General features: G+C 32.7%; 1 protein-coding gene and 1 long non-coding RNA gene across 17 annotated transcripts; one reads left to right on the forward strand and one right to left on the reverse strand.

The window, feature by feature from the left end:
• Positions 1 to 11,493: 11,493 nt before the first annotated feature.
• LOC129800324 (phosphatase and actin regulator 3) lies at positions 11,494 to 238,851 on the reverse strand. 16 transcript variants are annotated; one of them, XM_055844626.1, is made up of 13 exons: positions 186,080 to 186,585; positions 180,298 to 180,419; positions 179,829 to 180,232; positions 124,556 to 124,723; positions 113,657 to 113,755; positions 108,910 to 109,290; positions 31,722 to 31,916; positions 30,325 to 30,636; positions 26,792 to 27,092; positions 21,684 to 21,713; positions 20,845 to 21,197; positions 16,670 to 16,946; positions 11,494 to 12,395 (listed from the first exon to the last, which is right to left on the reverse strand). In XM_055844626.1, exons 3-13 carry the CDS (start codon positions 180,121 to 180,123, stop codon positions 12,380 to 12,382), a joined length of 2,427 nt encoding a protein of 808 aa, XP_055700601.1. In that variant the 5' UTR covers positions 180,124 to 180,232; positions 180,298 to 180,419; positions 186,080 to 186,585; the 3' UTR covers positions 11,494 to 12,379. The 16 variants fall into 16 exon arrangements, with proteins under 16 accessions (XP_055700601.1, XP_055700606.1, XP_055700600.1 ...); XM_055844631.1 differs by lacking the exons at positions 179,829 to 180,232; positions 180,298 to 180,419; positions 186,080 to 186,585 and adding exons at positions 237,476 to 237,562; positions 238,532 to 238,840; XM_055844625.1 differs by having other exon boundaries at positions 179,829 to 180,419; positions 186,163 to 186,585.
• On the forward strand, positions 201,159 to 202,401 carry LOC129800348 (uncharacterized). The gene is made up of 3 exons (XR_008751614.1): positions 201,159 to 201,226; positions 201,285 to 201,420; positions 201,473 to 202,401. It is a non-coding gene; the product is annotated as an uncharacterized LOC129800348 (long non-coding RNA).
• Positions 238,852 to 242,932: the final 4,081 nt, after the last annotated feature.

A 242,932-nucleotide genomic window follows, 5' to 3' on the forward strand; every position in this document is an offset into this window, starting at 1 on the left:
AAAAAAAATAACGGTCTTTAGTGCTTATTTTTTTCAGGTTTTTGAGCAAACTTTGTAAAACAACTTGAACTTTTACGCTTTGCATGAGAATTTTGAAATAATTATACTCACCTTCCTACGATTTCATCACATTTTTGGAGTAAAAAGACATTATTTTTTGTTAAATTCAGTAACCACCGAATTTCACACTGAAAAAGAATCGCCCGAAGGTATGCAAAACGATTTTTTTCAAACCAATTCAAATCCAACTGAAAGTCCTCCTTATTTCAGACTTTGAAGCATTTCTTTATTTCCTCTCACACTCCTCAAAAACATGCCAAAAAAAAAGAGCTCAAGACGAGCAGAAAGTTCCTTCTGGACACAGACACAATCCAAAAATTGCTCCACGAACAGAAAAAAAGTCTCTAATTACTAAAGAAAGAAAAAAAGAATGTCTCTTTGTTATCTGGTTGCTTCATTAATCCCAAGGAAGACACACAATGTTGTTCTCAAATTGCAAAAAAAGTCAATTGAAAGTATTTCTACAATCTATTTTGTTCTTTGAGAATTTTTGCACAGTAAAAAGAAAGTTTCTTCTTAGCAAGTCTTCTCAGTTAAATCTTTTAACTTTTTCTCCTTTTTTTGGAACTTGGTAATTTTTTTTTCTTCATCAAAAAATTCACTATATTAACATTATTCTTGACAATTTCTCATATTTTTTTTATTTTCTTTAAATTCTAATCTCACCATCTCAATATTTATTTAATCATTTTTAGTTGTATTTATACATTTTTTTCATGTTTTTTTTCTTGCTAAGCTAAATTGCGTATGTTTTACATCATTAATTATTTTTTTCTTTTTCTCTCTCTCAAAATCTTTTTCTTTTGCTCCTCAATTTTATTGTTGAAGAAGAATGTGTCTTCTTCATTTATTTTTTTTTCATCAGGCAAAAAAGAAACTGAAAGTTGTGATATAAAAGTTTCTTTTTCCTTAAAATTACACACAATTGAAGATTTCTCTGGTATTTATTGAATGTCTTTTATTTTGGGGTCTATTGCAAAGGGTAGTAGAGAAAAAGGATTAGCTGCAAGAATGCATCTTGAGTATTTTTTTTTGTTATTTGCTGTATTTAGGAAGAAACTAATAAAATAATGTAATAATTTTCAGGAAATGTTGTGCATTAGTTGCATGCAATTATCGTATTGAAAATCACATGTTTCATGCAACTAATAATGAGGGGTAACTCATTCCGGCGAAATAGATACAGTCTGCCCAGGGCACGAGAGAGAAATTAGAGAATTCTTCCAAAACCTGAGAAAGACTTGAAAATTACTAGGAACCCTTGGAAATCCTTAGAAACCCGAGTGTATTTTTGAACAGGAGTTTTTTTGGTTTGTAATCCCCGATAATCCCAAGAGTTTTTGTGTTTATGGCCAAACAGATGCGACAATCAGAACGAATGATTGGGGAACCCAGTTCTCCAAATTTCACCCAGAGACAGAAAAAGTTCCTGTTTCCGATGTTACGGATACTTTCAGGACATCTCATAAACCACATAGGGGAAAGTGCCCATGCTTGATACCATTGGAAGCTTCGTAATGACTAAATTTTCTATGTAATATAACATATATGTGACTCATCGCAACAATATTTCAAAAACTATGGGAAAGTGGCAGTTTTTAAAATATATTGCGGAGTCACGTTTATTGAGAAACATAGGAAAAATTTAGTCATTACGAAGCTTCCAATGGTATCAAGCATGAGCACTTTCCCCTACATGGTAAAAAATTTCGGCACATTATTTGTTCCAAAAATTAGCTCGCCCACGGACTCCATAATTTTTGGCATAATCTTGTTCATTTTACGAGACTGCAAAAGATACCCAATAATAGTAACGAATTTGTTTCAAAATATAGCTCGTCACGGACACCGAACATTTTTGGAACAAATTTGTACCTTCTAGGACAGACCTGTACTTATTAAAAGTCGTGTAGTATCGGAAATTTTGTGTTGATAGTTCTAATAGAAATTGCAGATAGACGTGATGGTAACACAATCCCGCTTATTCACGGTGCCATGATGAATATTTTTGCGCCAAAAAGACATAATAGAAAGAAAAACTCTCATAAAAATAAATTGTGAATCTTGCGGAAATATGAAGAAATTTAAAGAAAATATCATTTCAAATGACAATCTTCCTAAATCGCGCGCAATTCAACTCGAGAGAGAGATAGAGACACAAATAATTCCCTTGACAAACGTCTGGCGGCGCTGCGGTTGCAAAAAATCTCTGAAATGCGACAAAATATTTTCTTCTCTATTTTATCCTTATTAGCAGGTCGTGTCCCTTCTTGTAATACGTACTTTTGCATTCCTTATTAACCAAAATAATGATGTACAAAAGGGTTTTTCTCAAACATATCCTGAATTTTTGGGACAGCTCAAAAGAATCTGAGTCTTCCAGCTCAAAATTTCATCCCAATGTTTTTGTTGTAATATCGACAATTATTCACAATTAATCCAAATAACTGTAATCAACTAAATTATTAAAAAGATTTTCTTGTGAAAATGACTTAACTCTAAGGAATTAAACAATTTTCACATTAAAAACCTCTCATTTTCTGAATGAGACGTGAATTTTCGCGGCATTTCGAAGAATCCCAACTGGCACCACCAAATTAACTTCGGCTTTTATTTTAACTCAGGCCTGTTCTAGGAGGAACAAAAAGCTACCCAATATTAGTAACGAATTTATTCCAAAAATAGCTCGTCTAGTATAAAATCGTATCCCTCTTCTCACACTCAGTCACCCGTCACCGAAGCGAGAAGGACGCCAAATCTATGGCAATTTTCGTGCTACATGGTTTCACTTTTTTAATTCGAGATTCCCTTCCTCTCATGCTGCCATATATCATACATATGATTTCGTCACGCACGCGTTTGTTTAAAACACTCTCAAGTTCATTTTTATTTGATGTTCCTTATGAACTTTCGGTAGCGAAATCCATCTCGACTGAAGTATAGGCCTTAACTGTAAGACGAAATCACTTACACGAATTTTTTCCCGACAATGGAAACAAAAAGATTCCCCATTTCAGTAACAATTTCATTCCAAAAATTACCTCGTCCACGGACACCGAAAATTTTTGGAACAAATATGTTATAGATGTAGGAATAATATTGTTATAAAAAATGTACCAATTTGTTCCTGACAGAGGGAAAAAAACAGCCTGAGTGCAACAAATTCTATTCCAACCAAAATGAAATCAACTCAAATTTGTAGACATTCCACCGTATCAAAATGGTTCCAAAAGAAAACTCTAACCAAATTGTAACTATATTTCGTAGCAGAAGTGTAAAGAAAACTTTTTGGAACAAACTTGTTACATTTTGGTCAGTGTGCAAAAGTTTTTACCGTGTAGGAAGGCTCGTGAGTCTGGGGTTTACACATAGAACCCTTGTGAATTCACGAGAAGTTCTTGAGGAACTTCGGAAACTTAAGGAAAACACAAGAACCCACAGGGACATCTAAAATCGAATAGGAGCTCACTTTTGAAAACTTATGGGGAATTCTGGGTTCCTATAGGATCTTTTGAAAACTTACGTAAAACTCTTAGAGATTTGCTGAGAACGTCCAGAAACTCTTGGTAATACTTGAAACGTTTAAGACTCGATTGAAATTATTAGCAATTGATGAGAATTCTTGGGAACCTATCGAAAGCACTTTTAAAATCAAGAGGAACAACTGGGAACCCACGGAGAATACTTAAAAAAATATGAGAACGTTCTGAAACTCTCGGTTACCTTTTTAAAATCCTAGGAACCAATGAGAATATACGAATACACTATTCTATCCTGTCTTCTGTAAAGTTTTTATATGGACCGGACATTTCTTGACATCCACACAGCTCGACGAATACACTCAGAACGATTGAGAACCCATTGTACGCCTCGGGCAAGTTGCCTGAAATTTGAAGCCACTTTCTCATACTTCGATTTAAATTTATATGGGATTTTTTTTTGCACTCGCTACCGTTATGCTAAATATTTTAAAATTTGAGAAGTTTTTCCGTATTATAAGATACCTTTCCGTATGGAGGGATAAATATACTAAATTTTTGTTTAAATAATTTTTTTCCTCGGAGCACTGTGAGCTGAGTCCGAGATCAATTTAGGAATTGGCTTCAAATAGCTCCACATAAAAAGGTCAACTTGCCAGGCGCTTATTTGGAACGATTGAGAACCCACAGAGAACGCTTGCGAACGTATAAGAATTGTCAAGAACTCTCGGAATCCATTTAAAAATTTCACGAATCCATGAGAATTTACAAATACGCTCGGGGAGGGGGGAATCTAATAAAAGACAAAGGATCAACAGGGAGCGTGGGTGTTCCACTCGAAAACATATAAGCACACTTTGAGAAACCTCAGGAACCAAGGGAACTTTTGAAAAGCCACCGGGACATATTGAAGCAAATAAGAGCTCACAGGAAACTTTTGAAAATCCACAAAGAACTTTTAGAAACCCTTGAGAACTCTAGATGACTGTTTGCGATCCCACAGGATTTTTGAAAAGCAACATAAAAGTGTATAGGCAGGGACTCGCTATGAAAACACGAAAACTCTTGGGAATCCTCAGAATCCTTGAAAATGTTTAAAACACATTATCAATGCATAAGAACTCTTATGCTTGGAAATTGAAGGAGAAACGTTTGTAAACTTTTGGAAATCTTGGGAAAACGTTTTAAACTATTAATAATTCCTGGCAACTGCTTGAGAATCCATAGGATCTCTTGGAATTCTATGAAATATTATACTCGGAAAATCACAGAACATACTTAAGGACTCACTGTAAATGTTCGGGATCTTTTAGGAAACTTCAGAATCAATTAAAATGTTTAAAAGTAGCAATCCTTAAAAACCCTCGAAAACAAAACGAAAACGTTAAGAAAAAGGAGAATGATTGGGAACATTTGGAAACTCTGGGAAATCTTGAAAAAAAAAGAAACATTTGGGACTAGAAAGAATGCCTAGAACTGCTTGGATATTCACAGGATCTCTTGGAATCCCATGAAATATTCTAGGGGTATTTTTGGGAAATCACAAAAAATGTTTAAGGCTTAACTGGGGATGCTTTTTGGAATCCTCAGAATCCTTGAAAGTATGTTTAATCCTTTAACTCTTTCGCGTCATTAGGGTCATATATGACCCGGGGAAAAAACAATTTCTTTTGACTATTTACATTAATTGAAATCTATCGGTTTGTGCACGACATCATTATAGAAGGATGTGAGATTCTTGCCTAATTTTCTCAAGACTCCAGATATTCAGGAAAAGAAAATATTTAAGATCAAAAATCACGAATTTCGAACTTTGTGAAATGACTTTTCTTTTTCAAAATTTTTTATATTCATTTATTTTTTTCAGCAAAAAGTTCTTTAGAAATACAAAATAGAATATCCAAAGATTGTATATTGCATATTTTGATATAGTAAACTACTCTCAATTTTCCAGAAAAGCGTGTAGAATTTTCCGGGTCATATATGACCCTATAGTCCCCAAGGGTAACAGTGTTTTCGTCCCAAACCTGCAGCGAAATGTAGTTGGGACATTGTTTTTCTTTGTGAAATGCAGGTGGGACATCTTGCTCCTGGACATTTCATCTTATATCTGATGAATTATAACATATTTTGCAATATTTTAGAGTATTCTGCAAGCGTCTCATATTGTGCAATTGTATTGTGTGTGAATAAATATGTGGATAAGTTTATTCTTGCCAAATACCACTCAAAATATTGTGACAGTGACTGTTCAAGGGATTTCCAGGAAGATTCCTTGAACACCAGGAGTACAGTGTTCATCAAAACAATCCAGTTTGCCAAGGTTTTGGCCAAATTAACAATTTCAAGCAAAAAAACTCTTAAAAAGCCCGTGATATAGATTTTGAAAATGGTAAATACACTTCCCTTGAGGACAACAGGGTCATATATGACCCGGGGTTTTTCCGAGTTTTCACGCAATGGAATTTTTTTTTCCTCTCTGAACTATTATATTTGATCATAAAGCATTAGGAAAAACTCAATTTTGCATGAATTCATCTGCTGAATAAAAGTGGGACGCGAAAGAGTTAAGGACGAATGGGACACCGGTGTCCCAAAAATAAAAACAGATTTTCCGGACTTCTTAGAGGACAAAATAACTTTCTATAGTCAAAAAAATAGTTTTCGTTTTTGGAACACCGGTGTCCCACTCGTCCTTAAAGGGTTAAGAATCTATAATAATTTTTAGGAAATTTTGAAAACTCATCAATAACGTTAGAACATTCAAAGAGAACGATACAGCATTTGGAACTTTTAAGAAGTTCAGGTAAGTAATTGGGAAACCAAAGGAACTCTTGGAAAATGCTTAAGGATTCACTGTTTCGGGAACATTTGCAAATTCTTTAAAATGTTTAATAGGCGTTATGAATCCTAAGCAACCTGTTGAAACTCTCGGAAAATCACGAGAAAAGATTAGTAACTCTCAGGAAATCTTGAACAAAAACCATTGTAAAACTGGTAAAACTCTAGTAAACCCTTGAGAACTCTAGGTGAGTGCTTGGACATCCACTAGAAGCGTTCTTGAACTCTTGCTAATCGTAGGAGAACCACTAGAATGCCTTGGCATTCTATGAGAACTCACGAGGACCGCTTGAGGTCTCAATTACTTTTTCAGAGAACCAGAAGTTCAAATCATTTTGATTATGAGTTACCCCTTAACATTTCCTTTTAAAAATTTTTATATTCAGAAAATTGGTTCCTGGCTTTTCAATCATTTTCGATTTTTGCATTTTTTTTGTCTCAACCTCCTTACAATGCCTCGAAAAAGCACCATTGCATTTAAATATTTAGATTTTCTTCTCATATACTTCTTTTCACCCAAATACAATTACGAATATATAGTTTTTTTTTCTTACAATGAGTTACTTTCATTAAACTTTAGTTAATTTTTTTTCTTTTCATCTTAAAGAAGCAGCAGGATTACAATTGCATGTAATGGTTTAGCTAAGTGACTTTCATTCACTATATTTATGCATTTTTTTTATTCAATAATTTTTTGAGGATTTTCATTTTGGAAAAATAAATGATTTCTTTTTCATTGTTTTTTTTTTTGTTTTGCTATTTTCTAAAAATCTTTTCTCAAATTCTTCTCTCAGTGTTCAATATCTTTTTTTTTCAAATTGGAATGATTTTTACTGCCTCCACTAAATTCATCAGCTATTTACAAATGTCTTATGGTTTTTTCTGCTCTAAAAATCTCAGTTTTTTTTGGAAAAGTGTTTTTTTTGCTTGAAAATTTTCTCTGTGGGAGAGGAAAAATAGCAAATTTGGCGCAATTTTCAGTTTCTATTTTTTTTTTCAAAAAATCACCTTTTATCTACAAAAAGGATCTGTTTTATTTTAAGTTATGTTTTTTTTCTTCTGCAAATAGCTGTAAAGTGAAATACCTTGATTTTTTTTAATAAGTTTATCGAAAAAATTTGATTAACTTTTCAACCATAGTTCAATTCACATGAAAAAATCCAACATTTTCCTTTTGACTTGCGTGATATTTTGTTCCTTTTTTTTCTAAAAAATGTAAAGTTGTCAGTTAATTTTTCTTTTGTATTAATACCTGCAACAATTGTCCAATGGAAACCTCAATTTTTACACGAATTACTTTATCATCTAACATCATACTCAAGTAGAAAAAGACATTAGATACAAAAGTGTTTTGAATTTCTTTTAGTTTTCTTTGACTGTGAAATCAAGTACAATAACTTAATCTTAGAATCTCATTCAGATAAATCTTATTGCTTTTACACTTGGTCATCAAATGCTATTCTCTTGTCTCTGAGTTTTGTGGAAACTGAAAAAAAGAAAAGTGTGAAAAATTTCAAAAGGCTAAAGATAAGATGAAAAAAAATAGGAGGGCAAAAAATTCGTTTATTCTTTCCATTCAGCGCCAAAAACAACGATCCTTCTTTCATTTTGCAGACATTATCGCATTAATAATCCTTCTCTGGAGAGCCTCTGAGGCTTTTCTCACAACTCTCTCTCATCCCACTAACTTTTCTTTACGCCTTTTCTCTCATTTTTGATTATAAAGTATTAATTTCTGTTCATTGCTAAATAGTTCTTTTTTCTTATTTTATTTTTTTTTAGTTTTTGAAACGGAATTTTCACATGAATTTATTTTCAAAAATGATTTTTTTTTACAGATCTGTGCAAGAAATATTGTGGCAGTCTATAAATACAATTGATGCTTTGGGAGCATTTCTAGATATGAAGTCTGTTTGATAAATCAATTGTAATAAATTAACAGTTTAAGATTTCTGATAAAATATTTAATACTTATCGTTAAAGACATATTCCCAACTGATAGGTTATGGTGTACCTAACCTAGAAAAAAAACCCACGTATTTCGTGTGATAATACCTCCATAATTACGATTTACTTTATTTTCATTTGAAATAAAATACTGAGGAATAAAATACTTTTTTTCTTGCATTTTTATCTCTTAGCCAAGTGATTTACACTTTATATAAATTATAACCTCAAATTAAAAACCACGGCTCTAGTTAATTTATGATTTGCAGTATTTAAAAAAAAAACTATGGATTATACAAAAATCCTCTATACGTTCAGCAGCATAAAATATGTTTTGTATTTTTAAGGTTAACATAACCTAAAACTTCTCGACAAGACTGATTGACTAAATAAGATTATGAGGCCTCATTATCCAATTTGGCGAAGAGGTTAGTGTGGAAATTTTAATTACGATAAACACAACACTAAAAATTAATAACAGAATTCTCAAAATAAACTAATGAAAGATAGTTTGTGATAAACAAAGGAATACTTAGAATTCTAACCTCAAGACATTAATTAATACATACCAACAGCTAAATTTCCAAATGACATATAATTTTTACAAGTATTTGTATCTATAATTAGGAATTATTCATACTTAGCGACATTTCACATTCGCATAATTCTATTTGGGCTTTTTTACGGTTAGAGTTCATTAAAACTCCTTGATAGCTATATTTTAAAAATGTCGAAGTACAAATATTGCTTAAAAGATTTTAAAAGAAATAAAGCTGATGGATTTTTTTGTTATGCTGCATTTACTAGCATCCTTTGAAACGTAAGTTCTGTTAGAGATTAGTATTCAATAAAGTTTAAAGTGCATCAAATGATGACTAAATAATTTCAACGGTTTTTTTTTGTTGGAGAATTTTTCATCTAAATATCTCTTTAATTTTTTTAGGTTGGATCGAACATAACCTCAAATTCCGAATTGTTTGATTCTTTTATTCAACAAAAAAGATAATTAGATCCATTCCATCAAATTCTAAAGGTTTTAAGGAAACCATGCATTATGGACCAAAATATATTATCCATCTAAGAAAATATATTTCAATAAAAATAAATTCAGCCTAACTTTTAAAAATTTGTTCAGCTTTGGAATAGAACAGACTTACAGTAATCTAGGTGAGTGTTTCGGAAAACGTCGGGAAATACAATTCACTCAGGGAAAACTCATTAAATTCTTCCAGAGCTTTCAGTTAGGTCTTCGAGACTTCACAGCCGAAAGCTCTGGAAAAAAATGATGAATTTTCCCTGAGTGAATTGTATTTCCAGACGATTTATGAAATCCCCACGCCTTGTGTTTTACTTACAGTAGAGTTTCTCAAACATGAACAATATTTTCAAAACTGCAATGGAATAGATATGAAATGCACTCACCCTAAATAAAGAAAAATAAATTTAAAGTTTAAAAATAATAGGAATAACCATTGTCATTTGTTGTTAAATAAATAGATTTTGTCAAGGAAATTCAGATTATACGGTGCTAATAGGGAATCACCGGAGAAAAACGGTTCTAATTCCACGGAAAACTTTTTTCACATAACCTCAAATTTTACATTTTTAGGTTATGCGAGGAGTTCATATTTGAAGATCTTGACAGTATAAAAAAAATGAATTTAAATATCACTTCAAGTATCATACTTGATTTGATTCAGATGACTTTGAACTCTTTAACTTTTTTGCTTCTTTTGGGATAGTGAGTACCCAAAGGAAAATACGGATCTTTCGAAATCTGGGGTGACATGATAACTTATTTTCGACACTATCGACTGTCGATTCTGAAAAATTTAAACGAAAGCTGCACTTCCTGTAACTAATATAAATGTTTATCAACAGTCTCATTCTTTTAAGGATGTCGCAATGAATGACCCAACAATCCGTAAAAAGTCGACATTCATTTAATCCAACAGATATAGATTATCGATACTATCGATTCGATAGTGTCATAAAGTTATCATTTCACCCCTGGGATGGAATGATAAGCTTTTCGACATTATCAAATCGATAGTATCGATAAATCTATACAGTAGACTCTCGCTTATCCGTGAGAGCGGGACTAAAATGTCACACGGATTTTGAGAGTGTTACCCATCAAATTGTTTGCAATCCAACGATTTGTTTGTTTACATTGAAAATTTATGGAGTGAATCCTGACCTGACTGAATCCGACAGTCTCTCTAAACATACGTACTGTCCAAAAAAGTTACAATGAGTAAGAATTACAGCAGATAGAGCACATTTGCTTAACAAAAAAACCCCAAAACGGGAACAATGTGTCATCAAAATTTTGAAAATTCAACTGCCTCACGGATTTTTTTATATCACCCGGAAAAAGAGTCCACGGATAAGCGAGAGTCTACTGTATCTGTTAGATTAAGTGAATGTCAACTTTTTATGCATTCTTGAGTCATTCATTGCGACATTATTAAAAAAATGAGACGGTTGATAATCATCTATTATAGTTACAGGAAGTGCAGCTATCGTTTAAATTTTTCAGAATCGACAGTCGATAGTAACGAAAATTAGTTATCATGTCACTCCTGTACTTTCCTAGTTATTTTTTTTAGACTGTTTAGAATAGATAAATATCGAATTCTTGAGGGTGATTACAAACTTATAAGGATGCCCAAATCTAGGATAATTTTTGTAGGACCTCAATTAATTTCTGTTCTAAGATATTTTTAAACAAAAAGTCTTGAAAGTGGCTTTTTGCATATGCTGCGATTAGAAACTTTGTTGTATTCGGTTCGAGAAGATTTTTAAAGGTTATGTTTAGCATAACCTCACATTGCAAAATAAAAGTAGGTCTAATATCTCTAATAGTTGCATGAAATGTAATGTTAGTGGTTTATGTCGTTGTTATTTTACTTTCAATTAAATAAAAATCTGCCAATAGAAAGAAAGCATTACTAAATTATTTTCAATTTATCTTCTTTGAAGATCAAATCTGCAATTTCCTGCTGCAAAAAACTTTATTTTTCAAAACAGCGACAACATTTCTTACACATACCTGTTTCATCAAAATCTCATGAAAATTCCACAATCTTAGAATCATCTGCTGATTTTAATCAACAATTTGCTGTTGATGGTGGTGAAATTGGTGACAAAAAAACCATACAACTACAATTTTAACTAAAGTATTTACTTAAAAAATACGCGTAATTTCTTCGATATGTACATACAACTAAGGACATTTTTCTTTACATTTTCTTTTTGTAATTATCTTCTCACTCTTTTTAAATATTTAGTATGAATTTCTTGAGAAGATTAGAACGATTGTTGTTTCTTTGTTTGTAGGAAATTCAATGTTTGGAGAATGATGGAGAATACTGAGAAAGTCCATTTGAAGGCTAGAGAAAATCTCAAGATTTATACTTTTAATTCGATGGAGATTGATGATTTCTTGTGTTCCTTTTCTCTTCCTCCGTAGTATGTTTTGTCAATTAATTACAAGAGTATTAACGTGATTTTTTTTAACACACTTTTATCTACGAGAGGAAAGCAATTTTGCGGGAAAAAAATATCATCATTGTCCTCTTTATTTTCTGTTGAAGTGGAATTTATGTGGACACAATAATCTTTTCTTGCTCTTTCTCCATTGCCACACAATTTATCCTCTCTCACCAGTTAAATCAAATCGAAATTGCTTCTCAATTGCCTTTCTTATTTTCCAATATCACTACTCCAATTCCAAACAAAGAATTCCCACATTTCTTTTTTTTGTTTGCAACGAAAAACCCTGTGAATTGCAAATGAATCTCTTTTTGTTCTTACATTTTTTTTCTTTAAATGTTATCTCTTCTTTTTCTAATTAAAATGAATGGCGCTCGCTAAAAATTATTAACGTCAACAGGTCTATCACAGCAACTCGCTTCGTAGCAGCAGTTTTTCACTGTCGGCACTTTAGTGTACAGAAAAACATCAATTTCCGGAAGGATCAAGTGTGACAGCAAAATCAGTAGAATCATCTCTATGCCCACATCCATTTCGATGAACCATTGCAATCGTCATGGTCTATGGAATCTGCAATATTTCATTGCAAGTTTACCATTCAGGTGAATATAATAAAAATTGAAAAGTCACTGAATACCAATAGACAGAGTGGCATTCATAAAAAATTGCTTTTTTGATTTGTGAATTGAAATTGCTCAAAAAGCTCAAAAATTATTTACACACATTATCTCAATCTTGGAATATTATTTTTTAATTTACAATAATCAATATGTTATTAAATATTTCGGCCTTTAAATTATTTTAGATCCCTTCACTGAGAAAAAAAAACGGGGGTGTGATTAACTTTTTTTCCTCAGAACTTTAACACTTTTTAGGTGTAAAAATATATCAACATTTTTTAATGTTAATTTTACATCTTTCTAAGGGTAAAATTAACATGAAAAAAGAGTAACTTTCAACCCTAATACATCTATAAAGCATAATATTTACACCAATTTCGGATCAATACTGAATGGTAAAGTAAACATTTCCAGAATGTTATTTTAACATTTTCGGATTTCTCTCAGTATTGGTTCTCCATAATTAATCACAACCTGAAAGCTTTCAAAGCTTTAAAACTAATAACAGAGTAGCATTGTACTAAATTATTTAATGGAATCAAATAGCTAATAACATGATGATAATGCCATAAAGTTAATTATTATTTTGTGAATTAAAACTAATTTTAGGACGAGAATAGAATTGAAAATCAATTAAAAAGGTAACAAACAAAAAACATAAGTTTGCTGATCTCTAATCTTATCCTTAGGGAAAAAAACACGTAATGCTCCATTTGAGAAAATTTCCCACAGTCACCCATATCTATAGCCAAGCGTTCCGCAAAATTGCACTTTGGCGGAAAAATCCATAAAAGTACACCATTATTTTTCTTGTGAGCTTATCGTTTATCCATTAGTATTCAACGCGATTTAACCCTGGTATCACACTTGCTCATTAAAATTTTAATTTGATTCAAAATATTTTTCGCTAAGGAGTGTTAAAAAGTGTAATTTGCCATTTTGGATCAATTTACCTCTTTTTGCTAAAAAGGTCGACTTGGCCCACAAAAATCAGTTTAAATAAATTGACTCATAGTGCTATTCCCAGAGACATGACATTTCCTATGTTTCCCATATGTTTCTAGCGCGCCGAAAAAACTTTTGGGTTTATTAGCTGTTTTCTGTTAGTGTAGAAAGAATTAGCAAAAAATATAAATGCAGAATAAAAGCCAACTTAATATTGAATATGCAACCGAAAACAACAAATTGGTAACCTACGTAGTTTTGGAGATATCTCGTGAAATGTGTACGAAAACAGGGAAAAATTTACACTAAAATCGGTCGCATTTTTCAGAGCTAATGTTACCCCCCTGGTTATTCCAATGAGAAATGAATATGTTTCTTATCACTTTACTGTTCTCAAGTGCTACTGCTTTATCGTCTTTTCTTTGTATTGGTTCTCGTCGCAACTGCTTTCCTTAGTCTTCGCTGTGTTCTAAAACCATCAAATAGTCGAGACAAGAACCAACACAAAGAAAAGTCGAGAATGCAGAGGCACTTGATAACAGTAAAGCACTAAAAGAGACGCGTTCTTTTTCTTTCTTTTAGTTGGGAACTGATTTTCGGAGGCCTTTTTTGAAAATATTTTAAATTTTAAAACTTGGTTTCTTTATTAAACTTAAACTGTCATTATTTCCCAAAACATTTTCTTTTATAAAACAGTATAAAAGTTATCAGATTTCTGCAATTTGAGAACTAAGATGCAGAAAAATATGTTTTTTTTTCATCTAATTACGAAAAAGGCAAAATGTCAGAAACTATTGTGAGAGCAACATAACCCAGGACTTGGAAAGCAGGCACAGTAGTTGAACTGGTATCGGTATGAATGGATCAAAATCCCGAATGGGTTAAAATTTCAAAAAAAAACAAATTATCGCAAGTCCCGAAAATCCGAAATCTCGAAAAGTCAAAATTCCGAAAAGTCATAATCTCGAAAAGCCAAAATTTTGAGAAGCTAAAATCACTCAAACCCAAAATCCCAAAAGCCAAAATGTCAAATGGTCAAAATCTTAAAAAAAAGACAAAATTATACGGAGGACAATGTGTGGAATAATTTCCTAAAACACAGAAAATTTTCATTTTCCTCCAGCAAGCGTGGTGGGTGCAATCGAGGTTTTAAAATTTAAGAATTCTTAATTTTGGCTTTCGGGATTTTGGAAATTCTGGTTTTTGACTTTTGGGAGTTTGACTCATTCGGGATTTGAGCTATAGGGATTTAGACCGTGAACTTCATCAGTTTTAGAAAATAGACAGTAATTTATATACAAAAATTTTCCATCTACGGGCGCAAATGCAAATGAAATTAAAATGACAAGCTTTTTTGTAAATACTCTTCTTTGAGTTTAGTTTAATACCTCAGAAACCTATGTGGTTTTTCTTAAGTGATAAAAATACCAATGAATCCTGCAGCAAATACGCCTGGAAATACCGTACAATTTACGAACTGTTTGGCTATAGATTTTAGTATTTCATGTTTCATTTCAACTTCCTCCAGGGAAAAATAACTGTGATCAATAATTTGGTAAAAATGATCTGTATAAAATTGATTTCACAAGTCAAAAATAGATTTCGATCATTATGTCTCCGGGCACACCTTTTAGATCAGAAAAATTTCATGAAGTCGAAATTGGATTCCTTCTCTTTCTTACTCGTTTTGCATATGTCTATATCACTCGTTTGCACTCCTCTTCTTCTTCTTTTAAATATCACAACAAATTCAATTTAGCTCAATCGGATTTGAACTGCAAAGAATGAGATAGACATAATGCAAAACGTGGTAAAAAGAAAGGGATGTAAATTTTGATTTCATGAATTTTTCCTGATTTAAAAGGTGTGCCGAAGCCATTAAAAGTCAATTTTGATTAAAACATAATTAAATTTAGTTAGTCAAAAATTGATTTCAGTTAGCAAAAAATTACTTTTGGTCAGTGAAACAATCGATTTTGACCAGTATTTAAATTGAAATTACAAAAATGAGTCTAACATATAAACAATTATAGTATCTAAGATTTATATTAGTGAAAATCAAATAGTATTTTTAAATTCCAATTTACAAAAGCTTACATGACGATCTGAATTCTATCAAATGGCCTTAACTGATCAAATTGATCTTTTTACTGGTTAAAAATGATTTTTTACTGACGAGAACAGTTTCTTGTGCTAACTGAAAAAAATTGTGTTTTTATGGCTCCGGCATACCTTTTAGATCAGAGGTGTGCAAAAACCGTTGAAACCGAATTAACGTCAAAATAAGTTTGTTTTAGTAGCGTTTTGACCATTGACGTACATGTTTTATTTGACGTTTATTCGGTTTTAACGGTTCTTGCACGCCTCGGTTTTAGATCAAGAAAATTTCATTAAATCGAGATTGGAATCTCTTTCTTTATCATACGTTTTGCATATGTCTATCTCATTCTTTCGCATTCTTCTTCTTCTTCTTTTAAACATCACAACAAATTCAATTTAGCTCAATCGAATTTGGAGTCCGAAAGAATTCGATAGACATACGCAAAACGTGTGAAAAAGAAAGGGATGCGAATTTTAACTTCATGAAGTTTTCGTGATCTAAAAAGTGTGCACGTGCCATTACTGACGAAAATTGATATTTTTATTGGCCAAAAAATAGATTTGTCATGGAGCTCGAAATTGACTTTCAACTGACAATTTTTACCAAGTTACTGTTCATTCCGAAGCATCTTTTCTTCTATATGATAACCCATGTTTTATTTTCTTTTGAAAGATTTTTTGAAAATTGAATAGAAAAATTAGAATCTAATGGCGCTGGCACACCTTTTCAATTTAGTGAAATTCAATCGATTGAAATTTTACCTTTTACTCTTTCAAACTGAGATCAGATACAGCTGTATCTCTCTGTCAAATGAAATTTAAAATTGAAATTGAAATTTCAATTTTCATTTGACAGAAAGAGACAAACACATCTTATTTCAGTTTGAAAGAGTAAGAGGTTAAAATTTCAATCGATTGAATTTCACTAAATTGAAAAGGTGTGCCAGCGCCATAAAGTTAATTTTTTGTGGAATTATTTTGTTTTAATTGAATGCTTGTAAGTCGATGTAATTAATTTAAAATGCGATAGAATTAAGAAATTCTTAAAGCTAGTTCAATTAGTGAACGTGGTAACTTCGGTCATTTTTCAATATATAATTTTTAGTATGTTTGTATATAATACTTGAGAAATGAATTTCCAAGAAAAGCTGCAAAGAAAGGAAAATATATTCCACATACCTCGTGAGATGACGACTGCCCTCGTGCACAGCCATTTCTGAGCTCTTGAATTCATTTAACTCCTTCCGGATGGCGGCTTTATCCTTTGGCGTCAAGCGAGTCCATGGCTTATCCGCCCTCCGATCGTAATCATGTGCCTGGGTCACTTCAATGTAGTCATTGAAACGGATGATTTTCTTCTCCTTCAGCTCCTCAACAGTTGGTCTGAAGCTTAACTTTCTCAGCAAATATCTCTTCTTCTCCTCCTTCTGTTTCTTCTCTTCGGCGGGTGTTTGAGCTGTTTTTTTTATGGAAAGGAACAGAAAGGGTTTGAATAAGACACACGCCACCACCATTTCCACTCACAGATGAACGGAAAAAAGGTCATGAGGTGTGAATTCAAAATAATATCCATTTGAAAATCTAGGAATTTTCCCAAATATTTCTTACTCTTTTTCCTATCTTCTTCAGTTTGTCGAGCCATCGCAGTTGAAATTTCAGCTGTGACAGCCTTTTCAAATATTCATAGAATACATTAGGCAATAATTTAAATACATATTTTCTGCTGTGATTTTTTTCGCTTAAGTGTCATTTCAACTTTTGCCTTTTGGCGCAAGATAATATTGAGGGGTGAACTACTTGAATTTTAAATTAAAAATTTGCATATGTAAATCCATGGTGCATAGAATTACGTAAAGCAATTCTCAATGGACATTAAGAGTCGAATACGAAGATACGAAAGGATACGAGAATTTATTGTCTTGATTCTCTATTCGCAAACACTGTACTTGCTTTCTCACTTAAGGTCCACCCATAAATAATATTAGGTGACGCCCCTTTAACCCGATTTTGTATACAAACTATAGTTTACATATTTCAAATTTAATATAAATGTACATGTCAAATAAAAACAACTTAACTTTTAATTTAAGCAGAGTATAAAAGGTTCCGCCAATACCAAAATAGGTCACGCCCTCTACAAGATTTTTTTCTTAAAAAATAAAGGCGAGATTTTCATTTATTTTCAATAAACAGTTTCATTTTTTCCTAAAACTGTTGATACAAATTGATTTTGATTATAGCGACATAAATAATGAGAATATCTAGCCATAAATGGGGGAGGTGGCTTTACCATGGTGTCACATATAAGATTAATATTAATATTAAGAAAAGCCGGAAAGAGATGTATATAGTATGCAAAATTTCAAATGGAATATCACGTGTGTTAGAAAGAGTACACTCTAGTGGAGTAATACGATGAGTAAGATATTACTGTTTGTATTAACCCATTCAGTCAATGTACCAGAAATACTTGAGATAGAATATTCATATTTTGGGATTAGTTTCCTATAGATTAATAGATGAATTTTTTGAAAAGAATTTTTTTTTACCAGAATTCAAATCAGGAAAGAGGATGAAGGTCAATTTTAACAAATTCGACGGAATGTCGCATTTTCCGTCCGCCATTTTGAGCAAATTTTTTGCATGACTTCACGTGAAGCGAGAAAAGAACAACATAATGTATTCCCATCTCTGTCGGACTATTTTTCCCAAGTGTTTGAAGAACTAAAGTTACTAAAAATCCATTTACGACAGCAATTCAAGTATTAGGTGCCCAGGAATAAATCATCTAAAATCACTCAATTTGCGTATGATGTATAATACCATGGTAAGGAATGGGTTAATTGCTTTGTGAACCGTATTACAGGCAATTCGAGCAATTTTCCATGCGTGCCAAGTGTGATTCGGTCAGCTTTCGAGCGAAACACAAGAGAGATAAAACAAGATAAAACACTTGCTATCCCTTGTTGGCATTCTCGCAGTTCAGAAAGTATTAATCTTATATGTGATTTAATAGTAATTTAAACTCTATCCCTTGCTCAAAATTTATAATAAAAAGCAGAGCTTGTTTCATTTAAAACATTCTAAATGACTATTTTTTCTGTACAGAATTTCTTTCAATTTTACTGGACAGAAGATAAATATTGAGATCTTTCAGGGATACAAAATACATAACAAATATAGGATTTGTCTCTTCAAAGTAACGTGGAATCCTTAAACTTAAGTTTTCTTTAGCATTTTTTTTAAACTTAGAGGTAAGGATATCGGACAATAATTGGCCCAAAACGTTCTTCAATTTTTTTTCTGATGACCAATAAAAATTGGAAACGAGATAGACTGTAAGTAGGCGTGGTCTTTAAGAAGTCATGGGATCAATATATTTACCATTTGGTTTGCATTTCAGTAGAATATTTCTTTTAGAAGATTTCCGACGACCAAAAAGTTCTCTAACTTTGTGGAACAGAAGATAAAAAGTTGAATCTCTGATGGAAACATTATACAAATTAAATGGGCGTGGTCCTCAAACAGGGCGTGGAATTTATAAATCTACCATTTTCTTAGAATTTCTTTAGAAAAACTTAGCGGTGTGCATATCTGACAAACCATTCTCCCAGACCGTTCTTCAATTTTACTGAACCGGAAATTAAAATAGAAATCCTTAATGGCAAGGAGATACACAAAAAGCAGGCGTGGTCTTCAAGGGGGCGTGGCTCCATTAAATATAGTATTTTTTGCATTTCTGAAGAACTAACAGAACATTTCCGACGATTATTTAAATTTCTCCAATTTTGAAAAATAGCAGATAAAAATTGAAGCCTCTGATGGGAACGTTATACAAAATAAGTAGGCGTGGTCTTCAAACAGGGCGTGGAACTAATCAATTTATTATTACCTTAGGATTTATAAAAAAAAACCTATCTTGATTTTCATAGAACGTTTCTAATCAAAATTAAACTGTTTGTTCTTAACAATTTTTATGTTTGCTTATAAAAGGGCGTGTCTTATTATTTCATAGGAGGGATCTTTAACCCTTTAACGACGAAACACCTTTTACGTACTGAAAATCAACAATAAAAATTAAACTGAGAAACATAATCAATGATAAGTCTTACATCTAACTTTGGAAAGTCCAACAGAGTATGATTCGATGTATTTTGTGCTTCTATAAACGATAGGGATAAAAATAGCCCAAAAATGTAAGTAATTTTTCTGACAATACCATTAAATAATATTTTTCGCTTTAATGAAAAATATTACGTATAAGTATTGTAGTTTTTATTGTCAAAAGAGTTTTGATTAAAAAAAATTGGAAGTTTAAAAAATAAATAAAATCAATTATGAATTTAAGAATTTAAAAATTCGCCATTTTTGAGCTTAAATATTTACTACACAGCAAATAGCTAGAGACTTGCAAAAAATATTCTAGATTCCTTCAACCTTCTATTTTACAATTATGTACAGACATAAGAAAAAATAACTTTAGGTTGTCAGGAAAAATTAATTTCTTTATGGGACACCGGTGTTCCAATCGTCCTTAAAGGGTTAAATCCTTGTTCAGATTGAAATAATGGTATTACTTACATGGATTTTTGTGTTCCCTGTTGTAAATTTCCAATTCTAAAATTTCAAGCTATTTCATTATGACAGAAAATTATTTCTACTCGATTTCTTAGCCAAAATATTTTTCGTGGTTTGAAGAATTGCTACTTGTCCCTTCCATATTATTTCTTCTAAGGTTCTTGCTAAGAAAAGTTAAAAATTTCCCAAAAGAGAAAAGTATTCTCATGAAATTTAATGAAAAAAAAATTTGATGAAATTTACTTTTAACTCATTTAATCAATGTTAAATTCTTTGTCATTTTTATATCCTCAAAAAAAGTCAAAACTTCGTGTTTACATTGAAATGAATTTAGCCCCTTGGCAATATTCTCCTGGAGCTTTTTTTTTCTACCGCGTCACTCACGTAAATCTCTTGAATCTTAGCATGAAGAATGATCCGTTTCTCATCTGAATTCTAATCTGTCTCGCACCATGGCGACCCTTGGAAAAAAAATAAAACCTCTCACAAAACATCTTGAGGGAAACTTTAGCATTTAATCTTTTGTACACTTGGCATCCAATTGATCTTCCCTCCTTTAACATTGAATATTTCATCGAATTTCACTTTGAACTGTGACATTGGGCAGAAAATTGTCATTTTGTGAAATTTCACAAATGAATTGTTAATAGGTTAATTTGAAATAAATTGAGAAATTCCTAAATATTCCAAGTGGATGTGACTTTTGATGTTTCTGCTAGCAGACTGATATAAAAGGGCTAAAAGGGGGATGAAGATATTGCTATGCTACAACTTACTTTTGAGAATGTTTCGCTCCACCAATTCTTCAGCTGTTGGTCTCATAGAGAGACGTCTGATGAGCTTAGCACCAATGGCTTCCTTCGATTCCAGTCGCTCATTGTCTGACTGTGCATGGAGAATGTTGCGGTTGATGAGATCCTGACGATCTGGACGAAGGGCCAGTTTGAGTGAGAGACTCTCCTTGCGGGCAATTTTGGCTGCACGATCACTAGCTGTGTCATCATCTCGGTACAAGATTGGACCATCACTCTGATCACTATCCGTGTCCTCACGAAGGACATACGGTCGGGCATTCTCTTTGTTCTCCATCGTGCAGGGCAGTCCAATCCCAAAACGCATCGGTCGAGAACTGCACACAAATTGAGAATAAAAGCACATTTTTGACGATCTTTCAACGTCCCAAATTTAACCAATTTTTCAGTGTCTTTTAGAGAAGATTAAAAAAATGTTTGTGTAAATTTAAAAAAAAGCATGAAACTAAAAATTAGAATAGAGGACCACAAAAGAAATATTCTATAAACATGCGAGAATGTGCCTCAAAATTGCTCTTAAAATTTCAATCTATTTTTCCTCCCTTTCAAAGGGGATGAGAAACAGAGAAAAAACTCTTCGAGTATCCTTTTGAGAATTTAACAAAAAAAAAAACACAAGATGAGAGAAAAAATTCGCTTAAAGAAAAAACAACATAAAAAGGGATAATTCAATTCATTTGAAATTCTGCAATAACAAATGATTAAAAAAAAGAGAGAAAAATGGCAATCAAGAAAAAAGGTGATGGGGACAGAGATAATAAAAAAAAACAGAAAATAAGGTGATTGAGTTACAAATTAATTACCATATTCTAATCCTTGGCCGTAGGATGGGCCTATAAAATTGTCAATAAATAATAGCATTAGATATAGAATATAGTCTAAAAAAGAATCCCTTCTCTCCTTTCACACTCTCAACATATTTTCTGTGATTTTCACGTGAAAATTATTCAAAGCTCTTTCATCTTCTTCATGCTTGACGTTTTTTTTCTCCCTCGTCTTCACAAAGTTCTCTTTCACAAATTTTTCAATAGGATACCAAATTCTTCACATTCAAAAGTGAATTCTCCAAATTTCCTATTCTCCATTGAATTTTGATGCATGACGCGATTTTAGGGGAGATACTCTCTCTCACACTCATCTTTGGTTCCTAAGGTACCATTAGTCCCAGCATCCCCCCGCCCCCTGATATTTCACCTCTTCATGCCAATTTATACGATAAGAACGTACAAGATAGAGTGACAAAGGTCACAAGATATCGACTAACAAGACACTTATTGGATTCACATTAGCCTCGTGCTTTTTCTTACGGTGCTCTTTTTTCCACTTTTTTTTTCTTGGCGACAAGCCCCCAAAGCGACTCTTTAGGGAGGAAGAGATTCATTGGTAGTCAATTTGTATCCTCTAGTGGCTTTTTGTATGAATCTTCCGGGATATTGGTGGAGGAGCTCAAAATGAGCTCTATAGGGCTTCATGTTTTGATGAATATTTTAAATCTTGATTTTTATATTAAAAATGAAAGATGCATCGCAATATCTTCAAACTGTATTTTATGTATCGCTAAAGATTTTATTATACCGATAAAATAAAACATTTTTTGATTGCATATTGTAAAATTCAACAGCCAAAAGGAGTGGTAAAACATCCAAGCTTTCCGGAATACTCCAATACGTGATTGGTCCTAGAAAGTCGTTATACATTAATTTGTTTTGATGAAGCTTCAGCACAATGCTTTTTCTGTACACCGACCGATTGCAATCATTTTAAATTCGAACTGATAAGATTTACTTAAAATCGCGTAGTTGTGGTTAAATACAATTGCACGTAAGACATTAATTACCACTAATTACTAATTGTTTTGAGGATTCCAAGACCTTTATAAACCCTAAATTCTTGACCTTAAAAAAGGATATTACGAATTATTTAATTTTATTTTCTTATACAGATTAAAACTTCAACAAATTACTTTATTAAATTCGATAACATAGAGATAAAGCGGATAAACCAGGAAAAACGTTGGATGTTTTTTGGATAAACATGGAATATTTATCAGAAATTTGCAAGGATAAACTCTCCAAAAGTGTGCAAGCGTTACGAAATCAAACAAATTTTGTTTTTAAAAGCTGTGAACCTTACATGCTTTATATTCATATTCTTGCTTGATTATAGATTTCTTTCAAAAAATCCCCATGGGGCAATCATCTTATAGATGAACCCCTAATCAAAAAAAAATCCCTAGTATTTTGCAGAAATATAACAATAAAATAAAAATAAAATGAATAAACTTGAATATTATAACAAAAATAATTTCAAAAAGTAATTGCAAGGCATTCCAGCTTTGTGAAATGCTCGAACTCGTGACTACACGGAAAAAAAATTGTAAAATTGTTCGTAAATGTTTGTGAAATCCTATGGAGGACTTATAAAATACTCGTAAATCGTATAACCCACAAACAAGTTCGTAAAAGTTTCTATTTTTTCACAAACATTGTTCGTAACATGATCACTTGACGAGCATTTTTTGTACTTTTACAAACATTTGTTCATAAATGTTCGTAAATTTTTTTCATTTGCTCGTAAATGTTTGTTTTCCTGTCGACGAGTGAGTGGCGTCAAAAACTCGAAACTTAAGATTTCCAAAATTCTACTACAATACGACCCCCTGGGGGCTAAAGAGTCAAAATATATAAAACTCAACATCAACGGATTATATATACTGCTCTCTGTGTACAGTTCGAGCAGTAAAATTATAAATTAATACCTAGTAATAAATTAATAAAAGGCCAAAGATTAATATATAACAAAATCATATGTTTAAAGGATTTACTAGACTTTTCGGCCTGAATAGGTTCGTATTTGACCAATAATATTTTCCAGCATAATACCTCCAGACGTTGGTCCCTTACTTTGTTTTCTAAATTTACTTGTGAAGGATGTTTAGTCTCACAGGATCCCTTAATCAAATAAATGACAGGAATAAATATTTGTTTGTAACATATCGAGAAAATTAGACATCCTTATAGTTTATTATCATTCCATAAGAATAGGATTTTTATCGATTTTAGATAGTCCAAAAAAAAATGTTTCCCAGAGTGTTTATATTTTTCTTTGGGTACCCAGAGTCCCAAGGAATGCAAAAGAGCTTTACCTAATCCTAATTATTTAATTTGCCTTTTATACATGAATATTCTATAAAAAGATTAAAAATTGATGTGAAAATACCTAGACAATTTCCAATTACCTCTATATAGATTCTTGAAATTTTGAACCCGTGAAGATTCCCGCAAATGCCTGAGAATTAACTGAATTGCTTTAGAATATTAAAACGCAGAATTATTTAGTATTCCCTAGAAATGACAATCGAAGTTATATTTTTTAAATATTTTATGTAATTTTTGAAGTATACAAAAACCTTATAATTTTATAATATATATTATATATATTAGACTTTAGCAAGGTAAAAACTCTGTAATATCTGTTTACTGAATTCTGATTGTAAAATTAGTCAAAGAGAATTTTCAGGAATTCCTTTGTTGCATTCCTTTGTTATCTTCTAAAAGAACAAAACTCTTCACAAAAGGTTAATAAAAAAATTGTGGCAATAGATATATGTTAAGAAAATCTTACTTAAATCCGTAAAAAAGGCAATTAAAAATTGAATATTTTATTCGTAATTCACTAAATTAATCAGCTTATAAAGATATTGTCTCAGAAATTTATTGCAAAATTGAATGTTTTAGCGGGTATTCAGAGATTAATACATAAAGAAGCAAATGAGGAAGATAATTGTAATTGTGTTTTGCTTTAACTTTAATTGTTCTGTTTGGACATTATTGATTTTGGCAAAGCACATATGCTTCTTGAGAATCATCACAGAACTGAGATAGTATCGAGAAAATTAACTTCACATGAACAACTTCACATGTTCTAAATAGTTTTAATACATTTGATTCTGAAATAAGACTGAATGCGTAATTGAAGATATGTCTTTGATATTTCTATAAATAGGAAAGTCTGAATTTCCAGAGGAACGATTACATTAAAAGGATACTCGGAACTAATAAGAAATGCTGGTCGTTTTTGTTTTTGTTTTTTTTGGTTTTTGAAAAATTCAAAAATTGTAAATAAACATAACCAACAACTTCTTTAAAATTTCAGTAAAAAGTTACATTGTCCAATCCTATTTACAGGAAGAAAACTGTTATAGCTAAATTATTATTTTAATATCAGAAACGTCAGCATAAAGCTCGTCAATTCAGAAATAGCGGAAACTTGAAGATGTTTGTTAAATATTTTGTATCAAATTTAAAAATTTCTAAATATAAAAAAAAGGTTATGGATTAATAGACAAATAGGAGATTTCTTATTCTGAGTTAAAGGTTAATCACGCTTGATAAACACAATACCAGATCATCTAAAAAATATTGTATATTAATTAGAAGTCTCATCATTTTCAAAACCAGTTTCAAAATTAAGGTTAACTTAGAGAACTTTGACATATTCATTACAGCTCAATCGTAATATTTGTAGCTTTTGTTGAAACCAAATCATCTTTTAAAGGTCGATTTAAAGATTTAACTTTTAAATATTTATCTCAGAATTTAAAGGTGAATTTTTAAAATTAATTGAGACGAAACTCTCTAATTTTTCACTGCTCAAACTCCACAGAGAGAGCAGTATACATAATCCTCGATTTTGAGTTATTATGTTTCGTTTTCTTTAAGGGTCGTATTTTGGTAGAATTTTGGAAATCTCTGAAGTGTCGAGGTTTTTGATGTCAAGCTGTTTGTCCGTCTGTCAGTGCAGATGTAGGCCTAGAGGCCACACGGTTAGAGATAGAGGGAACCTTCGGGGGACCTCCACCCCCCATTATAGTCGATCCTGGGACCATTATCATGCTCCTCATTTCCTTTCAACCCCTCTCATTTCCCTCCAAAATCATGTTTTTTTAAGATTGTTTAAAAACGCGTCGGGCAATTCAATAGCGTTGAATCATTTTTAATAACGATTTCTCAAGGTCAAAGGTTAAAAAGGCTATAGATAGCATATTTCTTAATCAAATGGTATACTATATTTCAGCACATTGGTAAGGTCTTGGAATTCCAAACAAGCCAAAACCGGTTCCAATCGGCTATGAACCGGTAGTGAACCAATCCATAATCCATAAGTAATTTTTATCCGAAATTCAATTATTATATTATTCTTAAGGTAATTTTGGGCAATTTTTTAGTGATTTATAAATTGATTTAAATCGATTGAGAACCGGTAAACGATAAATGATGCAAAAATACCTTTGAGGCTTTTGACGTATAGCAACTAAGTGACGAGTTCAAGTATTTCACAAAGCCTGGAACGCATTGCCACCCCTTAAACAGTGTCAAATTTCTTTAAGTTATAAACTCAACGAAGCTGAAATGGAAGTGTGGAACAGTTTTAAATTGCTTCTAATTTTAAAGCTAGTCGATAGGACCATTTTAAACCTTCAAATGTCGACAATTTTGAGGCAAGATTGGAATAGATGATGCATCTATTAAACGTTAAAACATTCAATGAAAAACGTTGGTAAATATCTTATGTTTTTTCTTCCATTTCTCATCCATTTTTTTTAGTAATTTTCAATCCCAAAATTTTCAATATTTGGTATTTTTTATATTTGTTAGTTTTTTTTATAGTAGAGCACTTAATATTAGGTAATGAAATTGGCAAACAACTTCCTAATTGATTGAGATGTAATAGGGCTGAATTAATCTACAGTTGTAGTTTGTTTTTGGCAATTTGTCTCAAAGTATTTTCATCTTATTAGTTTTAGTATTTTTGTATAGAGAAAACCATCACCATAGATTTGGAAACTTTCCAAAATAGGCCGAAGAAGAGAGACTTCATAAACAGTAAATTCCTAGTGAAAATAACTTACTTGAGAGATGAATTGTTCTCTTGCCGAACAACCAATGGACGATTGTTGCTATTGTTGTCCTGTGTTGGAGTCCCTGGACTCGATCCTGTTGATGTCCCAACACTCCCACTACCACCACCGACATTTCCCGAGTTGCTGACCTTCTTTTTTAGCGCCGATTTCAAGGGAATAGCATTGAAGAGTGGCTCCTTGGCCGGAATCTCCTCTACACGTCCCGTATCGATGTTTGGATTTGGTTGATTCATATGGAACATGTACTCTTCATCTGAATCCAAATCCTCCCCATCGAGTTCATCTTGATCTGGGATAAGAAATTCTTCATTAAAATTCTGAAGAATTAATTTAAAAATAAGTACTTCATAAATTGTGCAATATTGCCTCTTGTGTAATTCATAGAACTCCTACTGTTTTCAAAAGAGGAGTTGTTTTTTTTTACTGTAATTTTGTGAGAAAATAACTCCTTTGAGCAAATTTTCTTTTGATCGTGAAAAGTTCTCTCAATGTGAAATTTTGTACTCACAGTGTCAGCAAAAATGTTATTATATAATATAAAAAAAATTAAATTTTGTGCCTCGCAGTTACGAGTAAATGAACTGAAAATTTGTGTATGAAAATGCCACATAAAACGATTAATTTTCAGGTGAAATTGAGTGAATTTGCTGCTCCATGTTAAACCTTCCTCTACAGCAAAATTGTGAATATTTTGAGGATTCCATGGGACTCATTTAAAAAAAATTATTTTTCTCCTTTTGCTCGGTAATTTCAAGTGAAAAGGCAAATTAATGAATGTTTCCATCGTTAGCAACTGTGCACAGAAATCTACACACTAAATTAGTACAAAAAAAAAAATAGTGTTAATAAAAAAAACACAAGTAATGAGTGAAAAAATGGTGGAAATTCAACGCTATTTTTTCTGTGTATTTAATTTTTAAATAAACATTATTATTTTGTGTTCTATAAATATTTTTGGGTAAAATTTTCAACAAAATGTGAAAATTCCGCTTGAACATTTTCAAAAGTTACATCAACAATAAAATGAATCACGATAAATAAACATAAACTTTCAGAGAATTAATTTACTACCAGATGAATTTTGAAATAACTTGAGTGAATGGGGTGGCTTTTATTAGTGAACAAAGATCAAAATAGCAGCATTTTGTAAACAACATGTGATTTAGTGCAATTTTGGTCACTTTCACTAAATTAGAAAATTTATTTATTTATTTTTTTTTTAATAAATTTCTTGTTTTTCAGTAACTCAACATACATGTTATGCATTTCAGATTTTGGCGTTTGCAGATTGCTAGCTTCAGTTCCATGCTAAAATAGCTTACTATATTGAAGAAAGAAAAAAATAGGGAGAAAAGAACAAAAATGTCGGATTTAATTAAAATTGGGATTGCACATTACCCTTAAAACTATCTCAAACAAGATATAATACTCAAGGAGGAAGATTTTTGAGGGAGAAGGGTGAGGGGGTGCATTTACGAGAAACCAATTCAAGTGAAAAACTAATCGAAATTCAATGGAATGAAGTTTTTCAATTGAAGTTTTCTTCTCCATTAAAATTGTTCATTTTAATTGATTTTGTCTCGATGATATGGATGGCAAGGGGCTCGGAGGAGATTTAAAAGAAGCTTAAATTCACTTCATCACAATTGCAATCAATTCTCCTCGAGACACTTTTGCACTTGAATTCTAATGCTTCTGTGGTAGGAGCCAAAAAGAATCTCGATGATCGTGAGGGAAATAAATCACGTAGAATTTTCTGTAGCGCCAAGTGAAATGCGGAAATGAAAAAGCCTCATTGCGAGTGTATGATGATAGGAATAAAATGTTTCAGGGGGCGTTCAGTCACATTAGCATTAAAACTAAAAATTATAAAGCACGTAAATAATTCTCAAAAAGCTGCATAAGTTGATATTATTATATTTTAGATCTTCCTTTTGATGGTAGAGGGAGCAGACGGTATTTCAGAATATAAGGTTATGTTGAACATAACCCCAAAAAATACATAACACTGGAGGGAAAAATATCATAAATTTCGTATGACGGTGAAAGTGCAGCATGTTTAGCAAGTCCCTTTCATATTTATAAAACTAATCATATTTTTCACATTCACCAAAAGAATTCTAACCTAAAAAGTTTCTGATCTTGAAATTACATGTAACAAAGATATAAAAGTAATTGAAAAAAAGAATGAAAACTTAATAAATTCCAAACTCAAAAATGTAACAAATTATCCTAAAACTTTCTTGAGAATCATGAATTATGACTCTCAGCAATGAGAGTCATCATTTTTAGAGGTTATGTTTAATGATCAAAATAAAGCAAGAAATAAAAAAAAATATATAACTGTTAAGTGAAATAAGAGAACTAATATTTATATATTACTGTCATGTTCAAAGTTGAATTTTGCCTAATATTGAAACAAAATTATTATAAATGGGTTATTTTATATTTGAGGTTATGTATGACATAACCTAAACAAACTTAAATCATCTATTAACAAGACAATCCTAAATAGGTTCAATGCAACACTCAATTTTCTTCTACATGTTAGAATTTTGCAATCATTTTTATTTGATTTTTTTAATGATCACAGTTTCCTATGTTTTTGAGGTTAGTGTTTAAAAATTTTAAATTTATTAAACTTTTATGATGGTTTTCCTTTTCATTAAAGCTACTGAACAAAATTTCTTGTACATGCCCATTAAAAGTTATTTTGCAGAAAAAAATGCTGGAATTCCTTAGGTTATGTCTAACATAACCTAAAACTTTTTGAATTAATCTCTAAATATAAAAGGCCCAAGATGATGCGATTAATCTTAAATTTTAGGTATTTAATAACGTTTTCCTAACTAACCCAAAACCAATCAGAACCTTAAATAAATTTTATGTATATTGCAAGCATTTACTTAGGAATTATAATCTCAGTAACTCAAACTGGTTATAACCTTACTTCAGTAACAGACGGAAATTGTTATTTATGCACGTATAATGCCCAGTACACAATAACTTTTGTTTTGTAAACATATTTTGACATTTCAGTGAGAGTGAATGAAACGTAGATCTAGTCATCTCGCTCTCTCTCATAGTAAATTATGAAAACATGCTTACAAACAAAAGTTATTGTGCTCCTGACATAAGTAGCATAAAAAACTGCAATTGTTTTCTATTTTTCTGTTTTGAAAAATTGAAAATATTCGTCTAGGGGGCAAAAAGTTAGGTTCAAGCAACCTGACTTTTGACAGGTTAAGGATAATCAGGCTTATCAATTTGTGAAAGTTTCATATTCAAATGTGTTGTAGAACTTTCTTATTTTGAACTCATAAAGCTTTACAAATTCAAGTTAAAGTGTCATGAAAATTTTTGTTTTATGTGTTTTTGTAAGAACTAACTGGAAATTGATTTTCCGAACCTACAAAAAATGTTCAATAGATCCCTTTTAAATCATCACGCGATAAACACCCCCTGACGAAATATTTGAGTGCAGATGACTATGAAGGTTCTTGAGAAATCTCATCACTCACCGTCATAATCGTAGTCTGCCATCTCGAGTTGTGCGTTGTGAATACCGCCGGCGGCGTTCGAGCTGTTGCCGCCGCCATGCATCTGAACACCCGGCCCGTGCGGCCGTCCGGCTATCAGTGTGGGACTCGGCGTTGAGAACATGGGCGGCGGTGGGATTGGTCCAATCTCTGACACGGGAATCGGTGGTTCCGGCAATTCTGATAGGAGGATATGCGCCGACAGCTGCTGCTGTCCATCAGCCGAGGGCGTCTGCTGCTGGGCAGATGGTGGAGGTGTTGGTCCACGAATACCGCCCTGCTGTTGATCTCCATCTAAACAAAAGCATTAACGGCAAAATTTGTCAAAATTTGACAAATTGTCTTCTTCTTCTTCTTCTTCTTCTTCTTCTTCTATTTTATGTAAGGCTGTCCGACTCACTCCCCGTCAAATCATTGCTCTACCTGCCGATTTTACTCGGAGGTTTTTTGAATTGTAACGGTATATTCTAGTACATTCAGAAAAAATCTGTAGATTTTCGGCAGAAATTCTTCCGAAAATCTGCAAATTCTCGGCAGAATTTCTGCATAAGAAATCTGCATGGTCTCCATTGTCTCAACAAAAATATTGTTGATTTATCAAGAAACTGTAGAAGTTACAAAGAAAATAGTATGCTCTGCTTAACAAGCATTACCGATTAAACATTTTAGATAAATAAAAAAAATGAAAGCAAAAATACTAATTTCTTAAAAATCGCCCATGGAATGATACAAAAACGCGAAATTTAGGTCGATACTGTGTTTAAAGTTATCATTTCACTATTCTCTACTTATAACACGGCGTCGTAGAATTCTTTATTTTATATAAACACTGTGATATCACTAAGAAACACTCTATTGAATTTTGCAAACTTCAGTGAAAAATATTCCATCATTTCAGACACAGCTGTCTGAAAAGTCTGGAATGTAGAAAAATCTACAGAAAATCGGCAAAATATCTAAAGAAATTCGTCAGAGTATGCACCAGGGGATTCGTCAGAAAATCCGCAAAATTTTCTGACGAATTTTGTCCCAAGCCCAAATAAAATTCGTAGGAATATCTACAGATTTCTCGGCAGATTTTCGGCAGAGGTGTAGATATTTTCTGCAGAAATCTTAAAGATATCTGACGAAATTATTTGACGGGTCGGGTTCATATAGCCAGACAAATTGTCAATATTTCGAATAATATTGTCAAAAGTTTAATCCATTCTTAACTTTATCAAATTTTTAAATAAAAAAATAATATTTTTTAGGGATTGTCAGCGAATTTTAAAATTATGTCAAAATTCTGACAGTCCGTCAAAACTCCAGCAAAATGTCAAAATATTTTTTTTCAGTAATTTAATTTCAAATTTAAAAACATCGTTAAATGAACTTACAGTGATCCCCATGGCAAAAGATTATCCTCCTGGATAGCTTTGTGGGACCCAGAGAATTTGGACGCTCTGGTTTGTTATTGTCACCATTTCCACTGTTCCCATTGCCTGGTGGCAGGGGACCAGAACATTGTTGTTCTATGCTCGGTGAAAGAGCATTACCACCGGCATTAGCGTCAGTCTTCTCTTTCCTCGGTTCTGTAAGTACAGAGAGAAAATAAAAGTTTTTATTAAAAATACATTTTTTTCCCATAAGGATAAACATAAAATATTCGTTTCATATGAAAATAAACAGGGAGTGAGAATTTTTCTCAAATTTTCCCAACACAACTTCATCCAAAAAAATGTTTTGATTGCAGACACAGAAATTCATTCAAGAGAAAATTTCCATTCACAACTTCTTACATTCACGTGATGTGTTTTTTCACCATTAATTTTACATCACTTCGCCCACACAAGTTCGTGGAAACATTATAATTTCGCAGATGAGATACAAGTAAAGAGAGAATTTGATAAAATAATTGTTTAAAAGCTTGTTGTACTTATGCGAGTGCTGAATGAAATTATCTTCATGGTGGAATGCTGCAGACATGTTAATAAATTTTCATGAAAATATTTTATATCAAGGACTTTGGCATTTTATTTAGTTGGATAGCTGTTAATTTTAAAATTGACATTTAATTTTGACAACTGAAATTTGATGTTTAACTTTGACATCCGAAATTTTCCGAATCCTTGCGAAGGGTGATCGTTAAATTGAAAAAAATCAAACAAATATTTAAGCAATTTGACGGTTATATGTATTAATTTAATTATTTGCGACGTAATTTGTAAATCATACTAAATCCAAGAATACAAGGCCAGTGTCGCGCTCCTAATTGAAATATCAATAAAAGCGCAAAAGGAAAATTTCTCATCTGAATTTTTTTGCGCAAATATTCATCTTGAGAGATTTATGCAGTCATTTTCCTCTGACCATTTCCTCTCCATTTGCTTGTGAGAAATTTATCCCATAACTCTTAGTTCTCCCATTCTACGTTTTCAGTGATTTCCAACTTATCCATTACCACTTTCCACGCGCTTGAACTTGGGCGAGCTCTATTGACGTGAGTTTTTCTAGTGTTGTACGCTATTTTGTGGTATGAAAAATTTCGTGGGGCAATATTTGTGTTATATAGAACCATGCTTTATATATAGCGACGTCATCGTCAGACGCCGTAGTCCAACAAGTGACGCCAACAGGCGATGATCATTAATTATATTTCTGTACTCATTCTGCGTTTCTTCGGATTTCGCATTCTTTCGTCCCTCCTAAGAGTCCCCAAAAACAGAGTGAAAAAGCTAAGATGACGAGATTACTGGCGTGTTGTTGCTTCCTGAAAACCGGAACTTGCCATCTCCTGAGAAAAATTCATCAGAAAGTGTGTGGTGCCAAGAAAGTACCAAAGCAATTTCAGACAGGAAATTTGTATTACCTTAATTAATTTCTACCCCTCTCTCTCTGATCATGAAAAGTGTTTGAGCTGAATTTAATTGAATTTTTTCACCCACATATCATTCAGTTTACTGAAGGTTCCGAGTTTAGCACAATTTCCCAAGATATCACATTTTTTTCTCACTTCACACATCCCTCACAGCTTGTCGATATATTTTCTGCCAATGAAAACCTCCTGTTTGAAAATCGTTCACACAATACTTTATTTCTGTTTTTCTTTTTTCTCTCTGGATTGTCTGTCAGTTACCACTGTCAGATTGTGGCTAAAAGAGTGTCACGTTAGTGGAAAATCTTGGGATATGCCTTCAACATCGGCTTTTCCCGATTTTTTTTTGTCTACCTCACCCTTTTCAGAAATAGCAAAAATGCTGAGCAGGAAAACCCATATCAAAAATTTTCATGTATTGCGTTTGGTTCTTATGGTATTCTCTCCTATTTGCGAAAAATATAAATCAAAGTGACAAAAATCTCAACAGAAGAAAGAATAAAAAAATCAAGAAAAATGGCACAATGATTGCCAATTTATTAATGAGAATCTTAATTCTGTATTATCTTTAGAAATAAGTAAACTTTAAGAGTAAATTGTTGTAATGATTGAGGTTATGTTGGACTTAACCTCAAATAATAAGATGTACTTTTTTATTAATCAGACTATTTGAGAGGTAAATAAAATGGATTTATATTTTTTATTTACAATTTTTAGGCCTTATTTGTGAAAGGCATTAAACACAGTTTTTATTGTTCAATAAAATATTTAAGGAACTCATTAGGGGCAAGTGGGGCACTTTTTCCCCTATTTTTAAATAAAATTGAGCTTCATAGTGATATAGTTTAGTTTAGGTACACAAACAGATTGAGAAGCTAAATTACATTATGATATAGCTCAGTTCCACTTAAAAGTGAAAAATCCCAATTTTAAAAGTGCCCCGCTTTGAAATGTGCCCCACTTCCCCCTAAGTATCAAATGGCAAAATAGAATTTATACCATGCAAACAATCAGCTGGCTATTTTTGAAAAATAGGTTATGTTAGACTTAACCCCAATTTACTAAGCATACTGAAGTCATTCCTCCCTTTATAATTTATTTGTATTCGAAATTGCATAAAATTTTCATGAAAAAAAAATTAATTAGATACTCAGATCTTGTCTAATAATATAATTTACTTATTCCGAATGTTTTATTTAGAATAGTTATTTTTAGGTTAGGTAACCTCATTTCGTAAAAAAGACAATTAAATTTGAAAGAACAATTATACAACTACCTAACCTCAAATGAGTGAGAAGTTCTTCTTTATTTTTAAATATTTATCATAGTTTTATGTGTCTTTATCCAAATTCTAAGAGTAACTGTCACTTTGGACGTGAAGAAAAATTATTTATGATATTTTAGTATAACCGTATAACGAATTAAATTATTCTATCTCTTATCTTCAAAAATTATAGTTAAATGAAATGTATTTTGAGGTTAAATTGCAACCACAAAATACCTGGATTTGGCGTGAAAAAAGTCGAAATTCCTCATAGGTTCAAATCGTTCAAATATTAATTAAAAAAAAGACTGTCAAAATGGTGATTATAAGAAGTTATGAAATTAGGTTAAAATTAAATTCCCGTACAGTTGATTAGATTAGCTTGGCAATCTTGTTCTTTCTTTTTGACTGGCCTAGCCCCAATGAAATGTAAAACATACTGTAAAACCGAAACATACAACCAGAAAAAGGACATTTCCACCGTTTAGTCCTGGAGTTTGGAATCAACGCTAAGGGCCTTGACAGACCTGAGGATTAGCCGAGAGACGGCTTAGCGTAATTATATTCGAAATAGTAGGTGAGATTGTTAAGAATCTCACCTAATAATGGTTAGACTTCATTTCCATAATTTTCCACTAAGTCGTCTCTCGGCTTAAGTCGTAAGTGTGTCTAGGGCATAAGACGGCGGTGGACACATGGGAGGTGGGAAAGGTTAAGAATGAGATGAAATAAATTCAAATTCAAATATGATTTTTAGTTTATGTTATTCGTTTATAAAACGATACTTTGGATGATAACCTTTTGGCTAATTAGGAAACATCATTGAGTTTCAAATAGCTTTAAGCTTTTTAAAGAATAAGAAACATCAACAGAAAAGTTTTCAGAGAAACTTTTCTCATCAACACAACACCAAGTTGAATATTCAAGCTGTGATATAAAACAATTTAATATTTATGTGTAATTTCATGGCAGGAATTTTGGGTAGTTCTTCAGCCTCTGGCCATCACGCACTTTTCCCTACAATCTCCCAAAATCCTCCTCAATACCCAAATCCATTACATTAAATGACAATCTAACGATTCTTATATACCATCCAAGGTTTTTGCTGGGTATCCTTCTTCCCAACCCTGAAAAATACGCCACGTGGCTCTTCCGTCATCCCAGTCAGTGTCTGGCTCGGGGATATAGAAAATGGTGCTGAGGAAGGGAGCGCTATGATGGAGGAGAAGAAAGCAATTTCGACCAGAAATATGGTGTGTCTTTATTACTCTCCACCACTTTCTTTTCCACCCAAACTTTTTGTCCATCGCGCACCCCAAGAAACATATAACACCCTATGAAAATGGAGTGTCGTGTGAGTGATTTTGAGTTTACTTAACTTGTGATTGTCACTGGGGAGACATTGTGATAAGAGGACTTTTGTCCATCAACGCAAGGCGTCTCCATGTCTCACCCCAAATACCAACAACATCGAAGTGTTTTGCGAAAAGCCAATGATTCTAGGAAATTTTTTTTTCTCATATTTCTTTTGATATAAGTAACTTTTGGACCATTCTTGGACCATTTCTGCAAAATGAAACCCTGGACGAGACAGTATTCAATTTAATATTCTTTACGATGTTTTCATATCATTTTTGTACGAAGCTTATTTCTCTCAAGATGGTATTCCATATCGATGACCATGAACTTTGACTTAACTTTGAAAGAGAGTTTGTTGTTGATTTTGATGATGAATTTCGGGCAAATATAACAAGCAATTTTATGGTGCGTGTACATTAACTTTTCATCACTTAAACTTTACGATAATTAATTTGATAGATTGGCTCATTTTACGAGATTGGAAATTTCAAAAGAAATTCTACGTTGATTCAATAAAAAAAAATCAACGTTAAATTTCTTTACAATTCGTCAAGGCTCAAAACATGATAAATTCCTAATATTCAGGACAAAAGTTCTTTTTTATCATCCCAAAGATAGGGATGAAAAATTTATCCTTGGGAAAGCACACCTCTCAAAAATGTGCTCTAAATGGATGAAATATTAAAAATTGAAGAAAAACATCCTTCAATACGGATAATGTTATATTTTTTGGCAACCTTTTATTCTAAATTTTCACGATTTAGGCCTGGATAGGGAAGTACATTTGGAATCTGTCTGCCAAACTTAAGTACAGGAAAGGTAGGAAGAAAAACACTCTCTTGGGCTTTTCCGTAAATCTTGATTGCCTTTCCCTCAATTTCCTTCCTCTCAATTTCTCATTCACACACAAAGAAGACTACACAACTGTTCGGTTTTTTTTCCTTCGGAATCCTTCTAACTTCCTCTCTCCCAGTATCTTTTTTGGATGATTGGGCGTTGGTTTTTTTTTCTCCATTCACCAAATCACTCAAGTATCTTTATTTTTCATCCACCTTTTTACCCATTTGATTGACAGACATGGGACATAAAAAGGAACAAAGATGCGTGATCACATGTGACATGAAAGAAAGAGAGTGTCCTAAAATTAATGAGGAAAAACTATTTTCTCCTCAATTAATTGTGATTAATTTTAGAAAATTGTGTCAAATCCCCATCGACGATCGCCTCAAATTGGCCAAATTCCACATTCATGTCGCATTGAGATAATTCTTTAGTATTAGAATATGATGGTTTATATGGGGTGGACATCGAGTGATATAAATAAAAATCTATCCGACATTTATAGCATGAGCGGGAAGTGCTGTTCTATCTACTGTTTTAGAATGCCACGAGCAAATAACACGCGCAACTTTACAATCTTGTCACCTCCTGCAAATTGATAATAACACATCTTTTTAGTAATGATGGTAAAAATAAAAGTGCGTAGACAGAAGGAATTTGGACCCGCACATTTCTCTCCGTATTTGCGTTTTTTTCCCCCTGTTAATGTGAATGTTTGATGAGAATGTGGAATTTTTCTGGGTGAAATGGGCGCCAAGATGCGAAAATTGAGGACAACAACCGCAACCATTATTAATTGGTCACCCTCCTTTCTCAAAATAATCCCACGACAAGCCAATAAAACATTTAATACAGCGCCACTCCTGAGAATGGAATCATTAAGACATTTGAGGATTTATGGATTAACAACAATCTTCTGGTGATTGATTTACAAGCGGTAATTGTGCGTTTAAGAACACGCAAAAATTTTACCATACTGCCAAAAAAACACTATTTTGTCATCGGTCTCTGAATAGAAATAAGGCATAAAGTCCATCATAAAGTTATTTGCGAATGTTTTCAATTAAAAGACCATAAAAAAATAACTAAAATAGCCGTGGGCATAATTGAGGCATTACAATCAAAAATGTCATTCGGAATATAGTTTATTCTGTTATGGTTTTACCTTTTTTTTTGTCAGTAGGGAAATCGGGGTAGAATTAGCCACCAAATGAAATTTTTGATTGCGTATAATTTGTACAAAAAATGTTTGTATGAAGCTGATAAATATTTCAATGAATAGTAAGGGTAGTATATATATTTAGAATAAAGAGTGATTTCCTCAATATTCCTTCGAAGGCAATCTATAATACGGGCTTCATACCTAGGGCTTAGCTATATGGTTTAACTTCTTTAACTTCTTATCAATCAATATTTTTCATAAAATTTTAACTTAGAATCCTATTATAAAAATCCAAATAATATATTTGATTCTAAGACCTGCTGGAACTGGGCTAAACCTCTAGTCTGAAGACGGCTTAAGATACCACTACTTAATACTGTACGTAATTCTACCCCGGTCTCCCCTAAGTAAATATTGACAAAAAAACACCTTTTAACTGCTTGATTTCAAACAACTAAAGTTTTATGGATAAAAAATCATTTTTCATCCCAAAAATCTGGATGAAGAATTCAGTTTTTTAATTGCTGAAATATTTATAATTTAAGAAAAACATTCTTCAATTCGGACAGTAAGATATATTTTTCGAAAAGTATTAGTTCAAATTCTCACGATTAAGATCTAGTGTAAGATGGGGTACTTTGAAATCATGTTCATTTTTGAATTTAGAGATTTTCTTACTATTTCAGATGGTCAAAGAGAAAAAGAAATCCACGAAGAAGTACAAGACTTTACATTCGAGAGTACGTCTTCGTCGTTTTGTCCCTTTACCATCTAAAACTGGTCTAAAACTGTTACGAAATCTCAAAGTTCCAAATTAGGCATGATTACAAATTACTCCTTCTTACTGTGTTATCACACTTGCATGTTAAACTGTTAATATGATTCACGTTAATTGTCGCTGGTGAGAGTCCAAATGTGTAATTTGTGTATTTGAATCATTTTATATTCAAAATTTGATCTATTTGTTGATAAAAAGGTAGACTTGGTCCGCAAAATTTGATATAAATTGATTTATAGCATTAATGTGAAAAATTAATGCGATTTTCTCTTTAATTTTTTAATGTGAAAAATATTTATGCTTTAGGTAAATTTAAATTTATTTTTGCAGTCCAAGTCCATTTCTTTATCAATAAATAGAAAAACCCCAAATATTAAGTGACTCAAAGACACAAAAAACATATTTGGACGCTCACAAGCGACAATTAATGTGAATCACATTAAAATTTTAATGTGCAAGTGTGATAACGCCGTTACACTAGATTGAAAAAGTATTTTGAACCTGTCTGTTAACACTTTAAGAGCGAGAAAGTCCAAAATCGAGGGTCAGAAATTTTTTTTTAACTTCTTACAGCAAAATACAGCTTTAGAAGGCCGTAGGAAAAATTTCATTCTTTGGGTCACGGGTGACCCAATCGTTCTTAAAGGGTTAAGCCTGAAAAATCAAAAAGAATTCGTTTTTTGCAGCAAAATTTTGCAAATTCCTTACACTGGTTAATATAATATTGAAATATTTAATTTTATATCAAGATAAAAATAAAATAGGAAGCACAGTACAAATGAGAAGTAAAAAATTAAATGTGGTTAGCTAAAATTCAAATTTGAGAGGTACTCTAGTAAGAATTGCACATCTTTTATATCAGAAGCATTTCATGAAATCAAAATTCACATTGTAGGTTATTCTTCCTTAGGGTCTAACCCGTCTATCGCATTTTATCACATTTAAAATTGAATTGAACTAAACGGAATTTATTGTGACGTTCAAATGAATAATAACAAGAAGAAGGCTGCGATAAAGTGGGACTTTTAATGAATAACGTTTTAAAAGAGGTGTGAATTTTGATTTCATTAAATTTTTCCGATATAAATTTTCCTAATATAGTAGGTTAAAGTGATATAAGTTGGACATAGTGTCACAAGTTGGACAATTCGCAGGTACAAGTTGAATATGGCATTTTTCTTGATAAATACAGTACAAAATTTGTTCTTAAGCACAAGGAACCAAATTATAAAACTAAAGCATTAAAAATATACAAATAAAAATGAAGTACAAAATTTATCAAGAAAAAATCCCTGTCCAATTTGTACCATTGATTGTCCAACTTGTACCACTTTACCCTAAATGATAGAAAAGAGAAGATAAGTTTTTCAAAAATAGATTTAGATTTTTTGTTCACCAAAATCTAATGTTTTATGGTTTCAACAAACTTTTTAAGTTAAAATTTCATAAAATCAAAAATTACATCCTTGTCCTTATCAAATATTTTGCATACGTTCATTTCATTTTTCGCGCGCTTCTTCGTCTTTCGAACCTTATAACAAATTGAATTTCGTTCAATACAATTTTAATTAAGTGCGAAAAAATGAATATATAGAAAAGGATGTGAATTTCGATTTGATGATATTTTATTGCGGTGGCAGCCAAAATCCCGAAAGCCAAAATCCCGAACGCCAAAATCCCGAAAAGGCCAAAATCCCGAAAGCCAAAATCCCGAATTTTTAAAATCTTGAAAGGGATGAAATTATATGGAGGAAAATGTTTAGAATAATTTTCCAAGACACAGAAGATTTCCCTTTGCCTCCAGCAAGCGCGAGTGAAATCGTGGGAGTAGCTATGACACTTTTAAAAATTCGGGATTTTGGCTTTCGGGATTTTGGCGTTCGGGATTTTGGCTTTCGGGATTTTGGTTTTCGGGATTTTGACCGGGACCCATTTTATTGATCTAAGAGATGTAGGGTAAAATGGGGTAAGTCGGAAAACCATTTACAATTTGGGAAATTTGAGATTTTTTCACTGTTTTAGAGATTTAAAAGGAAGAAACCCGTTCTTTTTCTTAAACGTGTTTTTCTTCCATTTTGCGGTCTTTGTTTTCTCTTTGCTCGTCTGTAACAGTGAGAAAATCTCATGTGTCCCAAAATGTAAATGGTTCCAAATTTCCTCATTTTATGCCCTAGACACACTTACGACTTAAGCCGAGAGACGACTTAGTGGAAAATAATGGATATGAAGTTTAACCATTATTTGGAATAAAATTACGATGAGCCGTCTCTCGGCTAATCCTCAGGTCTGTCAAGGCCCTTACACTATTAGAAACATTAATGACAAATTTTTATTTTTTTTTACTATTTACTTTAAAACTTATAGAATAATTTACTTATTTTTACTGTCAGTACCACTTTCCACAATTTTCAAAATATTCCAAAAATAGTGTCGTTATTAAACAAATAGGATCATATTATCTTCAAGTGTGATATCTATGGAAATATTACAGATATTGTATTTATTTAATGCCATACACAATTAAATCCTTATTGCCATAGTAAAAGTGGCTAAAAGGGGCAAATTGACCAAATAATAGCGGCATTAAGCAACACTTATAAAAATTTTTGCAACTCATATTTTAATATCATCCCACTTGAGGCCTTAATTCGTCCAAGAACGATCATTTTAGCTTTAATTAAAATACCAACCCTCTCTAATACTTAAAGTGTTTGCAATTTTGTATTTTCATATGGCTTTTGGCAGACTCATAAAAATTCAGCATAAAAGGTTATAGTATTAGTAAAAGCCACTTGTCAGTTAATTTGGCACGTTTTATGCGACGAATAGACGAAAAGTAGGAAAGGAAGATCCACAATCAAATATCTTGGGAATTAGGATTATTTATATTTTGACAGACACAAGATTCTCACGCAGGCACCCTGATAATAAAGGCACTTCCTGACCCCCAAAAAGGCACTGTAATTGCACACAGTAAGTAAAGAATTATTTCTTTGTATGTGGGGCAATCAAATAAGTTGTATGTTCTATCATTTCGATGTTACCACAAACTCCTACTATTTGATGAGAATCGTCCTGGTACGTGATTAACCGAATATTTGGCCTCCCATGTGAATAAGTAGTTCTCAAGGATACGATATTTAGTTCCAATATATACCTCCGTCATGTGACTTACAATCTATCTCAGATCATCCTCTTTCATCTCAGTTTTATCCTAATAAATCTGGGTCACATTGAATCTTCAACGCGGTAAAAGCGAGATATTCCATGGGATTTCTAGTTTGATGGGCATTTCAAGGTATGGCAGAAACTTTATGTTTGTCTTTGTCCTATAGCTGAAGAAGTGCAAAAAAAATGTGATATAAAGCACGCACATGGAGAAAAATCCAATGTTTATTCGCCACCAAGGTAAAATTAAGGAAAGCAATTTTGGCAAGAAAACTCACATTAAAGTGTAATGAATTCCTTGGGGACCTACTGAAAATATCACTGGTTTGAAGTTAGTTAAAGAAGAGTGGTAGCATCAAAGTGGAAACATACATATTACATATACAATGAGAGTCAAAAGTTTAAGTCTATATTTACTCGAATGTCAAAAAAAAATATCCATTTACACACGCCAAATCAACTTAGGATGAAATTAACTTTCATCTTTGTTCAGCTAAAATTGTACACAAAAGAGCAGTCAAATAATTTCTTTTGGGTTGTACATTTGTCCTTTTGTGAAATATCAAACAGATATGGAACTCTTGGGTTAAAACTTTGTTAATTTTGTATTTAGATTTTGAATCTCGTATAACGTAAAATTTATATTTCAAACGTATTATAAAACATGTATTTGATAGAGTTAATTAGGGTAAAGTGATATAATTTGGAATTAGTGTTACAAGTTGGACAATTCGTCGGTACAAGTTGGACATGGCTTTTTTCTTGATAAATACCGTACAAAATTTGTTTTTAAGTACAAGGAACGAAATTATAAAACTAAAGCATTAAAAATATACAAATAAAAATGAAGTATTAAATTTATCAAGACAAAAAATCCCTGTCCAAATTGTACCATTATTGTCTAACTTGTACTACTGTCCAACTTGTACCACTTTACCCTAATAAGAAAATCAAAAATAATAACGAAATCTTAGGTTTAGTCCAGGTTTATGCAAAAACCGTTTAAAACCAAATAAACGTCAAAATAAATTTGTTCAGGTAGCGTTTTGACCATTGACGTACAAGTTTCATTTGACGTTTGTTCAGTTTCAAACGGTTTTTGCACACATGTGGTTTAGTCAATAGAATATGAAAATTTGGTCAGTACGAAACCTAAATTTTTACAAAAATGGGTGTTATATAATTAATTAGCATTTAAAGTGGTTGCAGGTAAAATAAATCATTCCATTGTATTTTCTTTACTAAAATTCATTTGATGTTTCATGAATTTCAAAATTCAAGATTCAAAACCTTGCAAAAAAAATGCAATACAGTAGAGCCTCGCTATAGTCCATATTTGGTTCTAGATCTGACACTTGAGTCGCACTATAGTCCATGTCATTTTTTAAAATTATCAACGATTTTTAGTATTGAAATTGCTCAACGGCTTCCACTTTCTTTGCGATTGTGGTACTTGTCCTCGCTCTCTTCATTATGGATCACAATTATCACAACTACTCAATTAAGTTTGCCAAAAATATTAAAATAATTATGACAACATTGCAACTAAAAAACATAACCTAACTTAAAATCAGTGTTTTGAAATCAACGGTCGATAAATTGTGGACTATAGAGCAATGGCCTATAGCGTGGTTCTACTGTAATTTGAATTTTGGCTGACGAAATTTCATTTCCTTTGGCTTCAGCATACCTTTTAGATCAGGAAAATTTCATAAAGTCAAAATTCGTATTCCTTTCTTTTTCAAAAGGAAATAACTATCCTACTCTTTCACTCTCTCCTTCTTTTGAACATAATACCATATTAAATTTAGTTCAACCCAATTTTGTGTCCGAAGGACCGGTATACATTTACGGAAATCAAAATTTGACTGATTTAAAAGGTGTGCCGAATAAGGCATTACCACTGATTTGTACACAGCCTGGTCTGTCTCTCGTCACAATAAGAAAAAATAATAAATACGAATATATGACCCTTTTCTTTACTACAGGATGATAGAAAAAACCTTAAATTCACAAGCAAAAGCTGATAAACTTCTGGCTGGTTACATTTTGTATTGTGAAAATAATTTTCCTTGTGTTTATAAGAGGGGAAAGTGTATCAGACTAAGAAGCATGGAGATAATTGATATACTGTTCATGAATAAATTTTTGTTTCTTATCAGATAATCTTTAATTAGAAGTAGTTATCAGTTTTGTCAGTTTATGCTCATGAATTTGATCTATGGTTCAAATTCTCGAATTTATTGTTAAATTATGTCGCTGGCACGTTTTCAATTTAGTGAAATTCAATCGATTGAAATGTTATCCCTTACTTAATTTTACTTGAAACTGAAATTAGATTATAATTGTATTTTTCTGTTAAATGAAAATGGATATTTCAATATCAAATTCAAATTGAATTTTTATTTTATTCATATAATATCAAAATTGATATTTCAGTTTCGTTTTCAAATTTAAATTCAATTTCAATTTGACAGTGCATTTCTCATTAATTCCGTTACGTTTTTAAAAATATTGTTCAAATTTGAGGAGTGAGACATTTCATCTACACCCCCCAAATGTTCAAATTTGAGGAACTCTACTGTACATTCAATGCGATCCCGTAATGGAATTACGACAAGCGTCCTTTATCACACCTATATTAATTCTAATCTAATTTTATCTAATCAAGCTAATTTTTTTTTCTCATCTGTGTTTCCGTGAGTACCGTAATCAGATATTATAGTATGGCCTAATAAATGACAAACGCAGGTATACCTCCAAAATGGGATAAAAATTCAATTTCATCGTATAATTTCTCATATAATATCTTCAATTGATGTCATAAAACATATCTCTTAATATTCTATTGGCGTATGGGAGTATATTGTATTTGGCTGTCTGAAACTTTTTCAAACATACCCCAATCCTGTGGCAGGAAGTGTGGCTGTAAAAAGGCAAGCAGAGTCTTACACCTGCTTATTTGTATATTTATTTTCATGGGGATATATACCTCCAAAAGTTTTTCCGTATCGATTTCATTTTCCGGTATGTTTTGCATTTTATATGTCAGTATGGCGAAAAAATATCTTCATTCAAATTCAAATTGAACCCCTTGGATAAATTTCTCACTCTTTTTCACAATGTGATACGACCAACTTTTTCCAGTATTCTAACAAAACCATACACTGTGTAAATTTTTGGGTTTTTTTTTATTCCTTCGGAGCTTTATAGTAAGAAGAGAAGAAATAGTATTACTCTACCAGAAAAAAAAGATCTCTACCAGAATTGAGAGGACAGAAAAAAGAGCTCAGAGGATTGTATGTGAATTGTATGGTGAATTGAAGCTTCCTCTTTGAACGAGGTTTGAATGCTAAAATGCTTCATCACTCTATATAACCTTTTATATAGCAGAAAAAATCCTCATACACTTTGCTATTGTAGTCCATCAAGCAAATTGTCGAACAACATTGTACCAAGCAAGTCTGTCAACCTGATCTACTTGAGTATGGAGAGATAATACGAATATTGCATGATGCTACAAAGAAAATTGTTCAACAACCAGATAATGAACCATTAAATTGTCTCGTTATATCTATAAAAGAGTGGTCAAGCGAAGAACAATTTGAGGAATAATCGAAATCGTGAGTTCATTTTAATATCCTGAAAAATTGTTCAACATTAATTATGTGCATAGTTTAGCACCATGGGATAATATACTTATTATAGTTACTGGGACACAAATGTTTTAAATCAATTTCAGTTAATCGAATTAAACTATTTTTAATGTTATTGACTTTGTCCTTACATTGTCTTCCCATTCAATCCGCCCATTTCCGTATTAGCGTTAAAATCTACCCCAAAGACAAACGATTGCAAAAATTTCTTTTCGATATGTTCTTTTATTAATTACACATTGGAGTTGGAGAAATAAATAATTATCGTAAAATAAAAATAACATTGATATTGTTTGATTGTCAATTGCTCTAAAAACTATCTTCAAATTTGTTTACACTACTCTCTTCCGATATCCGGCACTTTGATATCCGACTGACAGCTGTCAAACACTGACAGTTGATGAATTCAAAACATTTTTTACGAAACATTCAGCTTGTCCAGCATGAATTAAAATGTCATTTTCACATTATCAAAGCCTTTGATACTTAATTGTGGTACAAAATGAAACATAAGCGCACCACAAAGAAAATTCTGTTGTTTTTCGACATAAAATAAATTTACACAGCGCAAAATAGAAAAACCGTTGACCAGATTCAAAAAAACCAAATGTCATTTTGTCCCTGTCAGCCGGATATCGGAGAAAGCTTTCTATAGGGTAAGTGTGCTAAATTCCGGCCAGCTTGCAATTTCGGCCACATGTTTTGTTCGTCAAATTTCCATGAATTTTCAGTTTTTGCATACTCTACAGATTATACTATGCAAAAAAATAACAAAAAATGTCGCATCGACGAACAAGATGACTTGAAAAAGACATTGGTAGAATTCCGGAGGGAGAAAGAACTATAAGAATGAAGGTGGCCGGAATAGGCCACCAATGCTTATGTCTACATTTTTATTCATTTTAAAATGTACTAAAAATTATTTTAGAGAAAATAAAGAAGATAAACTGTCTACAAAGTTCCAGTGAACACTCCTGGAAGAAGAAGTAATAAAATAATTCAATTTCTATTAAAAATATCACATTTCAAACTTGAGACCTTGGCACTTGCATGCAACTATGTCGAAATTTGGCACACTTACCCTATTTTAAATTAAATTGAATAGATTTATAACCTGTAAGGACTAATTCAGACGTATCCGTAGGGACCCAAGATCATTCAAATGAATCCATACTAGACCCAATCCATACTGGACCTTGAAACCTCGTGAAAATTAAATGACTACGGCCGTAGATTAAACGATTAAACTATTTGAGGAAAAGGAATATATAGTAGAAAATATTTTTAAAATATATACAAGATATAAGTGCTCCTTCTTTGAGTTCGAGCAGTGAAAGTTTTGCTTTGGTTTTGAGGATTAAAAGCTTTTAATCTAAATGTGTGAGCCACCGACGACCCCTAGTCACTGTTTCTAACCGTTTATTTTCTATAGGTCGCGTCGGTCGTTATTGAAAAATAATTATTTTGACAAACTGTCGCATATAATGACGTTCAAAACCTGAAGAGTATAGGGGTTGGAAATTTGTAAACGTAGAAAACTTTTTTCTAGATATTAAAGCAATAAAATCATTTCATTTACTAATTTCATTATTCAGTGAAATTGCTTTGTTGTTCCACGAAAAGTGCATTTATCTTTTCACTGCAATCAATTTGAACATGGCCTTGCTGAACACAATTCACTCACTACCTCTTCATATTTTGACTTTTTTCCAACACAAGTGTGAAAGAGGCCGAAACAATTCTATGACTAAACAGCACAAAAATCTTGGCAATTTGCCCATCACATATCTCTTCTGATGATTTTCTCTCGCGTTTTGAGTACTAAATAAATGCCAAAATATAGCCACAAAACACTAGACTAAAAAAAATTCCACACGCATAAAAATTCACCAATGTTTAGAGAGATCCATCAATTGCCCTTCCCTTCCATCCTCCTCAAACTGACTCATCCATCCCAATTGCTTAGTAGACAGCCAGTGGGAGCAAAATGTAAAATAGTGAGTTTTGAGAATTTGCTAAAATGTATCACTTGCACATGGTGCTAAGCTTTGTTAATTTTTTTTTTGTTTTTGGGGAGGTCAACCAGGGGCTAAGGTCAAGTATCAAATTAACAAACAGTCCCACACATTAAACACATCAGTCTAAAGCACCCATTTAAACAAATTGGCCTAAAATTGGATCATTTTGCATTATTCATTTCAAAACAGCAGGATTTTAAATACTGTTGTTGATGGAGGGAAAAATTTCTGCAATTGGACCTGGGCTTTGACGTCAGCGTAACCGCCCCCGCTTTAAATTTATGTAAGTTGGAAAATCAATAAAATGCACATACGAAAGAGGATTCCTTTTCTGGACCAGTTACCCTTTTGGGACTCTTTTTTTTGGAGGTCTGCTGGAAGATTTGTATTCTTCCATGATGCCTTTACCATAAGGGTTCTCCTCCTACTTCTCATGAATTTTATTGACACTGCCTTTGGTATATTCAAATGTCAAAAATTCTTCCAATTCAGCAAAAATGGAAAGAACTTTGCAGACAATGCAGCAAGAATGTTAGAGTGAGAGATGTAACAGTTGGCAAAATCCTTGAATCATCTCTTGGAAGGAGTGACTAAGTGTAGAAATCCCCGGGTAATACCGTTGAAGCTTCCGAGGTTATTCAACAATTGGCCAAGGGTATGACAATGAAAATGAGGGGTAATTTTGTGTTGGACAACAGTAAAAAAAAATCAACAATGACCTTCCACAGCATCTTTCTCCAATTTAACATCCTCTTCAAGTGCAAGAGGGATAGATTGTTGCAATTTTCGCAAATTTCCCACTCGCACACATCTACACCCTTCTTCCCAAACATCTCTCTGCCCAGGATAGTTTTCAGAAGTACATTGTACTACGCAAGCGTCGAGACCTTGCCGTGATCTCGTCATTGAAGTCAATTCAAGAGCACAATCAATTTTGTGGGAGTGGGAGATTTTCTATCTTGTCGAAAATAAATGAAAAGTGCCTCAATCCTTTCTCATTCCATTGTGCGAATATTATTGACTTTGGGGAAGTAAAACCCAGCTGAAGGAAACCAATCCCACGAGAATGACACATGAAGAATGGGTGTTTTCTGTCCCAGAACATCATCATACAGAAATGGTCTTTGAGACAATTAGTACAAAATGTTTGTTTTGGCCTGAGTTTTACCTAATTCTGAACACTATATGTCTTCAGGGACCACTTTACAGATTTACAGAAGGTTTGTTTTGTGGAAATCTCTTGATATTTGCACATCTTTTCAATACAAAGTTTTAATCACTTCAATTTATTAATCTAAAATAGGGTAAAGGCTCATAATTTTGGACAGTCTGCTTATAAGCATCGATGTTCCAAGTTTGAAGTGCGATATTTTTAATATTAATTGATTTTTTTTGTTACTCTCTTTTGTTTTTACTAAAATTAGTCTTAATCTTAAAAATGAATTGATATGTAGAGGTGAATTTGACTCTTATTTTGGACAACTTGGTTATTAATTTGGACAACTTGGCTGTAAATTTGGACAGCTAATCCGCCTCAATAGCATGCCGATTATTCTTCATTTCATGAACCAATCTTACCAAGTCCTCTTCCTGTTTATGTAAGGGAAACGCAGAATGTCACAAGAAGTCCGGGAAGCTTTCCATATCATTTCATAAAAGTGAGTTGACTTCGGTACTCCAAGTACGTGCGGATTAAGCGCATTCCTTGACCTTTCAGGGAGCCTTTCAAGGCTTTTCTAACAACATCTCTTTCGTAGAGATGATGCTCCTTTATTTTTCCAGGCATTTGTCCAACCTAGTGATTACAAAAGCTAAAACTTCACGAAATTTCGAGAGAAAAACACCTGTCCAAAATAAGGATTATCACCTCACTGGTGAATCTCTTAGAAAATTGTCCATTTTTCACACGAAAAACGTTATTCACAAGGCAAATCTGACTTCAGGTCAAATGTATAAATCACCATTAATGTGAATCAACACAATATTTAATGAATATTTAATAATATCACTGAAAAACAGCGAGGAAAGATTGTTAGTATTTCACCACAGCTAAATAATACTCAGCGCACAATAATTTTTGTTTTTAAACATGTTTTCATAATTTACTGTAAGAGAGAGCGAGATGACTAGATCTACGTTTCATTCACTCTCACTGAAATCTTAAAAATATGTTAACAAAACAAAAGTTATTGTGCGCTGGGCATAAGACTGAAGTAAACACGAAGTTCTGTCATATTTCTCGTAAGCAATTGCTCACACTGAATTTTCAACAAAGCAATTTCAACTCAAATCATATTCAAAATTTAACATATTTAGTGTTAAAATCTTCCAAAAAGAACAAATATTTAGATAGAATTCATTATTCATCAAATATTGGAATAAAAATCCATGATTTTAATGAATTTATTTTAAGTGTCCAATTTTATCCTTAAAGTGTCCAAAAGAAGAAATTGGTCAAAATTATGAGCCTTTCCCCTATATAGGGAAAAGTTCGACCGTTCAACTTCGAAGTTCATGCCTTCGAATAATGTGAATTTCTTTTACTTTTTTTTTAATTTAAAGAAAATTCACATTATTCGAAGGCATAAACGTTTGAAGGGAGAAGGCTTTCTCCTAAGTGTATAATTTTTTAAATGATTTTTAATAAATTTTTAAAAAAATTTATTTCTCTCTAAGGCTAACAAAATTAACCTACAAGTGAATAATGTGGAATCTCAATACTAAGTGTACCAAGATCAGTCAAATTGACCGGTTTAAAAAAATTAAAATTAAGAGATCGTACTATTAAATTTTTATTTTGTTAAAAAAAGACGTAAAGGAAATATGCTGTTTTTTCTTAGTCTGAGCGACCCACGTAACCCCTTAAAAACTTTAAAGCCCAGTAACTGTCAGGTCAGGATTTATGCCTAAATTCTAAACTAAAATTTAAGTCTTGAAGTTTTAATATTTAATATAGGAGTATGGATGTTACTACAGCATTTTCTTATTAAAACATCTAAACTTTTCGATATGTATGAAGGATTCCTATTGCATTTTTTTTATTTAAAGGATTAAATATCACGCCAAAATGATTTTAGGAAGAACTTACTCTCCAAAGCTTTAACTTTCGAGAGTAAGTTTAACTTTTCCAAGAGAGAGCTTTAACTTTTCTAAACTTTCTTCTCAAAAAAATATAAGCAAAACATATTTTCTAAAAAGACATGTGAAAACACTGTACTCTACGAGTTTCTATATTGACATAATATTTTGTGTTTAAAAGTTCTAGCAAAATCGTCAGCCAAAACTTAGTTTGAAAATAAAATTGAAGTTTCTTGTAACATTAATAGAAAATGCAGACTATTAAAAAAAATTGAAAAACAAATTTCAAAAGCTTATCCATAAGGCAAAAATCCATTATATTGAAACTTTTGAACCACAAAATTAGACATTTTAATTTAATTTTGTAACATTTTCATATATCGCAATGCTATCATAAACTGAATAGAATTGTCATATTTATAGAAACATGTTTCATTCCTTTTAATTTCACGCTTGTGATTTTTCCTTCAAATACACTCCAGTTGAGATTAAATGTTTTAAAGTGCTTAAAGATATAAATTTAGCTTTTATTCCCTTTTTCCATCATCTTCTTGCTATGCCGATTTAATTCGTTTACCCATACCCCTCTCCACATAGAGGTCCTTCAGTGAGGAGACTCAAGAGGGAAAACGATGAAAAACACTACAGAAGTCATCAAGTTAAACCTAACGAGTGTGTACTACAAGGGTGGAAAATGAAAAGAAAAATTTAATGGATGGGAAAAATCAATAAGCCATCAGAAGGCGGAAGAAGTACTTGGGATGTTCGTTAACATTGCAAAAATTTACTTTTACCACATCTTCTTTTTTTTTTGTTGAAAATGTGAAAGAAGAAAATATAATGTTAAGGACTCTGTAGAGTCACCCACCTTTCCCCAATTCTACCCTTGTATCCAACCTTTTTAAACTCATCATTACACCCACATCTTAACATCAATACAATGTATTTCCACCATGAAAATCCAACTTTTGTTGAAAATGAATATCCTCAAATTAAATATCGTTAGTCGTATTTTATGCGTATTTACTCTTGAGATATAAAATTTCTACCGGAAAATCTGTCGTTATTATCTGTGGTAAAGCCAAACAAAAGAGCCAGCACAAGAGAGATGAAGTTTGATGAGGAAAATCACCCTCGCATGACTTGGTGATCTTGAAAAGAATGACTGTGATAAGAGAGTGAGAATTTTCAATTTCAAGTGGCTTCATATTCATTAGCATCTTCACCAACAGCCCCCCCTCCCTTCGTTTCGTACTTCATCCCAAGAAGAAACATGCTGTAGAGACATTTTCGGGTTACTTTAGCATGATATTCTACTTACAATTTTCACACCATTATGCCCATCAATGGCAAAATGTGTGACTTCGAACACCCAACATTGAATTTTGAGTTGTTCCTGGGAGTTAGAAACCATCATAAATTACAATTCGTATAGCACTCTACACCTCCTCTGTCTTTTTGCACCCATATAGATACCCTGAAGAATTTCCCAGTATTTTCCATCACTCCTCTAGGGCAGCATTCATACATAAATAATGAGACGATTCCTCGTATCTTTCACACGCTAAAACCCATACCATCTCCTCCCCCACCCCAAAAAATCCCTCCAACCCATAATCTAATCTGAAGAATTTTCCAAAACCACATCCGTACACACTTTTGGCGAAACAACACATTTCACTCCACCTCATACCTTTCCTTAATTTACAACCATTTTCCCTTCCCTTAATAAATTTAAAGCAGCCTGTAAATTAATCCAATATCCTTTGCAGATCCCATCACCTTGGGCATCATCTACTAACTAACACTAACAAACGTCCAAGAAGAATATCCTCCCACGACTCATAATGATAATTACACATCAGTTAATTTATTTACTCTAATCTCCCACGGGACTAAACTAATTGACGCGTGTGAAGCAAAAAAAAAGGTGTTGAAGAAGGGCACTTTGCTGACAATGCAAACTTTCTCCTTAGCTTTTTCGTATACGACAAAATTTTGAAACAAAGCTTAATGAGGAGTGAGTTCATTTTCTAAAATTATGGATATTTTGGCTGCGTATAATGATTTCCATACTTATTAGTCTTGCCGAACATTGGATGCTACACTAATTTCCCTAATGACTTTTGTATCATGTTGATGAGAGAACATCTGCGATGTTTTGTATTTCAGATGTTTCAATTTACCCGAAGGAAGTTTTGGGAATAAGGAGATTCTTGGGTAAGCAAGTAATGTACAAAACCTGACTAAATACAATAAATTATAATGTCTTATACGATATTCAATCTTGGACATTTCATTATTTTTGAAAACATTACTTTTAGAAGTATAGAGCCTAGAGCAATTTGAACCACAATGAATGATTACATATTTGAGATATCCTTAGATTGAAAATCCGTTAAGACTTCTTTCATGAAATTCAGAAAGTTGTTTACCCTAAACCCATTCAAACACACAAAGATTTTCAACAGATTCTTCAAAAGTACTTCAAAAACCAACAATATGTATTTAAAAGTGTAAAATTTTAAGGATTATAGAACAATCTTTAGTATCAGTCAATAGGTAATTTACATGATCGAATTTAAAGTCAGTTTAATGAAGTAAAAGACCTTCTTTTAATACAAAAAAGTTATTTTGCGAAGATCTCTTCAAAAGCATATAGGGTTTAAATCAATCCTGTGTTGAAGCTTAAATAAAATGCTGTAATTTACTTCCAAAAGTTTCTAAACTTGTATTTCAAAATGCCAAAATTATTATCACTTGATATCTTATCATATGATTTTATAGATTACCTCTAAATCTCGAAGAACTGTACAAAAACCAGTTAAAAAGTTGAGAAATTTTTTACTGATTTGAAGAACTTCACTAAAGCTTCAGTCTTTTTTTTTGTAGGGGAAACTGGGGCACCACTAAACTCGGGGTAGCACCAAACACTAATTTTTATTTCTTAACTTACTTGGATTATCTCAACCATTTCTTCAGTAGACAAGCATCCCTATAGTACCTATAAATTCCTATAGGTCTTGTCCTTAGAAGTCGAATATCTGATTAAAAAATCGCAGTGTTTGGTGCTACTCCGTGTTTGGTGGTGCTTCAGTTTCCCCTAAAGCTCTAGTCCGATTGAGATTGATCTTATTCGGTTTTCAGTCTTTAGATTTAACTAAATGGTTAAACTTCTATAATTTGAAAATACCTGAGTATTTTGTAGAAATTCCGACTTCGGATGATGTACTTTAGGAGCAATTAAGTCTTTAGGTATAGATAATTTTAAAATTCAGTGGTACTGCTTATTATTTAGAAATCAGAGACATTTAGGAAAGAGATTAAACCTCAAGTCTGAAATCCGGATTATATAGCTCGCAGACTAAAGGATTAACACAGTTTCCGAAGATTTATAAATCCTAAATGATATTTTTGTGATTATTTTACATCCCATGGACCATTTACTTATAATATTTTTTTTTTTCAAAAAAAAACTTGATTGATAATAATTTAGAAAATAAAGGCAATGTGATTAAACCGATGCAGTATTAGTAGACAAGGATTTCTCTTGCTCTAGGACTTACAGCGTACAGTCTAAAAAAATTACCTATCATCCATTATCCTATTTTCGATATCCCTCCCTAAGGTACAAGGCATTGTCTAGAACTAGAAATATTTGTTCATGAAATCGGCATCATTTCTAGAATTGAATAGTATTTAACTGTGTTATTCGTTACACTTTCAAGCTAAATCGAAAATTTTTACGATCTTGAGTTCATGAATTGCCAGAAAAGGTAGTGTAATTCTCAATGATGAACTATCGCAGTTGATTTTAAAGGGATATCTCCGCTGATTTCCAAGGTGAAAATACTTTGTTATGTTTCGTAATGATCGAAAGCTCTTGGCAAAATCAAAATGTGCTTTCTTTTTAAGGTGACTACCTTTTTACTGGCAATCACCGTAGATATCGATCTAAGATAGTGGAACTCTTTCACAACCGTCAAGAAATTTATTTAGAAAATACTCTGAAAGGCACAAAAGTCTTCCTGAAATTCAAGTTAAATGGGCATTCACATCAGTAAATACAAAGCAAGAAAGACACATATGAACATAAAAAATATATGTGTTTTTAAAGATTTAAAACTTAGTTTAGTCTCCAATTTTTAAGAATTTAAAGAAATTGACTTTCATAATTCGAAAACAAGAAAAAAAATAATAGGAATCTGTCGATTTTGTGATCTTCAAAATATTTTGAATCTATCCAAAATATTTTTGAAAAGCCGTTTAGAGAAATCTCGTAATCCAAAACCAAATCAGCATCCTTAATTTTATAAAATCAAAATATACATGGACTATCCTACATCGGGTCCCGGTCAAAATCTCGAAAGCCATAATCCCGAAAGCCAAAATCCCGAACGCCTAAATCCCGAAAGCCAAAATCCCGGAATGGGCCAAAATCCCGAAAGCCAAAATCCCGATTTTTTGAAAGTGTCATAGCTACTCCCACGATTGCACCCGTACTTGCTGGAGGCAAAGAGAAATCTTCTGTGTCTTAGGAAATTATTATAAACATTTTCCTCCATATAATTTCATCCCTTTCAGGATTTTGAAAATTCGGGATATTGGCCTTTTCGGGATTTTGGCGTTCAGGATTTTGGCTTTCGGGATTTTGGCTCTCCGGATTTTGGGTGCCACAGCCTACATCATATGATTAAAAAAAAATTAAGAATCAAGAATAAACTCTGCACTAAAATTACTGATTTAAGAGCTTTAAGAAAAGTTTTTTGAAAGAAAATGAAACGAGCTTGATGGTATTTGTCTCATCTCCCCTTCAACCTGACTGTAAATAAAGACCGTTACCATCAGTTTATGGTTCCACTTGGTGAAACAGATTTTCGAGAATAACTCCAGCTGGGAGATTATAAAGTTAATTGGCAGCCTGATGGAAATTTAAGGGCTGTACGCTATTTTCCCAGTTATTCATTCTGACACAAAAGCCCTTACATCCAGCAATATATAATATATTTAACTTTAGTGCGGCGGAAAAGACGATGAGACATCATCGTGGAACGTGCTCAAATTGCTATGGGATTTTTCACCTTCTGAAGGTATAGTATACATATATGAAGAAGATGTTTCGAGACATTGGATGCGGGAGGAAAAAGCATCTCAAGGGCCATTGAGGGGTGTGTGAGTATGGCAAGGTCGCTCACCTTTCTTCTTCACGGTCGATGGGCGTTTGTAGTTTGGCGGCCTGAAAGCGGCCGGTGGAGTGATCGGTGGTGCTGGGATTGAGTCCCAACAGGGCACCACATTCGGTTGCTGATCACTGCCATACAATTCAAGATGTTGCCTCTCGCAGCGACGCCTTCGTCGTACGCCGCCTGATTGGGGGGCAAATGGTTTCATTGCCATTAATACGTCACTCATTCTTCAACCCTTCTTTTACTTCTCTCTTTTCTTTTATGCACAAAAGAAAATATTCTACTTTATTTTATTCTTTGTTTTTGGTCCAACTCAAATTATTCTCAATCAAGCACAAATAAATAAATTGTAATTTCGAGCTGTCTCTCTCACGCTCTTTTCTTTTTTTTTTCATCTACGAAAACCAAAGTCACTACAATAATATAGTGCTATGTTTTTGCTATAAAAGAAAATGAACTCAAATGAATTCTTTGCGCGTGCTTTTTTACTCAAATAAAGATGAAAGACGAAATAAACCAAAACTTTTCTATATATCAAACCATAAGGAAGAAAATTCAATTTCAAGAGGGTGGAAATTTGCCACCGGACTTCACTTTCAATTTACAAAATTTATTCTCCTTGACAAAGAATAAACCTAATTTATTGCCGAAATGTCATTCCGACCCTCTCGAAAATTCATCTACTACTTTGAAAAGAAAAAAATATATATATCTTGAAAACAGAAGAGACATAGGCAAAATTAGCTTATAAAGAAAAACGAAAAAAAACATTGTACAATAATCTATCAATAATTTTTAATCTTTTCTTAAAACAATTTACTTGAAGCCATCTGTTAATTCTGCCAATTGTGAAAGTTAACACAACACTATGTCTCAATTAAATTTATACTTCTGAACGATTTATATTGTAGAAATCAAAAAAAAATAACTCTTTGATATTTTAGTCCTTCTGTTCAATGTGAAGATACATTCGTGAGTTGTCTGAAATCTCTAGCATTGACACACATTTTGCATTTAAATCCGCCACGCGTTAGAATTGTTTGATTGAATTAAACTTTTATCTTTTATCTTTTTTCATTTAATTATTTTGATCTTTTCTTAATTGCTCGTTAATCGAATAATGTGTTTTGCAAATCGTTCAGAATGATTTTTTTCTCGGATAAATAATTAAATTCCTTTGTGGCGCTGATCTTGAATTATTTTGTGGGATTTATTTGTGAAGAATTTCAGAATGAATTGAATCAAGAACCGAACTGAATGACTTTGAAAGTCGGACCGTTTTGGACTTATGATAGAGACAACTGATTGGAAAAAGTATAATAAATTTGGGGGAATTTAAAGAAATTGAGTCGCTTTTGGGGGAGCGACAGGGTTCGTTCGTCTCCACTCACAACTTGAGCACTTGAAGCACAAACTGACACTGAATGGACCAGCAAACTGATGCTGACGATGCGGATGGAAAATCTCATCGAGACGACTTGTACATCTGCGTCGCGACGAGCAGGACAGAAATATCGACTTTGGGCGAAAATTGTATGAGGAATTCTTTTAGCTTATGGTGTTACTCTCGCAAACTTTACTCATCTGATAAATATAGAATTAAATTTTCAAGGATTCCTACCCACCATCTCACTCACTCTTCTGCAATGCCTGATGAACTTGAGGAAACATCTCCCGCAGAGTGTTCACTATATTGATCGATCTTTACCGGTGTTGATACAGAGTTGTTATACACCCAACATAGACTACCTCCTATATGTAAGATTCAAGTTCACTAATTTCCGCTCCTGTCCAAACACAATGCTCACTATTCATGTGTCACGTCTCATCCCGGAATGTGCAAAAGAGATCCAATCCTCAACCTATTGATGTTCCCTTCAACAATACCCAATTCAACCAACTTGTTCACCCTCATGATATTTTCCCACCCACATGAACTTGAAACTTGAATCGAGAGAGTATCGAACAGGTTGTTTTTTTCCCGCCCTTCACCAAACCACCTCCTCCTTAAAGCAATTTACCAAATTTTTCCACCCCAAATGTCAACCCAATGGGAAGTGTTTTTACTATATTCTTCTACCTCAATTTTTCACACGATCTCAGAAGACACTTTTTCCCCTGACTAACGATAAGATGTCTACAACATCTCTCACAGTCTATGAAAAATTTGATTCATTTGGTATCCGAAAGCTTTTAAATTAGGGTCTCATCACATTGAATTGTAAACATATAGTGGAAACACACTAACATACAATTGTAACATAGAAAAAAAACATATCATCATATGAACTTTAAAGACTTAGGGAGATCACCTCCTTCCGAGTGCGTCAGTGGTGTTTCTCTTTTCAGGGACACGAAAAACGTATAGGATTCTTTGTCAAAGCTTTCGGCGCTGCAGTGCGCCTTCCTCAGTGCCTCATTGTCCAGTGAAGTGTTTCTGCAGAGAGATCCCAAAATTCCCTGTGTACCCTCATTAGGAGTAGTGGAGATAATTTCAAGACAATTTTCAGAGACAATATCACAGTTTGACCACTGAGGAAGGCGCACTGCAGCGCCGAAAGCTTTGGCAAAGAATCCTGTGTGTTTTTCGCGTCCCTGAAAAGAGAAACACCACTGACGCACCCGGAAGGAGGTGATCTCCCTAAGTCTTTAAAATTCTACATAACGTCAGTTACCACTCGAACATCATATGAACAATTGACATTAAAATAGAACACAGTCTCAGCTCGATAATCAGCGAAAAACCGAATATCATTTCTGAAAATTATGTCTCATATTACTCTTCAATAAAAATTTCACAATCGAACAAAGAGCTTTTTCACTGTTTTGCTCTGAAGATCGATAACTAACACTAAGACGGCGGTGGACGCAGAAAATTAAATTGTATTGTTATTAAGTTACACATTGTTCAAAAGCATTTATGATAATAGATCTATCTATCTAATACATACGATCCAGACACACTAGAAACATATCATCATATGAACAATTGACATATATTAAAATAGAACATAGTCACAGCTCGATAATTAGCGAAAAACCGAATATTATTTTTGAAAATTATGTCTCATATTACTCTTCAATAACAAATACACAATCGGAGAAAAAGCTTTTTTCACTGTTTTGCTCTGAAGATTGATAACTAACACTAAGACGGCGGTGGACGCAGAAAATTAAATTGTATTGTTATTAAGTTACACATTGTCCAAAAGCATTTATGATAATAGATCTATCTATCTAAATACAGACGATCCAGACACACTCAGAGCATATGGCATAAAAATGTAATAAATAACACATAAGTCCTGTGCAAATGTATATCTACCGTAAGCAGTATTAGCCAATTAGAACACCAAATTTGCAAATTAATTTTACATCCAACTATTCAAATTTAGTTATACCACAATTTGGACAAATTCCAATGACTCGTTAAAAACTATTCAGGATTACTCCTTCCCATGTTGAAAAGGCCATTGGCTCTAAATATCATTATGTAACACGCAAAGTTCATCTATACTACCAAATTGGATTCGTGATTAGCGAAAATTCATCAAATCCTATCAGAATGTGGTGGTAGTAAAACTTGTTGAATAGGGATCTCACCACATATATATCAATATAATTAAATACCATTCATATAGACTTTATGTACATTAATCAAAAAGTCCAAAACTTCTTGTATTTATAATTTAATGAGGCTTACAGTGCGGGGGTAGCAAGAGACAAAAGCTCCTTCAGACATTAGAGGAAAAACCCAACAAATGTATTCATCATCTTTTCAGGGAAGATGTAAACTTTGAGGTATATGTATTCAATATTCATAGCCCCAAAAACACTTTTACCAATTTTAATCCATCAGCAAAATCAATCAATCCTACTGTTTCTATACTCAATAGATAAGAAAATTAGGGAGAATTTTCCTGAAGAAAGATGTTAGATAGATTATCTTCAGAATGTGGCTTGTCGATACAAGCTTAAGCAATAATTTATTAATTAAATCAACAAATAAATTGACACGCACCTGTGCCAATAGCAAACACCCGCAATTAGTCTCAACAATTTATTATTTGCCAATATTTGGAGTAAATAGGGAAGATTATTTGAGTTAGAACAATTCCTTAAGAAGTTAAATAACAACTCCCACAAAACAAATCCGTGTTGTAATTCCTATGGAGAATTTCAACTTTGTAATATAAAATCTTATATAGAATTACTTTGATGTTCACAAAGAAAAGTATGCAAATGATTTTGAAGAGTACGAGAGATTTTCATTCATTTTTACGTGAGATAATGGTAAAAATTTGTTAATTATGCATTAGACTTCAAATCAAGTCGGTAAATATTGAAAATCCTTCATTCACCCGGACAGAAAGAGAAGGTTATGTTTACCCGGTGTTCAATTGCTCTTTTCATCTGCATCACAGAGACAGCAGAGGAAAGTCACGAACCTCGTGTGTGGGTGTTGGGAAAGTGGAAATGCGAGCAAGAGAGAAAAACCACATGAAAACACTCTCATGAATGACTCAGTCAAGAAAAGTCTATTTTTCTCTGTCTGCGCGGATCTGTGAAAATTCTTTAACAGAATCGCAGACTACAGCCATTCACCGCGAGAAGGCGCCACTGTGCAATAAAGTGATTTATTTGGTGAATTTAACGAACCAACACAGAGAAAACAAAAGCACAACAACCAGCTTATGCAGACATGGCTAATCTGAAGAAATCATAAAATTATCCGTCTCGTTGTAATCTGCTCCCATACCACAAAGTCATCTAATCCCACCGACAATTTTCCCCAAAACATTACCAAACTTTTCCCTCATTTTTCATCTCTCAACACACACTGGTTGATTCTCGCTAGTCATTTTCCATCAACATTTTAATTAGAAAATTTTCTGCATGAAAATATTTCGCATCATTCCACATGTTTTATCCCGTGAAAAAAAAATGAATTATCTCACAAATGTCTGGAATTTTCTAAAGGGAAAGTTTTTCTTCTCAAATTCAATTGCAAATTTGCTCCTATTTAGCATCTTCCGCCCAACAATTTCCTCTAACATTTGACACATTAGACATTAGAGCTTTTGCAGTGTTGGGTTCAAAAGCACAAAAGTTTCTACAACTAACTTCCTATGCCAAACGAGCACTTCATTGAAACCGGCCACAAATCAAGAGAGAAATAGAGAAAGAAGAGTAAACTTTCTATATACAATTGCCAACTATAACATCATTTGCAAAATTTACATGAAATTTATATCATATCGAACCTTAGATATTTTAGTTTATTTTTTTTTAATTTCGTGTTTTTTTTTCGACTTAGGGTAGAACAACCTTATTCAGAACATACTCTAAATTGGAAGTTTGGCATAAAAGAATCGCCATCTTGAATTTTTGAAGGTAAAAGTTTAACCAGTCTAGAGGGTCCACTTTTCAGCCGATTTGATTAGATTTGGAATTTTTGGAAAGGTCTTGAAATTTCCAACCCGGCTGCTTCGGTCACAATCGGCAATGAATCGGTGAAGTATCCGTAAATGACCTATCTTTTTAAATATTTTTTTTTTGTCCAAAAACTTGAAAACCAACTAGAAGCCAAACCGATCGCTCAGAATAGGAAACGAATAACTCGCAGTATACAGGAGAACGATTTTAAGCTGAGATTTTACATGCAGAGTATAGGATTTTTGAGATGTAAAATCTCTATAACTTTGAAAATAATTATCTTTCAAGTACAATATTTTTGTAAAAAATCGAATTGATCGACTTATATTCTGAGTCGTCAAAACGGTAAGAGGTACGAATTTCCGGTCTACGCGGAACCCTTCCATGAGTTCACCATGGATCATTAATTAGAATTAGGCTGCTCTATTCTAAATTAATGGAAAATTTTAGGAAGTTCATTTTATTTTACGGTTTACAGAATCCGGTTTTACCCTATGTAAATCTGTAAGTAAATCTTAAAACCAGATTCTCTGCAATTAACCTATGTAATGTGCCGTTGTAGATTGAAAAATAAATATAAAATACGTCCAACATGGTCTGGTATATAAGAATAAATAAAATTTATTAAAATTAATTAAATGAGCTCAGAGCAAAAAAACTCTATTTTAATAGGGAAATGCATACGACTTAGAGTTTTTTTGCTCTGAGCGCCTCAAATGTCACTTGTGAAAGTTCGACTTGAAATATTAATTATTAGGGGGAAGTGGGGCACCTTTGAAAGTGGGACACACCTTTGAAATTGGAATTTTTCAGCTATTTTTATATAAAATTGAACCTTATCGTGATATAATTTAGCTGCACAAACAGATTGAGAAGCTAAATTACATTATATGGCTCAGTTCTACTTAAAAATAGTTTAAAAATCTGAATTTCAAAAAGGTGCCCCACTTACCCTTATTATAAGAAAAACCAAAATCAAATTTTTGAATGCCTCTCTAATACAAAACACTCAGATGTTCCAAATTCAACTAAAATACCCACCAAACGATATATTCCCTTAAATTTTTCCTAAAAACTTTATCATAACTGAAGATTGAAATAGTACAATCAAACCTCATGAATCTAATCAATTTCCATGAGAGTTTTCCCATTCAACAACCAGTTCCCAAGCTTTGCGTGGTTTTTAACCCCATCCTCACAACTTCAGAATAAAGTGAAGAATTTCCTCGAGTGGAAAAATGTACAATTAAAAAAAGATAAAAAATTATATATCTTTTTCTCTAATTTTCCACACTGTTAAATACCGATCAATTTTAGAAATTTAATTAAGATATAAATTATCACTCAATTAAAAGAGGAATAATTCTGTAATAATATGCAATTATCGTGTCAGTTGAAGAGCTATATTTTAGCATCATCAACCATTGCGGAACTTGCTCTCTTTGGCTCAGACGAAAACCCCTTTTCACAAAAAGCCACATTTTCCTCATTAGAATTGCAAATTTTCATGAAATTTTATGATGAATTTAAGCTTTTGCTAAAGTGGCATATTTCTGTAAAATAAGTATTTGTCCTAAAAGTTTAGGGGCATTAAAGGAAAATTAATGAGGAATAAATTGGAATCAAGTCTTTTCAAATAAAACATTAGGATGTTTTACATTATAAAGCAAATTCAAAGAAAATTATCAGAGATTTATATAGAAAGGGGCATTGTATTATTGCTTGCCATTTCAAAAGTCATGAATTGTTGAACAAGAGTTCATAAAGAAAAGTTTTTTTTTTACTTTATAAAGTGTTTTCAAAACGCCTCTGTTGGTAGTTTATTTATTTATTTCCAGTATTTCTTTTATTCATATGCAGAAAGGTTTCTGTATTTCATGTTCAATTTCATGAAATAATTGATCCTCAATATATACTTCCTAACTTTCCTAGCCTATCATCTTTGTGTCGATGAAAGAGGGTAAACTTGCTCACATTTCACCATGTATTGAATGCCAAGGAATGAAGCATATCTCATGAAAACAGAATAGTGAATGTCGGGATTTGTGGTGTTCATGAGAGAATGGGGTATACAAGAAAATTCCTCCCCTATAAATCGTGATTAATGAACAACATTAGTTTCAAATTCTCTCATTCTCATGCCTCTCCATTTACATCAAATCAAAAGAAGATAGAGCTCAATTTTCCTCTTTTTCCATCCATTTGAAAAAGAAATGCAAATTCAAAGTTTTTCAGTTGCACAATCTTTTGTATTGAGCCTATAATTCTTTTTATAAATTCTACAAAGTCTTGTCTTATTCAGTCTCATTGTTTTGCAGAAAACCACTTCCCGGAAATTTTAGATTTCCACCCCCCATCTTCTCAGTTACACGCAACTTTTGACTTCACCTACCATAAATTTTCTTTCTTTCACCCTCAAACCCGTCTATGTTGAGTAAGAAACAAATACACCCTCATGAATTCCTAATTACACACAATCACGTCAACGTTCATTTAATTTTATAATTTCATTTTAATTTCCAAAGTCCCTACTTTGGATTCCCATTTATATGGTAAATACTTTCTAAGAAGTGCAATTTTTTGGAAAATATAAACCATCCAAAGTCAATAAATAAAATTTGCACTAATCCACCGCCTCAGAATAAATTTATTTTCGTGATAAACAAACTATGTGAAAAATGAGTTTATAGGGAAATGAAGGGTAGAATGACAATAAAGGGAAAAATTGATTGTATTATGGCATTGATATTTGAAAAGTTAATGAAGTCTTATTTTCTTATTTGACCAATAGGTTAGTTTAAAAATGAATAGAATAGGAGAACTGAACCAAATTTCGGCCAGCTTGTAATTTCGACCACTTCCTGTTTCTCGAAATTTCACAAATTTTTAGATTATATACGGTTTCGTGGAGTGTAATATCTGGTGAAATCGAATTTTAAGACCTTTTTCGCCTCTTTCAATTTTTATTCGCTATAACGTTTCGGGAGTACGATGTCTCCTTCATAAGGTCTATAAAACGTTTTGAACAATTTGGTCACACTTCTTAAAATACAATTTTGTTCTATTTAAGTTTCCTTCACTGAGAGAAATCCGAAAAAGTTAAAATAACATTCCAGAAATGTTTATTTTACCCTGCATTATTGATCCGAAATCGGTGTAAATATTATGCTTTTTGTGTGTAATAAGGGTTAAAGTTACCCTTTTTCATGTTTAAGTTGCCCTTAAATAAGTGTAAAATTAACATTAGAAAATGTTGATATATTTTTACACCTAAAAAGTGTTACAGTTATGAGGAAAGAAAGTTAATCGCACCCCCGTTTTTTTCTCAGTGTTTGAAAGTATCAAAATTCTTTAACAATTTTTGTTGACCTAATGAATGGGACATAGTATTCCCGAAACGTTGTAGCGAATTAAATTGAAAAAACCGAGAAAAAGGTCCTAATCCGTTTGCACTAGATATAAATTTTTAGTTTCCTTGTATTCTCTAGATGTATTACAATGCAATAAAAATAAAAATGCGTAAGTTGTACAAACGAGATAATGCCCAAAAAGTCCTTAGAAGAGTTCTGAAAGGGCAAGGGACTACGAGAATTAGGGTAGACGAAATATTACCCAAAGCAATGTCTAAATTTTTACTAATTTTTAAAAAATATTAAGAATATTTTTTAAGGAAAACAAAGAAGATAATAAACTAGCTACAAAGTTCCAAATACCGCTCGTAAGAATGAAATAACAAAGAATTTCAATTTGTATTAAAAATATTACATTTCAATGTTCAGAGTTTGATGCTTACAGGCAACTGTACCAAAATTTGGTACGGTTCCCCTATTTATTCTGTCTAAAATGTTGTGCAAATAATGTAATCAAATACCTTTGTATTTTTTTCAAAAAGTTTCTATAATTTTGAAAGAATGTATTTTTGAATTATAGGAAAAATGTAAAATTGTAAAGTTTTGATTGCGATATGACTTTCTGTTTTTTTCTTTACGAAATTAGACTATCAGACAAAGAATTTTTAGATTCATTCTATTTCAATTTAATTTTTTAAACAATAATGCTTTTAAGCAGGTCGTCTTGAAATTTAAAAAAAATTATTATATACAATAGATATTTTGTCAGAAAGTGATATATACTTGCGTTCACCGCTGTCTTAGCGTTAATGCTCAACCTACAGTGCCAAACGGTGGATATACTAAATACTCTTTTTAAGGCAGTGTAAGCCATTTGTATTATGTAAAAAAAGCTTTTTGGCATTTTAAGCAAAAGAAAACCCTCAATAAATGAACTCCTTATGTTCATTTCCTCATCAATTACAAATAAATTCTCATCGAAAATAGTAATTGCTTTTTTATTTCTAATATACATTAGATTTGTTGATATTGTTTTTAAGATGGCCATAAGGGGTTACTAGTGTGGCCATATGTGGTGCTACAGCCAGAGTACAGAGTGTAACGAATTCTTTCATTTTTCAAGTCAACTGGAATATTAAAGCAAAAATTTTCTTTACTAGTTGATGTTTTTAAGAACAATATCTAGAAGAGGTAAAATAGTGTATCAGCCTACCCATCATCTCTCTACAACATTATAAAAAGTACGACGAATTGCCTTTTCCTAACAGTTGGTCAATTTATCAGACAGTTTTTTTTCACATGAAGGGGTTGGATTTTCAGACGATGGAAGATTGTGAGACACAAAGAATTTTGCAAATTACAAAAGGAAGACCTAAATTGACTCGTGGAAAGTGGAATTTGCATAAAAAACCATAGAGACTCCAAATCCGCTCAATTTTTCACCTCTTTGCCACATCATCGACTGCAAAAAACAGGCACAATAGAGAATATCTGCACAACATATAAACCAGCATAATCCCCTCAAAAAAGAAAATTTAGTTTTGTAGCGTATTCTCAACGTACGAAACTTCTGATTTTATTTTCACCTGTATATACCTTTGATTTTTCCCTTCTATTTTCATTCTCTGCATCTCCGGTATCCTCTATATATATTTTTTTCTCAAAATGCTACAAATCTCTTTACCAACCTTACAAGACTACATTACATAAAATTACTCTATATGTACGGCACAATAGATTGGAAGGAAGTATAGGGAAAGAAATCAGAGATGTGAAAGAGTATATTTCTTTAGAAATTCTCCTGAGATGAAAAACTACCCAGATTCTCTGAGAATTCTATTCTTAATAAATTTAAATTTACATGGAGAGAAATGTAATTTTCCTCAGTGGAATCTCATTTGATTCTGCTCTAAATTAAATTTCACACATGCTCTTGACATTATTTAAATGAAAATTTTCCGCTACATAAAATTGCAATGTTTATCGCAAAATGGTATATATTCAACGAAATAACATTAATAATTATGTTGGGGGTGCTGAATATTTTCTCCCTATATCAATTTCTTGGTCAGGTCGAGAAGAAACTTTCCCAATGATGAAAATATCAAAAGTTGTACTTTAATTTTCAAATAAACTCAATCTGGGGAATGATTCTAAGTTACAGGGAAATTTGGTAGAATTACACTCTGTCGATTTTTTTAAGACTTCGAACTAAAGTAATTTAAAAAAATAACGTGAATTAAACACGTGTTTTGGTGTAAATAAACCCCAAAATTTAGTTACAAGAAATCCTTATTTTTTTTTTAATCAATTGAACCCAAGGTTCAATTGCAGAAAATTCAAACATCAATTTACCAATTTTATGAATTACTAAAATCCGCAGTATATTTGAATTTTTTCAAATAAATTTCTAAGGTATGTTTATATTATTGAAGTATTTTGTTTATAACCGAAAAGCGAATTTTAGAATTTTAGATTTCGATTAAGTCAAATATTAATTAAATTGAATAGAGTAAGTGTACCAAATTTCGGTCAGCTTGCAATTTCGGCCACTTTGTTCCTCGAATTTCCAAGAATTTTTAGTTTTTGCATAGTCTAGAGATTATACAATGCAAAAAATAAAGAAAACTAACGCTTGCACAAACAAGATGATGTGAAAAGACATTGGAAGTATTCTGGAAAGGCAAGAAACTATGAGAATGAAAGTGGCCGAAATAGGCCACCAAAGCAATGTCTACATTTTTATTCATTTTAAAATGTATTAAAAAATGATTTTAGAGAAAATAAAGATAAACTGTCTACAAGGTTCCAAGAAACATCCTTAAGAAGAAGTAACAAAAAATTCAACTTTTGTTATAAATATTACATTTCAGCAGTACAGCTATTAATATGTAAGGTTCTTGTCTTTGCTATTTATTATTTTTCCTCAGTATTTGTCAGATAGAGATTTTATGGTTTGATGATTTAGGCATCAATTTCTATGGATGTTTTAATATTTTTTTATATTATACTGGTCAAAATAGACCTAAAGGCCTAAGACCTTGGTAAGGGGAGTAGGTAAGGGGGGAAACAAAAAAAATTACATTTCAAACTTGAAATTTTGGCGCTTGCATCCAACTATGCCGAAATTTGGCACACTTACCCCAAATTATTTTTTTAATTACCCTAAAAGGAATTTATTGGCAATGTCCTTATTTTATCGACTTGTCTTATTAATTCTGGTCAGAAGAAAAATTGTATGTATATACAAAAGCTTCATAAAATATTTTTAAAATGCCTTTTACTGAGCAGTGAGGCGAGAAAACACATTAATGTTTTAGCAAACAATTTCTTCATTTTCCTCGAGGATATAGTAACTAGTGTTATTGATTTTGCAATTATATTTAAAACATATGTAATTATTTTCATTACATCAGTGAAAATAAATATAGGGGAAAGTGCTCTCCCTTCGAACGTTCATGCCTTCGAATAATGTGAATATTCTTTTAGTTTTTCTATAAAACTCACACATTTCTATTAAATATTAGTTGGCTTATTATCAATTGTTGATAATTCCGTGATAATTTAATGTAAATCTATTATGAAAAACAAAATAAAATCACATTATTCGAAGGCATGAACGTTCGAAGGCTTCTACACATTGCAAGCAATTTTTCTCAAAATTGTAATTTTTATTAAATTTTTTTTTTAACAAAAATTGCTCCCAATAATGTATAGAGGCATTAAGTGTCAAAAATAAGGGATACAAAAATTCTATGCTGTAAAAGCTCTACCTAATAAAATAAGAAAAAAGAAAGAAATAAAATAAAGCTCACAATCTTGCCGTCAACAGTTCCCTTTTCAAATAATTTCTTACTGATCGAGAATCTTCAAGATGACTTGCCTCCTAAATGAAATGAATTTATGCAAATGATATTTCTCATTTATATGTAAGTAATATCGAGCTATATGTGCAAAATGATTTTTTTTATGGACAATAATACTTAAATGTATATCGTAATTTATACATTTCAAATGGAAATATACGCAGTTTCATTTATAAAATACCAAATGCAAAGAAAAAAAAGAAATCGAACCTTTGAAACAGGCACATCCCATTATGTATCCCATCATCGGAACTATTTGTGTTGGATACGGTATGTGATAAATGAATGGTTTCTGATGAATTGATGGTAGATCTCTTGGTCCACGGTGATTTTCCGCCCTCCACGTGCGTTGCAATGGTATAAATAGATGGGTTATAATCCTTGTCACGACACACAATTCCTTCTGCTTCACAAACTGACGTGTTTTCTTCACACCACCCACAGTTCCAAATTTGATGTATCATTTCACCAAAGTATATTTGGCCATGTGCAAAAGGAACAACACTTTGCCCTCCAAAATTCTACAGCATACACATCAGGTTGTTATAGGTATTGTCACACACTCTTCATATGGATTATTCACTAGAAATTGTTCATTTTATCATCACCATCCCTCATTGCTCCCAACAACACTATGTATATAATATGCTGAATTCCAAGCGTTCCAGCACCACAATATTCACCAAGTATAGTGAATGTTTACGCACAGTGACGAAATGCTGGGGATAGAATGTATATTGCCAATGGGGATACAAAAAATGACGATACAAACACTCTATATTCCCCTTGTTTGTGCATAAAGAGTAGGGTGTTAGTGCACGAGGGGCTGTAATGGATTCATTTATGAGCAAAAGTGATTAACACTCAACCAAAATTCAATTGCACTCTTTGCACTTCTATCAGTACTACAACAAAAAATGACTGCAGCAATTTTCCATCCAATAATTTTTTCAATTCACCCTAAATAATAATAATCAGGCGTCAAATGTAGTATATGCAATTAATTCATCAATCGATGTACTGCTCTACATTTCCCTTCAATTCTCTCCTTTTGCAATCCCTATATAGAACAAGTATCTCTGTGTATGTGGAAAAATTGATGAAAATTTCACATGAACAATGTCAAGTGAAAAAAAGCATTAAAAAAGAGTCATGGGAAATAAAATCGATTGAAAGTACACGGCGTCTCCACTGCATAATAACTCCTTTTTTAAAACATGAAAAAAACCACGTGAAAATGGTGCGTTGAAGATTTTCAACTTTGCATGCCGTCAGACAAAAGTAAAGAAAACCAAAAAATGAAAAAGATATTTGCATGTTAAATTTACCAGTGCAACATATAAACCTTGATATTACGTTTAAATACCAGTCCTAGAGCCAAAAAAATTGTGCATTCACATCACGATATAAAACTCCTTTAGAAAACTCCTGCAAAAACGCCTATAAAGTGATTTAACCGGAAATTTCAAATGAAGGAACATTAAAATTCTATGAATTTTTGAAGAAAACAAACGAAAGTATTGATATAAAATATGAAAGAAAGCCATACTTAATAAGAAAATATGTAAAAAGTATTATTGAATCTATATAAAAGCTTGAAGTAAAAGTTTGTTGGGTAAGTTTGAAAATTGTTGAAAATTCTTAACAGGTTCATTAATATTTTACTTCATGCAGTTGCAAGTATGAAATGAAACCCTATATTATTATAGGGTAGTGGTATCATTAAACGCCACCATCAAGAAATATTACTATAACTGTATCAAATTTCAGCCAGCTTGCAATTTCGGCCAATTTTTTTTTGTTCCTCACATTTCCATGAATTTTTGTTTTTTTTTAATCATACTCAGACTTTATAAGAATTCCAGAAGGGCAAGGAACTATGAGAAACAAGGTAGGGTGGAGTAACCACTTATTTACACAGAGAAAAAAATACCCTAGAATCAATACTTTTTTGGGATACTTTTGGTATTAAAAGGGCTCCAATACCTCGTGGTATTAAATTCTAGGGTATTTTGGGATTAAATTCAAGAAAATCTCTGTCGTTGATTTAATACCATACATTGAGACTTTAGCGCTTGCATGCAACTATACCGAAATTTGGCACACTTACCCTATAAGCACAATATTTTAATAAAATAACAATTTTTATTTTAATTCTATTTCATTCAAGTCTGAGTATTTCTAAGTGAGTGAGAAAGTAAAACTATACTAGGGTGGAGTAACCACTTATCGCCAAGTTTAGGAAAAAGAGGAATTAAGTTTATTATAACTTTTGGACCCTTATTACAAGAAAACTCAAATTTGACAAAAAATTACTTAGACGTATTGGCTCTAGATTCGTGAGAACAATAGTCCTACAATTTAACTCTGGACAACTTAAGAAACTGATTTTTATTAACAATGCAAAAATAACCACTTCGTCGCCATTTTTCACCGCTTTTCGACAGTTTTGTAACCACTTCTCGCCATCCTCTTGAAAAGGTCCAAACTTGATTATTTTAGGTAATGTTATAAAAAGAATACATTCAGCGTTTCCTTTTCCTCATGATCACCTTATTATTACTCACTTTAAATGATTTTCTTCACTTTTATTTGAGAAATCAAATTATAGGTCTATTGCAGAAAGTAAACAATGAAGATTTGACAACTGAGAATCTATGAAGTGAAGTTAGCGTCGCCTATTGAACAGAGATGGCGACAGGTGGTTAAATCAATTCCAGAAGATTACCACTTTTCGCCATGCCTCATTTTTATATAAAAATAATATAAAATGAAATATTAATTAACTACAAATTTTATGTACTGCACAAGTGTAATTAAATATTCAATAGACAAATTATTTATACAGAAAGGTACATTTTGCTTGATGAAAATTTGATGACACTTAGTATATTTGGTAAGAAATATTGGATTCGATGCACTTGCTTAAAATATTACTCTAAAAAATTCTCAAATCGTAAATCTAAAGCGAATAACTATTATTTTTCGACTCTATACATAACAGCAGTAAAAATGCAAAGAACTTTGCAGCTCATTTATTTCATAAATAGCTAAAAATAGCGATTTCAATATAAGTGGCGAGAAATGGGGCACTGGCGAGAAGTGGTGATTCCACCCTAGCCGAAATGATTCGTATAGACAGCTTTAAGTATACTTTTCATAACTATTTCCTATGGAGATAACTATCGATTAATTTGATTTAGTTCAAATTTAAAATCTTATTTATAGAAGTTTTTAACAAATATCGCAAAGTTAACCTTTCTAATGCCTAATAGAGTATTTAAAGTTTATTGTTAAATCAATTACAGTTTGGCTTGAATTCAATCACATAAACAAATATTTTATAGATTTATTTCAACTGATTTTTTTTTTAATTTTTAATCATAAAACCTTGTCTGAATAAGAAAATGTGTATGCTTATATATTAGACAAGAAAACAAATAGAAGATATTTGATTTAGGAGTTCATTACTTAATTTTAATTTCTATTTTAGATTTTAATTCATACTAATATCTCTATGACTTATTTCATAATTTATTTTGCTTTTTTGTTTATTTTTTATCTTTGTCAACGCTTGGTTCATTGGAAATTTGAAATTTAGAATGAAAAGGTTTTTTTATTGTACTCAAAATAAAAAAAAAATCATAGTTAATTTTTTAATTGAATTTTGAATTCAACATTTATTCTCTTATGCGTCTATCGCCGTCTTAGCTCTGATTTTCACATACACAGTTCAAGTTAAGATTTTAGTGATTGAATTGTTTGCTATTTACGCTGATTAAAGCTCCTTTATCAAATGACAAAAAGTAGCTTATTTCTGAAACAAAACATTTATTCTTGACTCAAAAAAAATATATATAGGGGGAGGTGGGGCTACTTTGAGCTGTGGGGCTAGATTGTTATACGACTTTTTCGCCTATTTCTGAATGAAGCTGGTCCTTACAATTATTTTATTTAGATCCACAATTATTTTGTCTATCCAAATTATATCACCTTAAAACTCAGTTTCCATTAGAAATATGCGAAAAAATCGTATAGCAATGTAGCCCCACAGCTCAAAGTAGCCCCACTTGCCCCTACAGTCTGATAACAAAAAGCAAAGTGCTTTAAGTAATCGCGTTATTTGTTCCATTTTTTCATCACAGAAAAACCAATCAAGTTTAAATTCATTTTTTGTGCACATTCCGTAAAATCTTATTTTAATATTCCTTAATGTTAATGAAAAACCCAAAAAATTGTACTTCAAATTGCATTAAATATCTTAAGTTTAGAAATTTATATTTTATTACTTTCGTTGGGTAAAATTTTCGCATGTTCTCGGTATTTTCCCAAACGATAGCATGAAAATTGGTCTTTTGGTGAAAAGTAGTGCTCTAAATTGAGTCACTCTATCGTGAGAAATACAATCAATGGCTATCTCTAGAGGAGATTGGTAAATCTTTCGCCCCATTAAACTCATCCTCATCTCCTCCTTGATCGTCTGATAAAATTAAAGATGACTTTCCCATGGGGAAAATGAACCAGGCATAATTGCTGAGTATAAATTTTAGAAAATAATATCGAGCAAAATTTTCCATTAGTGTCCAAATAAGGGTGGAAAATTCCCGACACGAAACCACCATAAAAGTATAACACGTCACACAAGAAGTGATTTTCTCTTACAGCTCATTCACCAAAAAAGAAAATCCGGATATGTTTTGAGGCAACAACAACAAAGAAAAAAAAAGAAATATATAGGGGAAAGTGACCATGCTTGATACTGTAAAATGATGTCCAAGGTTTGTGATTATTTTCTGATTACCACACAAACCGAAGCGATTCTTGCACTATGACAAAAAAATGTCTCACTTATTAGGTTCATAATCCAACCTCAAATAGTTCCTGGAAATCCTTAGATTTTCCTCAAGAAGAAAATGGAACTTCAGTAGCGATTTTTATACAAGTTGGGTCCGAGGCCTTCCTGTATAATAATTGATTCGACAATTCGGAGGCCCATTTTCACTGCAAAAAATTCACCGGATACAGAAAATTGCACATCAATATTTAGACGGAACTCTAATCTATCTGCTTAAATCGTTTGTACGACTGGTTATTAGTTTTAATATCACTTTTTTGTAATTTTCCTAAGCCATGTTTTTATGACATTAGGGCGCTAGCGAAAACCATTTTTTCACTTTGAGTCCATGAAAATGTCATTCTGCAACCTTAAAATTCAGGCAACAGGGTTGAAGATTATGTCAATTGTCGATAAAATTGGCGGATTGCAATATGTGTAATTATGAAATAATCACATCTAATGATATACTTGCCACATTAAAATTATCATTCATGGACCCTTCTTAAAATATAGGATGGACACAAGTAGAATTTATGAATTTGTTACCACCCACAAAAACAGTGTCCACCAAGTAAAAATATTTTTACATAAATATTAGTACTGATGACCCCTCTATGTGCCTATGATAGTAGTTTTCGTGAACAGCGACATTAATTAAGAAATACTTATGAAATATCATGTATCGAAATTACAGTTTTGGCCCTATTTTTGATTTTTGCTTCCTGAAACTAGGAACAAAGAGCTAGGATCCTAATTTTTTTGGGAAATGTGATGCTTAGCACCAGCTATTGAAATATATTGCGATGAGTCATAACTATTGATTAACATAGGAAAAAAATAGTTATTATCAAGCTTGGATCGTATCAAGCATGGTCACTTTCCCCTACAGCGGCAAGAAAACATCGCGCATTTCCAATGACGCACGAATCAAGTTTTACTCCAACATCTTAATACGTGATATATAACATTTTCCAATTGTGAATTCAAAAGGAGATTTCCTTCAAGTGCAGGAGGAAAATGTGGAATAAAAACAAGTTGTATTTTTCACCTTGTTGAAGTGTCAATAAATTCCTATTTGAGTGTACTTTCTCGTATTTGTTTAGTTTGATTCATCTTTTGCAAAATTACACAAACACTTGTCTGGCACAAGAATCTGGTACTTTACGGAGATTTTCATTAAGTAGATATACAGATTTTCTGGGGAAAAGCTTAATGTGCACAGCAAGACTTTGGAAAATGATCTGAGAAACACTCAATGGGATGAAAGTGTTATGGCACTCAATTTGCTAAAAAAAATCTCCTTCAGCTATCGTTTTTAGCTTGTGCAATCTGTATCAGATAATAAGAGATTTAAAGGGAGTAGTAAAGCAATTTAAAGCTTGAAAGCCAAATTCTTAACAATTCATTACCGCTTCGAATTGATTTGGACTTTTCAGAATTTCAATACCTTTCAAATAGAATATAGTTTTGGCCATATCGGTTGAGATATAGCCTGTCTCTAAAGCATTTTGATTTTGGCTTCAGAAAATTATAATAATTCCCTCTGAAATGTATTGAAAAAGAAGAAAATTATCCAAGCCATTTTTTTTTCAAAATTATATCTCAAAAATTATTTAGAAGGTGAAGAAGGAGAAAGAAAAACAAATTTGTTTGCGGAACGTTATTTTACATTTAGAGAGTGATCACCAAAGACATAAAGTCGATATCTTATACTGTTTAGTCTCTAGACATTAAATAGACAGCTGTGTAATGAACAAAAAAAAAGAACAATAGCCGTACTCACTATGGCGCTGTTATCTTGTAATATCGTTATCTCGTTATCTCGTTATGTTCTCGTAATGTATTTTATAAAGGAAAAATTATAACAAGATAACAGATTACGGAGATTACGAGATAACAACGCCATAGTGAGTACGGCTAATGTCATATTTCTTTTAAAATTTAAGTCCCGTTTAAACCAGTTTAAACTTGGGAATTTCGAAATCCACCCTATCTTTTGTTTCTTTGACAAAATCACCCAACAGTATTTTATAACCCCCTAAGTGTGTCGGAATTAAAATAAAAAGTACCTAAACCGAGAAAAAAGAGGGTGCGATTAATATTTTTTAATCATAACTCTAACACTTTTTAGGTGTAAAAATATATAAACATTTTTTAATGTTAATTTTACACCTTTTCAAGGGTAAAATTAACATGAAAAGGGGTAACTTTAACCCCTAATACACCTAAAAAGGGTAATATTTACACTGATTTTGGATCAATACTGCAAAGTAAAACAAACATTTCCGGAATGTTATTTTAACTTTTTCGGATTTCTCTCAGTGAAGGACAGATTATGTCTTCCTTTTTCTAGGTGAGTCTCTCCTCAAGCTATAGAGGAGTATGTCTTCAAACTTATCAGACCAAAATTAACCATGGCAAAAGGAGGAAATTGTTTTGAAAGGGAGATTTCGGATTAGAATACCCTCGTACGAATGGGCCTTTAGAAGGTAGAGAATGGGAATATTATTAAAAAAATCTACGGGTAATATTCCCTTCTCGTTGAGTTTGAGCTATAAAAACGACTAGTCTTTTTTTTAAATCAAATACGACCTCCAATTAACATGTGACCCGAAATATCCGGCTAGATCAATTAAGCTCCAAATTTAACCCTTAGCTAATTAAGTTTAACTAAAAGCTTCGCTTAATTGATTCCGTTAAGGGTGTTTCAGCACAACCACTTAACACTCTCTGTTTGATTTTCAGCGGTGATGAAAACACATGTTGAGTAAATTAGTACATCGACCGACTATTTTCAGTTCAAATGCACCATAACATATTCACCATTCAACCACCGAGGACACTCTGACCGTGAATGATGAGCGTCGAGACGATTTTTTGGCCCATTGCTTCCAAGAGAGCACCGTCAATAGAATGGCAGGTAAAAAAAAACGAGTTTTCCCAGAGCAAGAATAAATGAAAATTGCCTTCAAACTGAAAGCTCACCTCCCTCCCGGAAACACCGACTGATATCATCAATCATGCCTCCTTTTTTTCCGCTTCTGCTCTTTGCACCATTTTCTCTGATAGAAAGTCAAAAATTCCAGGGTGATCTACTGCTGTGGAAAAGATGGTGCCTCGAGCTGGAAAACTCCTGGGGGATTTCTTTCAATTTCTTTTTTTTTTGTAACTCCTTTTCAACTGTGAAGCAAAATGAGATGAATGAGCTGGAAAATTTGTGCAGAAAAAATTCAATAAAATGTAAATATTTTTTTTCTGTGCACTTGAATGAAATAATTTTTCGTATATATACACACAAGTGAGCTTTCTGTGTCCGGAAATTCTCACTGTTGCTGCGGCAAAAACAGTCGAAATTGTGCATATGGGTGAAGATGGGTAGGGAAAACCGAATTGCCGGGATGTCGTGTGGAAATTTCTCCTCCAGGGTGAAAATGGGGACCATCAGAGCGCCGAATCGGGCTTTTGCAATGGTTGCCATGCGAGACAAAACTTTCAGGCATTTTCGTTACCGGACTTTTGGGGTTAATGACTACTAAAGTCCAAGACGTGGAGTCTGATAGATTATTTAATATTTTAAGGATAATAATAAATGCAGTTGGGCCTGAAGAGATACTAAATTGATAGTAAAATATGCTTAGTCCTTTAATTTGTTTAATAAATTGACCAGCTGTAATTGAATTAAACTGAGAAATTTCTAGGTAGTCATTTGGTAGTTTTTAGGTTAGGTTTGAGGGGTTACGTAGGTCACGCAAACTAAAAAAACATCACATTTTCATAATATCTTTTTTCACCATTTAATTTGAATTCTTGGGCATTCAATGGGTCAAGTGGTAGAGCACTCGCTCTATGATGCAAGTGTTCCGGGTTCGAATCCCTTTTAGGTCACCAGGAATTTTTTTGGCGTTAAAGGTATTCGGATTGCATCCAGTGAGCTTCAATGCACTTGATTCCATGGGCATACACTGAGAGAAATCCGAAAAAGTTAAAATAGCATTCCAGAAATGTTAACTTTATACTGCAGTATTGATCTGTAATCGGTGTAAATATTATGCTTTTTAGGTGTATTAGGGGTTAAAGTTACCCTTTTTCATGTTATTTTTACCATTAAAAAGGTGTAAAATTAACATTAAAAAATGCTGGTATATTTTTACACCTTAAAAGTGTTAAAGTTATGAGGAAAAAGGTTAATCGCACCCTTGTTTTTTTCTCAGTGTAGAACTGACAACCTCATGCAGTACCAGAAAAAAGGGACAGATAATCCTAACCGGCTTATGTAGGTGAGATTCTTAACGTGAGCTAACTCGGAGTGCATGCAAATTCGATTTAGAGCTGAAGTTGGGAGACGCCATTCAGTTATCTTGAATCAAATTCGTGAAATTATACAAATTTTGTATTTAAATCAAAATATCAAGGATTTGGATGAACTGGCACAAAAGTGATATATGGGTGAAATGTAGACCAGAATGTACTCTATAATTTTCCCATAGAACATGATCTCATCGATTACTCAGAAGCCAAGATAATCGAGGTTTTTTGTTTCTTAACTCGTTTTTTCATCCAGAATGCCCCAAGTAGTCATTTGTTGAACTTCAACTATATCAAAGAATTGTTGTATTTTGTGGGACTTTCCATTTAAAACCCTATTTTAAGTGTCTTGGTGGAATAGAGGCAGTCAAATTGGCATCTGAGTGATTTCAAAGCGTTATTATGGGAAAAATCAATTTTTTCACACTTAAACGGCAAAATCGGAGTGATAGCGTAGTCTGAGCGGAAAATGATGTATGGACGAAATGTAGAGACAAATGTGCTCTACAATTATGTCGAAGTAATCATCAAAATCGGTTCAGCAACAGTCGAGATAATTGAGGTTATGTGATATTGAAATTGGTTTTTCGACTGTGGCGCCCCTGGTGTTGGTCCCACGAAGTTCAAATATTCTAGAAAGTTGTAGCATTTGGTGAGATCTTTCGTTTAAGCCCTCATTCATCAAAATCGGTCACATAGAACCGGAGATATGATTTTTTGAATTTCGTGAACTTTGACTCCTCATATCTCCGGTTCTGTTTTAACCACAGCGCACATACGCACCATTTTGGAAATGTCTTAGACTGGACTACAACATACTAAAATTTGATTAACTTGCACAATGCCGTTTTTGAGAAAAATGTCTTTGAATTTCGATGAATTTTGACGCTATCACAGCGCCACCTGTGGTGACTTTTTGAACTTCCGTCTGAAAGTGCTCATCGATACGAAACCAAAAAGGTAAAATTTATGTCGATATGTTAATTAGAACCGGAGATAGAGGCCGGTCAATGTTCGAACTTTGACCCCTTATAGCTCGGGTCAGGGGTTATGGATCGACTTAAGGTTTTTTTGTTTGATAGGTATAATCAACGGCTACAACATACTAAAATTTCAGCCAGATTGCATAAGGAATTTTTGAGTTATTTAACTTATAAGATTTAAAAAATTTCTTTTTAATAATAGCGCCCCTAGCGGTGGTTTTATGAACTTATGATGTTAGAAGAGGAAGTGGCATTTCACGAGAGCTTTCCAAAAAGCCCTCATTTTTTAAATTCTGACAATTAGAACCAGAGTTATGGCCATTTTAAGAAATTTTTTTTGGACCCTTATAGCTCGGGTCAGGGGGGTCGGGGACCTTAAGTTTGGTATTGATGGAAAGCTCTAAGGCCCAGCTATAACATACTAAAATTTGAGCCCGCTCGATGCCATAGGGGCGGAGCTATTGAGAAAACAAAAAAAGGGGGGTCTTCAAAATGGCGGAAGGAGGGGTGGGGGGTCAATGCACCATGTTGCAATTTTCATACGATATTTAACCTTTGCCGAAAACCGCAAGTCGATATCTTTTTTAGTTTAGGAGCTATTAAGCTCCAAAGAGCGGCCGGACGGCCGGCCGGCCGGCCGGCCGGGAACGTAACTTAGCCCCCCATATATTCGTGATCAGGAAGTGGCGAAACACATTTTGGCCAAGTTTGAGCGCGATCGGAGGACATGAAATTTTGTTAGGATTATAGTAGGTGAGATTGTTAAGAATCTCACCTAATAATAATGCATGTCTAGAAATCTTGTCTCGCGCATGTCTTGTTCTTTCATGGACTATTGTGCCAGCATTATTATTATTATTATTACTATTATTAATTTGAATTCTTAAGCATATAAAGCAACAATCTATCTACTATATTTTCTGAAGTTTCATTCCAAAATTTTAAAAATACAGCCATTTGAGCCTGATCTTTGGAGACCGTTTTTCGTAAAAAAAAAAATGCTTTGCAGTGGGCAATGATTCTCAAAGTATATTCACCTGACATCAAAAAATTAAATATTTACTGTTAGCTGATGAGTTAAACTCGTACTTGAAAGGTTGAATTTCTTAACCTGGATCAAAACTTACAAGATGAAACGTGGTGTAAAATACGCCGAGAGTAATATTTTTTGTAGAAAATTCTGCCAAAACTCCAAATTTCATTTAAAAGTGCACATAACCGTTCAAGAACGAGCTGAACTCATCAGCTAACAGGAAATATTTTGTTTTCTGATTTTAGAATAATATACTCCAAGAAATTTGGCTTACTACTGCAAATTAAGTTTTTTACAAAAAGGTCTCCGTAAACCTGGGCTTAAAGGTTAAAATTTTAAAATTTTTGAATGACAATTTCAGAAAATAAAGTTTAAATGTTGTTACTTTTAAAAGCTTTAAGAACTTGAATTAAAATAAGAATTTATTATATTGGAATAAAAAACTAGAAAAATGCTGCTTTGAAGTCTTTTTGACCCACGTAAATCCTTAATGTAACTTTACAGTTCAAAATATTTTTTTTGTCAAGCATTTACTTAACCAGTGAAATATCTATAGGGCAAGGCTTGAAGGTCCTTGACATACTTAGGACTTAAGCCGAGAGACGACTTAAGTGAAAAATGATAGAAATGTGGTTTAACCAATATTTCGAAAATGATTACGCTTAGCCGTCTCTCGGGCTAATCCTCAAGTCTGTCAAGGCCCTAAGGCTTCGAACTCTTCATATTTTTCCCATATTTTGGAAGAGCGCTTGCTTTTCAATGCAAGTACCTCGGATTCAAACCCCCTTTAGATCACCAGAAATTTACTGTTTTCGAGTAAGCTGAACTGTTACTTATTTTATAAGGTGATTGACAACTTTATTTTAGGTAAAACTATACAGATAAATAAATAATAAATGATCCGCGAGGGACAGATTGGCTAAATATCGTCGATTACTAATTCGGATTGGCTGATAGTACTTCGAATAAACAGTTACTGAAAGATTTTTTGGTACCACATAATAACGCTTGTCTATAAATCTCGTTACCACTTAATTTCAATTAAAGTCGAGGTAAAAAATACCTGCCTAGTGTTCTAACCATTGACCTACAAAGACGCAAGCCCTGATAAATTACACCTCCGACCTTAACTATAATTTTCATTATGAGCGGGATCCGTGGTGCAATTGGTAAGAGCGGTTGGTTCTTCGACAGTGTGTAATCCCGACTCGATTGTTACAGTTGTGAGTTCGAGTCCCGCCCGGTGTAAACGATTGAAGTATATAAATAGACATTTTTCACGAAACACTGTTTACCGATTAAAAAATTGTAAACTGAACAACCCAATTCATAAAAATAAATAAATAATCTTCATTATAATTTTGTGATAATACAAGGCTATTTCTCAACAAAATTCAATTTTACAACACAAAAGCTTTTATCTAAAATAGTCCAATTTCTTATGGACCATCATGAACTTGAGTAGTCAGTGTTTGCAGCCCTTCTACAACCGTTCCAACTAGTTTATATCATTTCTACCAAACACCCCGTTCTACAACAATGGATAAAACATTCACAGACAGAGAAATTACACCAAGGGGTAGAATTAATCGAAAATGTGACAAAAGGAGACAACACAGTGTCCGAGAAATCATTTTAATTTGATGAGTCTTCAAAGAGCCGGATGGTCTTTTAAGCCTAACTTTCTTGTTTATTGCCATTCAACAGGGACCTCAAAAGAAATACAATTTTCTCTCTTTTATATTGGAACAATGTGAACAAATGGAGACAATTTTCTAGCTATTTATCTTCAAGATATAATATAATACATATACGCTGTCTTTTGGCAAATTGTACAGTTTAAAGAAGAAAAAAAAATACAGAGCAGAAAAAAAGCACGGGAGAATTGAGAGCTGTATACAATAATGCCGGGTTCTATTGAGGATATCGCGAATCGACCAATTAACGCCAATCAACCTTAATCAACGCAATCCAACAACAAAATGACTCCAACGATCTATATATAAACCACACTCACTCTTCATTCATTCGAATCAGCGACACATTTGATGGCTACAGTAAAATTGTAGGCGGATTTAATGAAATTGACTCGTGCACATTGAACATGGGAAGTACTATAGGTCTTAAAAAATTCAGCTGATAAGGGAAAGAAAAGTTCTTTCTTCCCATCTCCAAAGACAGAAATTGCAAAACGTGTTTTTTAACACATTTATTTTGCCATAAAAGTTCTGACATGGCATTCTTCTGGCTACATCATGGCATGGAGAAAAAACCACCCCGAAGGAAAGGGTGAAAAAATAAACATAGCAAAGAAGCTATCATCTCTCTAAGTATAGCAAGAAACTTCCCATTGAGGTGAAAAGTTCAGAGAAGAAATTGCACCAAGAGTCACAAAAACTTCATTTTAACACTTTTAAATGAGAGTCCGATTAACTGGAAAATGGATTTTTGCATGAATTTACATAGAATTTTGCATCTTCATTGTATAACATAACATTTCTTTTTGGTCAAAAGAGTCCAAATAATTTTTTTTCTGAAAAAACACCATTAGAATAACTCCCTTAATATTTGCGGATGAAATGAATAAAAATAAATAATAACTTTCATGAATAATTCAGAAATAATTCTCCTCATCATTCTTCCTACATACATGTAAAGGTTTTTTTTTCCTAACCCCAAACCTTCGAACTTTGAGTTGTTTTTTTTTTCAACTCCATATATTTCATTTAATCTCTACATGTTCAACTTTTTCACCCTCATCTCTCAGCTATTCTTCTGGACTGTGTGGTATTGTATAAATTCCATTAATGTAAATCCCATTTGTTGGTATTATAAAAAAAAAAGATCTACTCATTCTTTTGTTTCGCTTCTTCATCACACTTTCATCGCATTTACACCACTTGCGCTATCGTCTTCATTTTCTCATGCATTTTTGCTCCCCGAATAGACTATACCATCAGCAGGTGCTAGCCATCCCCTCTACCCCATGATATTCAATTATTTTATTACACCACGAGATAAGATACAGTGGCATCCGAAATGGGTCTTATAATTTAATGAACGCTTTAATATGGCAAATTTGAAGAGCTTTTTTTGTAGATAAATCCAAGAGAGAAAACCCCTCTAAAAGTTAAAGCAAATTCGGTAATAAAATTGTTTAAGTGTATCTTCGATCCGTGTTAATCAATTAGATTAAGGTGGTAGGAATCTTTTTATTTTTCTAGGCTTAAACTTTGCACTTAAGTTAGACTGTACGATTTAAAAACGAAAATACAATAGCAGTTCTTGAAATCCACAAAAAAAATAAATAAAAGGCGACACTTTACGTCGGATTTCAGTGTACTTTAATTTTTTTTGGCTCTATGAAGAAAATCTCCTATTTTCAAATTTAAAGCCTTTCATGACATAAAAGAATCCCGTAGCAAAGCAATTTTAAATGAAGGTTTATTCTTTGATAAGAAAAGCTTATTTAGAGATTTTTTTGAATAAATAAATAAGATCAAGGGAAAGATTGAAAAAAATCTTATGCTACCCGATTTAAACCTCCTTCTATGCTTAAAGACTATATATAAAAATTTAAGGGAAGGGTGAATTTGTTGAAAGCTTTTTCAACCTAACTAGAATTTTTATCTCCATTAGAATTTTTATCTTTAAGAGGGGTGTCAGAGCGACTGATACTTAGCGAAAAGCTCGAAATCGTGACTTACTATAGCACAAAAGTAATTTTGAATCATTTTCCGTTTACCGGTTCACAAGCGATTTAAATTGCTCAAAAGATCGCTCAAAATATCTTATTAGGAGCAATATAGGGTGGCGGCATTACTTATGGCCAGTCTATACTTGTGGCCACCTCGTAGATATCTTCAATTTTTTCCCATAAATTAATTTCGAAGAACCACAAAATTAAGAATACGATGTGCTATCATTAAATGAAACTTCTGAACTGACTTTCCCTTATATTTCGGTAGAATTTTAATTATTTTCTGGGAATTATTTCACTGATGCGCGAGACGACCAAATATGCGTCAAATTGTTAAGAAATTCACTAACAATCTCACAATTTTTAATGACTAAATTTTATATCTTCAATCAAATATATTTAGTACTATTTTTTAAAAGTTGTTTTCTTAGTAATTATATTTTCTTTTTCCACTTGATTTTGATGATTTTTTAAACAAAAAATGTAAAATAGTGACAAGGCCATAAGTTATGACCAATTTGATAAGAATATTAACTTGTGGCCACAGCATTTGACGTGTGGCACTTTCGCAGATATTTTATTTAGTGAGTTGTCAGTTTTCAGTCGTGCTATTTTGATTCAGTAAATGTAAGTTTACTAGCAAAAATTTTAAAAAATTTAAGGTAAGTGTTGAAATTCTAACATAAAATTGTTTATAAGTGAGTAGTGTGTATAATCTCATTGATTCTTTCCATGACCTTGCATTTTGTTATAAATAACCTAATTTTTCTCTTTTCTCCCTCTTAGGACAATGAAAAATACGAAAAGAAGAAAAGCCCTATTATTATTGAACGCAAAGGATGCAAGAAGTATTGAGAAGCATTGAGAATAGAATGACCACGATCAAAGTATTCCAGTCATTTCAGCTGTACCACAATCCCCACACAAACTTTGCACTAATTTCTCCGGAAACTCTCCGAGAGAAACATTTGATCACGAAGGCTTTCATAATGCTCAAAAGAGAACAGACAGAGGAAGGTATTATGAGGTAGGTTCTTCATGGCCATGTCACATATAAGATTAATATTAAGATTAATACTTTCTGAACTGCGAGAATGGCAAAAAAAGATAGCAATTGTTTTATCTTGCTTCTCTCTCACATTTCCCCTCTGCGTACGAAGTTGGCAGCACTACATAGCTCGAAAACAGACCGAATCACAGTTGGCACGCATGGAAAATTGCTCGTGCGCGTGTAATACGATTCAGAAAGCAATTAATACGAACAGTAATATCTTACTCATCGTATTAATCCACTAGAGTGTACTCTTTCTAACACACGTGATATTCCATTTGAAATTGTGCATTATATACCTCTCTCTCCGGCTTTTCTTAATATTAATATTAATCTTATATGTGACACCACGGTCAGGCAGCCAAATGTGGATTTTTCATCACGAAAGACAGGTTAGATTAGTGACCACTGTGAGGAGAATCAATGTTAGTAGTCTGCTACTATTATGAGTAAAATCTATGAAAAACTTGTTAAAAAAATAATAAAAACTTATGAAAGTGCCTAAAGTGCTTTTCTTTTCTTTTGTATTGAAATTATTTTATTATTAAGATTGTTTTATATCATTTGAAATTGTGGCCATAAGTTATTCCACGAGTGGCCATAAGTTCGTAACATAGGCCACAAGTTATGAATTTTACATGATTGGGAAAATCATATATTTTCCAGGGTTTGAGGGATTTTTCTAGTAAATTCATTTGAATATATCGAAAGAAACGTTTCAGAAGAACTTCGGTTCGACAGAATGTAGCAGGAAATAGACGGAGACACTGAACCTTTCTTGATTTTCACAATTTTATTCTCTACGACGTTTCGAGGATGGATGTCCTCTTCATCAGGTATCGAATATGGTAGGGAAAATCACGTACAGGTGGGAGTTGTTACACTGCACTTGAACTTTGATCACAAATTGATCTGTGATGTTCACCATTCGACTGACCGACACAGAAAATTCTGTGTCGGTCAGTCGAATGGTGAACATCACAGATCAATTTGTGATCAAAGTTCAAGTGCAGTGTAACAACTCCCACCTGTACGTGATTTTCCCTGCCATATTCGATACCTGATGAAGAGGACATCCATCCTCGAAACGTCGTAGAGAATAAAATTGTGAAAATCAAGAAAGGTTCAGTGTCTCCGTCTATTTCCTGCTGTATCGAAAGAAACTACATGAAAGAAATTACTTTTAAAATTTTGCTTTAATTGGTCAAAAAGATTAGCAGCTGTAAGGAGATATGTCCTTAATGTGGCCATAAGTAATACCTTGACCTTAATTGATTTTCGTTCAACAATTACTTATTGGTACATAAGAGATTCATATTTCCGATTGATACCGGTTCAGACTTGCAAATAGTTTCAAAGGGGAAGGGAAAAATGAGCAGCATGTCAATGATCTTTGCATCGACTTATGGGTCGGTTCCTCGAAGATCTCAAGTCTGTATCTGTAACGGCTTGAACTCTAGGACTAGTAAAGACCGGACGGGCACACGGATCAGACGGAAAAACAGCGTGATATCATTTCTCAGACATCGTCTGAAATGCAGATATGTAGAGAAAAGTGGTCTCTTGGGGGTGGAAGGTGAATATCCGGTCCAGTTTGAGAATAGTTTTTTTTTAAATAAATTGAATTGAATTGGACGAAATAATTATTTTTTCATAGGCTATTAAAAATATTCGGGCTTCAATTTTAAAATCCCTAATGGTTAATACTTAGTATACAAAAACAAGTTTGGGTATCAACTGTGATGATACGAATTTGTGTAAAAACAATCGTCATTGATGAAAAGCCATTCACTCATTTTTTCCATCTGCACAACAATATGGATACAAAAGAGACACCATCCTTAATCGCTGCAGGATATATATTTTTTGCTATTCACCCCTGAGTATCCCTTCATTGTATTCCACCACAATCTCCAGCACAGTGTTTGTACCCACCAGAATATCGATTGGAACAGGTGATTTTTTGTCCTATACCTCAACACTGATAGTCTACCTCTTTTTGCTGAGCAAATTTGGGGCTTCTCAATCATTCTATTCTACCACAATGTTTAACCATACATTTTTCTCGGACACACCAAACATGTTACACATACGTGAAGAAAAAAAGCCACAATAATTTGCAATGCCAATAATTAAGTGTCACACAGTCATGAGAGTCGTTTAATAGGTTTCCTAATACGACCTTTCTTCCCCTTGGGGTATTTTTCTCCCCCTTTTTTTCCTCATTCCATCGTAAAAAGAAAATAGACACAAACATTTTGTCGACATATCCTGGCATTCCCACAACCTCTGGAGCATTGATAAGAATGAGAATGTTTCTTCAATTTGGCCTCTCAAATCACCCCCTTGTACACAATTGTCAAAACGATAGCGCAGACATTTGGGGGGGAGACAATCAAAGATGTTTAAGGGTGGAATTTTTGTGTACATTTCGGCACCCAAGAGCTAAATTGTCTCTCTACAGAGAGAATTTTCTTTCATCCTCAAAACTACGTATATTCGTTTTTCTTTACTGAACAAATAGAAAACAACAAATAGAGTTTAAATAACAAGAAATATCTCTTAAAGAGATTTTTCTCATAATCAAACATTTTTCTCAACTTTCACGTACTCCTCATACTTCAAGGAAGCTAAAACTTTGCAATTGGTAAACCATGACGACTTGTCCAAACCAAGAATTAATCTACAAACTCCTTCTTTCAAGGAGTGTACAAAAAGATTGTGGCGACAAGAACAAATTTGCTATATATTTGTGCTATATATAACCAAATACTTTGAGGTTAATATAGACACATCGCACATTTTGTATTAAACAGGTTAATGTCGATTTGAATATTGAATGTTTTTTAAAAAGAAATTTTTATCATCATCATCATTTTCAACCGCTTATCTCTATTGGGGTCGTAGACCCATGACATCCAGTTTAGCAGCTTACGCCTGTCAATCCTCCGCCACTTCAGGAAGATGTTCGGGTTCGATCTCGGGTTACAAGGTCTACAAGGTCTACAGGTTCGGTCTCGGGTACAAGGTCGAGTCTTTCTTCCTTCATGCGCTTAACATGATCATACCATCGAAGTTGTGATCTCTCAATTCGAAGAAGCATACCTCGAATCTTTCTTAGCTTCTCATGAACGATTCCCTTAACAGCCTAGAAGTACCTTATTTCGACAATTAAACTCATCGCACAAATATTTTAAAACCTAGGAAAAGTTGTCAGATTTCATATACATTGCAGAGTCACATTTATTCAGAAACATAGAAAAATGTAGCCATTGCGATGCTTGGGATCGTATGAAAGAAGGGAACTTTGCCTTACATAAAGTATTTTCAAACTTACTACCACAAAAATTCTATATATTAAGGGATATTTCAAAGGGGTATATACAGTAGAGTCTCTTAAATTCGAACGCTCGCGGGCTATTTTTGACATTTCTCACCTCCCAATTTCGAACGATTTTTTCAAAATTAACGAAATTTGTGTGAGATTAAATTGTACTTTGAATCAAATTCCCGTACTTTCTCGCAAGTCTTAGTGGTAACATACTTCCTTTTCATTTTACACTACCATAATGTATGTAAACATTCAGGAAGAAGCACATAAATATGATTTTCATTCATCCGGAATACAAACTTTCTAAGATAACCTCACAATTGACATTTTGAATCCAAACGTCGTTCGAATTTGAGAGATTCAGATTTGAGAGACTCTACTGTAACTGTGCCGTTCACGATTCACTTAAGTGCCGATCTTCCGATCTTTTGTAAGTGCCAATTTGTGCCGATTTGCCGTTTTCTTACGGATTTGTCGATCACGTACCTATCTGTCGATTTCGTGCAGGTCCGCAGACTCGGCAGAATTTCAGCAGACTATCGGCAGAATTACGGTAAAATTTTTTGGAATTTCTTTAGAATTTGCGCAGATTTTCTGCAGAATATCCGCATAATTTTGCCGATCATCATTCACGGTTCACTATGAGAGCTATTTATTCAGCCCTTGGATATTTCAAATGATTTAAAAAAATTCTCTCAATAGTAGGCAAAAGTATCTGGTTGTGTGCTTTGTAAAATGCTTTATGTTATTAATCTCGGGACCACCATACAACATAAATGTGTATATATTACATAAATAGGGGTTCAAATTTCGTTTTAAGAATTCACGCATTTATCAAACTTTGCACAGGAAGTTTTGTTACAAAATATCAGTTGCATCATTTTTTAAACACTATATAAGACTGCCGAAGTTGGACTTCCTGAGAAATGTCAAATCATAGATTGTTATGACAATATTTGATGGCGCTGCACACCAATAATGAAGTCGAATGTTGTCAAAATACACAAAAAAAATTGAAAACATATTGTGGATATATGGACCTAAGTCCGATAGCTTAAATGTAAAACAGAAGAAGAACAAGAAGAAGAAAAAGAAATGTTGAATTTTAATTCCTTTAGCTTTTTTTGTAAATCATTGTAAATATTTCAGTGTTTTATTCAAGAAAAAAATGCCGAGCACACAATAACTTTTATTTGTAAATATGTTTCCAAAATTTCCTATAAGAGTGAGCGAGATGACTAGATTTAGATCTCACTCACTCTCATTGACATGTCAAAAACATGTTTACAAAACAAAAGTTATTGTACGTTGGGCAAAACACTTTAATTTTTTTTATAATAATAAAAGACAACGAAAAATATTTAAGATTACTTTTATCGTTGAATGAATGTGTTTATAGTTTACATCTCTTCCATGAATTGTCTTTACATCTACACCCCTCCGTATTTCGTGACAAATAAATAAATAAACAGTGACAAAAAAAATATTTTCCTGGGAAATTGAGTAATTTTCAACGTCATGATTAGTCCTTTCGTTTGGCTCATATTTCTGGGTAAAACACAACTTAACAATATTATCCCAAAGATCATTTTACATGCAATTTTCAAAACTTATATAATATTACCCTACTCTCTCCTACAAAATTCGCATTAGTGTTTTTTTTTGTTATGATTTAATCACACCACCACCGGCTTAGAATTGCATATATTTAAGTGCCGAAAGCTGTAAATTTTTCATTTCATTAATAAAATTTTGAAAGTAAAAGTCTGATTATTTTTCTTATTTGGTACCGGATCTAAATTGGAATTTTGATATTTTCCCACTGTTTCAGATAAAAAAAATAGAGAAAAAGAAGATAAGGAAAATGAATAAGACCTACACTCAAGAGTACATCTTTGTGATGTTTTTCTTATACCCATCTAAAACAGTGAGGAAATTTTAAAATTTTAATTTAGTACCAATACCAAATTACCTCAATAAACAAAGAAAAATACTAAACGTAATTAAATTTAGTTTTTAAAGAAGTCTCCCTAAAAATTTTTTTAAATGGATATACGCCTGTGTAGTACTAAAGGTGCGATGTACTATAAATTGTAAAAGAATGAGGAAAGTTTAACGGGTGAGTTTAAAACCGCAATTTTATAACTCAGGTAAATTTCATTGACACTTTTCTCGTTGAAGGTGAAATATATTAAAATGTTGTTGGACTTTTGTTATTTTACCACTAGAAATAATACATTTTTCAATAAACTCCTTTCAGGATGTTAGATAAAAGTAACATATGTTCCAAGATAAGTACATAAAACAAGTAACTAATCAAAAACTGTAAGCTATATTTACTGGAGTAAGTAAAAATAATATACTAAAAGCTTTCTGTAAATACTTATAGTAAAACTTCTCTGAAATATTCTTATAAGAAGCCACTAAGGACTCCTCTTGTGATTTATAGCTGGAAAAACATTATTTTGCAGAAAAAAAACATCTTTACTTAATGCAAATGAAGCATAACTTGAAAGAAGGTTGGCCACCCAAACCATATTTCAGTCAACACTGGCAAGCAAGGAAAACAAATCAATTAACCCCCTGTCGAAGGGTATAAGGCACTTTCCCCTTGAGTGAAAATACCTCAAGTGAGAGAATCAATGGATTAGAAATTTCCCTGGTTGCACTGTAATAATTGAAAGGCATAAATTTTCACACAGTTTAGCCAACGTTGAAGAACGCTAAGAATTTTCTCTCAAGAAAAGCCGCATTCAATATGAGCAATTGAATGTGCTTTTCTTAGCTAAAAGTTCCTCTTCTATCCCTCTTTCTCTCATTCTATTCTGTGTTGTGAAAACTTCATGAAAATTTACTTCCACTGTGGCCACTGTGGATAAAGACGTAGTATTTTCATGTCTCACTTTCCACTATATTACTTGGAGTATATTTGTGCATAAGGACCAGTATGAAAATGAAAAAAAGTGATTGATTTGTCTGATTTAATAAACTTTCAAAATCGTAGGACATACACAGAGAACTTTTCTCAATACACAGGGAGAAGAATTGCAGGAAATGATTAAAACACCCCGCGCAATAGAATAATTCGCGACTTACAGAAGAGTACCAATCTTGAATACGACGCGAGCCTTACTGACCTACACTGGTAGCTAGTGAGCTGCTTCCACCCGAAAAGTCGTGTACTACACTCCCCCTCAATTTCACACAGACACCATCACAGAAAGACCGCTCCAACGCAGTTTTCTGCGCCGACATCGTACGCGAAAATTCACCATCTCCACAATAATTAGTCTATCACCCTCAAGAGCACGACAAAAAAAATCCCTTCTATCCACTAAACAGCCATATAGCATTCACAGAGCAATCGAAAGTCACGGAAGTCACCTACAACACTTTATTATTTTTTTGAGTCTATCTGCTTCAGACCGGAAAACATACACAGGGACACAAAAAAAAGGAGCAAATATTTCGATTATATCGATAGAATGAGGGACACCAGAGAGAGAGAGTTTGATGGCTTCTGCACCAGAGAACAACTTCACAGTAGTGGCAAGTGTGTGTACAACAAAGTTTTATAACTAAATACAACATTTTTCACTCACGCCAAAATCATATAGCGACATTGGAAGCATGCGCCGTTGGATGCCACCCTTATGTTTTTACCAACATCAACCCCCTCGCCCCCCCCCCCCATTCTCCTAGTTTCCACTTACCCTGTGAACAACCCCTGTCGGCCAAGTTACTACTACTACATCCTTCTACATTTCTCGCATACCAACACACCATGGTCAGAGCAGAGACAGGACGAATAGACACTTTATTTCATAGATAAAAGATAAAGAATGATTTACCAACAATGCCCTAGAAGAATTTTCAAAAAATTCAAAATTGATCTTATTGATTTTATTTACAAAAAAACAACCCTGTAACGATTAGAAATCAAAAATTCAAATAAACGTCAAATAAATGTCAAATAAATGTCAATGTCAAATTTGACAGTGTTATGCTTCACTTTTTTTTCTAATGTAAAAAGAAAGTGAATAATTTTAAAAGCTTTTCCGCTTAAAGTATACTCTAGCATGAGTTCGATTTTACTATCTAGTTAGTTCGTGGCTTTCTATAAGTTATAAAAAAATCAGTATTAAAAGAGATGGAAAGCGTCCCAGCTTTACGGAATGCTTGAACTAGCTACTCATGAATTAACTATTCGCATGTTCTTTTTGGTTTGCGGAAACTTCGTATTTTACATTTCGTATTTTACATGTTCGTATTGCACATTTCGTATTGCGGAAACTTCGTATTCTAGTACATTTCGTATTTTACCATTTCGTATTTCACATTTCGTGTGACATACATTTTACACAAGTATATCAACCAATAAAATAATAGTATTGCAGTTTTATGGGGTTAAGGGCGCTATGCGCCTCGGGTCTGAGCTTAAAGTCGAACTCCAAGCTCTAATTATCAGTATTGCCTGTTTGGGGCGAAGGGAAATTTTCTGTGTTTTTGGAAGTTATCAGTAGCACTTGTAGAAGCAAAGGGAAATTTTCTGTATTTTGGGAAGTCATTTGTATCGCCTTGTGAGACAAAGGGAAATTTTCTGTGTTTTTAGAAGATATCACTATCTCCTGTTGGGACAAAGGGAAATTTTCTGTGTTTTTTGAAGTTATCAGTAGCGCCTGTTGAGGAGTTATGAGGGGGGTCATCGAAGATCGAAAGTCAATATCTCATCACGTTTGACCTCTAGTTCGGGAACAAAAATATGGTCAAATAAAAAATACGTTCCAAAAAATTATTGAGTTACAGTAGACTCTCGCTAATTCGGCTTTTTTAAGATCGGGCTACTTTTTAAATCGGGCGGCAGTTAAATTTGAAAATAAGTTTGTTGCCATTTTTCAAATTCCACAATTATTGTCGAATGAAGCAAATATGCTCAAATTTTCCATGCTTTGACTTAGTTGTGACGTGATTTTAGATTATTAAGAAGTTTTAATACAAGTCCTAATAAATATAAGTATGTAAACTTAATATGAGTGTGCAGATGAACAAAAAATCGTTTCATTTCAAATAGTTTGATGGCCGAATTTCTCTCTAATTCGGGTGACATTTCGGTCCCAAATGTCAGAATTTGAGAGAGTGTCTACTGTATAGGATTAATTACGGATGAAGACCGATGCAGCCGGATACGAAATTTCAATACCTTTCCAAAAAATCCAAATCGATTAAAAAATGAGCCCCTTTAAAGTAATTGACCTTCAATGTTTCAAAATGATGAATTTTTCGATGATAGGTATGCTTGCACGAAATGTTCGACTGGGCTACCTCTAAATCATATCGGAAAACATTGGAAAAGCTTGAGGCAATTTTGAGAAAACCCCAAATCATAGTTTTAGAGGGGACGGTAGGTGGAAAAAGAAAAAAAAAACGTCTGGAGATATTGTGGGGGTCATCGAAGACCGGAAGTTGATATTTTTTCCCGTTTAAGCTCCAGAGCAGAGACAAGTTGGAGCGGAGACAAGCTTTATCACTTTTTTAAGTTTCCAATATTATTGAACTAAGTCGTTTGCGAATTTATTCTTAAATCTGCGGAGATCAATAGTTTACAAAATCACAATTCTAGGAATCAATTAATAGATCATAGATTATCTACTCCTTTAATATCGACATTTTAATCTCTGATCTTGAATAAGAGCAACTTTGATTGAAGACGACGTCGGCGTCGTGGTACAAGTAGAAGTCACTAACACGTTGCTTATCGTTCTACCTCCCCAATTTGCTCAAAAAGGAAAAATATATATGAAGTAAAAGGTATAGAAGTAGATCCTAAAAAGTTCCCAGCCAGACAATTTAGCAATATGTACATTAATTTTTTTCCCTCCCCGGAAGTGAAACTGTTTTGAACTTGTCTCCCAGTTAAATTTCAATCAACAACGCGACAAAGATAAAATTTCCAAGAAATATTCACTAAAAATTTTGATGCAATTAACTTAATTGGAATTTTGAGACAGAAAATGTGTTAAAATTAATTGTGAAATTGTGTAAGATACCTCAATAGAAAGTTATGTAGAATTTCTCAAACTTGGTTAAGGTATCCTTTTGTTCTGCAAATACCCAGGGAAGTAAGAAGGATAGTAAGAATAAACTTGAATTTCTCAAATTTCCATTATTGTTCACTTTTTAAGCACCTTCTTTAAACGTTTCAAGTGAAGCAGAAATATTTGTTGGTTTTCCAAATATTTTGGTTTTTCAATTGAAATTGCTAACATTCCGTACTTCACTTCTATCATCGGTATTTCCCGTCCTTTTTTTTACACTTTTAGACAACCTTGGAGAATATTATATCCTAAATCCTGCACTTGTAAGTAAAGTTATAGGTACAATTCAACGGCAAAGGTACATATTCAACTCACACATGAAATTCATTTTCTCTATCTCATTCACTCTCTTTTACCTTTCTTATCAATTTTCCGTCTATTCACACCCAACTTTTCTGCCCTCCCCATACGATCAATTTTCCACCCGTCCCAAAGGAAGCAAGACAAATAGGTCACTCACCTGAAACGAAAGAAAAAAAAATGCAGTTAGTACAATGCAAGACAAATTGTCAAGAAACATTGAATATTTATTCAAAATGACTAAAGGTGCAATAGGGAGATTTAATTTCAGATTTATTCTTGGATTTATTGGACTTATTAAAATTCCTCTTTTAGTTGACTGAAATGCTTTGTCAAATTCCATCTATTTATTGACACTTGACCTCACCCATTTCAGAAACAGAAGGAGGACTTTCAATTGCCCAAAATTCCATAGATAGACAACACATTTATAGACATAGAATAGCTTATGAAGAAATAAATTGGAATTTTTAATTCAATTCATCGAACGCGCTTAAGTGTCTGTGTCGTTGAGTATTGAGAAACTCATTCAATGGTTTGTGATTTAATTTAAATCCAATTCTGTCAGTAGCTTAATGTGTATTGACGAGGCGTAATTACAGTAATTGAATTTGTGTCTTCTAGAAGAAACATTCCTTATGTTTGATGAGGAATAAAATAGAAGTAAAAATTTTATATACAAAATTTATAAGAAATACTTTCCAGTGTAGAAAAATTCTGACAACGATATACTTCACAAACTTAGTTTACAGTTTGACTTTGATGAAGTTTTCTGAAGAGTTTATAAATTGTTTTGAAATTCCTTCCGGTCTATAATATTCTTCTATATTGATAAGAAAAAAAAACTGAATAACTCTGGAGAAAACAGGTGCATCTCATTTGTTACAGATACAGGAAGAATTTTTTGTTTAAAAAACAATTTATTTTATCTCAAACAGTTTAATATTAATACTTTAAGGACAGAAGTGGAGATGCCTTCTAGAATTGTGTTCTTAATTTTAACGGAATTAGAAGACTTGTTTCTTATTATTTTACATAGGGTAAATGTTCTAATTCAAAACCATTTCCAGACGCTTGTACTTTTACAGAAGATTCAACACATTAGCATTGAACAGACTGGGCCATTGCTCTTTTAATCGATTTTCAAAGAAGCAATGGAGAAGTGATATGACACATTCATTTTTTTCGATTAGATAACTCACTGAGAACAGCGCCATCCAGTGTAAGTAAAATGTCCAAGGCGGGAAATATTTTCAGTTGTTCAAAACAATGTAATTCACATTATTCCCATGTATTTTATACTAAACTTTAATTTCACTAATGCCTAGACTCATTTTAAATGTATTTCAAAAGTTTTCACAAGAGTTTTAATCGTAAAATTTGCTTTGTTTTGATTTTTCCTGGCATCAGCTGATTTCGATGGTGGTCGATGAAATTTCGAACAGTGAATTCAAGTAGAGAATGTTAACGGACTATGTAATATGGAAGTGTCAAGAAAAAGCCAGAGGAACCAACATAGAAGGAAAAAGTCGTTTTTCTGCTTTTGTAGTGGTAGTCGCCAACATTTGAAAAAGACGTCGCCAAGATTGCTTTTTAAAACCAATTTGTGAAGTTCAATTAATGAAATTTCACTAAAAATTGGTGTAAACATAAAGAAAATAGTTTTTAGAATTAGTTTTGTGACATAGAATTGGTTAAAAGGCATGATTTGATAGTAAAAATAGGCTAAATATGGGTCGCCCAGCGACTTTTGCAACATTTCATTCTTCGTGGAAAATTATGAAAATTATGTGGAAAATCGGTGATTTATGAATTGGAATAGAAAATTGGAGAGTTTTGGAAGCTCTTCTCTCTATTTATTTTTTGAATTCTCCGTGGAAAATCTTCTAAAAATTGCCTTGAAAAAGTGCTTACTTTGCTCGAAAAATGCACCCAATACGGTTCAGTTGTCAAATAGAAGATGGCGGACAGTGCCCTTTGGAACATTTCTGTTGATGTTTTCACGTCATTTTGCACAGAAGTAAGCAAATTCCCGTAGTTAATTCATCAAAAATTATTAAAGAAGTGGTCAGTGAAGTGATTTGTGGGAAAATTCTGTGAATTTTACTGTCTTTTCTTGTGTTTTTTTAGTGTGAAAACTGCCCTCGAAAATTGCCCTGCAGATCGTATTTGTCATCTGTTTTGGGGCTCTTGAGGGCTTTTTTTTAGACATCCTGATACTCTATCTTCTCGGGAAGAGGCCCTAGAAGTTCTAGGTAGCCTCCCAGAGAATCCGTGTACTGTTAGGAAGCCTTCCGGACACAGAAACTAATTCCATTATATGACCAGAAGTGTCATTGACTAGAAAGAAATTCCTTTTTGTCCTTCAAGAATTGTAAAAATTTCACATCTTTTGCACTGTAAGGATTCTAGAATAGTTTCTTTTTCTTTGTAAAGGAAGAAGAGAATAAAAATGTTACAAGAAAGATTAAAATTTTCCAATTTTCTATCAGTGTTCGTTAACCCATTGTCTTTTGGTCTCGAAAAAACCTGCAAATTTCACAAATTTATCACAATTATCATATTTTTTAACTTTATTAACTCTCTCTCACAACATAGTTAGGCAAGAAGAATACCTAAAGAATAATCAAAACTCCTAAAAACATTAAAAAATAAATGCAACATCAGCCACTTTTTTTAGGGTGTCCAGATTTGAATGCAAAAATGACTTTTTCCTTTAGTAGTGGTTCCTCTGAAAAAGCAATTGACCGGGCAATTGCTTTTTGTTTTTTGTTCAAGGTATTTAAATTTGGCTAATTTTACTAAAATATCATTTTCTTTTTACAGAATATTGTCTCAGAGAACTGAAAAAGATCAAATTGATGCAAAAATTGGTTTGATGCCTCAATTTTTTGAATATTTTTTCCACGTGTAAAAAAGCAATGAAAGAGTAAAAAAGCAATGACCATGTAAAAAGCCCAGTCTGTTCGATGTGAATGTGGCATAACTGCAACTAACTGAATTAAGATGTATTATTATAAATCAGTGAATTAAATACATTAAAAATTGGTTCGATGTGATTAAGTTCATATTTTTTCTGAAGAGAATTACACAAATTTGCTCCTTGACTCTTCTAGAATGTTACTGTTTAGTGAAAATTCTTCAGATATAATATGAAAACTTCTTAAATACAAGAAAACACACAAGTGTAAAATGCTTCTATTGGAAACATATTAATCCAAATGGAGACAAGGGAAAGTTTCTAATTGGAGACAAGCAGTGTAAGTTAAACCGCGACGAAAGGCTTCCATAACATTGTTGAGTTGCGCTTGAGTGCAGGATTTGTACTTTTTCCTGGTCTTTTCTCTTTTACCATCTAAAACAATAAGAAAATCTCACCAAAAAATCATATTTCCGGAGTTTCCTATTGAAGCACTTGCAGACACTTCAGAAAAACCCTTTTTGTTCACGAAATAGGTAATTATTTCATTTGAAAACTTCACGTACTGTTAACAATAAAGATTTGCACTGAATTTAACTAAAATAATCCAGAAATATGACATAAATGTTAAACAAAACGAATAAACAACAGTCACCTCATTGTGTTTTTCATTGAAAAACATGGTCGATCGATAAAAAAATTCGATGGTGAAAAGGTACACTTTTAATTTTTCTGAGAAATTAACAAATTAAAATTTGTGAATATGAATGGATTTTCGCTTTATTTGGAGCAAAATTTACTAAATAATGAAACTGTGGTATAGTAAATATATAAATATAATAATTTAGTACTGTATTTATCATGAAAACAATGACGTTTCCATTTGGAGTAGCGAAAAATTTCCATTTGGAGCAAGTTTTGAATTAGCTTAATTAGCTAGAGTCTTGGTATCACAGCCTTAAAAAAAATATTATATTAAAATGGATTAAAAGTGGTTGGTCAATGTCAAATTTTTTTCTCTTACTTACACAAAAAAACTACTGTGCAAAATTTTTCGTAAATATTTATGAATTCGTACTGGGGACTTCCCAAATGCTCATAAATCGTATAAACCACTAAAAAGTTCGTAAATGTTTGTACTTTTTCACAAGCATTGCTCGTAACATGATCACTCAACGAACATTTGTTTGTAAATGTTCGTAAACATACAAAAACTGTTCGTAAAATGTTGTCAATTGTTCGTAAAGTTTTGTTGAAAGTTAATCCGGTGTTCGTCGGGTGGGAGAGGAATAGCCCAGCATTAACGTCTTTTCTTCCCAGAGCTTTCGGTGCCCTATACGCACCTTCTAAAGTTTTGTCGGGCAAAAAAAAATCCAGGAAGAAATATTTGTAAAAAAAATACAAACGATTACGTACTTTTTTTGTGGATAATAAGATTTACGAACGTTTTCTAAGTCTAGAAAAAATTAACTACTTTTTTTGCATATTAAAGAAACAGACTTTAGAATAGAAGATTAATATTCTGGCAGTTTTATAAATTACAGTGGGACCTCGATAGAGTCAACTAATTATTTCCAGGCCTGTTGACTCTATTGGATTCGTTGACTCTATCGGAGTCCGAAAAAATCAATTAAAATGTGAAATTTTGATATAAAGGCGTATTATTTTATGTTTGCATAAGATAATTGATAAATTTAACATGATAGTACAATATTTTATTTAATTAACCCATAACTTTTGCACCCTCTGGTCCAAAAAAGTCGTACGTTTGAGCAAAAGTTGGAGATTAAGGAATTATTTAACAAAAAGTTTTCATTCTTAGTAAGTATCTTAAGTGAAAATTACTGTCCATGTGATTATATTAAGGTCCATCCACGATGTTAAGATAATTAAATGGTGTCTTAACGATTTCCTTTTTCACTTTTTTTTAGAAGAGTTCCTGTAGATATTTAATTGTTGAAAGTTCTGATGCAATAAACGTTATTAATTTGAATTTATTTTTTTAAACTTTTATTCTATGAAAGAAGAGAATTGATAGTTGTTGTTATGTTATTATGATTGTTTTCGTTATGACATAACTATCGCTCTAAACTTCACAAAAAGAGGAATAAAACCAATTTTTCTCATTTTCTTGTTCTGAAAAATGGGCGCTAAATGGTTAGAGATATCTACTTGGAGTCTTCAGATGACCCCCTAATAAGTCAACTTGGGGATTATTATTATTATGACCCTCATTTCCTCCCTACCCTCCCTTTCACCGCCAAAATCGTTCTTTTTTGTAATTACAAGAAAACACGTCATACGGGATCATAGGACTTAATCAAACAATCTTAAGACAAGAGAGAAAAGGCAAGAGAACATTCAATCGTTCAAAACGATTAAAATCACGAAAAGAAAATTATTTTGTTGAAAATTGATTACACGATTAATATACGAATTTTATTAAAAAAAAATTTTTCTTGTGTTAAAAACGTTACATTGATACACCAAAACACTGATTTTAATTTCGAAAAAGTTGCACAATATTATTAGCTCAATAATAATGGAAAAGTTGACCCTATCGGAGTCAATTTGGGTCCAAGTTGACTCTGTCGAAGTCCGTAGAGTAAAGAAATAGCTGTTGACTCTATTGGAGATTGACTCTATCGGGGTTTGACTCTATCGAGGTCCCACTGTACTTTATTTTATTTAGTAAATAATTTTTATTATTACTGATTCTTGTGATATTTTGCAAAGAGCAACTAAGAGGAAGTTTTTGCAAATATTTTTAAATGTTTCTAAAATTTAGAATGTAAACTTAAAGAGTTCATGTAGGTTGTTAGAATATTAGAGGGGGCACAAAAAAGTTCTCGCTGTTTTTTTTTTGTAAAAATCCAAGTTTTATTAACTGAATTTCGGAAAGGTGTATAACTCAAAGGGGTTTATGATCACTTTTATTTTTCAGAATTGATTTTTTATTATTAAGAATCGCTAATTTACTGTCTAAAAATGTTTATCTGCTTTAAAATTAAACATAATATCAGCATTGTTACTGTTTAGCTTGTTGGATTTACCTTCGAGACTTCAATGTTAAAGAAGTTTATCGAAGGATAATCAGATTTTAAAGGACAATTCAAAAAGCTCCCGGATCTAAGAATTGAAGGCAAAATTAAAGAAAAAATATTTGCCGAGTATTTTCTTAATAAATAACTAATTTGTTGTGCTTGTTCTTCATCATTCAAGAAGCTTTTCTCATAAAATCCGTGAAAAAAACTTTGTTTCTTGTCAAACTACATTTCGCTTTCCTTAAATTGTAAAGTAAAGATTCTTTAATAGAAATCACAAATAGAAAAAAAAATCTATTACCCAAATTTCCTTTAAGAAAGTACCTAATAACAAATCAGATAAGAAGAAAAGAGAATAGTAAAATTTTCGTACGTTTTTATTACTTTGAATCTTCTCCTTAAAGTATAATGAATTTTGCCAACTTTAGTGGAAAGCACACAGACGCTATTATTGCACAATTATTTGTTTTCATCCCTAGAGACTTATTTGTGCTTTTTGTGAAGTTTATATTGCACTTCTGACAATGTCGCATAATGTTGATAGTCTCTATGGTAAAAAGTACATCAACCCTAAAACATAAATTACATTACACTCTCAGTTTTCCCCAAATAAAGGAATTCTCTCTAGAGATCACATTAGAAGTGCCAAAAATCTAGTCAAAGAAATTAAAATTTAAAATATTGAAAAAAAAAACTTATTTTTAGTACAAAATAAATCTAACATCCACAGAAATATTCTTTCGAAGAATGCGAAATTCTTCTCAAGCTCTTTATGCAAATAATTTGGTTCATTCGTACGAGGCGTAGCTTGAGGAAATTGCCTTCAGCTGTCGCATTGAAATTCAAGCTTGAAGCAAGAAATACTCCCCAGAATTGAGAGATTTTCTCAATGGGCAAAATAATTTAACACTCTGTAGATTTACACAAAAAAAATGAAATGCTGCTAAACAACTCAATTGCGTATGTTAGTCCACAAAAAAAAAGGAAAAATACCCCGCAATTGCTCAATGGTAGGATGAAAAGTGAAGAAGAACATATTCAATTTGTTAAAGACTAACTCCCATTTTGTCATTTCTCATCCCCCTCCTTCAAAGCGTGCAAAAAAAGATTTTCCTCCCGCCCAAAATGAAATTAGAGAAGAGAAACCTCCTTATGTTACAATTGGAATACATATAGCAGTTATTTGCCATACATGGCAAGGATCATTGTCATGTACGAGACTGAGTGTATGAGTCTCTCTCTGAAGGCACAAGGATCATCTCACTTTTTTTCTTCTTCTCGTAAATTCTGTGCCCAGTTTCGCATCAGAGAAAAAAAATAGAGAATGGAGAAGCTGTGGAGGAAAAGTCAACAAAACACACACAAAACATCCCTCCAAAACCCTCCAAGTCAACCCCCTAATTTCAACCTCCAACTCACGCTCAAGTTTCTCCCAAGAAATATTTATACAGTGTGTATATGGTATTGGTAATGTGAAGGAATATCGTGGCATATGAAAGGATACGAAAGGGAGTCAGAAAATAACCAATTTATATTGTGAGGCTGCATGAAAGATAGCACTGTGGAGACAAAATATCATCCATTGTCTCTTCTTATAGATGCCAACCAAGAAAATACACACACATGGTGTACTCCTCGCGTATTGTTTGTTGATATCACCAAAAAGAGATTTGCGCCTTAAGAAACTTTCTGATGAAATTTTTCCTCTGACAATTTATCCTTTGAATTATTCGTTGGGACAAAAGCAAAGATAGTTTATATAGAAAAATACAAGGAAGGCATCTCATTTGATAGATTAAAGAAAAATTGCGAATAGTTTGAGCCTAAGCTAAATATTTAGTACATGTGTACTAAAACAATTCCCAACGTATCAGTTAAATACTGAAAAAAAAACAAGGAAAATCTTGGAAATTTAGATTTATTTTAAAGACTTTTTGGGGAATAGAAAATGCATAAAGCTGAACTAGGGTAAGTGTGCCAAATTTCGGCATAGTTGCATGCAAGCGTCAAAGTCTCAAGTTTGAAATGTAATATTTTAAATACAAATTGATTGTTTTTATTCTTCTTTTGTAAGAGTGTTGCTTGGATCCTTGTAAAGAGTTCATCGTCTTTATTTACTCTAAAATCATTCTTAATACATTTTAAAATGAATAAAAATATAGACATAGCTTTGGTGCCCTATTTCGGCCACCTTCATTCTCATAGTTCCTTGCCCTTCGAGAATTTTTCAAATGTCTTTTTCACATCATCTCGTTTGTCGAAGCTACATTTTTGTTATTCTTTTGCATTGTATAATCTCTAGAGTACGTAAAATATAAAAGTTCATGGAAAATCGAAGAACAAAAAAGGTGGCCGAAATTGCAAGCTGACCGGAATTTGGCACACTTACCCTAAATCTGATATATTTCAGAAAAATACTATTTAGAAGAGGGGAAAGTGCCTGTGATAAAAGAAAAGGTGAGTTGTACGAGATAATTGGCATTGTCTATGGAGAAATTTTTGGTTATAATAAAAGATTTGATTTTGAAAAGACAGGATTAAAGGAGAGCGTAGGACAATTTCAGTATAGGACACAATTAGATTTCGCGATTTTATCTACCACTTTGAGAGGTATACGGGTCACAAATGAAGTCTAAAAAACATTTCACTTTCTCTAAAATTCTTTCAGCATATTTAAACAGATTTATTCAAGCTCTTACGCACATTAAAATACAACATTTAAAGTAAATTTTCTGAAACTTGTGCTTCAAAATTTTAAAAAATTAGCTGTCGAGGGACAAGATTACTCATAGTACTTATCTCAAGCCAAAAAGCTAAATATTTCCCGTTAAAACCTTTCGTAACAAAATAATTTGTGATTAAAGATAAAGAAAAACCTTCGTCCGAGTATTAAATAATCTTTTCTATAGAAGTGTAAAAAATTTTAATAAATTCGGTGTGTTAGTTTTCATAAGAATTTTATCCACAAAATTAGTTTGACTATATAAAAAACAATTCAATTTGATGTTTTATTCCAAACGACTAACACAACTTTAAGAAAAGCCAGTGATAAGCCCATATAAACTTAAGACAGCTGAGAACAGACAGAAGCGGATAAAATTGGCTCGATTCTCTTCACCCCCAAAATTCAACTTATTATCGAATTTTGAAGAATTACGAATTCACTGAGAAAAAATGGGGGTGCGATTAACTTTTTTTACTCATAACTTTAACACTTTTTAGATGTAAAAATATATCAACATTTTTTAATGTTAATTTTACACCTTTTTAAGTGTAAAATTAACATGAAAAAGGGTAACTTTTACCCCTAATACACATAAAAAGCATAATATTTGCACCGATTTTGCACCGAAATCGCTTCATAAATAAACACCGAAGATATGGTCCGGTCAAGTTATTTTCACTTATAGCTAGGATCAGGATAGAGCTAGGGCAAAGTGAGATCCATCGTTGGAAAGCTCTTAATCTCAGCTACAAGCTACAACATACTAAAATTTCATCAAAATTGAAAATATACCGGAATATTCGACATCCAATTTTCGAAAATCTATTTTTCGGTTAATGAGACCGTCGATAATTGAATCACTAAATTTTTTTCAAATTCTGAAAATTAGAATCGGGGATATCACCATTTGAAAATTCAATTTTTTACCCCTTATAGCTGGAGTCAGGGAGGTCGGGGGGGGGGCTTAAGTTTTTTATAATCGAAAACTTTTAGGTCCACTTTAATATACTAAAATTTGACCCCGATCGATGCCATAGGGTCTGAATAATTGAGAAAACAAGATTAGGAGATGTTCCAAAATAGCGGGTGAGGGATGGATCTGATAGTACTATCTGATGTTGTCCACCAGATATTTAAACTTTGCCGGAAACGACTTTTCGATATCTCTTTCCCTACTCTTGCCAGAAACTTTTGTACTACGTAGAATCGGCCGAACGGCCGGTCATTAAAACGGTTTTCAGTGGGTACCTATGATATTTGTGATCTATGAGAGTAAAAACGTGTAAAAGAAAATGTACGTGCTCCTCATACCACAAAATAAATAGATAAATTTATTCATTAATAATGCTTTCGAAGTACAGTTTCGTTTAACTGAGATCCCGTGTAGTTTTCAGCGTCCACCGCCGTCTTAGCGTTGGTGACCAACCTCCAGAGCAAAACGGTGGAAAAGCTCTATTCTAAGAATCTAAGAAATCTAAGAATTTATAGGATTTCAGTTAATATTCTTGATATGTTGTACTATTTTATAAAATTTTATATATTTGAAAGCTTTATCTACCTAAAAATGCCCCACCTTTCCCTTTTTCATTTTATTTTTATTAATTTACATATATTTAACGAATATTTATTCAAATTTTCACTATTTAAAGCTTGACATCACCAGCTTTTCAGTTAAAGACAACTTAAAGGTGTTTAATATTTCCCTTCTGTATGATTAAACTTGGGTTATGTTTCCTTAAAGATTTTACTGGAAATCTGACACTATGAATTAAAGACCTCATTCTCATATTAGGCATATTTGATAAATATTTAAAGCCTAAAGATTATTCTGAGAACAGAGACATAAGTCACCTTTCTAATATGTTTTAATTTCTATTCTCTTTTGAGGAATTTTCAAAAATTTGCTTTTCTGAGGAATTTTCAAAAATTAAAGTAAAAAAAAAACAAAGTCAAAATATTGTGAAAACATTATTTTGCAAAATCTATAGTCTCGATGGTAGATAATATGATTTCCTAGAGATTGAATAATCTGCGCTCTTCTGCGCATAAAGAGATGAGTAATAAATGCACACAAAAGCTCCCAAAATAAAATTGTGTGCAGAGAATTGAAGGAAGCAACAAAATACAAAATACAGGAGCAGCACTTTTCATCTCAATATCCTTTTGCTTCATTTCCTTGTGAAATTTTGCACAAAGAAAATAGCCGCGAGAAAAATGAAAATAAAAGACATCACGATTGACTATTTTTGTTTGACTTTTCACATCGTTTTCAAAGATTTGTGGATGGGTGATAAAAGAAGGGTCTGGGATAGATCAAATGGTATTACGAGAATATTCCGAAAGTATATATACAATATTATTTTCCACAGAGTAATTCTCTCAATCTTCCTTTTTTTTTCTATCTCCGTCTCCAGGAAATTCCATTAAATTTAATGCAAGTTGCAGAAAATTTTCTATCTAGAATACATTATAGCCATCATCATTAAACGTGTTAAACACATAAAACAATTTTCAATTATTTACAACGACAACTCAATAACGATAAAGATTGAGAAAAAAAAATGGGAGAAAATATTCTTAGTGAACATTGACTCTACTTTAATATATCTTTTTCCCTTCAAGCATCCAAGAGTAAATTTATATCACGTGTCAGTCATAATTAAAAATTATTCTGCGATAATTGGTAATTTTCCCAAGTGCATCCTTGAAACAACAGGAGTTCCATCCAACCATTAGATATTGTGTGAGATATTAGAGTGTGTTTATCTCTGCACGATAATGATGTTTCTCAAGTGTTTTAGTAATTATTTTGCTTTCATTCTTAGCAAAGATATGAAAGAAAAAGCTTATTAATAAGTAGTGAAACTTTCGTGCTGCTTTAAAAATATATAATTACCAATGCAATTGAAATAAAATATTCATTGAATTAGGTAAATTTTTTAAAAACTTCACACAAAATTTTAAGTCCTTCGAACAGGCTCAAGTATTTTCAAAAAGTTTCTTGCAACTTGCTGTTCATCCGTATTGCGGGTAGCTAAACTTTTCCCAGTCGAACATTTATTCTTAATAACTCAAAAGCAAAGATCGACATCGACTTGCGGTTTTCAGGAAATGTTATACATCGAATGAAAATTGAAACTTGGTAGAATTTAACCCTGCTTTCCCTTCTTTATCCATCATTTTAAAGATTTTCTGCCTCAATAACATGAATTGCACAAAAAGCTATTATCCTTATCCTTAAAAAATCTTGCCAAGAATTTGATAATTTAAGGTAATAAAAGACCTCGTGAAATATCACATTTTCATTACAACGTCGAAAATTTCTAAAATTTCTTCAAACATCGAGTAAAAGTTTTCCACCGTTTTCACTCTGGAGGTTGGTCACCAACGCTAAGACGGCGGTGGCCGCTATTACTCAAATATGAAATTCTTTAAACTCTGTTACCTTTGTAAGATGCTTTCAAAAGCACTAGCTTAAAAGCAGTTATATATAATAATAATAATTAACAATTATAAAATTTGTAAAACCATCGCTCTCAATGAAAAAGAACGCATAAAAAGAAATAATAAATAAGACATAGAATTCTAGAAAATTTTACAAAAAAAACAGTAGGTAAAATTTATCTTTTCGTATTTCTTTTTCGTGTGAAAATTGCGTTGTGTTTTTTTTTTATTTTTCTGCAAACAGAAAAAACACAAAATATACATGAAAAATGAAAATTTTCCCAAAGCAAAAACCCTATTCTCAAAACTATAGTCAATACAACTAACCATTTTCTATTAACTTCGAATAACCTAATAGAATTTTTGCTTTGGGAAATAAGAGAAATAAATAAGTGTTCAAAAGCTGCCGCATTCAAAGGCAGACCACTTTCCCGTATAAGATTAAATGTTTTTAAGTAATGCTACGTGCACAATAATTGTTACTTTGTAAATACGTTTTCGAAACTGTCTATGAGAGTAATGCCAAAAACATGCTTACAAAATAAAAGATATTGTGCGCTGCTCTGTGCATAAATATATTAAATCTTAGCAAAAATAGTTTTAATTTATATAATCCACATATTAAAATCTACAATCAAAAGGTGATTGAATCCTAAATGTTTTTCTTTTATTTCTGGAAAAGATAAAATTTTATAGATTTTTTTTGTGTAATAAATAATCGTTGGCATATTAAGTATATTAATTTTCAAAAAATTGTACCTAAATTGCAAGACTATGTGAAAATCTCTATGGTAAAATTAATTTGTGAGCCCTTGAGTTCATCTAAGAGTCATGTGAATTGAAAAATAAATAAAAAATCGTTTTTTGTTTGCTGAAAATATGTCCAATGATATTTTATTTTATGCCAATTATCATGTGATACCTCTATTGGTAAAAATAAAAGGATCAAATTAATCATTTTCAGAAAAAATGGATCATATTTGATCCTTTGAAAGGCTAACTTGTATCTCTTCAAATTTTGTATGCACATTTATCACGATAGATTATGTTTAGCCATATGGCTTAAGCCTTTAAGGACGAGACGCTTTTTTCTGATCGAAAATCAATAATAAAAAAGGAACTAATAAACAAAATTAATCAAATGTCTTCACTGAGAAAAAAAGAGGGTGCGATTAACTTTTTTTCCTCATAACTTTAACACTTTTTAGGTGTAAAAATATATCAACGTTTTTTAATGTTAATTTTACACCTTTTTAAGGGTAAAATTAACATGAAAAAGGGTAACTTTAACCCTCAATACATCTAAAAAGGGTAATATTTACACCGATTTTGGATCAAAACTGCAGGGCAAAATTAACATTTCCGGAATGTTATTTTAACTTTTTCGGATTTCTCTCAGTGTTACATCTAGCCTTGGACAATCCAACAGATAGGAACAAAAATAGCCTAAAAATTTAAGTAATTTTCTAACGACATCAATGAATGATAATTTTTACACTAATGAAAAATATCATGTATGAGTAGTGTACTTTCTATTCCCAAAAAGGGTTTTGCTTAAAATATTTGTAAATATATGTTAAAAAAAAATTATTAAAAATCATTTATCAGTGCGGTCAATTGAAAATTTCTTACTTTTGAGCTTAAATATTTACTATATAGCAAATAGTTGGAGATTTGCAAAAAATATTCTAGATTCCTACAATCATCTACTTCACGATTACGTATAAACATTAGAAAAAAAGCACTTTAGGTAGTCAGGAAAAATAATTTTCTCTAAGGGTCACGGGTGACCCAATCGTCCTTAAAGGGTTAGGTTAACTACTCTACAATTTATATCTGTCTAATTGCTATCCGAATCTCTGCCGGGAAAGGGGTTTTAATTACTTTATTTCTTCAATAACGTTCTTTCTTCAATTCAATAATAAACCAACAAAAGTAAAAGAACAAAAGTAGAAATGTAATAACGTTTTTTCGCTTCGTAGAAATTATGAAGTAACGCACAGACAGCACACATCGCGTCAATTTTGATAATATTTTCCTTCATTCTCTTTCTTGATTTGAATTCAGGGATACAAATTATTTAATTAAATAGTTACACTATATATAAAAAAGGTGGTTTGTAATGATTTGACGTAAAAAAATTAAATTCATTTTTTTTATTTTCACAATAATAATCTATTAATCTCTTATGTCCATGTTGAAGCAAATTACCTAAAGTTAATTCCGAAATATTAACATTCTGATACACTGTTCTAATGGGTTAAAAAAACGATTGCATTTGTTCACAAATCTGATGAAAATTTAAATCATTCATGAATAATTTAACTTCACAAACCAATTGTAAAGCTAAATTTTATTATGATAAAGCTCAGTTTCATTTAAAAATAAGAGAAAAAAGACCTATTTCAAAGCTGCCCCACTTTCCTCTAACATTAGAAATCTCACATTACTTCACATAAACTTGTCAATGCATATCAGTTATCACTCTTTTTTTAAGAGAAATTATTAAGTTTTTCAATCAGAAAATTTGTGGAAAAATCTTTTAGGTAGCACCCTGTAAAGTCATTTTCCCCAGGATCAAATTCTCGTAAAAATCATGAAAGTCTTCTTCGGGTAAACATCGCTCGTATAAAAGTAAACCGAAGACAGATACATAAAGTCTCAGGGTGAAAAATTTGGGGCTAAAAGCCTTCCGTCCTAATTTTCAAGGAAAAACTCCTCAAGGGATGAGATTTTGAGGAAGGGGTTGAGGGTAGACGGAAAAGAAATATCTAAACTTACCGAGGTTATTATTGGCGAAATGTTGCTGCAGCTGCTGATGTAGTGCTTGCTGATGCTGGGCAAGAGGTGTCAGTGGCGCCGTTGGTTGATGTCCCAACTGATGCGCCGATTGTGAATGTGCAACATGACTTCCGCCCCCGCCGGCTCCACTTCCCGCAATCAGAGCCGCTATACCCGACGATAAGTGGCCGCCGCCAATCTGCTGTGCTGACTGCGACGAAGGCACATGCCCCGAAGACATAGACACCGTGCTGGAGTTGTTATTGTGGTTATTGTTGTGATTCTGCGACAGCAGTGACTGATTGTTTGGATTGGTCGGACTCGTAAGGACGGCATTGTTTGTACCGTTTGGAGATGGACTATAGGGGGACGAATCTTCACCTGCGGAATCACAAATTAAAAAAAAGAAACAATTAAGAAGTACAAAAATGCTCAAGACAAAATTCACTAAAGATGCCGAATCTTCAAACCACTGAAATCTCTACACAAATTGCACCCAATACATCCACCACCACAAAACTACAAGAAAGTCATCAAACCCTGAAAAAAGAATTCAATTTCCTCTTATAATTTCTCTCAATGGTTCTGTCTATTTTATTTATTTATTTTTTTTAACAGTAAATAGTATTCCCGCGAAGCACTTCCCACAATACTAATTGATCTCTCGCACTCTGCAATTGTCACTATTAATCGCACTGTGAAGCAATCTCTCACAGTTACTCATCGATGAATGAGCAGAGAAAATTCAGACCGGATGCATCGCATGCAATTTCAATAAATAGAATAGATTGTTAGAATATCTGTACGCAAGATATGAAACGTCTGACTAATGAGATTAGCAATACAAGCACAAACAAAAGATTAATCATTTTCAATTGATTTGAGAAGAGCCACATTCAATAAGAACATCTTAGGATCTTGCCAAAATCTTCAATTTACTCAATATTCATTTGCATACTGTTTATTCTAGGGAGAAAATTATCAATGAAAATTATTCTCAGAAATCATTGAGCAATTAGAGAATTTAGTTTCACAGACAGCATGCAATATATTCTGCAACATATAGTTATAAAATATTCTAGATGGATATAATATATTTCATCACTTTGAAAATACTCAGTCGTGATTATTTTTATGCAAAACGATTCATACTTTCTTTGAGTACAGTAGGATCGAAGGAACACCTGTTCGGCAGGGAACACTTGTTGGTGATTTCGTCAAAATATTGAAATTTATTTAATGTTTCTAACAAGATACAAGTAATATGACGTTTTTTCTAATCTACCTTTTGCTGTAAGCATAAAGCGTTCAAATTTCTTATCCTAAATGGTACAGAATACGGTGCCAACAGGTCATGAGACAAGACTTTAAGCCTCTACACAATAATGAAAATTATGTCCATATTGAAGAGTTTTCCTACACAAGCGTAAGGAATTTGCTTCAAATGGGCATTAATTTCTCTACACTGAGAAAAAAGAGGGTGCGATTAACTTTTTTTCCTCGTAACTTTAACACTTTTTAGGTGCAAAAATATATCAACATTTTTTAATGTTAATTTTACACCTTTTTAATGGTAAAAATAACATGAAAAAGGGTTAATTTAACCCCTAATACACCTAAAAAGGGTAATATTTACACCGATTTTGGATCAATAATGCAGAGTAAAATTAACATTTCCAGAATGTTATTTTAACTTTTTCGAATTTCTCTCAGTGTAGTGTGTAGAGGCCATTTAAGTACCAATAAGTATTCCAAACTTACTCAAATCGGTTTACAAATAATCTCTAAAAGTAAGTCTTTAATACAAATACGGGCTTCAGACCTAATGCTCTAGACACACTTACGACTTAATCCGAGAGACTACTTAGTGGAAAATTATGGAAATGTAGTTTAATCATTATTTCGAATATAATTACGCTAAGCCGTCTCTCGGCTAATCCTCAGGTCTGTCGAGGCCCTGAGACTTAGCCATATGGCTTAACTGCTCTAATTTCTTATCAATCACGATTTTTTGAAAAAAATTAACTTAGGATTGGATTATTAAAGATAAGAGACCTATAGATTCTCAAAAAGCAATAAAATTGTTCGCTATTGAAGATATTGAGACCTTTGGGAACTGGGGTAAACCTCTAGTCTGAAGACCGCCTAAAGCTTGCAAATCCGTATTAGGAATAGTTCAAGGAGAATTTGAAATAAGGACGAAATGTTTTCAACGTCCTCAATATGCTATAAAAAAAACCCAATACGTCTTTAACATATTCAGTTTACCGGTTCCTTACCGATTTAAATCGATTAATTGTAATACTGAAAACTTGCTACATTCGTAAGAAAAGAAAATTTACTTTCAAGCAATATTTAATTATTACACTAAGAAAAAATAGGGGTGCAAAATTAAAATTTTTTAATGTTAATTTTACACCTTTTTTAAGGGTAAAATTAACATGAAAAAGGGTAACTTTAACCCTTAATACACCTAAAAAGCATAATATTTACACCGATTTTGGATCAATACTATCCGTTTCTATCAGTGTTTCGATTCATAAACGATTCATTATCGGTTAATAAAACCTATCTATACTGTTGTCCTGGGTCTCAAGACAACCATTTAATTATTCTTCAAGACCTATAGGACCTGGAGCTCGATGCTCCTCTGGCTTTTTCAAGACTACCACTTTAACACCATGGTAATTTTTATAGAATAACTCACTTGTATAATACTGCTCTAAAAGATAAGGTCTTAAATATTGTTTATTAAACGATTTTCAAAAAGATGTCTTTCAGAAAATTTCTTAAAGAATGTCCACTTATGACGGGGTTAACGGATTATCAAAAATCGATATCTCAAACACTTTGGTTCTTAGGACGAAAAAAAGTTCGAAGTAAATATATCTATTTTCGTTCTTTAATCTATTTAATTATTTTGATTGAAATTGAAACCTATGCATTGGGATAGAAAATTTTAAAATCTTTACAAAAAAAGAACCAAATTTTACCAAAGAGGTTGGGAATTATACGGGCTTCAGATCTAGGTTTAGCCATATGGCTTAACTTCTCTAATTTCTTATCGGTCAAGATTTTTTTGGAAAATTTTGACTTATGATTAATAATAATAAAAATAATAATAAATTATTCACTCGAGCTTTACATAATTAATAGATATAAATATAAGAGAGGTATGCTTTACAGGTAGAAAAAATTAAAATTAACCGCAGACTAAAATTTGACGTTTACAGCTCGAGCGGCAGCTGCTGTCACTTTACAACAGCCTCCAAAAGCAAACCGGCAAAAAAGCTTTCGTCCTTTTCTGATTTGATACAAAATTTTTCCCTAATTGCAAAACATACATAGCCACATGGATGCACAAAAGCGAAGGAATCAGCAAGTTCGAGGAAAGGATCCCTGAATTTAAGAAAAATTCGCTTGACATTGGATTGGTTGGATTATTAATGGCAAATAAATTATTAGATTGTGAAAAATCAATAAAATTGTTTGTTGTTTAAGATTTTGAGACCCTCGAACACTAGGCTAAACCACTGGTCTGAAGATAGTCTTAGGGACTCCAAGCCTCCAGAGAACATTGAGCTTGAAAAATTCTGGATGAATATTTTTTTTTAAATATTGACGAAATTGTTTATATGTTTATTTTTGGTTTTGAGATAAACCAAAAAAATGTCATATTGAAGGTGTAACCGAGAAACCGAAGGAGATATCTATTACCGTTTAGCCTCTGGTCTGATAATAAGCTTTCGTACAAATACAAAAGAAGTGTTTGAGAAAAAAAAATTAATTATGGGTACTTTACCGATTAGAATCGAAGGGTTAGAAATAAAAATATTCGGATAAAATGGAAAAATATTTTATCAAATTGGTGTAAGAACGTTTTTGACTAACTTTTAATGAACAGCGTTACAAACCCTTCTCTTTAAGACTAGAAGCTTTCGGAATGATTCAGCAAATTATCTTTAAAAGAAAAAGCTTGATACAACTTCAAAAAAAAGCTCCAAAATGTATAAATATTGCTGAATAATTTACCTAAACTTTTCATGTTATCCTTCAAAGTTTCTAATTAAAACAAATTTGAAAACATGTTACAACTACGATATGTTTCAACAAGGAACTTTTCATAACTATTTACATTTTCATATCAGTCAAAATTTATGAAATCTCTCTTGAGAGTTTAAATAGAAGAAAATCCTGAATATCATCATTCCAAGAATCTTCCAAAAATTCTTCCATGATAATTCATTCTCCAAAAGCAAATGTCATCAACTTCATGAAGCGAATGATGATAGTACACAAATAGCATAGTGACACCCAACAATTTATAGCATTTTGCCACATCTTTTGGATATGAACTACACCAAAAATAGAGGCAGACAATTAATAGCTATAAAGCTTCAAATCGTCTAGACTCCACTTCCACAAGCCACTGGGCTACGGTGAATGAGTCAGTTGATGATGGCAAAAAAAAAGTAGCGACAGCCAATGAGTTAATTAGACAATTAATGTTAAGCAATTGAAATAGAGAGAAGAAAAAATTAATTAAAAGTACTTATATAATATTGGTGTGACTTGAGAACTTTTCTACAAGTGTTTTAATAGGTCAAAACACTACATTTGCAAGAAGCTTTTACCGAAAACCATTGACCCTCTTCCAAAATCTATTTTTTTTTTCTTCTATAAAACTAACTCCTCGTCAGCAGAAAAGAAAAAAAAACTAAGGAGAAGCTGATTGATATCTCTATACCTGACTCTGGAATTGCTGAAATTGGTGAATCGGGCAGAAGAATTCCCTTCTGAACTAATTCTTCACGATTGGCACGAACAGAAATTTTTCTCTCTAGTGCTATAAAGAAATGAAAAAAAAGAGAACAAAAACACGCCACAGAAAAGTGGCACAAATTAGAGTCAAATAAAAATAAAATAACAAAAAATTGTGCTGAGGAAATAGAAAAAGAAAGTGCAGAGAGGAAGAAAGCAAAAAAATTAGCCATAAATTTTACTGAATTCTCAATCATCGTTCCATGCACAAATACAAATATATCTATTGGTATTCACTGCAAAACTTTCTTGTTAAGCTTGTTAAGTACTTCAGTTTATTTGTAAAATTTTGAAAGAAATTCAGAAAATAAATATAAAAAAAAAACATAAAATTAAAAATATGAGAGGCATACAATTATTTAAGAAGGGAAGGTGATCAGGTTTCAAATGACGCCAATTATTATCGAATAGGGTAAGTGTACCAAATGGTTTCGGCATAGTTGCATATAAGCACCGAAGTCCTAAGTTTGAAATGCAATATTTTTAATTCATATTGATATTTTTTGTTACTTCCTTTTCGGGAAGGTTGTGTGGAACCTTGAAAACTAGTTTATCATCTTTGATTTCTTTAAATCACTTCCTAAAATATTGAAAAATTTATAAAAATATGGACATTACTTTGGGTAGTATTCCGGCCACTTTGTGTGAAATACCGGCCACCTTTTTCTGACACATTTTGTGACGCAACGGATAGAAAATTTCAAAACGTCAAACGGACGAGTTTAATATTTAGTTTAATACGTTTATATGACCCACAAGCCCTGAGATCTTCCCTGTAATTTGTCCTGAAGACCTGAAGAGTAGCATCTCAAATTTACCCGTAGATTCCCATAGCAATTTGCCCTGAACTCTTCCAATGCCTCTTTCACATCATCTTTTTTATAGAAGCGATGGTTTTTTTCTCTGGACATTGTAGAACTTTGAAATTAAAAAAAAAATAAAATGAATAAGAAATTTAGGAAAGCAAAAGATGTTGCCGGAATAGGCAACACTACCTCACCGGAGAGACGTTCACAAAGTATATACTTTTTTACGCGAAATACAGGATCCAGCCGGGAAATTTTACCCGAAATTTAAAGATTGATTCACTATTAACATAAGCAGAAAAAATCTTTAATAAAAACTAATCAATTTTCATGAAAAACACCTAAGGAAAACCTTCTGTACTTCACCACAATTCTCTAAGTAAGACTCTTTCAACACTGAGATTTTACAACGCAATTTAAATTTAAATTATACCTAAAATTTAAGGGTCTTTGCGTTAATACATCCTAAAATGAATAAATATTTAAAAGCAAAATGAATTCATTGACTATTCGAAGATTACATACATAATTTTAATTAATTTATTTGCATGGCCGAAATTACACACAAGGTGGCCGAAATTAGAAGCTGGCCGAAATTTGGCACACTTCCCCTAAAGCATTTTTTTCAAAAGCGAAAATTCTCATTTATTCCCTAAGTAGAATATAATTCCCGTTTTGCGAAAATAACAAAATGTTGCAATGCTGAAAGCTTGACCACCTTCTCCTACACAGAAAAAGATACTTCGTAAAATTGTTTGTAGATGTTTGTAATTTTCTACAAGGAACTTACGAAACACTTGTACAGTAGACTCTCGCTCAATCAGCTCTTTTTCATTCGGGCGAAAAATGTTGTTGACAATTTTTACATTTTATTTAAAAGCATAATTGCTCAAATTCGTTCTAGTCCTCTCGTTTTATCGTTATTCTTTATTATTGAGAGCTTTTCGTGAAATTTACAATGACTTTCACCCCCGAATCTCTCGATAATTTGGATGACATTTTGCCCCATATACCCGATTGAGAGAGAGTCTACTGTAAATCGAATAACTCACTAAAAAGTTAGTAAAAGTTTGTACTCTTTTCACAAACATTGTTTGTAAATAATATGATATACTTTGACGAATATATTTTGTCCTTTTACAAATATTTAGTCGTACAGTCGTGCATTCTTTTTTGTTTGCCAAAACTTTACGAACAAATGACAAAATTTTACAAACATTTGTCTGTATCTTCACGAATATTTACGAACAATGTTTGTGGAAAGAATTACGAACTCTTACGAACTTTTTAGTGGGTTATACGGTTTACGAGCTTGCATAAATCCCACACTGAAAATTTTTTTTTGTAAAATTGTTCGTAAATGTTTGTGATTTCTTATTGTAGAATTACGAAATGCTCGTAAATCGTATAACCGACAAACAAGTTCGTAAAGTTTGGACTTTTTTCACAAACATTGTTCTTAACATGATCACTTGACGAACATTTGTTCGTAAATATATACGTAAGCATACAAAAAATGTTCGTAAAATTTTGTCACTTGTTCGAACATTTTTGTTTGTTTGGCAAAAATTTACAAGCAAATAACAAAATTTAAAGAACATTTTTTGTGTATTTACGAAAAACACTTTTACGAACTTATTTGTGGGTTATACGATTTACGAGCATTTCGTACGTAGGTCCCCAATAGGTATTTACAAACATTTACGAACAATTTTTCATTTCATTTCATTTATTTCAAATACTGCTTTTGAGCTAGAGCTCTTGAAAGCAAAAATTTTGACAGAGATATAGGTGTACTAAGACTTCAATGTTTGTGTGATAGCGGCCACCGCCGTCTTAGCGTTGGTAACCAACCTCCAGAGTAAAACGGTGGAAAACTCTTTCTCAGGTTGTATTTTACGAAATATTTTTTTCTGTGTAGCAGGAAACCACAAACATTTAAGAGGAATTTTAGGAAATATTGTTTTTTTTGTATAGAGATGAAATGAAAATCATTGACTGTTAATAAACCCTGAAATATTTGTGTCATATATTATTTTTTCGCAGAAATCATCAGGGAATTCCATATCGACAGATAAATCACAAGGTAAAATTGAGTGTTGTATTACAATTTTGTTTTTCAGAGTATTTCCATTTTTAATGTTTGTCTTACAAAAACCATCTTAATTAAGAACGATTTTCATATTACACTTTTCAAATTGTTAGTATCTTAACAATTTCAAGCATCTGTCAAAGGTCTTAAGAAAAATTTCAAGAAAATAAGAAAATTAAATGTTATCAAATCTTAGAAATTGTATTTCAGAGCATGTATTCTTAGAGATTTTAATAAACTTTTAAGCATTTTACAACATTTACAGTGAATACCCTCAATCTCTTTAAAATATATCATCGCATCTTAAACTTCTTGGCATGCTCACAGGTCATTCGTCTTGCAATTAATTACCATTTGACAACATACACCATGATTTGCTTCTTTTCAGTGTCAGCACATCGATGCACGATTAGATACAGTTGATTTTTTTTCTTAAAAGTGATCGCGCCATGGACAATTGCTATTTGCAACTAATGCAAGATATTGTGAAATGAACTATCGTGAGATGTTTAATGGAACACAGAGAGATGAATAAGAAATAAAATAAATAAACAATAAAATGAATATATAATTAATTCCTCTTCTTCCATTTTCAAGGAATTTAAATTGCAATCAAATGACTAATCAACTAATGCTCTTTTTCCATCGAGAGGGAATTTTAGTTTTAAACAATTATTCTGATAATATTGTGCACAAAACAAGGCGCCAAACGTTGTTCGTGCACTTTGAAAAACGAGACGTGTATGGATAAATAAAAAGTTTGCTACAAGTGGAAAAAATGTCAATGTCACTGAATTATAGTGAAAAATAATCATCAACTAATAAACTCTTGCTTTTGCACACCACATCATAACCATAGTTACGAATAATTCCCTGACCTCATCATCCCATATTATCCCACTTCTCACCCATCATATTTATGATTATTTTAATGAGCAAATACACACAGAAAAGGCAATTTCTCAGTGTTGATGACGATAATATTGTATTTTTAAAAATTCAATGGAAAATAATCAAAATCCGATCTGAAAATCAAACAATTTTATCTTAAACTATAATTTAATTTAGTTATTTAACATCAAATTATGCTGTTTATACGACTTTAAAATAGGAACATTTTCAAACTCATATCGTTTAATCTATAAATCATTATTAATAAAATTTCAAATAACTTTCGACCATTTGATATTTTTTTTTAAATCGATAACTTTAGGAAATAGGTAACTATTTAAATTTAGCATTCAAAAATTTAAAGCAACACTTTGCAGCAAAACAAATATATTTAAGCTGTTTTAAGTACATTCACTTCATTGTTGCATTAAATGATCTGAAGCCACAAATCTTCAAAGCTCACGGAAAAGTTTGCATTTGCAATCCAATTTTGCACAATAATATGTAAGCTAATTGTAGTACAGTGAGCTTTAAGTGCAACAATTTATTTAGTCACCCAGCATAATTCCATTGAAATAATTTCACGAGGAACCAAAAGTTTGTTACTATAAAATGGTAAGACATACAGCATCTCTGGCTATAAAATAGTTTTAATCTCTGCAACATGTTTAAGAGAATTTTGTTGAAGACTTCTCGGTGAAAGTCGACATGTTTTTTTGTTTTAATGCAAAAAATTGCTGTCGAGAATTACGATAAATATTATTCTTTAGGGCAGAATCATATTGATATGCTCGCCGTAGCCTCACCGTATTTCGTTAATTTACGCATTTTCTTTGCAATTCTTACGCAAATTTTGCATCACCGTATTACCTTATCTCATACTCGGTGGCACTAGGTAAAAATAATATAAGAAAATTGAAGAAATATGTATAACGAAAGTTCGATAAACGCTGAGTAACAAAAATTGTAAGAGAAATTAATCATACAGTTTTTTTTTGCTCACCGTTTATCGCATTTTCGTTTTATTTCTTCAATTTTCTTATATTTTCACCGAGTATGAGATTAGGTAATAGGGTAATGCAAAATTTGCGTAAGAATTGCAGTAAAAATACGTAAATTAGCGAAATACGGTGAGCATTTTACTGTCAATGTGATTCTGCCCTTACTCCAAAAACGGGCGGAAAATGCTGCCAAATTTAATCGAAACTAATTAGTTAAAATTAGGTAAAATTTGATGTTATACACAATACGGAATTCCGGACAAGCCTACATAGATTTTTTTTTAAATAGTTCGTAAATGTTTATGAATTCCTACTGGAGACTTACGAAATGCCCGTAAAGCGTATAACATATTAAAATGATCGTAAAAGTTTGTACATTTTCACAAACTTTGTTCGTAACATCATCACTTGACGAACATTATTTTGTTCTTTATAAAAATTTGTTTGTACATTTATGTTTGTCTGACAAAACTTTATGAACAAATGACAAAATTTTACGAACACTTTTTTGTGTATTTACTGAAATTGGAAATTTACAATCAAATGTTTGCAAAAAAATAAAAAATGCTCGACAAGTGATTATGTTACAAACAATGTTTGTAAAAAGTACGACTTTTTCCTAACATTTCGTATCTCCAAAATAGGAATTCACAAACATTTACGAACAATTTTACAAAATATTTTTTCTGTGTATTTAAAGTTTCGACAAAATAGCATAACTATTAAATTATTACAAAATTATGACAGTCCGAACTTACAAATTGTTTTGTTAGGAATTTTGTATTGTTTTGAATTCCAAATATCTTTTTAGAATTTTTGATTACCAAGAACATTTCATAAATTATCCATTCAATAGAAGATTTAGATATGTACAGGCTTAAAAACGATTTAAACCGGTTCGAGTTATCAAAGCAAGTGTATTGAAGATTCAATATTAATATCACTAATCATTTATCGTCTATAAGAAAATGTCATACAGTTAGAGTCTCGCTATAGGCCATCGCTCTATAGTCCACAATTTATCGACCGTTGATTTCAAAACACTGATTTTATGTTAGGTTATGTTTTTTGTACGCAACAAGCATAATTATTTTAATATTTTTAGCAAACTTTATTAAGTAGTTGTGATAATCGTGATTCATAATGAAGAGAGCGAGGACAAGTACCACAATCGCAAAGAAAGTGGAAGCCGTCGAGCAATTTCAATACTAAAAGTCGTTGATAATTTTAAAAAATTACATGGACTTAGTGCGACCCAAGTGTCAAATCTGAAACCAAATATGGACTATAACGAGACTCTACTGTATTTTGATATTTCTTAAAATTTTAAATTCGCAAATTGATAAGAACAACTAAAAATAAATATGACCACCTGGATTGCACGGATCGAGAAGATAAATCATGTCAGAATCAGACGACGATATTCTTTATTAAAGAATAACAAGAATAAGTTGCTAAATCCATGTCCAAATGAGTTAAAAATAGAAATGTTAAAACATCAAAATAATCTCCTCAGGGAAGAAAATATGTTAAAGTCCAAAAGACTTTGCAGAATATTGTTGTTGCGATTTTTTGATGTATTTTGGAGGTTGATTTAACTTCCATTAAAATTATAAGAATTTAGTCATAAACGGTACATTTGGCAGTTTCCGGGAAAAACTACAAATGAAAATCAATTTTCGAAAATTCAACGTTACATAGGCGAGACTGGGGCAGTATAGTAAATATGGGGTAGGACGAAACATTGATCTTTATGTTTACACTACTTGGACTTAAGTCGACCAATTACTTCAGTGGACAAGGATAGTATCTATGAATTCATATAGGTCTCGTTCTCTGAAGCCTAATATCTAATAAAAAAAATATAGTGTTTACAGCGACCTCGCGTTTACTACTGCCCCAGTTTACTCTATCTCAAAAACTACATTATTTATTTTGATGAATTTTTTTTTAAACTTGTATTAAAAAACTTGTAACCTGTATTAAACTTAACTGAAAGTAATAAATAATAATAATATTTAAATAATGGGATAATTCACAAAAACTACATGTCACAGTTCCTCACTGTTTGGCTTTTAAATTTCATATAAACTGAACAAAAGCCGTAATAATATTTTTTTTTTCAAATCTTTAAGATTGGAAAATTATTCCGAAATAAAACTCCTATAGGGAGTGCAGAGGTAAATTATGTATGTAATATAAAAACCAAAGGATTACATTATTGCTTTCTCTTTGAGTTCGAGCAATAAAACCGCAAAAAGCAAACAGCTTGTGCACTTTTTATACCCATCTTAAGGTCTTCTTTTGACTCATCTACATTAATTTGTGGGAATTCTTTGCTGTCATCTTATCGTATATTTCACCTCTAGAGAATACCACAGGTATTAATTTTTCAATAGCTTCATACACCACCCACCAAAGGACCATTTCGTTCACCTTTTTTTTTAAGTCATGCTTAATAAATGTTCTCTCAGATACCCCTTGAGGCTAATAATTTCACCATTAATTTTCAACAGAAAATTAGTATTCTCCTTTCCCACCCAGAAGCCACAAATTTTACTCTGAACAAAATAGACTGCATGAAAAGGTGTAACACTTGAGAAAGTGCTGGGATGTTAAGTGGTGTTTTACATGATCTATACACATCTAAGGTGAGACACAGTGAAATCCATTTAGATTCCAGGAGAAAACACACCCAATATAAGTTACCACCCGTGGTGGTGAGCTTTTATTAGGTGGCAATGATACATTAAGTTCAACCCTCATTGCTTCACCTAAATGCCCATTGATAATGTCATTAAAGTCAAATTAAACTAAATTTTTTCCACTTAGAAAATTTATTTGTCCTGAAGACAAATTGATGACAACAAAATTATGTGTTCACCGGAATTGAAAGTAAGCTACTAACAAGCTTTTAAGAGCTTATGGAAGCTATGATTCCATTGAAAGTTTTAGAGAAAATTAATACATCTGGGTTAAAATCGGGTTTTCTAAAATCTTATAACACAAAATGTTGCACGAGAGCAACCTAAAAAATTACATATCCGTTTTTAAATTGAAGGTATGACGTAATTTGCTAAAAAGTAGACAACTCTCTTAAAACTTTAAAAAACATTATTTATTTAAAATTTTTATGAGATTGTTTTTAATTTTTCAGGCTAATTGGGAAGTAAAAAAAAAACCTAAAGCTTGTTCTAAATTTAAAAAATGATTCGCAAATAGCTTGATAAATGTAAAAAATGATTTAACTGAATATTACAGTCAAAACTAACTTTTATTCAATCTGAGAATAATTTTAATTGCTCGAACTCCAAGAGAGAGAGAGCAGTTTTCACAATCCATTTTTTTTCAAATTCTCACCATCCTGGCTGCTAAACGGTAAGAGATATTGACTTCCGGTCTTTGGTGACCCCCCACAATGTCAATACATTCTATCGAACTAACTTACCAAGAGTACCCTCCACTCCTTCTATCCCGTCCAAAAACATGTTTTTTTGACTTTGCAAAAAATTGGCCCTAGCGATTTCAATGATTTTCGGATATATTTTGTAGTTAGTCGAGCTGAACATTTCGTTCTTTGACACCTGTCATCGGAAAATTCGCCATCTCGGATTATTCAAGGTCAAAGGTCAACCACCCTGGAGGGCCTAATTTTCAACGGATTTGGACAAATTTGTACATATTTGATAGATATTTTAATTCTGAACCCGACTGCATCGGTCACAATCGGTGGTGAATCGGCAAAGTAACGGTAATAGCCCTAATTTAAAAAATACTGCTTTTCGTATTTTTTCAGTCTTTTAACCCATATAAAATTCAAACGGTAAGAGATATCGACTTCCGATCTTCGATGACCCCTCCTCAAATGAAATTATCTCGAACCTAATCTCTTTATTTCCCCTCCTCCCCTTTTGTGCGTTCCCTATCCTCCTAAAATACGTCAAAAATGAGGTTTTCCAACATTGGAAAAAATTGGTCCTAGCGATTTCAATGATTTGCGGATATGTTTTGTAGTAAGTCCAGCTGAACAGTTCGTCCTTAGACACCTTTCACCGGTTAATTCGCCATCTTGAATTATTCAAGGGCAAAGGCCTAATTTTCACCCGTTTTGTTCAATTAATTCATTCAAAGTTTAATGATTTTTTGAAACCCTCTTCTTGAACAATTTTCAACTTCAAGCTGATTTTGTGGTGATTTAAATTAAAAAAATAATTCGACAGTAATTTTATAAGTACCGGAAAAATTTGCGAAAAGAAATATAAGGCCGAGCTCCTTATCGGGAGTTCGAGCAGCTCGCAAAGCCTCGGACGCTTTGTCACCCCTTTAAGATGTCCTTTCAAGCTTTCCATAAATAAATTTGGTTTTCTTGTGAAATAAAATCATCATGGCGCGAAAAAATCCTTGATTGCTTGAAAAACAATTTTAACATGAAGTAGCAGCCTTGAGATAGGCTAATCAAAGCCTTGATTCCGAATCCATCCTTATTTGACAGAGTGGTTCGTAAATATTCTGGTGAAATGAACTTGTCAGAATATAAGTCGAATAGGGTCGGACGAACGTCTGTTCGACAGGGAACCCCTATTGACACTTTTATTAAAATATTGAAAATTATTTAATTGATCTAGTAAAATATAACTAATATTACGTTTTTTCTCTAATATACCTTTTACTATCAACAGAGATGTTCAAATTTCATATCCCAAATGGTACAGAGTAGGGTGCCAATAGGTGCTGACACGAGTTCTTAAAGTGTCAATAGACGTTCCTTTCACCCTAAGTCGATTTTTTTTGCAAAATTCGTTTTTTTTTGCTTTTCGGATACTCCTTGACACCCTCTACCTTCTCTGTGAATATTATACCGGAAAGTTAATTATTTTACTTTATTTTATTTTTATTTTTTAGTTACGTTATATTTTTCTGACGACCTTATAAACAGTATTGATTCTTAAACTGTGGTAGAAAATCTCCCATTTATTGACTTAATAATACCATCTCTCAAACTCCCAGGAAATCCTCAGATTTTCCTCTAGAGGAAAATGAAAATTTTGTGGTGATTTTGCTCTAAACACTAAAAGTTTCAGATAATCTTCAATCAGAGCAAGTGATACTCAAATCATCCAGTCTTTTCCGAAGTGGAGATAGGATAAATTCCTGCCTCCGCCCAGGATCGATCTGGAGAACGTTTAAGTAAATAAACTAGACATAATTTTAGCGGCTGGTCACCTTCGAAATTAGGAGGATAATATACGCAGAAAATATACCCTGCGAATATAAGATCGATCGTAGGTGATAGACCAGACTCCAGCATCACAATAGCTGTGATTGCAAAAGTTCCTCAGGTAATAAGAAAAAAATATCTTTAGTGAAATAAAATTGAAAAACTTTGCAAACTTTAAGATATGATTTTCTCTCACATTCTCTCTCTCAAACAATTTTCTTGACTGTCGGATGATAGGAAAATTAATAAGTTCGCGACAAATTGCAATCTTGCGGCAATAAATGACCATCTCTCATCTCTGAGCACCTTTGAGAAATAAGGTGACAACCTTCACTTGGAAATCTAATGCAATTAGAGCGGAAAATGAATTTTTCCTGGCACTTCCTTCCTCCACAGCACAAAACATTTCACTCAATCTCTTTTTTTTCCTTACTTTATCTCATTCTGAGCAAGATCCTCTGACGATGTACAAGCTATTCAAAATGCAATTCATCACTTTCTTGGTAGTATTTCATTCCTAAATAAAAACTTCCTGTGCTTAAACTTATTTTGTGAAATATTTAAACAAAACAATTCTTGATAACTTTGATTTTAAAGTTTTTATGAAAAAATTAAACCTAAACTCACAAAAAGCAACAAGTTTGCTTTGAGGGGAGAGATTTAAGTTTTCATCTCTTTTTCCACTGGTTCTTAGCAGTTAATTTGAAATCTATTCCATGAAAAGTAAACTAATGTCTGTTGATAGAGTGAAATGAAGCGTATATCGTCAAAGTACCTTCCTCCACATGAGCAATTTAATCAACAAATCTAAACTTACATTTCGATGTTGCTTCAAATTTTTCACTCTTCTTTTTTCGCCGCCACTTCCATGGTTTGAAAAATCGTCCAAATGCACTAAATTTGCTTTTCCGTTCTATTGGTGGTGTCCTAGTTCCGGAACCTAAACTATTTGTACGCAGTGCTGCGCCATTGTGCTGTTTCTTAGCTGCAATGACAAAAAATGTAAAATAAACATAATTAGCAAAAACACTTCATCAAAATGACAATGAAAACTAAATAATGCAGAAATTTTTCCGTCTGGGTAATATAATGATTACTAAAAAATTTATTGGATTAATTACAAAAATAACCATTAAAATGCTTGAAGCAATTTTCCCCTTGTTTGTTCAAACCCTTTTTTTCTTGTTTGCTGAAAATAATTTTCCGACATACATTTTCGATTAGGTTGAGATTCAAGGGAAGAGTAAACTTTCCCACAAACATTTAATTTACACAAGAGGGTTGATAAATAAAATTTAAAAAGCAGAAAAGCTGTGCACGCGATCAAAAGTTATATGAAACACCAACAATACACCATATCCTTTTCCTTTATCTCAGTTGCGACACATTAAAGACGGGTGCGTTGATTTCATGAAGCCCTACAGGTAATTCAGTTAACTCCAACCCACAGAAAAACCCGCTAAAACTCCGTAGGGATAAAGTTGAATTCAAAAGATTTAACCTTTTTCACCTACTTTATCAAGAAAAAAATTCCAGAAACCCCTCCGGATGTTAAAATAATAATTCAATGTATACCAGAGATAATTGCTTTCTATTCTTTTCAACCCCTGAAAAAGCCTTCAGCAAAAAATAGAGAATGAAAATCCTGAATTAATTTAAGGACAGTGAAAATTGATTAGCAAGCTCCTTAGGAATGATTGGAAAAATTTTTCCTACTGACTTTTCATTTTATTCTATACCCAATTTGTCTTTCCATTTCCACAATATCTTCTCCCCTTTTCTTATGAACAATGGGACAAAATTCTGAACAAAAACTCCACCTTCTTTCAAATATTTGTCGTGAGATACAAGAAATATATATATATCACAAGAAATACTTCACGTTTTCCTAAATTTTCCTTCCTTAACAATAAATTTTCATTGAGCGAGAAAATATGATAAAATTGTGAAATGCTTAGAAAGAGTAAAATATGAATAAAAAATTCTCAGAAAACGTGTATCCTCTACTTCTGAGGGGGATGACATTCAAATTCTTCAATGGATCATCGGTGAAGCTGGTAAAATTCTCAAAAAGAAATATATTGTTAGGAAATCTTACACTTCGCGATATTTTCCGAATGTAAACAGTGAAATGCATCAAAAAGCTATTCTGAAATCTAAAATACTGAAAGGGTTCGTCAATGAAAATAATATGGTACAATTTTTTTTTGAAATAAATTAGCCCAAATAAATTATTGTTTATGCATATAACATAGGGTAAATTAAGCTAATTCAAAATCTGCTCTAAATGGAAATTTTTCGCTACTCCAAATGGAAACGTCATTGTTTTCACGATAAATACAGTACTAAATTATTATATTTATATATTTTCTATACCACAGTTTCATTATTTAGTTAATTTTGCTCCAATTGAAGGGAAAATACATTCATATTCACAAATTTTAATTTGCTAATTTCTCAGAAAAAATAAAAGTGTATCTTTTCACTATTGAATTTTTCATCGATCGACCATGTTTTCCAACGAAAAACACAATAAAATGACTGTTTTTTATACGTTTTATTTAACATTTATGTCATATTTCTGGCTAATTTTAGTTAAATTAAGTGTTAATCTTTATTGCTAACTGTATATGAAGTTTTCAAATTAAATAATTACCTATTTCGTGAACAAAAAAGGTTTTTTCTGAAGTGTCTACAAATGCTTTAATATGTAACCCTGGAAATATGATTTTTTTGGAGAGATTTTCTTATTGTTTTAGATGAGAAATGAGAAAAGACCAGAAATAAGAACAAATCCTGCGCTCAAGAACAACTCAACAAGGTTTTTGAAGCTTTTCGTCGCGGTTTCACTTACACTATTTGTCTCCAATTAGAAAATTTTCCTTGTCTCCATTTGGATTAATTTGTTTCTAATAGAAGCATTTTACACTCGCGTATTTTTTTTTTGTATTTAAGAAGTTTTCAAATTATATCTAAAGGATTTTCACTAAACAGTAACATTCTAGAAGAGTCAAGGAGCAAATTTATGTAATTCTCTTCAGAAAAAAATTGAACTTATTGTCTTGAACCTTCTGTCAAAGTTAAAGCGTCTGGAAATGGTTTTGAATTAGGATATTTACCCTAACTATATTAAAAATTTAAATAAATCAGTGGATCATTAATAATGATAGCAATAGTTCCACGATTTTCCATAGAGGAACTTGCCTTCTGGCAAGGGAGTTCTAAATATTCATTATTATATTTTCTTATTCAGGGTTGTCAGTCCCATGCTCCGTTGTATCAAGTGCAGTGAAACTCACTCGATTCAATTCAATCACCTTGTTCCGCCAGAAAAACTCCTGATGACCTAAAGAGGATTCGTACCCAGAACAGTTACATGGGTTTCAGACCTAAGGCTTAGCCATATGGCTTAACTTCTCTAATTTCTTCTTAATCAAGATTTTTTGGAAAATTATCACTTAAGATTGGACAACATGGGCAAGTGATCCATTAAATTTTGAAAAACCAATAAAATTGGTTTCTATTTTGAATTTCGAGACTATCGGGAACTGGGCTAAACCTTAGGTCTAAAGCCGGCGTTACATCATAGAGCGAGTGTTATACTACATGACTAATGAAGTGCCCTGGATCATTAATAAGATTGTTAATAATCCAGTGATTTTTAACTTTACACCGAGAGACCAGAGATATTGCGTATCACGGACGGCCGGACGACCGACCGGACCCGAAATTGCCGGCTTATGATCTCCGGCATCAAGGATGTTCAAAACATATACCCTGTGAATTTCACCTCGATCTGAACACTTCAAGAAAATCGGAGGATTGCAATAGGTATGATTACGAAAAAATCACACCTAAAAATAGAATACAGTAGAGTCTCCTAAATTCGAACGCTCGGGGGGTATAACTAACGAAATTTATGTGAGATTAAATTGTACTTTGAATCAAATTCCTGTACTCTCTCATAAGTCTTAGTGGTAACATATACTTCCTCTTCATTTTATACGATCATGTATGTAAACATTCAGGAAGAAGCACATAAATATAATTTTTATTCATCCAGAATACGAATTTTTTAACATAACCCCACAATTGACATCTTGAATCCAAACGTCGTCGTTAAAATTTGAGAGATTTAGATTTGAGAGACTCTACCTGTAGTAAAATTCACCATTTTCCATACAAAATTGTAATAGCCGGATAAGAAGTCGCGTGATGTCATGCTAAAGGCTAATTTGCGCAAGAGCCTCATTGCCAAGGAGGTTGATCCGAACTACATTGCTAAAGTCACTCAAGGATTCTCAGGATCTGATCTCACAGAGATCTATTTTAATTAAAAAAAAAAGGTTCATTAAAAAACCCTTCCTTCAACTTAAAAATGTTTCGAAAGTTTGTTTAGAAAGCTTGCTAAACTTTCTTAATTAACCGAACCACACAGACTGCATGAAAATTTTATCTCAGAACTGAACTAAAAGATTTACCATGACTACCTAGTACGTAGTACAGTAAATTATATTTCCTATAAACGGGACGTATAAACAGGTCTTCATATCAATAAATTAAAAAAATATAATACTAGCTTTTCTAAAGTAAATCCCACAGATTATTGATTTTAAAAAAGAAACTTAGAAGCACATTAACCAAACAACCATATTTGACAAAAATTTCCATTTTAGTACAATGTATCTCTTTCATGTGCTTGACAATCCCCCTCAAAACCACCAAATGACAACAACAAACAGAGCACAAATGCTCTTTAAACACCCATCACTTCTCACGTTGAAAATCTTGACATTCTTCCGGAGAAAGACGGCAAAATGCACTTTTTGGAGTTGATGTATTTCTCATGAGCACTTTTAAGTCACTCCAACACAAATCCTTCGCATCATTTCCACCCACATCGGGCAATTTTCTGCTTTTTGCTCAAAGTCACGCAACAGAAATCAATTAAATTGCCTTTTATAGATCCATATGTCACCTTAATTAATTAAACAGATAGTCAATAAGCAAAATATTGTCTCTATCGTGACTGAATGTGGTCTATTGATCAGAAAAATCTGAGAAATTATTGACATACAGAAAAAAATATTTTCCGTTCTCTTTCAGTGACCTAACAGTATCTGTAGTAAAATTGTTGTCTTTATTGTCTATCGGACAGTACCTGAGTGGAATTTCTGCAATAAAAGATATATATATATAATTCCCCGAGAAGACCGTGAACAACGAGCATCAGAAAGTTTTATTACATATAATTGTGCTGAGACTATGTATTTAAAAGAGAAAAGATATTAAAAACAGCTGAAGTATAAGCATTCGGTAATAGCAAAATATTCTCATAAAAAAGAATATAAGGTATTTCTATATCATATATAATTAAAAGATATCTTGATGAAAAACCTTAAAATCATTTCAACAATCTTCATCAAAAGTTCCTCTTCTCAGTCTATCCAGGAAAAAAATATTGTCCTAACTAAAGCGATTCAGAAAAATACATATTTATCTTTGATTTATACACATTGAATATATTAATAATTTTGATGATATATTCTTTCATCGTGCACTCTTGTAAATTGAATTAAATATTCATCATATATTACAAGAAAAATTCGTCAGGAGCATACTGAAGGAGATGGTCATAATTACTTAAAGCTTTAATTAACATTGCGCGTTTAATAGCCTTATAAAAGTGTAAACTAATCCTTTACTAATAGAGTTTATTTTAAGATTGTTTTTATGGTTGTCTATTAACGGTTAATTCATATGTATATGTAACGATAGTGGTTTAAGTTCGTGGTCTTCTGAAAAATTCTGTGTATTCCTCGATTTCTTCGGAGTTCCTCTAAATTACACTAGATTTGTTAGGGTTCCCCGAGTTTAGTGAAAGTTCCTCGACTTCCCCGTGTATTCCTATGGATTCTGAAATATTCTCCGATTTTGTTACGGCCACATTTGTCGACTTCCCGTAATCGGTGTACTTACAGTTAAATTTTGTTTTTCTTAAAGTGTTTCGACTAAATGCGAATTGTCTTTTATTTGCAAAGATTTCGTTAATGTCGAAAAATTCAAATAATGTTCGAAATTTTTATTCTAAAAATATACCTAAGTTTATAAAAATTTATGAAATACCACAGTGATGCTTACAGTCAGAAGTGTCTCTGCTTAAAGGTAAATGGCACCCTTTATTTGCACAAAATATCATTCATATTCGAAGAATTCGAAGAAAAAGGAATATTGATTGTATTAAGAGTTGTTACTTTGTTTTTCCACAACAAAACGAATACTATAAGAAGCATTTCGCTATTCGAAGAAATACTAAGTCGACCAAGCGGTCAACACGAGAAGTAAAATAATCTTTTCTATGATTTTCGAAATCGATCTTCGAATATCTTATCTCTTAAGAAAACTCTGGCTGTGACCGCTTGGACTGAGTTACCCCTTGCTGTCTACTGATAGTTTTCAAAAAGACATAAATTTGGCGCCACTATATTAGCCCCTCAATCAAACATAAATCTCCAGCTTTTAGGACTTTAACCGACAAGTCAGGACCATGCAAGAAAAAAAAAATGAGAGACATTATCTAAATTAAGAAAACCCATACAATCTTCTGCTTTATCATAATAAAAGAATTTTTTTATTATACGCAAGCTTTTATGACAGAAATTCTGTGCCCAAATCTCTGTGAATATTATCTCATTCTCACCACATTTTTCCTCACAATTTGAGTTTTAACTCGATGAAAAGAACAAGAAAAACAGAAATGATTATCACCTTATTTGGGAGGTATTTTTCGCACAAAATGATGAAAAAAAAAGACAAGGCGCCACATTGTGAATTTAGTCGTAATGCTGCAAACAAACCATTTGGATTAGCAAGAAATGGGTTTACCGCTAAATAGTTTTGGGTTGCTGAATATGTGTAACTGTCACTATTTTATATTTACCAATACGCCATTAGGTATTTTTGTTTGTGAAAATAGATAATTTATTAGGTTTCTAACTGAAAACTACCAGTAAGCCTAGTAAGTATTTACTTTAAATTATTGTTCAATGTATTACACACTTTTCTTTTAATTTAAAGGAAATATTTCGTCAAAATTCTGAACCTAAAACATGTAAAATAACTACAACATCATGGAATTGTGTCGTCGTAGAAAAAGGCTTGTGAAGCAAATAAATCTACTGGAAAATATTCTTCATAGTCTTACAAGCATTGCAACCATATGTGATATTCTGGAGAGAACCTTTGAAATTGATCGTATGAGATCTTACTGGGTTCATCCGATTAATCAAATGCGTTTTGTTCAAGGGGATGGGATACAATTATACGAAGAACTAAGGGAACTAGGAGCACAAGGAGATGAAGAATTCTTTAGATATACAAGATTAACTATTCCTCAATTTGATATCATTCTTGATTTGACTAGAGAAAGACTGACTAAAATAATGACAAGACCTGATGTAATACCTGCACATGCTCGTCTTTTTATAGCATTACGGTGAACCTCTGTTTAATCCTTTTTTTTGTAAATATAAATACATTATATACTTTGAAATTTCAGGTGTCTTGCAACCGGGGATAACTACGATTCCATGCATTTCAGTCATAGAGTAGGTCGAAGTACAGCAAGGCAAATCTTGAATGAGACTTGTGAAGCTATAATAGATGCTTTAAAAGATATAGTATTTCCTTCATTTACGAGGGAAAGGTGGATTGAGATTGCTAGAGGATTTAATGCAAGAACCAAATTTCCCAACGTACTGGGAGCGCTCGATGGCAAATTTTGCAACTTTAAATCGCCTCCTAATACTGGGTCCACTTACTATACCTATAAGCACACATTTAGCATGGTTCTTCTCGGTATATGCGATGCTGATCTGCGTTTTATTTATGCTAGTGTTGGCGCAACTGGATCGAGTTCAGATTCATCGGTATTTAGAGATTGTTCATTTGCTAATATGTTGGCAGAAAATCGTTTGGATATCCCACCACCAGCAAATATCAATGGATCCCACTATGCATTTCCTTTCACATTGATTGCCGATGCTGCTTTTCCCCTAAGGACGAATATTATGACTCCATATAGTCGCAGAGGTGAACTAACTTCTGAGGAATCTCACTATAACAAAGAATTATCCCGAGGACGAATAATTGTTGAAAACGGATTCGGAGTTCTTACCGCGCGATGGAGAATACTTGGAAAAAAGTGTGAAGTACAACCAGAATCATTTGAGAAGATCATCCTTACATGCGTTACTCTGCATAACTTTATTATCTCTCAACGAATAGATCTATATATCCCAGGAAATTTTACTGACAGAGAAAACAGTAATGGAGAAATTATTCCAGGTGACTATCGTAATCTTTTACCTGATGATGGACTTCATTTAATTGGCAATGTGAGAACATCAAGAAGTATGACAAGTATGGCATTACACCAAAGAGAGGTCATTAAACATTATTTATATGAAAATCGTTAAAATAAGGCTTACTATCGTGTATGACAGCAGTTATTAAAAAAAATTATAATTCAGTAACCATTAATAAATTCATATTTTTAATTCAGTAATGAAATTTATTTCTATTTATTTTGCAGTCAATCTTCATTTACTATTTCAAAATAAAGTCTCAAAATTTTAAGCCGAAACTCTCTAAATTTATCAGAAGTCAAACTTTCCATAATGGATTTCAAGAACATTAGAAAGCTGTCAATCTCACCAGGTGACTCTGTAGAATTTCCCAGTGCGGAAAGCTGTCTCAAATTGTCTCGTAGGGACTCTCCAGTCATGCTTACCAATTGATTTAAATTATCGTAAAAGACATCTCTACGATTTTGAGTTTCCACGCGACGAGTTCTTCCTGGCCGGGTTGGGAAAGTTTCTGTTTGAAAAGCACTGCTGCTTGAAGGACGATGGACTGAAGTGACATTCCCGCCCGAAAATCCTGCGACACCTACTACAGATTCAACAGTCATTGGACGGACTCTTGAAGCAAAACTCCTCTCCACTGAAGGACCATTATCAGTGCTGTTTCCCTGTCTGCGTGTGGCTGTTGAAATCAACGATGGCTGAGGATTTCTTTCAATGCTTTCTGGCCCTTCAGCACTCAGTATCGGGCTCACTGAACCAGAGTTTTCCACCGATTCAGTAACTGAAAGATATTCTACATTCCCTGGGTTTGGGGTCACTTCTAAAACCTCTTCAGATATGCTGATCGATGATCTCACTGGTTCTTCTTCTACATCACTGAAAGGAATTGTGGGCTGAACTTCTGAATCGTCACTTACATAGTCTGAAGCCGTTGGTAAAAGGACATTCCTTCTTATTGTGTCAATTTGTCTAAAACACATCACTTTGTATATCATTTGACACTTGAATTCATACTCAGAAACCTACCTTCGACCACGCAAATTCTCTTGTAGAAAAGAAAGTTGCTCATAAAATGGAGCGTTTTTTGACCTGTATTTTTTACCGCTCCCACTCCCACTAGGAATCCTTTGATTCTTCTGGTAATAAAATGACTTTTTGAGACAATTCCACTCTTTTTGGGCCTCGTCAACTGCAAAAAAAAACAATAAACAAAGAAAAATCATAGCATATTTCACTACCTTACCTGTTATTTTCAGTTCTGATGAGATAATTTGCCACTTCAGGTTATCTGTATCGGACCTACGATGGTTTTTTGAAGCCTTTCTCCAAATAGATTCTTCATTTCTCACTAGTTCAATTAATTTTTCACGTTTTTCGTTTGTCCACAAACTCGCCATAATGTTTTTATCTGACAAAACTGTCACACGCGAATTCAGCGCTTGGGTTGCCATATGATATCTGCAGGTTTTGGCGGTTTTTCTTAACCCGATTTTGCTTCAACCTAATTTTGCACAGCTTTTTGGATTAGAATGAGAGTAAAATGGTCATATGTTGAATGCAAGCAATAGAAAGAGAAAAAAAAATTTAGACAAACTAAATGATACCAATCGAAATGGTTTGTTTGCAGCATAAAAAACGAAATTTTTTGGTCTATTTGCTCAACCTTGGCTAAATTCTTGCTCTTGACTTACCCAAAAGAAAGTCACAACGACAATAATTAATTTAAATTTTCTCGTGTTCTATTTCTGTATCTATCCACCCTATTATAGTGCCCAGTGATAAATTTGGCGTGAGGCAAGAAATATATATAAAGACGCACCTTCTCGAAGATCTACACAATTAGTGGGCATGTTTTATTGTTATTTTAGATGCGCTCTGAGCACTTTATAGAGAAATAATTTCCAGTTATAAATAATGACTAGGCCATCATCAGCGGCACCAATGTCATTTTTCATGGTCATCCGATTATTTATGTTACACATATCGTATAGGAAGAAACCAAAGAGAAACACACAGTCGAATCATCAATTCAATCCAAGATATTAAAGCCAACATTTTACAAACAACCCAAGTCTGTGATGGTGTTCATTTACAACTCTACCTCATCGGATGGAAGAACTCTATTGTATATATAGATGAAATCTCCACTGAAGTTACTAAAATATCTCACTTTCCGTGTCGACCAGAAATATACACAGTGGCAGTATACATATATCGATTGCTATCGCGGAAAAAAAACTATATCACAACATGTCTGATTTACAGAGGTTGGAGAAGAGTTATGAATGCAGTCAATGAAAGAATGTTTTATTGCAATGGAAGTCTATGATACAGAAACTATTTTAATTAGTGATAGACTTGATAGTTGATTGGTCGGTTGCATGCGATTAGCTTCAGTTACTACGAATACGTTCGTCGTGAGTCAGACAGTGTCAGAATTCAAATTCAAATATGTCAACGGTCAGCTAGTTTATTGTTTCAAAGAAAACAACCTGCATTTTCATTTGAAACAACACGCTTGTATTTAGAATTGCACATCACGTAGAAAATAATCTAAAATTTTATTTATTGTAGCTGGAAATTGAGCGATGGATAGTATTTCACGGATATCGAGTCGTTCCCGAATCATTCATCGTGATATATACACTGAGAGAAATCCGAAAAAGTTAAAATAACATTCCGGAAATGTTAATTTTACCCTGCAGTATTGATCCGAAATCGGTGTAAATATTACCCTTTTTAGGTGTATTGGGTGTTAAAGTTAACCTTCATGTTAATTTTACCCTTAGAAAGGTGTAAAATTAACATTAAAAAATGTTGATATATTGTTACACCTAAAAAGTGTTAAAGTTATGAGGAAAAAAAGTTAATCGCACCCTCTTTTTTTTCTCAGTGTAGATAATGTTTTTAGTCGGAATTTCTAGGTAGAACAAAACAACAACTAATTTTCGACAAGATTTATTTTAAATTATTCAAAAAAAAAAAAGAAAAAAAACGATTTCCTGTCTAACTAAAATTATAAGAGGAATCATAGCAAAATTAGTTCTAATTGACAGTTAGCCCTTCGCTTCACGTGGTCAATAAAATGTGGAATTTTTTGTTTTTCTTTTGCTTACATATTCATTTATCCCCCCTAAATGTAACACAAATGCGAAAAATAAAAAAAACAAACAGCTGGAGCAATTTGCAATAACTTTTATTTAGCAAACATTCTGTTAACACTTCAATTACAGTAAGCGAAATCACATTGTAGTTCAAAGAGAGTTTTCGTTTATAAAACATATTTACAAAATAAAAGTGATAGTGTGTATACGCCATTAGAATTGCTGGAACATTTAGAGGATTTGATAATATGACCTCTTGCCATTAGAGTAATTTACAAGTATAGATAACTACAGTGGCGACGAGATAAATAGCACAGTTTCGGACACTGTAATATATGCTTTGTTTTTCGAAAAATTATGCTTTTAAATAATGAAAGTAATTAATAATAAATAAACTTGTATATAAATACATTTTGAATATGAAGAAAAAACCTGAAAATTCTATCAAGAAATTTAGTAGGATCAAAAAATTCTTGAAATAGCACATATTAAGAGGACAATATAGATAGCACACTCTATAAAAACTAATAGTTTTTGGCTTCTACTGCAATTAACAACTTACGAATTCTATTTGAAAATTAAATTTGGATTAATTAGTACTTAGTTAAGTAACTTTTCGAAAAAAAGAGCGCATGACAACGAAGGATCATTAAGGAAATCAGGATTTGACACTATTCTAATGTGATTATATTTCATGTAGTGTGGATATCTACTTAAAACTATCTCAAATTCGTCACATTCGAGAGATTTATCTTGTGGTCAATCTTTTCCTTTAAATTCAACAGGATTGAGGTCTTTAGACCATCCTGCCCATTCCAGAAGGTCAATTTTGTTCTGATGGAACTAGTTTTAAAAACTTTTGGCAGTGTGTTTGGGATCATTAGTTTGGTTAAAACTTAAAAACCAAAAGCAAATTCTTTTCGATGTTGAAGTACATGTCTTGTCCAAAAATATCCTTGTAAACAAATTGGTTTATATTGCCTGACATTCCATATACAGACCATAAGCCACTAGGCAAAAAGTAGCCCCATGCTATAAAATTACCACCGATAAGTTTTACGTTCTTAGTCATGTATCAAGGACAAAATTCTTGACTTTTGCGATATCTAATATTTTGTTATGTCATATCCAGTGATATTAAACAGGAATATATCTGGTCAAAGAATTATTATTCCAGAATTACAGATCCTTCTGCATATGCTCTTTAACAAAAGTCAAACAACAGGTATGGTTTCGCTTGGATACTAACTCTGTACGTCTGGCAACACTTCTAAACCGGATATTTTTACATAATTGGCTTTCAGTAATTCTCACATCAGTTACTTTTCCAAATTTTGTTCAAACACATGGTTTTAACAGATACAAATATTAAATAATTATCATTTTTATTTATAATGGACATTATATTTTCTAAAAAGTAAAGCATAACATGTATAAAGATTGATATTGTATCATAAAACATCAAAACAGGAAAATCTCTGAATGTGTGCTATTTATCTTGTCGCTACTGTATATTCATATTTTAAAATTTGCTGCTTACAGATTAATTGAACTTTATTGCAGAAGTATTAAATGTTGTGATCTTACGGGGTCAAAAAGACTGGAAACCACCATATTTCTCTAATTTTTTTTCGACACAAAAATTTTTATTTTGAGATCTTAACTGTCTCCAAAAATCAGTTCCCAACGGGTGAATTTTTAAAATTTTGAAATGAAAATTTCAGAAAACAGATAAAATGTTATACTTTTATATGCTTAAGACCTCGAATTAAATTTTTGTTTATTATGTTGAAAAAAGATGTCAAGGAAATATCCTGTTTTTTTTAGAATGTGCAACCCACGTAACCCCTTAAGTGTAACTAAAATCAATAAAATACGTTGATTAGCATGAGTCGCATGAGTCTATTTGAGCTTTAAGAATACTCCAGAAGACAGAATAGTCAAGTTTTTACGAACCGAAAATTAACAATAAAAAAGAAACTAATAAACAAAATCAATAAAACGTTCTACATATAATCTTGGAAAGTCCAACAGAGTCTGATTCGGTGTATTTTTGCCTATATGAACGATATGGATAAAAACAGCCCAAAAATTTAAATAATTTTTCTGACAATACCAATGAAGGATAATTTTCACTATAATGAAAAATATTAAGTATGAGTATTGTAGTTTTTATTCCCAAAAAGGTTTTGCTTAAAAAAATTTGAAGTATAAAAAATAATTAAAATCAATTTTCAAAATGAGAATTTAAAAAGTCGTCGTTTTAAGGTTAAATATTTAGTACATAGCAAATAGCTGGAGACTTGCGAAAAATATCCTAGATTCCCTCAACCTTCTACTTTGCAATTACGTACAGACATAAGAAAAAAAATAACTTTAGGTAGTCAAGAAAAATTATTTTCTTTATGGGATACTGGTGTTCCAATCGTCCTTAAAGGGTTCAATGTTCATATGTAGATTTTATCAAAACAGTCAATTCATATAATAATTCCTTAGATTCCTTTATTAAGTTTGATTCCAAATTCACCAAACAACCTGTTAACATTAAACTTACGAAGGGCTACACAAATTAAATCAGAAGCAACAGATTTGACATATTTGGACCATTTTTGCACGATGACAAGAGACAATTTGAAAAGCAAAAGGGACAGATAATCCTAACCGGCTTATGTAGGTGAGATTCTTAACGTGAGCTAACTCGGAGTGCATGCAAATTCGATTTAGAGCTGAAATTGTGAGTCGCCATTCAGTTATCTTGAATCAAATTCGTGAAATTATACAAATTTTGTATTTAAACCAAAATATCAAGGATTTGGATGAACTGGCACAAAAGTAATATATGGGTGAAATGTAGACCAGAATGTTCTCTATAATTTTCCCATAGAACATGATCTCATCGATTACTCAGAAGCCAAGATAAGCGAGGTTTTTTGTTTCTTAACTTGTTTTTTCATCCAGAGTGCCCCAAGTAGTCATTTGTTGAACTTCAACTATATCAAAGAATTGTTGTATTTTGTGGGACTTTCCATTTAAAACCATATTTTAAGTGTCTTGGTGGAGTAGAGGCAGTCAAATTGGCATCTGAGTGATTTCAAAGCGTTATTATGGGAAAAATCAATTTTTTCACACTTAAACGGCAAAATCGGAGTGATAGCGTAGTCTGAGCGGAAAATGATGTATGGACGAAATGTAGAGACAAATGTCCTCTATAATTATGTCGAAGTAATCATCAAAATCGGTTCAGCGACAGTCGAGATAATTGAGGTTATGTGATATTGAAATTGGTTTTTCGACTGTGGCGCCCCTGGTGTTGGTCCCACGAAGTTCAAATATTATAGAAAGTTGTAGTATTTGGTGAGATCTTTCGTTTAAGCCCTCATTCATCAAAATCGGTCACATAGAACCGGAGATATGATTTTTTGAATTTTGTGAACTTTGACCCCTCATATCTCCGGTTCTGTTTTAACCACAGCGCGCATACGCACCATTTTGGAAACGTCCTAGACTGGACTACAACATACTAAAATTTCATTAACTTGCACAATGCCGTTTTTGAGAAAAGTGACTTTGAATTTCGATGAATTTTGACGCTATCACAGCGCCACCTGTGGTGAATTTTTGAACTTCCATCTGAAAGTGCTCATCGAGACGAAACCAAAAAGGTAAAATTTAGGTCGCTATGTTAGTTAGAACCGGAGATAGAGGCCGGTCAATGTTCGAACTTTGACCCCTTATAGCTCGGGTCAGGGGTTATGGATCGACTTAAGGTTTTTTTTGTTTGATAGGTATAATCAACGGCTACAACATACTAAAATTTCAGCCCGATGCACAATGGAATTTTTGAGTTATTTAACTTTTAAGGTTTAAAAATTTTCTTTTTAATAATAGCGCCCCTAGCGGTGGTTTTATGAACTTGTGATGTTAGAAGGGGAAGTGGCATTTCACGAGAGCTTTCCAAAAAGCCCTCACTTTTTAAATTCTGATAATTAGAACCGGAGTTATGGCCATTTTAAGAATTTTTTTTTGGACCCTTATAGCTAGGGTCAGGGGGGTCGGGGGACCTTAAGTTTGGTATTGATGGAAAGCTCTAAGGCCCAGCTATAACATACTAAAATTTGAGCCCGCTCGATGCCATAGGGGCGGAGCTATTGAGAAAACAAAAAAAGGGGGGTCTTCAAAATGGCGGAAGGAGGGGTGGGGGGTGGGGGGTCAATGCACCAAGTTGCAATTTTCACCCGATATATAACCTTTGCCGAAAACCGCAAGTCGATATCTTTTTTAGTTTAGGAGCTATTAAGCTCCAAAGAGCGGCCGGCCGGCCGGCCGGCCGGCCGGCCAGCCGGCCGGCCGGGAACGTAAAATAGCCACATATATATTCGTGATCAGGAAGTGCTGAAACACATTTTGGCCAAGTTTGAGGTCGATCGGACGACATGAAATTTTGTTAGGATTATAGTAGGTGAGATTGTTAAGAATCTCACCTAATAGGTAAGTACAAGAAGCCGGTGGAAGATGTGAAGCATCAGTGTTCATAATGTGGGAGAAAATAGCTTTTTTCCCACCTCACTCATACACTTCATCCACCGGCATTTTCCTCTTGAACGTGAAAACCGGGAGAGTCAGAAAAAAAACCACGCAGTATGGAACAATTTGTTATGATTGAAATGATATTGGCACTGTGTCAAATTTTCTGAACACATTATGAATTTTATCTTCATTCATAAATTGTGAACTTCATGAAATTCATTTCATTTCCGAGAAGTCTGTGTGAGAGATTGAATGGTTTTCGGAGTAACAATGACTAATACAGAATTTCATGCACCATTTAATACAGTCCATGTGAGATGTTAGTACTTCAGTAGCAAGAAGCAGCTGCTTCTGTTGATTTGATTCAATTTCTTTTCTTCATTTCTTGTTCATCTTCAACGAATAAGATTATTGCCCAAGGATAATATACTTCTCTTATTTATAAGAAATCTTCAAATATCACACACAAGATTGGATCGATTGAGACATTCTATATCACTGTCATTAATTTTGAAATCAATACATGTTTTTCTTTCTTCATTATTCGCGCCTTGAAGGAAAGAATATTCATCTGTTTCATTTCCTTCACTAAATAAATTATATTGCATGAGAAAATTCAGAGACATAGGCACTTGAATATATCAAAATTCACATCACTCTCACCAGTTGAGTGCAAAAAGATCAAAATAGTTCCACAGATCATGGTACTTCGCTCGAGCACCATCCCATAGCAATTTAAAAAGAAAACAATTGAACAAAAAAATCATATCTCTTTCAAATTAAATGAAACATACAGAAAATAATAAGGAATTAAATTGCAATGTAGTGTAGGAGGATTTAAAATGAAAAAAAATCTGTACATGAACCATTTTTATTTATAGCCACTTTCTTGTGCATCACAGATTTTTTCCCATCATTCAACTTCCCATTCGATGGAATTTTTCACTTATAAAAAAAAAACTTTTACGACTTCATTCACGATATTTTGCTTCATATTACACTCCCTTTGCGCCTTCCAACATTGAAATGTAATACACATTTTGGCGTTACTTCTTCTCATGGGAGACACACGTATATCAGAAGAACTCTGGTATACCAAGATGGTCAAAATTATTCTTCTCATACTTTCCCTACCATGAGAAAATTCTCATATAACCCACCATTTTTCCCATATACTCCCCCCATTATATTCAAAACAGTTAATGAAAGATACTAAATCTGCTGAATGACGAGTATATGAGTTCTTTTCCCTTCCACACAAGACAAAACATTGCAATTTCCAACAAGAAACATTGTACATCGTCTTCAAATTTCACACTGTAAAATGGAATTGTTTGAAATTGTTATAATTATCCCGATCTACAAAAAGTTTACTATTCATGAAAAAATTTCTCTGAGTGAGTGCTACAACATACGTAAATTTTTTGGTAATTTGCATTTCAATGCTGTTTCAGCAATCCATAGTTTCTGGGTCAAAGTTGAGCAAAGTAACAAAAAAAAAACTATTTGCTATTTGTGCAAAACACACATGTACCATGTAAATACGTCATTTGAAATATATTGTGCAATTTTGCAATTAACCAAACGAGAAATTCAACTTCGATGCTGTCACAAACACCAAACCTACACTTTTCCCTCACTTTTAGCATAAAGCACACCAATTTTATATATATATCCCACAACTACACGTAATTGATTGGTATTGACTCATACCTCAAATCACCAGCCTTTCTCCAAAACGCTCCATTCCATACTATTTACATGCCAATATAATTGAGAAGATATGTTAAATATTGGCACACGCAGCAAAATACAACAAAATCAAGTGGATTGGGCCAATAAACAGAAATACCTGGATAAGGTGAACAAGTATTCTGACACCCCAAATACTATATGGATAGAATATTGAAGGAGAAATTCTGGAAATACAGGAGAACTACGTCTCTCTTTCTCTCCCTTTCAAATTTTTGTCCATTTACCACAAAAAAGAGGCGAAGTAGGTCGATTGAATTGCCATTAAGCACAGGTCACTTATCACAAGCTATATGTGTAGATATTCTATCGAGAATTTGTCCTGTGAAACACACAAGTGACTCATTTTAGAGTTGAAACTTCTAGAAAATTCTGCTATATTTATTTGAAACTAACTGATGATTACAAAAAGTTTCCTATGGGTCCAAAGTTGTTACCAGTTCTTCCAATCAATTGAAGAATATGTTTTTTGGACCTTATTAATCTTTCACCTTGAAAAGTTTATTTAAAGAATTATTCAAGGTTATTTTCGCAGAAAGAAAAATCAACAGAAATAACCTTCACAATACTCCTAAAGATATGAATTTTGGAGAGAAGGATAATACGAGGAAAAGTAAGTTACCGTAGATGCGGGTGACTTTGTCTTCTGTAGCGTAAGCTTCTCTTTAATTCTAGCACTTAACCGTGCTATCACACTAGGATTTTTTCAATTTGTAAATTCAATTTAATTTTCAGATGAATTGTTCCAATGCATTATTTTGCATTAAAAATTATTTGAATAGACAGATTTTCGCTTTTTTATTGATATAAACTAATATTTGGCCTACCAAAACATGCTAAAATAGCATAAATGTGGTTGTTCAATTAAATTTGAATTCAGCAAATTAAAATGTTAAAATTGCTCATGAATTTCAATTTTATTGCAGTTAAACAAGTAGTCTTCTGAACCAAATTGTTCTTATTAAAATTATTTACTCGTAATTAATTATTATTTGTGGCCAAAAAAAGAAAATAAGTACAGAGATTAGTGATAAACTTGTACGCGAGTGAAGCTTCAGTATCGGGAGTAATTTGCTGAGTTCCTCCAAAGCAATTCGAAGGAAATTGTTATGTCAAGAAATCGCAGTTGGGATGACTTCATACAGATTTTCAACAAGAGCCCCTTGGCCTACAACCATTTCTTCTGGTTTTGGGGATACTTTTGCATAACAGATAAGTGACTTATAAAACATTTTAAGTACTATTACACATTTTCCGGAGTCATTCACAATCAAAAATCTCGCGGCACTATTTAAAATTGAGCAAATATCTTGCAAAATGTGTCCTGGTTGTGAGAATTTTCAAGTAAATTCTAGAAATCTTATAATGCTCAATTGGCTCAATTGAATTTAAAATTAAATCGCGAAAATCCTAGTGTAATAGCACCGTAATGATGATCTTTGTCCATCTAGTCTAAAGGCCTCTATATATTGGGAGCAATTTTTGTCAAAAATTCTATTTTTGACTGAATTTTGACTTTACCACATACAACGCTGTTGTCAATTTCCTTCAAATAGGCAATTTTGACGAAAATTTCTCCTAATGTGTAGAAGCCTTAACGTTAGCGAAGATCATCCTTCAGTATCAGAGAAGCTTACGAACAGTAGGGGTTCAAAGTTACCCGCGGAGGACGAAGTCACCCGCCCGATTATGATAATGATCAGTTAGTCAAATCTATGGAGAGTCCCCAGTAGACCATAAGTCATTAAGTTTAACGTTTTTTTCAAATGTTGATAACACACAGATGTATGTACAAGTAAAATGATTCTTAAAAATCATAAAACTTCAAATTTTCAAAATCTGACCACAATATCACCGTTGCAAGGCTAACTGGACACACTTACGACTTAACCCGAGAGACGGTGCAACATAATTATAATCAAAATAATGATTTGACTAAATTCCTAACTAATTACCTAACTGTAATCTGATATTTTTTTATAATTACATTAAGTCGTCTCTTGGCTTAAGCCGTAAGTGTGTCTAGAGCATAAGGAATTGAAATGCATTATTAAAATTTAGAATCCACGGAATTGTTGTCTACCTGGGTGATTGAGCAAAAACAGAAAAGAAATAGTGAATACGCAATGAGTATTATGCAAACATAATATAAAATATATCTTATAAAATTAAGAGGTTATGTTTTAGAACATACATGTGCTAAAAATAAACTAGAGAGATAAATTTGTTTTTCTTTATGTATAGTGAAAAAACCTAAGAAAATTTATAGATATTAGCAGTATAATAACACAATTAGTAGTATTTTTGATACTTATTTTTGATACTTCAAAAAGTAGAAAAATTGTCAAATTCCTATTTTTATTTTGTACTAAAAAATAAAATCTGTAGTATAATGAAAGATTATTAAATTTCTGTATTCCATTTCCTTTTTTTAGTTTACCATTGTTTCCATCACAGGTTCTGTTTTTCTATTAGAACAGGTTTTAGTACATGTATGTTCTAAAATCTTTCTGTAACAATTTAAAGATCTGTAAATGAAATATTTTAAAAAAATAATTTTTTGTAATTAAACGAGGCAACTGGAAAAAAAACAATTTCTCAAGACAAAGTTCTAACTTAATCTAATGTTAACTATATCGTTGTACTACTCTGTTAGAGATTTTTCTGCCATTTATACATGACTGAATTTTAACAACCCACACGAAATTCCTCGCCAATTTTCCCATAACAGCACATGATAAAACATCATCGTAGGGTCTGAATATCCCATATGTATATAAATTTTGTATTTTTCTTATAAATAATCATGAGTTAAAGGGCAAAATTTATTTAAAGACAAACTCCCTGATTAAAGTAAATTTTAGTACGTAGCAGGTTTAAATTTTAAATATCTTAAACTGCCTTCATATTATTTCATCGTTTGAGACTTACAGCATTTAACTCAAAAGGGAGAAAATTTGCTGAAATTGGAGGAAGTAAAAACGAATAATAAAGAAAAGCTATGCTATAATTGCTTGGCACTTTTCCAAATGGACAAAATAATTATCTCAATATCGGACAATTATAGGAGAGGAAATTAATATATAGAGAATATTTCTTCCGCAAATTACCATTTTCCATACGGAATTAAAAGAAACTGTGGTACGGGAAGGTCTATTATTTATTTATTTATCATTACTAAATTGACTAAATTACTCTTCATTGAAAGCATCTTGTCAATTTTCCTTCACCTGTTAAAACTCCTAAGTTAATTATTTCTGCGCTAATTAATTACATTGCAAACGGATGATGGAAAAATCCCTAAGTGAAGAAAGTACTATAGCGTTAACAATGGTATTCAACCCTCTGTCATCACAAAGACGGTGAAAATTGTTGAATGGAGAAAAATTCCACCTAAACCGCTTGTCATAAAAGGGAAAAATAAATGAAATTGTGCTAAAAATTCCTTGAGACAAATAAGGTAGAATAAATTACCCCGATATAGCTGAATTTTTCGAAAAAGAAACAACATCAAAATTGAATGGGTTCATTTGAAAAGTAGAAAAATTTTCTAAAATAGAATTTTCCCACCTGTTCATATCCCTAATGGTTGTGAGATGTTTTTTTACCATCATCCTTTTGGATCGAAATGCCGGGATTTAACCCATTGCAATTTCAATGGTTGGTGATCACCATGGAAACCCAACCGTGAAGAGAGAGAAAACCGTCTTTGCCTCAAACATTGTTAAATACTCTCCCGGAAAATTTTGATTCTCTCTCATCCATACAAACTCCAGTCTCTTGCTATCAAAGCTCCATGACTTTGTCTTATTGAAATATATGTAGAATGGTAAGAGATACCACGCGATGAGGATAATCGTCCTGTCTGCCAGAGAGAGAAATTGGATGAAGTCTCGACAAATTTGATATGAATATGATTTATTCCCTGTGAGATTTAGAAGCAATTGATATAGGGCAGAGCGGGGATATTTGATGCAGGGTAAGTTTGAGACGTCGCAATTTTTCTTCGCAAAAATATAATAATACTCAGGGGCATGACGTTTCCTATGTTTCCCACACTGAGAAAAAAAAGAAGCTGCGATTAACTTTTTTTCCTCATAACTTTAACATTTTCTGGGTGTAAAAATATATCAGCATTTTTTAATGTTAATTTTACACCTTTTAAGGGTAAAATCAACATGAAAAAGGGTAACTTTAACCCCTAATACACCTAAAAAGAGTAATATTTACACCGATTTCGGATCAATTTTTCAGGGTAAAATTAACATTTCCGGAATGTTATTTTAACTTTTTCGGATTTCTCTCAGTGTATGCACTGAAAATGGTGTAAATATTACCCTTTTTAGGTGTATTATGGGTTAAAATTACCCTTCTGTCATGTTGATTTTACCCTTAAAAGCTGTAAAATTAACATTAAAAAATGTTGATATATTTTTACAACTAAAAAGTGTTAAAGTTATGACGAAAAAAAGTTAATCGCAGCCTCTTTTTCTCAGTGTATGTTTCTAGCGTTCCGGAAAAACTTTTCAGTTTATTAGCTGTTTACTGTCATTGTAGAATGAATTAGAAAAAAAAAAAAAAATACAAAATAAAAGCCAATTTAATATTGAATAGCTAACCAAAGTCATTAAATTGACAACCTACGCAATTTTGGAGATATCTCGTGAAATGTGTATAAAAACAGGAAAAACACTAAATCCGGTCCCATTTTTCAGAGCTAATGTCACCCCCTGATAATACTATATAATAAATAACCTTAGGTAACATAGAAATACTTATTCTTTATAACAATGATGAGTCTGAGATTTTTAGTTTAAATGGAAAATGGAGATGTTTGGTAAAGGGGTAGTTTTGGACAATTGAGATTTTTCTTTACTTATCAAAATAATTGGAACTAAACCATTAAATAATCACAACTGGCGTTGTGATGTATTTTGACTAAAAGAATGATTATCCTCAGTTTAATAGTCTAAATTCCATAAACCATTCTTCGAAAATTTGCAAAAATATTAGGGCATTGGTATCTAAATTTTTCAATTTGTATTTAATATGTAAATAAAGAAAATGTTGTATTTTTTTTGATTTTCTGAGTATTTTTTGATATGCAAAACTGCATGTGGGGATGTTTTAGACATTTTAGAGAGAAAAGACATTGTATTATTGCATTTTAAAAAAATAAATTCGGTAAGAAAAATATCAAATTTAATCAATAAGTAATAAGTTTAGCACAATTAAAGCAATGAAATCATCTTTTAAGTATTGACAGAGGGAAAAATAAAGAACTTCAGACCTCAGAGTGAGTAATCCAGAGATAAGATTGATCCTGAAGTAGTACTCAACACAAGGCTGAATCTCTTCCCGTCTTTGGATTTTAATTTTCAGTTTACACAATTTTAACATTTGAGAAACATAAAGTACAATGGGAAACACAGTTTTTTTTTTAAATTCAAAACTAAAAAGAAAATTTAAAGCGATAATATGCATGCTTAAAATTATCCCAATTTTGTCTCAATCTGCCCCGTAGAAAGGCCGTTGGCCAGAAATTTAATACTCAAGAGAAATTTGCAAATCGCATTAAATTCCCATAAATTTGATGAATTTTTGAAATTTGCGTCTTAAAATCAAAGTACAGAAAAGAATGTCAAATAACCCCGCTCTCCACTATACATCCAAGTATTGGAGAACTTCCAAATGATAGACAATTCCAAAGAAATAACTTTCAAGTGTAGATTTATCATATCCGTCGAAAAGGATATTATTACAAGTAATCCAATATTGTCGTAACTGTTGATTCACCTTTCAGAATGAGTGGCACAGCATAAGTTCTATTTTGAAAACAGGTGTATGACATTTCAGAGAGAATGACCAAAGCTTTTTATAGTCATCTCGTACATGTTTACAAAACAAAAATCATTATGCGTAAGCTATTTTTCATAAGAAAACATGCCAGAGTTTTAATTGTACTTAGAAGTAATTATTGCAAAAGAGATTGTACATCTTTAATACAAATTACTCATACAATTTTGCCATCAATTGCAATTAATGTTAAATATGGAGAAAAGAGTGATTCTTGCAAACATTATATTAACAACAATGAGCTGGACAATTCTTCAGCCAGATGCCTCAGCTAAAATTGATGATCTACTCAATTTTGCTGCCTTTCACTCTAATCGTTATTCATCTCTCCTCATTTAATAGAATTCCTCCTATTTGTACCAGAGACAGAAAGAGAGAAAACCAGATTGGAAAGATTGCACAAATATGCACATCTATGAAATTTAATATTGCTCCTAATTAAGCCATTTTACATCTTCATCTGCAAGAGAATAAAGGCCAATATAATGCTACTGTACGTAGTGCAAAAATATTACTTAAAATTAAATTGATTGTTTTAACTGATACACTGAGAGTTATAAATAATAAGTCTATTAAAGTTATATTATCCACAGAAACAAAGTTAAACCTATATTAGGTGAGATCCTTAACTACATTACCTAATTTAATGAGTGAAGACAGAAATGTAGGGGGGGGGCTACTTTGAGCTATGTGGTTACATTGTTATACGACTTTTCCGCCTCTTTTTGAATGAAGCTAGGCCTTACAATTATTTTATTTAGATCTACAATTATTTTGTGTATCCAAATTAGATCATGTTAAAACTCAGTTTTCATTAGAAATATGCAAAAAAAAAATCGTATAACAATGTAGCCCTACAGCTCAAAGTAGCCCCACCTCCCCCTAAGCTTTCATAAAAGACTATAACTTTCTAAGACATTTGATCTTTATAGGACTAACGCTAAGGGTGTCACACTCATAAAACTAATTTCCTTAACACTTAGCCTCAATTATTTCGATTCCCACTTAAGCGATTTCAATGATTATCTCGGCACAGTCATAGACGACATTTATATCTATATTTCTTTCATAAATCATCTTTTGCTGTGATTGTGCTCCTGTCTGATTCTCTCGTTTTAGTGTAAAAAAAAAGATTTTTCTTCCAAAAACAAATGTGTGAAAAACAAAATGAAAACACGAAGGTTCCACAAACCGATATACTGGTACTGATAATACTTGACCACATAATTAAATTAACCAAGGCACAAACCTTCGCACTAACTGAATATACATCATGTCAACATGTACATTGTCGCCCATAAGTTTCTTGACAAATCTATGTTCGAGAAATCAGGTGGAAAAATTATGAAAAACCAAGTTTTTAAAATTTTTCCTTTTTGCAAATGAGTTGCTTGTTATCTATAGATATTATTGATGCATATTTAAAAATTTTAATTCTTTTTATTTTATATCAAAAAAGTTTTTTTCCCAAAAATGAGTATTTTTCATCGCCCAGAAGTTTCTTGACACATTTACAAAATTTCTTCAAAATGGTCAAATACGCGCAAATAACTTCTTTCAACTCAGTTATATTTTAAAGTCATGTCATTTGAGAGACAAATGATGGGTTTTCAAATTTCGAAAGTTTGCAATGGTCAATTTATACATATATAAAAGTAATGACAAATAACAATAAAATAATGTATTTTTTTGTAACTTTATAATTTAGGTCAAAATGGCAAGTTAGAAGAAGTTAAAGGATGAATAATCGCCCGAATCTATGTCGTCAATTGTTTAATTTTATAGAAAAACTTAACAGAATATACATAAAATCGTTAAAGTTTACGGTGATGAGGCACGAGTACATCTGGAAAACGCTACTGGTATACCCACTGTTTCGACTCAGAGTGTTTACCTATTTATTTTTTAAAATTCATGCACTGATAAAAATTTACTAAATTATTTGGATTCCTTGAATAAGGTAAAGTACCCTCTAGTCGGCCGGTTCCTCAACTCGGCCAGTTGAATTATTTAACCAATTTTTTAACGTTTTATAGTCAATTTCTATGAAATTTTCACTGATTTACATTATATATAATATAATAGACCTTATAATGTTAAATCGGTAAGACCATATTATAAGAAATCTAAGTAAATTGAATAAATAGTCGCACTGGCCGAGTTGAGAAACCGGCCGACTACAGGGTACTTTACCTTACGAAGCCGCCGCTATATATTTAAGAATTTTACGGAGATTTTTTTTCCAGAAATCCTTTTATTAAAAACGATCACTTGGGGTAAAAAGTAACAAAAGCAATTTTTGATGTCTCATGGCGAAAAGAAACGTCATTGCCATGTGTCTTCGCTTATTTTTTTGCATTGGTCAAACGATTTGCTGTCTTTTGTACATTTTTTTTCTAAGATAGCTTGAAAAGCGCTTTTCTCACTAATGTAGAGAAAACGGTGTTTTACAAAGATGTAGAGGAATAAATTTTCTATGAAAATATTTTATCTAGGCATTTTTTTTTAAATTTACAAAAGCCAGTAATAAAGGGAATCAAAATGTGATAATACCCCATGCCTGGTACTATTTGCCCCAGCATTTTTTGAAAGTAGTCACAAAATTACTTTTAAGAAAACGACTTCACAAAGTTGTAGAGCGGTAAATTTCCTATAAAGGTGAGCTAATTAGAAATTTCTGGGGCATCCGGGGGCAGCTTGTAAAAAAATAAAATATCCGTTTTGTGACTTTTGCCCCAGACTCCCTTGCGTATTGGCTAACCGTCTTCCTCTTTTTTTTTAGAGCGAATTTCTGAATACGACTAAGAATAATAATTATTAGATTTAATGAAAAAATTATATTAGTCTGTGAAACTTACTCGACAAGTGATTAGTTTTTAAATTAAGCCATAAAATCCTGAAATAGTCAATTTGAATTGTTAACGGAAAATTATTTTTCCTGAGAATATTTTGTTAATACAACAATAGTGCTATCAATTTCAGAGAAGAAAACAATATAAAATTTAAATCTAATACAAGAACCTGTAGTCGATAGGTTTGTTAGCGAAAACCTTCTCTTTCTTTCTAATATTCCCATAATATTACGAAATTAATGAAAATTTGAATCTCCCTCAGTACCATCACAATTTTTCTACATTTGTACACACAAGACCTATTGAAAATATCTACGGGATTTTTCTTCAATTAAAGATTTTCTTACGTGATGTTTTGTATTTATTTGTACACTGAACTGTTACACGCAAATGAAATGCGTTAATTATATGGTTTTCTATTTGCATAAGCTTCTTGGAGCAAAATTGCGTATATGAATTTCATAAGAGGAACAAAGTAGATAAAGTAGAGGAATAAAAAGAGTATTTAATTAGTATCTTTCATTAAAATTTTCCTTTTGGTGAGAGGAGAAAACGGTCTGCAACATCAAACACCCAATACAAGTAATTTTATAGTGATCTTTGATAAATAATTTATTTTATCTTCTTTCTCCCCTTAACGATATATACAGCAAACATAAATTGTTTAGATGAATATTCTTGGAATTTATGATGCGGCTAAAGCAGAAAAAAAACACAAAATTCTTTTTCTACCACTAAGAAAGAACCAAAAAAAGTTATTTTCTTGCATGATAGATGGATGGAATGGATATTAAATGTGAGTATTTCACTGTGAGTGACTTCTTAAGGTTTCACAGTGACACGAAAGCAATGATTGTGATATGCCTATCCAATAAGTATTCACGGTTGATCTATATTTTGAAGAATTTTCCCATAAACAACCATACAACATTCCTCTCTCGACACATTTCAATTCAGATCGTTCCCGCAACAAATTAAATTAAAAACACTTTTGAATGTTTATTCAAGAAGGAATCTTCATAAAAATGATATATGCATTGTCATGTGGGAGGACAATTTATTGTTATTATTATCTCCTCGCAACAATCTTACCAACAACGGAGTGTTGTGGAGGAAAGAAAAAAAAACTTCAATAAAGTCAAGATTGAATGAGATGTTAGAAACTTTAAAATTTAAAATAAACTCTATGCTGTATTAGGTGAGATTCTTAACAATCTCACCTACTATAATCCTAACAAAATTTCATGTCGTCCGATCGACCTCAAATTTGGCCAAAATGTGTTTCAGCACTTCCTGATCACGAATATATATGTGGCTAATTTACGTTCCCGGCCGGCCGGCCGGCCGGCCGCTCTTTGGAGCTTAATAGCTCCTAAACTAAAAAAGATATCGACTTGCGGTTTTCGGCAAAGGTTATATATCGGGTGAAAATTGCAACTTGGTGCATAGACCCCCCACCCCCCACCCCTCCTTCCGCCATTTTGAAGACCCCCCTTTTTTTGTTTTCTCAATAGCTCCGCCCCTATGGCATTCAGCGGACTCAAATTTTAGTATGTTATAGCTGGGCCTTAGAGCTTTCCATCAATACCAAACTTAAGGTCCCCCGACCCCCCTGACCCGAGCTATAAGGGTCTAAAAAAAATTTCTTAAAATGGCCATAACTCCGGTTCTAATTGTCAGAATTTAAAAAGTGAGGGCTTTTTGGAAAGCTCTCGTGAAATGCCACTTCCCCTTCTAACATCGCAAGTTCATAAAACCACCGCTAGGGGCGCTTTTTTTAAAAAGAAAATTTTTAAATCTTAAAAGTTAAATAACTCAAAAATTCCATTGTGCATCGGGCTGAAAATTTAGTATGTTGTAGCCGTTGATTATACCTATCAAACAAAAAAAATCTTAAGTCGATCCATAACCCCTGACCCGAGCTATAAGGGGTCAAAGTTCGAACATTGACCGGCCTCTATCTCCGGTTCTAATTAACATAGCGACCTAAATTTTACCTTTTTGGTTTCGTCTCGATGAGCACTTTCAGATGGAAGTTCAAAAAGTCACCACAGGTGGCGCTATGATAGCGTCAAAATTCATCGAAATTCAAAGTCACTTTTCTCAAAAACGGCATTGTGCAAGTTAATGAAATTTTAGTATGTTGTAGTCCAGTCTAGGACGTTTCCAAAATGGTGCGTATGCGCGCTGTGGTTTCAATAGAACCGGAGATATGAGGGGTCAAAGTTCACGAAATTCAAAAAATCATATCTCCGGTTCTATGTGACCGATTTTGATGAATGAGGGCTTAAACGAAAGATCTCACCAAATGCTACAACTTTCTAGAATGTTTGAACTTCGTGGGACCAACACCAGGGGCGCCACAGTCGAAAAACCAATTTCAATATCACATAACCTCAATTATCTCGACTGTCGCTGAACCGATTTTGATGATTTCTTCAACATAATTGTAGAGCACATTTGTCTCTACATTTCGTCCATACATCATTTTCCGCTCAGACTACGCTATCACTCCGATTTTGCCGTTTAAGTGTGAAAAAATTGATTTTTCCCATAATAACGCTTTGAAATCACTCAGATGCCAATTTGACTGCCTCTACTCCACCAAGACACTTAAAATAGGGGTTTAAATGGAAAGTCCCGCAAAATACAACAATTCTTTGATTTAGTTGAAGTTCAACAAATGAACACTTGGGGCACTCTGGATGAAAAAACGAGTTAAGAAACAAAAAACCTCGCTTATCTTGGCTTCTGAGTAATCGATGAGTTCATGTTCTATGGAAAAATTATAGAGAACATTCTGGTCTACATTTCACCCATATATTTCTTTTCTGTCAGTTCATCTAAATCCTTGATATTTTGGTTTAAATACAAAATTTGTATAATTTCACGAATTTTATTCAAGATAACTGAATGGCGACTCCCAACTTCAGCTCTAAATCGAATTTGCATGCACTCCGAGTTAGCTCACGTTAAGAATCTCACCTACATAAGCCGGTTAGGATTATCTGTCCCTTTTATTTCACATTGAAATATCCCAAAAATATTTTGGATGCTGTCCAAGGCAGTACGCGGGAAATGATATAGCTCATCTCTTTCATCCTCAATTGAGAGGTTAGGATTTTTGGGAAAAGTGACTGAATAGGCATGCGGGGAAGTTCACTAGTGAGAAATTCCTAATGTCTCACCATCCTGGTTCAGTTCACTTTATGAATGGGCAAGAGTCGACACCCAAAATTAACCATACTCGCGCGTGGACTTGCTGACTTTGCAATTTTCAGGCCATGAAAATACGAGAAAGAAAAATATCTGCTGATTTTTCTCGACTTGGAAAATTGCCCGAAGTGTTGCAGTATCAATTGCGAGGGTTGATTAATTCTTAACTTTAAGGTAACCGTACCAGTTTTCGGTATTTTAAAATTAGAATGGATTGATTTTAGTACATAGGGTAAATGTCCTAATTCAAAACCATTTCCAGACGCTTTAACTTTGATAGAAGATTCAACACATTAAGTTCATTTTTTTTGTGAAGAGAATTACATAAGTTTGCTCCTTGACTCTTCTTGAATGTTACTGTTTAGTGAAAATTCTTTAGATATCATTTAAAAACTTCTTTAATAAAAGAAAAATGTGCGAGTGTAAAATGCTTTTATTGGAAACAAATTAATCCAAATGGAGACAAGGGAAAGTTTCTAATTGGAGACAAACAGTGTAAGTGAAACCGCGACGAAAGGCTTCCAAAACCTTGTTGAGTTGCTCTTGAGTGATGGATTCCCAAGAAACAATTTTTTTCTTAATATAGTCTTGTAGAATTCCCAAAGTAAGGCATTATAGAACCAAAAATCTTTTTATTTGCTTATAAAGTTCTTGGTTCCATCACTGAGATTACTATAAGTAAAGTGGCGCACTCTTAAGGACCTTAAGAGCTTCTACAGGAATTTCAACAGAAATTTCTCACTTTAAGTTTTTTAAAAGTGTACTAAAAGACTTGGTTATATAAATACTTGGTAAATACTTGGATATAAATACTTGGTTTTATAAGGCAGCTATTTTGCTTCTTGGGTTTGTTCTTATTCCTGGTGTTTTCTCCTTTCCCATCTAAAACAATAAGAAAATCTCTTCAAAAAAAAAATTGTATTTTCGGGGTTTCCTATTAAAGCATTTGCAGACACTTCAGAAAAACCTTTTTTGTTCACGAAATAGGTAATTATTTCATTTGAAAACTTCACGTACCGTTAACAATAAAGATTAGCACTTAATTTAACTAAAATTAGCCAGAAATATGACATAAATGTTAAAAAAAGGAATAAACAACATTTTTATCACCTCAATGTGTTTTTCATTGGAAAACATGGTCGATCGATGAAAAATTCGATGGTGAAAAGGTACACTTTTAATTTTTTTGAGAAATTAACTAATTAAAATTTGTGAATATGAATGGATTTTTGCTTTATTTGGAGAAAAATTAACTAAATAATCAAACTGTGGTATAGAAAATATATAAATATAGTAATTTAGTACTGTATTTATCATGAAAACAGTGACGTTTCCATTTGGAGTAGTGAAAAATTTCCATTTGAAGCAGGTTTTGAATTAGCTTAATTTACCTTAAATCATAAAAGAACCAGTCATTCTTGAGAGCGACATTTTTAAACATAACGCCCTAGGCGTACTTACGACTTAAGCCGTGAGACGGCTCAACGTATAATCAAAATAGTGATTTGACTAAACTCCCATCAGCTCCTACTAAGTCGTTTCTCGGCTTAAACCAAGAGACAGATTAATCAGGAACTGATGCAAATGGCATCTATTCATTATTTTGATTATAATTGCATTAATCTAGGCTTAAGTCGTAAGTGTGTCTAGTGCATAAGATTTCTATTGACCTAAAGTGGATTCGAGTTTACTAATTTAGTTTACTAATTAAGTGACTGTTTAGTTTTTTTTTTTGAAAAAAAAAATGATATTTTATAGTAGGGGAAGTGCTTATAATTTTGGACAGTCTGCTTATAAGCATCGAAGTTCCAAGTTTGAAGTGCGATATTTTCTATACTAATTGACATTTCTTGTTACTCTCTTTTCAGAAGGGTTGTTTAGAAACTTAGCAAGCTATTTATCGTCTTATTTTCATTAAAATTAGTTTTAATACGTTTAAAAATGAATTGATATGTAGAGGTGACTTTGGCTCTTATTTTGGACAACTGGTTTATTAATTTGTCCAACTTGGCTGTAAATTTGGACAGCTAATCCGCCTCAATAGGATGCCCATTGTTCTTCATTTGATGAATCAATCTTACCAAGTCCTCTTCCTGTTCATGTAAGGGAAACGTAGAATGTCACAGAAGCCCGGAAACTTTCCATATCATTCATTAAAGTGAGTTGACTTCGATACTCCAAGTACGTGCGGATTCGCTCATTCCCTGACCTTTCCGGGAGCCATTCAGGACATTTCTCGCTACATCTCTTTCGTAGAGATGATGCTCCTTTGTTTCTCCAGGCATTTGTCCAACCTAGTCATCACAAAAGCTAAAACTTCACGAAATTTCGTGAGAAAAACACCTGTCCAAAATAAGAATCATCACCTCACTGGTGAATGTGTTAAAAAATTTCCCATTTTTCACACGAAAAATATAATTCACAAGGCAAATCTCACTTCAGGTTAAATGTACAAATCATCAGTAACGTGAATCAACACAATATTCAATGAATATTCAATAATATCACTCAAAAACAGCGAACAAACTTTGTTAGTACTTCACCAAAACTAAATAAGACTGAAGTAAGCCACGAAGTTCTGTCATATTTCTCGTAAGCAATTGCTCACACTGAATTTTCAACAAAGCAATTTCAACTCAAATCATATTCAAAATTTAACGTATTTAGTGTCAAAATCTTCCAAAAAGAACAAATATTTAGATAGAATTCATTATTCATCAAATATTGGAATAAAAATCCATCATTTTAATCAATTTATTTTTAGTGTCCAATTTTACCCTCAAAGTGTCCAAATTTAGAAACTGTCCAAAATTATGAGCACTTACCCTATATCTTAAAAAAACTTATCAGAAAAAAATCAATGTTTTTATGAGTGTAGGCTACTTTGACAAAGATGAACTTTTTCTCAAGATTGATTTTCTAAACAAATACAAGCCATATTCAAACTATTTCCTGTTGGTTTCACTTGCATATAAGCTATTTAAAAATATACAGCACAATTCGTAAATAATTATTTATTACATCCTAAAATTGTGTATTTTCGAAAGTAATGTTTGCGTGAACCCACCCTCCCCTACTTCAAACGATATTCTTAACCGTTTAACCGGTTTTAACCCTTTAAGGACGAGAAGGTCAAAAAATGAGGTTCCGAAAAAATTATTTCTTCCAACTTTTTAGAGCACAATACAACTTTAAAAGGCCGCTGGCCCTAGGAAAAGTTTCATTTGTGGGTCACCGGTGACCCAATCGTCCTTAAAGGATTAATCTCCAAACTCCTGACAAGCATACAGAAAAAAATGAGCCATGTTCTTGCGAATTGGACCAACAAGCTTTTTTGCTTTGGATAAAACATGAAACTATAAATCACGGATCCTTTGTTCCGTAATAAACAATTTTAAATATTCGTATTAGTTGTCCGCCTCTTAAATTGAAAATCTGCCTGTGAAAAACTTCACCCAATTCAGGATTCCACATTGAACTTTTCATTGAAACACGAACCAGGGAAAATTGTGGAAAAAAAGTATATATCTTTTGGCTTATGGCCAAGAAAATTCCTCAACATTGTATTATTATTCAAACGACGACTGCGACAATGAAACACGCCCCTCTGGCCCGAATTAAATTTACAATTCATTCGAGTTACTTGAAACTGCAAATAAAACTGCAATTTTCCATAGATTTTTTTCTTACTTCAAATTAAAGTAAAATTTTACTTTCATTTGTGCTTCCCCGCTTTGTCCATCTTCGTCCGCCGGAAAAAAATTTGCATCATTAAGTGTTTTTTCTTTTATTGAAAAAAAAAGAGCAAGAAAAACCATGCACGAAATTGATTAATATTGAGAGATTGGAGAGAAACATCTGGTCAATTTAGAGCATAATGAATGAAGGTGTCTCATGTGTGAATAAATTAATTAAATCTCAGGTGTTCCCTACCCATCTTACAACTCATATCGTGTTCATCAAATTGGACATAATTTCTACCTCTTGCTGGCTCTTTTTTTATCCCTCCATCAGAGACGATCTTCTATACTCAAGCTCCAACCTATTCGTTACCCATTCGAACACATGTGATTGCGAAACTTTCATTTTCCACCAAGTGTTATTGACACCAAAGCAATACATTTAGCGCAAATTATGCGAAAATCTCCTGAAGACATCAATATTTTTTTTTTACCACAATTTTCATTGAATATCTTTTCTTTCCATCATCTCACACTTCAAACCAATATTTGTTAATTACGGTTGGAAACTTTTTAATCATCTGTCTAAAGAAAATGAAATCAATCAAAAGTGTTTTCCAACTTCTTTCATTTTTTTTTCTTCTTCTCAATGCCATTCGTCTTTACACAAGCTTTTTCTGCAAATTTCACCCTGTTCGAGAAAGGAAAAGATGCCATGGATACCATAGAAGAGTATATTAGAGAAAAAAGCTCAAGAGATGCAATTATAATGGATTTCTTTTTAGACCACCCAACCGTCTCAAGTACCATTTGATTCAAGCACAATTTCTGCAAGTGACTGAATGAATAGAGTAATTTGTTAGACCATGATTGATAATAAAAAGAGAAAATCACCCAAGATCACATTAAACCAGGCAAATATTGTATTGCAATGAATGTTGCAATACTACATCAACATTCTAACATTCTATTGCAACAAAAGCTCTCCATATTTGCCTTTAATTCCAAAGCTTTTGGAATTTGTTCCATAGCTATTCTAGATAACTGAAATTTCAAAATAAACAAGAATTCTTGCATTTGCCTCGTGAAACCTATAAACCATATACTCAGAAGACTGAAAATGTCTATAGTAACTTTTACTGGATCATATAGAAATAAGTAAAAGAAAAAAAAGAGAGACAACATTTTATCACATTTCCCAGAGGGTTATGTATTACTTGAATAGGTATTTTAGACAAATCACAGAAATAAATTTAGCGAGAAAGTCCTTCCGATTCATTTGAAAGTTTTGGGCCCTATTCTATCCTCATGAAAATTCTCACAGGTGTGTTGTGCTTGCCTTATGAAAGTGGATTCAACAGAGTAAGAGAATTGTCATATGAACAATTTTACTAAGAATAGTCACAGAATGTTTCGAAAATGCGATTCAGATGACAGACCTCATGACAAATCCCACAAATAATAAAAAATACTTAGGGTAAGTGTGCCAAATTCCGGCATAGTTGAATGCAAGCGTCAAGGTCTCAAGTTTTAAACGCAATATTATTAATACAAATTGAATATTTTTATTACTTCTTTTTAAGGAGTGTTGCTTGGAATCTTGTAAAGAGTTTACCGTCTTTATTTACTCTAAAATCATTCTGAATATATTTTAAAATGAATAAAAATGTAGACATAGCTTTGGTGCCCTATTTCGGCCACCTTCATTCTCATAGTTCTTTGCCCTTCGGGAATTCTTCCAATATCTTTTTCACGTCATCTCGTTTGTCGAAGCTAAATTTTTTGTTATTCTTTTGCATTGTATAATCTCTAGAGTACGTAAAATCTAAAAGTTCATGGAAATTCTAGGAACAAAAAAGGTGGCCGAAATTGCAAGCTGGCCGGAATTTGGCACACTTACCCTAGTACTAAATGTGTGAAAACGAAATCGTTTCCCATATTCAAATTAAAGCGAATGAATTACTTCATCGATAAGATTTATGAATTTCTCGAAGAAACACATTTTCGAAACTCGTACGAGATGGTAAATCAAAAATGTATGACTTTTGTCATTTCTAAACACCAAAATGATAATATCTCCTCCTTCTGTATTTATGAGAAATTCCTATTAAGTGGTAAACGTATAGTCTAGGAAAGAAATGCATTAAACATAAATTCAATTTCTTAACAGCTAGAGGTTGACTATCAACTCAATGTTCATTTACTTGCATTTACAAGTTTATCTCTATTTGTGTAAATGAAAATTCTTATGCGTATACCCCCTTATCAGCATGGCAGAAAGACTAAAGAAAAAAATGTCAATAACTATATAGGCCAATTCTAATAACAATAGAGAAAACATAGAAGTATACCTTTGTAGGTAATAGTAAAATAATGAAAAGGAAATAATAAAATTATTTGCCAAATATAAGGGAAACGGTTAAGAGGGTTAAGAGTGATAAAGTGCTTAATTTTTCGATAAATCTCAATTAAAAGTTGCTGAAAATGTATTTTTTCTGTTTAGTAATTTACCTGAGCGTATACTGCGTTATTTTACACGTTAATTTATGGAATTTAATAAAAAAAGTACTATTTGTTCATTATAACAATCATACACCACAATAACGCAAAGACGGCATAGGTTTAGGGGCCTAGGCCTTCACAACAAGTAAGATTTCTAAATGGGTCCCGGTCAAAATCCCGAACGCCAAAATCCCGAAAGCCAAAATCCCGAAAGCCAAAATCCCGAAAGCCAAAATCCCGAACGCCAAAATCCCGAAAGCCGAAATCCCAAATGGGCCAAAATCCCGAAATCCAAAATCCCAAATTCTTAGAAGTGTCCCAGCTACTCCCACGATACCCGCGCTTGCTGGAGCCAAAGGGAAATCTTCTATGTCTTAGGAAATTATTCTAAACAATTTCATACCTTTCGGGATTTTGAAAGTTCGGGATTTTGGCGATCGGGATTTTAGCCTTTTCGGGATTTTGGCGTTCGAGATTTTGACTTTCGGGATTTTGGCTGCCACCGTTTCTAGATATTGTACAATCTATGCTGCTTCAACCACGAGGTACTCTTCAGTCTCAGATGTTTTTGAGTTTAACGTTAATATACATACATGGAAAAAAGGAGGCAGTCAAAATCCCGAAAGCCAAAATCCCAAATGTTCAAAATCCTGAAAGGGATGAAATTATATGAAGGATAATGTGTAGAATAATTTCCCAAGACACAGAAAATTTCCCTTTGCCTTTTAAGAATTCGGGATTTTGGCTCATTCGAGATTTTGGCTTTCAGGATTTTGGCTTTCCGGATTTCGACTTTCGAGATTTTGACCAGGACCAGAAAAAATAATAAACCCATACTGTTTTTTGTTCCGCTCGAAAAAAAAATCCTGATCCGAGATACATGGCGTTAAGGATAATTTCTCAAAATTTATTTCCCACTTGCAATTTTTGACAAAAATTAAGATGCTCTATCTCGGAAAAATTTGGAATTTCTTAATTTTATTCTTGGTTTTCCTTTTTTTTTTGAAAAATAAAAAAAAAAACAAGATTAAAAACTAAAACATTTGAAACATGTACTAATTTACGTTCTAAAGTTTTATTTCTCTTAAAATATGTTTTTTTTATAATAATAAAATATACCATGTCTATTTTCTTGTGTTTAGAAAATTATTTACACATTTAATGAGGAACTTTCAAAAGTGTAATTGATCCCTGATGTGCAATTTTTATCCAAATGATATTCCCCTAGATATTTCTATCATCTCTATAACACATTTAGGCCAAAAAATCCTAATGCTGCATTTGCTGAAGAGTGGCAATAAGGTGGCGGCACACGAGCCACTCGGTGAAGCTACTGAAGGGCATGTTGTTTTGGATTTATTGGAGAATAAAATAAAATTCTCTTTCTATATAGGCATCATATTCGAGTGCCACAACTTGTTCTTCACCTCTCTTTTCCACCCAATTTTCTCCCAAGAGTGTTTTTCATATAAAATTCTGAGCCTTTTGCTTTGGTTTCACAAAATCCATCGCAAGTGCTTGTGAGAAATACGAAAAACCAGTTTTTAGACTTATTATTTTCCTTTTTTTCAGCATTTATATACATATACTTCTTGTGAGACTCTGTACCATCAGTTTTATACCATCATCAACATCGTATAAGAAATAATACAATCAAAATGTTTTGTTTACCTCTCGTGCAGAGCGTCAGCATCATGCCGAGTTTCAAAACCACGAGGATCAAACCAAGAGAAATGCTTCTTTTATTTTTTTTTTGCACACCTAAAGCAATATCCAAATTCCAACTGAAAATTCACCTATTTTTGCTTCTGTCTAACATGAAATCGCTTTGAGGAATTTAATTATACAGACAGAATATAAGATGTGATTAAAAACAACTAATTGATTACAAATTCTTAGCTGTCCATTTCTTGTAACACCCCAACAAGAAAAAAAAGCTCGATGGAAACAGAAAAACATAACAAGAGTAGAAAACAGAAATGTTTGCGTTTATTGATCGGAAACTCCCGTTTTATGTTAACTTGCATCCACTTTTTTTTCTACTTCTTTTTCTTTTCAAAATATCTTCCTTATTGCCAATATTAATCCAATCTTCGCACAATTTCACGCGCTGAATATTAATTGCAGTTTAATAGGGAATTAAACTAATAAACCCATTGTACAGTCATCGACATTCGATATTGTGTTTATTTTGCTAATAAATTTCAAATTGGATATTTAGTGTGAGCAGGAAACTTTACGTGAAAATAAACACAAAAAACATGAATGGAAAATATAAAGGTGAGTGTGTTGGTAGATTGTACTACAAACCGACAAAATCATTTTGTGGAATAAATTATTGATATTAATTGTAGTCATGATCAGGAGGATTTCACTCAATCTTGTTATTGTTGCATTTACCTATATTTTTTTCTAAATTAAATTGAGAATACAAAATATGTATTTTTCTGAGCGAAAATAGACCAAATTGACTCATTTCATTAGTGGACTTACCTAAAAATAAATTTAATTTGGTTTCCATTCACACTATCCGAAAAAATCGTGGAAAAAATTATTAAACTCAGAGAATATTTGTTGATAGAAATCATAAGAGAGGCTGAATAATGCACAGAAAAAAGGTTAATAAAATCTGTCATTTTACATAAGCTTTGGAAATTGGGTGCAAGATTATAGAGGATTTTATTTATTTAAAAAAAATAATTTTATTAAATAAAGCTGTCAGTCACTTATCCTATGGATTTAACTAAAGTGAAAATTTTGACAGCAATTCCACTCTTTTGCTGACAAAAAATATAAAAAAACAACACTCAGGTAAAATTCTGATTGCATCCTCTATAGTTTTACTTTTTCACTCAGAAATACCCAGTCTTGAATGAAATAGAATTAAAATAAAGATTGTTATTTTAAAATATTGTGCTTATAGGGTAAGTGTGCCAAATTTCGGTATAGTTGCATGCAAGCGCCAAAGTCTTAAGTTTGAAATGTAACATTTTTAATACATATTGAATTTTTCAGTTACTTCTTTTGAAGGAGTATTGCTTGGAACCTGGTACACAGTTTATCGTCTTTAATTTCTTTAAAATCATTCTTAATACATTCTAAAATGAATAAAAATGTGGACATAGTATTGGTGGCTTATTTCGACCACCTTCATTCTCATTATTTCTTTGCCCTTCCGGAATTCTTCCATTGTCTTTTTCAGATAATTATGCTCGTCGAAGCGATATTTTTTACTTTAGAGTATGGAAAAACCAAAAATTCATGGAAATTTGAGGAGCAAAAAGTGTCCGGAATTGCAAACTAGCCGAAATGTGGCACACTTCCCCTACAAGATTTTTTTTAAAAACAAAAAGAAAACAAAAAAAAATACTTGAAAAAATAAAAGAAAAATAAAATCGTATTTAACAGAATGTGTTGTATTATGGCAAATATGGTGACGTATATTTTAACAGAAAAACTATACCAGAATATGTATAGAAACAAAATGAAAACTTTATCCTATTTTTAACAACATTCTAAATTATTTAATATCCTTATGAATCATTCACAATAGTTAGAAAATTTACAACTGAGCACTAATCAACGCCTATTTGCATCGGGCAGTACTACTTATAAACTTTATTGTGCAGCGCCACCACTACGCGTAAAATGACAGTAGAGGGAAGTGGGACTACTTTGAGCTAGGGCTACACTGAAAACGCTATTATTTATTTTTATATATTTCCAATGAAGTTGAACCGTGATCCACATTTGAATTGTATATCTAAATTACATGTAGTCTGGCTATTTTCACTCACAGTAATGGATTTTAAGTGTGTTGTGGTCCGTTTCCGTTATTTATTGATTAATTTATTTTTTAAGTTATTGACAGTTTGATCCCTCTTAGGTTTTTATTAGACAGGATATCGGTCAAAATAGGCCTAAGCAAAGGGATTTAAGGGAGGGAACAAAAAAAATCTAAATTGCATTACGTTAAAGCTCAGCTTCCTTTAGAAATATGCAGAAAAATATTTTCTGCATATATAATAATATATTATTCTGCAAATAAATTCTGCATATTTCTAAAGGAAGCTGAGCTTTAACGTAATGTAATTTAGATTTTTTTGTTCCCTCCCTTAAATCCCTTTGCTTAGGCCTATTTTGACCGATATCCTGTCCAATAAAAACCTAAAAAGGATCAAACTGTCAATAACTTAAAAAATAAATAATCAATAAATTCTAAATCAACAAAAAAATCAAAAAAAATCTTGTATTATACTTTCGAGACGTTGAACAAATTCAAAAAAATCCATCCGGATACGGAAGCGGACATCTGTCATTTTGTTTCTCAGTCATCCGAATAAAAAAGCGGGCACTGTATCAGTATAGTCTAATCATTTTTAGACAATTCTTAAACACAATTTAAGAATTGTGATCCGAATAAAATAAGATCCGAATTAAAAAGCGGGCACTGTATCAGTATAGTCTAATCTTTTTTAGACAATTCTTAAACACAATTTAAGAATTGTCTAAAAATGATTAGACTATACTGATACAGTGCCCGCTTTTTTATTCGGATGACTGAGAAACAAAATGACAGATGTCCGCTTCGTTATCCGGATGGATTGTTTGAATTTGCTCAACGTCTCGAAAGTATAATACAAGATTTTTTGGATTTTTTTGTAGAATTAGAATAAAAGTTTTAAACAAAATTAAAAAGACATAATTAGGGAATTCTATGCTATTATACTTCATTTATTAAAGACAAATATCACAGGATAATTAATTTTCATTGCTGAACACATATGCATACATACCCTCAAATTATTTTAAATGTAACCATCGCGAACTCGTCCGGATTACATCGAACCAGATTATAGATCGGACACTGTAATTATTTCAGATAACAGGGAGCTATAGAGGGGGTGGGGTAGGTTCGCGCATTTTCAGATAGTTGCTCACGAGAAACTAACAGAACATAGTTTGTTTGAATACGGTTCACGTTTTTATTCGTTTAGTTTAGCTGCGTAAAACTCCTCCACCCTCCCCTATGTTTGTTTTCAACTTATTCAACTCATTTCTGTGCCAATAAAGAAAGTATTTAAGGGAAGATTGAAATAATAGTTTTCGTTATAACCCTGTCATTTTAAATATTGTCGTTTAATGACATTTGAATATCCGACCGAAAGCAAACAAAGTGTAATTTAACAAACCACAATAAAATCAATTTAATAATCAAATTTCTGTGATTTTGTATCCAGTATCCAGCATAATTAATTAAAAGTAAAAGTAAAACATCAAGTTAATTAATAATTTAAAAAAAAATGAAGTTGATAATCAATTAGGAACTGATATTGGTAGCAATAACCCAATTTTCGTTACACAATAGGCAATTTGATAAAATTGAAACATGATACTGATGTTTCTAATTAAAAGATAACCAGCAATTGGACGAGAGGAAATCTCATCTATTTCCATCTAATTTTACATGACACTGGATCTATGTAAATTATTGATTTTTCTCTCTGTTTTTCACCCCTTTCATCATATTTTCCCTATTTTCCATATCCTCACCCAGTGAAAAACCGCAGAAACTCACTCGGTTCTCTCTCTCACTTGTTTTCACACAAAACACACAAATTGATGTTTACATTCAGGAATTGCAGGTAAATTGTAAAGGGAAGTTAAAAAATGCGAAAAGGTGCAAAAATAGAACAGCCTAGTAATCACCTTTTCTCGATAGAAAACACAGCCTCGTTGTAAAAAACTTGAAATTTCTTATCATTGTCTCTCAAGAGTGTCATTATCTCTCACGTTGGTGTTTTGATATCGCGTTTTCCAAAAAAAAATCTCTTTTCATATCACACCTCTTCAATTGTACCCTCCCGCTTTGTTTGATAGAAAAAAAAACCATTGAAGTGATGAGATTTTTTTCTTTATAACTTCTTCATAAACTATGGAATATTGCACGTCATAGCCTTGAATTGCAGCAACATCAATTTGCATTTTGTGCGACATGAATGAGAGATTGAACATGAAGAAAATCTCCTTGAACAATAAAATTCTCTGCATGTACCATCAAAAACTTCTTCATTGAGTATTACCAACGACAATGAAGGTGTTCTGCTTTTTCTCAGATATATAAAAAAAAATGTGTTTTTTCCTCATTCAAGCTCTTTCCCAGATTTTCAGGTGAGATGCTCAACATAAATCCAACAATGAGACATGCTTTTTCTCAAATTGAAGCAAATGAGAGGTAAAATAAAAAGACTTTTAAAAATAGAAAATTGTACATTTTTTTTCTCATTGCAGTAATTTTTTTTCACCTCTCTCTTGTCACAATTTGATGAATCTTCAATGATTCTTCATGGTCTCTCTACTATTGTATCCAATACTCCACACCCTTAAGACTAACCTCTTCCAACCATTTGCAATTCGTATTAATAGCTTTGAGTGCAGGTGTGATCCGTACGATGGAATGCTATCAATCACCTTAGCATTTCATTTAACAATCCGCACCAAAGATGTTTTATCGCTCATAAGTTGAAAAACACTTTTACAGGTTAGAAAAAAAAAACAAACTTGATTCTTGAACAATCATTGTATGCTCCTAAATCATCAACAATCCTATTATTCATTGTACTATATCTTCGGATTATTTGTCGTATACAGTCTTACACAATAACTCATTCATTTCCGCCAGAAGAAAATATTTAAGGTTAAAATTATAATTCCCAATGAGAATATTATGATGCCTGAATCAGAAATTATTCTATCTGTTATTCCAATCTAGATACACATACAATTTGACAATTATTGATTCTAGCGACAAAAATAGTCAAAAACAGTGAATTTAAGAATATTGATAGTTAATTCCCACAGGGGTGATCCCGGAATCCGGAAACAAAGAAAATATTCCTGGAATAAATTATTATGGATATCTATTTGCATTCACGTGCGAAACGTGCTAAAATATTTGTCTGAAATCTCGTGATCTTATGTCATCATCTTATACATCATCTCACAGTGTAACATTTCTCATGCACCTCAAACGTCGTTTGCATCATCCGCTGCCGTTTTTTTTTAATTCACCGAACTCAAAACGAATAAGATCTAATCACTTGAATTTTTATACTTCGTCGTTTATTTATTCACAGCTTAAAGACCAAGCGGTTTGAGATACTGACTTCGGGTTTTCGGATAGACCCAAGAGAATCTGGTGCAATTTGAAAACATTCATTCTAAAGTACATACTGTACTTCAGATACTAAAAAAAACAAATTTCGAAGGAAAACTACATTCAACTTATTGTAAACAATATTTCCGCAGGTATGCATTATTTCTCTTAATTGGGATTTAAATAGGGGATGAGGGATGGGATTGTCTGACTCAAATGCTATGGAATTAAAAGCAGTGAAATTTATTGAAATTCTAATGAATTTCTTCGAATTCTAAATATAATTTCTGTTTAAGTAGAATTCAAACCCGGAACACTTATATAACAACCGTTTAAAGGGGAAATGAGGCAGGCACCTTTGAATTGGGATCGTTTTGAAATTAGATTTTTTTACCTATTTTTAAAACGAATTGTGGCTAATGTAAATTAGCTTCACATTTGGTTTGTGAAGCTAAATTGTATCACTATAGGGGAAGTGTGCCAAATTTCGGCCAGCTTCTAATTTCGGCCACTTTGAGTGTAATTTCGGCCATGCAAATATGTTAATTAAAATTATGTATGTAATCTTCGAATAGTCAATGAATTCATTTTGGTTTTAAATATTTATTCATTTTAGGATGTATTAACACAAAGACCGTTAAATTTTAGGTATAATTTGAATTTAAATTGCGTTGTAAAAACTCAGTGTGGAAAGAGTCTTACAAAAAATGTGACAAATCGATTGTGTTTCTAGCAGTCTTGTGATTTGTGGTGAAGTGCAGAAGGTTTTCCTTCGGTGTTTTTCATAAAAATTGATTAGTTTTCATTAAAGATTGTTTCTGTTTGTGTTAATAATGAATCAATCTTTAAATTTCGTGTAAAATTTCCCAGTTGGATCCTGTAAAAAAGTATATAGGGTAAAGAGATATAATTTGGAATTAGTGGTACAAGTTGGACAGTCAGTGGTACAATTTGGACAGGGCTTTTTTCTTGATAAATAGAGTACAACATTTGTTTTTAAGCACAAGGAACCAAATTATAAAACTAAAGCATTAAAAATATACAAATAAAAATGAAGCACTAAATTTATCGAGACAAAAAGCCCTGTCCAAATTGTACCACTGTCCAACTTGTACCACTTTACCCTACTTTGTGAGCGTCTCTCCGGTGAGGTAGTGTTGCCTATTCCGGCAACATCTTTTGCTTTCCTAAATTTCTTATAAATATTATTTATTTTTTTTTCATTTTTTGAGTTCTACAATATCCAGAGAAAAAAAACCATCGCTTCTATGAAAAAGATGATGTGGAAAAGGCCTTGGAAGAGTTCAGGAAGGGAAAATTGCTACGGGAATCTGCGCGTAAATTTGAGATGCTACTCTGCAGGTCTTCAGGACAAATTACACGGAAGATCTCAGGGCTTGTGGGTCATATAAACTTATTAAACTAAATATTAAACTCGTTCTGTTTGACGTTTTGAAATTTTCTATCCGTTGCATCACAAAAGGTGGCCGGAATTTCACTCAAAGTGGCCGGAATACCACCCAAAGCAATGCCCATATTTTTTATTAATTTTTCAACATTTTAGGAAGAGATTTAAAGAAAACAAAGATGATAAACTAGTTTTCAAGGTTCCACACAACCCTCCCGAAAAGGAAGTAATAAAAAATATCAATATGAATTAAAAATATTGCATTTCAAACTTAGGACTTCGGTGCTTAGATGCAACTATGCCGAAATTTGGCACACTTACCCTAAGGTTCAGTTCCATTCAAAAATAGAACAAAAATGCCCACTTTTGAAGCTGCCCCAATTCAAAGGTGCCCCAATTCCCCCTATCGTTTAACCCATTTCATGCTTCATCATTGCAAAACTCAAAGAAGTTTGAATGACATCAAAAGCTTCATACAACAACACCATCTTGCTCAAGGATCCTTGGTGTAAGGAGCGGTGTTTTAACAGAGAAATAAAGGCTCTGTTTTACTGAATCTTAAGATCCAGCAGAGAATTTATCTGAGATTGTGTCTCTCTATTCTATTCCATGATTATTCCACCTGGTACTCAACCATCAAGTTAGACCCAACTCAACAAACATTCTCTCACTTTGGACCAATGTTGACGAAAAAAATATATTACGGGGGAAAGAACAACATACCAGAGGATGATCGTATTAAAACGTAGGTAGATTACACATTGTGAGATGAGGTACAAAAAAACGTACGAGAGTGAGAATATGGGTGGAGAGAAACACGAAGAGGGAATATTGGAATTTATTTTTAACAACCCACATCCACAAGAAAGGAGAAAAGAAAGACACACAAAAAAATGAAAATACCTAGAGTATTAATCTCTGGAGCAGTAGTTCTTCTTGTCCATCTTTGTATTTTATCGAAAAACCTTCGATGTTCTGTAGATAACTTCATCATGCTAATAGAAATCAGCATTTTAATACTACACTTTCCAAAAACAAACATCATGTGGCAATTGCCACTCCATGTGTTTTAATACTCTAAACAAACAATCCGTAGTTTATTCTTTTTCTTATTGACTACAGTCAAATATATTTGAAAGACTTCTTTCGATTCGGTTCTTTTCTTTTGAGTCACCTTTCTTTCATCTTTGCCTTTCTTTATATCTTCAACACCTTACACACCTCTATGTAGAAATAAGAATAGAACACCTTCTAAAGTCAGTCAAAATACTAAGAAATTCGATTGAATTTCAAAACAACGAAAATAGAATTTATATGCTGAAGAAATAATTCAAATCACAGATGTTTCTATTACCAACCATTTCGAGTCTAGCAAAATGTCGAAGGTAATTGCAGGTAAAATTTTGCCATACATTACCACCTTTATTTACAATTCCACATTATGCCAATGTCAATGACCTTTAGTAAAGAAACCCGGCCAATTGAGCACTTCAATCGTAAATTTTCACTTTATTTATCTTCTTCACCCACAGTCAAGGTGGGAAGTAGGAATGTTAACCTCATATTCCTAATGATCTTACAAATGTGCAAGATTAGATTAGATTTATTAACAATAAGATGCACCAAGCTATTTCAGCCAAATGTGCATAGACTTGTACAAGGAAATTACAATGGTAATTGTCCGATCAATATTTAAGAAATAACATTTTTTTTTTTTAGTAAATCTATAGATCAAATATTAATTTTATAAGTCGCTATTGTACATGATTCAACTAAATTTCATTTTGTAACTTAATCTTATTTAAAAATTTTAAAAGTTTACATTCCTTTGAATAATCTTCCTTTAATATAACTTGTAAAGACTTATCTAGTTGTATTTCATTTCGTTCTTTCTCATATTTTTTGCAATGAATAAGTATATGTTCTATTGTGACCTGTACATGACAAATTTCGCAAATAGGGGGATCTGTTTTATTCATTAAGAAATTATGTGTTATGTTTGTATGTCCTATTTTTAAGCGATTAATAATAATTTCATCTCTTCTGGAATGTTTTTCATTAAAACTATAACCAAATGGGTTGTCTTTAACTCTTCGAAACTTATTTTTATGCTGTGGGATTTCACTCCATTCAAACATTCTAATTTTATTCCATTGATCAGTAATGTGATGTTTTATATCATTGTAACTACATATTTGACTATCATTAAACATTTTTTTAGTTGCTTCTTTCGCAGCTATGTCAGCTTCTTCATTTAGTTTAATCCCACAATGACTAGGACACCAGAAGAGCTTGATATTATTGTTTCTATATAAATTATCTCTTATGTCAACGATTATTGGGTCCTTGTTTTTACAGTTTTGGACAGCTTTGAGAACTGAAAGACTGTCTGTAACAATAAGACGTCTGGAATTCTCTGTGAATGGTAGATTGCAAGCGTCTCGGATAGCACTAGCTTCCGCAAAAAATATTGAACAAAAATCAGGTAGTTTAATGCACTGTGGGTCTTGGTTCTCCATAACAAGACTATACCCTGTACCAAACTCACCCTTGGATCCATCAGTATAGACCTTTTCATATTCACTATATTCTGCCATTTTTAATTGAAAATTGATTTTGTATTCTAAAGGGTGAGTTCCTTCTTTTTTATAATTACTTAATGAAATGTCTATCAAAATCTCATCTGAGGTCCAAAAAGGGTAATTAGCCATGCCAATAATTTTACATTCAAAATTACCAACATTTAGAGCTGTTATTGATTTAAGTCCTCTAGTAGAGAAAGGTTCTGGGAATTTGTTAGATAAGGAAATATTTTGGAGAGATTGAAAATTAGGATTCTCAGGATTGTTTTTAATTTTATAAAATAGAGTTGCGTTTAATAAGTTTCTTCTATCATGGAGTGACGGAAAGCCGGATACAGCTAGTATGCTTATAATAGGAGACGATTTAAAACCTCCAACTGATAATCTGAGAGCAGTGTGGTAAGGAGGGTCTATTGTTTTCAAAATGCTGTTTCTCGCTTGGCCATAGGCTTGTGAACCATAATCAATTCTGCTTAACATCAGGCTTTCTACTATTTTGAGAAGTGGTTTTTGCCTAGCTCCCCATCTAGTGTTACTAAGTGTTTTGATAAGTTTTAGAACATTATTAATTTTAAGTCTCAAATTTTCGAGATGTGGTTTAAAAGAAAGTTTTGAATCGAAAATTACCCCTAATATTTTAGTTTCCTTTACGTGTTTTATAGGTTCATCATATATTTTAACAGATGTTGAGGGACAATTTCTTTTCGTGCAAAAATTCATAGTACAAGTTTTTTCTGAAGAGAATAAAATCCCATTATCATTTGCCCAGTTTTCAATTTTGGATATCGCATTTTGTAAATTTAATGAGACTACTTCTTCGTCTTTATCTGCACTATATATTGTTAGATCATCAGCATAAATTGTGAAGTTAACATTTTGGCACTCTTCTAAAATTTCAGTTATTCCATGAATCGAAATCAAAAAGAGGGGTACACTCAATACCGAACCTGTTACCATACCATTGACCTGCTCGTACCAATCTGAAGATTCATGACCGTAGAGAACTCTGAAAAATCTTTGGGATAAAAATTGTTTTATAAATTCGAAAATTTCTCCACTTAGGTTCCACTTCGCTAACTGGTGCACAGCTAGTATTCTCCATGTCTTCTCATATGCTTTTGTAATGTCAAAGCAAATGATACTAACATGATTTTTCTTCTGTAGATTTGCACTAACAAATTCTTGTAAATGAACTAAATTATCAATGGTAGATCTGTGATTACGGAATCCAGATTGATTTTTAGATAAGAATTTATTCTTTTCTAGCCACCAATTTAGTCTATTTACTACCATTTTTTCAAGAATTTTGCTTAAGCAATTGGTCAGCGAGATCGGCCTATAGTTTTCGGGGTTTGTGGAGTCTTTATTAGGTTTTTGTATTGGTACTATATTTGCTTTCCGCCATTCGTCAGGGAAATTTTTTTCTTTAAAAATTCTATTAAAAAGTCTCAAAAGCTGATTTTTTGCTAAAACATCTAAATTTTTGATCATATTATACGTAATTCTATCTGGACCGGGAGACTTTCCTTTAACAGTACTTATTACTGATTCAAGCTCCTGCATGGAAAATGGCTCGTTTAACTCTTGTGTGGTTTGTGAGGTTGATTCTTCAATTTCTAAGTTTTCAAGAAAAGATTTTCTGTTTTCAAAATTGGGATTGGCAAAAGTGTTGTCACAATTTGTATAAAATTGTTGGGCCAAAGTCTCACAAATTAATTTGGGGTCAGAAACTAATGAAGAATTGTGTTTTATTTGATGAATTTGTTGGGTTTTAAAGGTACCTGAAATCTTTTTAATTTTGTGAAACATCTCTTTAGCAGAGGTTTTATTATCTATTGACTCAACATAGTCACTCCATGTTTTCTTTTTACTCTTTTCTATAGTGTGTTTGTATTTATTTTTAAGATTTCGATAAATCGTGTAATTTTCGTCTGTTGACATACGTTTAAATTTTTTATAAGCTTTATCGCACTCTTTTTTTAAGGAATTTATTTCGGAGTTCCACCATGGTACTGTTCTTGATTTAGGATTCGGCTTTGTTAAAGGAATGGAATCTGAGGCTGCGCCTTGTATTAAAGAAGTAAAAGATTGAACTGCATCATTTACTTCCATATTATCATAATTTTTCAAATTAGAAGATATTTTCTGAGAAAATAAATTCCAATTTGCTAGATCTTCTTTCCACCTAGTTCTTCTTAAAAGATCTGGGGACATGTCAGGTAGAATAATTTCTATGGGAAAGTGATCACTATTATATTGAGATTCATCAACTTGCCACGTCATTTTATGGAAAATTGATGGACTACATATTGCAAGATCAATTGCTGAAAACGTTTTGTGACCTGGGTGTAAATAGGTATTACTACCAGTGTTCAAAATTTGCAAACTATTGTTGTTTACAAAATTTTCTATAGTTCTTCCCCTAGTATTGTTATTACAAGAACCCCATAAAGTATTATGTGCATTAAAATCTCCGATTATTATAAAAGGTTCAGGTAGATTTAAAATTAAATCATTCAAATCATCGAGATTAATGGGAATACTCGGACTTAAATAAATAGAGCAAATTGTTAAATCACCTAAGAGAGTCGTTCTTATTGCTACAGTGTCTAAATTAGTTCTCAAATTTAACTCAGTAAAATTTATACCATCTCGAATCAAAATAGCACATCCCCCATTTGGTTCGGTTTTAGTATTTTTGTTTGATATAACATTAAAATTCCTTAAAGAAAAATTTTTATCTTTAGTCAAATGGGTTTCTTGTAAGCATATGACTAGTGTTGATATTTTTTTAGAAAGCAATTGTAAGTCACTAAAATTTTTTAGTGCTCCATTTATGTTATATTGTATAATAGTCATATTATTTTTTTTTTTTTAATTGTTTTTAACCCAATAACTTACTCTTGAGAGATTTTAGTTTTCAAAGATTTCGGAAACAATGTCGTTGGTGTTCCTGATAAGTTTTCCTGTCGTACTCAATGAAATGTCTTCAATACCGGTGGTATCCATTTTACTGGATTCCCCCAAAAAGATCTCTGCCTCTGATTCCGTTGAAGAAGACTTCTCCGGAAGTGGAATGCTGCCAATACCGGTGATATCCAAATTCCTGGATTCACCCAAAGGGACGTCTGCTGAGAGAGATTGCAGTTCATTTGATCCCGTTGAAGAAGAATTCTTCAGGGGAGTACTGCAATCTTGGCTGTCTGATTTTGGTTTCCTTGCTGTTGGTTTGGGTGTCGATTCAGGTGAAGTTGATTCACCTGTATCAGGAGGTCCTCTGTCCTTGTAAGCCGAGAATGTGAAAAAGATCCCGTTTGGACCATTGTTCAAATTCTGCGACTTGTCATTCTGAATCAGGGGTGGCTGAACTTGTCGTTTGGCTGTTACCTTGGCATACGATTCATCGCGTCTTTGGCTTTCATTATAGCGTCTCTTGGCCTCGAAGTATGAGATCTGAAATTTCGCCTTCAACTGCAAAATAGCGAACTCCTTCTTGAAGAAGAAACACTGTCGACTCCATGCCGGATGTGCCTCTCCACAGTTCGCACATGTCTCAGATCGGGTACAGTCTCCATCATGTTTTTCCAGTCCACACTTTTCACAGATTTTCATCTTGTTCTTGCACTGGTCTTCGTAATGTCCCCATTTTTGGCACCCTTTGCATCTTGTTGGGTTTCTTACGTAAACCCTCACTTTCAGAATCGTATAGTAGGCGTCGATGGTTTCAGGAAGGGTCGGGGAATCGAAAGTAAGTACAAAACTTCCAGTATCCCTCAAAATGCTCCTTCCTTTTTTCTCTTCCCTCCTCTGGATGCGTTTTACATCGATCACGTTGTATTCTGCAAGTTCTGTTTTGAGGTCTTCGTCGGTAAGGTAGGTGAAGTCGAAACACGCAATAACCCCTCTACTTTTATTAAGAGTGGGGTGGTATTCGAACTTCACATTTTGGCCTGCGATCACATTCAGTTGCAAAAGCTTCTCGGCTTGCTTATGGTTTTTTGTGACCACAAGAACACTGCCGTCTTTGAGTGGTTGAAATCTTTCAACCGCCCCACAAAATTGTTTTATCACTTTTTTTACCTTCACAGCAGAAATGCTTCGAAAAGGTTTTTTGGGGTCGGAGCAAGTAGCTACGAGGAATCTCTTCGAGCACTCATCGGCATCTTTCGGGTGAAGAACAAAGTCTTCTCTCTTTTCCACTCGTTGTCTTTTTCCCTTCCGAATAAGAGGGAAAGACTTCTCATAATCCTCAAGGGATTGTAAAACATCAAATCTGTTTTTGCTGCCCAACATTATTATTTTATTGCCTGCAGCACTAACACACACTCAATTGTCTCTTTCCACTGTTGCTTTTGTTCTTTTGCGTGGCACTTTTTCCCTCCCAAAGAGGGTTGAACAAAATTGTGACACGATCGTACAGAGATCGAACTCACTTTTCACTCTGTTTTTCAATAAGTTTTCTCGAATTTCACTATGAAAGCACTTTGGGGAAAATGTTTTAGAGTCTTTTTTCTCTGATACACAGTTTTTACTCACTTATAGGACTGAAAATTTGACTTTTATCTAACACCTTTACGGAGCATAGAAAAAATGCGTCTGACACAGTCGAGAGCACACACAGAACTGCAAATGTGCAAGAAGTTTTCTCAAGAGTGTCTCCACAATATGAAAATTCTATATATTTGACCATCAATTGAATAATTTTCCGGTCATGGTACTTGAAGTTCACCAACCTCAGCTGTAAAATTTTGATTCGCAATTGAAATTGAACAAAATCCCCAAGTGAAGTCACACAGAAAGAATTTCTCTGTTTTTGTACAATGTCAATAAACAGTGTATTTGCCCAACCCAAAAATACTTAATATTTTGCATCAAATTACCAAAAATCGATCCTGTTTTCTGTTAAAATGCACTTTCCTATTATAAAATATCTGCGAATTTTCCAAGTAATTTATTAAAGCTTATTAAAGTAATTTTTTGGAAGAGGCTATTTATAGTTTTCACATAATCGAAATGAATAAAAAGAGTACATTAGGGGAGACTGGGGCAAAAAGTCACAAAACGGATATTTTATTTTTTTACAAAGTAATCGAACGCCCCAGAAAAATCTAATTAGCGCAGTTTTCTAGGAAATTTACCGCTCTACAACTTTATGAAAGTAATTTTCCTCTATGTTGTAAGGAAATACGTTTATCGAGCCGTTTTCTGAAAGGTAATTTTGTGGCAATTCTCAAAAATGCTGGGGCAAATAGTATTAGGCATGGGATATTATCATATTTTGATTCGCTTTGTTACGGGATTCCGTAAATTTAAAAAAAATACCTAGATAACATATTTTCATAGGAAATTTATTCCTCTACACCTTTGTAAAACACATTTTTTTCATAACTGAACGATAAAAACGATTTGCAAGCTATTTTAGAAAAAAAAAAAACACAGAAAAGACTGCAAATCGTTTGACCAATGCTAACAACAAGCCGCGACACATGGCATTGACGTTTTTTTGCCGTGAGACATCATAAATTGTTTCGGTTTTTCTTACTTTTTGCTCCATACTTTTTGTTACTTTTTACCCCAAGTGGTGGTTTTTATTAAAAAGATTTCTTGATAGAAGAATCTTTGTAAAATTCTAAAATAGATAGCGGCTTCGTATTCAAAGAATCCAAGTCATTTAGGAAATAATCATCAGTGCACAAATTTTGAATAATAAGTAGGTAATAATTGATATATTCTTCAAGGAAAATATTTTAAAAATAGGGCTAAAAATTTTGATATTTTTTATTTTCTATATTCCTTGTTCGAATTCAAAGAAAAATACAACATCGAAGAAGGTTTATGGAAGCTATTTGTGGTAAAAATTTTAAGCCGCTATCTTATTTATCTTGGAAGATATTGAATTTTGAAATTTTCGATTTGTGACTTTTTGCCCCAGTCTCTCCTATTATATACAAAAATTGGAAACATTGCTAAAAAATACACTAAATAAGAAGTAATATTAAATTTAGTCTGTTTCTTTTGTTTTAAATTTTAAAAATTTTTACATTATAAAAAAAAAAAACTGTAAAAAAATCTCAGCTAAGTATAGGTAACCTTACGTTAAGAGGAATATTGAACTATAAATATTTATCATATATTATTCAATTCAAAAACTAGGTTATAGGGACTATGGATTTTTAGTGGTCACACTGTGGTGAACACGGATTTTGGCGCTATATTCAAGAAAGGATGATAGATGATAACGGAGCGTAAATGATCTTGCAGAGAAGAAAAGTGGAGCACCTTTGAAATAGGGCTTTTATCTAATATTTTTATGTGAAGCTGAGCTTTATCGTAATCTAATTTGGATTTATTAGTTTAGATTAATTGGTTGTGAAGCTTAATTATAATATGATAAGGCCCCGTTCCATTTGGAAATATGAGAAAAAAAACCCTATTTTAAAAGTGCCCTAATTCAAAGTTGTCATACGTTCCTCTATGAGCGATATTGAGAGGTATCGCTCATATACATTTCAAACTTTACATTACAAGAGCATATACATCTCAAAGTGTACTAATTATCTAATTATTTGTTAAACTAATTATCTGTTTCGCAAAGAGAAGGTGGGTCTATCTTGAAATGTTTCATAAAGTCATGAGTTATGAGTATATCATTATAGAAATCAGTTCTCCTGCAATGTTCTATAATGAGTTACTATTTCAACGGTCATTGTTTGAAAATTGCTATTTACTTCTCTTCTTTAGAACAGGATCGAAAAAGTTAACTCATCACCGAGAAAAATTTGGATGGTATTTTCTACAAATCGTGTCTTTAAATTCTACTGCCTCAAAAGATAGTAGAAAATACCATCCTCCATAGATACTTTCCTTTAGAATCTACCATCTTGACATTTTAAAATTTACTATCCTATGGATAGTAAATTCTAACAGCCGGATGGTAAAATCTACTATCCTCATTTAGATTTTACATTGACCTCTCTTAGATTCTAATATCCGGGAAGTAAATTTTACTGGCCGCATATTTGATGTTAAAATTTAACTGCAAGACAGTAAATTTTAACGGAGGATAGTAATTTGGATTGGAATTACTATCCAAGCCAATAAAATTTGCCATCCTGCTGTTAGAATGTCATTTTGGAATATCGTGGGTGCTGATGCAACGGTTCCCGATATGCTTTGAATACATTATAGCAATTCGTGGCGCAGCTGGAAGATGCTGGACTGTCATCACAAAGGTCGCGTGTTCAAATCTCGGCTGAGTCGTCAATGTTGGAAAAAGATTTTCACGCATCAAAATGGCTTGAAATACAGAGAATGTCATCCAGGAAGGGCCCTAAGCCCTCAAAAAATGGCCAAAATCAATGAAAATAAGGAAAAATAAATTTTTCCGACATTTTTCATTCTAATATCCGGCTAGTAAAATTTACTATCCTGCCAGTAAAATTTACCATCCGGATAGTAAAATCTAATATCCGGGGATATTAGAATTTACCATGCAGCTATTAGAATTTACTATCCATGCAATAGATTCTACAATTTTTGACAGTCCAATTTAATATCGCGTTTGCTGGGTGACTTTTTTACTATCCGGCCATTAGAATTTTGTATGGAGGATGGTAAATTTTACCATCCACATTTTTCTCGGTGATGGATAGAGGAATCAGTCTGGTTGGTTCGATCAAGGAGACGGGAGTATGGAGCTCAGTGTTCTAGGCCCTGAGTTATGGATTATTTTGGTTATCCCGATATAAACGATAAAATTTAAGAACAGGATGCCAACCCAGTCTCTGATACATTGGTAAAAATAAAAGGATGAAATTGATCCAAATTTGATCCTTTTGCAAAGGATGGATCAAATTAACATATTCAGTTATGATAAATGTGCATTCCGAGTTTGAAATGTGATCCATTCTTTTCAAAAGGATCAAATTTGGATCAATTTGATCCTTTAATTTTTACCAGTGATTTCCAGTGGAGAGTTTAGATTATGATAATAATTCACTGGATGTGCGCAACTGGAGAATAGTATCATATAATAGGCTCAAGTCAGGCCAAGACCAGCAGTAGTTCTACTTGAGAGCTAATGTCCTCAAGCAAATACATCTGAAATTTGTATGAAGGTTTGGTTTTCAATCTAAAATGGTTAGAAAAGCTCTGTCTAGAAAGTCTTTGAAGGTAGGCCATGTACTATAAGTCATGAGAAAACCAGCACTTGGTTATAGCAACGCCTCCAGATAAATATGCAAAGTAAAATCAGAAGTGTTGTTTCTGAAATTTCATAGTTCTTAAAATCATTAAAGTTGCGGATAAGTCACTACACTGTGAGAGAAATCCGAAAAAGTTAAAATAACATTCCGGAAATGCTTATTTTACCCTGCAGTATTGATCCGAAATCGGTGTAAATATTATGCTTTTTAAGAGTATTAGGGGTTAAAGTTACCCTTTTTCATGTTAATTTCACCCCTAAAAAGGTGTAAAATTAACATTAAAAAATGTTGATATATTTTTACACCTAAAAAGTATTAAAATTATGAGGAAAAAAAGTTAATCGCACCCCCATTCTCTTCTCAGTGTACGAAAAAAAAGTTTTGTGTATACCATACGGTTACGAAGTATTGCAAAGTTACAAATTCACCTTATTTTAACTATCAACAAAAATACTTTGCTTTAGATAACGTTACAACCAAAAAGAAAACAATTAAGAGAACAATTGATGGAAGCCATTAAAATAATAAATGGTGCTAGATACCACGTTTCAGAGTATTTGGACTAAATTTCTGGAATTAAATTATCAGTGTGTTAGGCTAATCAATAAAAGATTAGCAAGATACTATATATTGGCATTGTATCAAATTTCCAGTGTCGTAACAAACAATGCTTTCTTCACTCCTATTTCAGCAATTTGTTAGATTTTCCTCATGGTGGAAAATGTTATACTTTCCCAAACAGGTGGGCGATTGAAATAAAAAAAAGTCCATAGTTTTTCGCAATAGCGCGAAAATACCATGTGGAATATTTTCCACGCATGAAGAAAAACAAGCACAGGGGGTTCTTGCGGAAAGACATGAAAAGGTGTGTATATGAGGTCATACCTATAACAGTGTTTGCTGCTACTTCTTTAGCTGCTGCAGCCGCTGCTGCGGGACCACAGTGCAAAATATCCGATAGTGAAAGTGACGATGCAATCAATTGACGCTTCTCCTCGAAATTTAGATAATCGAGTGAATTACTCCGCTGTGGTGTTACAATTGCCACGGATTTTTGCATTACAACAATATTATTGGCACCACTATTATTGCCACCACCACCACCAATTCCTGGACCACTACCACCCACATTTGGTGATGGTTGCTGCTGCTGCGGAACCATTTGGCTCCGGATCGACATAATCGTTTTACGCTAAATTTACGATTTTCTTCAATCGAATAACATACACACACTATATCCTTGTGCAATTACCAACAATACTCTCCTCACACACTCTTTGCAATTTTCTCTAATTTGAACACAAAATCGATAATCTATTATATATGATACTCCATTTCTCCACTATTCACTGACCAAAAATAATATCCACCAATTGGTTGTTTATATCAAAATATTGTTCACATTTCATTGGTAAAATCATAACATTGGCACTCAGAATCCCATTTTGGCTCTCACTTGTAATCTGCAACACACCACTGAAATTTATAGTTGCAAATTAATATGACCAATTGGTCCATTAATGTGCCTTTTTCCTCCATAAAACCCTATTTTTGGTCAGATTTATTTCCATCCCGCCTGAAATACGCACAAAGTTGAATAAGTAACTGGTCTCACACGAGCCCGATAATCAACGGAATTTCCCAACAAATATTAACCATATACCATGTTTATTGGCATTTTGCCCAAAAAAAAAATTATTTATTTTTTGCAAAACTCACAGCATTCCATCTATTAACACGGGAAAAACTTCTTAATTGACTGAAGCTTCCATGAATCAAACATTCTACAATGCTGTTTATGATAACAGAAGCAGTCTTTCATTATACTTTTCAAGTTTGTGTATTATTTATGGTAACTGCTTCACCCGTTTTACCTTTAGAAGAACTAAATTTGGAAATCATTGTCTAGAACACAATAATAAAATATAATCTTATATAAAATACGTAGAGTACGGAGTTTTTTTTATGTTATTGTTTTAACTATAAGAAAAAATTGTAGGGGAAACTGGGGCACTACAAAACACGGGGTAGCACCAAACACTAATTTTTATTTCTAAACTACTCGGACTATATTAACCATTTCTTCAGTGGACAAGCGTTCCTAGAATGCCTATAAATTTCTATAAGTCTTGTCTGAAGTTGAATATCTGATTAAAAAATCGCAGTGTTTGGTGCTACCCCTTGTTTGGTGGTGCCCCAGTTTCCCCTATATCATTTTCTTTGTACAAATTCTAATGATGTACAGAAATCATGTGGCTCTAATTACATCGAACAGACTAGGCTTTTGCTCTTTTAATCGATTTTGAAAGAAGCAATGGAGAAGTGAATATGACACCTTCATTGCTTTTGATTAGATCACTCCCTGAGAACAGCGCCATCTAGTGTAAGTAAAATGTCCAAGGCGGGAAATATTTTCAGTTGTTCAAAACAATGTAGTTCACATGATTCACAAGTATTTTATAGTGAACTTTAATTTCACTAAGCCTAGACTCATTTTAAATATATTTCAAAAGTTTTCACAAGAGTTTTATGGGTTTTATGCGTAAAATTTCCTTTGTTTTGATTTTTCATGGCATCAGCTGATTTCGATGGTGGTCGATGAAATTTCGAACAATGAATTTAAATAGACAATGTTAACGGACTATGTGATATGGAACTGTCAAGAAAAGAGCAATTGATCGGGCAATTGCTTTTTAATTTTTGTTCACGGTATTTATATTTGGACAATTTTACTAAAATATCATTTTCTTTTTAAAGAATATTGTATCAGAGAACGGAAAAAACATCAAATTGATGGAAAAATTGGTTTGGTGCCGCATTTTTTGAAATATTTTTTCCATGTGTAAAAAAGCAATGAAGGCGTAAAAAAGCAATGACCATGTAGAAAAGCCAAGTCTGTTCGATGTGAATACGTCACTCTAATTGACCAGGGGAGGAATTCTGTAACCCTGTGAAGTGATCACCTGTCAAAATTGGTGAACGTTTCACTAAAGTGATCGCAAAAGAGATTCTGTAACTTGCGATAGCTTCACGTAAAAGGATCACTTTGAGGTTATGTGTTTCACTTGTCAGTTTTTCGGTGAAGATGATGTTATCACTCGGTGACGCCAGTAAATTTTTTTCCATACTCAGCTTGAAATATAAGACCATATCATTTCTAATACACAATTCTGTTTTCCCTAGTTATTTAGTTCAAATATTTATGAAAATCTTAAATTTAATGAAAATTTCTACATACTTCCCCTCTCTGCTTCACGCAAAGATACAGAATAACTTTTCTAGCAGTCGTGAAGGGAACCTCGTGGACCTTTCACTAGTGAAGCGTTCATCGAGTTACAGAATTCCCTCCCAGGTGGCTAAAACGCTAAAATATCGTAACAGACAGATCGGCTGATCGGCGCCGATAAATCTCCATGATCGGCTGATCTGCACCCACAGTGAATCGTAAGTGGTAGTCCTATTTATCCCTTGTTTGTCACGCTATTTATCAGGATTTTACCAAAAGAATGCTCCTCCATTCAACAATATCATAAAATACAGATAGCAATGTCAAAAAACAACCATATTTGAAGTTAGAAATTTAAGGTAAACTTCGTTATTAATGTCAATTTACCTAATTTTGAATTTCAGATTCTAATTTAAATCATCAACAGCAGTGTTGAATTCCTCTGAAAATCGATAAATTAGGGTCTATCTATAATTTCAGTCTATTATCTAATTGACTATAAATTTTCCGTATAAATAAGAGATAATGGGGAAAAATCTGACATTCCTGACTCATAAATAAACTAATCAGTATTTCAAATTGACCTCCAAAAGTCACTGATCAAGTTTAACTCTTATACATGCTTCTCATGGGTTTCAATCACCTGTGACTCACAAAAATCGAAAGAGACTACCCAATTATTTCTATCCACATCAAAACAGAAATATTTTTCAGGAATTTTTTGGCACAATTTTTGACAGTCTCATCGAATGCTAAATGACCACTATTACATAAAATGTCGCATCGTGTGTTTTCATACATGAAAACTAATATATTTCAATGCTTCGCATATTAAATGAAATATTTGTGAATTACGTGAAGCAATTGGTATGACGCAGAGTCCATTTCTTTGTTCAGTCATATCTTGTTTTTTTTTCGAGGGGGGTACAATAACACCTGCCACCTGCCAGGCCCACGGGAACCCTCCTCAAATACACTCACGACGGACGAATGTACAACTCTATAGGATTGTCTGGCCTTAACTTCCCAGTCTGACTTTTCACCCTTTTCCATCTCATTCGTACTTTCAGCATTCACCCTACTAAGGGTCTCCCTTTTTCTCTTACAACATATCTAACCTTTTGCCAGGTAATTTATATGACATGGAGACTAGTCTTGGATTATAATTTGAAATTGGATAAAATGTGAAAGTGCTTAGAGATATTTATGAATATATGTGCACAACTTGCATATCCAATTAAGATAAAATATATCTAGTCAAAATATGCACTCCATCAAGAAAACAACAACGATTGCATAGGTACAAGAGACTGTCGAAGACAATTTATAGGCAATGATCGAGCAGAATGTTTGCTAGAGAATAAATTTTTGCAATTTATCGTAATTTTCTAACCGCAACGAAAATGCTGTAAATAATCTTTTTATCTTCATTGTACCTTTTCGTCTTTCTTTCTTTTTTTTTTTTTGAAAGTTAAATATCTTAGCTAGTTCATTTCACGAGAAATTCCGTCATTTATCTGAGAAGACGATAAAAAGTTCTTTAATTTTACGTGCTCTTTTTTTAGCTGCCATTCTATCATAATCACAGCTATGGAAAAGCTGTGGTTAGTTTAACTATCTCCGATCGATCTTATATCCACAGGGTAGATGTTTTAAACCGGTGGCAGCCAAAATCCCGAAAAGGCCAAAATCTTGAAATACAAAATCCCGAATGTTAAAAATCCTGAAAGGGATGAAATTATATGGAGGAAAATGTTTAGAAAAATTTCCCAAGACACGGAAGATTTCCCTTTGCCTCCAGAAAGCGCGGGTGCAATCGTGGGAGTAGCTATGACACTTTTAAGTATTCGGGATTTTGGCTTTCGTGATTTTGGCTTTCGGGATTTCGATCGGGACCCGTTTTAAACATCCCTTATTCTGAAATTTACCATTTCACAAAAGTAGGTCCGACCAGTCGAACGTTCGCAATATGCAACACCTTCGGTTTGGAAAATGATAACTCAAAAAGAATAATTAATTTTACAATTGAGCTTTGATATGTTTTAGAGTCACTTGAGTATAGATTGAAGAAATTAAATTAAACCGAGGGATCATTCTTTATTAATTTCCCGACGGAGCCACCAACTCGTTTATTCTAGAACTCGCGGGAGACTTCTCTTTACCCATATTGGAGGGCTAACCCCTGCGCAACCCAAACGCTCTCGGTAACGATTCAGGAAAGACTGAAAGGAATAGACATGCGCACAACCCTCCTCAAGATGTTACACCTAAAGTAACGACTTCTATCCCAGCGAGCATAGCTACGAGGATGACTATAACGTCCTAGACACACTTACGAATAAAGTCCAGAGACGACTAAGCTCGTTCATAGCCAAGTCAGTTCCTGACACACTACAAACGAGGCTTAGCATTCACTGGTATCCACAAAACATAACTTTCGTGGGTTTTCTGCAGATATTTCTACTGAAATGGAGTAGTACTCCTTTGAAAATAAAACTATTTTTTTATTATAAACTTTTTTTCTTTCTTTTTTCTTCTTCTTTTGCCAAACATTGTAAGAGCGGCGAACCCTATTTGTTTGAAAAATTAATAAATAATATTAAATAATAATCTATTTGTAAATTTACTTGACAATTCACTTATAAAAATAAGAATTGTTCACTAGAATCTCGGAAATGGGCTAAAGTTGCGAGTTAGCTTTAAACCTCACAAATAATTCTAATTAACAATAATTATTGCACGTGTACTAAGGCATGAATTTACTAATAATTTTATTTTCAGAGGAGTATTAATGTATTTTAGTAGAAATATCTGCAGAAAACCCACGAAAGTTATGTTTTGTGAGTGCCAGTAAACGTTAAGCCTCGTTTGTAGTGTGTCAGGAACTTACTTGGATATGAACGAGCTTAGTCATCTCTGGACTTTAGTCTTAAGTGTGTCTAGGCCATAATACTACTCTACAGGGAACTATTTTCAAATTCAAATAGAGCCGTTGAGCGCCGTTGAACAAAATTAAAAAGACTGTGCTATAATTTCAAAATCCCTCAAGCCATATTTATAATATCCTACTTTGAAGTTTGTGTTTTGAAAACTTCTTTGGCTGTTTTGATCATTCAACAGACTTCAGAGGACGAGATCTAGTTTAATTCACAGATACTTCAGGGATTCTTGTCCACTGAAGGAATGATCGACCTAAGTCCAAGTAGGTGTAGACATAAAAATCAGTGTTTACAACTACCCCATACTCACTACTACCCCACTTTCCTCTATACATTACGAAATCGGTTATAAACAAGTTTTATTTATTTTTTTCTATAAATTTCTCCCAAGTTGGCATGGTACATAAACCAAATTTGCAATGAAAAAAATCACAGTTTGCATAAGCTTATACAAGCTTATCACAAACTTCTTACTTATGTAAGCTTCTACAAGAATCCCACAGAACAGTCATCACTTTGGTATTTGTATGTAAATTTTTTTGAGCAAAAATTTTTGTGCTATATAGTGACTCTAAAGCGCGCGAGAACAAATATCACTCAAACATATGTCAAGCTTGAGGTATTTTACACATCAAAAACCACACAAAAAGCATAATAACCAATTTTCTTTAGTTTTGCTTCAAATATATTCTTCATGCACTTTTTTTTTAAATTATTTTTCAAAATAGATTGGAATGCATTCTTCACCTTTTATTGATGAGTCTGTCATTTTTTTTCTTTCAAAAGTGTATACACTGCGCGAAAAATGTGCAAATTCCACAAAATGTGCGTCGAATTTGAGATAAAAATAAATCTGGCCAAAATATTATGGAAAATTCATATATGTATCCATATTTATTGGTAAAATATTTTAAACTGAAAAACAGAAACACATTCTCCTTCACGTTGCTCTCTCACTCAATGCATTTTACCTATTTCTTAAGAATATTTGACATTGCCTCCTAAATTACTGTAGTAAATGCACACAGAAAAAAAAGAAGAGCACAATACACACCCATAGAGATAGTGGTGTGAGTTTTGTTTGATGAAAAACACGAATATTTGTCTCTCACTTGCACACTATCTAGCCACTCTTCTGTCTCTCATAAAATGGTCGGCACAAAACGATCTAATTTTACATCCATAGCATTGCATTCGATATGATTATATATTTGTGTGGCACATAATTGAAGGAATTCAGCCATGGAGACACTTTGGTTTGGAATTGGGTTTAATTTTAAACCACCTACTCTCCATCCATAACCTAACCACTAAATTATTGACAAAAATTTGGCAAATTTACGTAGAAAAATGTTGATTTAACACACAGTAAGTGTAATCCACAAGTTATTTTTTTTTTGTAGAATAACAAAAAAAAAATCTACACAACACAATCACGACGGACAACGATATTTTGCTGCCATCTCACCACAAAGAAGTGCTATAAACGACTAAATTGTTCTCTCTTCTCATATCATCATAAAACTCAGCAATACAAATTCCATAATTCTCTCTTTCTTTCCCATCTACCTCTCTCACTCACTCATCCATATTTAGATTATGTTTACACACCACTCACACATTGCCATAATCTCTCAGCAGCCATGAAATTGAGCGAAAGAAAGAGAGAGGGATACCAAGAGAAATACCTACTTGCTATAAAAAGCTCTCTCAGTGTTTGTATACAACACAAATGCACTTTATAATTTTTCTCAGTGTATCTTCTCTCTCTCTCTCTATCTCTCTCTCTTCAGAAGAACACAACTCTCTCAATCTCTCTTACATTTCAATGGCTGAATTGGACAAAATGAGAGAATGAGAGATGGAAACATTGCTTCCATGTGTTTACCGGTTAATTTCTTATTGAATAATTTCCACACTGCGCAATCGCATATTTGATATACTACCGAAAAGCACGACAAACAAAAAGCTCCAGCATCCGATACATCTCTCAGATGATGCTCATCATCCATTCATCATTTTTCCCAAATTCAACACATTTTGCACCCTAACCCTCCAATTCTAAAGACACTATAGTCGAATAATTCACCTTTAAACCTAAGAACGATAATAATTTATTCAGAGAAAATCCGTCAGCACATGGCGAATAATTTTAGCATATTTTTTTTAAACATAAAAATTACCAATGCAAATTATTTCCTTACAAAAAAAAATCCAAAAATTTGAACATATTCCACTTTCACTCTCACACTAAATATCCATATTTGATTGATGAGGATGAACAGATCGTGCAAATAAATCTCAGTTTATCAAACGATATTATACAGTTCTTTAGTATCATAAATCTGCAATCTCTAACCCTTCAACTATTTGCATGATATATCAACCACTTCATTGTCAATAATATCTATAAGCCAGATTACTTTTTCACCTTCGATATCCAATATTAAATCTGTTTCCCAGCAGTGAGTGGGTGAGAAAAATATCAATGTTGTCGCAAAATATGGCAGAGAAGGCAGTAAACTATTCGCGTTGTTCTCGATATGTTTTATATCTTAATATTTGAGGTTAATTGAGACACTCAGAGCACAAGTGGACTGTTTTAATAGGGAAATGCACACAAAGGAGACCGCTTCTGCTCTGTGAGTGTCTCAATTGAAACATTATTGTGACTATCTATAAGATAGAATATCAATAAGAACAGAAAAATACTATAAGTTAATCCAGAGGTGTGCAAGAAACCGTTGAAACCGAATTAACGTCAAAATAAGTGTTATAGTAGCGTTTTGACCATTGACATACATGTTTCATTTGACGTTAATTCGGTTTCAACGGTTTCATGCACACCTCTGAGTTAATCTAATGTCAAATATTTCTCAGTGTTTAAAATTGTGTTATGCCCAACGCACAATAATTTTTGTTTTTGAAATTGTTCATGTGAGTGAGCGAGATGACTAGATCGAGATTTCATTCACTCTTATGCCTAACGCAAAATAACGCAAATTTCAATGCGAGTGAATGAGATGTAGATCTAGTCATCTCGCTCATTCTCATGGGAAATTTTGAAAACATGTATACGAACAAAAGTCGTTGTGCGCTAGTCATTATTGAAATGTCAAAAACATGTTTACAAAACAAAAGTTATTATGCGCTGGACATAATTGATTGAAATATGAATTCATTTTAGAAAACAAAACAATGTGTTTTATCTGAATACAACGTAATATACTAAGCAACGTAGGGGAGACCAGCGTAAATTTAGCCAGTAAGTGAAGATTTTTCTTCGCCCATAATTTGTGAAAAAATGATAAGCATTAGGAAATTGGCTGTATAAAACCGTGTAGTTCAAAGCTCTAAAATCCTTCACTTTTTCTACAACGGAATAAAAAAGTTTGACACATTGGCTACACGTACCTCGGTAGATATAGCCATTTTTGAGGTACTAGTTGCCACCTGTTTTCCAGACGGAATTTTAAATTGGAGATACCAAATATTATTTCACTATTGATACACTGAAACCCACTGATGCTAAATATGTCACTAAAACCTAAAGAAAAATGCTTTAGAAAACTTTTTATGAAATTTCTGCAATTGAGTCCAAATTGATGCAAATATCCTGAAAAAATTCTTTTTCACAAATCGCACATCCAAAAGAAAATATTGCTAAGAATATCAATAGTACTTTTTCATATAACAATTATCCATTAGTAAAAAATCAATGGTAGTTTTAGCCTGACACGGAAGGTTGACAACATCTGCCCAGAGGGCTGTTTCAGTCTTTATCGTATTATATATAAAGGAGATAATTATTATCCAAGTGAAAAATATCTTTTAATTAACTTCATTAAAACAGAAACGAGGTAAAACTATGATATCTTGACTAGAAATTCAGAAAGCCAAATACTGGGGCAAAAACTGCAACATCAAAATTACAATTTTTTACCCATTTTATAAAAATGATTTTAAATTGTAGGATAATAAGATCAGACTTATAAATATTTTAGGGAATATAGGGATGTGTTCCTACTATCTATCATTAAAAAATACTTTGTTTAATGTAACATTTTAAAAGAAACAAAAAAATTAAATGGCTAATTCTACCTCTGGCTAATTGTACCCCGGTCTCCCCTACTCCCGAATCACTCATTATATACTACAGTTCGCACATTACATTACAGTACATTAGTTTACTATAAATAACAACACATATGATTTTTTTCACTTGTATTTTGAAATATATATGAATTACGTTTAAAAAGTGAAAAAAATAATAACTAAAAAAAGATTAAACTGAAATATTTATATGTTGAAATTTTAATAATATCAAAAATAAGAAATTAAAATAAATTACCAATTGATATCAAGATTCTAATTTGTTTATTTTTATACTTTTATAACAAATCAAAACTGTTTTATTTACGTATTTTGCAATAATAGTTATATTTAGTGTTTTTCGTGGGATTGTATTTAATTGCTTTATTTTATGATTTTCATTAGAAATTTATAAATATTGTATGATAAGCAAAATCATTGCTTAAACATTAATTGCTGCTCTTTTTGTATTACTTTTATTATTTTACGTATTTTCTTAAAAACATTTATGAGTTTTACACATTTATTTTAAATTATGTGATTGTAAAATAATTTGAAATAACTTTAAATCTTAAAACTTTTCGAAATTTTTCCACGCGCTCTTTAGATTCAATCATCCATTAGAAAAGTTTTGTGTATATGTATATAAGTCTAAATTTCTATTAAATATATAATTCTTTATTAGCGTCCATTTTGGACCTTGTAACATACATTGTTTAACCTAATTTACTTTAACATTAATACGTATTTTTTGCAGCTTCCAATCTTCTCAAATAATCTGCCCCTCTTCCATCTTCGTTCAGAATAAATAATTTGTTCAGATTAAATAAGAAATGATAAATTTATTAATTGAGTCCCTGTTTGAAAAATAATTGTAACTATTTTCAACAGATACTATACTAAAGTGACTAAATGTGGTGGAAATGGGCAAGACTTTCTTCTATTGAGAGAATAATTGATACACCCCAAACCCAAAAAATTAATCAAGGAAAGTCGGACAAATTTATCCTAAGATTTGATAGATATCAATCATTTTGAAAATGATGCTCTGAATTGATGGGAAATCAATAGCTCAAAATCCCAAAAAGTCAATCAATTATAGTGTGGCTCTTTAGCCACAGTCAACTGCAGAGGTTGTGCAATAAAGCATATCCCAGAGAAATCAATTTTAGTGAGAGAAGAATGTTTCCATATGGTTCACAATGTGCCAATACATCAGAAATATCTATATATGTGCTAAATATATGGCTTCGAGAATGAAAGGAGATTCAAATGAAATTCTAGTGACACAAATATATTACTTCCTGTTGTAATGATAATCCGATTAATTCATTAAATATTAATTTGATTGAACAACGACCCCATAGACGTGTTTCTCTGCAAATTTTCCATCTTTCTTTCACCCATTTCTCTTTATAGATTTCAACAAACCATAGAAGATAGAGGCAATGCATGAGGATGGCAAGAACTAGATGATGAGTTCATCTTTTGAAGGATATATAGCACAAATGATTGACAGAAACAACAACAACACATGGCAAAGAGATTTGCTTCATTTCCTTTTCCACCCAAATAAATAACAAGACAACTGATGAAGAAACAGCTTTTCCCTCCTCCGAAAAGACTATTAATACCATGAATATCCTTTGTGATGATTGAAGCAATAAATTTAGCGTCTTTGCCATTTGAATTTTTATCATTTGTCTGGTTTTTCTCATGTTCACCACATTATCCTTCACTTTATCATTTCATCCTTTTCTTCTTTTCTCTTCTGTCAGCATAGAAAAAAAAACTGCAACATTTTACTATCAAGTTTGTGATAGATGGGCAAAACTAAAAGAATTTCCCTCATTTTCCCTCTCATCGCCACAATTTTCTGCCATCGCGGAATTTGGGTCTTGCTTTAAACTTTGAGAATGAAACTATCTTATAATACCATCAACACCTGTTATCACTCTAAAATATGTTAGAGGGGTACAGTTAAGTTTCTTTAGGAATTCAGTCAAACTTTTGACTTAATTCAAGTTGAAAATTAAACAAAATATAGAAGGAATGTCTTTATAATAATGTTACCAAGTTAGAGATAAGTTCCTAATATCCGTTATAGACCAGTGTGTGACTGCACAACAACAAAGTTTTAACACAATGTGCATTTAAACTAGAAAACCAAATGCAACTTTAGCCAAAGGTATTACCCCAAAATATATTTAATCTTCTATCTATTGCTATGATGTACACTTTTCTTAAGGAAAGTATTATGTTCAGATCAATTAACAATCGATTTTTTACTTCTATTAATATCATTTGATACTCTCAAGGGGAGAATGAACAAATTTGGAAATTTTAGTGAAAAAGATTTTCACTGTCTAAACTGTGTTATCACACATGCACATTAAAATTTTAATATGATTCACATTAATTGTTGCTGGTGAGAGTCCAAATGTGTAATTTGTGTGTTTGAATCATTTTATAATCAAAATTTGATCTATTTGTTGATAAAAAGGTAGACTTGGCCCGCAAAATTTGATATAAACTGATTTATAGCATTAATGCGAAAAATTAATGCGATTTTCTCTTTAATTTTTTAATGTGAAAAATATTTATGCTTTAGGTAAATTTAAACTTATTTTTGCGGGCCAAGTCCACTTCTTTATCAATAAATAGAAAAACCCCAAATATTAAGTGACTCAAAGACACAAATAACATATTTGGACGCTCACAAGCGATAATTAATGTGAATCACATTAAAATTTTAATGTGCAAGTGTGATAACGCCATAAGTCTTTGGATCTGCTAGTCACTTTTCAATTGTCTTCTGTTATAAGTTATTTTCGGAATCTCATTTTAAACAACAACAAAAAAAAAACAATTTGGATTTGTAAGAAATTAACTACAGCTAAGATATTTCCTCTGCAAAAAATTTAAATTTAATGTATTTAAATTATTTTTATTTCTTTTATATAAAAAAAAAATAAAGATAACAATATAGAACTGAAATCAATTCTCTTTACATTTTATTTGAGAAGTCTATCGCCTTATTCAGCTGAATTCTCAAACAACCAGAAGAGAAAATAAGAAAATCATTAGATCCGAACCGAATTACCACCCCATTGATTTATCAATTTTATTATGGATAAACATGACTTTGTTTTATCTCTCCCGTTTATTAGGTGAGATTCTTAACAATCTCACCTACTATAATCCTAACAAAATTTCATGTCGTCCGATCGACCTCAAACTTGGCCAAAATGTGTTTCAGCACTTCCTGATCACGAATATATATGTGGCTATTTTACGTTCCCGGCCGGCCGGCTGGCCGGCCGGCCGGCCGGCCGGCCGGCCGCTCTTTGGAGCTTAATAGCTCCTAAACTAAAAAAGATATCGACTTGCGGTTTTCGGCAAAGGTTATATATCGGGTGAAAATTGCAACTTGGTGCATTGACCCCCCACCCCCCACCCCTCCTTCCGCCATTTTGAAGACCCCCCTTTTTTTGTTTTCTCAATAGCTCAGCCCCTATGGCATCGAGCGGGCTCAAATTTTAGTATGTTATAGCTGGGCCTTAGGGCTTTCCATCAATACCAAACTTAAGGCCCCCCGACCTCCCTGACCCGAGCTATAAGGGTCCAAAAAAAATTTCTTAAAATGGCCATAACTCCTGTTCTAATTGTCAAAATTTAAAAAATGAGGGCTTTTTGGAAAGCTCTCGTGAAATGCCACTTCCCCTTCTAACATCGCAAGTTCATAAAACCACCGCTAGGGGCACTATTATTAAAAAGAAAATTTTTAAATCTTATAAGTTAAATAACTCAAAAATTCCATTGTGCATCGGGCTGAAATTTTAGTATGTTGTAGCCGTTGATTATACCTATCAAACAAAAAAAAACTTAAGTCGATCCATAACCCCTGACCCGAGCTATAAGGGGTCAAAGTTCGAACATTGACCGGCCTCTATCTCCGGTTCTACCTAACATATCGACATAAATTTTACCTTTTTGGTTTCGTCTCGATGAGTACTTTCAGATGGAAGTTCAAAAAGTCACCACAGGTGGCGCTGTGATAGCGTCAAAATTCATCGAAATTCAAAGTCACTTTTCTCAAAAACGGCATTGTGCAAGTTAATGAAATTTTAGTATGTTGTAGTCCAGTCTAGGACGTTTCCAAAATGGTGCGTAAGTGCGCTGTGGTTAAAACAGAACCGGAGATATGAGGGGTCAAAGTTCACGAAATTCAAAAAATCATATCTCCGGTTCTATGTGACCGATTTTGATGAATGAGGGCTTAAACGAAAGATCTCACCAAGTGCTACAACTTTCTAAAATATTTGAACTTCATGGGACCAACACCAGGGGCGCCACAGTCGAAAAACCAATTTCAATATCACATAACCTCAATTATCTCGACTGTCGCTAAACCGATTTTGATGATTACTTCGACATAATTGTAGAGCACATTTGTCTCTACATTTCGGCCATACATCATTTTCCACTCAGACTACGCTATCACTCCGATTTTGCCGTTTAAGTGTGAAAAAATTGATTTTTCCCATAATAACGCTTTGAAATCACTCAGATGCCAATTTGAATTCCTCTACTCCACCAAGACACTTAAAATAGGGTTTTAAATGAAGAGTCTCACAAAATACAACAATTCTTTGATATAGTTGAAGTTCAACAAATGACTACTTGGGGCACTCTGGATGAAAAAACAAGTTAAGAAACAAAAAACCTCGATTATCTTGGCTTCTGAGTAATCGATGAGTTCAAGTTCTACGGCAAAATTATAGAGAACATTCTGGTCTACATTTCACCCATATATCACTTTTGTGCCAGTTCATCCCAATCCTTGATATTTTGGTTTAAATACAAAATTTGTATAATTTCACGAATTTGATTCAAGATAACTGAATGGCGACTCACAATTTCAGTTCTAAATCGAATTTGCATGCACTCCCAGTTAGCTCACGTTAAGAATCTCACCTACATAAGCCGGTTAGGATTATCTGTCCCTTTGAAGTTGCCGAAGATACTTTATATAATAATACAGGATACATATTCCAGATGAGGCTATATATACAGGGAAATTATTTATATATCGATTTCAAATAAAATTCCTATATGAAGGGAACCAAAATGTTTAAGTACTCTCAACAAGAGTATCAAGGGAAAAAGCCTGAAATAATGAATTCACCATCCCAATTCCGCATATCACCCAATACAATACACCCTAAAAACCCTTCACTCGCAGCATCAAAAAAAATCGCTGCATATCATACAATATTTGATGATTCATATGGATTAAAAAGAGGAAACTCCTACATAATAATATAGAATTGAAAAATTATACTGTTGCCGATGGCAATTAGCAATTAATATTACTAATAATAACAATTTTTTGGGTGTGGTGAGACCTCTGTGATATTGCAGAATATTGCGTTGGAATAGTCAAAATTATTATTTAGGACAAAAAGGCAAGTTAATTCTTCGTAGCCTTTCGTAGCGCATATTAAAAGAAATATTGTTCCAATTATAGCTTTTATCTGTGCATTTTTCTTTTTTATTATCGATTTTGCATTAACATAAGCATCAGATGACGAATTTCATCAAATTAAGATATTTTAATTTTCATTGATACTTTTTTTTTAAATTTTTCATTAATTTTTAATCTGAATTCACCGAAAGAATTGTCTAATTAAGTTAATTAGACAATTAATTAATAACAATCAATTGGCCTTGAAAATTTCATGCATTCCCAGCATTTGCAAATAATCTTCTGTATCAATACAATCTGCCCTGGTAAATGCATTCTAAAGTAAATTTCCATTTTTAGCGAGAGTATGAAAAGTTCATCTGGCGAAAAGAAATGAGAAAGTTCTCAGAAAAATAAATTTGCATTATTCAGCTGTTTCTTTAATCTTCTTTTTCATGTCTAGAGATATGCGCTCAAAAAAAAATCCCACTGTAGATTGCATTTGGACAGTTTTCCTCGTTTTTCTCCATTCACAAAACATGAAAATTCCGTCATGACTAGTAGAAAGGATAATAATTTCAAATGAATTCTGTAAATCAAGTACGAGATAATTTGTTTTTTAAAGTAGATTGTAAGTTTATTTAAATTTATAATTGAATAATTTTTTTTAAATATTTTATCGCAGATCTAATATTTGATATATCACTTTATTTTTTTATTGTGTATTGTGTATTAAAGTGCAATAAATAAAGTGAAATGTTCTGTAGATTTAAACTTTATAGATTCATACTTTATAGATTAATAAAAAGATACTTTTATTTGAAAAATATATACAGGGGGAGGGGGTAGTTTCACGCAACTGAAGATTTTTTCAGGACACATTTGTTAAACAAATAGGTATGAACCATATTCAAACTGATTGTTACGTCGTTAGTTTCTCTTGGGTATTCGCTCTTTGAAAATACGCAGCACAATTCCTAAGTTAATCGTTTTTCGTCCTAAAAATCTTTATTTTTGAAAGTGATGCATGCGCTAAACTACCCCACCTAATTTAAAATAATCAAACTATTTTCCAAATTTGAATACTTTCTTAAGATTACCACCCTCTTTCATACAGTTTATATTTTGACAAAGACCCCTAGAGAAGATCTGTTACTGTTTTCTCATCATTAACGATCATAGAACTCATATGGTTAAAAGAAACAATTTTAGGGATAATTATTTTCGTGATGTTAACGACCTATTTTTTGTGCTCATCCCTACTTCGAGGTATCTTGAATGACGTTTATGTTCTTCATACTGATTACAATATCGATGAAATTGCAACCAGCTACAAGAGCATGTTGATAAAGAATGCAAGAAAATATTTTAGGACGAGATTCTATCTAAAACATATCGAGTATTTTCCAGCTATATTTACAATTGAATATCACCAAAACTTAATTTCAACAGGAAACTTTTTCACACGTCACAGATAAAACACTTGACAGAAGAAATGGTAGAACAATGTAAAAACTATATAGTATATTCTTTTCTTTCTATTTGAGTAGTCATCTATATATCAGTGTCTTGTCTCACACAATGAATGACTCAGAGTTAGAAATTGTTTTCATTTTTTTCTCCCTTTCTTCTGCAACATATCATCAGGAGAATTTTCATTAAGTATAACATACCAACATTACTATGTTAACACGAAAATTTAATTTTCCCATTTATCACCATAGCACAAAATACACTATATCTCGCGAAAATGTGAGTGGTTTCTCTTTTGTGTTATAAGTTGCAAAGTCACAAAGGTGAAAATTCACCAGTAAAATACCAAGTACCTCACCAGCAGCATGTTGAGAAATTAAAAGACAAAACTTAAGGCAGAAGCCAGAAGATATAGAAACTTCTAAAGACCACGAAGACTCTTCCTAGATTAATTCTTCAAGCTCAAGTAGCAGGACAGTATTTTATTTAAAATAAAGTGAAATAATTAGTCAAAGTGTTCCAAATTTTCATTCACACAACTTCCTTTTATATTTGAAGGACTCTTGAAAAACATTTCTTTTTTCTTAACAAATTTCTTTACAAAATGAACCCCCAAATATCGTCTTTGTTTCCCAAGCTTTTCACCCCAAAATAAAATTCAAAGCAAAGACAGAGAGCATTTTCCAGAGTCTCATTTGTATGTGTGAATAAAATTAGCATAAAACATTGTCTTTCTTGTAAAATGGTTCTTTCTTATGGCTGTTTTTCAGGTGAATATAAAATTCTGTATATAAGGGGAGTATCTCACTGACATTTCACCAAGACTTTTGAAATCACAAAAAAGCAATATTCAGCTAAATAACCATGAAGAAAGCCATTTAAATTCTATATTATGTGACGGAAATTTTGAGGAAGAACTCAAACTAAGGACAAAAACCTATATCAATTTTCAAGGACTTTTGGGAAAGTGTTTGAAGGAAACAGAGGAAAATATTTAGATTAAAAAAAAGAATGCTCAAGAAATGACTCCTTCTTCTAATTTAGAGTTATGACTTTGTTTAGGGAAGGATTGGGTGGTGTTAAGCATAATTTTTAAATTTTTATTTGAGTTTGTTTTAGAAAAATACGATGAATAGATTTACGTAAAATTTTCTATACACTGTAAGTCCTGTAAGGTAGGGGGAAGTGGGGCACCTTTGAATGTGGGGCTGCTTTGAAATTTGGATTTTTACTAAAATTACATTATGATATGGCTCAGTTCCATTTAAAAATACGAGAAAAATTCTAATTTCAAAGCTACCGCACATTCAAAAGTTCCCTACTATCCCCTATAGTTGATAGATTTATAAAAACATTAACAAAACCTTTGTAATATTCTCTTTTTTTTTTAGAAATTAGTATATTAAACCATTAGAGAAATTAGCAGAAAAAAGTTAAATTTGGTTATGAATTTTAAAAGTAAAATTATCCATATAAATTTTGGCAAAGAGATAATAAAGATTTCGTGTTTTTACTGGCCAAAATTTAATATTTTAATACTGATTAATAATTTTTTCTACTGAGTGTTTGTTTTTGAAATGAAAACCATGATAATATGAATAATATTACAATTTTTAGAGGGAAGAAAAAATCGATTTTTTTCACTTTTTGGGTATTTCTTGATGCCCTCTACCTCCCCTGTGAATTTTATACCAGAAAATTAATTATTTTCAAAGATACAGGGCTTTCAAATCTCAAAAATCCTATACAGTGTAAAATTTCAACTTAAAATCGCTCTCCTGTAAAGTTGGCCATTCGCGACTTATTTGTTTTATATTCTGAGCCGGCGAAATTTTATGACAGTTGCTTTAAAAAGCGTGGATGTGTCTTTGTATTACTGTATTTTGAACTTTCTAATAAAGAATCTGAGTTATTAGATATTGGATACATTTGATATTGCACACAAAATACGGCCTTTAAGTACACTTTCCGAAATTAAAGGGAATTTTTAGAAGTAATTCCTATAGGGGAAACTGGGGCACCACCAAACACGGGGTAGTACCAAACACTAATTTTCATTGTTAAACTATTTGGAATATCTCAACCATTTTTTCAATGGACAAGCATCTTTATAGGTCTTGCTTCAGAAGTGGAATATCTGATTAAAAAATCGCAGTGTTTGGTGGCTATCCCATGTTTGGTGGTGCCTCAGTCTCTCCTAAAGTAGTATAAAAAAAATTGGATTACATACTTCGCCGTCTTATCGAATACTGCTTTAGTATATAAAAGTTCTAGTCCATATCTTTTAAAATTGCCCCTTCTTGAACTGCTCTGCCTTCTACTTCTTTTCCTTTCTCTAATTTAGAGTTTATGACATTGAATATTCCAAAAAAAATATCAACGAAAACAAATTTTAATGATGCCTATTAGTGAAAATTGTACAGTCAGATTTGGAACAAATTCTCCATTGGTTAAACAATATCTAACTACAACATAATTATAGCTACAAACGTGTCAAGTTGAGAGTACAATTTAACAGATTACGCAAGAATTGCAAAATAAAATGACATCCCATAATTAAATTTCATACGGATAACCTATATAGTGAATAAAATTAATGAATAACACGTATTTACAATATCCAATTGGAAATTTCATCTATAGTGCAGGTGTGATACTAAACTTTTAATTGTTTCTAAACCAATATTCAAACTTTAGAATCACTGTGAAAGCCAATATTCCAAATCACTGCCATGTTTATGGACTTTTACTTTAAAATGTGCACACATAACACCGAAATCCTTTTCCCTGATGCGCTTTCGAACTAATAAAATCCCTTTATCCTTCAGCATAAATATATAGGAATAATATTGTAAAAGTCAACAGTTGCACCCATAAAACAATGCGATTTAATTTAATTTCATACACTGGTAAAAATGAAAGGTTCACTGGGGATCCTTTCAATAGAATCATGGCCTAAAAGGTTCATTTTTATCAAAATGCTAGTATGAAAATGATCTTTCTTTAAAGAATCACTAAAGTGATCCAAATAAAGGATCAAACAAAGTGACCCATTAAAAGGTTCATCAAATCGATCATTTTAAAAAGATCCCTGTTCCTCAAGAATAATTAACAAAATTAAAGAAGATAAATAGTCAAAAATGCGCGTAAACTATTTACTCCGATGATAAAATAATGTTTCAAATTGAAAAAATGTATATTTTAAATTATTTACATAATATATTTGCAAAAAAATATCAAAGCGAACGAAGCGAACCTTTTGAAAGGATCACTAAATTTTGCCAGTGCGCATGCGCACAATCGACGCTGTCAAAAAAGATCACGCCACCTTTCAACTCGGCCAGTGCCGAGTGTGACGCGAGCGAGAGAGGAAAGGTGACATCGCGACCCGTGACGTGTCAAGTCATGTTCCCAAATCAGTGCGTTTTTTGTCTTTTATCTTTCTTAAGATATTCATCTAAAGTTAAGTGACATTGTTCTAGTGCATATGTGCGTAGAATTTTAGTGAAAATTGTCAAAGAATACGCAGTGGAGTGCAATGTGTCAATTGTGCGATATCCAAAATGAAATGGCGTCATGGCCATCATGGCCGTCATGGTGTTGTGAAAAAATTGAAGTAGTTTATTCTTGGAAAAATCATCGTTTTTACCAATTTATCTCGAAGATATCGTAGATTGATACGAAATATTTGATATTGGTTGATAAAAACGATGAAATAAATCACATGTGCAAAATAAAAATTCCCAAAAAATGTTTTTTGTATCAGCCGGACGCCAAACAAAATATTTATGGGGGCTTTTTTGCCCTATTTTTCTTTCTTTTTTAGATTCTTCCGGATCTCTCTGAAAGTGTGTGATTGTTTTTTCGGAGTCAGTGTGAAGAAAAATGAGACACTGATTGTTGGACGTTTTGGAGATGAGGTGGACAGTATCCTGTCCGTCACTGTGGAGTGGGAAGAGTGGGAAGTACTGGAAAACCCAGAAAACTCTGATTTGTGTCTTCACTGAATTCTCCCATCAAACCGCCTAATTCTCGCCATCCCATCAGTCTTCAACAGTAGAATCTCAGGGTAAGATTTTTATTTGTTTTTTTTTTTTTTTTTTTGATTTTAGGGCAGAATCACATTACATTGACAGTAAATGCTCACCGTATTTCGTTAATTTACAAAATTTTATTGACATTCTTACACAAATTTTCAATTACCGTATTACATTATCACATAATCGGTGGCACTAGGTGAAAATAATATCAGAAAATTAAAAAAAAAATAAAACGAAAATACCAAAAACGGTGAGCAAAAAAACTGTAGGACTTTTTTTTTGCTACAGATTTTCCTACAGTTCTTTTGCTCACCGTTTATCGCATTTTCGTTTTATTCCTTCAATTTTCTTATATTATTTTTACTTAGTGCCACCGAATATGAGATAAGGTAATACGTTAATTCAGAATTTGCGTATGAATTGCAATGAAAATGCGTAAATTGACGAAATACGGTGAGGCTTTGGCGGTGACGGTGAGCATTTTACTGTCAATGTGATTCTGCCCTTAAAATTTAGCTGTGAACGCTAATTTAAATAGAAATCCTCAGTTCTTTCCAAATAAAGAATCATATACCATAAGTTGATACAAATTAACACCGGATTTCTCTTCTGTATTTGCCTATTTATTCAAAGAAAAGTACATTTTTCAGACCTCGTAAAATAATTCGAATTACAGTACTGTTTCCAATTTAAAAATTCTAAATTTAGTTATGATAAAATTTCCTCTTGGCTTGGAATATTTATCAAATGAAAAGGGCATTATTTCATTGATATTTAGGAGACCTAATACATTTTTGTCTTCTATTTTGTACGCGTGTTCTCTATCAAAAAACTTAGTTGACCAATATTTAACACCAAAGTAAATGACATCGTCAAAAGAAAATATATCAGTACTTTCACAAAAAAATGGGAAATCATCGTTGTATTACATACATTTAGCTTTACATACAAATGATCCCAATTTATATTCCAGCATCACAGGAAGCGTCACTATCAGACAATTTTGGTCGACTATTAGGGAGGTGTTAAAATTAATGCCAGAGCTGGTAATGATAATTTTGCTTTTTTGTAGTACTTCTTTTCATTTTATATAACTAATTTCAGCTACTCTTTGATTTTGAGTCACAATATGGTCCAAAAAATGTTCGTGTTAAACTGACGTCACTTCTTCAGAAAATTGACAAGGAATACCCTTTGTTACCCGATGCTAGACAGAAAAGGAACAACGAAATCATTGATGGTAAAGATATTTATAAATGAAGTCGATATTTTTCTTATGTATATTTTTTTAGAGTGGACGACATCGGTCCAGGGATTTTTGAAAGTCCTTTCCTTTTTCCCACCTGTGAACACTGATGCGAAGAAGCAAAAAGCAACTGTTAAGGACTCCTTGTCGTCTTTTATAATATTCTTTCCACTGGGCACTCCACCTTCGGGAATAATGGACGATATTAATAAAAGAGGTGAAGGAATACAATTTGTCGCGGATGGTTCCAACAAAAAGGCCCTTTCAAACTTCTACTTGAAGGTGGACGACCTCATCTGGAAGATCAAAGCTACAGATTTTATTGATGCATTTGATTTCATTTTTAAAGTTCATTTCGCTCTCAATATTGATTTTAAAAAATGTCATTCCCATTTCTATAAGTTTATTCAGCATTAAATTTATGGAATTTCTCTCCAAAAGATACTAGTTTCTTTAAAATCTGTAGCAGCCCGTTGTAATCTAAACTGAAAAAACCAATTGATAATGCAATAAAGTAACTAAAAATTTTAACCCTCTAAGTTCGATTAAGTCACCCTAAAACTTCTCGTTCTTAACTCTTTAAGGACGAGAAATTTTTTACGGACCGAAAATCGTCAATAAAAATGAAACCGGTAAACGTCTTACCTCTAACCTTGGAAAGTCCAATAGAGCCTTATTTGGTGTATTTTTCACCTCTATGAACAATAGGGATAAAAATAGTCAAAAAATTTAAGTAATTTTTCTGGCGATACCAATGATAGATCAATTGTCGCTCTAATGAAAAATATTACGTTTGAGTATTGTAGTTTTTATTCCCGAAATAGTTTTGCTTAAAAATAATTGGAAATATAAAAAATAATTAAAATCAATTTTCAATATGAGAATTTACAAATCGTCATTTTTGAGCTTAAATATTTATTATATAGCAAATAGCTAAAGATTTACAAAAAATATTCTAGATTCCTTCAACCTTTTACTTTATAATTATGTGCAAACATAAGAAAAAAAAAACTTTAGGTAGTCAGGAAAAATTACTTTCTTTATAGGACACCGGTGTTCCAATCGACCTTAAAGGGTTAAAAGATTAATTCGACTGAGCAATGTATGAAAATTAAATTGTCTTTGTAATAAAGTAGAATTTAAAAAGGCTTTAATTTGTTTTTACTGTATTTGATCGATTGTATGGGACGAGTAAAATTCAAAAACGGATATATTGGAAGGTTGACAGTGAACCATTTCAAAGGTTCACTGAGAACCATTTCAAAGGTTCATCCGATGATCCATTAAAAAGTTCCTCAAAATGAACCTTTCGAAGGATTAAAATTTGATACTTTCAGGAAGGATCAAAGTGATTTTTTAACGAAGGTTCGAAATGAACCTTTTGAAAAGATGGATCATATTTGATCCCCCAAAAGGATCGCGAAAGGATCAAAATGAACCTTTTATTTTTACCAGTGTAAGGATTATGCTACTCTTGGTTTAAAACATACAAGGGTGGAAATTACCTCAATTTCCCCAAATTTTATAGTGCGAAAAAAAACCGTCACAAGCACAATTGGCTGCTATTTCACTTTGATGATTGGCCATTGAATAAAAATAGAATTTTAAACCCCATCTCGCTTTTCCTCTCGTTCAAACGAGAATAATTTCCAAATGTTTAAATTCATCCCCCCAGAGAGAATGTCAATTTTTGGACACATTCAAAAAGTGCTTTTGGCAAACACCCACATATTAGCAACTCTACACCCTCCTCCGCATAAAATACTACCCCTCTGTGCCATAATCTAAACCCCAGTGTTTGCCACCATTGAGCCCGCTCCGGAATAATACACAACACAAATTACAAATCCTCTGTACATGAATTAATTTCATATGCATGGATTGTTTCATTGAAGCATATAACACTAAACAAACATGGTAGAGAATGAGACTCCAAATTATAGTCTCTAAATTGTTTCCTTTATTTTATCACTGAAAAAAACTTTTCATTCCTTTCACAATACAAAGTTACGGAAAGCAGAACAAACAGTGATTAAAATTCTAAGTGAAAATCCATTTAGAAAACTTTGTCAAGGTAACAGTTGATATTTGATATTATACCTTCATAGGTGAGCTCACAATCCTTGCAAATAAGTTTTAAAAACTTTAATATGCTAGGAACGACATAGAATGATATGGAATGAAGCTGTCGTGTAATGTCCGTCTATGAAAGCTCCAAAACATATCCAAAAATAAAATAAAAAGTCGTACAATGCATTTTCGACCAATCCTCCAAAAAATAGTACATGATTTTGGTGGAGAAGTTTGCATACATTGTTTCAATAAATAAATTGTTTGGAATGGAAAATCAATCTTATTTAAGAGTTTAAATTTAAAACGAAAAATTTTAGTAGGGGAAACTGGGGCACCACCAAACACGGGGTAGCACCAAACACTAATTTTTATTTGTTAACTACTTGGACTATCTCAACCATTTCTTCAGTAGACAAGCATCCCAATAGTGCATGTAAATTCCTATAGGTCTTGTCCTTAGAAGTCGAATATCTGATTAAAAACTCGCAGTGTTTGGTGCTACCCCGTGTTTGGTGGTGCCCCAGTTTCTCCTAATTCATATTAACCCTTTAAGGACGATTGGAACACCGGTCTTCCATAAAGAAAATAATTTTTCCTGACCACCTAAACTTATTTTTTTCTTATGTCTGTACATAATTGCAAAGTAGAAGGTTGAAGGAATCTAGAATATTTTTTGCAAGTCTCTAGCTATTTACTATGTAGTAAATATTTAAATTCAAAAATGGCGAATTTTTAAATTCTCAAATTTCTGATTGATTTTATTTATTTTTTATACTTCTAATTTTTTTTAAGCAAAACCCTTTTGGCAATACAAACTACAATACTCATACGTAATATTTTTCATTAAAGTGAAGAATATTATTCATTGGTATTGTCAGAAAAATTACTTTAATTTTTGGGCCATTTTTGTCCCTATCGTTCATAGAAGCACAAAAGTCACCGAATCAGATTCTGTTGGACTTTCCATTTCCAAGGTTAGATGTAAGACTTATCATTCATTATGTTTCCCAGTTTAATTTTTATTGTTGATTTTCAGTCCGTAAAAAGTGTCTCGTCGTTAAAGGGGTCACACAAAAACTCAAAGTCTCTATCTCTAACCGTTTGGTCTGTTGTAAATCCCAAACGGAAGGATGTAAAAACAACAAGGCATTCCATTTTTTAATCTGCGTCAAAAAAGATTTGCCAGTACTTTTTCTTTAGTTTAGATAGTAGAATTCGCTTTTATCAAAAGGCAGTAAAATTTGACATCAATATTTTGTTAATAAATGCAATTTTGCAATCTAAACTACTTAAATAATAATAATGATAAAGCTGGCTCAACATTCCATAAAAGAACAAGGCCTTCCCGCAGGGGGATTTCAAGACAGGTATTTTTTTTCTTATATGGGATGAGATTGTCAGTCCCATGCCCCGTAGAATCAAGTGCAGTGAAGCCCACTGGACGCAATCCGAATACCTTTAAAGCTGTTTACACATTATGAGAAAAAGGGATCTCAGTGGCGCAACATTCAAGACCATTGGATCTTGGGCGGTGAGATCTCTGGCTCGACCCTCACAGTTGTGAGTTCGAATCCCGCCCGGTGCAAGCAACAGAGTGTGAGAAGAAGACATTTCCACTATGATAAATCCTAATAAAATGCACAGCCTCTGCTCAAAAAAATTCAAGAGAACGGAAGAAACATTCACCACGGCGAAGGCGTTCCTGGGCTGATCTACGATCAGCAGATTCTTCCAATACGAGCACATTGTAATGATTATTATTAATCATATTGGGACATATTGTTACAAAGTAATTATTATTAATCGTATCGAGATATTGTATTACAAGGTAATCATTTTTACAATGTCCATATCCCGTGTTGGAAGAATCTGCTAAGTCCGTTTCTAGACCGCCTAGAAGTGCCTTCCCGGGAGTGTGGATGCTTCTTCCGTGCTTCCGGAGTTGTTGGGCAGAGGCAGTGCATTGTTATTACGTTTTATTCCGTGTGAAGGATAATCAGTGCAGTGGCGCAATAGGCAAGAACGTTGGCTCTTGGGCGGATGGATTCCCCGGCTCGATTTACTGTTATGAGTTCGAGTCCCGCCCGGTGCAAAGATCTGAATGTCTAATTTAGACAATTTTAATATGTTAATAACGTTATTTAATGCACCGCCTACGTCCAACAACTCTGGGAGCATGGAAGAGGCATCCACACTCCGGGGAAGGTACTTCTAGGCAGTCTAGAAACGGACTTAGCAGATTCTTCCATCACGGGATATGGACATTGTAAAAATAATTACCTTGTAATACAATATCATCGATACGATTAATAATAATAATAATTCCGTGTGAAAATGTCTTTTCCTGACATTCAGTTGCTTGTACCGGACGGTACTCGAACTCGCAACTGTGAGAGTCGAGTCAGAAATCTCATCCGCTCATGAACAACGATCTTGCCTATTGCGCCACTGAGATCCCCATTGTAATGATAACATTATAATACAAAAATATAAAGTGCCTTGACACGATTAATAATAAATTATGAGAAATTTCTATCAAAAGAGAACTTCAAGAAATGTGCTTAAAAAAATACACTTTAACGCCAAAAAACTTCCTGGTGACCTAAAGGGGATTCGAACCCGAGACACTTTAATCATGGAGCGAGAACTCTATCTCTCCATTGAGTACCTAATTGAGTACCCTTAAATTATTTTAATACACTTAAATTTACTAATAATGCGATATATCTATAATTGCAAATATTTGTAAATTCACTTTAGTTATCATATCACTTCAGTTCAATAACTATCTATAATGTGATTGATTACCTAATTAAGTATTATAAATTAATTAGATTTACCCATTATATTGATTGAAAATCTACAGAAATATTCATATTGGGTGTAATAGAGTGTAAATGTTGAAGAGAATATGTGAAACATCCTTTGCAGACTCATTTGAGAAATGATTAGATACCACTTGAATTGTCTGAGCTCTGAATTTTCTGTTAATATCCCACTTATCTCTCATTTTTGTATATAAATTCATGGTAATGTTGTATAAGAGACATAGACAGCATTCAACAGAAGCCCTCAGGAACTATTCATGTGGTGGAAAACCCTTGAATTCCGTGATGTAGATTTTGGATTTCCTCATTTTCAGCCACAGAGACATTTTGCAATTTAGTTTTCCGGATGTTAATATTCACATGTTTTTCCCTACCATTCCTTTTATTTAATGAATTTCCACAAACCTCCTTCGTCCACAGTCAGTCCTCCCTCACTCTATTCTTCAGCCAATTCGTATAGAACCTCTTGAAACATTCGTTCGTTATGTGTGAAGTATAATATCGCCATCAACATTAAATACAACAGCATCCCTCAGACAAAGGCAAGTGAGAGCACTACTTCGAGGGAAATTGCAAACTCTTCCATCGAGCACGTTCCATGGGAAAATCTTTCCTTCAAAATGGGAAAATGAGAATGAGAGAAAAGAGCGTGGAAAATGGCATTGAGAGAATTTATGCGAGAGGATATCGATCGAGAAAACTATAACCAATGAAATTTTCATCATATAGAAAATCCTTTTATACCATTATTGTTGAGCTTCTGGGAGAAAAGACTTAAAAAACATCCCCATATATTATGATGTATTGTACAAAAGTGGTTAACAAACTACCCAATATATAGTTTTCCTATATACCTTCCCTCAACATCCATATACACATCAAAGGTTAGTGACAAAGTTGAGAGTATTATTTTGCTTCTTGACTACATAAAAGGACTAAAGAAAAAAAAAGGAAAGTTTATCACATGTGTTCGACACTTTTAGATGCCTCTCAACAGCATCAATTTAGGGCTCGTTTAGCACTCCCAAACCCAAAAGCTCCTTCACCATTGGAAGATTTCCACATCCTCATTCAATCGCTCCTTCAAAGTTCGAAAGGGGAAAAAATTAATAAATCCCATGTGATTTCACTCCATCATCCCTTTCACAAAATCATCTGCCCTACCCCATATCCAGCACACTATATAAGATCAACACTTCTTCACGACTTCTTCACTTTTCCGTGTCAGTTCGCCACTTTTTTTTCCTCTCTTCCGGAAAATCTTTACAACCTTCCCCCTTTCCAGCCCAAACCAAAAGGAGTCATACAGAAGAGCATGGCAAATGCTTCGCAAGGTAGTAAAAGTCCCAAGTGTCCACTTCAATTTACTCACTGTTCATTTCCCCGAAAGAATCACAAAGTTGTACATTTTTTTCTGCCTTTTCCCTCTTTTCCCATATACAAACCTAAACTTTCACTTAGAAATTATATAGTAAATTTACTCATCTTTCTTATTTATCTCTATATTCATTGTGTCGTCCCCATAGAAAGACCTATAACATCATCCCCATAGATTTTCCTTAAGAAAGATAAAACATCAAGTTTCGAGTAAATAAATTCATTGGACAAAGTAACAAAAGAATATTAAATTGCTCAACAATGTGAAAGTTACCCCCATTACCACAGATATATACAAGAATATACATTGTACCCTGAAATTTTGTCAATTTGTTTTCCTGTATCCTCTCGTCTCCTTTAGCAACATAATCCTCCTTTTCTATCCTTATACCGTGGACATACTAGGGTTTGCGAAAATACTGATAAGTTGGTATATTTTGCTTGACCATTTGGTTTTAAGGGATTATTGTGGTGAGAGATATTCAGTATTATATTTGGAATTAGGTCTCCCATATATTTGATCTAGTTGAATCAAATTTAAATTAGGATATAATGGGGCAATTTTGAACAAATGAAATTTTGAATTTTCAAATTTCCTGTTTCAGATGGATAAACGAAAAAGACCACGAGGAAGTGCTCTTGTTTTTCCCTTTACCAGAAATATCCTTTATTATAAAACTGGTAAAAAGAAAATAATCAAATTGATCCAAATTTTATCCTTTGGCAAAGGATGGATCGAATTTCGAACTTTGAATGCGCATTTATCATAATAGACCATGTTATTTATCCATTCCTTTGCAAAAGGATCAAATTTGGATCAATTTGAGCCTTTTATTTTTACCAGTGAATTTTAGTCATCAATTTAACAATTTAATTAAATGATCAGTATTGTAGATTGTTATATATGGCCAAAACTGAAAAAATATTCTTGCGGAAAAAGGGGTATAAAAAAATTATGAATAATATTGCAATTTTTGGTCCGATTTAAAAAGATCGATGACAACTTTTTATGTTTTTACCTCTTTTACTGATGGAAATAATTTTTTCCTGACTGGAATTGAATTTTATACTGACCATATTGATTTTTTTACTGATCCGAAAATATTTATTCAATTTAGTGTGCTTATTCAGGTACCTTTCTAAAAATTTGAGGTTAGAAATTTGCTAGGTTGGTCATCTGATCGTTTTCAATAAAATCATCTTCTATCTTTTATTAGTTTTAAATTAAAGGAAGGGGATCTCAGTGGTGCAATAGGTAAGACCGTTGGTTCTTGAGCGGAGAGATCAACGGCTTGACTAACAGTTTTGTGAGTTCGAGTCCCGCCCGGTGCAAAATTCTGAATGTCTTGAGAAAAGATATTTTCACTGTGATTAGATTAGATTACAGTGGGGGCGGTTCCCCGCGGAACCACTACACACAGGCCTCCTTTTGGGCCCATTATGCATTTTCTAGTTTTCATATAGCTAGTTTTCACTGTCATATAACGTAATAAAAAATGAACCGCCTTTACCAAAAAAAAAACTCTGGGAGCATGGAAGAAGAATCCACATTGCGGGGAAGGCGCTCTTGGGCGATCTATGATCAGCAGATTCTTCCACCACGGGATATATGACAAAATGATTGAATTGTAATAAATATATCACGAAATAATAATTAAAGGAATTGAATTGTTTACATTATTGTCAGTATTCGGCAAATTATTTTTAAAAATCGATTTATCAGAATTAAGTCGAACAACGCGATTTTTTTACAAAAATCGTTTTATTCGCTTTTTGAATACTTCTTTATACCATCTACCTTCTCTGTTGAAAAAAAAATTTTTTTTTCAAAATTATACAGATTTTAAATCTCAAAAATCTTATACTGTGCGTGCAGGCTTTGTATGTAAAATCTCAGCTTCAAATCGCTCTCCTGTAAATTTTGCCTACTGCGAGTTATTCCTTTCTTATTCTGACTGAGCGGTCGAAATTATGTACAGCTTGAATTTCCGTTTCAGTATTGAATAAAGAAAATGAAGTTAACAATTTTTCCATAATTTATTACACGCTCATAGTTTTCAAGTTTTTAAGACACATTTTCCAGTTTCTTTTAGTTAACTATAAGTTAATTCTGAATTATGAATCTTTCTAGTACATGTATATTCATATGGAAAAAGAAATAATTGAATAATCATAGCTACATTGAATGAAAGTTTATTTCGTAGACCTTTCTTGTGCATGGGAAAAGACCATTTTCTTATAGATGATGACTGACCCGATCAGCGTTGAAAAGTTTATTTATTCTCTAATAATCATTTAGGGTAAAGTTTATAATTTGGAATTAGTGTTACAAGTTGGACAATTCGCCGGTACAAGTTGGACATGGTTTTTTTCTTGATAAATACAGTACAAAATTTGTTTTTAAGCACAAGGAACCAAATTATAAAACTAAAGCATTAAAGATATACACATAAAAATGAAGTACTAAATTTATCAAGACAAAAAGCCCTGTCCAAATTGTACCATTGTCCAACTTGTACCACTTTACCCTAGCTATTTTTTCTTATATTTTTCGCTTTACAAATGATTTGAACTGATATATAAAATCAATTTAAAGAATTCCCAAAGCAAGAAATTACTAATTCATAGCCACTTGTAAGAAAATCAAGCTTATCAGGGACACCAAAGACTTTTCTCAACATCTTTTTCTAATATCATTTAACTTTTGACCTTGAAAAAATTATATTATTTTTTTCAAGGGCATTAAGCGAAAAAAATCGGCCTAGAAAGAAGGTAAAAATATATACAACTCTCTCTGTGGAGTTCTTGCAGTAAAATTGAAAGGTATAGGTAACAGTTGCGAGAAAAATTAAGTTGTTCTAAATGAAATGACTTACGGAGGTACCCTTCCCTTAAACACTTAAAGTTACTTTTGGAAATCATTTGATTCGCAAAATTATGTCAAAAATACAGATTCAAGCGAGTTTGGAGTGCAAGGTGGAAATTTCTAAGGGTCATAAAGCAAGTTATTTTATATATTGATCTACATGGTGATATGATGATAAAATACTGCATTTTCTTCATATTCAACATAAGAAATTGTGGATTTAAAAACGAAAAACACAATGGGATTCGGTAATTTTATAAACTTCTTAGAAAAAAAAGCTTTTACAATATCGTACACAGCGAACACTTGAACCCTTCTTCTAAATTCTCTCACTCAGTGAAATATTAGTTGACATAGCTTGTGTACATACACACCGTTTCAAGAGATATTTATAGGACAAGAGGAAAAAAATGCCTGGAATTTATCAGTAAAATTCCCTAGAGACGAATTTTCAGTCTTTTAGAGGCCCTATACCTTCAAAAAAAAACCCAAGCACGGCTATTGAGAAAAAAAGGATAACGTGGGATGTAAGTCGATTATATATCTCTATCTTTGCCTTTACTCGTTAAGGTCGAAAGGAAGTATCATAAAATACACAATAAATGTTTGAATTTCCGGTTCAATTTGTTATATGAGCTAGGGACACAAAGCATTTCCATTTAATTCACATGTGATGTATGTTTGTACAAAACATTTCAAGCTTTTGAGCTTTTATCCAAAAGCGAAAAAAAAGACTCCGCCTGTGATATTATTAATAGAGATGTATCAGAGTTAAAAATAAAATTTGCAAACTCTGTGGAATATTAAAAAATTGGCGGCGGATGACGTCAGATTTTCCATCAAACACAATGAACATCTTTACCTTTGCTTCCTCTTCTGGATGATAATCTCAATGGAGAATTGCGTCGAAAAGAACTGAACATGGCTATATACGTTGGAGATATGGGAAAAACAAGGCCCAAAAGGCTCCCATTAGTTTAACACTGACCAAACTTTCAACACAAGATTGAGCTTTTATCTTCCCGCACTTGAATTCTTTATGACCAAGACAGAAGATTTTGTATAGGAAAAAGAAAATTGGGATAAAATCCAATTTGAGAAACTTTTCTTTTTCAACACTCTTCCTCACACCGAAAATCACTTCGTCCACTGAATGTTACGTTCAATCGCGATATAGCATTTATTGGGTGAGATTCCTACACACCTCAAACATTCATCCCTCTTATCTTATCATAACACCAATTCCATATATCGCAACGTAGCTTAATCATTCATTTCACACATACTATTTCAAACCATGCGATAACATCCTAAACATATTGGCAACAGACACTGCGTCAAATTATACGTGAGCTTGGGCTCAACTTTTCAATTAAATTTGAATGAAAGCCCACAGGGAGTTCAATAACAATCTCAATCACATACACAATTTCACCTCTAGCCCATAGATCTCTCAAGGGTTATCCAATCAACTATTCATCAAAAAGGGTTGAGCGATGCTTCCAAGGTCTCTCGTAAAGACATTGTGTAGTTGAAGACATCTAAATGTTTACAAAAAGATGTAGCAAAGCGTACAAGCTTTGCGAAATGTTCGAACTTTTGATTTTGATGCTATGCCCTAAAAATTGGCGGTGCATTAAATATTTCGATATTCAATTCGTGGGAAAGTCATACTTAACCCATTCCTTACCATTGTATTATACATCATACGCAAATTGAGTGATTTTAGATAATTCATTCCTGGGCAACTGATACTCAAATTACTGTCGGGTATGACCTTTTAGTTGCTTTAGTCCTTCAGTTACTTGGAAAAAATAGCCTGACAGAGATTGAAATACATTTTGTTGTTCTTTTCTCGCTTCCCGGAAAGTCATGCAACGTTTTTGCTCAAAATGGCAGATGAAAAATACGACATCCTTTCGAATTTGTTAAAATTGGCCTTTTTCCTCTTTCCTGATTTGAATTCTTGTTGTCAATTTGTTTTTTTTGGATATTTACTCTATCTAAATCAACAGAGTTTGTAATAATTTAATGTACAGAATTTAAATTCAGTGACCGTTAATACGTGTGTCACAACATTCTATCTCAAGTATTTCTAGTGGGTTAAAGTGGGTATTCTGAATGGTTTAAAGGTTCGACTTGTTTACAAACTCATTTTTTCTACTTAGTATTTTTTTTATATTTGTCGATATCTTATTAAAAAAAATATTATTGATTATGTCCTGTCCCTAATCGTTTGAAACCGGTTCTAAGTTAACCTGAAATTCATGAACTATTCAAAAAAATAAAGAATCAATATTTGGTCTAATGGCCTCAACACTTTGGGAGCAATTTTCGTCAAAAATTGCTTTTTTGAAGGAAATTTCCTGCAGCGCTATAGCTTATTATTAAACGTGTCAAGCCATAAAATTTACACATGTCTTGCCCAATAACAGGCCACGCCAAGGTAGCCCCACTGTTCAAAGTAGCCCCATCTCCTCCTACCAAGAAATGGATGCCGTAGAAGGTTTCTGAAGGAATACAAAATCGAGGAATTATATTTATTGCAATCTCTGTGGGTAAAAGTTCAACCAATAAAATCATTAAAACACAAGAAAGTTGGTACATTTTATACAATGAACCAACAATATCTCTCAAAATTGCAATTTTCGCATATTCAACATTTGATGGTATATAAAACATTTCAAAGTATTTGAGAATGTTGAATAGAAATTCTGCAATGAAACATCTCAAAGGATGTAAACACAATTAATGGTGAGATGGGATGAAATTTAATGAGCAATCAAATATCTTGGGAAGAACCCTTTCATGTGACCCTTTCTGTAGAAGACAAACAAGGCCATAAACTTCTCTTCACACACTCTGTCTAAATGTTCAATCCCATTAAATGCCATGGTATATTATTTCAATTAATTGTTTGTTTTCCATAAATTTCACCGCTTGCGAATGGCATCATAGAGTGATAACAATAATATAGGAAAAGTTCTTGGTATCACTTTCTAAGTATAACTCGTGATGCTTTCACAAATGAGTTTTGATTTATGAAATGGCATATATAGTTGGAAAATATTCCAATCTCAATTTGTTTGCAAACAATTTTGTTTTGTTATGATATTCCATCCATTACCGTGGTATCACACTAGAGAATTTCACATTAAAATTTTAATGTGATTCACATTAATTGTGGCTGATGTGCAATTTTCGTCAAGAACTTTTAGAAATCGAATCATTTAGTGACAAAAAAGTGGACTCGAGTCACAAAAATTGGTTTAAATAAATTAAAATAACATAAATACGATTGATAATTAATGAGCAAATTAATGAGAATTGAGCAAATTTATGAGCAAAATTTGCTCATTAAATTTTCATCAGATCAGACCCCCCAAAGTTGGCATCAAAAAAATTTTTTTAGGCATATTTTGTATGCAAATCTTTAAACGCGAATATCTCCTAAACTAGAAGAGATAGACCTCCAAAGTTGGCATCAAAAAAATTTTTTTAGGCATATTTTGTATGCAAATCTTTAAACGCGAATATCTCCTAAACTAGAAGAGATAGACCCCCCAAAGTTGGCATAAAAAAAAACTTTTTTAGGCATATTTTGTATGCAAATCTTTAAACGCGAATATCTCCTAAACTAGAAGAGATAGACCCCCAAAGTTGGCATCAAAAAAAATTTTTTAGCCATATTTTGTATGCAAATCTTTAAACGCGAATATCTCCTAAACTAGAAGAGATAGACCCCCCAAAGTTGGCATCAAAAAAAAATTTTTTTAGGCATATTTTGTATGCAAATCTTTAAACGCGAATATCTCCTAAACTAGAAGAGATAGACCCCCCAAAGTTGGCATCAAAAAAAATTTTTTTAGGCATATTTTGTATGCAAATCTTTAAACGCGAATATCTCCTAAACTAGAAGAGATAGACCCCCCAAAGTTGGCATCAAAAAAAAAATTTTTTAGGCATATTTTGTATGCAAATCTTTAAACGCGAATATCTCCTAAACTAGAAGAGATAGACCCCCCAAAGTTGGCATCAAAAAAAATTTTTTTAGGCATATTTTGTATGCAAATCTTTAAACGCGAATATCTCCTAAACTAGAAGAGATAGACCCCCCAAAGTTGGCATCAAAAAAAAATTTTTTAGGCATATTTTGTATGCAAATCTTTAAACGCGAATATCTCCTAAACTAGAAGAGATAGACCCCCCAAAGTTGGCATCAAAAAAAAATTTTTTTAGGCATATTTTGTATGCAAATCTTTAAACGCGAATATCTCCTAAACTAGAAGAGATAGACCCCCCAAAGTTGGCATCAAAAAAAAATTTTTTAGGCATATTTTGTATGCAAATCTTTAAACGCGAATATCTCCTAAACTAGAAGAGATAGACCCCCCAAAGTTGGCATCAAAAAAAATTTTTTTAGGCATATTTTGTATGCAAATCTTTAAACGCGAATATCTCCTAAACTAGAAGAGATAGACCCCCCAAAGTTGGCATCAAAAAAAATTTTTTTTAGGCATATTTTGTATGCAAATCTTTAAACGCGAATATCTCCTAAACTAGAAGAGATAGACCCCCCAAAGTTGACATCAAAAAAAAATTTTTTAGGCATATTTTGTATGCAAATCTTTAAACGCGAATATCTCCTAAACTAGAAGAGATAGACCCCCCAAAGTTAACATCAAAAAAAAATTTTTTAGCCATATTTTGTATGGAAATCTTTAAACGCGAATATCTCCTAAACTAGAAGAGATAGACCCCCCAAAGTTGGCATCAAAAAAATTTTTTTTAGGCATATTTTTTATGCAAATCTTTAAACGCGAATATCTCCTAAACTAGAAGAGATAGACCCCCAAAGTTGGCATCAAAAAAAATTTTTTTAGGCATATTTTGTATGCAAATCTTTAAACGCGAATATCTCCTAAACTAGAAGAGATAGACCCCCCAAAGTTGACATCAAAAAAAAAATTTTTAGCCATATTTTGTATGGAAATCTTTAAACGCGAATATCTCCTAAACTAGAAGAGATAGACCCCCCAAAGTTGGCATCAAAAAAAAATTTTTTAGGCATATTTTTTATGCAAATCTTTAAACGCGAATATCTCCTAAACTAGAAGAGATAGACCCCCTAAAGTTGGCATCAAAAAAAAATTTTTTAGGCATATTTTGTATGCAAATCTTTAAACGCGAATATCTCCTAAACTAGAAGAGATAGACCCCCCAAAGTTGGCATGAAAAAAAATTTTTTTAGGCATATTTTGTATGCAAATCTTTAAACGCGAATATCTCCTAAACTAGAAGAGATAGACCCCCCAAAGTTGGCATCAAAAAAAATTTTTTTAGGCATATTTTGTATGCAAATCTTTAAACGCGAATATCTCCTAAACTAGAAGAGATAGACCCCCCAAAGTTGACATCAAAAAAAAATTTTTTTAGCCATATTTTGTATGCAAATCTTTAAACGCGAATATCTCCTAAACTAGAAGAGATAGACCCCCCAAAGTTGGCATCAAAAAAAATTTCTTTAGGCATATTTTGTATGCAAATCTTTAAACGCGAATATCTCCTAAACTAGAAGAGATAGACCCCCCAAAGTTGACATCAAAAAAAAATTTTTTTAGCCATATTTTGTATGGAAATCTTGAAACGCGAATATCTCCTAAACTAGAAGAGATAGACCCCCCAAAGTTGGCATCAAAAGAAAATTTTTTTAGGTATATTTTGTATGCAAATCTTTAAACGCGAATATCTCCTAAACTAGAAGAGATAGACCCCCCAAAGTTGGCATCAAAAAAAATTTTTTTAGGCATATTTTGTATGCAAATCTTTAAACGCGAATATCTCCTAAACTAGAAGAGATAGACCCCCCAAAGTTGGCATCAAAACAAATTTTTTTAGGCATATTTTGTATGCAAATCTTTAAACGCGAATATCTCCTAAACTAGAAGAGATAGACCCCCCAAAGTTGACATAAAAAAAAAAATTTTTAGCCATATTTTGTATGCAAATCTTTAAACGCGAATATCTCCTAAACTAGAAGAGATAGACCCCCCAAAGTTGGCATCAAAAAAAATTTCTTTAGGCATATTTTGTATGCAAATCTTTAAACGCGAATATCTCCTAAACTAGAAGAGATAGACCCCCCAAAGTTGACATCAAAAAAAATTTTTTTAGCCATATTTTGTATGGAAATCTTGAAACGCGAATATCTCCTAAACTAGAAGAGATAGACCCCCCAAAGTTGGCATCAAAAAAAATTTTTTTAGGTATATTTTGTATGCAAATCTTTAAACGCGAATATCTCCTAAACTAGAAGAGATAGACCCCCCAAAGTTGGCATCAAAAAAAATTTTTTTAGGCATATTTTGTATGCAAATCTTTAAACGCGAATATCTCCTAAACTAGAAGAGATAGACCCCCCAAAGTTGGCATCAAAAAAAAATTTTTTAGGCATATTTTGTATGCAAATCTTTAAACGCGAATATCTCCTAAACTAGGAGAGATAGACCCCCCAAAGTTGACATCAAAAAAAAATTTTTTAGGCATATTTTGTATGCAAATCTTTAAACGCGAATATCTCCTAAATTAGAAGAGATAGACCCCCCAAAGTTGGCATCAAAAAAAAATTTTTTTAGGCATATTTTGCATGCAAATCTTTAAACGCGAATATCTCCTAAACTAGAAGAGATAGACCCCCCAAAGTTGGCATCAAAAAAAATTTTTTTAGGCATATTTTGTATGCAAATCTTTAAACGCGAATATCTCCTAAACTAGAAGAGATAGACCCCCCAAAGTTGACATCAAAAAAAAATTTTTTAGCCATATTTTGTATGGAAATCTTTAAACGCGAATATCTCCTAAACTAGAAGAGATAGACCCCCCAAAGTTGGCATCAAAAAAAATTTTTTTAGGCATATTTTTTATGCAAATCTTTAAACGCGAATATCTCCTAAACTAGAAGAGATAGACCCCCGAAAGTTGGCATCAAAAAAAAATTTTTAGGCATATTTTGTATGCAAATCTTTAAACGCGAATATCTCCTAAACTAGAAGAGATAGACCCCCCAAAGTTGGCATCAAAAAAAATTTTTTTAGGCATATTTTTTATGCAAATCTTTAAACGCGAATATCTCCTAAACTAGAAGAGATAGACCCCCCAAAGTTGACATCAAAAAAAATTTTTTTTAGCCATATTTTGTATGCAAATCTTTAAACGCGAATATCTCCTAAACTAGAAGAGATAGACCCCCCAAAGTTCACATCAAAAAAAAAATTTTTTTTAGCCAAATTTTGTATGCAAATCTTTAAACGCGAATATCTCTTAAACTAGAAGAGATAGACCCCCCAAAGTTGGCATCAAAAAAATATTTTTTTAGGCATATTTTGTATGCAAATCTTTAAACGCGAATATCTCCTAAACTAGAAGAGATAGACCCCCCAAAGTTGACATCAAAAAAAAATTTTTTAGCCATATTTTGTATGGAAATCTTTAAACGCGAATATCTCCTAAACTAGAAGAGATAGACCCCCCAAAGTTGGCATCAAAAAAAATTTTTTTAGGCATATTTTGTATGCAAATCTTTAAACGCGAATATCTCCTAAACTAGAAGAGATAGACCCCCCAAAGTTGGCATCAAAAAAAATTTTTTTTAGGCATATTTTGTATGCAAATCTTTAAACGCGAATATCTCCTAAACTAGAAGAGATAGACCCCCCAAAGTTGGCATCAAAAAAAATTTTTTTAGGCATATTTTTTATGCAAATCTTTAAACGCGAATATCTCCTAAACTAGAAGAGATAGACCCCCCAAAGTTGACATCAAAAAAAATTTTTTTTAGCCATATTTTGTATGCAAATCTTTAAACGCGAATATCTCCTAAACTAGAAGAGATAGACCCCCCAAAGTTCACATCAAAAAAAAATTTTTTTTAGCCAAATTTTGTATGCAAATCTTTAAACGCGAATATCTCCTAAACTAGAAGAGATAGACCCCCCAAAGTTGGCATCAAAAAAATATTTTTTTAGGCATATTTTGTATGCAAATCTTTAAACGCGAATATCTCCTAAACTAGAAGAGATAGACCCCCAAAGTTGGCATCAAAAAAAATTTTTTTAGGCATATTTTGTATGTAAATCTTTAAACGTGAATATCTCCTAAACTAGAAGAGATAGACCCCCCAAAGTTGGCATCAAAAAAAATTTTTTTAGGGATATTTTGTATGCAAATCTTTAAACGCGAATATCTCCTAAACTAGAAGAGATAGACCCCCCAAAGTTGACATCAAAAAAAAATTTTTTTAGCCATATTTTGTATGGAAATCTTGAAACGCGAATATCTCCTAAACTAGAAGAGATAGACCCCCCAAAGTTGGCATCAAAAGAAAATTTTTTTAGGTATATTTTGTATGCAAATCTTTAAACGCGAATATCTCCTAAACTAGAAGAGATAGACCCCCCAAAGTTGGCATCAAAAAAAATTTTTTTAGGCATATTTTGTATGCAAATCTTTAAACGCGAATATCTCCTAAACTAGAAGAGATAGACCCCCCAAAGTTGGCATCAAAACAAATTTTTTTAGGCATATTTTGTATGCAAATCTTTAAACGCGAATATCTCCTAAACTAGAAGAGATAGACCCCCCAAAGTTGGCATCAAAAAAAATTTTTTTTAGGCATATTTTGTATGCAAATCTTTAAACGCGAATATCTCCTAAACTAGAAGAGATAGACCCCCCAAAGTTGGCATCAAAAAAAATTTTTTTAGGCATATTTTGTATGCAAATCTTTAAACGCGAATATCTCCTAAACTAGAAGAGATAGACCCCCCAAAGTTGGCATCAAAAAAAAATTTTTTAGGCATATTTTGTATGCAAATCTTTAAACGCGAATATCTCCTAAACTAGAAGAGATAGACCCCCCAAAGTTGGCATCAAAAAAAAATTTTTTAGGCATATTTTGTATGCAAATCTTTAAACGCGAATATCTCCTAAACTAGAAGAGATAGACCCCCCAAAGTTGGCATAAAAAAAAAATTTTTTAGGCATATTTTGTATGCAAATCTTTAAACGCGAATATCTCCTAAACTAGAAGAGATAGACCCCCCAAAGTTGGCATCAAAAAAAATTTTTTTAGGCATATTTTGTATGCAAATCTTTAAACGCGAATATCTCCTAAACTAGAAGAGATAGACCCCCCAAAGTTGGCATCAAAAAAAATTTTTTTAGGCATATTTTGTATGCAAATCTTTAAACGCGAATATCTCCTAAACTAGAAGAGATAGACCCCCCAAAGTTGGCATCAAAAAAAATTTTTTTAGGCATATTTTGTATGCAAATCTTTAAACGCGAATATCTCCTAAACTAGAAGAGATAGACCCCCCAAAGTTGGCATCAAAAAAAATTTTTTTAGGCATATTTTGTATGCAAATCTTTAAACGCGAATATCTCCTAAACTAGAAGAGATAGACCCCCCAAAGTTGGCATCAAAAAAAATTTTTTAGGCATATTTTGTATGCAAATCTTTAAACGCGAATATCTCCTAAACTAGAAGAGATAGACCCCCCAAAGTTGGCATCAAAAAAAATTTTTTTAGGCATATTTTGTATGCAAATCTTTAAACGCGAATATCTCCTAAACTAGAAGAGATAGACCCCCCAAAGTTGGCATCAAAAAAAATTTTTTAGGCATATTTTGTATGCAAATCTTTAAACGCGAATATCTCCTAAACTAGAAGAGATAGACCCCCCAAAGTTGGCATCAAAAAAAAATTTTTTTAGGCATATTTTGTATGCAAATCTTTAAACGCGAATATCTCCTAAACTAGAAGAGATAGACCCCCCAAAGTTGGCATCAAAAAAAAATTTTTTTAGGCATATTTTGTATGCAAATCTTTAAACGCGAATATCTCCTAAACTAGAAGAGATAGACCCCCCAAAGTTGGCATCAAAAAAAATTTTTTTAGGCATATTTTGTATGCAAATCTTTAAACGCGAATATCTTCTAAACTAGAAGAGATAGACCCCCCAAAGTTGGCATCAAAAAAAATTTTTTTAGGCATATTTTGTATGCAAATCTTTAAACGCGAATATCTCCTAAACTAGAAGAGATAGACCCCCCAAAGTTGGCATCAAAAAAAAATTTTTTTAGGCATATTTTGTATGCAAATCTTTAAACGCGAATATCTCCTAAACTAGAAGAGATAGACCCCCCAAAGTTGGCATCAAAAAAAAATTTTTTTAGGCATATTTTGTATGCAAATCTTTAAACGCGAATATCTCCTAAACTAGAAGAGATAGACCCCCCAAAGTTGGCATCAAAAAAAATTTTTTTAGGCATATTTTGTATGCAAATCTTTAAACGCGAATATCTTCTAAACTAGAAGAGATAGACCCCCCAAAGTTGGCATCAAAAAAAATTTTTTTAGGCATATTTTGTATGCAAATCTTTAAACGCGAATATCTCCTAAACTAGAAGAGATAGACCCCCCAAAGTTGGCATCAAAAAAAATTTTTTTAGGCATATTTTGTATGCAAATCTTTAAACGCGAATATCTCCTAAACTAGAAGAGATAGACCCCCCAAAGTTGGCATCAAAAAAAATTTTTTTAGGCATATTTTGTATGCAAATCTTTAAACGCGAATATCTCCTAAACTAGAAGAGATAGACCCCCCAAAGTTGGCATCAAAAAAAATTTTTTTTAGGCATATTTTGTATGCAAATCTTTAAACGCGAATATCTCCTAAACTAGAAGAGATAGACCCCCAAAGTTGGCATCAAAAAAAAATTTTTTAGGCATATTTTGTATGTAAATCTTTAAACGTGAATATCTCCTAAACTAGAAGAGATAGACCCCCCAAAGTTGGCATCAAAAAAATTTTTTAGGCATATTTTGTATGCAAATCTTTAAACGCGAATATCTCCTAAACTAGAAGAGATAGACCCCCCAAAGTTGGCATCAAAAAAAATTTTTTTAGGCATATTTTGTATGCAAATCTTTAAACGCGAATATCTCCTAAACTAGAAGAGATAGACCCCCCAAAGTTGGCATCAAAAAAAATTTTTTAGGCATATTTTGTATGCAAATCTTTAAACGCGAATATCTCCTAAACTAGAAGAGATAGACCCCCCAAAGTTGGCATCAAAAAAAATTTTTTTTAGGCATATTTTGTATGCAAATCTTTAAACGCGAATATCTCCTAAACTAGAAGAGATAGACCCCCCAAAGTTGGCATCAAAAAAAATTTTTTTAGGCATATTTTGTATGCAAATCTTTAAACGCGAATATCTTCTAAACTAGAAGAGATAGACCCCCCAAAGTTGGCATCAAAAAAAATTTTTTTAGGCATATTTTGTATGCAAATCTTTAAACGCGAATATCTCCTAAACTAGAAGAGATAGACCCCCCAAAGTTGGCATCAAAAAAAATTTTTTTAGGCATATTTTGTATGCAAATCTTTAAACGCGAATATCTCCTAAACTAGAAGAGATAGACCCCCCAAAGTTGGCATCAAAAAAAATTTTTTTAGGCATATTTTGTATGCAAATCTTTAAACGCGAATATCTCCTAAACTAGAAGAGATAGACCCCCCAAAGTTGGCATCAAAAAAAATTTTTTAGGCATATTTTGTATGCAAATCTTTAAACGCGAATATCTCCTAAACTAGAAGAGATAGACCCCCCAAAGTTGGCATCAAAAAAAATTTTTTTAGGCATATTTTGTATGCAAATCTTTAAACGCGAATATCTCCTAAACTAGAAGAGATAGACCCCCCAAAGTTGGCATCAAAAAAAAATTTTTTTAGGCATATTTTGTATGCAAATCTTTAAACGCGAATATCTTCTAAACTAGAAGAGATAGACCCCCCAAAGTTGGCATCAAAAAAAATTTTTTTAGGCATATTTTGTATGCAAATCTTTAAACGCGAATATCTCCTAAACTAGAAGAGATAGACCCCCCAAAGTTGGCATCAAAAAAAATTTTTTTAGGCATATTTTGTATGCAAATCTTTAAACGCGAATATCTCCTAAACTAGAAGAGATAGACCCCCCAAAGTTGGCATCAAAAAAAATTTTTTTAGGCATATTTTGTATGCAAATCTTTAAACGCGAATATCTCCTAAACTAGAAGAGATAGACCCCCCAAAGTTGGCATCAAAAAAAATTTTTTTTAGGCATATTTTGTATGCAAATCTTTAAACGCGAATATCTTCTAAACTAGAAGAGATAGACCCCCCAAAGTTGGCATCAAAAAAATTTTTTTAGGCATATTTTGTATGCAAATCTTTAAACGCGAATATCTCCTAAACTAGAAGAGATAGACCCCCCAAAGTTGGCATCAAAAAAAATTTTTTTAGGCATATTTTGTATGCAAATCTTTAAACGCGAATATCTCCTAAACTAGAAGAGATAGACCCCCCAAAGTTGGCATCAAAAAAAATTTTTTTTAGGCATATTTTGTATGCAAATCTTTAAACGCGAATATCTCCTAAACTAGAAGAGATAGACCCCCCAAAGTTGGCATCAAAAAAAATTTTTTAGGCATATTTTGTATGTAAATCTTTAAACGTGAATATCTCCTAAACTAGAAGAGATAGACCCCCCAAAGTTGGCATCAAAAAAAATTTTTTAGGCATATTTTGTATGCAAATCTTTAAACGCGAATATCTCCTAAACTAGAAGAGATAGACCCCCCAAAGTTGGCATCAAAAAAATTTTTTTTAGGCATATTTTGTATGCAAATCTTTAAACGCGAATATCTCCTAAACTAGAAGAGATAGACCCCCCAAAGTTGGCATCAAAAAAATTTTTTTAGGCATATTTTGTATGCAAATCTTTAAACGCGAATATCTCCTAAACTAGAAGAGATAGACCCCCCAAAGTTGGCATCAAAAAAAAATTTTTTAGGCATATTTTGTATGCAAATCTTTAAACGCGAATATCTTCTAAACTAGAAGAGATAGACCCCCCAAAGTTGGCATCAAAAAAATTTTTTTAGGCATATTTTGTATGCAAATCTTTAAACGCGAATATCTCCTAAACTAGAAGAGATAGACCCCCCAAAGTTGGCATCAAAAAAAATTTTTTTAGGCATATTTTGTGTGCAAATCTTTAAACGCGAATATCTCCTAAACTAGAAGAGATAGACCCCCCAAAGTTGGCATCAAAAAAAAATTTTTTTAGGCATATTTTGTATGCAAATCTTTAAACGCGAATATCTCCTAAACTAGAAGAGATAGACCCCCCAAAGTTGGCATCAAAAAAAAATTTTTTTAGGCATATTTTGTATGCAAATCTTTAAACGCGAATATCTCCTAAACTAGAAGAGATAGACCCCCCAAAGTTGGCATCAAAAAAAATTTTTTTTAGGCATATTTTGTATGCAAATCTTTAAACGCGAATATCTCCTAAACTAGAAGAGATAGACCCCCCAAAGTTGGCATCAAAAAAAATTTTTTTAGGCATATTTTGTATGCAAATCTTTAAACGCGAATATCTCCTAAACTAGAAGAGATAGACCCCCCAAAGTTGGCATCAAAAAAAATTTTTTTAGGCATATTTTGTATGCAAATCTTTAAACGCGAATATCTCCTAAACTAGAAGAGATAGACCCCCCAAAGTTGGCATCAAAAAAAATTTTTTTAGGCATATTTTGTATGCAAATCTTTAAACGCGAATATCTCCTAAACTAGAAGAGATAGACCCCCCAAAGTTGGCATCAAAAAAAATTTTTTTAGGCATATTTTGTATGCAAATCTTTAAACGCGAATATCTCCTAAACTAGAAGAGATAGACCCCCCAAAGTTGGCATCAAAAAAAATTTTTTTAGGCATATTTTGTATGCAAATCTTTAAACGCGAATATCTCCTAAACTAGAAGAGATAGACCCCCCAAAGTTGGCATCAAAAAAAATTTTTTTAGGCATATTTTGTATGCAAATCTTTAAACGCGAATATCTCCTAAACTAGAAGAGATAGACCCCCCAAAGTTGGCATCAAAAAAAATTTTTTTAGGCATATTTTGTATGCAAATCTTTAAACGCGAATATCTCCTAAACTAGAAGAGATAGACCCCCCAAAGTTGGCATCAAAAAAAATTTTTTTAGGCATATTTTGTATGCAAATCTTTAAACGCGAATATCTCCTAAACTAGAAGAGATAGACCCCCCAAAGTTGGCATCAAAAAAAATTTTTTTAAGCATATTTTGTATGCAAATCTTTAAACGCGAATATCTCCTAAACTAGAAGAGATAGACCCCCCAAAGTTGGCATCAAAAAAAATTTTTTTAGGCATATTTTTTATGCAAATCTTTAAACGCGAATATCTCCTAAACTAGAAGAGATAGACCCCCCAAAGTTGGCATCAAAAAAAATTTTTTTAGGCATATTTTGTATGCAAATCTTTAAACGCGAATATCTCCTAAACTAGAAGAGATAGACCCCCCAAAGTTGACATCAAAAAAAATTTTTTAGGTATATTTTGTATGCAAATCTTTAAACGCGAATATCTCCTAAACTAGAAGAGATAGACCCCCCAAAGTTGGCATCAAAAAAAAAATTTTCTAGGCATATTTCGTATGCAAATCTTTAAACGCGAATATCTCCTAAACTAGAAGAGATAGACCCCCCAAAGTTGGCATAAAAAAAATTTTTTTTAGGCATATTTTGTATGCAAATCTTTAAACGCGAATATCTCCTAAACTAGAAAAGAGATACTACTTTATTGCAGTCATTCGGGTAATTGCTGTGCCACAATTTTCTCACAAATTTATTCGTGATTAAATTGTGATAAAAAGTAGTGCTAATACCTACTATTTATCGCGCACGAGATGAAGAAAGGACAAAAGACATTGAAAAAGATCGGTGAAGAGGAAGAAAAAAGCTAAACAAAAATGTATTCGATCTACATTTTATATTCCTTCATAAACTTGTAGGATTTCGTGGTCAAATGAGGTCAAACTTCCTCTTCTTCACTAAAATCACACATTTTCGGTCAAACGACTGAAATGCTTCAAAAACAAACACAAATGTGAATTTCTTTTACTTTCCCTAAAAGACTTACACATAATTATCAAATAATTATCAATAATTGATAATGAGCTAACTAATATTTAATAGAAATATGGAAGTCTCTTAGGAAAAATAAAAGAAAATTCACATTATTCGAAGGCATGAACGTTCGAAGGGAGAGTACTTTCCCCTACCTTCATTAGAATAAAAACCTAAGACAAATATTTTTTGTGTTACACTTTTTTTTTTTTAATATTTTAACAATTTATTGAGGAACTTGGCCAAAACGTACTTCATTATTTTCATGTAATTATCTTTAAAACAAAAAATTCAAAATATTTTTTGGAAAATTTCCAAATTGGCGCCAAAAAATGTCTTTCATAAACTAATGTGTCTCTGTATCTTATACGAAAGATATTCTCTGTATACCTAATTTGAGAATTCGTGCAATTTTTTTTGGTTCTGGAAATGTGCTTAGTTCAGAAAGACAAGTAGTATGCATTTTTTCCAGAAAACTTTACAGATATATTTTTAAAGAATTACACACTTTTGTATAATTAAATAGACCAGTATATGTCGTGAAAATTAACACAAATCAATTTAAACCGTACTTGAGATGTCAAGATAAACCATATTTCATTTGCCAAGAAATTTTAGAATTTCTTTCATGAATTGAAGAACTATTTTTTTTTGATAATGTTTACTAAAATATTTCCCTATCTACTGCAGTACAATAGTTTCTATATACATATATTCCAATTTCTTAATTAAATTACATTAGTTTCTGAATTTTCCCATAAGCCTGATGAAGAAATGAAAATTCTTAACTTCGACGCCAAACTGGCGTCTGACCTCGATGGATTAAACGAAAAAATGTACTGAAAGGCAAGACGGAACTCTTATGACTAAACCACCCTCCCCAGCATCAGCTCACAAAGATATTTTCACATCTTTACGCCCTAACATTTCGCCTTGAAAATTTATTCAATAACTCGCGCGTGCCAAAATTGTTTTTTCTAACCACATACAAGTATTTTCATTTCTTGTGTTTCAATACCCAACAATCCCTGATGAAAATTAATGGTAAATAGGGAAAATGAGAAGAATGATTGAAGGAAAAAATCCTTCTCAATTGCTCTTTTGACCATAGCTCTTTTATATACCATTTAATATGATGGGTAAATGTGGCGGAAATCACCCTCGAGGGGTAAATCGATAAAAAAAATACCACCCACTGGGTATTAATTGAATGAATGGGCTTTTGAGGGTGAGTAGAAGCTTTCATCACAGTACATGTTAAAATGATTTACCTTTTCGATACAGCACAAATTGTCCATCACTGTGACTATGGCTCAACATTGGACTCCTACAGCGCGATGATGGCGCCGAAAGTACCAAGGGAGCTCCCCACGGACCACAAGAAGGATCCACTTTGATTGCAAATTTGCCCCTTCGTCTACGAACACCCCCTCCTTCCGGAGGCTGAATTGCTTTTGCCACTTTTTCTACACAATATTTTCTTTTTGCCTATTTCAAATCACATTTCCTTCTCACACACAAAATAATACCAAATGTTATTCTTTCGTTGTATCACTTACATTACTCTAATACACCAATAAAGAGCTATACAAGACCTTTTCCTTCTCTATAGAAATTCCGGAAAATATATCTAATTTTGCACACCAAAAACTATATCCACTTCACACTGTTACAGTTACCAATTTCTATGTTAATTCAATTAACCACAAAACAATTTAATTTAATTCCCCATATTGCGAATCCTTGATTTCAAGATCAACACAAAAATAGATATAAGGGGTATGAAAGAAATATGAAAGAAAATTTAAAATATGTCTTACACGTCCCTCACTATCGAAGAGATAATAAAATTTGTAACAGTAGAATTCCCATTTACGTAGATACCCTCTTGTTGATGTTTATAGAAAAAAATCATTCTGATGTTCTCACCATTTACTACCTTTTAAATGGCCTCAACATTTTATTTATACTGCACTTCGTTGACCCACTTTAAACTTATCTCCCTCACTACTATCCTGACTTGGACAAACTTAAGATACAAGATCTCAATAGGTACTAAATTCTCTTTCAAAAAGGGATACTAAAACAACAAGTTTTGAAATTAAGTAGCCAAATCAGAGAAGTTTAAATTGGAAAAAAGTATACTAGTTATGATATTATCTACCAGCATATAATGCAATTTCCAGCATGTCTCGGAAGAGAATATAACAGATTTTTTTTTAATTCTTAAAATATTTCAATGCCAAGTTCCTGCACAATGGTATCCAATTATTATAATTCATCAGTAAAGTACTTTCTGTCTGTAAACAAATTGTGAAGCAAAATCATAATTTTAGAATACTCAGTTCCTTTTAAAAATAGGAGACCTACTTTAAAGGTACCCTATTTCAAAATTACCCCACTCCCCGTATTAAGTGTTTGATATTTTGAATCTTAATTTATTTAAATAAATTCGAACACTGAGAAAAAAAGAGGGTGCGATTAACTTTGTTTCCTCACAACTTTAACACTTTTTAGGTGTAAAAATATATCAACATTTTTTAATGTTAATTTTACACCTTTTTAAGGGTAAAATTAACATGAAAAGGGGTAACTTTAACCCCTAATACACCTAAAAAGAGTATTATTTACACCGATTTAGGATCAATACTGCCTGGTTAAATAAACATTTCCGGAATGTTATTTTAACTTTTTCGGATTTCTCTCAGTGAATGAACCAAATCGAATATCCGATTCATATATCAGCTACTAAAAGCTTTATAAGAATAGAGCCCTTTGTAATATCCATCCAATGATCACTGGGCTATAGGTTTTTGCTCCCGAATTTTACTTTGAAAATTTGTCATATGACATTCTCATGTTAACTGGTGAAAATAGAATGTTTTACTAACTGCAATATTTTACTGACCATATTTTCTTTTCGAAATTCATACTGCTGCTTTTCTTACGAAACTAGTATTCTAACTTAAAAAAAATAATATCAGAAAAACTGTGAGCAATTTAAACTCAATTAAAAAAAGTTATGGTAAATGTAAATTTTATTATACCTCCCTTAAGATAGTGTTACCCTTTAGAGGGCTAAAACGAAAAATTTTATAAACGTTTTGTGGCAGTTCGAATAAGAACAAATATGGAAAAATTATTAAACGAGTATTTATTTAGTACAGTCAACTTCCCGGTATCCGGATGACAGCTGTCAAACATATCGACTTAATTCAAATCCTCCTTTATATTTATCTCATCCTTGACTGTCAAGATATCTTTGATGAGTTGAGTGTAGTTCTTTTAGAGTTAAGTGTGTAAAGAAGAATGACAACTTTACAATACTATCGGATTAGTGATATCGATAAATCTGTTAGATTAAGTGAATGTGGATTGCTACGCATTATTGGGCTATTTAATATGGCATTCCTAAAAGATTATGACTGTTAAAATATATCTGTATGAGCTACAAAAGCTATTGCTTAAATATACAGAATCGACAGTCTATACTATCGAAAATATGTTATAATGTCACCTCTGGACTTGTCGATTGAAAAGAGATTTTATGAGTAAAAAAATTACATTTAATCAATATTCTATTTAGAATTTTATATCTAAATTAGTAGTTAAATCATCAATTATTGGTAAAGGATAAACAAAATAAAAAAAAATAGTTTTACGTTTTCCCTGATTAGTCATTTAGGATTTTATTTATTTTGTAAAGTTGAGTTTTTTCCTGACAAAAATTTTAAATTTTACTGATGGCCAAATGATTATTATTTGCAACTATCACTAGTAAGCTAAAAATACAGTCGAGTTCCTCAAATTTAAACTCCTCAAAATATGAGGTTATGTAAAAGAAATTTTGCGTGGAGTCTGAATTAGAACAAGGGGAAACTGGGGTACCACCAAACACTTTTGAAAGATGCGCTTTTGACTAAATTTCCTAAGAAATCTGTGAATTTTAGAAAAATGTTGCGTACCCTATGTTATAGCCTTGGGTATAGGCTAATTATTAATTAATATATGGATGATGTAAAACAATGCAATTTTCCAGAAAAAAGAAAATTGTGTCACCATGCATTTTTAGATTTTTTCCAACCACCCAGGGTACCACCAAACACTTTCTGGGGCACTAGTAAACACCTCTTTTTCTCATCCATTGAAGTTATTTTGGGCATTTACCACAGTTCTTAATTATAAAGAAGATATTAACAATCTGAGGTGTTATACCTATTTAAAAAATCGCAGTGTTTGGTGGTAACCCTATTTGGTGGTGCCCCAGTTTTCCCTATTTTTCTCTGGTGTTTCCTCAATATTGTCGTATTATATTAATTTCCTCTACAAATTCTATCTATTTAACAACAAATTATATTGATAAATTCTCTTGGGAAAGTCAATTTTACATGAATTCCGTTACGTTTTTGAAAAGAGTGTTCAAATTTGAGGAGTGGTGAGAAATGTCATCTATACCTCTCAAATATTCAAATTTGAGGAACTCTACTGTACACAGACTTGAAATTTATGCGCTGCTTCTTGCATTCTCCGTTTCGTATGGCTATTTTAATAAGACAATACATATAGAAGATTTATTAGAGAAATTTATAACATTCGTAGTTTTTATTATTCTACAGCTTCATGGTATCATAAATTTCTCAGAACTCCAGCAATTAGTCTCGGAGTCTCGGTTGTATTTAAAATTTTTCAAAAAAAAATTTGACAACTCTCAAACTCAAATGCTACATATCCGTACTATCTATGTAATCTTTCTTTCAACTCTGTTATATCATCATCCCCATGGGAAAATCTCATTGGATAGAAATATGGTCCAATTCTTCCCTATTATGTAAAACCCCATTTCCTACGGTTCAATTATCGGAAAATGATGAAATTTAAAATTTCTCTGGCACTTTTTACCTTATCTTCCTCCACTCGCGAACTTTAACACCCATCATTATTCAAAATTAATCCTTCTGTGAATTCCACCCTCTATAAATTCGGTAGAGTATTCACACTTTAACCGCGATTTACCAAGACTATGTGACATTGGTTTACCATATCCGAAGAGCCAGTTCACCAAGCGATAGATTATAAGTATTTGGAAATGAAAATAAATTTGAGAATTAAAAATTTACTGACATTCTCTCTTCCGAAATGAAAGAAAATCCACTAAAATCTCTTTCATTTACAATATAAAATCCCTATCCTTCAACGCAATTGAGTGGCTGACATTGGAGGACGCGCCTTCTTTAAGATTCACAAGAGCCAGTTTCGAGAATTTTTTTCTCCATTTGAAAACCAACCCCATAAATCAGGGTGCGAGAAGAAAAAAAAAAGAAATAAGAACAAGAATAAAAATGTTTTAGTAGAGGGTAGAAAAAAAAACCAGAACAAGCCGCAATATATTTTTCAAAAAGAAATGATGATGATGGGGCGGATTACGTAATCCGCTTAGAATATTATAAAACTTCATTCCCATGTCCGTCAGAAATATATGTTAGACTACTTTTCCCCGTAATCATAAGAGACACGTTTGTTACGTGAAAAATATCTTCAAAAGAATCCTTCTTTTTCCTCAACATTTACTCCATTATTCCCTTTCATCCCCGGTCTTTTTTTTATATATCTTTCTCTCTGTGAATCTTTCATCCATACCGCAATACATGGAGAATCATAAAAAAAAGTCTCATAAAGAAAAATCACATCATTTTCCCACCAATACTTTAACTGAGGTTTTCCAATCCCTCTAAGAAAAAATATCCTTCAGCAATTTCTTGTATCACAGGAAATTAACAATTTCACACATCGAGGGAGGTACATATTATATTTTAATTCACTTTCAATCAAAAGGATTCACTGCCACACAAAAAATTTGCCAACACTCTCCGCACGAAAAGAGTGGCTCGCCAAAGAGGAAATTGATGTTGGCGTATAGCAGAGATCTGAACAGGAAGAATGTCAAGATAGAACTGCGTAGCGAGACCAAAAAGGATAAGGTCGCTGGTGGAATTTGTTCCAAAATATCCCCCCAAAACGAGAGACTTTTGCCAAAGTCCACAAAAAGAGCATGAGAGAGGAAATTGTGAGAGAAAATTTGGGGAGCCTTCTGGGGATCTCCATGGACCGGCAAAAGTTTCAGCTGCAAGGCAAAATTCATCAACAGTGGCGAATTTTTAGATTTCAGGAGGGAAAATTCCATCTTTTCAAAAGTTTTCATGTGAGAGAGTAAATGTTTGCCAAAGCTCAAAAAGCTCTTTCTCTAGAAAAGGGTCAGGTAATATAAATTTTATTAAAGAATGTTTTCCTGAAGAGTTAGGGTAAGTGTGCCAAATTTCGGCATAGTTGCATGCAAGCGTAAAAGTCTCAAGTTTGAAATGTTATATTTTAAATTAAAATTGATTTTTTTATTCTTTCTTCTGAAAGAGTGTTGCTTGGAACCTTGTAAAGAGTTTACCGTCTTGATTTACTCTAAAATCATTCTTAATACATTTTAAAATGAATAAAAATATAGACTTGGTGCCCTATTTCGGCCACCTTCATTCTCATAGTTCCTTGCCCTTCGGGAATTCTTCCAATATCTTTTTCACGTCATCTCGTTTGACGAAGCTATATTTTTTGTTATTCTTTTGCATTGTATAATCTCTAGAGTACGTAAAATCTAAAAGTTCGTGGAAATTCGAGGAACAAAAAAGGTGGCCGAAATTGCAAGCTGGCCAAAATTGGCTACACTTGCCCTATTTCGTAAGACAATATTTCGAAAGAATTTCTTAAAGCTATGTGAAAATATGTTTAAGATAAGCTTAATCTTTACATTTACACAAGTTTTTTTTTATTGCTAAAACAGGCAATAGAAAATTGTAAGAGAATTGCTGTATTTCTTACCCGATTAATATCATTTTAAACATTTTTGAGTTAATTATAAAGAAAAAAAGGGGTGGCAAAACGTTTTGTGCTTTATGAAATAAAGTACTTTCAAAAGTACTTTCGCAACATTTATCGTTTACCGATTCATAACCGATTTAAACCATTTCATAAATTTACTCAAAAGATCGCCCAAAATAGCTTTGGATGGAGTAATACAATTAAATTATCTATTGAAAATTACTTATTGGTTATAAGTCGATTCATTACCGATTAATAACCGATCTCACTGGGGATCTCAGTTGCGCAATAGGCAAAACCGTTGGGTCTTGGGCGGATGAGACCTTTGACTTGACTCTCACAGTCGTGAGTTCTAGTTCGGCCCGGTGCAAGCAACTGAATGCCAGGAAAAGACATTTTCAAAGTGATAATGTAATATAAATGCACTGCCTCTGCCTATAAAACTCTGGGTGCATAGAAAAAGCATCCACACTACGGGGAAGTCACTCCTGGGCAGTCTATACATGGACTCAGCAGATTCTTCCACCACGGAACTCAACAGCAATATAACATGATTACATTGTAACAAAGTATTCCGATACTATTAATAATAATAACCGATTGAAACCGGTTCAGTTTTGTCGGAAATTCCAAAACCTTTCCAACGAGCTCAAACATGAAGGAATACATACGGATCTAGAGCCTTTTTACCATTTGACCTTAAAAACTGATATTAGGAATGATTCAACAGTATTTTAGTATTAGAACGAAATGTCCATCTGGATAATTTCTAAATCTAAAACATAATCCAAAAATGAAAAAAATCGCACGGTGCGTTTTCTTTTTCGAGTAATCCAAAAAAAAAAACATGGTTTCGGAGGGAGGGGAGCGATGAGATGTATGTTAACCTTGGAACAACGTATGAAGGGGCGAAGGTTCCTAGTCCCAAGCGGGATCTTCAGTGGGAATCCTGTCTGCTGACACGGTAAGATGTTACTTGGTCAGAAAGACTAAAAAACAATAAATTTTCTCTATTGTCTGTTAGTCATTGTCTTTGGATCTAAAGACAATGCTTTTAGTATAATAAACTTCTTTTAACTCTAGTTTTTTTTGACTTCAGATGAAACTACCTTGAATAATCTTGGCCACTGAAAAGTTTTTTTTTTTCAAAAATGTTCCCGAAGATCAGTAGTCAAATTCTGTACAGTAGAGTCTCCTAAATTCGAACGGTCGGGGGGTATTTTTGACATTTCTTACCTCCCAAATTCCAACGATTTTTTCAAAACTAACGAAATTTGTGTAAGATTAAATTGTACTTTGAATCAAATTCCCGTACTTTCTCACAAGTCTTAGTAGTAACATACTTCTATTTCATTTTATACGATCATAATGTATGTAAACATTCAGGAAGAAGCGCATAAATATGATTTTCATTCACCTAGAATACGTACTTTCTAACATAACCTCACAATTGACATTTTGAATCCAAACGGCGTTCGAATTTGAGAGATTCAGATTTGAGAGACTCTACTGTAATAGTATGACCTGCATGACAATGTCATATGACAAATCCATATTGGCTCCGTTCAGTAATAATCTTTCGAAGAGACAAAAACATATTCGAAAATCTACCGGAAGTCTAATGTGCCAGGTTCATATATCCACCGCTTTAGCGCTGACTGTTCTGCTATTTCGAATTTTAATACAGTAGACTCTAGCTAATTCGGCTCTTTCAAGATCGGGCTACTTTTTAATTCGGGCGGCAGTTAAATTCGAAAAAAGTTTGTTGACATTTTTTCAAGTTAGATTATTATTATTATTATCAAATGAAGCAAATATCGTTAAATTTGCCGTGGTATATTTTAGTTATGATGTGATTTTGCATTATTAAGAGGTTTTCATGAAATTTACAATAAATATGTGCATGTAAACTTAATATGTGTATGCAGATGAACAAAAAATCGTTGCATTTCAAAAAGTTTGTCGCCCGAATTTCTTTCTAATTCGGATGACATCTCGGTCCCAAATGCCCGAATTTGAGAGAGTCTACTGTATATTTTAACACACAATCGTCAACAATGTCAACAACAGTGTCCATGTTTGCTGCAAAAAGTGAATTTTTGTGTAATTTTGTGGAATTTCAGGATGGCAGAACGTTTGAATTGCAATTTTATTAAGATAGTCCTTTTCATGAACTTGCTCACTTTTGTGTAACTCGTCGGCTTAAATGTTCGAACTTCCAACGGGTTTTTAGGAAAGTTCTCTCTGGATATACCTTCGAATCGGTAAAGAAAAAACCTCAACCGGAGAAAGTACTCAAAACGGGAAGGTTATTACTCAACGAGAGGATTATAGTTATTGAGAGCTTTTTTATAGAGTTCCCTGAAGTGGCTATTTGATGTTCACTGAGCTATAACGTTATTCTGCTTCCGAATTGACTACGAAAATTTGTCATCATGACCTTGTCATATTGTTACAAAAATCAATTTCAAGTCCCAACCCCAACTCCCTACGGCTGAAAATTTAATTTTTTTAAACGAAAATTTCAGAAAATATAATTTAAATGAAGTACTTTTACATTACTGGAAAGCTTGAATTAATTTTACTGTTCGAACTCCACAGAGTTCCTCTCTCGATTTTGAGTTATATATATTTCGACTCTTTTTCGAAAGAATTTTGGAAATCTGAAGTTTCGAGTTTTTTGACGTCACACTGTTTGTCCGTCTGTGCGTCCAGCCAAATGGTTAGAGAGAACGAAGGACCCGCCCCGCCCCATCAAACGATCCTGGGACCATTAACATGCCCTGATTTTCCCCCCACCTTGCCACCTTGTTCTGCAAATCTGTTCTCCTATTCTAATTTAACACTTGGAAGGACCCTAGTGGCAGCCGCTGCCAATTTAGTTTTCAATGTTATTTTTTTTATTGAAGAATATATTATTTCGCCTGGAGACCCGATTGAATGCGTGCAGAATTTATCTGGCTATTTTTTCGTTATAAAATTTTTAATAAAAATTAAATATTAGTGTAAATATATTGCAAAAACAAAAAACTGCACTCGGAAGGACCAAGTGGCAGTTGCTGCCATATGCATTTTATATGGGACTTTGACGTTCTGCAGATGTAATTTTCTTGACTGTTAGTGTATAAAAGCCTTAAAAGAACAAATTGAAAGTGTTTTTGCAAATTATTGAGAAGATTTATGGTGAAATATTGAATTGGGAAATATGTATGAAATATGAATAATTATGGGAATTACTCAATTTTTCTCTTATTTACCAAAGCTCAAAATCCATTTTTTTAAGCGAAGTTAATAGAAAATAGTTAATAGTATTACCTATTGTTCATATGTAGAATTTCTGCTTTGAAAAATAAGAGAAAAATTGAAATATTCAAAGGCTGCCGTATTAAAAGGCACACCACTTTCCCTGACGCCATGATTCTGATAAAAATGAAAACATCGAATGGTTAAAAATCTTTATACAGTACCCAAGGAGGTGAAATTTCTGATTCAGACACCAGAAAAGAACTGACTGAGGCTCCGAATGTTAAAATATATGTAAAAATATTAAAATATTATGTAAAATCCGATAAGTGGCAGCGGCTGCCACTTGGTCCTTCCGTGACACTTTTAGTTAGGGTTCTTCGAAGTGTTAAGGAAACACCGTTGATTAATTCTTAATAACGGTTTTTCAAGGTCAAAGCTTAAAAAGGCTCTCGAGAGCGGATTTATCAATCGAATGGGGTCATGTTTGAGCTTGTTGGAAAGGTCTTGAAATTTCCGATAAAACTAAACAAAGTTCCAATCGGGTCTGAATCGGTAATTAACCGGTTCGTAACCCATAATTAATTTTTTTCCGAAATTCAATTATATTTCTTCTGAGGTGTATTTCTTGCAACATTTTGAGTCATTTATAAATCTTTTCAAACCGTTTGAGAACCGATAAAAGGTAAATCATGCAAAAATATTTGTGATGTTAGCATCTAAGTCACGAGTTCGAAAATTTCGCAAAGCCTGGGACGCTTTGCCACACCTTTTTTCTTTTGCTAAAACACAAGTTTAAAATTGTGAAAACTGCTCTCTCTTGGAGTTTCGAACACTAAAATATGCTGTTTTTTTAGTCTAAGTGGCTTACATAACCCCTTAAGCCATTCAGTCAATGTATTAAAAATACTGGATATAACCACATTTTATAATTAGCTTTGCCACTGAGAAAAAAGGGGTGCGATTAACTTTTTTTTCTCGTAACTTTAACACTTTTTAGGTGTAAAAATATATCAACATTTTTAAATGTTAATTTTACACCTTTTTAAGAGTAAAATTAACATGAAAAAGGGTAAATTTAACCCCTTATGTACCTAAAAAGCATAATATTTACACCAATTTCGGATCAATACTACAGGGTAAAATTAACATTTCCGTAATGTTATTTTAACTTTTTCGGATTTCTCTCAGTGTTAGGAAAAAGAAGCAATATTAAAAATTATCCCCCAATTCTACCCCTAATTATGTGACTGAGAAAACTCGTGAAAAGCTTTTGTGTGATGCTGAATTGACCATATTAAACGTATCTGCAGAAAATATCTCTCTCGTCCTCAGAGACGACCCCGACATTCCTTCCAATTTGCAGAGAACTTTTGGCTAGCCCCAACCCAAAAGCTCTCTAAGCGGTTGCTGGAAGTACGTGACCTTGACTGTCTTAACCACCCTCCTCTTATGTAAAGGCTCCACATATGACCGAGAAATGGGAAATTATTTAAAATCATAAGAGAAGCAATGGATTGTGAAATTTTGGGAGGAATTTCTCGGGGACATTTTGGGTCAGATCAAGGTGATTGTTTAACAATGATGAATCTCTTAAGATACTTTGTCTCATCCTATAAAATTGTTGACGCTACAATGGTATTCTCAGATTTTAGCAAGGTGACAATTCTGAGAAATCCTGAAGAGATTTCCAAGAAACGAGATTAAACTTCTAAAAAGTCCAATTATTCTCACTTTTAAAATCAAAATCATCTTACCTTCATCATCTTCCGAATTTTCACCTTTGTCACTCAAATTCCCCTCGTTGGGACCTTTCTGATTGTCAGCAGAAAAAGACGTGGAATCTGGAAAAGAGCAGGAGAGACAAACTCGAAGTGAAAAGGTATCCGGAAATTGTATTTGTCCAAATTTTCTTTTTTTTTAAATAAATAAATTAAAAGTAAAAAAAAATCATTAAATTTTTGCTGAGTTCATGATATCTGAAAATGTCTCAATCTGTTGCATGCTTCTGCAAGACTCTTCTGCGAATTCTTGGGCAGAAGCCGGAAGATTAGCTCCAACACAATCTCCGGCATTCCACTAAGAGATGGATATGGAGCAAGAGTTGCAATATTCTGCATGAAAATATCCCGTGCTGGAAGGATGAGTTTGTTCTTTGCTATCAGAGAAAGCTCTGGAAGATTTCGGAAGCTCCTGAGGATACTCTTTCGATTGATCAGAGGAATGTAGCGAGAGATTGGCAAGCAAATGCTGAAGCCTGAAAGTGATTTTGGCGTAAATGTCGCAAGGAGAGAATCTGACAGTCGATACGTGACCAAAGTGAAGTCCTTGTTGAAGCTGAGGAGGCAAAATGTATATTCCTGGAAACTCCTTGAGACCCTAAGCGACTCAATGGGAATACTAGAAGCTGCCTTTCTAACACCTGAGCAACTATAGAAGCCCACAAATGGGTCTCTAGACTCCTCAGGAAGATCACTCTGATGTACGAAGCCACACTCTAAGATGAGAAGATAGAGGAGTCCTACAAGAAGATTTTCCTGTGTCAGGTATTCCCCAGAGAAGCGTTCAAATAGGATTCTCATATGTTCCGGCACGGTACACAGTGTTGCCTCTTCCACCAAATACACTCCACATCCTCCTCTACACCCTCCTAGTTCCGCTGTAAAATAATACAGGCATCCTTTTATGTCCCGCAATTTGGAGGACACACACAGAAATTCAGGTGAGCACTTGACAGCCAATTGTGAGGTTAGATCACACTCCATCCCCTTTTCACGTGCAAAAACCACCCTCCACCATGGAAATTTTCTTACCTGGACCAGCAGTGGTGTCTCCAGAAGCTTCCCCCGCAGTCTTTGAGTCAGTTATTTCCTGGCCAGAATTGTCTCTCACAGTTGACGCCATAAGACAAAAGCCTCCCACTCGGCACACTCAACTTTCACACTAAATAACACGAAATTTTACAGCGACACAAACACCATTTACACGTGGAATGCTTCTTCCACTCGCTAAAGATCACCTGCACTATCAAAAATACCAATTATCACAAGAATAACACGGATTTTGGGCCCAGAAATTCAGTTCATTTTTGACCGCAGAAAACACATTCAACAAGTCATCTGTCAGAGCCTCTAGCGGGAAATCACTGAAGCTGGTGCTAGATTAAGCCTTTCTCGAAAAATAAATTAGGATTCTTAAAATAACCATGGGCTTATTTTCTATGCATAGAATAATCCATATCGCTCCTTGGAAATTACAAGGGGCCAACTCACTTTTTGGCGATTTTGAGGTTTTAATGCACTCGGACAGAGAATTTAATAAAATTTCAGATGATATGAGTCAATAAATTTCGTTATTAGAAAAGTTTTTCAAAATTTTACTCTTTATGATTGCTTGCACGGTTTTGTTTGACGTCAAGAGGCACAAAATAGATTTATCGGTCAATTTTTTGTGAAACAAGGGACTAACTCAAGCAAGTTGATCCAGTGTCATTCTAATTTCATGAAAATTTGCGCATCATTTAGAATTACAAAGAGCTAACTCATAAAAAAACATATTTTGAAAGGTAAAAATATGTATGTTTCAATGTTTATAATAATGCTAATACAATTCATTCATTCATTCATTCGTTCTGAAAGACTTATTTGCCTCTCTACGGGAGAGCCCACTTACTGGCCCACGGATAAAAGGAAGGTGCCAGATTTACTGGATTTTGCAATTGCCAAGGGCATCAACAGATCTCTGATCCACACAGAGTCGTGCTATGATCTCTCATCTGACCATTCGCCGGTGATTGTCTCACTTGAAACTACTGCTCTGACTGTCAGTCCTCCCCGTTCACTCACGAATCCCAGAACGAACTGGCCACTTTTTCGTGAAGAGTTTGAGATGTTGTGCCCATCTTTTGTGCGACTGAAAACTGAAGCTGATGTCGAGGATGCGGTGAGTACGCTATCAAATACTATATATGTGGCTGCAGAGAGAGTTACACCCCCTATGAAACGCAATAAAACCAACATTACTTTGAATAACTCTATACGTGAACTTATCAATAGAAAGCGCTCTTTGAGACGCGATTTTATGCGAACTCGTTCCCCATTTATTAAAAAACAACTGAATAAAGTTACGAAGTCTCTTAAGTTGGCTCTTGCTGTCGAAAGGGATAAGGGAATCGGAAGATACCTATCAAAACTATCGCCAAATGCTACAAATGAGAGATCTCTATGGAAAGCTACACGGAAATGTACCCGGCCTATAAGCCATCAGCCTCCTTTGAGATCAGCAGATGGAAAGTGGGCCCGCAATGACGCAGAAAAAGCTTGTGCTTTTGCCTCTCATCTTAAAAAAGTTTTCAGCCCCCATAACTCCATTGATGGTGAAGATTTAGTAAATGATGCTACTAAAATTTCCAATCCTGTACTTAAATTCACTTACAAAGAAGTAAACGAATATATAAGTGGGCTGAATCCCAAGAAAGCTCCTGGGCATGACAGAATCACAGGAAAAATCTTAAAGGAATTACCATTAAAAGGAGTGCGATTAATTACGTTTATCTTTAATGCAATTTCACGTATAGGTTACTTCCCAAGGTCCTGGAAGACTGCCGTGGTGACAATGATTTTGAAACCCGGAAAGGAGCCCACTTTACCTTCCTCTTATCGACCTATAAGCGTTCTCCCAGTTCTAAGTAAATTGTTTGAAAAAGTGTTTTTGCGGAAAATCTCTCCATATCTTTATGAAGATCACTTGATACCCCAGCACCAATTTGGCTGTAGAACGCAACACTCTACAGTTGAGCAGGTTCACCGTGTAGTAAAGGAGGCGCAAAAATCTATGGATAATGGAAAATTTTGCACGGCAGTGTTCATAGATCTAGCCCAGGCCTTTGATAAAGTTTGGCATCCGGGTTTAATCTTCAAAATCAAAGCATACCTTCCTCAACAATTCCACCAAATTTTGATCTCTTACTTGGAGGACAGAAAGTTTTATGTGAAATATGTGACTGCTTGCTCGGAGACATACACTATAGGTGCCGGGGTGCCCCAAGGCAGTGTCTTGGGACCAATGCTGTTCCAGTTATACACATCGGACATGCCCACATCCCAGGACATCACAACTGCAACTTATGTGGACGACACAGCACTCTTGTCAGTACACTCTAACCCAAACACGGCCTCAAGAGAGCTTCAGGATCATCTTGACTGCCTTGAGGTGTGGTTTAAGAAATGGCGATTCCGCATAAATGAGTTAAAGTCACAGCAGATTACATTCACGACTAAGAGAAGGTCTTGCCCAAGGGTCAAAATTAACGGAGTTTATATCCCGGCTGTAAACGAAGTTAAATATCTAGGGGTTCATCTGGACAGAAGACTGTGCTGGAAGGATCACATCAACTGTAAGGTGAAACAAGCCAAAATAACAACATCCAAAATGTACTGGCTGACTGGTAGGAATTCCGCTCTATCGCCCGGCCAACACAGTGTTAACAACTAGCTGCTAGTTGTTAACAGAAATAGTAACAGAGCTGTTAATTTGCCGAACAAACATCACCAACTTTAACATGAAAATGTCATAGGAGCAGCACTCATGGTGGATGATAGATGAACTACCTAACAGAATTCTAACAGCGTTGTTACCATTCTGTTAATTTTTTTACATTTTTTATTGGCGGTTTTTTTTTTAATTTTAAAATAAAAAGACGTGAATTATGATCTCAAAAAATTTATTAATAAATGTTTATTAAATTTCTTTTAACATTTTAACATCATTAATCAGAAAAATACGAAGAAAATAAATAACTTCGACAATTTACTTCAACATTTTTTAAAAATAGTTTAACGTCAAAAATTTTGTAAATTTTTGAACTTAATAAATTGAAAAGCTTATAAATAGAAAAATATGAAGAAATTAATTTCTAAAATTAACTTGAAGATTTTTCAAAAATAATTTAAAGTCAACAATTTAATAAGTCAACAATTTTATAAGTAGAAAAACTAACTGAAATTTATGGACTTTATAAATTGAGAATTTTATGAACAAAAAAAAAATAGGAGAAAATTAATGATATTTGGGAATTAAAAATCTGGTAAACTAAAAAAATAAAAAATTACATTAAAAATATTTTAACGTTATTAATTTAATAAAATTAATATTTAAACTCCCTCATTACTTGACTGTTGAATTTTCACAGGGAATTTATGATTATGGGCAGATGTAATCTCCAAACACCTCCTCTTTATTGAAGTCTGCTCGCAGCTACAATACATATTTTAAATTTTAAATTAGAAACCAAGATTATTTTGAAATTACTTACTTTTCCATAATATTGCACAAATTCGTGTTTGGATAAATCCCTTTTTCCATAATTTCCTGTACAGTTGTACCGCAGCATCAGGTTATCGGACATAAGATCCTTCAGGATAGCATTGCGTGAAATCTTTGCCTGTCGATTTAAAAACAATATTTGAAAATTAAAAGAAACGGTCTCTAATTTACTCGGTTAACTTTGATGAATATGAAAAAAAAAAAAATAATCAGAATGCTTACAAATTCGTCTTTCCAAGATTGTTGTTTTAAGTTGTTCTCGAATTCTGGAAGTCCTTGAATTCTGGAGCTTTTTGGATACCATATCTGTTACAAATAAAATAAAAAAGATTATTGAAATAGAGCAAGATGTGAATAAAAGGAACATGAGATCTTCCCTAAGGCGGCTTTCAAAAATCCTAATTCAAAATTTTCCAAAAAAAAAAATGGAATGATAAAGAATTAGATAAGTTAAACCGGTTAACCATGTGGCTAAACCGGCTAAATCTCAGGTCAGAAGCCCGTATAATACATACTCTCTATATAGCAAACAAAAAGTTCTAATTCGCGAGACTCTAAAGATTTTTTTCACCCCTGTAAAATTTTTACATAAATTTCTGATCAATAAATTGTCAAAAACAAGAAAGAAATGTTGCATCGCAGGGATTCCACAGATTTTTTCAATTTTTTGAGATTGCAGTCCAAATTTCCGGAACAAACTGATTCAGGTGCAATTCTGAGGAGTATAAATAAGGCATGAAGCCTATTTTGTTGACTATCTGGCCAGGATTTTGGCAGTCAAATGAATCTTAGAAGCCTCCTCATTTTCAGCAAATAAAAGTGTCCTTCGTCCACTCCCAGTGGTGTTCAGTTCTGACTAACAAATTCTCAAAAACAAGAAAACAACTGTT

Source organism: Phlebotomus papatasi, chromosome 2, assembly GCF_024763615.1.
Source record: "Phlebotomus papatasi isolate M1 chromosome 2, Ppap_2.1, whole genome shotgun sequence".
Classification (NCBI taxonomy): domain Eukaryota; kingdom Metazoa; phylum Arthropoda; class Insecta; order Diptera; family Psychodidae; genus Phlebotomus; species Phlebotomus papatasi.

Bases quoted from the DNA above. Each gene is read 5' to 3' on its own strand.
- LOC129800324 (XM_055844622.1), bottom strand. From the start codon at position 180,123: ATGTCGATCCGGAGCCAAATGGTTCCGCAGCAGCAGCAACCATCACCA. The intron at 124,724-179,828 runs GTATGACCTCAT...TTGTCATTGCAG, and splicing joins AGCAGCAAACACTGTTATAG to CTAAGAAACAGCACAATGGC. The intron at 113,756-124,555 runs GTAAGTTTAGAT...ATTTCTTTATAG, and splicing joins ATTTGAAGCAACATCGAAAT to CACTAGAGAGAAAAATTTCT.